General features: G+C 38.9%; 28 protein-coding genes across 53 annotated transcripts; 15 read left to right on the top strand and 13 right to left on the bottom strand.

The window, feature by feature from the left end:
- Positions 1-19752: 19752 nt before the first annotated feature.
- On the bottom strand, positions 19753-31759 carry LOC106654211 (homeodomain-interacting protein kinase 2). 2 transcript variants are annotated; one of them, XM_023458842.1, is made up of 18 exons: positions 31500-31759; positions 31348-31416; positions 30974-31284; positions 29553-29888; positions 28958-29287; positions 28324-28416; positions 27999-28217; positions 27546-27918; positions 27268-27482; positions 25860-26171; positions 25563-25742; positions 25365-25496; positions 24902-25066; positions 24131-24618; positions 22847-22994; positions 22409-22572; positions 20307-20678; positions 19753-20008 (listed from the first exon to the last, which is right to left on the bottom strand). In XM_023458842.1, the coding sequence occupies exons 4-18, from the start codon at positions 29874-29876 to the stop codon at positions 19813-19815; spliced, it is 3711 nt and encodes a 1236-aa protein (XP_023314610.1). In that variant the 5' UTR covers positions 29877-29888; positions 30974-31284; positions 31348-31416; positions 31500-31759; the 3' UTR covers positions 19753-19812. The 2 variants fall into 2 exon arrangements, with proteins under 2 accessions (XP_023314610.1, XP_014229467.1); XM_014373981.2 differs by having other exon boundaries at positions 30974-31416.
- A 575-nt stretch (positions 31760-32334) lies between these two features.
- LOC106654213 lies at positions 32335-33803 on the top strand. Its single transcript, XM_014373983.2, has 3 exons — positions 32335-32537; positions 33425-33568; positions 33627-33803. Exons 1-3 carry the CDS (start codon positions 32460-32462, stop codon positions 33762-33764), a joined length of 360 nt encoding a protein of 119 aa, XP_014229469.1. The 5' UTR covers positions 32335-32459; the 3' UTR covers positions 33765-33803.
- LOC106654212 (LIM/homeobox protein Awh) lies at positions 33802-40025 on the bottom strand. Its single transcript, XM_014373982.2, has 4 exons — positions 39862-40025; positions 37620-37712; positions 36902-37188; positions 33802-35582 (listed from the first exon to the last, which is right to left on the bottom strand). Exons 2-4 carry the CDS (start codon positions 37647-37649, stop codon positions 35117-35119), a joined length of 783 nt encoding a protein of 260 aa, XP_014229468.1. The 5' UTR covers positions 37650-37712; positions 39862-40025; the 3' UTR covers positions 33802-35116.
- Positions 40026-43686: 3661 nt separating this feature from the next.
- On the bottom strand, positions 43687-47906 carry LOC106654128 (signal peptidase complex subunit 3). Its single transcript, XM_014373848.1, has 5 exons — positions 47764-47906; positions 46356-46429; positions 44594-44682; positions 44276-44379; positions 43687-43884 (listed from the first exon to the last, which is right to left on the bottom strand). Exons 1-5 carry the CDS (start codon positions 47904-47906, stop codon positions 43755-43757), a joined length of 540 nt encoding a protein of 179 aa, XP_014229334.1. The 3' UTR covers positions 43687-43754.
- A 940-nt stretch (positions 47907-48846) lies between these two features.
- LOC106654123 (ufm1-specific protease 2-like) lies at positions 48847-52502 on the top strand. Of its 7 annotated transcripts, none has more exons than XM_023458859.1 (11): positions 48847-48950; positions 49956-50060; positions 50128-50343; positions 50466-50690; positions 50748-50912; positions 51011-51110; positions 51186-51446; positions 51506-51649; positions 51740-51860; positions 51933-52186; positions 52249-52502. In XM_023458859.1, the coding sequence occupies exons 2-11, from the start codon at positions 50022-50024 to the stop codon at positions 52458-52460; spliced, it is 1737 nt and encodes a 578-aa protein (XP_023314627.1). In that variant the 5' UTR covers positions 48847-48950; positions 49956-50021; the 3' UTR covers positions 52461-52502. The 7 variants fall into 7 exon arrangements, with proteins under 7 accessions (XP_023314627.1, XP_014229327.1, XP_014229329.1 ...); XM_014373841.2 differs by lacking the exon at positions 48847-48950 and adding an exon at positions 48961-49206; XM_014373843.2 differs by lacking the exon at positions 48847-48950 and adding an exon at positions 48961-49226.
- Positions 52503-54301: 1799 nt separating this feature from the next.
- LOC106654206 (adenomatous polyposis coli homolog) lies at positions 54302-65902 on the top strand. Of its 3 annotated transcripts, XM_023458832.1 has the most exons (13): positions 54302-54791; positions 54873-55238; positions 56897-57091; positions 57170-57859; positions 57929-58623; positions 58698-59089; positions 59169-59865; positions 60037-60166; positions 60236-60445; positions 60520-60973; positions 61051-61375; positions 61504-61817; positions 61921-65902. In XM_023458832.1, the coding sequence occupies exons 2-13, from the start codon at positions 54903-54905 to the stop codon at positions 63420-63422; spliced, it is 5940 nt and encodes a 1979-aa protein (XP_023314600.1). In that variant the 5' UTR covers positions 54302-54791; positions 54873-54902; the 3' UTR covers positions 63423-65902. The 3 variants fall into 3 exon arrangements, with proteins under 3 accessions (XP_023314600.1, XP_014229457.1, XP_023314602.1); XM_014373971.2 differs by lacking the exon at positions 54302-54791 and having other exon boundaries at positions 54798-55238; XM_023458834.1 differs by lacking the exons at positions 54302-54791; positions 54873-55238 and adding an exon at positions 56323-56404.
- Positions 65903-65935: 33 nt separating this feature from the next.
- Positions 65936-67937, bottom strand: LOC106654207 (WD repeat-containing protein 61). The gene is made up of 7 exons (XM_014373973.2): positions 67481-67937; positions 67299-67408; positions 67059-67225; positions 66740-66978; positions 66568-66661; positions 66409-66502; positions 65936-66265 (listed from the first exon to the last, which is right to left on the bottom strand). The coding sequence occupies exons 1-7, from the start codon at positions 67481-67483 to the stop codon at positions 66001-66003; spliced, it is 972 nt and encodes a 323-aa protein (XP_014229459.1). The 5' UTR covers positions 67484-67937; the 3' UTR covers positions 65936-66000.
- Positions 67938-68141: 204 nt separating this feature from the next.
- LOC106654138 (coiled-coil domain-containing protein 174) lies at positions 68142-69863 on the bottom strand. The gene is made up of 2 exons (XM_014373862.2): positions 68345-69863; positions 68142-68267 (listed from the first exon to the last, which is right to left on the bottom strand). Exons 1-2 carry the CDS (start codon positions 69687-69689, stop codon positions 68170-68172), a joined length of 1443 nt encoding a protein of 480 aa, XP_014229348.1. The 5' UTR covers positions 69690-69863; the 3' UTR covers positions 68142-68169.
- A 90-nt stretch (positions 69864-69953) lies between these two features.
- On the top strand, positions 69954-73973 carry LOC106654107 (probable RNA-binding protein 19). Its single transcript, XM_014373814.2, has 10 exons — positions 69954-70253; positions 70336-70540; positions 70617-70771; positions 70848-71724; positions 72048-72310; positions 72397-72846; positions 72926-73128; positions 73210-73329; positions 73412-73517; positions 73600-73973. Exons 1-10 carry the CDS (start codon positions 70218-70220, stop codon positions 73789-73791), a joined length of 2607 nt encoding a protein of 868 aa, XP_014229300.1. The 5' UTR covers positions 69954-70217; the 3' UTR covers positions 73792-73973.
- Positions 73974-74401: 428 nt separating this feature from the next.
- Positions 74402-75664, top strand: LOC106654074. 2 transcript variants are annotated; one of them, XM_014373761.2, is made up of 4 exons: positions 74402-74913; positions 75083-75220; positions 75296-75412; positions 75484-75664. In XM_014373761.2, the coding sequence occupies exons 2-4, from the start codon at positions 75101-75103 to the stop codon at positions 75601-75603; spliced, it is 357 nt and encodes a 118-aa protein (XP_014229247.1). In that variant the 5' UTR covers positions 74402-74913; positions 75083-75100; the 3' UTR covers positions 75604-75664. The 2 variants fall into 2 exon arrangements, with proteins under 2 accessions (XP_014229247.1, XP_023314624.1); XM_023458856.1 differs by lacking the exon at positions 74402-74913 and having other exon boundaries at positions 75049-75220.
- Positions 75665-75713: 49 nt separating this feature from the next.
- LOC106654133 (hormone receptor 4-like) lies at positions 75714-80199 on the top strand. Of its 2 annotated transcripts, XR_002763449.1 has the most exons (7): positions 75714-76557; positions 76627-76879; positions 77042-77151; positions 77302-77432; positions 77506-77949; positions 78022-79197; positions 80136-80199. XR_002763449.1 is itself a non-coding variant. In XM_014373854.2 (6 exons), exons 1-6 carry the CDS (start codon positions 76510-76512, stop codon positions 78572-78574), a joined length of 1539 nt encoding a protein of 512 aa, XP_014229340.1. In that variant the 5' UTR covers positions 75714-76509; the 3' UTR covers positions 78575-79273. The 2 variants fall into 2 exon arrangements, 1 of the variants encoding a protein (XP_014229340.1); XM_014373854.2 differs by lacking the exon at positions 80136-80199 and having other exon boundaries at positions 78022-79273.
- On the top strand, positions 80198-82254 carry LOC106654085 (mediator of RNA polymerase II transcription subunit 19). The gene is made up of 5 exons (XM_014373780.2): positions 80198-80445; positions 80777-81037; positions 81108-81264; positions 81340-81439; positions 81608-82254. Exons 2-5 carry the CDS (start codon positions 80854-80856, stop codon positions 81890-81892), a joined length of 726 nt encoding a protein of 241 aa, XP_014229266.1. The 5' UTR covers positions 80198-80445; positions 80777-80853; the 3' UTR covers positions 81893-82254.
- Positions 82255-82395: 141 nt separating this feature from the next.
- On the bottom strand, positions 82396-87460 carry LOC106654084 (RNA-binding protein cabeza). 2 transcript variants are annotated; one of them, XM_023458844.1, is made up of 8 exons: positions 87155-87460; positions 86551-87003; positions 86358-86466; positions 85451-85479; positions 83928-84058; positions 83359-83774; positions 82935-83240; positions 82396-82862 (listed from the first exon to the last, which is right to left on the bottom strand). In XM_023458844.1, the coding sequence occupies exons 1-8, from the start codon at positions 87165-87167 to the stop codon at positions 82823-82825; spliced, it is 1497 nt and encodes a 498-aa protein (XP_023314612.1). In that variant the 5' UTR covers positions 87168-87460; the 3' UTR covers positions 82396-82822. The 2 variants fall into 2 exon arrangements, with proteins under 2 accessions (XP_023314612.1, XP_014229265.1); XM_014373779.2 differs by having other exon boundaries at positions 85451-85482; positions 87155-87459.
- A 146-nt stretch (positions 87461-87606) lies between these two features.
- LOC106654253 lies at positions 87607-91166 on the top strand. 2 transcript variants are annotated; one of them, XM_014374043.2, is made up of 12 exons: positions 87607-87746; positions 87839-88213; positions 88390-88529; positions 88602-88656; positions 88889-89053; positions 89172-89454; positions 89524-89685; positions 89752-89928; positions 89994-90389; positions 90489-90656; positions 90724-90900; positions 90965-91166. In XM_014374043.2, the coding sequence occupies exons 1-12, from the start codon at positions 87666-87668 to the stop codon at positions 91105-91107; spliced, it is 2322 nt and encodes a 773-aa protein (XP_014229529.2). In that variant the 5' UTR covers positions 87607-87665; the 3' UTR covers positions 91108-91166. The 2 variants fall into 2 exon arrangements, with proteins under 2 accessions (XP_014229529.2, XP_014229528.2); XM_014374042.2 differs by having other exon boundaries at positions 90474-90656.
- Positions 91167-92529: 1363 nt separating this feature from the next.
- LOC106654252 lies at positions 92530-99351 on the top strand. 4 transcript variants are annotated; one of them, XM_014374040.2, is made up of 19 exons: positions 92530-93280; positions 93392-93762; positions 93885-93976; positions 94045-94163; positions 94235-94633; positions 94709-95182; positions 95389-95528; positions 95602-95656; positions 95886-96050; positions 96175-96490; positions 96560-96727; positions 96794-96970; positions 97036-97264; positions 97339-97671; positions 97750-97993; positions 98073-98155; positions 98223-98442; positions 98522-98970; positions 99038-99351. In XM_014374040.2, exons 2-19 carry the CDS (start codon positions 93551-93553, stop codon positions 99168-99170), a joined length of 4008 nt encoding a protein of 1335 aa, XP_014229526.2. In that variant the 5' UTR covers positions 92530-93280; positions 93392-93550; the 3' UTR covers positions 99171-99351. The 4 variants fall into 4 exon arrangements, with proteins under 4 accessions (XP_014229526.2, XP_014229527.2, XP_014229524.2 ...); XM_014374041.2 differs by having other exon boundaries at positions 94235-94936; positions 95033-95182; positions 99038-99350; XM_014374038.2 differs by having other exon boundaries at positions 94235-95182; positions 99038-99350.
- A 200-nt stretch (positions 99352-99551) lies between these two features.
- Positions 99552-103826, bottom strand: LOC106654198 (small integral membrane protein 14). Of its 2 annotated transcripts, XM_014373959.2 has the most exons (6): positions 103727-103826; positions 103018-103648; positions 100885-101053; positions 100482-100536; positions 100257-100402; positions 99552-100180 (listed from the first exon to the last, which is right to left on the bottom strand). In XM_014373959.2, the coding sequence occupies exons 3-6, from the start codon at positions 100966-100968 to the stop codon at positions 100136-100138; spliced, it is 330 nt and encodes a 109-aa protein (XP_014229445.1). In that variant the 5' UTR covers positions 100969-101053; positions 103018-103648; positions 103727-103826; the 3' UTR covers positions 99552-100135. The 2 variants fall into 2 exon arrangements, with proteins under 2 accessions (XP_014229445.1, XP_014229442.1); XM_014373956.2 differs by lacking the exons at positions 103018-103648; positions 103727-103826 and adding an exon at positions 101130-101271.
- Positions 103827-104020: 194 nt separating this feature from the next.
- On the top strand, positions 104021-108810 carry LOC106654197 (DNA polymerase delta catalytic subunit). Of its 3 annotated transcripts, none has more exons than XM_014373954.2 (13): positions 104021-104183; positions 104304-104591; positions 104705-104804; positions 104884-104995; positions 105065-105237; positions 105315-105574; positions 105643-105869; positions 105947-106113; positions 106198-106746; positions 106816-107286; positions 107363-107769; positions 107842-108495; positions 108573-108810. In XM_014373954.2, the coding sequence occupies exons 2-13, from the start codon at positions 104536-104538 to the stop codon at positions 108667-108669; spliced, it is 3273 nt and encodes a 1090-aa protein (XP_014229440.1). In that variant the 5' UTR covers positions 104021-104183; positions 104304-104535; the 3' UTR covers positions 108670-108810. The 3 variants fall into 3 exon arrangements, with proteins under 3 accessions (XP_014229440.1, XP_014229441.1, XP_023314634.1); XM_014373955.2 differs by having other exon boundaries at positions 104021-104591; positions 106198-106536; positions 106645-106746; XM_023458866.1 differs by having other exon boundaries at positions 104021-104591.
- Positions 108811-109340: 530 nt separating this feature from the next.
- Positions 109341-112848, top strand: LOC106654088 (enolase). Of its 2 annotated transcripts, none has more exons than XM_014373784.2 (7): positions 109341-109476; positions 110325-110427; positions 110565-110738; positions 110821-110978; positions 111053-111353; positions 111729-112015; positions 112110-112844. In XM_014373784.2, the coding sequence occupies exons 2-7, from the start codon at positions 110365-110367 to the stop codon at positions 112429-112431; spliced, it is 1305 nt and encodes a 434-aa protein (XP_014229270.1). In that variant the 5' UTR covers positions 109341-109476; positions 110325-110364; the 3' UTR covers positions 112432-112844. The 2 variants fall into 2 exon arrangements, with proteins under 2 accessions (XP_014229270.1, XP_014229269.1); XM_014373783.2 differs by lacking the exon at positions 109341-109476 and adding an exon at positions 109548-109888 and having other exon boundaries at positions 112110-112848.
- A 2024-nt stretch (positions 112849-114872) lies between these two features.
- LOC106654072 (uncharacterized protein DDB_G0271670-like) lies at positions 114873-118908 on the top strand. The gene is made up of 10 exons (XM_014373760.2): positions 114873-114967; positions 116204-116243; positions 116506-116644; positions 116712-116854; positions 116931-117054; positions 117115-117261; positions 117320-117606; positions 117671-117853; positions 117937-118136; positions 118220-118908. The coding sequence occupies exons 2-10, from the start codon at positions 116207-116209 to the stop codon at positions 118385-118387; spliced, it is 1428 nt and encodes a 475-aa protein (XP_014229246.1). The 5' UTR covers positions 114873-114967; positions 116204-116206; the 3' UTR covers positions 118388-118908.
- A 982-nt stretch (positions 118909-119890) lies between these two features.
- LOC106654156 lies at positions 119891-120921 on the bottom strand. Its single transcript, XM_014373882.2, has 3 exons — positions 120806-120921; positions 120541-120732; positions 119891-120481 (listed from the first exon to the last, which is right to left on the bottom strand). The coding sequence occupies exons 1-3, from the start codon at positions 120845-120847 to the stop codon at positions 119975-119977; spliced, it is 741 nt and encodes a 246-aa protein (XP_014229368.1). The 5' UTR covers positions 120848-120921; the 3' UTR covers positions 119891-119974.
- Positions 120922-121497: 576 nt separating this feature from the next.
- Positions 121498-124335, top strand: LOC106654210 (trans-1,2-dihydrobenzene-1,2-diol dehydrogenase-like). 3 transcript variants are annotated; one of them, XM_014373977.2, is made up of 5 exons: positions 121498-121688; positions 122951-123152; positions 123221-123512; positions 123587-123987; positions 124064-124331. In XM_014373977.2, exons 2-5 carry the CDS (start codon positions 122951-122953, stop codon positions 124168-124170), a joined length of 1002 nt encoding a protein of 333 aa, XP_014229463.1. In that variant the 5' UTR covers positions 121498-121688; the 3' UTR covers positions 124171-124331. The 3 variants fall into 3 exon arrangements, with proteins under 3 accessions (XP_014229463.1, XP_014229465.1, XP_023314663.1); XM_014373979.2 differs by lacking the exon at positions 121498-121688 and adding an exon at positions 122471-122610; XM_023458895.1 differs by lacking the exon at positions 121498-121688 and adding an exon at positions 122617-122703 and having other exon boundaries at positions 124064-124335.
- A 12-nt stretch (positions 124336-124347) lies between these two features.
- On the bottom strand, positions 124348-143439 carry LOC106654209 (glutamate receptor ionotropic, NMDA 2B-like). Of its 2 annotated transcripts, XM_014373976.2 has the most exons (15): positions 143178-143439; positions 141101-141322; positions 138028-138517; positions 130702-130873; positions 130435-130613; positions 129551-130297; positions 129257-129486; positions 128985-129171; positions 128733-128916; positions 128465-128667; positions 128271-128398; positions 127915-128199; positions 125096-125277; positions 124790-125028; positions 124348-124703 (listed from the first exon to the last, which is right to left on the bottom strand). In XM_014373976.2, the coding sequence occupies exons 3-15, from the start codon at positions 138472-138474 to the stop codon at positions 124662-124664; spliced, it is 3225 nt and encodes a 1074-aa protein (XP_014229462.1). In that variant the 5' UTR covers positions 138475-138517; positions 141101-141322; positions 143178-143439; the 3' UTR covers positions 124348-124661. The 2 variants fall into 2 exon arrangements, with proteins under 2 accessions (XP_014229462.1, XP_023314662.1); XM_023458894.1 differs by having other exon boundaries at positions 128271-128667.
- LOC111693646 (zinc finger protein 436-like) lies at positions 132935-133957 on the top strand. The gene is made up of 2 exons (XM_023458896.1): positions 132935-133232; positions 133494-133957. Exons 1-2 carry the CDS (start codon positions 132936-132938, stop codon positions 133590-133592), a joined length of 396 nt encoding a protein of 131 aa, XP_023314664.1. The 5' UTR covers position 132935; the 3' UTR covers positions 133593-133957.
- Positions 139248-140662, bottom strand: LOC106654071. Its single transcript, XM_023458891.1, has 2 exons — positions 139969-140662; positions 139248-139914 (listed from the first exon to the last, which is right to left on the bottom strand). Exons 1-2 carry the CDS (start codon positions 140660-140662, stop codon positions 139268-139270), a joined length of 1341 nt encoding a protein of 446 aa, XP_023314659.1. The 3' UTR covers positions 139248-139267.
- A 592-nt stretch (positions 143440-144031) lies between the features above and the next one.
- LOC106654191 (G-box-binding factor-like) lies at positions 144032-146295 on the bottom strand. Of its 3 annotated transcripts, none has more exons than XM_014373941.2 (4): positions 145914-146295; positions 145369-145625; positions 145174-145293; positions 144032-144879 (listed from the first exon to the last, which is right to left on the bottom strand). In XM_014373941.2, the coding sequence occupies exons 1-4, from the start codon at positions 145916-145918 to the stop codon at positions 144803-144805; spliced, it is 459 nt and encodes a 152-aa protein (XP_014229427.1). In that variant the 5' UTR covers positions 145919-146295; the 3' UTR covers positions 144032-144802. The 3 variants fall into 3 exon arrangements, 2 of the variants coding, with proteins under 2 accessions (XP_014229427.1, XP_014229426.1); XR_001339422.2 differs by lacking the exon at positions 145914-146295 and adding an exon at positions 144950-145025 and having other exon boundaries at positions 144789-144879; positions 145369-145794; XM_014373940.2 differs by lacking the exon at positions 145914-146295 and having other exon boundaries at positions 145369-145791.
- Positions 146296-147135: 840 nt separating this feature from the next.
- LOC106654190 (histone PARylation factor 1) lies at positions 147136-149756 on the bottom strand. Its single transcript, XM_014373939.2, has 5 exons — positions 149214-149756; positions 148101-148826; positions 147888-148036; positions 147564-147802; positions 147136-147495 (listed from the first exon to the last, which is right to left on the bottom strand). The coding sequence occupies exons 1-5, from the start codon at positions 149340-149342 to the stop codon at positions 147182-147184; spliced, it is 1557 nt and encodes a 518-aa protein (XP_014229425.1). The 5' UTR covers positions 149343-149756; the 3' UTR covers positions 147136-147181.
- A 117-nt stretch (positions 149757-149873) lies between these two features.
- On the top strand, positions 149874-151293 carry LOC106654192 (single-stranded DNA-binding protein, mitochondrial). Its single transcript, XM_014373943.2, has 4 exons — positions 149874-150268; positions 150366-150456; positions 150686-150805; positions 150880-151293. Exons 1-4 carry the CDS (start codon positions 150254-150256, stop codon positions 151077-151079), a joined length of 426 nt encoding a protein of 141 aa, XP_014229429.1. The 5' UTR covers positions 149874-150253; the 3' UTR covers positions 151080-151293.
- Positions 151294-151383: 90 nt separating this feature from the next.
- LOC106654189 (ets DNA-binding protein pokkuri) lies at positions 151384-172838 on the bottom strand. The gene is made up of 5 exons (XM_014373938.2): positions 171813-172838; positions 155820-156120; positions 154830-155741; positions 154485-154734; positions 151384-154402 (listed from the first exon to the last, which is right to left on the bottom strand). Exons 2-5 carry the CDS (start codon positions 156052-156054, stop codon positions 153796-153798), a joined length of 2004 nt encoding a protein of 667 aa, XP_014229424.1. The 5' UTR covers positions 156055-156120; positions 171813-172838; the 3' UTR covers positions 151384-153795.
- Positions 172839-208396: the final 35558 nt, after the last annotated feature.

The following is a 208396-nucleotide window of genomic DNA, read 5'->3' as shown; positions in this document are numbered from 1 at the left end:
GATGATCTGCCCAGAGCTTCGCCCTGCTCGACTGTATAAAATGATCTGCCCCGAGGCCTAATTTTTATGCACGTTATATACTAATTAAATCATGGACCTTTTGGCGGGGGTACGTCTTGGGTTTTTCCCGCAAGTCGCAAGTCTACCAGCTATTTCGTCACTTGTTGACTCGGTTTCCGCTAGACCAGTGTGCCCAATGGTTATCTGAGGTCAAAGGTCAAACTTGGGGGAGATATGGGACTTGCGAGTGCGCGTGCGAACCTGCTTCGCCCCTTTGTGCCAATTCGAATCATTCCACGAGTCTCGTCTCGCATGTGTGTGTTATGTCTTCTTTGTGTTCGACTTACACACATACGCGAGTACACGCACACGGAATATATACGCGTGCGGGGACTTGATCTAATGCGTCGGTAATGTTGCTCGCGCACGTCCGTACATACCTTCAGCCTTTGCCTTGCTCTGTGTTCGGCTGATACACCTATGCGCGCGGGTTCGATCTAATGCGCCGATGTGTGTTGGCCGCTTACATTCACACACACATTCATGCGACAGCGCTTGCCTGTCTCTGTGTTCATCTTACACACATGCCTCTTTACCCGCGAGATCAGGCGTCATACGTGTTAATTTGACGGTCTTATTTTAATTATTATATTTAAATTTTACTATACCCAACGCTGGGTTATTGGTATATAACATTAGAAACCAAAAAAAAATGAAAAAAAAAACTGAATGAAAACATTAAAATAAAAACACTGTTATATACCCGTTGGTATTGGGTAATAACTTTATTATTTTTAATTAAATATTATTTCTGTTGTTGGCTGAGTGGGGGAGGGAACATGAAATAGAGTGCATAGCCCTCAAGTGAGTTTCACACACAAGACTTTATTACAAAAACTTAATACTATTAAACAAAGCTTACAAATTAGTTCGGCCGATTGTTGTCGATCTTCAAGACTGGTAGTGCCGTCGGGTCGCTGCGGGTAGGCTGCTGCTAGGTAGGATGTTGTTCTGCTGCTGCTTGTCCGTCGGTGGCGGTTTCCTAGGTGGTGGTATGGCGGCGGCTGTTGAGCTGACGGTCGGGCGGACGGCTGGCGCAAGCACTCGCACGAGCTTTACTGTTCGCGAAATACAATAAGTCACTTCGACGCCCACGCTGTACAATTACAATTACAAAAGCTAGTGCGTTGTTAATAACTTTCTATTGCTTCTCGCGAAATAAAATATGTTTAATTCGTAGATACTTTTATTACAAGTCCGTTTAATGTATCGCGGAGTCGCTATTACAATATTTCAATCGGTCGCGCACAGAGCTTCACCTTACTCGACTGTATGAAATGATCAGCCCCGAGGTCTAATTTTTAGGCTCATTATATACTAATTTAATCATGCATCTTTTGGCGGGGGCACGTCTTGGTACTTTTCCACAAGTCGCAAATCTACAAGCTATTTCGTCACTTGTTGACTTGTTTTGCGCAAGATTAAGATGTGCCAAATAATTATCCGGGGTCAAAGACGTGCCTAATAATTATCTCGGGTCATAGGTCAAACTTTTGCTGCTCTGTACCATTTCGAATTATTCCACGGATTTCGTCTCGCGTGCGTGTGTTCTGCTTTCTTTGTATTCGGCTTGCAGACATACGCGGGTACACATACGCGGGACACATACATGCGCGGGTTCGATCTAATGCGCCGGTGTGCGTTGGCCGCTTACATTCACACATACATTCACGCGACAGCTCTCGCCTGTCTCTGTGTTCGTTTGCCGGTCTTATTTTCATCATTTAAAATTATTATATTTAAATTTTACAATACTTAATGCTAGGTTATTGGTATATAACAACACTTTAAATACAGAAACCGCTACCAAGTCCTTGGCAAAGTGCTTCCTCATTTTTTTTAAATTGTATTATAATAAATATTAGCCTAAAACTTAATACTAATAAATTCAGAAATCTATACAGAACTTTTAGAAGAAAAAACATGAAAGGGTTTAGTTATTAAAGGGAAAATTTTCGTATTTCATTTTAGAAGGTTAAATTTCGATTTCTTTAATACATACAAAACTCCTAAAAAACTAAAGGATTTCTAGAATTTCGTGTAAGATTACCTTAACGAGAAAACAAACACACACACGCACATACTGTTGTATGTATTGTAGTGAGCCGTGTCGCCGCTAGGTGGCACGGAGTAAAAGTGCGGTTCACGCAAGTGAGATTGTTAAGTCTGGGCGTTATATAGACCCGAGAAAGACTTGTATCGTCGAAAGCCTCGAGAGAGGCGAAAGAGAGGTGGATTAATAAACAGAGTTCTTTGAAAAGGGAATCTCAACTAATTATTTCACCTCCCTCCCATTCACCATCGCCTCCTAGCCGGGACCCCAGGAGTATCTGTAGCAGCGCAATAGTCTAGGGGCCAGTGGGTCCACCGTGACCACGGGGTCTTTGAAGGTTTTTCTTACGTATTTTGGGCTGCTGAAACCGAATTTCCATGGTGCATATCACGAAAATTGGTCAGAAAAAAGTTATAAACAAATAATTATGCAATAACTAAAAAATTGAATTTTTTGCTCCAAAAACATTTTTTTAAGCATTTTTGGGTCATTTTAAACAAAAAAGTACTCATGTCATTTTTTCGAAAACTCAATAGTTTACGAGAAAAAAGCGATTCAAAGTTTAAAAAAACTCGAAAACGGCCCAATCGATCTTGCATATTTGCGCACGCAACATATGGCTTAATACATTAACTATTATAATTAATATATTATTTTTATATACTTAATACATTTACAATTATTTATATAATAACATTTTCATAACATTTCATGATCCGAATACCACTACTAGCGTTTCAAATTTCTAACTTTGAAACATTGTTATTTTTAAATTTCGCGCTCACTGCGTTTAAATGCCAATGCTGAATTTTGCAAGTTACAACTAGTTATGAACAAGTTAGACACTCTTTGCGTATTGTTTCATACAGCGACCGAACGCAGTAGCGAAACGTTGCGATAAATAATAGTACAGAAACGTACTCACTGCGTTTAAATGTCCATGCTGAATTTTGCAAGTTACACCTAGTCATAAACAAGTTAGACACTGTTCGCGTATTGCTTGATGCAGCGGCTGAACGCAGTACTGATACGTTGCGATAAATAACAGTGAAAAACGTGGTGCATTGTATAGTGAAAATGAGTGATCTCGTTGATTTAAATTTGTGTTTAATTTGTCAAGGAAACGTTAATCTACAATTAACTACTACTGACCATGGTCGTGAAAAAATTATTGAAATGGCAAAAAAAAACCCAACAGTGAAGTGTACAAGAGACTGATGGTAGTTGGTGTAAAAGGTTTGCATTTGAACTATTTTATCATAATTTGACCGATAATTTATAAATCTTGTTACATATATCATATTGATAATATTACAGCTATATTTTATTATCATACGATGAAATGCTACAAAAATTTTACACGAAGAGATTCATTAGACAATTCCGAAAATTTAATTCGAAAAAAGCGACCGAAAATTCCGAGAGAAAAAAGTGAGCTTCCGATTCCGCAAAAAAAGAAACGTACTTTAGATCTTACGTCGTCCGAAGACAAATGTATAATCTGTAATGCTAAAAAGATTCGAGGGCAAAATCATTTAATTCAGCTTTCTTCTGATACAGCAGCTGAAAATTTCTACAATGCAACTCGGCATTTAAAAGATACAGTTAACGATAAAACTGCTCACTTAAAAACCCCTTCAGCTTTTATAGAAGCTAATTTTAAATATCATAATACTTGTATGGTATCTTATAAACATAAATATGCACAATCTTTAAAAATTCAACAAAGTCAGATATCAGAACATTTAGACCTTGACACAGAAAGCATTACAGAAAATATTGAAAACGAGCAGTCAGAAACACAGGATTATTACATAAACCGTTTAATCAAGTTAATCGAACCAAAAATTGTTTTGGATAAAATTTTTTCATTGGATGACCTTAATAGCACGTTATTAAAGAAAGACGATCAACATCCTATTGCCGTGAAAAAATATAGAATAAAGAATTGTTTGATAAATTATTTTCAAGAGAATATTCATTTTGTTTCTAGAAAACAAAAAAATTAATCATATCTTGTTTATCACTCTAACATTGAAAAAGTTATTGAAAATGCTTACGATCATGATTGTATTTCTCGATCCGCTACTGAACTTAAAAATTCTTTGAAAGAAGTAAATTTTGGATTAGATGACAAATTTTGCGATGAAAATGATTTGAAAAAATCATGGAAAGATTCAAAAATGTCAAATCCTTTTGTTAAATTTTTATCGGTTTTGTATGAAATCGATTTGGCAAAGATAAAACAAGAAAATGGTGATGAAAACTTCGAATCTGCGTTTGGTTATGAAAATGATGACAAATTGCATAGTAAAGAACATTTCAAATTATTGAAAATGAAAAGCTTATTTCAAATAATGTATAATATTAAATATATTACAAAGAAAACGCCACTTTAAGTTCTTATTGGTATTTTTGTTCATTCGACATCGAGAAGTAAAAACACCATTTTGATTTTAAATCGTTTGGGAGTTTGTATTTGTTATGAAGAAATCGTACGAATAAGAGCCAGATTGGCAGCTTATAGTGTACAGAAAAATAGCATTGATGTACCAATTCCTAGTCACTTTGACAGTACTTCATACGTTACCGTGGCTTTCGATAATTTCGATCGCAATGAAGCTACGATTTCTGGTTTAGACTCCACACATGATACTGTGATAGTTTTGTTCCAAGATTTGAATAACAATCAGCCCAATCAAAAACCAAATGTTTCAACATGCACAATCGAAAAAGATTGTAGAGCATTTAGTAGTATATTAAAATGTCAAGAGATTATTGATTATTATCCAGCGAATAAAGAATTTTCACCGCCTTCATATTGGAAATCGTCCATAAGTAATTTCATAATAAACATTGATAGTTCATTTATAGATCTGAATACTAATAATTTTTTGTGGTACTTATCAAGATTTTCTTCGTCAAAAGAAGACGATGACTTGTATGAGCAATCTACATATCAAGAAGATGATGAGTTGCATGAACAATCTACATATCAATTAACACCATCATGGACTCCTTTTAATTCAATGGTTTCAAAAGATGAGCATTGCAAACAGAAAATGGGATTTTTACCGATTTGTCCAAAATCGCCTACAAATCATTCAACTTTATTTACGTGTTTGAAAAATTTTGATAATGTTAGAACACAATTTCATCAAGATCATATAGCAGTATTTTGTGATGAATGCATTTATAGTTCAGTGCGACAGATTCAGTCTCAAAATCCAACAGAATTCGATAAAATTATTTTGTCTTGGAGGATTTCACATGATTAAAGTTGCGTTTACTTGCATTGGTAAATATTTGAAAAATAGTGGTGTTGATTTAATTTTCTCAGGGGCAAAATTATTTGGAGGTTGTGTAATCGAACAAATTCTTCAAGGCAAACATTACGCTAGATATGAAGCAGCATTTATTTATTTGGCAGAAGCTTTGCGAAGATTACAACTGAAAATTTTTTTAACCACGGACAAGCTAAAAGAATTTGAAAAAAATATGGATTTCGTAAAGTTTTTGAAAGAAAGTTTTCAAACAAAAGATAAAAAGCAATGTGAACATTATTTTAATGAATTAAAAAAAGGAAGCGGTGAATTCCTTCAAAAATTCAATGAATTTATAAAAAAACAATGCGAACAATCGGAAATGTTTAAATATTGGAATAACGTTTTGATTTTAATAGAACTAACTTTTGAATTGATACGCGCTGATCGCACTGGTGATTGGTTACTACATCTAGAAACTGTGAAGAAACTTCAACCAGTTTTCCACGTGATGGATCGTTTGAAGTACATAAAATGTAGTGCTATTTATCTGGCTGATATGCTTTCTTTAGAAAAAAGAAGTCCAGAAGTTTTTGAACAATTTTTAAAAGGACGTTTTACTGTTAAGAGATCTGATATTCCATTCACGTCTGTAGCAACGGACCAAGCTCTTGAGCAAACTATAAATCGCACATCTAATACTTCTGGTGGAATAATTGGTATAACGCGAAAAAAGAAGCAGTAGCGGTATGGAATTTGACTTTCCACGAATTTTCGGCAGCAAATAATTTTTTAAAAGAAATCACTTATTTTAATAATAACGACACAGAATTATGAACTCATGAGGAATTTTCGAAGAGTTACAAATATGAAGATGCAGTTCAAGCAATACTGCAGTTCATGGAATCTAAAAATATTAATCCATTCGTTGAAGGTCCCCAACCGCTACGTAACTTAGTTACTGAACAATTGACTCATACGTCAATTCGTCCAAAACTGATGGATTACAATTATACGAACAATTTATTGATGAAAGATTTATTTCAAAATCTAAACCATTAAATGCTCCTACAAAAAGATTTAATTTGCCAGATTTCAAAACGATTCCTAAAAGTGAAAAAACTAAACCTAAAGCCCAAAAAATAAGCTCTGCCGATAGTCAACGAATCGTAGAGTTAGCTAGAGAACGAAATTTCCCTATCGAAAAACTTCTTTCATACGAATTAACGACCCAAAATCCGTTATTCGATGAAAATGGTTTTTGTACTGAATATGAAGACAAGAGCAAATTAGTGCAGGAATTAGAAAAAATATAAAATTATTACGAACTGTAAAAAATGGATTCTAACGAAGATACTTGTTTGCTCGTAGATGTTATGTCGATTGCGAAAGAAATTAATTTTAAAGCTGGAAACAAATTTAAGGATTTCGCTATGAAATTTTGCAATTTTATTTTGCTTCGAGCAACTTCTAAGACAAAAAGAATTGATTTTGTGTTCAATTCCTATTTCGATTATTCGATTAGATCATCTATATTTAAAAGAAAGTTTCATTCTGGTACTGTAGTGTATAATGCTATTGATAGCACTACTAATGTGCCTAAGCCAAGTGAATACTTTTGGGATTCTTCGCATAATAAAATTTTATTGCAGAAATTTTTATTATCTTTTATAAAAACAGAGCAAAGATTTTCACAATATATTACAGTATTCAGTACGATCAGCGAATCTCAAAAAGTATGTGGAGTTATAGAATATGCTTCTGAACCAGACTTAAATCGATTGGAAATTGAAGAGGCTGAAATTAAATTGATGATTCACTTAAATCATGTAGTAAAAAATAAATTTACCAATGCACATGTTATTTCTTCGAATACTGATGTGATCGTTTTGGCTATGCATTTTTTCAATTATTTTCAAAATGATGGTTTGCAGGTATTTTATAAATATTTTTTCATAATTAAAATCGAATCCTGATATCGAACTTTCAATTTTAAGAATTATAATTATTTCAGACCCTATGGATTCAAGTTGGAATTGATAACACGTCGAAAAATGTGCCAATACATCCTCTCGTCGTTTATCATGGCAATGATTTATGCCAAGTATTGCCAGCTGTGCCCCATTTAACTGGGTCCGATTACACCAGTAAAGTTGGTACGAAGTTTAAAGCTTTACAAGCAAATCCAACAAAGTATTTAAATGATTTTGGCAAAGGTATACAATTATTTATAAAAATTTGAATAATTTTGGTAAATTTCATTACAACCAACAGTTTCATTTATATTTTTGTAGATTATTCAGATATATTTGAAGACGCTTTATTAGCTGAGGAATATTTAGCGGCGGTCGTAAATAAAACAGCTGGATGTAAAAAATTTGATGATTTACGACTTGACCGCTATTTTGACAAAAAAAGTGTATTGGTAAATGAGTTACCCTCTACATCAAATAATATTCAATTGCATATAAAAAGAGCTTATTTTGTGATATATTTGCAAATAAATTGTTTGAATGCTGATTATGAAGTATTAGACCCATTGGACTTCGACTATATTCAAGAGAATGATGGTCTAATACCAGAAATGCCTTCACAGTTACTTCCACCCATCGATGAACTTGTTCCATCGAGTACTTGCAAAGTGTGCAACAAAATTACATGTCTATGCAATAAAATGAAAATTCCGTGTTGCTCATTTTGTTCATGTATGAAGCACAATACTTGTAAAAATAAGTTTAACGATGATATTAGTTCCACCAAAAATTTCGACGACGATAATATCGAACAATTTCTTTGTAATGAATAAAACTTACTAAATATAATATATTGTTAAAATATTAATATTTATAATACCTTACAATCCACATTATTAAAATATTATGAAAATGTTAGCATATAAATAATTTGTTATTGTATTAAGCCATATGTTGCGTGCGCAAATATGCATGATCGATTGGGCCGTTTTCGAGTTTTTTTAAACTTTGAATCGCTTTTTTCTCGTAAACTATTGAGTTTTCGAAAAAATGACAAGAGTACTTTTTTGTTTAAAATGACCCAAAAATGCTTAAAAAAATGTTTTTGGAGCAAAAAATTCAATTTTTTAGTTATTGCATAATTATTTGTTTATAACTTTTTTCTGACCAATTTTCGTGATATGCACCATGGAAATTCGGTTTCAGCAGCCCAAAATACGTAAGAAAAACCTTGGTGCGCCCATCAAAGACCTCGTGGCCACGGTGGACCCACTGGCCCCTAGACTATATCGAATCTCGCCATCCTCATGGAGACCCCCGCATGCGGACGGCAGAGGCCACATAGGAAAGTCCTCCTGCACTAATTCACGCGCGAACATTTTTTTCGAGTATCCAAGCAATGATATTTGCTGAAGAGTTCTTCACAAACTAAAACAATATCACGATCAAAGTAAGCGGGCCTATATAAGCGAATGTAATACGAAGAAGGATGTATGTTCGTTTCTCTTATCTCTAATTTAAACTTATCGCCGAGCTTTCGTAGTAAAATTTGCAAAATTTGTAACCACTTATATTGTAAGCTGCGTGAAGTATGTACGAATATTGCACGCTGGGCGGAGTATATCTGTATGTTGCATGTTCTGAAAAAAGGTAAAAATAACTTGAGTGTTCTTCATGCTTGCGGCACAAAGAGCTTATAGGAGTACCAGTTCGCTACGGCGGAGAACAGTACAAATACGGTGCGAAAATGCACCACAGTCGCCCAGTGTTCTCTACCCGTTCATAGGGCGAAGTTCTGCCCGGTTCGCAACCCGTTTTTATATAAAAAAAACGTAGTCTCTGAGAGCTTAAGGGGATTTAGTCTCTGAAAGCCTACTTGGACTTAGTCTCGGAAATTTCCGAGACTAATAATCTCAGGTAATAATTTCAGGGTATAAGCACAGCATATTATTCACATTATGCATGAAAGCTATCAAAGTTTGGTAACTATAGGTTGAAGGCTGTCTCCGGTTTTAAGATATAATCAAGTTACGATTTATTTCACAATTGATCCTTATGATTTCTTATACATTCTACCATTTTATAAGTTTTCATTCGGTTTTTGCTCCCGTAAATTCTCATAAAAACTCATAAGAAACGATCGTTCTTGCAAATTTTAAATATTTCTTCAATAGTTTTAATATCATACGTTATTATATGTAACATCCGAATTAACAGATATTACATAGTTATATATATTTATTCTTTTCCACAGAAATGGTTAGGAGTTTATTTGAAATAATGATATGTTGACAAAGTTATATAATTTTTAAAAGACTCACATTGATTTATTCGTACTTGATTTTATCACACACACACACACGTTTTACTGGCCTCCTCTTAGCTCGGTGATGTCCCTCTCGTACGCTGCCCCGGACGATGGAGAACCAAAATGATCTTCAGAGGAGTTGAATCACTTGAACGCCTCGCGTAAATAGCAATGAATTTACTTCTCACAAACTATTCGCACTTTAACTTTTCAAAGATGATTCTAGAGCTTGACTTAGATTTTCGTAGGATTTTAATGTATCGACACTTACACGAGCTGTGTACGGGTCGGCTGACTCTAGGTAACAAGGCCGATTCCTCGGAAGCGCGGCCTATTTATATCAATGAGGTTCATTCCCTTTCACCATCTAACTTCTCACCCGTTCCTTCCTAATTCTAAATTTATCAAAAGAAATGAGATAAATTCCGAACACGTGACCCCTCAGACTGCATATGGATCGTAACCGACAATGTTTGATCGTAAACTCGTGCTGTACGATAGCGTCGTTTATTACCGAGTATTCTGGTCAATGTGAATGAGAAAGGTAAAAAGGATATCTTTATTAGAATTTATGAACGTTCCATATGATCAGCTTATTTAATCAGCTGGCCACATGGCCGCATCTCCATTACTATATTTACTTAGTTGATTTTTATTTCAGCGTGAATGCATGTTATACTCTTGGTTCATGGCGCGGATTCAAGTTTCTTTGATATCAGATTGATGTTACAGAAAAATTACCATGCCTAGTATTTCTCACACATTTTTTATATTCCCGAAATCAGAGTTTTATTGCAGTCTAATGGGATCTTTGGAACGTAGCAATATAAATATCTCCCGAACACGTGTGCGACAATCAATTGTTACATTACGCGGGAGTACTCAATTTACCTTTTATTACTTTTTGTAATCATATTCGCGTAATGTGACATATACATTTTTGATAAGAAAAAAATTATAAATAACTATGGGATTTCACTCTCGTAATAAACTATGAAATTATGATAACTTGACACGATGAATTTACTGATAGAAAGATATAAGTTATTCTAAAATATTAATTTCAGATAAATTCTTATAAATTTTGTATAAAAAAATTATCATAAAGTCATTAACACTGACTATCTTAAAAGTTCTTATAAAATTAGTATCGCGAAAACTCATTACAATGTAAACACGAAAATGAATTATTGAAATATCATAACTTCTGATAACATTTTTATAGGAACCTTTTTCTGACCCATTGAATCTCGAATTTTTATGAGTATTTATAGGTTGATTTCAACTGGGTAGCGAATATTATTTTAGGTCGTGCTGCTGTTGTCGTCGCTAGATGTTGTCTTCGCGTGCTATCTTCGTGAGCAAAGAGGGACATCGCCGAGCTAGAGCATCAAGTTTAATGAGGGTATTTTCGTTCACTTTTATGATCAATTAATTACATTAAATTTTAAAATGAGTGAAATGAAGAAGAAAAAAATATAGGCTTTTAGGCTGTTGAGACTTACACCCAATCGAGGAGCGCGCGTCGCGCTCCACACCTGGCAAGTATGACAGGAACTAAGTGACGACACGCCGCTACTCATATACAGCCCATTACTTTCCGCCCACTTTCTTTTGGCTCTAATTTGAATTTGATAACAGATATCGAGAATCTGATAAGCCCATTAGATTCCTTGGAAAAAATCCTATCGATATGAGGTATTCGGATTTTCGAAAAGTTCACGACTTTTGATAAAAATAACATTATTAAAGTGAGAAGCATGAAAAATGTTCACACCTACAAAATGTTCACACCTAAAAAGTGTTCACACCTCATAAATACGCATTGCAAGTGTGTGTTGTGTACGTACGCGCTGTCGCGTATATGTCGCATATATCGAAGAATCTCCGAGCAGTCGCGGTTTTTTCGCCCAAATATCATCCCGGGCGACTCGCTCGACGCACTAGGTCGAGATCTGTCCTCGACGATGACTTTCTCCGGGAAGTCGTGGTGTATTCACACGAATATCGACCCGGGTGTCCCGCTCGACGCACTAGGTCGTGATCTGTACTCGACGATGACTTTTTACGGAAAGTCGCGGTATTTTCGCACGAATTTCGTCCTGGGTGGCTCGCTGTACCCAACAAGTCGGATTCCAGACTCAACGATGATTTTCACTGGGAAATCGCGATGTTATCGTACGGAAATCACCTGTATTAGTCCGCTCGACGCACTAGTTTGGAATCCAGACTCGACGATGACCTTCTTCGAGAAATCGCGATGTTTTCGCATGAATATCATTGTCAAGACGTATTTTTCTAATTTTCTACGTGAGTTATAAGCATACCTATAAAAATAGTATAATAATCTGAAATCCCATGAACTCTTGTTTTTTGAAAGAACATATATGATCAAGTATGTCCGTCTCATACTCATAATTTTGTGCTACCTTATGTTTCTAAACTATTGAATTGGTAATCTCAACTCGTAAATGACAATTAATTTTTTGGCTATGATATAATTGAAATCAAACAAATTCTGTCAAGTATTGAACAAACTAACAATTTTTTGTTTTAAACTGTTATCATACTGAAATGTTTACAATAGAATAATTCATAACCGTTGTAATACTTTTTTCAAAAGTTTAAATAGGGGCAAGTATGACATTCTGATCCTTATAATTTTAATCTAACTTTAAAATTCTCTCTCTCATTTATGAAACTTTTAATTTCAAATTGTCAATGATCAACTACTTAGCTATGATGATAATGAGATCCAATACATTCCGACAAGTATTCAAGCAAACTAACATTTTTATTACTTAAACGAAAACCACAATGCAAAGTATAGTTGTTGTTAAAATTTATAGTAATTATTATTCAATTATATACAGTGATAAGCGAAATGATATACTCTCATGCGATCATGCAAAGGTAACAGTGGTATGTAAAAAGACCTTATTATGAATCTACTTGCCCGGCCGTCTCGATCGAATTCAAGACGTTCGCAATCGTCATGTATTATATAATAGTAGTCTTTCATTTAATGTATCTACAATGCATTTACTGTTCTAATCTATACGAAAACACGCAAAAAATTTACTCAATTGAAGACAATATATTAAGTAATCACCCTGTATTCTTTTTTCCGTTTTGATATACCGTTTTTTCTCAGAATCATTCTTCCGTCAATTCATAAAAAGTTTCTAAATGTCATTAATGTAAAGGAAGAACTTGAAATATAAGATTATGTTATTATACACCATTGAAGTAAAAACTTTAACTTAAAGTTTAGAAAATTCTTGTATATTATATAGTTTGCTTTCGGTATGTAAAATTGTATTATTCGCATCGGATTCGATCGAGACGGCCGGGCAAGTAGAGTCATAATAAGGTCTTTTTACATACCACTGTTACCTTTGCATGATCGCATGAGAGTATATCATTTCGCTTATCACTGTATATAATTGAATAATAATTACTATAAATTTTAACAACAACTATACTTTGCATTGTGGTTTTCGTTTAAGTAATAAAAATGTTAGTTTGCTTGAATACTTGTCGGAATGTATTGGATCTCATTATCATCATAGCTAAGTAGTTGATCATTGACAATTTGAAATTAAAAGTTTCATAAATGAGAGAGAGAATTTTAAAGTTAGATTAAAATTATAAGGATCAGAATGTCATACTTGCCCCTATTTAAACTTTTGAAAAAAGTATTACAACGGTTATGAATTATTCTATTGTAAACATTTCAGTATGATAACAGTTTAAAACAAAAAATTGTTAGTTTGTTCAATACTTGACAGAATTTGTTTGATTTCAATTATATCATAGCCAAAAAATTAATTGTCATTTACGAGTTGAGATTACCAATTCAATAGTTTAGAAACATAAGGTAGCACAAAATTATGAGTATGAGACGGACATACTTGATCATATATGATCTTTTAAAAAACAAGAGTTCATGGGATTTCAGATTATTATACTATTTTTATAGGTATGCTTATAACTCACGTAGAAAATTAGAAAATATTTATATACTTGAATTAAGTTCTACAATTTTAGAAAAAAAATCAATTCGCAATCAACTTTTGTTGCACGAGTCATAACCACGGGAACTAGGCTAAGATATGAGCAATTTTATTTTGCTTTGCTGTGCTTTAAAATAAATCATATGGCTTATTTTGACGTTTTATCGTATTCAAAATATGTTGATTACTAATGTATCTGTACATCAATTATTTTTTGTCAATATTCTTTACTAATTTAGCTGAGCGAGAATTGGTACAGTGTATACCTAAATTGTCGGTATTTTCGCTCACCTCGTTTCGCGTGCAAATTTCACAGCTGAATCACAGAAGCAGAGTAAACACGCGTATGTATCTCCGTTTTATCTCTCCTTTTTTCATTGTAATTCTACTATCACAATAGTTTCTTAAATGTCGTTTTTTTTGAAAGATGGGCTTAAGTGAGCGAATATACCCCCGTTGACCTTATACAAGGGGCTAAAAGCCCTTGTAGCAAACGAAGTCACTGCTACAACTACTATTAATCACTTGTAGTGATATGTAAAAAATCTAACTTATGACTCTACTTGCCCGGCCGTCTCCGTCAAATCCGATGCGAACTTTACAATTTCACGTACTGTAAGCCACCTATATATTTCACAAATATTTCCTGAACAGCTCATTAAATTGTTTGAATTGTCACATTATGCGAGTATCATAAAAATGATATAAAGTTAATTAAGGGCTAACAGGGGGCTTAATTCTTTTTCATTTTTCAATAACAGTACTAGGCTGTAAAAGTGAAAAAAAAAGTTTTTTTCAAGAACACACATGATAACCCTTTTCAAATTCTATTTGAAAGTATTTTGTCCAGTTAGATACTTAAAAACAATTGAGTACAATAATAATGAGGGTGTCCTCAACGCAAGCTATACGCATATCTAAACTACCTGTCGTAGAAATCCAAGAGCAAGCATTAATCGATGGTACCCCAGTTAGTTTCATTTTGTTCGATAGCCAATTGGCCATGGTCGCAACCAAAAGCTAGCCATAAGATGAAATGTAGCTACTTCTACATATAGCAAAGTGAAATTAATTTATGGAAAATTATAAAAAATGAATACTAAATTTTAGAAATTCAGTAGCTACAGCCCTAATGAAAATATTTTATAAGTTCTTAGGCAAGATTTTAAAAAGATCTTGATAAAATAGTAAGACATCTGGTAGCAAGTTCTTGTATAAGATCTCGATAAAATGGTAAAACTTCATCACAATTATGAAATTCAAATTATATAAGAACTTGTTATTTCAAGTCTAGTAATGAAATCAAAAACTCTCCTAAGAATTTGCTACCTTAAGTCTTCCAGTTTTATCAAGATCTTATATAAGAACTTGCTACCAGATGTCTTAAAATTTTATCAAGATCTTTTTAAAATCTTGCCTAAGAACTTATAAAATATTTTCATTGGGGAGTTAATCTTATGGCTAGCTTTTGGTTGCGACTGTAATGATTTAGTCATATCATCTTTGCGGCCGTAGGCAGGTGAAACACAGGGCAACAATCAGCCCGGTGCGGCACCAAGTCCCGCACGCCAGCTCGGCGCGACTGCACACGTACACCGCAGCGCGCACTCGTGTGAGTGCGCACACGCATGGAGCAGCGCGCGCTTGTGTAGAGCATGACTTGCGCTTGCAAGCCACGAGTCGAAATTTATGATGCCTTCGTTACAGGGTATGCGATAGGGTAACCGGCTCGGGCAATTCGCAGAATTTCGGATGTTGGCAAAAATCAGGTCACAACTTGCGCTCGGGTAAACGAGCAAAGCAACTAAGGGAACGGCTCGAGCGTTCGCTAAAATTCCCAGAAACGACGGATGGGAAAAACGCGCAGCCCGCAAGCTCTAGAGGACACATAAGTTTACGGCGACCCTCACCCAGACAAAGAGGGTACGGCAGCAACGAACAGTATATAAACCGAGACTCAGAGAGTCTCGGGGCTCATTCACAGTTTTCGGTTCTAGGCGTACACATCGACGCTCGTCGGTCCGGTATTCACGTACATCTTTACTTCTCGACTCCAAGTTCGCAGTTTACTTGAAAACTAGTCTGTTGCTCGGCTCCGACCAGATAAAATCAGTGCGAGTCAGTTATTCGAAAAGTGCGCGAGCCCGTCCAGCAGCAACCACCGACGCCGCCCAGCACGCCGACGCCGTGCCGGCCTCATCGACGCCGAGATCACCCTTGCCGACCAGCCGAGATCTCCCTCGCCGACCAGCCGAGACCGCACCGACACGGGGCCGCCCTCCACCTCATTCGCCGCTCAACGAACGACGCCGCCGAAGATAACCCAGTAACTTGTAAGCTCACTCTACTGTATTTTAGAGATAAGTTTGGTCAATAAACAGTCTCTTGTGGAATTCTGTGTTATCCTTCCTTCATCTCACCTCACCCCCAGAGACAACCGCGAGTAGAGTCAAGCCTTCAGTCAGACGACACATATTATTATTGATATTATTATTAAAGTAATCGATGGGCAAGAAAACCCGTCGTTACACGACCATGGCCAATTGGCTATCGAAAGTATCCAACTGGACAAAATACTTTCAAATAGGGTTTTGAAAAGGGTTATCATGTGTGTTCTTGAAAAAAACATTTTTTTTTCACTTTTACAGCCTAGTACTGTTATTAAAAAATGAAAAATAATTAAGCCCCCTGTTATAGCCCTTAAATTACTTCCGCGTAATGTAACGATTTACTGTGGCACACATGTTCGGGACAAATTTATATTGTTATGATCCAAAGATTCCATAAGACTGCAATAAATCTCTGTTTTTAGAAATATAAAAAAATGGTGTGAGAAACAATAGGCATGGTGGCCGTTCTGTAAACTCAGTCAGATAACAAAGAAACTTGAGTCCGCACCATAAACGTAGTCTAAAGACTTAGGGCATAATTTTATGGCACTGAAATAAAAATCAACTAAATTAAATATATTAACTGATATGGGGCCATGTGGCCAGCTGATCAAATAAGCTGACCAAATGGAACGGATCGTAAATTCTAATAAATATCTCATTTTATCATACTTCATTCAAATGGACCAGAACACTCGACGCTATCATGCACCTGACTTTACGATCGCACATTGTCTGTTAAGATCCATATGCAGTCTGAGGGATCAAATGATCGAAATTTATCTCATGACTTATGATAAATTTAGAATTAGAAAGAATCGAGTAAGAAGTTAGAACGGTGAAAGGTGATGAGCCTTGCTACATAAATACTAAATAGGCCACGTTCCCAAGAAATCGGCCTTGTTATCCAGAGACAGTCTACCCGTGTAGAGCTCGTGCAAGTGTCGAAAATCTCAGAGTCTTACTAAAATCTAAGTCAAGTTAAAAAGTTATTCAGAAGTACTAGAATCATCTTTAAAAGTTAAAGTGTAAATAGTGTAACGACGGGTTTTCTTGCCCGTCGATTACTTTAATAATAATAATATGTGTCGTCTGACTGAAGGCTTGACTCTACTCGCGGTTGTCTCTGGGGGTGAGGTGAGATGAAGGAAGGATAACACAGACTTTCACAAGAGACTGTTTATTGACCAAACTTATATTTAATATACAGTAGAGTGAGCTTACAAGGTATGAGTTATCTTCGGCGGCGTCGTTCGTTGAGCGGCGAATGAGTTGGAGGGCGGCCCCGCGTCGGTGCGGTCTCGGCTGGTCGGCGAGGGAGATCTCGGCTGGTCGGCAAGGGTGATCTCGGCGTCGATGAGGCCGGCACGGCGTCGGCGTGCTGGCCGGCGTCGGTGGTTGCTGCTGGACGGGCTCGCGCACTTTTCGAATAACTAACTCGCACTGATTTTATCTGGTCGGAGCCGAGCAACAGGCTGGTTTTCAAGTAAACTGCGAACTTTGAGTCGAGAAGTAAAGATGTACGTGAATACCGAACCGACGAGCGTCGATGTGTACGCCTCGAACCGAAAACTGTGAGTGAGCCGACGAGCGTCGATGTATACGCCTCGAACCGAAAACTATGAGTGACCCCGAGACTCTCTGAGTCTCGGTTTATATACTGTTTGTTGCTGCCGTACCCTCTTTGTCTGAGCGAGGGTCGCCGTAAACTTTATGTGTCCTCTAGAGCTTGCGGGCTGCGCGTTTTTCCCATCCGTCGTTTCTGGGAATCTTAGCGAATGCTTGAGCCGTTCCCTTAGTTTCTTCGCTCGTAAGTTGTGACCTGATTTTTGCCAACATCCGAAATTCTGCGAATTGCCCGAGCCGGTTACCCTATCGCATTCCTGGTAACGAAGGCATCATAAATTTCGACTTGTAGCTTGCAAGCGCGAGTCATGCTTCACACGCGCGCGCGCTGCTCCATGCGTGTGCGCACTCACACCAGTGCGTACCGCGGCGTGCGTGAGTGGGCGCACACTAACGTTGGCTGCTCTATCCGTGTGCGCACTCACACCAGTACGCGCTGCGGTGTACGTGTGCAGTCGCACACTAACGTTCACGGCTCTGTCCGTGTGCGTACTCACACCAGTGCGCGCTGCGGTGTACGTGTGCAGGCGCGCACTGACGTTCGTTGCTCTTATCTGTGTGCGCACTCACACAATTACGTGCCGCAGTGTACATGTGCAGCCGCACACCAGCATGCCCGTTCGGGACTTGGTGTTGCACCGGGCTGATTTGCCGCCCCGGTGTTTTACCTACTCGTGGCCGTAAGGATGTTATGACCCTTGTGACTGGGTCATTACAATAGTTTTTGGGAATTAAACATCTTTGCTACGTGAGGTGCTCAAGTGGTTCCAGCTCCTCCTCTGAAGATTTGATTCTCCATCGTTCGGGGCAGCGTACGAGAAGAACATCATCGAGCCAAGAGGAAGCCAGCCTTTTTAGTGTGTGTTTTAAAGTCGAGCTAAATAAATTAATGCAAGTCATTTTAAAAATTATATAAAATTGTCAACGTGTTATTATTTCAACCCAACTCCTAATTTAAAAACTATGTAATATTTTTTAATTCGGATGTTGCACCTACTTCCTAGAAATTTTGATCCCAGACTTGTACCTTATGAATATGATATTTTTAAGATGGTTTTTCAGTGCGTACCTACTCTAGATATTTCTATTTTTGACAATGTACTTCTGTTATTCTATATCTTTATGCATGCCAAAAAAGCGCTTGAAAATACGAAAAAATTAGCTTAATTGGAACTCTGTAGCTATTAGAATAAGAATTCTACACTTGATTGAAAATTCGTATGAGCCTGCGTTACTCATACGAAAAAAGTGTTTTATCATGAATAAATGAATTATTATCGTCTCGGAGAGCCTGCACGCTTTGCTGGCTCAAGCGCAAGTGGCGAGTCAACTACGCAATGCGTTGTACATTCGTCCATCGATGGTTGCCACTTCAACGAGGCAGTAGCCGAAGTGTTGTGCACGGCTGGATTGTTCATTGTTTTTGTTCAAACTTAAATTACATCGTTCATTTTACGTTAAGATTTCGAAGAACAAGATTTAACCCAAATTCAGCGAAAAAATCCGTAATAATATTGATTTTCATCTTATGCTTTTGAGCTCATTGCAAGTCCTTCATAGTGCCAATGGACGAGACCTGCATCATTCTGTGGTCTCTGTTAATACCTTACAATTTCATAGGGTTCGTTCAATAAATGGCTCCCATGCTATTATATTAACGTGTTCGAATTTTGGTAAAGAAGATAAAGTAATCATTTTAAATATTTTATTATGAAAATCATATCTTCATTTAATTCAAGTGATTATTACAGGAAATTTTTGAGAAAATTGAAAAATAGCAACATATTTTATATAATTCATAAAACATGTCGTAGACGTTTACTATACACGTTTTTGCTAAAAGGTATTTAATATTTACTTTTAATTTGTAAATTTCTTTAAAGAAATTCAAAAGATTCTTAAATACAATAAACTAAAAATCATATATATACTATATATTTATATATATTTAAAATCTTAAGTTTGATACTGTATAATTATTTATATATGCGTATATATATATATGTTCATATTTTCATATACATTTAAAAAGTCGAATTTATTTTTACATAAAATTTACTGCTATACTTATGATAAAATTATGTACTCAAAATATTTTTTTTTAATATTTAAATAATTTTCATTTATTCTGTAAACCAAAGACCAGGCTGATACTGATGCTTAACTGGTGATATAGGATTTAAACCATAAACATTGCTTGGCTGTATGTGTGCCGGCAGCGGATGAGTTGCGTGTGAGCTCAGTAGAGGCCTTGCAGAACTGTGATGAGCTGGTGGAGGCAAAGTTCTGTTTGTGTCGTACACTGCCAAAGGTGGCGAGCTTTAAAAATTATTAAATTCATTAATATAATTCTATTTAATATAATCTCCTATTCAAATATACATGTAACGTGTTTTCCCCAAAAAAAAAAAATATATTCAAGTATACAACTGGGAATGCAATATTTATAGACCTTCATTCAAAATTATTTTTCCTTATACGTAGAATAATTTAAATTTGCAAATGATAACTATGTTATTTCCATAGTTTTCCGCGGAATAAAGATGTTATTTTTTTTAAATTAATTTTATATGCCGGGGAATAAAAGTTTTGCTTCTCCATAAAGGATTTGTCTTACCTCGTTGTGAATCCACGATAATTGTGTAGTTGTGGCTGAGTAGGATTATTGGTTTGAGTTGTAATGTACACGGAAGATGCGACAGGGTGATTTCTTTGGCGTATTGAGTGTGGATACTCTTGATATAAAGCCTGACTTAAATGTTGAGTACCACTGGTTAGAACAGATACTTGTGGACTACGCATGGTACAGCTGATCGAGCCAGATCCTGTTGAGGACGACGCAATATTTGGTAAAATTCGAGAACATGCAGTACCAGACGCTGCTGCAATTACTGGACTCAATTGTTGAGGGTGGTGCATAAATTGCGACGCAACTAAGGGAGTGTCTTGATTTGAAGCAATTCCAAGCGTATTTGGAACAGGATTGTGTCTAGAAAAAGTTACATACATATTAATAAATAAAAATCGATCAGAAAATAAATATATTTATATCAATTTATAAAGGGTTCAAAGGAGGTTTCTAATTTGACGCTAATTTTAGGCTCTCATAGGAAAAAATAGTATCATCAACTGGTGCAGAAATTGTTTTGCTAAAAGACCATGTGTGCATCCGTTGAGAAATATACTATTTTTGATAGTTAACCTAGTCTAGAAGCCACACAGGTGCCCGCTTAAAAATGAATCCCGAGAGCTAAACCAAGGTGTTTTCCTCGTATTTTTTCCCGTTGAACACGAATTTCGGAGGTGGACATCGATCCGAGTGGTCGTTTTTTTGTTATAAACAATTTAATTGTTTAAACGGCCACAACTCGAAAACTATCGAAGATAAATTAGAAATATTTCCGTCATTCTATTCTAGATGAAAAAACGAAGAGATTGAGTTTTTAAACGTCAAAATCGGTTCATTAGAAAAAAAGTTATGGACAATTTTGTGTTTTTTTGCCAAGTCGACCCAAATCTGCTACATTCGAGTTTTCAACGATTTTTAATTCGTTACATATGCATCGGACGAATAAATGACAAGAGGAACTTTTTGTTTAGAATTGTCCACGGAGTCGAAAAATATTTTTATTTTTCAAAATTAACACTTTTTTTGCAATGAAAATTATTTGTTAATTTTGTTTATGTAAAAAAATAATCTTTTCCTAGTATTTTTTCTGCTGGACACGAATTGAGAGGTTGGCAATCGATCTGAGTCGCCGTTCAGTTGTTATTGACAATTTATGAAAAATTCAATGAAGGAAAAGTTTGTTATTTTTTACTTTTCCTTCATTCGTAACCAGCATAAAAAATACTAGGAAAAGATTATTTTTTTACATAAACAAAATTAACAAATAATTGTTATTGCAAAAAAAGTGTTAATTTTGCAAAATAAAAATATTTTTCGACTCCGTGGACAATTCTAAACAAAAAGTTCCTCTTGTCATTTTTTCGTCCGATGCATATGTAACGAATTAAAAATCGTTGAAAACTCGAATGTAGCAGATTTGGGTCGACTTGGCAAAAAAACACAAAATTGTCCATAACTTTTTTTCTAATGAACCGATTTTGACGTTTAAAAACTCAATCTCTTCGTTTTTTCATCTAGAATAGAATGACGGAAATATTTCTAATTTATCTTCGATAGTTTTCGAGTTGTGGCCGTTTAAACAATTAAATTGTTTATAACAAAAAAACGACCACTCGGATCGATGTCCACCTCCGAAATTCGTGTTCAGCGGGAAAAAATACGAGGAAAACACCTTGGTTTAGCTCTCAGGATTCATTTTTAAGCGGGCACCTGTGTGGCTCCTAGACTAACCGGCGCGAAGCGCGTGAAATTCGATTATAATTGTTATTTTATTGAAATAGTATATTTCTCAACGGGTGCAGCTATGGTTTTATAGCAATCCGAGGAATTACAGCACGCTCCGAAGGCGAGTGCTGTAACGAGTGTATGGTTTTTTAAAAAAACTCGTTACAGCACTCGCCTACGGCTCGTGCTATAATTCCTCGTTTTGCTGAAAAACCATACCTACACCAGTTGATAAGACCAGTTTTTCCTACGAGAGCCTACAATTAGCAGCAAAGTTGCGTATTTTAGGTTATTAAAGAGATTATTGAAAAGTGGTAAATTGAAAATTGAAGAGATTATTAAAAATTGGTAAGTTTCTAAAATACCTGTATTGATGAGCGGCACCGACAACAGCCCATTTGGCATGATCTCTGGAATGAGCTGTAGGAGGATGTAGAAAGTCATGCTTGCAGTCAACTCTCTTAGATACTGCTGTTCCAATCAATCTCTGATCGGGAATATGCGTTTCAGAAACTTTGAGCATTGGTTCCTACGAATAAATGAAAAAACTCAAAATAGAATAAAGACTTGATATTTATTTTTTTTAATACATTTTTATGGCAGAAGAAAGTCGTAAAAATGAAACTCCTTTGACTTAATGTGTATGTGCACAAGCAAATGAAATCAAAGTCAGGAAAAATGTTGCATTCTACCTAAAATTCCTTTAATATACGTAGCTCTTTACAGAGCAGTTACATGCGTCAATTTTAAAACAAGACACTAGAAAATATCAAACATGGAGAGGTAAATAGATTATGTTTTACCTGGTAAGCCGAAATTTCATTTGAAATTGCTGTCCTGTAGCCATGAGCTATTGTATTATGACTCTCATGATCATCCAACTTAGATGCATTCTGATTAGTTACTTCTGAATGTGCTTTCGTCAAAATTCTTTTCTTTTGCGTTTGCGAGCTGTGGAAAAATCAGTTCAATATACAGTAGATGCCGCTTATATGAATCTCGCTTAATCGAATCCGCCGTTTATACGAATCAAAACGCTTGGTCCCGATTTCCCTCTATACTTTTACATGTTAATTAAAAGTCCCGATTTCAGTATAATGGAATCAAAACCCGTTTATACGAATCAAACGATATTGAACCGTCATCAAGTAAACAAATATAAAATTCGAAATTCACCATGCCTAGAAAAGATTTAACGTTGCTCCAGAAGAAAGAGTTACTAAAACAGTACGACTTGCTCGAAAAGTGCAGTCAACGTGAAGCAGCAGCAAAATTAGAAGTTTCACAGACGCAACTCAATAGGATTTTGAAAAATCGTCATGACCTAGAAGCGGCTAACATTGAAAACGGAAGTTTAAATCGTAAAAGAAAAAGGTGTGGAAAAGACGAAGATGTTGAGAAAATTCTTAAAGTCGTTCAAAAAATAGTCCGCACTAATAAGAAACAATCAAAAGTTGATGAATTTTTTGTAGTAGCTTCCTCCAAGCAACAAGTATTCCATTGACGCGTAATAAAATTTGAAAAACGGTTAAATTTGACAAACCTATAAACGTTTTTTTTTTTATTAATATTTACAATTTCTTACTGCATCGTTTAAATGAATCAGCCGTTTATACGAATCAAAACGTCTGGTCCCATCGTGATTCTTATAAGCGGCATCTACTGTATTAAATTATCTTTATTTAATTATTTTAAGAAATTATTATTGTTATGAAAAATCATTAGAAGAAAATGGTATGTATTATTTGTTTTAAGCGGATCAAATTTCTTATTATTCCAACATTTGACAAAATTTATCAAGAAAAAGTACTAAAAAGATGACATAGACGACGCAGTACTTGTAAAAATTTTTCATAAAATTTATTAATATTTTAATTTTAAAATATTCTAAAAATCTGAGCGTTGACCTGTATTTCATTGTTCTTCATCAGGTCATCGAAGATTTTTAGAAAAATCATAGTATATAACTAGTGGCAACTCCCGTTGCAGAATGCTGAGCTAATATAAGCCAAACTTCAAACTCAGTGTAGCAACCTTTTTTTCGTTTTCATCTAGCTACATAATATTTTTAAATGAATAAACCTGACCTCTTTGCTGATGATTCATCCTCACTATCGCTTATTGTGATGACTGAAACAGCAGGAGAAGGTGTATCATGAATCGTAATAGTCTGTTGTTTAGTTTGAGACATCACATCATTGTTATGCAATCTATCTTCCGAATACTTCATATGATTTGCTTTATGCACAAAGCAATTTGAAGATAATTGAGATTGCAACTGTATCTGATGGGCGGTACCAGTATCATGCGACGGGGCTGCATAAACAGTTTGAAGAGGAGAGCGCTGTTGTCTTCGTGAATTTCTTGGAGGTGTACTTTCTTTAACCCGTTTCTTAACGGGACTAAGATGTTGCTGCTCTTTCTTAAGCTCATGACTTCGATATTGCGATGAATGAGGCATACTCAAATGATGGTGCTTATTAACACTGCGTTTTCCATAGCTTGGAAACTGTGCATGTTCAACAATAGAATTTGCATTGTACATCTCGGTTACTGGATAAACTGATCGCTGATCCTGTAAAAAATATTAACATACATTTATTTATGTTAGAAAATTATTCCTTTTTGACAGCTTTTCACGGATTTTGAAAAATTCATTGATTTAGTTCGAAAATTTGGCCACGAGTTTTCGCAACAGTTTTTTCATTTAGTATTTTACTGAAAATGACTCAATATCAAATTTTTTTTTTTAAATTTATCGAAACACAAACTGTCACTTTTTAGTAACTATTTGAAAATGATTTAGTTTTTCAATATATTATAAATAAGTATTGGAGGCAAGAAATATATTTACGTACTTGTAAAATAGTAGAGCTATTTACGAGTAATGGTCGACTCCAATCTCCACTATCGTTCAAGATCGATTGTTGGATTGGAGGGTGCTGATGCGACAACTGTTGCCACGAAGGAACCAATGCTGTCATTTGTCGACTTCCACTAGGCCAAGATGTTTGTACAGCATTCTAAATAGATTACATAATAAACATCAATAAAAAGAACATTTTGGAAACTCGTTTGCTCATTTACTTGTACCTTTCAAATATTGCGTTCAGAACAACCAATAAAAGTATTATTGACCAAAATAAAATTATGAAATTGGCTTCTAAAATTTTGCTCATTGTGATTTAAACGTTTATTGTAATTAGTTATGGCATTAAGACCGAACTTTATTAGTTTTTCATGTTAACTTCGTTATTATAATTTAAATATGATCAGGCACGAAAAAAGTACATTTACATTGTTTGGATAATTGAAACTTACAGTCAACAACATTTGACGTCCACTTTCCATCATTGAAACAGGTACAGAATACTGTTGCTGAGCGGCAGCAACAGCTTGTTGGGTAATGATTGATGGCTGAATTTGTAATGAAGATTGTTGAGCTTGAGTTGGCTATAAAACACAATTATATTATAAAAAGCAAACACGACATTATCAAATAGTAAATGACATATTTACCTGTGCAACTACTACGTGTTTGGCCGGACTAGGAAGAGGTTGATATCCAGGAGGTGGACATAAAATTCCTGATACTAGTTGGTGAGAAAAATCATGCACACCATTTCTTCCATTGCTACTAGACACTGAAGAAGTACCATATTGATTCACTCGACGGCCATTGTTGCTATACAACTGATACTATAATAAGATCGAAAGTTGGTTGAATTTTATAAACAGAATTTGACCATAAAAATTGTAAAAAATTTAATCAATATAAACTTTTCAGCCCACCACATTTAACTTTTTAGCCCTTACCAAATGATCATATCCTGATTGTGATGATCTGTGATCGCGAACGAGACGTTGAACTTGATTATTGAATGTAAGAGTCACTGCATTCCCATTCGTTGTTGGAACAAAATTAGCTACGATTGATGTTGAAGGTGCTGGTTGTGGTACAGGTTGAGATTGATGATGATTGGAACCACTCAAAAAATCGCCAGCTCGTCTACAAACTTCCATCATTTGCACTGAAGCTTTAACGTTATTACAATGAGCATAATCAACAAGATGAGCTAAAGTAACAAAGGCATGATTCAATGCTTCTCCTGGTGTTATGCGACGTTCCTGAAAAAATGAAAATATCATTTATAAAAAATAAATCGTCAGTAGAAAATCGTCCAACTATTACATACAGAACGAATAGTTTTTATTCTATTCTTGAAGAAGCTTCCCTATAGGCTGGGATAAAATTATTTTACATATAAATCTACAAACTTTTTTATAGTCTTCTTTATAAACACAAAAAATATTAGAAGTGGGATTTCAAGAATATTGTCCATTTTGCATGAGAAATTAATGCGATTTTTTTATTCTATGAGGGGAGAACGGGGTGTGTTGGCATGTGAGGTAAGTTGGCAAAAATGTATATTTCTCCATATCACTAACATAAGTTGTATAGATATGATACTATCAGTAGTGCTAACACCATAATAGGCAGTATTTGTATGCAATGGCACCATCTCGGTTCAAGTCACTGATAAGGAGAAATATAACATTTTGCCAACTTACCTCACATGTCAACACACCCGCTCTCCCCTACACGCGCTCGTCGCGGATCTCTTTACCTTTAAACATGCGATATACCTCGCTCGCTAAATCTCGCTTGATTTCTAATACTTAAAAAATATTATACTATGTTTATTTACGCAGTAGTTACAACGATACCCGTTTATAATTATGTGTATGAGCGTAATATCTGTCCAAAGTGTGCAGGAATTTTTCATCCTTCATCTTTTTTGGAGCCAGAGCCGTAAATTGGGGGTATTTTGAAATAGGGTTGATTGTAGGCAGAAAGCCAATGACGGCCAGAGCTACCTAATCATTTTTAAATAGAAAGGCATTTCCGTGTGTGTGTGTGTGCACGCGCGCGCAGAGTGCGATCTTATTAAACAGCCCTAATAAATTAATATTACTTTTTTTTGAGTAATCTCTGGGTGGTCAGTGCGAGATTTTCGCCGAGTACTGAACCAGCCGATGACTTGTGTAAGAACGAACACGGTCATAGAAGATCCTGTGTCTTAATTCTGTAGCGGTAATGAGAACCGTTACACACGTGAGATTTCAAGTTGAATTATCAAGTTGGTAAAAAAAGGATATAAAATATCAAGCTACAGTTAGATGATGTTGAAATTTCGAAAAATTAATTTTACATAATTATTACCTGATCCATTGTCAACATTCTCTTCAATAAATCAATAAATTCTCGTCTATCGGCTTTTTCCGCTAGCAATTGTCCACCTTCCAAATCTGTGGGCACATTTACCTGTCCAATATCATCTATGCAATTAAAAATGTATTTTCTAGCTTCTTTCGATTTTATATTTGTTTCAGCTTCATGTTCTTCCGGAGTTTTTAATCTCCAGAACGGGTAGGTACCTGCACAAACAAAATTGTTTAGTTACAATGTTTTTTAGAGGAAACTTTGAATAAACCACTTACTGTCAATGTCTCTGTAAAAGAATTTTGTGGTTTTGCTAGCATTATTGAGCATATGCTCTGTAGGTAAGCCTTGAGTTTGACTTATGTATCTTATTTGATCATATTCTGAACTTCCCGGATAAAGTGGCCATCCGAGAAATAATTCAGCTACTACACAGCCAAGTGACCACATGTCAATGGCTTCACAAAAGGGTAACCCCAGAATTATTTCTGGCGCTCTGTAATATCGAGATTGTAAATAAGTGTTACAGACTGCTTTTGAAACATGAGATGCTGATCCAAAATCGATGACTTTCACACGATAAGGTTGGCGCATTGGATCAACTAACATGATATTTTCTGGTTTTAGGTCGGCATGGATTAATCCCAATTGCTGAAAACGATAAAGGTGAATTAAAAATTTAGCTCGAAATATTTTCGCTATTTATAGTACGAGAAAAATAAAAATGGTACCTTTAGTTTCAGTAAAGCTGTAAGAACTTGTTGCAATATAGGTCTAATATATTTTAGAGGGAGCGGAGAAAATTTATTCTGTTTTAAGAAATCGTACAAGTTCTGCTCAAGCATTTCAAATACCAAGCAAGTATGAGACTTATGTTGAAAACACTCAAAGGCACGTACAAAATTAAATTCATCCGCATTCTCTTGACTAAGGCGAGATAATATTGAAACCTAAATTGAATTATAAGAATATTTATAAAATTATGTGAATTAATAATGCGATAATCTATACAACATAACGTAGCAAAATGCTACACTACGCTCTAGTTTTACTTACTTCAATTTGGCCTTGCCTAGCATATGACGGATGATTTTTTAAAATCTTAATAGCTACTATTTCATTAGTTCCTTTTTTCCAACATTTGACAACCTAAAAACAATTCTCATTAATTTCCAAAGATTCTAAGATGGACTTTATTCTTAATAATAAGTATAAAACTCTTAAAATAATTTCGGTAATTTAATATTTGTATTCATATATTTTTTCTTCTCATTTAACGTCTGCGTATTTTAAAATATTCATATATTGTTATTTCGTGGTTTTTGCATATCAGCCCACGCGCGAAAAGCACGTTTTTTCTCTCGCTATAGCTCGTGAAAATTTTTTTGCACACTCTGGAAAGTAGCCACTTGGTGAAAAAGCAGCTTCAATTGGTTTTTGGGGTTTTTTCCGAGGAAAATGAAACATTTCGGGAAATCTGATTTCACCATTGGAAAGTTGAGTAAATTTCCTATGAAAATGATGATTTACGTTTTTCTTCCAGGTGCTTTTAGATACTTTTACAGCTAGTTAAAAATTGAGTGATTAGACTAAATAATACACGCGTGGTCGCGCTCGGAACATTGACTTGAACGGCCACATTTATAAATACGTTAATAAACTTAATGAAGTTATTTGAAACGATATTTACTTGTCCAAAAGTGCCCCGACCAAGAAACTCCAAAACTTCGTACTGATTTGTCATTGAGTATAAAACCTCATGTTGTACGAGTTGATAATCTCCATCTCCTTGGGGATTAGAGCTACCATTTCCATTGTTACTGGGTTGTTTTGACAAGGATGACATGGCGTTACTTTTGATTTGCAATTGTGATAAATTCTGGATGACACGCTGTGAATTCTGTTTACTCTGAAAATTTTCGTTTTGTATCAAGTTTATAAAGTTTTCCGAAGGTAGCGTAGCTTCGGACAAATTTATTTCTGCAATTTCGCTGTGATTTTCTCTTGATATTGACTTTCTCTGAAAAAAATGAACGTTATTATTGTGATGTCAATAATATTACACAAACACCACTAATAGAATATGACAACTGGTGGAGATTGAACAATAGTAATTATTTCTATCCGGCAACAAATTATCATGTATAGAAAATTAAGTTTCTTCGTATTAATTCGAGAACATTGCTGATCTTTTTCAGGACTGTTTAATTTAATTCGTTTTTTTGTTTAATTAAGGAACGTTAATATAATAACGTTGTTAAATAACTATTTATGTAAAAACTTACTTTCTGGCTACAGCGATGATGACCATCTAGACATTTTATCGTGGACGCACGTATAAGAACTTGTTGATTTGGACTATGTTTTTGTACAACATTATTTTTTATATTACTGTAAATTGTAGCATTACGGCTACATGATAGGCGTTGATGAGATTCGATACCGTGGTCACTAATAGAATTCAAATTTGATTGCTGGTTGAAAGGCTGACTGATATCGCACTCCAATTTGCGTTTTTTACTTATATGTTGATAAGCTAAGTTACAGCCTCCTCGACTGCTACTACTGCTGCTGTTCACGCTACTCGAGTGTTGTGTATGGATAAACATGTCATAAGCTACCTAAATAATTGAGAAAATTTCTATAAATTTTAGTGCAAGTCAAAATCCAATTCTTACTTATATGAATCAGAAAGTAAAAGTTTACAAAATATCATCAAATCACAAGGAAAAATGTATCAAATGTTTAATTCCAGATTTTTGAAGTTTCCAAGTTTTGAATAAGTGAATTCTGAAAAGGTTTACGCATCACAATACTATAATTCAAATTTTAAAAATTTACATATAAATAATTAAGCAACAGCATAAAAATCAATGCCTTGATTTAAACATAAATGGTTATTAATCCATTGAAAATTTAACCGATGAAATTATGTAAATGACATTGTTTTTAATCAATAACTGGACTTTGAATATAATTTACATTGTTATAAAATGATTTGCAAAATCTGGGCCTTTAATGACCTGAAATGATTCTCATTGTGACAATTAAATTAAAAAATAATTATGAGAAAAAGCAAATATAGAAATTTTACTTTTAAACCCCATCAAAACAAAATAGTTTTTAAAGCACATTCAACATAGATGCTAGTTCTCAAATTCTTGGTTGAGACTTATTACAGATTTAATCATTTTAATTGCAGTACTCTATTTTTCTAATGAATTTAAAAAGTATTTCAAAGTTTGTGTAGGCACTCTCTTGTAATTCAAATAAACCATTTGGCTTATCTTTTATCCAATAAAATCACATTTCAAATCAAGGATAAAATTACTCATGTTTACAGCAAATGTTTATATAGGTAATAAAAATATTTTTTTATTTATGTCTGTAATTCTTTGAATAAAATGTTGAATTTAGTGTGAAAATGTATATTTTTTTCAGTATGTATATTATATCTTCTTTGAATTAATGCAGTAAAATTTAAAACAAAAAATCTTGCTACTTAGTCCAAGTTCAATATTATATTATGCTTTTTTTAAAATTAGGTTAATTATAACTGTAGAGTCATCATTAAGCATATCAACTTAAGTATTATCCATGCCATTTTTAAACATTATAGTATATACTATATAGTATAAGATTGGAAAAGATAAATAGCACATACTATTTCAACTTATTTGAAAAGAAGTTAAAGAAACTTGGTTACCTCTTTGTTTTTTCATTGAAGCTTCAAAATTGTCATCTATTTCTATATGTGCAGCATGGAAATTTGGAGATCATGCATTTATGAAACATTAGCAGCACTAGAGCTGCCATGTAAAAACTGCAGCTCCTCGACATCTGATGATAAAAACCATGCGTTGCATATCAGCACTTGAAAATTTTTAGCGAATCTAATAGTTTCAAGCAAGTTTTAAGACAACATTGAATAGTCATTATCACTTTGCACTTTATTACATAAGTAATTTCACTTTTCACAAGTCAATAAAGCCATTTCACTTATTTTCCTAGTAACTTCTGAAATATTCACCAGCATTATTAGCACATGATAAGCATTTTCTTATTAATAAAGATTCTAACCAAGTTGAATGTTCATTGATATATGATTACATATGGTCTGGTTAAAATGAGATCTAGATTCTTGCAAATCTATTGAAAAAAACGTCGATTAGGTGACATTTCTTTGTAATTGATTCTAATATGAAATTTATTTATCAACGTTATTTACTCACGCCATAAAACATTTATATCTGTCTGATCACCTTACCAATACTGGTAAACTGTCTAATAAAAGTGAACGTATATGTTCGGAAACTTTTCATTTTTAACACTCTTAAAACTAATATATTCACCCGAATAAAACACTGCTGTCTGCAAAAATTGCCAAGACATGAACGGTAATAAATCTTATATTATCAAAAGTATTATAGATAGAAATATACAATGTAAAATTGCTAAGTCTAATCTCGATGTATATACTGACATGGGTGTGAAAAAGTAAACGACTAAGAAAGTAACGATGACAACTTCAAGAGGGCGCTAGTACAGAAACCACCTTATTCCTTTTAAACCTTGTAGGCTGCTCTTGTATCTTTGAGGTGGTAAGTTTTTATCCTGATTATGCCAATACTGCAAATTGTTAGACGTTGATTTGGTTATTAATAAGCGTCTTATTTTATTTAATAAATAGTATTATTTATAGTTTTTTCGATGCTGTCAGGCTCCAGAGCAAAAAATTTAAAAATTTCCACAAAAAAATTTAAAAATTCAAATCATTCAACATGCAATGGCGTTGGAACGAGATGTAGAGTGCGTAGCCAACTTTTGACTCGAACAGTAGTATATTATTGTATCGGTGTATGTAAAAATATATAATATGATTATAAACATGTTTCTTACCCATTTAAATTTTTTCATATAATTATTGAACATCAATTGAGATACTCGAAATATAAGAAAATTGGTAGGGAGATAAGTTGGCAATGCCTGCCACAGTGATAAAACAGTGCATATCAATCGTGAAACGCAGTTTCACGACGAGTGGAATTATTTCCTTTCACCAGAGGGAACGAGGAACTTATTCGTAGTTTGGTTCTATTTACTGTGGATACGCTTTAATTTAAAGATTAGTTAACGTCTGGTCCGAAAGCATTCAGTAGCAATACTGTACTTATAACAAAATTATTAATATTATGCCCCATTATAAATACAGTTCACTTGCTGGTCGATTGCTACCATCACAGACACATTTACAGCCACTTCATCCAACGGTAAGAAGCTGTCTTAAAATACCTTATTGACTATAAAATGTCATACGCAATTCGTTTTAGTATAAAGATCTACGTAAAATTCTATGTTATGTAAGATCAGGCACAAATTCATTAGTATGAAGCTAGCATTCATATGTTATGATTGTTTACTATCTATATTGCTCTAGTATTTTCAGAAGAATATCGTTAGTGAAAAATTACTTGCTTGTAATATGTATGTTTTTATTATCTTTTAATCTTTTATTGTTACAATGAGAAGTAATGTTTTATCATTTTGTTTTCTCATTTGTGAAGTTATTAAAACTAGTCTCTTTAAATAGTGAGTGTATAGGCTACACTTGTCAATTTGAATAATAATAGTACACATACTTATCACAAGTTTTAAATTGACTAATGAAAAATTTTCATAAAACCAATAGTTCATTTTAAAAAGCATAGCAAACACATGATGAAAATAAATAATCTAAAGATTATTTTAAATTAAAGCTGACATAATTATTGATCAATTATTTGATTTTATTATTTAAACAAGCTTGATGTCTTTTAAAAATAATTAATATGTTTGAATGACATAATAATATTTTATTTTAAATAATTTCAAAATTGGAAAAAACTTTTGACATGAAATTATTAAAAATGTAACAACTAACATTAGAAATCTTCTGCTTGGTAGTTAAAGATGATAAAATTTCATAATTGCAGACAAACACATAAACTAACTTGTAATGTTTACCACTTACTTACTACGCATTTACATAAGTTATTAATTTAAATTTGTGTATTGTCTATAAGAGAATATATACCGTAGTTGATCGATCACTTACATGTGAGCTTGAGAGCAATGTATATAAGATTTTATTCATTTTATCTATTTTTCAATGTTACAGTCGCTATTACCAGTTGATAAAGCAGATCCACCAAAAATGATTTGGGACTCCATCAAAACTAAAACATTAAAAACTGCTCCTTTGTCAGCAGCATCGTTTTCAACGCTTGATCCTAAACTTCTTGCCAAATATAAAAAATTCCAGGTACGTTTATTAGTTAAATTTTAATCATTTCAATATTTTTACCATCAAACTTTTTCAGGCAAATGTTGAGAAACCAGTTTTCTTAATGGGAGGACCTCCTGATAAAATATTATTTGGAGCTACATGTGCAATTGTAGTTGTTGGTGTTGCTCAGTGCTTCAAATTATTTTATGATATGGCTAATCCAAAAAAATGAATTATTTAAATAAAGATAAAAATGCATTGTAGTGAAAGTTAAGAAATTAAAAAAATTAATGAAAGCCTTCATTATTTGTTTGTTAAAATAATAAATAAATACAAAATGTGTTGAAAATGAGTTTCCCATTACTTTTAACTGTTATTAAAAAAATCATTAATATAATGAGACTCTTTTAAAAGGTCAATTGATTGTTTCTAAAAGTGTAACATTCAACTATACCCAATATTAGCTGCAAATAGTGTGGGATTTTACTTTAGCTTACTTTATTTAGCTCATTATAGTTTTGTACCATTAAACAGGCATTGATTGGTTCAACTCAGTTTCCTATTTTTAACTTACAACAAATTAATATCACCATTACCGGAAAACTACTCATTACATACAAGATACCTTCTCACTATAAGCCATAAAAAAATATTTTCACATTGTTTTCAACATCAAAGATTTTTAAAATTTTGAAAAATATTTGAATATATTCTGATTTTATTTGCAGGTTTAATTGTTAAAAAAAATGAAAATCGTGTTTGATACAATTCTTCGAATTATACACTTATGACAATTATTTCCGAAAATTTTAAATATAACTTTAATCTAAATTAACAGCAAATATAAAACAATATGTCCAGATACAAAATATTAGCTTCGGAGTTTTTCGGGAGACTGTAATGGGCTGTACTTGGTATCACATGCACTCTTTCTCGTTTTTTTCATAAGATGAACGTGTTAGTTCAGTGTCACTCTTTGCATAATCCTATCGCTGTAAACAGAATTTTAAATTCTACTTATCACATTTTCTTTGAGCTGCTATTTTTGAAATACTTCTTTTTTAACTTTTTTACACTTCGATTCGCAACAATTATATACTTCAAAAAGAAATGAAAATAAAAAATAAATAATAAGAAGAGGAAAAATCCTCTAATCCTCAGAATTGAATTAGGAGTTGTATAAACATATTTGGTTTATTAGTTGAAGAAATCGAAAAAACATTTGGAATGAAAGTGTTATACAAGTTTTAGATGTTTCATAAACATTTAATTTCTCGACGATCAAAGTTCGGATTAAGTTTGTAAACATTAGAAATAAAAGAACGAGAAATAGTTAACATATTAAAAACAGGTTTCAAACAAAAATTAGTAAATAATGAATAAATCAAAAATTTCATGTAAAATTGTAGTGATAATTTGAGTACTATCGTTGATAGATTGTTAAAACGCATGATATTAAAAAAATTAAGCGAAATAAACTAATTGATCGAGAGATTAAAATTATTCAAATTAAAATCGTACATATATGATTGCAAATCAATACTTTATTAAAGTGTACATATGCAAGACATATAAACTAAGTCATTACCAATCATTTTGTGATTTAATTTTAACATTATGCTTTTTTTGGCGTGCTCTAGAGTTTTGAAACCAGACTTGAGTAACTCTTTTTGTAAGCCCAGTGACGTGTGCAATTCGTTCTAAATCTTGTCCATCTGGATTGCTATCTAATTGAAAATTTGCCTGTAATACTGATAACTGTTCTTCAGTGAAAGTAGTTCTGACGCGTTTCGTTTTACTACCTTTACAACTATATTCTGAATCGTAGTCTTCGGAAGAGGATGTATTGTTGCCTTCTATCAAATCAAGATAGTGAGCTTTGCACAACAATTTCATGTCGATTAAGGCAAATTGTTCTCCGGTTGAAAGTTGTCGAGAGCAAGTATCGCAAGCAAAACATGCTAAATGGTAAACTCTTTCTCGAGCACGTCGTACCCAGTCTCCGGTTCCAATACTTCTACCACATTTTGAACACTTTGCTCCGAAGTTTCTGAAAGATTGAATAAACTTTTTTAATCGGTCACTATAAGACAAATTCAGAACTGGGTAGCTTTGAGCCAACCCAAAAAAATACTTCCGTAGCTTTTTTACAAAGTCCCCGAATCAATTTAGAAAGAAATAAACCCTGTCCAAATCTGAATTCGGTCGCCTAATGTGTGCGAGATTGTGCAGCAACTGAATTTTTCATTTAATGTACTCAACCATTCTATAATGACACTTCATAAGTACGATAATTCATGGGACTTTTAATTCAGACATAATTGTAACAATCAGTTCTAATATTTGTATAGGAAGTTTTATTCGAGTGAGATTTTCAGTTTTTACTCATATGTTGCCTTATTCGTCGATGTATATATTGCATTTCCAGCGAATACAATATTTGAGGAGCAAAGGCACACATTTTGAAAAAATTTCTAGTGTTAAAAACCGACGATAAAAGCAAAACATCAAAATTAAGAGACCAGAAATATGAAATAAATATAAATTTTACTAAATTCAGATTCAGATAAGCAAGTCAGGTGCCATTTTGTAGATGGTATATGCTATTGGTTACATGAAACGGCTGTTCTACTAATTTAAGAGCATGTCCTTTTTTAATTAATTTATAAAGATCAATTCGGTAGTGGACGCTATACCCTTTAAATTGATACTTGCGTAGGCAAGGCCTGAATGTAGGATCATTTTTTATTTACCGCGATTGTTAGGAACATATCTATGTGTTCTCTTTGAAAGACTCGCGAAAAAACGTGCTACTAAGAGACGTTATATTAAACGATTGAATTGGAGCATCTAAACGATGATTTTCAAACTAAATCGCAAGATTAATTAGTTTCATTATTTTTAATTATTGTACATCAAACGAAATGTCATTTTCTTCATGTTTATGAAGTAACATTAAAAATGCTTTGTCTTGAGAATTTATCAGAATTCCGAAATAACACTGTTACAGAAACATCTGATTGATACAGTTCTGTACGAACAATAAGTAGTATTCGAAAGATAAAATAAATTTCTAGTTAATAATACATTTTTGATACTTTACATAATTAAATATACCTAAAAATTTTCATTGGATGTGAATTTAGAACTATGAAAAGTAAATAAAATAAAACAGTATTTTTTTTTACTTCCCTGAAAGGAAAAAAGAGAAGAAAGTTTAGCTACTACACTACAGCCGTCACTAAATAAAATTTAAAAAGAAACAATGAGTTCGGCTCTGTAAGTTTCTCAAAATCTGAAGATGTTCTAAAATGCGTGCAAGATTTTTGAAAAACTGATTATATTCTAGTGTATTCATAATTTACTTACATTATATAATCTTGTTTGCAGTAAATTTTTGTATCACGAATGAAACAAGAATGCTGATCGTGTAAAGACTGAAAACACGCTGAACATTTCAGGCATTTGGAATGCCAAGTGCGATTTCCAACACAAAGTAATGAACGATCTAATACATTTTCCCCGCATCCATTACATTCAAGTGATCTTTTATTATCTTCGTCTTGCAAATTTTCAAATTTATCTAAAATACTTTTTTGTTTTTTTAGAGCCACAGTCTGAGAATCTTTCTGTGAATTTTTCGTTCCAAAGCTATCCTGGAAACCACAAGAATTAACTTTTAATCATGATTTAAAAACATAATTTAAAACTTTTCATTGGCATATTTTGGAAATAAAATTAATCTAAACTTCATTCCGAGTATTTTTAATTTTCTCCATGAATAAGTTAACGAATGAGTAAGAAGGGGAGAATATTTATCCGATTTGAAAAATCCATGAAGCATTATTTTTTCACTATTTTGTTTCGATTAACTCAATTGTTTTTTTCAACAAACATTAATAAATACCCGGGAAATATGTTATGCAATTTTTATTTATTTATTTAATTCAGACAGTAAAATTTATCTATTTCTGATATTTGTCCACTATTTGATCTTCCGATATTTTTTATAGATGATGATACATACAATTTTTCATGATAAGTTATTTCAATGCGATCCAATACACACCTTTAATATGCTACTTACTTGCATTATTTCTGTAACACTGACTGTCATCGTCGATCGACACAAACTTCATTAACTTTTGGTTTACATTAGATGACGGAATTCGTTAGAAATCTGTAAAATATAAAGGATATAATTAATACATTTTATCATAGAAAAGATTGTTGCACACTTAAATCAAAAAACTACTACGTGAATTGAATGGATTAACAAATATGTAAATATGTTTACAGTATTTTTTTAAATCGTTTTCTAAAATTGTTACCGAATAACTCAAAAGTTATGTGGTTGTACAAAGTTTTTGATTAAAATTTCAGAAAATTTTTACGGAAATTTGGGTGAGAGAATCAGAAAAATGGAATATTAAAATATCATTTTTAGCGACGTTAAATATGTAAAAAATTATTGTATTCGCAATTTTAAAAGTTTTACGAGACAGATTTTGCAGCTTTTTTGATATTATCGGATATTCAACAGTCAGCGACGGACTACGCATCGATGATACTCGAGCAGCATTCCATGCTTATGTGTTACTCAATCAAAGATTGTAAACTTTCTGGCAAAGACAATTGTTTTTCAAAATCTATTATTTCTTGGCTAAAAAATTAAAAACAAGAAAGAAATTTTTTAACTTGGAAGTATTTCAAATGTTAAAAAATGCGATTTATTCTATTCATGTTAAATTATTAAGGTAAATGATGAAAATTTTATTGAGTTTCAATTTATAATTTTAATATTCATGAAAGGTATTTTTTTGAGGAGATGAAAAGCCTGAACGTAAAAGATTTCTTTCTACTCGTAGGAATTTCGTGATTTTTTCCTATGGGTAAAGGATTCTCTACTGAGTATTCATTTATTTCTATAAAAAGTTCTACGATGACCATCGTTTTCATGTTTTGTAGGAAACCACATAGCCTTAAAGTTAAAAAAAAATTCAGTAGAAGATACAGATAGCGATATTGAAAATTAATTTTTTTGTGCTGGCTTCAGCATCAATTTTCTACGATTTTCTTTTTGACGCAATACTTTATTTTACCAAATACACTCAAAAACAGGAACAACTTTTCAAGTTAAGTATCGTTATCTTCTTTCTGATATTCCCGTATGGAAATTGATTTTCTTTAATTAGGTTTCATCGCGTTTATACGCTTACATAAACTTTAAAAACTATATTTACCTTTGTAAAATTTCATGGATTTTAAAGGTCCAAAAAAAATTATTAATTTCTATTCGTAATTTTAGATGGTTTCATATTAAAAAAAGGTAGTTGTGTTCATGTCGCATAAAATATGCAATGAAACCGAAACTCTAGAATTTTACCAAATTTTAGAAATGCTTACAAATATTTATAAATTTTTGTGCACTTTTATACGAATTAAAAATCCGTCGCTTTATAAAAACGTCTAAAACCATGTAGAAGCTTTCGATTTCCGTCGGAGGTTCAAGGTACTCTTAAAATAAAAAATAAAATATTTCATTTTACCTTATTATAGAGAAAACCTCAAGAAAGTTATATCAATTTACAAAATTCCAAAGAAACTTGATTCCAATTGAACTTCTAGATGTTTCTTTGAATATTTCCTCTCGCGCATTATTTATTTTATGAAGTGTACTGTGTTAGAAGTAATGGATGTTTTATAAAATGTTAATGCGATTGAATTTTTTTCTAATTGACATTTTAAACTACGGTGCTTTGAATAAACGGACCACAAATTTTAAATATTAAGAGTAATGAATAATTTAATATTAAAATTGTTTTTGTACGAACGGTTAATTATGAATCTTATAAAATTCTCAACTGTTCAAATGTTGAAATTATAGAAAAAATAATAAAATCATATAGTCTTCAATGATAAGTTTTACATTGTCTTACTTTTCCAAAAAAGTTATGCAAACGAATGTTAAAAGTTTTCATTGTTTTTACAAATTATACGCACCTATTCAGATAAAGAAATCAATCACTACGCGATCAGATTTGGATAGTTAAGATAAATGTAAACACTGGACATGATTAACTCTCTTATTTAAAAATAACCAGATCAACCATAATACGATTGGAACAAATAAATAATTATTACAGTAGATTAATACTGCGTTATAATCATAAGTCGGTGATGATAAAGGCAACAAGCACCAAGCATTCGAAATTTTGATATAAGTTTATCGTAATTTCTTTGAACGCATAAAGTTTAACTAGTACTTAATGATAATAAACACTGTGCATGCTAACAGAAATAGGAAAACGATCGATAGAAATATTTACCTTGGCATAATTGCTTTATTCGTTACTGTTTTATATACGAGCTTTAGGAATTTTTATTCACTTCAAAACTGGATAATAGTTTTCAGTATTTCTTACGTAAAATACTTTTAACGTATCAACAACTGCATCTAGACGAAAAATCTCTGAACACACATTGATCTCAAATGAGTTTATCCCTATAACACCTCAGCTCTCGGACTCGCTACCCCGAGGGCATTTAAATTCACATGAAAAGCAGAGGGTTGCACCTCAGATAAGGCGGTTTTTATGGGAGGGACTATATTCCTTTAAAAACATTTGGCTCCGCCTTAGTGAACGCCCCTTATCTTGTTGTCATAAGAATAGCGCATGCGTGAGTGTCCTGCATTCCTTTTTTTAGTAATAAAATATTATTTTTTCAAGGTAATCGATTTGACAATGGTTTTTTTTCAGTTCAATTTTAAATTCAACGGTTTTAAAATTTAATTTAATGATAAAAACAATTTTACACCTCTTTTGTATTTTCTTCTTTCATCGATGTTTCTATAATAATTAAACTTTGTAATAAATAAAACGGATGCGCTTACAAACACTTGTTATATACATTGTGTTACTTATTTACTTTATTTATACGTACGGTTTAATAATCGAGTATTTATTCGGCTCGAAGTAAATGGTTATTTACATTTTCTTTCGTCTTTATATTGTCAAGTAATATTCATTATTTTTACTAAATCTAAGAGTCGATAACAAGTTATGCATTTTTTCAGCCCTCACTTTTATAATAAGAGATTTACCATCTTAGAATTAAACTATTACAAGGAAATATACTCAAGATTCAAATATCATACGTATTAATCGTCATCGTTCATAAAATCAATGTGTAATGTTCGAAAATAAATATAATCTTGTGAGTAAAAAGTAAATAAACAATTGTAATTTACCATCATAATTTAAAAAAAGTTAATAATAATCGTTTTCATGACACAAATTTCATAAAAAACAAAAAAGATGCATAGACCTTAACGGTAAATGTGGCAGTATAACTACTGCAGAAATGCTTACACGTGTCATAAATAATTGATAATTAAATTTCTTTTGATTGAATAACGTTCTGAAATGTATAAGAAAAAATGATTTTAGCAATGAATAAAATGTTTGACGACTATTTTATTTAACTCTAAGTTCCATTATTTATCGTTTTGAAACTATTATGTCGTCTATTGATCTTTTTCCTCGTTCAATAAACTTCAGTTGTATGTCCTATACAATCTCGTCCCCGTCGTTTACACTATATATACAGTATTTTCATTACTATTGAAGTAAAATCTTGAACATCTATTACACTTTTGTCAAGTATTTCAAAGCTATCATTCAGAACTTTGTACTGATATAAGATAAAAATTAATATCGCATTGAAAATTCTTTAATCGGGAGTGAGAAAAATTGATTCTGGCACTAATGAACAATAAATCTTATTTTGTAAATTCATTCGTAAATAATTGATGTGAAACATCTATTTCGCGTTTGGCATCAGGGGTAATTCTAAATAGACCAGGGAAACGGGAAGTATGCTTTACCACAATTGTTTATTAAAGTAAAAATAGCTCCGGTATTGTTTTTAAATTATTTTCAAATTTGAGTTTACAGAGACATTAATTCTAATGCTTAATTGGGCATTACTAAACATTTATTATGGTTTCACATAATCAATTCTACTTTGAACAATTTCAAAAAATTGTATCATTTAATAAAGCCATCAAAAAGTATCCATGAATTGGGTTTTTGTACATATTTTAGAGTTATTATATGTTGAAAAATGAAATTTTTATCTTTTATTCATTATATACTGAGTATTTTTAATGTCAAAATTAAGTTTTCATTATATTTTATACATAGTGAGTGTATTTTTGTAAGATATAATATACCAATTACGACTACGATTGATTAAAAATGTATTTCAGAATACACTCTTGAATGCAAGGAAAAAAATTTCCTAGGGTACACTAAAAAATTCTGGAGGTAAAACAATATTTTATTCGACGCTATAAAAATGCTGTTTTATTGTACCAACTACAAGACATTTTTAGTGTACATTACGATATTTTTTACGTGTATTTATATAAAGTTATTGCTCAAACTTTGTTAATATAAAAAATTATTTGTAAATAAAGTCATGATTCAATCATCATTATGACCCGCTCCTTTATCGTTTTTGTCAATTCTTCTCGCCAAATATAGACTATACTTAATTCGTCCGGAAAAAGTATATTTACATATGAGTGTAGATATATACATGTATGCACACACAGCAGAAAGTTTGAATCACATAATAGGATTAGAAAAGGGTGGTCACAATCATATAGAAATGTTACGAGGGGATTACAGTTGTACAACGAGGGTGATGAACAAGTGGACCGAATAATACAGTTCGACAGAAGCATGATGTAATTGTATGAATTTTCAAATACAATGAGAAACGTAATAGAAAAACAGTTGTCCAAACTACATCGGGAATAAAATTTATTGTATATAATATAATGTGAAATAGTATTATAAATCATGAAAAAATCGATTTGTATTGCATGGAAATTTTATCACTTTCATAGAAACTTTAAAAATAGAATAAATTCAAGTTTTACATGCGTTTTCCTAGACTCGGATGGAATATTTTTTTCTATGCTAGGTAGCTTTGGAAAAATAAATATAGCATAAATTTCAAGATAATTTTACCCCAAATAATTTATATTAGATAATCTAGTACTGAAAATGCACTAAAGATATTATAATATTTCACAGTTATTTAATATTTTTATAAGACCGCAAACATTTTTAAAAGGCTATGCATGATTCAAAATTTAATTACAAATATCAAAAAGTTAGAGAAATAGAAATGCGTACATTTTTAACTAATTCAAATTATTGCGTTTACACTCAATACTTTTTGTAATTTTTATGTCAAACACAATACAATTAATTTGATGTATATTCTAGTTTCATATAGAAGTTTCTATATTTATGTGCTGTCTACGGCTGCATTCACGGACATTACTAGTAGAGATTTGAAAAAAGTCGCAAGTAATGAGAGTTAGAAAACATTTCCTGTCAAAGTTCTCACGTTGAGAATCGCAATAGCCAAAATACTAAATTACGAAAAAATCAATCTCAATTTATAATTCATACGAAATTTTGGATTAATGAATGATAAATTTAATCATCATTTTATTTTCATTGAACTATGAAAACTTTTGTAATTGTTTGACTTAAATTTAAATTGATACACATTTATTTTATTCCAATAGAAAGATCTGTATCTGGATGTAATTTTTGAAAAAGAAAACGAAGCTAAAGAAAAAAGAAATATAACCCTTTAAAACATGTAACCGAACAAGTTACGAATACGAGCACACGCTATAAAGTCTCTCAAATTTTAATCCTACCATCAAAACAACAAGCAGCAAAGAAATATAAGTGTCGCGTCAGAAAGAACACTTGTGCGACGTTGTCGTATGAATGGGGATAGTGGATAATGAATAGACGTACACAGACGTGTGGAATAATTGCACCATTGTCAAATCTGATAATAAGCAAGTAAGTTCAAACGAAAAGTTCGAAAAAATTAGATGAAATTTTAATTTACAAATTTTATAAAATAAAATAAAACAAAAAACTCATTGTCATGATTTATCATGCTTTTAGCACAAAATAAATAGTATTGTTGAACAAATAAAATGTCACAATAATATATTTTTTCCCAAGGCAGAAGGAAATTGATTTTAATAGTTATTCAAAGTAATCATTTTTTTTAGGTATATGTGAAAAATCATAAAATAATTATAGAAAACATTTAAGAAACAAGTTTTATATTTTTATATTTCATCATTCTTTATGAATATCACAAACATAGTACAAAATTAAAGACGCGACGTAGTGTACTCAGATGGAAAAGCAAAACTATGAACATTTTTGGCTGAAATACTGGGCAGGAGTCCGGCATTTGGCACAACATTCCAAGATAAGTGAAGAGTAATATTGTTGTTACCTCTGTAAATAGAAACATCAATTTCATTTCATATTTTACACCTATTATCTACGTTATTATATAGAACTAAATAAATTATAAAGAAAATGAGTTTGCACGCTGATTACGGTGTTTCCTTTCGAACAATTAATAGTAATGAAATGAGGCAATTTTAACTATCATTCAAAAAATTATCAATCATCGTATGTTTAAATATACTTGCAAAATGCAACAATAAACTTTTTTATGTTTAATCAAATATGAGAAAATATTGAGAAAAATATATTTGGAATTTATGTAATTTTTCCATTCCTGATGGGTACGTTTGATTGTTGAACGAAGTATATCAGAAAATAAAATAATTCATTGTGCATACATGAAACACTAAAAATTATTAGTCGAAATTAATTTTACCTCAAGCCGTTTCCATCATCCCAAAAATAATACTTGGTATTCATGTTTTTCAGTTCTAGCATAGCATTGTCTTCGCGGATAATTATCTTATCCCAGAGTATGATCTGATAATAAAAAAAATTAAAAACATACATATATGGATTAAAACTGAGTAGAATGTTTAGAAAAAAAATACTATTAAACATTTTTTGTTAAATTAAAGAAATTACATTAGTTGTTAGCAATAAAGACAATATTAAAAAAAGCATTTTGTTATATTCATTCGGTTGTATATAGTATTAATGTAAATTATTTATATGTAACTAAAGAAGTACACACCTGATTCAGCGAGTTCATTTTAGTTTGATATTCCGCAACAAGATAAACAAATAACTGCTTTACATTCCAGTTAAAAATACTAGTTAAATGTAAGTTTTATTAAGGATACATGAATATTGGTAAATAGCATCTTAAAATTTGTAGTTATACTCGAAAAAAAGCATCTTTCATATCTCGAAATTTGGTACATGCAAGTTTCAAAAGGCAAGGTAGCTTTAACGTAAACTCATGCACTTAATCACAAAGTAGTTACGTTCTCACTGTTAGAATGAGATTTTTAGTTTCAGTAGCGTCTGTTTTCGAATTTATTTTCTAAGGGCTCAGTATTATCTTAAAATTGAAAAGAATTTTATGGTATTTTGAGTAAAATGTATTTAACTATTTCTGTAGCATTATTTAAAACTGCAAAAAGTTCATTTTTCTGGCGTTTCACGTTTTAGAAAAATACACCTCACCTCACTTCTCATAACTTTCAGAGCGAGATACTAAAGCTACAATACCAGAATCGCGTAAACTTCTTTAGAACATGAATGATTACGGTCACTACCTCGGGTGAAAAGGTATAAGAAAAAAACATTCATCGCGCCAAGTATACAAAAAAGGCTCACGGAAATAGCTGTATCTCAGTAAAAAATAAACATTTTGAAATGTTAAAAAATGCTATGGAGAGGGGATGAAAAATACTTTTAAAAAATTGAATATTTGGCTTTCTATTTTAAGCCTCCTTTGAACTCTCAAGACCCAACTGTAGTCACAGCAACATACATGGTGCATACATGGTATTATTCGAAAAACTTTACAGGGCGCTCAAACGAAGGTGTCTTCGTGACTTTTTTCAGGTAAGGGTCTTTTTTACTTCATTTTGGATTGAAATTATTAGAGTCGAAAAGAAAAACCATAATTTTAATTGACTCGAAATCAAGACAATTATTCCTACCCTATATAGAGGAACTTTCAACTCAACCTACTAAACCTTCTCCTATAGCTCAAACGGTCGATTACTCATTTTTCTTTGGAAAAAAAACTGAATGTAGATGTTTGCTAATATTTATTACCTTAGAACTCTCTTATACAAATCTTTTTCATAATTCAAAAATTAAAGATTTTTTTAAATATGGCAACTCATAACTTTGGAAAAAATGGAAATTATATTATAACATTTTAAATATCTTATTTCTAGTAAGATCAGTCAATTTTTTACACGCGTAGAATATGAAAAAACGCATTTAAACGGCTACATTTCTGTGAGAAATCACAATTTTAAAATTTGAAATTTGGGATTTGAATTAGGAATTGAGAAAGAAGAGATAAAGATTCGAAGTAAGAATGGCATTCGATATCAGGGACACTAGTAAGAACCTCCTCAAAATTATGACAGCTTATGATCGACCAGATTTTTTACTTGAGATTTATTTGAAAGATAAGCAAAAAGTGATATCCGTACACGCAAAATAGCAAAAATGCAGTTTAATCCATTAACTTCCAAGGTGATAACATTTTTTGTTCGCGATCGATGCGATTTTTTCCTATCTTTTGTCTCTTGAAAAGACTTTGCACATACAAAATTCCATGTAAAATATCCCCAAAATATGGGAAAAAATAGCATCGATCGCGAACAAAAATATGTTGCCACTTTGGACGTTAATGAGTTAAGTTACACGAATTTATGTTATATTTTCTTTGTAAAAGTTAGCGAATTATTTTACTTAAGCACGTACTATAATAAACAATATTTTATTGAAATATTTTATTAAAAGGATATCAGTCTTGATGTCAAACGTTAAGAACCCTAGATCATTCTTTTCTCTCGAAGCGCTGTAATCGGGTACATTTTTTCTGAAATAAAATAATTTCATTGTTACAATTTCAAGATTTTACGCTGTTAAGAAAAAAATAAAAAATTCAAAATAAAATTCATAATGCGTCATCGAGTTTCATTGAAAATTAATATTTAATTTCTCACAGTAATAACCAACAACCAGTTAAGTCCAAAATATTAATTTTCAGTTTTTTTGTTTATAAATAATATCTTAATTGATTTAATCATACTAAACATGGCCAGTACATTATGTACACATTTTGATTTCACTATCTAATTAATTATAATTTTTTATTGTTAATTTAAGAATAATATTTTCTTGAATACCAAATCTGCTGCTCCAGAGTGTGACGAAAAGTGTGTTGATTTGTATTAACAAGTGTTGTTTTTGTATCAACTCTCTCATAAACATAAAACATTTGAAATTTACATCAACACTTTTTTAAATTTTAAAATTTTTCAGAAATTTATATCAATACTTTTTAAAAATTTTTAATTTATCAGAAATTTATTTGTACATGAAGGTCTATTTGAATTGCGAACTTTTCACAATTCACAAACTTGAAATAAGTATAAATATTTTGAATGCAAATTTAGTTTTCAAGATTAAATAGAAATTTTATCCTTATATTAACAATCTTGTAAGGATGAAAGTGAGAGATTACTATGGTCAATAAAACTGAGTAACTCTATTAACAGACCTCTTTTATCAAGTTCATTGTTATTTTGATGAAAAATTTAAGTGATTTATTTGGATGTAATTGTTTCCATTTTATAAATAATTGTGATAAATTTAAATAATCTAAAAACTGAATACATGTATCTATTATCTAATAAGAATCAGCTTGAAAATAGTCAAAATATTGATTTCTTATCATGATAACTCAGATTCAAAAACTTATTAATATTGAACTTATAGGTAAGCCAACTTGTTTTTACTTTTAAGGTATATATTATTATCAATTCCTATATAATGGATTGTCTAACATTAATATAATTAAGAATTAGTCTAGAAAAATTTCATATGAAAATGTACACAATGACTTCCTTAAAAAAAAGTAATTTGTTACTTCTAAAAATTAGCAAATTGATAATAGAGAAAGAAACTCTGAAAACAATACTAATCACATTTATAAAAAATTTTGCTCTCTTATATAAAATTAAATGAATAAGTAAAGAAAATCAACCTGTTTTTAGTTTCTAATGATGAATTGAAGTACTTGAAAAACTTGATGAGTTTATGGTAAAGTACAATGACACATTAAAAAATATTGAAAATGTCGACATTGGAAATTAGAAACAAATTATATGGGTTATTTTTTGAAAATAATTATTTATAAGTAATGCTTACACTACAGTTTTAAACGTTCTCAATCTAACGTCGGTGTCATAGTGAGAAAATGCTGTTGATAAAAAACATAAAAACGTTAGGCAAGCACAAACACTTAGTGTATAAGCCAAAATGGCATTAGCTCTTGTTAGAAACGAATGCATAATTATTATCACAGAGCAACACCTAATTTTATTAAATATCAAGTATAAGTATAAGCAAAGTTAGAAGATAGGATCAATCACAACATCTGCTTCTATATACTACTAAAACCAGTGTGTTTAAATACAGGTTATGCAAAAACTACACGATGTAAAGTCTCTTTCACGGCAAAACTTGACAGAGGCCGAATATAGGGACTAACGTGAATATTATAGTAAACAGATGGTTTTTGTCATCGTGGCAATAAATTTTACATTTTATAATGAAAAGCTAATAAATAAGAAAGAAATGACTATGATGCAAAATTGTTCTTATCTTACAAGTTTATTTACAATTTCTCCTAATAATTTTTAAATGCAGGAGAAAATTGGTGGCATTGCAAATCAAATTGTCCGACAAAAACGTATACAGAGCGAATTAGGGGCTCTGCCCATGTTAGCCTGTATACTATTATTATTATCGTCACGATGTTACACATAAAACTGGCCCTCACTACGCTGAGTTTATGTTCGAAAAACAAATCGTTTTACTTATAGTTTACATGTATACATAGGGAATGTTGGATAAATGGGCTTGTATTCGAAATTGATTATCAAGTCAAATAAAATTGAAATAAATTTTGACGCGGAAAAACTCATGTACCTTTTTTGTATCGAAACTTTAATCCAAAAATTGCAACTTTGCCGATACTCCAATAGGCTTTTCTGCTATTGCAATTTTCTATTACTTATTTCAGTTCAAAATAACTTTCATTTTTCATCCGCGGTATCTAAAGGTTTAAGTGGTACCCACTCTGAAATCTGAACTCTGAATTACTATTTCTATATGATGTAAACAATAAGTATTATAGTTCCAGCATAGACCTTTACATAAATTTATATTATAAAAATTATATTATAATATTATAAAATAAAATTTTATATAATATTTTAAAATGAATATAATTTTTTAATATGTTTAAATAAGTAGCTGGATTTACACAGGATGAACCGCGGTCGATTTCCTCGTGGTTCCTGCTATTGCTTCAAAACATCGTAGAAATCGCGGTACATTTTTTCAGCTCGCTAAAATGAATAACAATTTTTAGTTACTTTACTATAACAAGAATAATGTTTCAAAAACTGAACTACATATCAGCTCTAACAGTTCTGATTAAAATTTAGAACACGTAGTGCATTGCGACTGTAGTGTTAACTGTTCGTTACCGTAGCTGTGGACATTGTCATTTAAATTTCAGCATCATAGATCGTAAACATATCGCACTGTCTTCTGCGCGTTCTGGACGAATTTAGCTGTGGCTTTGTATGTAAATGCCGTCGAAAGTCAGTGAGATCATTTCAAGGGAAAACATATAGCTTTAATTTTCTTCTTTTTCGATCAAGTGTAAATGATTTCTAAGAATAACTAAATTACTTTTTACTCGTTTATTTAACTGAATCGTTTATTAGTTATAAGTCCAATATGTGCACCAAAGTGAAAAATATCTAATACGTCGCTTCTAAACGTGGAAAATAACAACGAAAACAACTCACTTGATTGGTTTTTAAGAATTGTTTTAAAATAATAATAAATTGTGACTTATTGAATTATAAGTTAATCTCAAAAAACTTAAGTGAGGTTACGCAAACTTTTTTATAAGAACCAAATGTAATTGTTAGAGAAGTATTCTTATCAACTAAATAACTTAATTTAGTCATCACTATATAAATTTATTGTCCTCTTTTGAACTAAAAATCTGCTTTATTTAATTTTATCTAAACCAGCTGAGGATTCAACGTTTCTTTCAATTTTCTGCAAATAAGTTAAAATTTCTATTGTTAGAAAAATATTCATGAATCAGAAACTGTGAAGAACTTCATGTTATGAAGTAGCTTTCAAAGTGAAATTTAGTATTTCTATCCATTTCGTCCATCCATATATCCATTCCATTAGTTTAATTCCAAACTTTTAATAGTATCTAAGATGTATGGATTTGACTAGGTTTAACTTTTTTATATACCTTGACAATAAACATTCTACTATCATTAGATCTATTTTCTAATTTGTTGCAGCAATCAGTTCAAAAATAAGATATCTTCAAAATTCTGTTACTTTATTCAGACTTGTTAAAACTACCAATGGCTCCTCGACTCAAAATCTTATCCAACGTTATCGATGTACGTAGGTTCATTGAAATTTTAAAAAAATATTCATATAATTTTTGATGATAATGATTTTTTTTAGCGATTTGCAAAGTTAAATGCAGCGGTCACTGGATATTTATATGGAATTGTGTATGAAGAAACCTTAACAGTTTTAACTTTTAGCATAAATCCAGTTGATGATTCTGATGATCCAATCTTGCCAATTGATCTTCAACTTTCTCTGCCAGCTGAAGTTGATTTGCTTGGAATATTGTACGTTGATCAATATAGACAAGATATTCCAGATGCATTCAAGGTATTGAATATACGTGAATTTTAAATGAGTATTTTACTCAAAATAAATAATTTTTATTTGAACTGCACAATTTCATTTTGATCAATTAAAGAATGCCATTAATAGAAACATTTTTATTGCAGGAAATAGATGTTACAGATAATCCTTTACTGATAAAGTATTCTTTGGATGCAACGGAAGTGAATGCATTCTATTATATTCATCAAAAACTTGAGCCAATAAATTATGAAGTTATCAATGAGAGCAGTTTACTACAAAATTTTTGTTACATAAGACTACGAGCTAATATTCCTTTTTTATCAGAAGAAATGAATATTATGGATTCACTTCAAGATACCAGAAAATATGTAAATCAAATAATTTTTGTTTTAATTTTTGATAATAATAATTCATATTCTTTGTAGTTGGCAGCTGGAAAGGTTGGATTTTATTTCAATGAAAGTGAAACGTATCTGCTTGGAAATGACATTAAAAAAGATACAAGAAATATGACAACCAAAGAACTTGTGAATGCATCAAAAAGTCAAAATAATTCTAAAAACTCCAAGTATATACCTTCATGCTTTGTTGTAAGTGTACCAATAAATTTAAATACTTAATTTGACTAGTTCAAAGCATTAAAAAATAAATTTATAATAAATGAATTTATAATTCATAATAAAAATAGGATACAATTGATGCAAAAATGTTTCTAAAAATGTCAAGTGAAAACAATCTAGATGATGAACCTGTGCACCATTTTGCACCCGTAGTTCAACATATTAAAAGTATAAATTATGAATTAAAATTTTTTTGATAATATGAATAATTATTTTATCTTAACTTTATATTAAAAATTTCAGAATCCATTAAATATTGTGAAATGTCTTTAAAAATTGATACTTTAGCATTGGTTGGTTACAATATCAATATGGCTCAATTGTATGAAATTTTGGTGGAATCTCTTTGTAGGAACTTGCGCCTCATTAGTTTTTCATTTGAAAATCAATTAAAAACAGAAAATATGCAATTACAATTACCAGAGCCCATCCATGTGAAACCACTTGATTTTGGTCATTTACTTACAGCAGTATACCCTGTTGGCCCGACAGAAGCAGAAAATCGTAAGTTAATTAGGGATGAGTGAGGAGCTAAGTATAATTTTGTTATTTTTGTATTTCAGAAATTTATAGACGAAATTTGCACAGAAGATTTGCTCTAGATTTGAAAAAACCTTATTTTAAAAAAGAAAATGCACTAAGATTCAAAAATGATAAAGAAAAAATGGTTCAACTTATTAATCCTCATGAAATAATAACACACCCAAGTAGGATATCTTAATAGTTTTTTTAAAAATTAGGTAAAGTCCCTTCTGATTATTGACATATTAAACTTAACTTATGATAACTTAATCTAGACCAGAACATTAGCATTGTGCAAGGTCAGTATGCTTACCATCATTATATGCAAGATGGCATTGATGATAGTGGTTGGGGTTGTGCCTATAGGTCTCTTCAAACAATTGTTTCATGGTATAGGTAAAGCAAAATTTTCTAAAAAATAAGAAAAACAATGACATTTTTTATGAATTTTTATTCTTTTTTCTTTAGACTTCAAGGTTACACAAATAAACCAATACCAACTCATAGAGAAATACAGAAATGTTTAGTAGATATTGGTGACAAACCTTCGAGTTTCATAGGAAGTAAGCAGTGGATTGGATCAACTGAAGTCGGATATGTTCTTGAAACTCTTGAAGATATTCCTATAAGAGTCCTGAGTGCTTCAAGTGGAGAAGAAATGGCAACATTAGCTCCAGATTTAGATCGTCATTTTCGAACTCAAGGAACACCTGTTATGATTGGTTAGTACAAAAATGTTTGTAAGTATTAAAAAATTTGAAATGTGATCATTAAATTTTTATAGGTGGGGGTGTTTTGGCTCATACAATCCTTGGTGTTTCTTATGACGAATCATTCAAAAATATTCAATTTTTAATTTTGGATCCACATTACACTGGTCCTGAACAGGTGAACACAATTGTTAATAAAGGATGGTGTGGGTGGAAAAAAAGTGATTTTTGGAAAAAAGATGCATTTTATAATATGTGTCTGCCTCAGAGGCCAAACAAGTTTTAATTTGAATATTATTTTGTAAATATTTAAAAAAATAAATTGATACCCAACATAATATAGCATTTTTTATTTTATGGTAAACATTAAAATAAATTATATGAAATTTTTAATAGTTTTCAGTTAAATGATAAATTAGAATTAAAATATATAATTAAATTATGCATTATTGCATTTAAAATATCTGTTGAAATCGTGAAATACTATAGATATTCGAGATGTAGAAAGTCGAAAAAAATATTTTCGAAAATTATATTTAAAACGGAAACGTAAAAATTTCAAGGTTTTTTTTAATCAAAAGTAAAAAAGTTGAGTGGTAATTTGTATACAGCAAACAGTTTCCAGGACGGTGGGAACGGGGCAGGATGAGTTTCAGCTGGCTCTGTGCGCTTTCATTAGAGGCGTCACAATTGTGTGAATGTGGAAATAAAAACCGAAACTATGGCATCAACAAGGATTTGATTCAAACGGAATATTTATTAAAAAGCCTAAAAGAACTGAATTTCGTGACAATAAAATGTCAACTTATTTTCATTTGTTCGTGAGCATTGTAATGGCACTCAGACAAACCAAAAAATCGTAGTACCAGAGTCGATCTGCTTGGTTTACATTATTGAAGTTATTCTGTCCCATCGATTTTGTTTGAAACAAGATACTTCCGACTATTGAAGTATTTACACTCTTTTATAGAATTCATGGTATTACGAGGATGATGTATCGTTAATGTCATTGCCTAAAACAGTTATGTGACAGAAACTGAATTAATTTGGATACTTCCTGGGGTTTGTTGCGCTCCTGTTACTTAATTTGCTTCATACAGAGCTGACTTTTTGTCACAATGGCTTGTTCGTGATACAACGCTTACAATTTCAAAATATTAACTTCTTTAGAGTTTTTGTTTTCTTAATGCTCTGTGCGCGCGTTTAAAGGCCAAATTACCGATCTATCTTCCTGTAAATAAAGCTCATTAAACTTATCATTTGTGATTGCGTTCATTTTTGTTATTGGATTTTTAATTTCAAAATAATAACTTTTTCAGAGTTTCTGTTTTCCTCATACTTTTGGTTACGTTCGGAGTCTCTATTAAAAGGTCTTTGAACTTCCTGTTTATTACAGCGTCGATCACTAATAAACATTCCATGCGATGACTCGCCGGTCCGTCAAAAATGTTCAGAGAAATAGCTAAAATCGGTCTCGGCGTTTTAACTCAGTAGCTGTTCTGTTTTCATAGTGTAAACTTATGAGGCGTTTAATTCTGTATATTCTATGTAAATACAGTTCGCGCTGTATTAAAGTACATAATAATAATAGTATAAATTTGGTCTTAGAACGTCATGTCACAAACAGCTCTATATGAAGCACGTGTCGACTCTGCTCCAACATCGAGTAACAGGAGAGCAGTAAGTTCCAAAAAGTATCCAAAAAATTCAGTAACGTCGCTAGGCTACAGCATTATAACGATACCGGCCCCTACTTGAAATTCTTAGAGAGTAAATATTCCAAGAATATTTTACTATCAAGCTTGTAAAAATATATTTAGAGTTTGGCAAAAATTGCAGTCACCAGCTCGAGTCATCTAAAATGTGAAAAGTACATAAGTTGCGCTTCAATCACATTCATATATCCTTGCGAGTAAAGTGACTCACGAAAGCCCACAGGCCCGGCTTCATCCTTACATTAGAACATGTAGAAATCAAAGTGAAAATTTGTTTTTAAAATCGATTTTGTTTGTTATCATAGTTTTTTTCGTGGTAAAAATATAATATATTTTGTAGATGAATGATCTTGCATATAATTTGGAGTTATTGAAAAATTGTAATAGTAGTTGAAGAATATTACGGAAATCTACTTGGAAAAATAGAAAATATCTTAGAAAAGTTTATTAACTAGTTTTTACCACCGTGGGTACTGCGAATATTTGAAGATTACATGAAAACCTTTTGTGTTAGCTTAACTTGATATGGGCGCCGGCGCACATGTACTCTACATTTATACTTTAACGAGTGAACTGCACTGTGCATGTATATAGAAATATATTGTATCCTATGCGTGCTGCACGTATGCTCAAGCACAATATCTTCATTTTGATGAATTTGTAAAATTTTTGTAACAAAAAACCACGCAATTTGTTTGTAAAGATGTAAAAAAGTAATCTCGATACACGCCTTCTATTCACGCAAAGAGTGTACTTTTTTTACAAAGTCTGGACAAGATTTTTTTCAAATTTTTCGTATCGTTACACATAAAACTTGGATGAAATGCTACGTAGAAATATAATCAATATCAGCCGACTCTGCGCAGTTTTCGTCGAACTGAACATGTGAAGATGAGCAATCGGTAGGTTGCAGTCCACTTTATATTTTGCGTTTCATTTGTTGAAAATAAACGAAAATTATACAGTTGAGCGTGTGATTTCAGAAACATTATCGAGTGTTCTTGAAGAAGAAAATGCCGGGAGAAGCTGATCAGCAGCAACTCTGCAGTAACTCCCTTACTGGACAAGAAAAATCAGTCTCTCGAATGCAAAAAATTAACTCAAACAATAATAATAATTACGATTCAACATCAACGTTAAGTGATACAAAGGTTGCGAAAACGCAAGAAAACCAATTCAAGCTTATAATGCAGCAGCAACAACGTCCGCAGGCAAGCTATGTCGAGGGCGAGATGTTATTGGACGTTGAAGGGCACCTTCAAATTGATCATTTTGCTGCAAGAAATGTTGATGAAAATGTCGAGAAGAGAGAGCAAACACCGCAACCAATTGATTTTTCTTTCTTGAAGGTACACTATATATCTACATAAAGTTCGCTAAAATATTTGCACTTAATTCAAAGCATGTAGAAGTGTAACTAATTTTTCAAATAAATAATTAAATAACGAGGCCAATTGCTCGTTGGGCGGTAATCAATTCATATACTCGAAGTTATCATATCAATTAAGCAAATTACTTTTAAATTTTTAGCATGTATATATGCATATAAACGGCTTTTAAATAACATTTATTTTTATAAAAATCGTTTTTCGATCAAGTATTTGAACAAAGTTATTGGATCGTGACAAAAGTTTTCATATACTCCATTTCTGTACTTTTATCATCTTGCAAAATCTGCAAGCAGTACTATTTTTATTCGTTTCCATTATTTTTTATTCACTTATCAAGCTATATTATTTTTTTGCGAGATGTATTCGAAAATAATGTACTTTTTTTAGTGAAACAGCGCAAAATGAAAGTATTCGGACGTGTTTTCTGGGATTTCTATAGAAAGTGCCAACTTTTTCGTTCGAATCTCAGTGAATGTGTACGTGATAACGTTCAAATTTTCGCGATTTTTGCTACTTCTTCAACACAAGGATTTACGATCATATGATTTTTCTCATAGAAATGGAATTCGACCTAATTAACGTATTTATTGTCAGTGTTATTAAAGCAATTAATTATTTAAAATTAAATTCATGTACACCTTTCATTTCATCATTTTTTTATATCAAAAAAGAATCAGTGTCGATGTAGTTTGTAAGTTCACCACTGATGCATAATTAACATGAATAAACATAAAACATGTTTTAGTTTGTGCGCGGATGTATCCCAAATCCCGGTCTTACCGCTTTAGTACATGACATTTACGTATCGCAGCCCTTTATATACAATAAGATATACTCCAATTTATACTTTTATTACTAACACACGCAATATATGCGCCTAAGCATTCACTATATATTAAGTATAATATGACTCTCCATACATATATATAGATGGAATAGGTAGGAGGATACACGCACACACACGCACACAATACCAGACTACGTAAGAACGCGAAGCTTTCGCATTTCACTGCATGTGTATTATACTGTATGCATGAGTTAACTGTCTTGAACATCCACTCCGTATCCAATGAGACAACACAAATGATCTGCCAAATAGAATGTAATTTTTAATCTCTATTACCGTAAGTTCTCTTACTTCAGCTAGCTAGAATTTCATTATTGTTTGAAGGTACTAAGATTAACTCGATTTTTTTAGGCCTCAGGGCTATATTCACTTGACGAAATTGGCATAATATATACTTAGTAACATAACTTTGTGTTTATTCTGACGTCCTGACTCGTTTTTATTTTCGAGCGTTTATAATTAATTCCGCATTGAGTTTATTACTTGTTTCGTAACGTGGTTAAAAGTATGACTTAATCTGTATTAAAATATGTACATCAAGAGTTTAAAGTTATAATATCAGTTGTTTTGTACATTTGAATACTAGAGGTGCTATACATTTTTCTTCATTTTCTGATTTGAAATGGACAATACATGATTCATTTGTTAAATTAAATTTTTTCATCAATTTAACTTATAATGATCTATAAATATTTATATTTTTTCTGATATCATGATATTTATCAATTTGCTGGGATTTCATTTAATTATATCTTTGTTTTTGTTACAGTCATGTGCCAAGAGTTCTACAAGTTTTGGGATTAAAACCAATAGTGCAGAAGAGAATGACTGTTCGAATTTCTCATCTCAAACTGAAGACTTTTTGACTGTCGGTGCTGATTTTATTCTGAGCTCAAGCATGTGGACTTCGACGCAATCACCAACATCTAGTCAGCTCTCGCAGCTCAATTCACCAGCACACAATGTATAAATGATTAATTCATTTTAAACATTAAATTGTAGAAATAGATCATTTTAAATAAAATTTTATCATTTCATTTAGGAACTTGTAAGCATGATGAGTTTTTCAACTGGAGGAGAATCAACGCCTGTCTCCAATGCACATGGCCATAAAAGACTGAATTCTAAAATGGATGTTATCTATAATTTGTTGAGTATGCTGGGTAGCACAGAAGGGCGAGAAGATATGAGTGCAACCTTATTAACTATGAGTAATTCAACTGAAAGTTGTAATGTAATGAGGCAATCTGGTTGCTTACCGTTACTCATACAACTGATTCATGCCCCAGGCCAGAATCCAAAAACTAGAGAACAAGCTTGCAAAGCTCTATTCAATATAGTTCATGCTAAAGGTGATGAACGATCAAATAAGCGAGAAGCTCGAGTTCTTCGACTTCTAGAACAATTGAGAGATTATTGTCAAACTGTAAGGATCTCATTAAGTTCTGTGCCTTCTTCTATGAGTGAGCTTGAACATCCATCAACTACTATTGCTGCATTGATGAAGCTATCGTTTGATGAAGCTCATCGTTTTGCTATGTGTCAACTTGGTGGATTGCATGCAGTAGCTGAACTTGTTGAGACAGATCATGATGCTCATGGTACAAATAGTGATGATCAGAACTGTATTACATTGAGACGTTACTCAGGCATGGCTTTGACAAATTTAACATTTGGTGACAGCAATAACAAAGCCCTTTTATGTTCTTTTCAACAATTTATGAAAGCATTGGTATTTATTATGATTGAAAATAATTTAAAAAAATAATTTTTCATGGCGTAAAATTATTTTTATTTATAGGTATCACAACTTAAAAGTCCAAGTGATGATTTAAGGCAAGTGACAGCAAGTGTTTTACGCAACCTTTCTTGGAGAGCTGACAGCAGTAGTAAGCAAGTACTGAGAGAAGTTGGAGCTGTTGTAGGATTAATGAAAGCTGCAATGGAAGCTCGGAAAGAAGCTACCTTGAAATCAATTTTATCAGCATTATGGAATTTATCGGCTCATTGTACTACAAATAAAATTGATATATGTGCTGTTGACGGTGCTTTGGCGTTTCTTGTAGACATGTTGAGCTACAATGCTCCTTCTAAAAATTTGACCATTGTTGAAAATGCTGGTGGTATATTACGAAATGTATCAAGTCACATAGCCATACGAAATGATTACAGAGCAATTGTTAGAGAAAGAGGTTGTCTTCAAGTGCTATTGAGACAACTTCGATCACAAAGTTTAACTGTTGTTAGCAATGCTTGCGGTACGCTTTGGAATCTATCTGCTCGTAATCCTCAAGACCAACTTCTCTTATGGGATCTTGGAGCAGTGCCTATGTTACGAAATCTTATTCATTCTAAGCATAAAATGATTTCAATGGGATCAAGTGCTGCTTTGAAAAATTTGTTGAGTGCATCCCCAAATGGGAATAATTTTTTGCGAATGGATTCTACTGTTCGTGGTTTGGGTCTACAAACTCTTCCAACTCTTGTGGCAAGAAGGTAATTTTTCGTAGCAATTTTCAAAATTATAATAAAATGATTTTCTTCACACTTATGGATGCATTTTTTTTCAGACAAAAAGCTTTAGCTCAAGAAATCGATCAAAATCTATCAGAAACTTATGACAACATAGAGCCAAGCAGTTCACCTGTTCACAAGGAAGAAAATGCACCTCTACAAATTGATGAAAGTTTTTTACAGGATCAAAAGAAGAATGAATTACAAAGTTTTGCTCATGATCAACAAAGTTCTCTTGGATTACAAATTTTGAATAATTTTCCAAGTGAGAATCAGGAACTAATGCGATCCGTTTCAAGCACACAATCTGATACTGTTTCTGAAAAAGTTAATCGCCAAACAAATGATGGAGCAACTTTCTTAGATTTGAATTCTAATCGACAATCAACTTCAATGTTCTCTTGTGCCAATTCTGATTCTTCTACATCCACTATTGGGCGTTCAATAAGTAAGTAAAAATACTGTTATAAATAATATACCATTTAAATTTTTTTTATAAAAACTTCAATTAGATTATTTTACCATAGACCGATCTGAAAAAAAATATACTTTGCGATACATGAATGTAATGCCAGAGCGTATGAAACCCGGAGAGCCCTTACCGGATTTACGAAATATCACACGAGATTCTTCAGCCATATTATGGACTCCTGCATTTAATCAAGGTGCAAATAGTACATCAAATTTACCAAACAACCGTAGTAAAGACAATGCAAGCATGCTGGCAACTACTTGCGAATCTCCTAGCTTGAAGAAAAATAAAAAATCAGAATCAGTTTCTCGAATTCCCAGCGCATCGAAAAATAAGTCAATACCAATTAATCTTTCACTAAAAACTTATCAGAGAGGATTTACTGGAAATTCCAATTACAATTTCAAACATCACAACCGGATCTCCGATGAAGATGAATTAAATTCAGGTTATTCTGTCAAAAAAGAGCAAAGACAAGATACAAGCAGAGTGCAAACTGTGCAAAATGTAGAAGTTGCTAAACCACGTGGTATTCCTGTTATCAAAAGTACCTATAAACAAAATTCTACTCGCAACGCAAAACATGATGTCAATGCATTTGCTTCAGCAGTATATGATAATAACTTATTGGTAGAAAATAAGTTAGAAACGCCCAATTGTTCAAAAGGAGATGGCAATTTAGATCTATTGGGTATTAAAACTCATCCTAAATCTTCAAATGAACATGATGACCACCAATCACATAAAACGAGGTACGTAAAGCTTTTTTTTTAAATCTATTAATAATTTGAAATTAAAAGTTAGCCTATCATCGGTAAAGCATTCGATGACGCCCTGTTGTACTTGTTAGATGACGCAAAGAACGCGCTCTTCTGTTATTTTGTAAGAACTATAATAATGATAAATGTAAAACTTTTTCAAAGGTCATCAAAAAATAAAAATTACGAAGTCGACTCTTGTTTAGAAAGTAATCTTGTCAGGTATAAAACCAATGCAAGCTTAAATGACATTGAAGTTAATTTTGATTCTAATGATGTTGCTCCAACTAAAGATGTGAGTTATTAATTTTAAAATTGCTAATTCTCAGAGAAAAAATCACTATTATAAATAATTATTTTTCAGTCTAAACCTCATTTCGCTTATAATCAAGAACAAACAAATGGAGACAAAAACAAATGTAATGATTGCTGCTTTAGTGATGAAACGTATACTTTGCAAGAAAATACTTCTGAAGGAGTAAAAAATACCTCTCACTTGAACACTGCTGAAAGTGGTACTTTTAACCCCTGGAAATCTTGTAACAAGGATAAAACCATGCTCAATTTACGAGAAGTAATAATAAATTTCACCATATTATTTTATCGCAAACAAATATATTAATCGTTTTTTTGCATATTTCGATACAGCATGAAATAACAAACAAGTTTGAGGATAAATATCGTCGCGAGCATGATCCGGAAGCAATGATCGCATCACTCGATCGACTTACAGCAACGCTGGTAAAACAAAGCGAAGCAATGCGCTTTGACCGGGAAACAAATAACGGGATGAAATCGAGCATTTTGAGCACTGATACGTGGAACGAGGATTCCCCCAGTGACGCATCTTTTCCCAGCTTGAGCGTGAGTGCACCTTTGGTAGCTTCCTTCCGCAGTGACGATTTTAGCGCATCGGAAGCAGGTATGCATACGAGTGACTCTAAAACTGAGCAAAAATCTCCCAAAAGATCCGAGGCTATGATTGCCGGTAAAGAGAGTGTATCCCTAAACCAAATTGATGATATCAAGCCGCCCTCAGTTATGGATAGCTTATTATCTCTCACGGCAAGCTATGGACCATCTTCGGATATCGATAACATTGGTAAGCAGTTTTTTTATATCATTGCGAAATATCAAACACGGCTGTGGTACAAAATTTAAATTTCCACTGTTTTATAGATAAAAACCGAATTACGCAGCTGCCGCAATTCAACAGGAAAAAGTCTCTACCAATAGGAGTAGTAGCTCATCGCGCAATGTGTAACGCACAAAACCGTGCCAACAGCTTGGAAAATTTTTCAAGTGAATGCAAAAACGGATCACAATTAGAAAATATCAAACCTCCTTCGCTCATGGACGAGATTTTGGATATTAATGAATTGGAAAATAGTCTAGTCAACGTTGCCAGCATTACTTCTGATATTGCAGATATCTCAAACGCGAGCTTTGCTGGCCCCGTAAATTTTGATCTTTCCAAACCTTTCAGCAATACATCGATGGCAAAGTGAGTGCATACATCTGTCGCTGTTATCGTTTTATCTTCATAATTTATTTTGCAACATTTTTATTTTCGAACTTAAATTGCATTGATTACAGTTGTCGAACATTTTAATAGCTGATACTGTTTTTCAGATATTCATATACAAACCAAATGGGAAGCAACAACAGTTTGACGGAGTGTTTGGACCGCATAAATCCACCCTCACTAATGAATGAAATTACGCGTATAGAAGATATGACTATTGAGGATGATACAAATAGTCGTCAAGATACGCTTTGCTTCGACAGTGAGTTCAATACTGACGACGTGACCCAGTGTGCAATCGACGAACACGTTGATGACTGTGCTACAGACTCGTCAGAAATCGATGGCGGCGCTTTCTCTGGTGAATTTGGCGATTCTCAAGGATCAACTGTCTCTCAACAAACACATCAACCAGATTCAGGTAAAATAACTTAATACTAATTGAGACAAGCAATAATTCTTTCTCCTCTAGACAATCAATATAAGCGAAAAATTGCATCATAAACCACGCAACTCTTTTGTAGGAAAACAACTTACTCCAAAGCAAAAGCGTCATTTGATTAAAGAACGTTATAAAACTTATACCATAGGAGATGAAATAACGAAAACAGAAAGCACTAACGATTCTTTGGATTCAACAGAAATTGAAATTAAGCCTGCCAATACCAATGGAAAGCTTTCTCCTTTTTCAAAACTCACACCAAAACAACGCCGTAAGGAAGATAGATCCAGATTTGAAACAAAAGTTTTAAGTAACGCCTGTACCGAACTAATCGAGACATCCAACGTTGAAGAAACTAAAGAACAAGTGTCTCAACAAAAGCTTATCAAATCGAGAATAGGCATTCCAATGTATAGGAGATTAGATAAAGTTCGTAATCAAACAGTTGCTTATGACGTCGATAATGAACGAGTCTCAGAAGCTGACGATACGAAACTCCAAAACTGCCAATATGAAAGCGATGACTCGTCTTCATCTATGGAAAATCAAGTGGAAGTTGAAAATGCATCTAGGAAACCTCGTATTGTAAAACCGAGTCCGACGCGGCCCTCGTTGATTACAGAACAAGTTGACGAGGCTGAGGCGAAGGGCATTCGTGGTCGTCGCAAACCCTTGTATTCAAGTCAACGTAAGTCAACGGTTCAACAATGCACTTTTCAACAGCTGCAAAGTCCGTCAAGTCCACACCATGGAGTTGTTCGAAGCAGTAGTTCGCCACTCGTGCGGCCAACTCGCACTCTTCAACTTCGTCAGCACAACAGCATTGAAAAATCTCAGAGTGCGTCCAAAATCGGACAACCGGTTAAGAAAATTAATAATCAACCGCGAACCCCGTCTACTCCTACAAGGCAGCAATCTTCCAAATTGCGTCCCCTAGAGCGTCAGGGCACTTTTACGAAAGATGAACCTCAAATGGAGAATACGCCGACTATCGTGCCCTGCTCGCCGCTACGATTTATTCCCACAGCAATAACTAGACCAGGTAGCCTAGGCAATTCCGGTCGATCCTTCAGCCAAGTATCGCCTCGCACGTCACCGTTTCACAGTGCCAAGTTGAAAAACACCGGATTAAGAGATACCCCTCAAAAATCGTTGGGCGCTATAACAAGCAGCAACAGCACACCGTCTACGCCTACGGGTATTCCGTCTATTGTTAAACGTTCGTCGAGCAACCTCAGTGCTAAATCTACTTTAAAGTATTCGACGGCTGGTCAGCCCACGTCTTTACAAAATACTGCTTTGCGCAATCAAACGGTTGGGTCTCGCTCAAGTAGTAGTATCAGCATAGCTTCGGATTCTGTGACTCGCAATAAAGCAAGTGTAAAAGAAACTACTAGTAAAATAGCCAGCCTCTGGAAAAAAGTAGAACAAAATAGGAACAAGCAACAACAAAATAAACCAGACACACGTCAATGGATTACTGGAAATAAAGGAGCGACCCATTATGGAGATACAATGGAAAAATCTAATGATGCACATAAAAAGCTTCCATATTCGAGTACGACCAAGGTCACAAGTGTTTAAATTTTCTGATTAATTCTCTTCAAAATGATTTCGATTTGCCATATAACTGATTGAAATAGTTGAACGCTCTCTAATGGAATCATTTCAATGAGAAGAAAAACGCTTTATTTTTCGTCTGAAACGGTAAAAATTGGTTTTATTCAGAATAACTTTTAGTAAGTCCACCGTATTAGATATAGTATTACTCAAAAAATGTTCATAGGCCTAATTATTTTGCTATCGGTTTTCTGTTTTTATTTACCCATGTTTCATGAGTAATTTACTTTCAAATGTATTTATTATTCTTATAATGTAAGATCAAGTAAAAAGACTTCGAATTTTTATAATTCTATAATTCTACAATACGTATTAGGATTTGTGAATTAAGAGGAAAATGAAGTTGTTATAGTAGGATCTACTCTTTACATTTATCAGCTCAATTTTTTTTTACTTCTGAATACCTGCGCATCATTTTACAAAATAAAAACTTACTTAAAAATCCATTCGATTTTTTAGACATACACAATTAGGGGATACATATTTATCTTTTTCATAAAAATCTCTCTTCAAATTAATAAGATAAATATGTTGAGTTTACTTTCTATACTCTATAAGAATCTTAAAAATGTGCTGTTCTACAGAGTGGTTAAAAGTGAAATCAAAGAAAAATATAATTATTCTTTGTGATTTTCATTTCCATTTCAAAAATTTCTATAAATGTTCTCACTTATATTTGTTGTAACTTTTTTGTTATTAAAAATTCACTTTTTTCTTATTCCTTTCTGATCTATTTTAATAATTATGAAATAATACATTGATGTCCAACTTTTCCACGTTATAAAATTAAATTGATAAATAAGTGACGCCCTGAAAGTGTATATAATCCCATTGTCTCGGACCGTCCCTACGCGATACATAGGAACCTCGGTGGTCTGCTGGTATAATATATATAATATTTTCAAGTTTTAATCAACTTGAGAATAACTTGAGATCTACGTCTCTATGAAAAACGTGTTTTCCTATGGTATTAATTATTTTTTTAAGTACGAATTGTAGTTTTTGTTACAATATTATTTTTATGTAAATAGTTCATCATTTATTGAGTAACATGTTACTATTTCATTATACTGGACTGTTTGGTTTACCAATAATTTTTTCGAAAAATAAATGGATTATTTTATTCATTATACATCATTTGTTACATAACTATGATAATAGCAGAAATTGTTACATTGAGAAGCTCTATTATTACTCATTATTTATAAAGTATTTATTCAATATGAATATCTAAAATTCAAATGCTTCTTGATCTCTGATTGCATAAACTTTTAACAGGTTTCACGCTTTATTGTAAAGGTAATAAAGTTGTTAAAAATACTAATGCACACTTTTTATATGATTAACATTCTCTATGCATTTGACAATATTACATAAATGTGGCTCCATTTATTTTTGGATTAGTTTATTCATGTCATGATTATACGTCTGAAAAATAGCTATATAAAAAAATTGTCTTTGATTGGCTTTTAGATAAGAAACAAAATAACCAAAAATTTTATATTAAGATAGAATATAGATAGTGAATAGTTAAGTAAAATTATACTATTAAGAGTGAGTAAAATATTGATTAAATTATTTAATCAAGATGTTTGCTTAATACATTAAAAACAAAAACTAATAGTTTATGTTATCAAAAAAATGTATATAAATTCAAGGTGAAAGATACAAATGGAAGGATTGTAAAATTTGTAGAAATGCAATTGCATATCAATTTTGCAGTCAGCATATGATAACAACATATATTTTGAATTTTTCAAATATATCAATAGAATATATGGTTCAAGATAGTATTTATTTCATATCTTTTAAGTGTATGTAATTTACGCCTCTGGAATTCACTACCTTGTTTCTTTATTTTTTATATTTAAAGATTAATGTATGTATTTGAAAAAGTTTCCGTTCTGAATTCTTGGAGCTTACGATTTTTTATATGTTGTAGCATTGACATGACATTGTAAAACACAAACGTCATTTAGAAAGAACATTTTATGGTGATTCTGTTTTTATAATTTGTAATTCTTAATTTTGTGATTAAATGCCCAAAGCTTAATTGTATACTTCTGAATATATTTTGATTTCTAGTCTAATATAAGTGTATAAAAATTACATTTGATTGAAATATTGAGTTAATTATATAAGTTTAATTATACTCTTTACTTATAATTATTTAACTTGAGGTGGGATAAGTACTTCATGCTAGTATATTATTATTATTCTTGATATGTGTTTATTCTATTCAAATTAATAAATCCAATAAAACGAGTTATTATAGCTTTGCAGAAAGTGTATTTTTCAAACTGCTAGTAAATTTGGTCTGAGTAATTGCTTAAATTCTATTTACACTCACTATTGGTAATGATTATGTATTGTAAACCTAGTTTTTATGAAAGTTTTGTAAGTCTGCTTAAAGGTTGAGTCAAATATATTCATAGTTAATAACATGTTTTGTTTTTTATTTCAAAAATTACAATGAAATGTTTGAAAAAAATATCATATTAATTTTATTATAGTATTAATTTACATATTTACAATAATCAATTTATTCTGGATATTCATACATGTTGATTGCTTTATCTTCAGCAACAGACATAAGGAAATTATTCTTTGTTGGATGGTATTTTACTCCCCATACTTGATCAGTATGATCATGAAATGTGTGTAAACATTGTCTTTGCGATAACTCCCATACTTTGACAGTATGATCTGAACTGCTTGAAGCAAATTTCGATCCATTTGGTGCAAATGTTACTCCTAGAACCCATGAAGAATGTCCAGACATAGTTCCTGCTACATTGGCATCTTTTCTACATCGCAAATAATAATAAGGACATAAAATTTTTGTATAATAAAATATTCATCAAATATTAAATAAGCCAAACAGTAAAAGTAGAAAATAAAAAAAATGAATGCAAAAACATAGAATTCAACACACAGATCAATTACTTACATATCATATAATTTCATGTGACTATCATCACTAGCAGTAAGTAACAGCTGTGAGTCAGGAGAAAAGCATAAAGATCGAATTGGCATAGCATGTCCTGAAAAAATACTTGGATTGGTATGGAAAAAAATTACTTCATTTTGATATTTCACCAATATTTACCTTCTAATGTTTGCAGTACTTTTCCATATGCAACATCAAAAATGTTTATAATGCCATCAATAGCTCCACTTGCTATATATTTTCCATCTGGACTCTGAAAAAAAAAATTGATATATCACATCATTATTACAATCAAAATTTTAAAGTTTAATAATTAAAATAGTATACTTACATACGCAACACTGAGAGTAAATTTACCGCCTCTTGTATCTAATACCTGTTCTTGTTTTCCTGTATCTGCATTAAACATATTGATTTTTCCAGCATGGCTTCCAGATATAATGTACTTGTCGTCAGGTGAAAAACACACAGTCCATATATCTACTGGACCTACTTCTATACTGTACATTTTTTCTCCAGATTCTAAATCCCATACTCGTAAACTTGAATCTAGCGAACTTGATGCACACTCTAAAATTGATTAAGTATTAATTCCAAAATATTAAACTGAAATTAACATATACTGCAATGGAACAAAAAACAAAACATACTTGTGCCATCAGAGTTTGTAGCTACAGATACTACTCCTAACGAATGTCCAGTTAGTTTGTGTTTAAGATGCAATCCTCCATCTTTGTAATCCCACACTTTGACTGTATCATCGACAGATCCAGTAATAACATACTGAGAATCATCATTGTTTGACTGCATAGAATCACTAAAAAAAAATCATAAACGTCAGATTGTATATTTTGAAAAACTTTGTTGTTGTAACATTATGATAAACTAACCGAGAATCTTCATTTTCATTGAGTGTACTCTTCTTCTTTTTAGGACAACCCCATGCACACGTCCAAATGCTATCTTCATGAGCATTTTCAGTTTTATGTACCATGGAATACTGAGACAAAAAGATTGAATAGAAAGCATGAAAAATGTGTTGTTTAATTTCATAAAAATATATTAAACGTACCATCGTGCCGGTTCAATATAATATCCTAAACTTTAATAAATACTTTTTTGTTGAACACTTTGAAATGATGTTTGTAAACAGCCCCAAAAAAGATTACTTAGCCAGTAAACTGCTAAATGACTTGCTGCAAATTCAGCACGATTATATATTAATTGTATTAAACCTTCACAAATAAATTCTTGAGTAATTTCAACAAATTTAACACAAAATAAGCTTTTCACATATGTAAATGGAGAACGTATTTGGAATTTTTTACATTAAGCCGCATAACCTAGATAACGCACTAAGGGACATCCCGCATCCGTAGAGCATTGACAATTTGGAAACAATAAAGTTTAAAATGCAAACAATCGCCACCTACTGTAATAATATAGAAACTATTCGTTGCAGTCAGGGTTGGACTGTGTAAAAAAGATAGGCCAAGATTGTAAGTGACTGTCACAGTATAAGTCACTCTTAAACTCTACATGACTAGTTTTTACACAGCTTTGAACTTAGACTCAAGAAAATTGAATGACCTTTTCGAGAACTAAATTTTTTTGAACGTGTAGGTACATTTAACTCATTATGCTATGAATAATTTTTTAGGCAAAAAATTATTATAATAAATATATAATTTTTTTATTTAATTACTAATTTAATATTATAATACTGTACAAATTTAATATTATTTTTATTTTTTTGCATTACTATCTAGTTGCACTCCTGTTGCTTTCGAATTGCTGCCTCAAGAATTTTAATCCAGCTTCTACCTTATCCTCTATGTTTTCGTCAACTGCAGCTGTATCTAAATAAATCAATAATGGACAAAATTAATTTTATTCAAATTTTATATGAATTGAGTATATAAAGTATTTTACTAACCAGTATGTAGCATTGTTGGCGGTGGGAGTGGCCCTATTAAATCAGGATCTTCTTCTAGAGGTAGATCATTGGATGGTATTTCAGTTTCAGTATGCTCTGCAGGTTTTGATGGATGTGCAGGATATTCTGTTGGATCACAAGTTTCATTGCGATCTGGTCCAAATTCAAATCCAAAGTGTAAAGTGCCTCCTCCATGAAAGTTTTCATAAACAGGAGCAAATTCATTTGGACGCTCTTGTCTTTTCTTTTTAACCCACTCTTCTTGTGTCATCACATACCATTTGTTGCCTTTAGTCAATAACTCCCCATAAGCTTTTACTTTATTTTCGATTTCTACAAGCTTATTTACAGGTTCTTCTTTATCTTTATCTCCATCTTTTGATACACTACTTTCGTTGTTTTCTTCATTTTCCTCTGGCTTTGATTCTTCTGTTGTTTGATTGGCAGATTTTTCTTCTTCTGTTTCTTCCGCAGGTAAACCCTTTCTCATTCTTGCTCGAGCTCTAGCAACTTTCAATCTATTTTCTACAATTTGCTTCTTCATTTCCTTTATTCTTTTATTTTCTTCCTGTTGTTTCTCAGTTTCCTTTCGTAACTTGAATAAATTTTCTTGTTGCTTTTTTCTTTCCTCTTCATCTGCTGAAAAAGCATAGTAGCCAACACCATGATTACGAGCTTCATCAAACAGTACATCTTGGTAATGTATATCAGTTTTATCCGCAAGCTTCGCTGTTTGTTCTTCCCACTTTCTTCTCATAATTTCTATTTCTGGCTCCCTATTAGGAGTCTTATCTTCATAGTATAGTTTTTTCTTTTCTTCCTCGCGTGGAGGTGAATTTACTCCTATTTCACTTCGCAAGTGTTTATCTTTATCTTTCATTTTTGGCAAATCTTCTCTCAAACATTTTCTAGTACGACCAAAACAATCAGTATATTCAACCCATCCATCATCAGAGTCATAATCATCGCTCTTCACATCATCCTCGGATACTCTTTCATCAATGTGATCATCAACTTTATTTTCAAAGTCCACCAAAAAGTTTGGATTCATATTGCAATGTTTTCTAGTGAGCTTTTCATAGAGTTGAGATTTAGCTTCCAACATTAGTTTAGACTTTTGCATTGCTTTTAAAGTTTCTACATCGTCAGTTTCGTCCACTTTTCTTTTCTTGGCCTTTGTTTCAATTTTTATCTCTTCTTTGGGCTTGACGATTTTTTCTTTGGGCCTTGGAAAATTGTGTAATCTTTGCTTGGCTTCCTTGACTTCAGCTTGTTTTCGTAACAGCTCAGCTTTTAAACCGAGTAAAGAAGAATGATGCACAGTTATTTTGCTATCACCATTCATTTTTATTTTCTATGCACACACAAATTGGAAACGACAGAATGACACTTGCCACCAAACTCGAGTTTACGTTTAAGTACGTCTGCTTATTTACTTTTTTTAAAGGTTATTCTACAATGACATCATCTTTAGTATCCTCTCTACTCCGGCATATTAGGTGAACAGTTTTCGTTCTCAAAAGTATGACATTTGAAGCTCTGTGAAAGCATTTTTGAATTTTGAGGAAGAAAAATCTCTAAGATGATATTTTATTAATAACAAACTAACAAAAGAGAATTATTTAATTATCAGAGATGATATATAATTTGTAATCGAGTAAGATGCAAAAAATATTTTTTTACATCTATTCAAATTACGAGAGGCGACTTCATCAATTATCAAGCGGCCTGCATTACTGACCACGTGGTGGTGGCAGTTCGAGCGCTCTCAACCTTACAATCTTCAAAATAAAGAAAACGAAAACCACATGCTGTTGCACTGCCGCTTCGGATTTTTTTGTAATTTTGTTTCGACAATTTAACAACAACTAAAATGTCTCGTTTAGTGATTAAAAACTTGCCTGAAGGCGTGAGTTATAATTTTTTTCATAGATTTTGCGACTTTTGCGAATTAAAAACAACACATGATCATTCTAATGTTTTAATTATAGGTTACTGAAGACAAAATTAAAAGTATATTTGGAGAACAAGGGACGATTACTGACATCCAATTAAAATACACCAAAGAGGGTAAATTCCGAAGATTTGGGTTTGTTGGATATAAATCAGAAGAAGAAGCCGCTGCTGCTCATAAGGCTCTGCAAAAAATTTTTATAAACAATAATAGAATTAGTGTTGAATTGTGTGCCAATTTGGGTAAGTTTATCAATCTATAGTATAGAGGTATAAAATCTTTGATGATCATAAAAATAATTTTTTGTTTACTGAATAGGTGACCCATCAAAACCAAAATCGTGGAGTAAATATGCTCCAGATTCAACAAAAGGATTGCAGGATGCTAAAAATAAAATCAAAAAAAATACTCCTTCTGTTAAGAAGGAAAATGAAACTAAACAAACAAATGAGATAAAAGAAATCATTCAAAAGGTTTGTTGCATTTAATGTTTTTTCAAATAATTATTGATTTATATAATATTGATTTATGTTATCTTATTCCTTTCAGCATAAGAATGATCCTCTTTTCAAAGAATATTTGGAAGGTCATTTAAAAGGAGATAAGCAAAACAATGAATTATTGCAGAAATTAAATAGTGAAGGAACAGATGAGGAAAGTGACAGTAAAGATGATGAAAATGAAAACAGTGATGCTCATCAAGATGCTGATGATGTACAAAAAGAAGATGACCTTGCCACTAAAGCAATTTCAGACAAGGATTATATGGAATTGCTTAAAAAAAAAGCAAAAGGAGAAACAGTGGTAGTAAAAGAAAATGTACAGAAAAAACATAAAAAAGAGTTCTTTACAGTGAAACTCAAAGGCCTGGCTTACAATCACAAAAAAAAAGATATAAAAAATTTTTTCAAAGGCATACCAGTTAAGTCAATCAGAGTGCCTCAAAAAATTAAAGGCATTGCTTATGCAGGATTTAAAACTGAAAGATTAATGAAGAACGCTCTCAATAAAAATAGGAGTTTTTTGGATGGGAAACAAATAACTGTTACAGTGTATACAAAAAAAAATGAAGAAGATAAATCAGAAGATCAGAAGTCAAATCCCAGATGGAAAAAACAAGAAGATACATTAAAAGATGAAGAAAGTATAGGAGAATCAGGAAGAATTTTCTTGAGAAATCTATCCTATACTACAACAGAAGATGAAATCAGGCAAATATTTGAAAAATATGGCCAGTTGACTGAAGTCAATCTTCCTGTTGACACCACCACTAGAAAAATTAAAGGTTTTGGCACTGTAACATTTTTGTTACCTGAACATGCTGTAAAAGCATTTTCAGAATTGGATGGTACAGTACATTGTGGTCGTCTGTTGCATCTTCTTCCAGCAAAATCTGCTACTACCGTTTTAGATTTATTGGATCAAGGTATAGTTTAAAAATATATCAAAGCTATAGTCAGAGAACCAGTTTTTCTTGTTTTTTAATTTCTGTGAAATAAAATTAGTCTTGAGCTATAGTATTTATTAGATGCTACAGAAAATATCTTTCATGTAGTTCATTTTGACGCTGCTTACAAAAAATAGCACTTCTCCATTTGAATTAACAGAAAAGTGCTTGCATAATGTTAATTCAAATGGAGAAGTGCTAGTTTTCGTAAGCAGCGTTGATTGTTTCTTAAACGTTGAGTTGTTCTTAACAAGGAAGCGGATGTAGAAACAACAAATTCATGATTTTGTGTTAATTTTTAGATGGCCTGACATTCAAACAAAAGAAAGAGTTACAACAAAAAGCGCAAGCCAATTCATCCCACAATTGGAATACCCTATTTCTGGGTCAAAATGCAGTAGCAGATGCAGTAGCTAAAGCATATGGTACAACTAAAGAAAAAGTCTTGGATGATAACAGTGGTACTAGCATGGCTGTACGCCTTGCTCTTGGAGAAACCCAACTTGTCCAGGAAACTCAAAAATTTCTGGAGCAGAATGGTGTAAAATTGACTGCTTTTAATCAGGTAAAAATATTTTTTCTCATGCAGACTTTCAAAAATTTTAATGTATCTGTAAAGAGTCATAATCATTAATTCCTCATTTTTTGTAGGCTCCAAAAGAACGATCTACAACAGTAATTTTGGTAAAAAATTTACCAGCTGGGACTCAGGTACAAGAAATCGAAAGACTTTTTGCCCAATACGGAGAGCTTGGTCGTGTTATCTTACCACCATCAGGCATAACAGCTTTGGTAGAATTTTTCGAACCCTATGAAGCTAGAAAAGCTTTCAAAAAATTAGCATATTCTAAATTTAAACACATGCCATTGTATTTGGAATGGGCGCCTAACGAAAGTTTTGTTGATAATACACCTAGGAAAATGGAGAATAATGTTAAAATAAATGAAGCAGAGAAAAAGAAAGAAGCAGAAAAAATGGTAGCAGAAAAGGAAGAGAGCGAAGAAGAAGACGACGAGGAAGACAATCAGCAGCCGGAACCAGATACGACTTTGTTTGTTAAAAATTTGAACTTTAATACCACTGATGAATCGTTGAAAAAAGTAAAATATTGGTGTTTAGTTTTAATTCATTTTAAAGCGTATCATGATCATGCTAATACATTATTTTCTTATATTACAGCACTTTATTAAATGTGGCAAGATAGATTATGCCACTGTTTCTGAAAAAAAAGATCCAAATGATCCAGCGAATAAGTTGTCGTTAGGATATGGATTTGTCAGGTACAAGCTAAAATCTGATGCTGATAGAGCTTTGAAAGAGCTTCAATTTTCACTGTTAGATGGAAAGACACTTGAATTGAAATTGTCAGAAAGAACATTGTCGTAAGTATCTAACTTTTTTCATTTCAAAGTGTTTAATGTCCTTTATTTTTTAAATAATTCATAATTTACTCATACATTCAGATCTGAAGCAAAACCAGTTATTAAGAAAACAACAAAAGTTACGGAACAAACGGGAACAAAAATAATGGTTAAGAATCTACCATTCCAGGCCAATGCAGATGAAGTCAAAGATTTATTCAAGTAAGAATTGTATTATAATTGCTTTTTAGTCTTATTTTACAAATGAATGAATATTTACTGAAATATTTGAATTTTATTTTAGGGTGTTTGGTGAGTTGAAAGCCGTCAGATTACCAAAAAAATTGGCAACCGACACTAGACATCGAGGTTTCGGTTTTGTTGAGTTTTATACGAAAAAAGAAGCAAAAGTAAGATTTAGTCCCAATCATTCTGTTATCAATAATTATTTTTCTTAAAAATGGTTTCCATAATGATTTATATTTCTTTTAGCGAGCTTTCAAGGCACTTTGCCAGAGTACTCACTTGTACGGCAGAAGATTGGTTTTGGAATGGGCTCAAACCGAAGAAAACGTCGAAGATTTGCGTAAACGAACCGCGAAGCATTTCCACGAAGAAGATCCTTCAGCAAAAAGAAGTAAAAAATCTACTTTGAACCCAGAAGATATGGGTTTAGCTGAATAATTGTCATACTTGCTTTAATCTATGTTTTTACAAAAAAAATTTTTTTTCCTATTCATCGTAGGAAATTTGATGTTGTAAATAATTTAATTTAAGACGCCCCAAACAGGTACTCTCTAAATGTAAATATTTTTTACGTAGACCAATTTTGTACATAAAAATAAAACAGTTACAATGAATGAAAATTTGCAAAAAGTATATTATTTTAGCCCTTGGTAATACACCGAATTGGCCGTTTTGATATTATTTTCATCCCTCAAAAGTATACTTGGAAGTTTGTGTAAAGAACATGACTGGAGATAAAATGAAAAGACAATGTAGTCCTAAAAAATGAACAATGTGAAAAAAATGATTGGATAACTGTTGGAATATTTAATTATACTCAGGAAATTGAATGGGGTGTTTGTATCGTCGATCGCACGAGCAAATTATACACATAGCGAAATACTTTGGCCGCGGTGGGATTCGACTCCCACGTAAATTGGACGCAAGCATGAAAAATTCTTATGTAGAAGCAGCCTACACTATATATGCTCGCGATATAGTATATAGTCGCATCGCGATTTTGTGCGATTCGATGCCAAAAGTGCAGTAGTCAGTCGCGTTTATAAAGAGCACAGACGAGCAACAGCGAGCCTATACCGAGAATGCTATAAAAAAATCGACGCGTTCGGCGGTAGAGAAAAGCCTACAGGGCCTAGCCAGAGCTGGTGCCTTTAGGCCGCGACCGGCCTGTGCTGCACGAGCCAATTACTCCAGCGATAGGCCCCGATAAGTTGGAAATCCGAAGACAGCCTGGTTGGATCGCAAGGGGCTCGCTGCCAGTCGATCGGGACGGTGTATTATACTCGAGCAACAACTACTACTGCAAGAATTACTACTGCATATTCGTTGGCAAACTGCACCTCCGCGTTCATTCACTGCGGCCAAAGCGGCGTATAGTACTGTAGCACCTGTACGATCGCGCGCCTCTATATCTATACAGCTGTTCGTTTATCAAAATTCTGATGGATATTCAAGCAATAATATGAAAAATTCCAAAGCGCGTGAGTTTTTTTGAAAAAGTAAAATGTGAATGAAAAATACTAGAGGGACGAATAAAAAGGGAGGACAAAAAGTAAAACGGTGAGTGCCTGGTGAATTTCTTTACCACATTCGTTCCGAATCTTTACCAGCTGAATCTTTGCAAACAACGTGTGATAGCTGCACCAAAACCGGTGCTGTTAGTGCAGTCCGCATATGCAATAAAGTTATAAATACAGTTTCCGATTTGTTTGATTTTTTTTTCTCTTAGGGAAGACTCGAAGACAAAATGTGTATTCCTCAAGTCGTCAGAGAGCCCATAGAGAATTGCTTCGACGACATGATGCTCGCTATCCCAGTCCTGCAATTCGAATTCGATGAGATCGAAGAGATGGAGGAAATTGACGTGGTACTGCGATGGCAGCCGGTAAACTCGTAGCGTACTATATTAAAAGGAAATATTTTTTTTTTGTCCATTACCCAGGATAATATGCCGAATTTCCTCGAGAATCCGGACGACGAGGACGACGGCGAGATCCTCGAATACGTGCGATGGATCGAAGAGGAACGAGTGAACCAGCGTCTAGAGGAGCATCACATCGTGAGTATATAATTCAGAGAATGTAATAAAGTCCGAATAATAGTCTAGTTTTATTTTGTCCCGCACGACAGAACTACTGCCATCAGGAAAACTGGGATCCAGAAGCGGCTCATCTGATCTGCGAGGTTTGCCGTCGCTCCTTGGACAAGCCGGGCATCACACTGGACATTGTTAGATTGGCTGTTCAATGAGCCGACTGCAATTAACTTTTGTAAATAATTACAACAAATTATACATATACTTTTTAAATATATAGCCAAATAATAAAGCTCTGTTGTAAAAATAAATCAACGACGTCAAAGTCCCATATATACACGTAAGCGAGGATGAGAAAAAAATTTTAGTCACAATATGTCGAATCGATAATAGGAATTTGCTAGTTATGGGTAAAAGTTGAAAAATTCACATTGGAGTATTTCGAAAGGATATCTAGCGTTGATTCGTGGCACTATATACTACTACTATATGTACTAGTCGGAGCGCAAATAAGAGCCATTCATCCGGGGGCAGGAAGAGAAAGTCGGTAGGTGTATTTTAGGCGCACGAATTTGCCGCGCTACGAGCGAGGACCCGATGAAACGAGAGCTTGGAGCTTTCGCGATCGACCTTTTACGACCAATTAGGATCTTATATTCATATACCGAAGAGACGATGCACAATTTCGTATCGACATTCATCGTTGGGACAGATCGCCGCTTCGGTAATTGGTAGTAATACTCGAAGGCACATAGGTAAGCGCGCATAGGTAAGCATGGCTAGAAGAATAAGAACGATAAGAATGCGCGGATCGGGTGGGCGCATGCACCGCCCGACGAACCCTATACAGTAAACAGTTCGGATCAATAGTCGCGGCGCAACGGCAGCAGTCGCTCCTCGGCTGGACAAGGGATCGCGCATCGTCGGCGGCGCTGCGCAGTCGGCTTCTCTCCTATGCGTGTGTCGTGTTACATTGCAGCCCTAGATAATATTTACATGCTCGGGGCAGCAGCAGCAGCTTGACTAGCCAACGAGCTCTAGGAGCTGCCCTGCGCGACCGGCGGCGAGTCCAACAATCTAACTCACTTATCGCTGATCGTCCGACGAAAAGCACAGCTGCCATGACTTCCAAAGTCCTCGTCAAGCTACCCGTGGTTCCTTTCTCCCAAGTAAGTCGCGTCTGCACTGCACATTTACACGAAGCCATCGTCTGATCGCTGCTTATTATGCCCGTGTAGAAGGGCAGCTCGTGCGACGACGTGTTGCAGCGGCCCAAAAAGCAGCCCCCAGCCAGTAACAGCGCCAGCAGCAACGCCTCCGACTCGCAGCCGACCGGCGCCGAGTCGAGCGATGCCGCCCGACCCCACGAGCACTCCCACGAGGACAAGGTGGCCCAGCTCGAGCAGAACCTCGAGTTTCTGCAGGAGCAGCATCGGACGATGCTCGTGGCCCTCCACAAGGAGATCGACCAGCTCAGGCAGAGGAATCGGGGTGAGTGCAATTTATCCTCCTAGATCTGGATCATGAAAAAAGCTCGAGTTGCCCAGCTATAGCCTGACTTTGTTGCACTGGGAACGTAATTGCCGAGCCGAGATAACGCCTCCTTGATTTAAGCCCCTCCGTTCGACAGCTGAGCTTGGGATTTTTTCACAGAATTACAGTTCCAGTTGGTTTTCTCGAGCAAAGGTCCAAAAATATCGCCTTGCGGTATATCCTCGCCCGAAGATGCAGCCACCTGCGGCAGCGCATCCAACAAACTCACAGTGAGTATAAGATTCGAAACCGAAATACAACGTCCTATAATAAATCGACGATCGAATCGGGAAAAGCTCTTCGAGTCTCGATTTATTATTTCGTTCGATTTCGCTTCGTCCGTTTGTGGCCAGTTGAGAAGACTCGTCGTTCGTTTACAGGAAAGCCCGACGAACGTCATGCCGTTGCAAATGGAGCTGTTGGAGAAGGACGCGCAGGAGCTGAAGGTCTGCTTGGACGAGGAGAGAAAGCTCAACGCCAGCTTGTCGGCCACGATAGACAAGCAACAACAGTGAGTGATGTTTTTACTATGGCGTTTTTTGTTTTTATCCAGATATCGAATAAGTCGAAACTGTTCGTTGCAGAGCGTTGGACGCGTTGGCTCGGGCAGCTACGCGGAGCGCCTCGGACAAGGCCGTACAGGTCGACACGACGATGGAGTGCCAACAGGTCGAGATGCAGGCCCGTCTCGTGGACGCCGAGGCACTGGTCAAGCGGCTCCGCCAGGAGAACGTCGAGCAGCGCAAAGAGCTCGGCCAGCTGAAGCAACAGGTCTCCTCCTGCTCCTCCTCCACCTCGTCGTCGTCGTCGAGTCGAAACGGTCGATCGGCGGCCGCGACGCATCGAGTCGTCCCAGGCCCGCCGAGCAGCTACTACCCGAGCAGCGCAGCGCCGATCGTCGCCGCCGTGGCCATCGATCCTCAGCAGCCCCAGCTGTCGGACGAGCAGCAGCACCAGCGGGCCTTTCCCAAATTTCCACCGCTGCAGACTCAGAGCTACTGGCATCGGGCCTCGCGGACCAATCACGGGTATTCCTTTTATTCAGCCTAATTGCCTATAATCGGACGGCTGTATCGACGTGCGTCGTTTCGTTGTTGCAGCGGCTACGATTCCGGGCCTCAGCTGCACAGCTACCAGCGCAACGCGAGGCATCACAATCATCATCATCAGAGCCATCATCAGAGCCATCATCAGCCGGCTCAGCAACAGCAGCAACAGCAGTACCAACATCATCAACAACTGAATCAAGAGTCGCGTCATCAGCACCATCACAATCGCCATCAAGCTCTGGTGCAGCAGCAGCAATCGAAAGACGGCCAAGCCAAGTCGTCTTCGTCGTCGTCGTCGTCGGCTGCCTCGAACTCGCTACTGCCGCAGCTGCGAAACGGCGGCGTCCGCGTCGACACGAGCGGCGGCAGTTATCCTCCCTTCTTCAGGCCTCGCCACTCCTACTACAAGGACAACAACTGTGATCAGCCGCAAGCTCAGCAGCAAAATCGTAGCGGAAATAGTCGAAAGTATCGCGGACCGAAGCCGCCGCGTCGAGAGAACGGACATCATCCGCAGGACGGGGGTACTCCGCGAGATTACACTGGCAATCAGCAGCATCACAATCGAGATAATCAACGGCAGCCGCGCAAGCCGCGATCGTAAACGCCTCCTATACTTTGTTCGCCTTTTTATTCGGCTTTCGTTCCCGCTGAAACGCATGTAATCCTCGAGCGACTCGATCACGCTTTTCCCACCCTTCTTTTGGCGCGCTTCGACCCTTTTCCGACATTTTACCAATTATACCGAAATAAACACGCGAGCTTGCGATAATTGGCCGCTTGTCACCAAGCCGTTTGTCTAATTTTCCCTTAAAACCGCGAGACCATTGCGCGTTATCGAACTTTGTGAAAACTGTCTTGCTGCATCGCCACCGACACCTACCGACGATTCGATATATCGACATTTTTTACAGTGAGCTTATACACACAAATAACTAACAAAGTAAAACCGTACTTTATCTAACTCTTCAATCTCTTCTATACAAAAGCCACATGAATATGAATGTTTTTTAATAATACAAAACAAAACTAATTCATTCTAATAAAAGTATGGCATACGCGTACGATGCAAAAATAATAATTATAATAATATTAAAATTAAACTAGAAACACGAGGGACCTTATTATTCAATTATACTGAACTTCGACACTTATGATATTAACATCGTCTCTTCGAGATATCTTATAAATGAGTCACCGCCACGAATAACGACATCTTCGGCTGTGGTAAGGATTTTAATGATTAAAAAATTATTATAAATCTATATAAAGTTCAAGCAATGATTATAATAATTGTGCTGTTATTATTGTATTATTAGATATATACATATATTATATAGAATATATTATACAAATATGAATATTAAATTTTTACAGTTTTTTATTAGTTTTAAAAATAATCAAGTAATTACACACTTTTTTCTTTCGATTCATGTATTCCATTGTCTAATCGTAAATCAATTTAACACGAAGTTGATATGTATTGCTGTGTATCGTAACATTTCATTTACATGTTAATTATTGTATAGCAACTATTGTTTTTTTATGCAAAGTACTGTGGTTTTTGTTTCCGTAAGAGTTGAAAATCCACCCAATTACTCATCGCTATTGCATTTCAGCCTCATTCGTTTCTTTGACAAGAAGCATTAAGAATTGGCACTAAAATTTGAATCAATTAAAAATTATATAATAATAAATAAAAGTCCGATAATCATTCAAACTTGATATGCACATTTTACTCGATAAATACATTTATCAAATACAACAAGGAAACTTGAGCATCGTGTAGCGAAAACTTAATTATTTGTCAACAAAATAATCAACGATAGCTAAACTATTCGAATGACATCGACATGTATCACTTATGGTTTTTATTTTGTCAAAACATACATATTACGAAATTTACCCGTTTGAACGCATACTATAATTAAATAAAAACATTGAGTATCCGCATAAAAGCCTCGTTTTATTTTCCCGATATCAATGGTGAGAGTGGTAAAAATCAAAAGATGATAATAGCTCAAAAGATGAGCGCGAATTCGAATTAGCGGCGGGTTAGCGAGAGCCCGGGACGTGACCCCCACTGCCGGGAATCGTTCACACTCGCGTTTGCGATGCTGGAGCGTGTGATCAGTCATATTTGTGTTTTGCCCGATCCCCGGCAGTGTTGCTGTGCGCGCGGCGAGCTGCAGCGTAGGAGGCTTACTGCTGTGGTAGTAGTACACCTTGGATCCGTACAACGCAGACCGTTCATAGGATCGAATCGTTGCAATATGTCAGCCGCGCGTCGCTCAGCAGCAGTAGCAGCAGTACAGTCGGACAGTATCGTCGAGCTGTTTTAACAACAAACAAGCCACCTACGCTTCTCTGCTCGACCTAGCTCTTGTTATGAGACGAAGATGCAAGAGGGAAGCCGTTGATCAACAGCCCCAGCTCGCACTCGACTCTCATTAGCTTACATGCAACGCGTACTTGGTAAGTTTCGAGGTTACTTTGCGTTGTAACGCAATTTCATCGACACAAACAACGATGCTAGTACTGCTGCTGTACACTTTTCTACAGCTTCTCAGAATTTCGTATGATGTAGATGCGTTTCTTCAATTAAAGTTACCCGAGTGAAGGTCCTGAAATCAATATTTTTTTCCATTCTAAATCCCTTATCACTTATATCAAAATATTTACAAACTTATGAGTAGTCTGTCATTCACTGACTCAGTTTATCGCACAAATGTACTATAGTTAACATAGAAAAGCTTTCACAGCTTTGAACAATTGAAAAATAATTTTGACTAATTTTTTTGTGCAGAAATCTACTGTAGCAGAAACTTACAGAGTCAATTTTCATTTATTTGTTATGAAATGAAATAAAAATAATCATTCAAAATGATGAGTGATCAATTTCGTGGTAAAGTGGAGCAATACTCACCAAAATCATCACCGAGGGGTGCTCGTTCACCTGTCGTTTCTCGACAAGACTCAACAGGCACCCTGAAAACAACCATTTCGTTGGGAAAAAATCCATCCATTGTTCACAGTGGACCATTTTATTTAATGAAAGAACCACCTGGTAAGTGATTAAGCTATTATTTAAATTATTCTCACTTCAGTAAAATTCTTTACTATGAAATCTATTTTAGGAGAAAGTGAATTGACTGGCGCCAGAAACTTGATGGCCTATTATGGCCTAGAACACTCCTATAGTAAGTTCAGTGGAAAAAAACTTAAGGAACAATTATCATCTTTTTTACCAAATTTACCCGGTGTTATTGATACACCAGGAGATCAAGATAACAGGTATTTATTGAAAAACTTTTTTTTTTTCAATAAAGTTGTAACAATAGTTTTTGATTTTTATTTTATTTATTTCAGCTCTCTTAGATCATTGATTGATAAACCTCCAATTGGTGGTAAAGAACTTCTTCCATTAACAAGTTTACAATTGTCTGGGTTTAGACTTCACCCTGGTCCAGTAAGTATTACTTGTTTGAGAAAAATCTAAAATGTCCTTATTATATAATTAACATTTTTGTGCAAAAAATCGTTTAAAAAAATGTTTGCATGATTTTATTAATAATCAATGATAGAAGTCAATTTTCCCTCTGTATCTCAAAATAATGATTATCCATGCTTGTTACAGCTGCCTGAACAATATCGTTATATCAACCAGGCTCCTCAGAAAAAACATCACAAGAAAAATAAGCATAAGAACAAGAATAAAGGAGAAACTCCTACAGGTTTAGAAAGTACAATAATTGATATTGGTGGAGCCGATACCCACGAAAAGAAACATAAAAAGCAGAAAAGACACGATGAAGAAAAGGAAGCTAGAAAAAAGCGCAAAAAGGAGAAGAAAAGAAAAAAGCAAAAACATAGTCCCGAACATTCGGGAGGTCTAACGCCATCGCAACATTCGAATTCGTGATCTTCAATTGAACATTGTAGTTTTAATTCAAATATTGTTTGTGATGAGTCTTCCTCTTGGCCTTAACTAACTTTCAATTACATTACCAGAAATAGATCCAAACTTGAATTATATCATGACTTTTATATAATTAATTAATAACATTGTTGAAATTACTTTATTAGAAAACTCAGTTATCTACTAATTTTTATTTATTCATATTGCTTTGGCAAAATACTGTAAATAAATAGTACAATGTAGTGTAGTTGTACCCGTACAGTATGTATTAAGTGTGTAAACAGCATAATCGCTCGCGTAATTCGCAAGCACAACTCAACAAAATCATTGTAAATAAAAATAAAACATTGACATTGTATAATAAACATAAAAAGTAAATCTTTTAGTCCAACATTTATAAAAAGAAACCATGCGTAAAAGCGGTAGATAGAATGTAACATTGATTACTTTATGTAGAAGTACGGTCAATAATTAGGATATTTTCGTGAAATAAAAATGATATTAAATACTTAATTAAAAACAGAAGTTTTTATTAATTTTTATGAATAAATCTAGTTTTACAATTATTTATGTCAAGACCTAAATACAATATGTCCATTAGTATTGAGAATTACCTCAAAGATCATTTAATATAAATTGTTTAATTGATCTGCCTAGACATTTCAATTGACTTGGGACATTTTTGCTTAGATTCAAGTAAATTACATTTCATACATTCTATAAATCAAAGATTTGAATGTACTCAAGTTCAAGACATTCACGCAAATTATTTTTCATATCATCATAGTATAAAAAACGAAGAAAAAAGGGGTGAAGTGGTAGCGGAACTACGTAATGTATTACTTAGATTCTGAAAAATTTACATGTTCATACGTTGTGTATAAACATCACATTGAATGTAATGTTTTTGTTACAATACTATAACGATCCTTTTTAATATGGCCGTTGACGATCGCGATCTCTATCTCCTCGGCTAAAATCATAAGTTCCTTTAGCATTGAGTCAATTTTTAAAAATAAGTTTGATCTTGGAAATATAATCTTACCCTCCACCTCCACGCATGGGGCCTCCACGTCCACCACCTCTATCACCTCGTCCTCCTCTGTCACCGCGGAATCCTCCTCCACCTCCGCCACCACGGCGATCCATGCCTCCACCTCGTCCACCACCGTCTCGGCCACCTCTGAATCCACCACCGCCTCGGCTGCCGCCATCTCGGCCACCTCTGAATCCACCTCCGCCTCCGCCACCACCACCGCCTCCACCCATACCTTCGGGCTTTTCACTTTTGCAAAGATTGCACTCGTTACGCCAGGCGAAATTCTTATTGCCACAGCCTGGATTGGGACACCTACAAAGCAACATTTTAAAATAGAGATCAATCTTTCAAGATCGGAGAAGCTGATATTTTTGAAAAATCGGTTGGTTCTATAAATTGAAATAAATACGGATTATCGATGGATACTTACGTCCAGTCACCACCTCGAGATCCAGCTCCACCACTTCCTCCTCGCCTATCACCACCGCCACCACCACCGCCACTGCGATAATCATCTCTGCTGCCTCGACTATCTCTGTCGCGGCTGCCACCGCCACCGCTACCGCCACCGAAACCACCACCGCGGCCTCCACCACCGCCACCGCCTCCTCCACGACCACCACCTCCTCCGCGAGGAGCGCTGCCCCGACTGCCTTGCCATTTGCTTTGATGCTGAGCTAATTGGACTTTGATAGTGTTTCCTTTGAATTCTTTTCCATTAAACCAGTCTATAGCTGATCGTGCGGCATTTTGATCATCGTAGGTAACTGTGGCCTCGCCTTTACTTTTTCCAGTACTTTTATCTTTGTACATCCAGATTTTTGGTTTGCCTGTGCGTTTGTCACTCTGTTACAAAAAATGTTTTCATGTCGTTAGTATTATTTTAATTTTACTCCATGCAAATGATTGACCGTTCTACTGTGATTGACAAAATTTCATTATGTTTAAGACTTTGATTCTTCCAATAAAATTGGCATTCGATTTTTAAATGTTACATACCTTAATCAGTCCAATGGCACCAAAGTGTTGGCAAATCTCTTCTTCGGTGATTTGGGAGTCCATTCCAGAAACAAAAATAGTATCTTCTTGGGTTACCATGTTGTCACTGCCTTGATCACTTCCATAGCCTCCTGTAAAATTAATCATTTTTTGAGAATACTTCACAAGAAACTGATACATCATTTCAAAATATCCTACTGCTCTATTCTGCAATTAACTAAGTAACTCTCATCGCTTAACATCAGTAAAATACGTTAGACAATTTGAAGATAAAAACCCAACTCAAGTCTAAATTGACATTATGAGTATTGTTAAAAATAGCACAAGCTAGTACAATTGCCCTCAATTATAAATGAGTTATACAAAAGTAATTCATAATGGCAATAATCATTTTTTTAATGCAATTTGCTTGTAACTTTTCAATTGTTTCTCATTGGCATAATAAATTGTACAAAAATTTAAATAATAAATACTCTATATTGAATCACTTCTGTTTCCAAAAACAATTTTCATCTAAAATGTTACTTTCATCTTCAAACCAATTTTTTCAATAAATGATAACTTCTGGTAACAAATGGTAAGCACACATAATTACTAATCTTCCCCTTAGCCCTTTGCCTAACTGGATAAATCTCTTATTTATATATAAAATATATAAAACCCTATTTATCACATGTAAACCTGGAGGATCTTTGAATATTCAATATTCTAGTCAAGCTTTGGACTTTACCAGATATGCTGCTTGTCAGATTTAAACCACTATTATTGTTGCAACTGTTTGTAACCGATACCCTTAGACATCTAAATGTACCATTAATTTAAGTTTTTCTATATTTCAATTGGTTTATTTATTGTTTGGTTTATGCATTGTTTCAACAATGTCATAATAAACATAACTGTACTAATGTAGACACTTTATATTGATTATTTATAACCTTGCTTTATGGAAGACATTCAAAGCTCAAGTGAGCTAATACCGTTGAATGTTACATTATTTCACATGTATACCTAATAATACTTGTTGAGGTAAAAGTAGAAATTTGTTTTGCATACCCAAACAGTAGTTTTCAACATTGTTAAATAAGGGGGGAAACCTTTTGCTTATCAACTATGCATGTAATTTTAATATCTCTTTCAAGTGATCATTTACCATTACCACTGATGATTCAATCAATTTTTCACCAATTTCAACCTCTTATAATTTCATATACATCATTCACTAGTTCTTTTTATTCTTTTTACTAATTTAAATTTAAATTATCAAATAGAACCTTTCATGTATTAATGTACCAAATTTAAATAGTAGAAATGGAATTACAATCAGTGATTCAAGTAGTTATAAATTTTGATTATTACTATATTAATTTACTTTAGGGATAAGAAACTTATTTTTTGATATTCAAACAGCCCTTTCATATACATTAGAGCAACTGGGTATTTTTTTTTTTTTTCAAGTCAATAATTAAATAGAGTGAATGCATGAATAAGCACCAGACTTGTTACAGACAGTCTGGTGCATTTACCTTTGTTAAAACCACCACGGCCACCGCCACTGCTAAAACACAGAAGCAGAAATAATACCAATGAGTCGAGACAGACATGGATAGAATTCATTTGATGAGTGGCTACTCAGTTTTCAAATCCTGCTTCGCCACCACTTCATTATCATATTCTTCTTGTTGTTCCTACTGTCTAAAGTCTTTAATACCATATATATAACATAGTCTATGAGTTTTTTAATAGTCTTGTGACAGTCCGACAAAGGGTTTATCATGCAAGATATTTAATGAAATGTTATTAACGTAAAATTGAATAAAATTATAAAAATTAAAATAACATGATACAAAAATTTTATAGATCATTTCAAGTCAATAAATAAAAGATTTATTGTAGCATTTGAATTATTAATGAAATGATAATTAATGCAATACATATCAAAAATTACAAATGGTAATTTCTTTTTCAAATGATATTATATAAAAAGGTATAAGTAATGAAGTAAAAATCATTGAACATTTATAGTAACTGATTTTATGTATTGACTTGAATTTAAATGAAATTTGATAATCATAGACAAATTTTTTGATACTATGTCAAATAGTCTTATACAACCTGTCATTTTACCTGATTTTTTTGATTTAGTATACATGTGTTAAACCTGTAGACACGCTTTAAATAGAAAAAGACCCACAGGGCATTAAGGTATGCACAAATAATAAAACATTACTTTTGCAACACAATATTTTGGTGACTGACTACGTTTTGAAGATAACATCAAGAGATTTAGTGATCTCTTAGACTCATTAAAGTAATAATCCTTTACTCTCTTAGAAATAAACAAGTGATCGTTGCATGTGTACGTTTTTTTGCATTAACTTAAAATTTAAGAAAGTTGCTCAAAATCATAGCAATTTATTCATTGGAACTTACTTGTAATTGCCACCTCGGTCTCCACCATATCCACCAGACCTGCGGTCATCTCCGCTTCCACCCCCACTGCTGCCATATCGGCCTCCACCACTGCCTCCTCCACCACCTCCTGATGAGCATGAATTCATTTATAACGAATCAAACCCTCATCAGAAATAAAAGTTATTTAAAAAGTAAAAGAAAATATGCCTACCGCTTCCATATCCTCCAGATCCTCCTCTATTGAAGCCACCACTGCGACCTCCTTGTCCTCCATAACCACCACTGCTTTGACTTCCATATCCACCACTGTTGCCACCACCGCCACCTTGGCCTCCATAACCACCCTCTTGGCTACCAGCACTCTGACCGCCATAACTTCCACTGCTGTAGTTATTACTGGAGCCATTGGCACCATAACCACCATAATCTTGATTGCCTTGACCGGATCCACTCTGTGGATCACTATCTTGTCCATAATTCTGATAATTCTGATAATTAGGGGGTGGTTGACTATATTGATTATAACCTCCTTGGGCCGACTGGGCATTGGAGGACCCACCGCCACCACTGCTAGGGGGTGGGTATGACGTGTCTTGGAGTGGTGCTCCGCCAGACGATGGTGGCGGTTGGTTGTATTGTTGATATTGTTGGTACTGAGCGTATTCTATAGGAAAAGCATATAAAAGCATAAGTTAAAGGGACGCATCGTTTACAAAAACATTGAGGGTAATCAATGCTCGGGTTGTGTTGGCGTCCAAATGGCGGCGACATAGCACGACTAGCGACGATTTTGGTGTAAACTTTCATGTACTCACGCTGATCAGTCATGATGAAGATGTTGATCTAAATCTAGACGCGTGAGATGAATGATATTCCTCTGAGACGAGGAGCACAACGTCCTATCGGACGTGCAATTGAAATGTAATTGTTTTTGGTCTCGTGTTATCAGCCGTCGAAAGGGTGAAACTATACTGGCTTGAGCCGGCACTTGTGGACGCTACTCGTCAGCGACTATACAGTCAATACCCGCTTCGTCTCACTTTTCAATGGCGCTTGGCGGATATGACGTAAAAAGCTATACGTATACAGATTGGGCGAGAGCGAGAGAGATAAAGAGATTGTGCAGCTGAAAACGTAGGAGCAGCGCAACTCCGGCTTGATAAACTCTAGTACTCATGTAGGCCGTTTTGAGCTTTTAGCCTTTTAGGTGGCGCTGGCAAAATCCATCAGTTCCGTCGCCAAAATTCAAACAATGAAACACGTTCGACAGCTATCTTTTTCTCGACTTCAACCGTTGTCTTTATCGAATCACGCAATGAAGAAAAAATGCATAACGGATGTGACAAATTCAATACACCGAATCGTCTTATTTTGTTTGATTATTTAAAATTAGTTAAAACCAACGATGTATGTGTGTTAAGATAATATATTCCAGTTCGTTAAACTTAGTTCAGAATCTTTTTTGTCACATTTCTTTATATCTTGTCGATTTTCTTCAGCAAGGACATCAAAAATCATCAGTGATGGAGGTAAACACAGGAACCGAACGGATTAAAAACAAGGGTGAACCGATGAACGTAGATGACGTAAACAAAGCAAATATCGATATGGAGATATCCGATTCAGATTCAAGTATAAAACTTAGACTCAGTTCTTCAACCGATCAGGTGACTGAGTCTGATTCGGAAGATAATTCCAGTGAGATTATTCCCTGTTTTAAACAGGACATTAAGGATCCAGCAAAGACAATAGTTCAACATCAAGTCAAAGGGAATGAGGCAAAAATTGTTGTCATCTTGGAGAACGGAGAACAGAGGCTCATTTCATTTGGGGTGCCTGAGGATGATTGCACAGTTGCTGATTTATTGGAACAAGTAACTTTTTTGATTATTTAATTAATATTATGTATCATTTTCATTGTTATCTTGTTTTCTAGTATCTTAGTACTTGGGAGTTGTGAGTTAATACCTTCTTCTTTTGTTTCATTTTTTTTCACCTCATTAATTTTCGAAATATTATTATTTGTTTCTTATGTTTAATCAACTTCTAGGCAAATATACAGGCTTCCCAAGAGCCCCGTGTTTCGTTGGTATCAGATCCAACTCTACACATAAACTACATTGTTGATGTCACGGCAAAGACGAATTATGATGAAAGTGATAGAGAATCCTCCATCGAGTCTGGAAGCCTGTGAGTCATTTAAAACAATTGGGAAAAAAAATTGAATGTAGAAGTACTGTAATAACATTTTTATATTCATAGAGTCAAAAGTGGTAGAACTGCTTTGTTAACGGGTTCAACAGGCTCAAATGCAAAGGTATATTATTTATTGAACATTTTTTATTTATTTTTTTATTTTCTACCCTAAATAAAAATTAAGTCAGAAAAATGAAACGTCTTTTAGTTGTATGATTTTCATAAGTTTTTTTAGTCCCAAAACTTCCATTTTGATCAATAGTAGTAATGGAATTGGAGTTCAAAAGAATTTTAATTTTAGAAGTGATATTGTATTATTATTAAATAATGTTAATTGTAAAATTTTACTATAGGTTGCAAAATACATCAAAGGTATGCTGGCAGTTTGTCCATTCTGTGGAATGAGTGCATCAGACTTTAATTATTGTATGAGATGTAAAAGAAAACTACCTGATGATATAAAGTCAATACCTATATCTACGGGTACTATGACAAAAAGAGATAACTCATCGTCTGATGTAAGTCTATTATTTTTGATTTTCCTTACTTTTAACTACTGATTATTTTTATTGTTGAGGATATCGAAATCTGAGCTATTTTGATAATATAAAATTATTATGAATTTTTTCCTATCAGCATTCAAGAAACAAGATTCAGAATTTCTATTCATCATTTGTCAAGAAACAAGATTCTAGATCGTTACAAAGGGCAGAAACCATTTCTAAAAGAAGTAGAAAAGGATGGGTCACTGATAAACAAAAGGATAAAATGAAAAAATTCCATAATAATTCCATTGAAATGTCTAAAGTTGAAGTTCCTGAGTCTAAAGAAAAAGTAAAGATGATCAACGACGTGAAGTCTGAAATCCCAAATAATTTAAAATCAAATTTCTGTGTAGGATTCGATGGGCAAGTTTCAGGTACGTTAAAGAATAAAAAAAGTAATTCATGGTATATATAAATTGTTTATTCTGCAATTTTAATTATAGGTAGAGGTAGAGACACTGACCCAGTTATACCACCTACTACCAATTTGTTAGTTACTCTTAAATGTCGTACTGTGATAATTGGATCTTACAAATTTTTTCCAGACTGTGAAATTACAATAACTTCAGATATTTTGCTAATCCAAGTACCTTCATTGGAAGATGGTAAGTTAATAAGAAACAGTTAAATTTTTATTAATTCAATTAAATTTATTGTTTTATATTTAACAGAGAGAAAATCCATATCATTAAAAATTAAATATGGAGAAATGTTGGCACTTTTAATACATTTTTCCAAGTCTATGCCAGTTCTATTTTTTTACACAAACATACCGACTGGTTCGAGAATAAGAGATATATTAGGTATGCAGGATCCCAAGGGACCATATTATGATCCAGCTAGTAAAGGTATACCTTTTTACAGTTATTGCTGCAGTGTAATTGTATGACTATTTACAATTTTTTCCTCATAGATCAAACACATAAACGAATTACATTACTTCCTGAAAGAATTACGGATGATGCGAAGTTAACACTGAAAGAAATATTTAGGCCCATTATGAGTGAATTAAATGGGAAAGAAGCTAATGATATTCTTGTAAAAGCTTCTCCTAGAGCAGTCCAAGTTCCAGCTCCATCTCTAGTTAAAAAACCTCGCAGATCAACAAGAACAAAAAAAATGAAATGTTCAACTTGTGACAAAGAAAAAAATAAGAAAAAGAAAAAATCCCATAATAATTTTATTCAAATGTTTAAAGTTCAAGTTCTTGAACCAAAAGAAAAAGCAGCGACAATCAATGAGAAGGAACCTGTAATCACAAATACTTTAAAATCAAACTTGCCTGTGGATTTCGATATCCCAGTTTCAGGTGAGTTTGAGACTAGCAATAATATCTACTATATATCCACTAGCCACAGTATCTATTACAGTCCATCCAAAATTGATTATTAAGCTATTTTACTTATAGGCACAAGTAATGGTAAAGACGCTGACACAGTTATACCAACCACTGTCAATTTGTTAGTTACAATCAAATGTAATACAGTGAGAATAGGATCTTATAGATTCATTCCAGACAGTGAAGTTACCATAACTTCAGATTATTTACTATTAAAAGTACCTTTACTCCAAGATGGTAAGATTTTAATGAAGTAATTAATTTTTTATCTATTCTCTTCAATTTATCATGTTATATTTAATAGAGACACACTCCATATCATTAAAAATTCATTATGAAGAAATGTTAGCTCTTTCAATAAATTTTTCAAAGTCTATGCCAGTTTTATTTTTGGACACAAATTTGTCAACTGGACTGAGAATAAGAGATTTATTAGGTATGCAGAATCCCAAAGGTCCATATTTTGATCCAGCTAGTAAAGGTATGACTCTTTCCATTTATTGCTATAGTTAAAATATATGGTTATTAAGAATTTTTTTATGTAGATCAAACACATAAACGAATTACAATTCTTCCTGAAAAAATTACAGACAAAGTGGAATTAATGCTGAAAGAAATATTTAAACCTATTATGAATGAATTAAGTTGGGAACAAGCCACAAACATTCTTTTTCAAGCGGTCTTGTGATACAAATATTTTTCTTTATTTTGACTACTTTTTCTTTGATTATTGTTAAGGTATGAGAATCTGAGCTCCTTATAAATACAAATATTTCAAGGATCAAAATTTTTATTGATTTTAGTTTATCATCATCCATTATTGACAATAAAATAAGGTGTTTTTGTTTTAGATAGTTATTAATGTTGTTGAATAAAAATTTATTTTTTATACTAAAATTGAATTTATTCGATGTACTTAATCATTCTTTTAAACAAAGACTGTACTTTTGTAATGACTAACAAATCTTTTCGTCATTATTTGTAGCTCTTGGTCGTCCTTTTAACACCTTTTCCATCATCCTTACGAACTTGTATCGTCAACTTTATTACGGCTCATAATGATTTGTGTTTTCAAAACAATAATAAGCTTACATACACTGACAGTTCATGCATAACACGTGTTTCATTGAAATAATTGAAGCCTATAAACGGATGGTGCGCTGCGAGCATCTGGAGCGGGAGAATTTAAAATTGGAAAGCCGGCTGTCACTGCACGATTCGTAAATATTGGAGAACTGAAAGCTCTGTAAAAAGACCCTACCCACGCATTAAAACTTGACAAGAGAAAAAAAATTGAAGGTATAATATCTCTATCGACTTTCCATGAACGTAATGGTGTTCATAAATGATGAAAATATTTTTGAAGGGAAGAAAATTCCTTTTTCTTAAATCTATAACGCTTCAAAAGATTGGCATAATCTGGATGGAATGCTGTTATACCGTTCATTTAACTTCAGAAACCGTACGAGTTACTCAGATTTAATACACGCGCTGAGCAGCCAAAATAAAAACGAAGCAAAAATAAATAGAAAAAATGTGACGCAGCGCGGCTTGTTAATAATTTAGTTAAAGGGCCAACGGTATAGTTAAAAGCCACTACATTCCTATAAAGATTACTCTCGCGCTGTAACAACAGCTCCAAAATTCGCGCAGTGAATTCACAATCATAGGCGTGAATGTACTCTCGGACCGAGCTCGTTACTGACTGCATCGGGTTCTTTTGCGAAACTTCAATCAGTGAAAATGCCGTACACTATTCGCTACTACTGCCGGTGCACAGAGTGAGAGGATGATGTATATATATGTGACAGCGGTGTCCGCTCGAACTACGTGAGTCCCCCCATAAAACTTGACACGGCAACGACCTCAAAAAGACTGCTGAGGGCGCCCCGTCTACTCTAACAGGCACATATTAACGTTATCCAATGTGCAAAAAATTGCAATCCTTAGAATAATGTACGCTACCAATGTAATGGGTACTGCACGAACGAGCGAGAGAGAGAGAGAGAGGGAGCACCGCTGCACAAGGCGCAGGCAAGAATCGTCGCGAATAGCAGCAGCAGCAGCCGTACCTATACACGTCCCCGTCTCCGTTGTAACGTTTTGATACAGAGCCTCCGCTGCTCGACGGAGCCACTTTGGCGCGCGCTCAGCGAGCCACCAGTATACCGCCTCCTTTTACGTTCGCTCCAAATTTCTTATTTTTTATACGGCCAAACGGACGGCGTTCGCGTATATATGCGACTCCTGTTGCACGTCGCTGATCGCGTTGCTTATATGTATGCGTCGATTTGACTGCCAGTCTTTTCGGCGGCTCCTCTGCATTTATAATACTGCACGTCTATTATTATTATACCACTGTGTTCGATATATATGTATAGCATGTGTTGGTGCAGCGCGTAACAGAGTGATAATCAAGCGTGCGCCTAAAAAGTTCGCAATTTCAAACCTAGCCCGGACTCCGGAGTATTGGCTTGCGGAGTTGCGCAGGTGTTTGCTCGTGGGCTCTCTCGCCTGTGTCTTTGCGACTCCTCGTGCTTCTTAAGACGGACTCGAAACCATTTCAGAGACGCGACTTATAGCGTCATTATAGGCGAGACAAGTTCACACTGCTACAGGTTATGCCGCCGTTCGATAGCTGATGACTTGTTTCTTACCTAGTTTCTCATCTTTAAAATAATCCTCTTAGTTTGTCAACGGAATCGGAGTTAGCCTTTTTCATTTGCCTTTTCCACATTATTCAAGTTTGCTCTGCTATTTTCGAGCTGCCAAGACTCCCTGAACCCTCGATGCACTGCTTTTTTCGACGGCGATACAGCATTAGCTCGGTGTCTATGTGCCTATGATCAAGACTTCATTTGGTGAGTCAATAATCATTTTCTTTACTGATTGCCCATCTCATTTCATTTCACATAGTTCCTGATTCTTGTGACTTTGCTAGGAATGTAGACATGAATTATTTGATTCCACAGGTCAAATAAGCTATTATTTTGGAATCTGTAATACATGATAATGGTTTAAATGGAATTCGGTATCGTAGCAATCTCTCAAGGAAATAGGAAAGATTCTCATCAAAAACCATCAAACTCTCTGAAAGAAAACTTTTTGTCTTTCTGGAAGTTTCAAATACTATGGCAGACTATTATGATGTTATCACAAATTCAGATAATAATACTTTTGTTCTAAAAGACTTTCCACAATTGTGCGATGTTGATGGACAGAGCTATCAAATTGTTGTTGAGGACAACGGTGGACAGACTTTATTAATTGCCCCATCCACAGGAAATACTCCAGCCACCCTTGTTTCGCAGCCAATTACTATTGGATCTTCATTGGAGCAGAGGTAATTGCATTTTTTAAATATTTTTTGATAAACTGTACAATTCATTTTAATAATCCAATCTAATTTTTTATTACTTATCTTTTTTATTTATGGTTACATTGAATTTAAACATTTTTTTTCAGACAAAGTGTTATTTTAATTAAAACCAATGAACCAGGTGTTCAATCGGAGGCATTTACTAGATCTGTATCAAATTCAAAAGTTGTCAACAAAGGTAGTTAATTATAATTAAATTAGAATATTGCACTTGCGTTGAATTAATTATTTTATTTATGTTCAAAGATAATTCAGATGAGCTGATACGTTATGCCAATATACCAAAAACCATTGAATTACAAGTTGGAAAATTGCCTAAAACCTTCATTTCTACTGGAACTAGAACTCTTCAATCAAGTGTATTGGTCGGTATTCACTAGTTTATACCTTTAAATTCTTCTTTTATTCTTTTTTTATTTATTTTTCATCATTTTAGCCTCCACTTGCCGCACCAAATGTTGTTGTACAACCTGGTTCAAATTTAAATACTACTCGAATTGTACAAATCAACAAACGGCATTCTGTTGGTACTGGTACACCCGTGAGATCAAATTTGCCAAGCCAAACTATTCGAAAAATTGCTCCTGGTGGGAAAATGAAGCGTGCTTCTATTGCTGGAGGTAATGCTAATGTATCATTAGTTCAACCAAGAAGTACTACAGGATTTATCCGTACAAATCAACTTGCTGCTAAAACTTCACAACATACACCAACTAGGATAGCTAATAATTCTGAAGTTGTAGCTGTAAGCCATAATCTTCAAGGAACAATACCAACAGCCGCAGCAGGGTTTTGTCAACTTAGTGAACGCATTAAGGCTGATCAACAAACTACAGTAAAGCCAAAATTATCCAAACATCAACCAATACTAGCAGTACATCCAACGCCAAGGTCTATTTCATCTTCCCAGGCCCCGCTTAAGCAGCGAGGTCCGATGGGTCAAGTAATGGGTCAACTAATGGGTCATGGTCACAGACAGCAGCAACAACTACAACAGCAGCAGCAGCAGCAGCAGCAGCAGCAGGAGCAGCAGCTCGCACTACTTCAACAGCAGCAAGCACAACAACATGCAGCAGTGAAGCAAGCAAATGCAGGGTCCCAACAAATTAAAGATAAGAGTGAACCAATGGAAGTAGAGGAAAGTGGTAGTATGGAGCAATCCGACAGTCAGAGTACTTCTACAAAATCTGATCCTGAAGAAAATTCCAGTGAGAGTATTGCCTATTTACAACAGGACATTGAAGATCCAGCAAAGACCATAGTTCAGCATCAAGTCAAAGGGAATGAGGCCAAAATGCTTGTCATCTTGGAGAACGGAGAACAGAGGCTCATTACATTTGAGGTGCCTAAGGATGATTGCACAGTTGCTGATTTATTGGAACAAGTAACTATTTTGATTATTTAATTAATATTATGTATCATTTTAATTGTTATCTTGTTTTCTAGTATCTTAGTACTTGTGAGTTGTGAGTTAATACCTTCTTCTTCTGTTTCATTTTTTTCACCTCATAAATTTTTGAAATATTATTATTTGTTGCTACATGTTTGAAGGGGAGTGATAAATGGATCTTATGTTTAATCAACTTTTAGGCAAATATACAGGCTTCCCAAGAGCCCCGTGTTTCGTTGGTATCAGATCCAACTCTGCACATAAACTACATTGTTGATGTCACTGCAAAGATGAATTATGATGAAAGTGATAAAGAATCCTCAGTAAAATCGAGAAGCCCGTGAGTTCATTTAAAACAATTAAGAAAAAAAATTGATCGTATAAGTGTTGTAATAAAATTTTCATATTTACAGAGTCAAAAGTGGTAGAACTGCTTCGTCAACAGGTTCGACAGGCTCAAATGCAAAGGTATATTATTTATTAAAAATTTTTTATTTAATTTTTTTATTTTTTACCCATATAGAAATTGAATCTGAAAAACGAATCTTTTTTTAGTTGTGTGATTTTCATAATTTTTTTTAGTCCCAAAACTTCTATTTTGATAAATAGTAGTAATAGAATTTGGGTTTAAAAGAATTTTAATTTTAAAAATGATGTATTATTATAAAATAATGTTAATTGTGCAATTTTACTTTAGGTTGCAAAATATATTAAAGGTATGCTGGCAGTTTGTCCATTCTGTGGAATGAGTGCAGCAGACTTCAATTACTGCATGAGATGTAAAAGAAAACTACCTGATGATGTCAAGTCAATACCTATATCTACGGGTGTTATGACAAAAAGAGATAACTCATCTTCTGATGTAAGTCTATTATTTTTTCAATTTTTCTTACATTTAACTACTGATTATTTTTATTGTTGATGATATCAAAATCTGATCGATTTTGATAATATTATTAAAATTATTATGAATTTTTTTCTATCAGCATCCATCATTGGTCAAGAAACAAGATTCTGGATTGTTACAAAGGGCAGAAACAGTTTCAAAAAGAGGTAGAGGAGGGTGTAGAAATCGCGGTTTATTAAAAGCTAAACAATTCAAAGAACCAGAATGTTTAACTATATCTTCTGATGAAGAAGATGATAATAAAGTGAAAACGTCACTCAATAATTCTATTGAAATGCCTAAAGTTCAAGTTTCTGAACCAAAAGAAAAAGCAGAGACGATCAATGAAAAGGAACCTGTAATCACAAATACTTTGAAATCAAACTTCCGTGCGGGTTTTGATGGTCAAGTTTCAGGTTAGTTTAAGACTAGTAACAGTATCCGTTATACATGCAAAATTTATTATTCTGAAATTTTACTTTTAGGTGTAAGTAGTAGCAAAGACACTGCTCCACTTATACCACCTACTAGCAATCTGTTAGTTACTCTGAAATGTCGTACAGTTAGAATTGGATCATATAAATTCGTTCCAGACTGTGCCGTTACAATAACTTCGGATAATTTGCAAATCGATGTACCTTTACTGGAAGATGGTAAGATATTAAGAAACAATTAATTTTTTATTAATCCAATTAAATTTATTGTTTTATATTTAACAGAGAGAAAATCCATATCATTAAAAATTAAATATGGAGAAATGTTGGCACTTTTAATACATTTTTCCAAGTCTATGCCAGTTCTATTTTTTTACACAAACATACCGACTGGTTCGAGAATAAGAGATATATTAGGTATGCAGGATCCCAAGGGGCCATATTATGATCCAGCTAGTAAAGGTATACCTTTTTACAGTTATTGCTGCAGTGTAATTGCATAACTATTTACAATTTTTTCCTCGTAGATCAAACACATAAACGAATTACATTACTTCCTGAAAGAATTACGGATGATGCGAAGTTAACACTGAAAGAAATATTTAGGCCCATTATGAGTGAATTAAATGGGAAAGAAGCTAACGATATTCTTGTTCAAGCTTCTCCTAGAGCAGTTCAAGTTCCAGCTCCATCTCCAGTTAAAAAACCTATTCAAACAACAAGCACGGCTTCTGCTTCTAATGGAGTTATTCAAACGTATGTGCAATGTTTTTAAATTAAATTATTAAGCCAGAAATGCATAAATTACACAGATTTTTCCGATTTTTTAGTATAACTGTATATCCGCCACCACCGGCCAAAGGAGGCATAGCTATTAATACTGAAGATTTCTTTTGCCTTGCTGAAGATCAGTTTCTTAATGATGTTATTATTGACTTTTATTTAAAATATTTAACTCTTCAAGTACTTTCTGAAGTAGATAACCAGAGGACACACGTTTTTAGTACCTATTTTTATAAACGATTGACGAGTCCGCATACTCAATCTATTGGTAACGTTGAGAATTTATCCCCTGCTGCCAAGCGTCACGCTAGAGTTAAGAAGTGGACTAAAAATGTTAATATATTTAAAAAAGATTTTATTGTTATCCCTATCAATGAACAGTAAGTTAATACTTGTAATTCATCAATTTTTTCAATTTTTTCAATCGGTTAATAATTATAATATATAAAAAATTTTAGTGCTCATTGGTTCTTGGCAATTATTTGTTTCCCGGGATTAGTTGGAAAAATAATACCCAAAGTTGAAGAAAAATCTGAAAGTCAAAAACTCGAAGAAAAAAAGAAAAAAGAAGCAAAAGCAAAAGTTGCTGGAAACAGCGCTACATCGGCTAACACAATAACGATAGACACCCACGACGATGGTTCAGAAAGAGATGAGGCAGAAGGTGACGATGATGAATTGGAAACAGAAAGTGATATCGATGTAAGTTTTTTAATGAAAGTTCTACAAGAATGTTAAATTTTTTAAACTCTGACATTCTATTTTTTTTTATATTTTTTAGGATGAATCTGAGACCAAGTCTGAAGTAGATAAAACTACTCCAAAAGATAACCCAAACATCGAAAAAAAAGACATAACAAAAGTGTAAGTTGAAAATCAATTCATCACAATTATATAAAGTTCATGTTTAAAAAAAATTTATCTGTTGCAGTCCTTGTATTTTAATATTTGATTCACTGGCTGGAGCAAACCGGTCAAGAGTTGTGGCTACACTAAGAGATTATCTTAGTTGTGAATATCGGGCTAAAATGGGTGCAGAACAACTTTTTACTAAAGACACTATAAAAGGAGCTGTACCTAAAGTTCCTCAGCAATCAAATTTCACCGATTGCGGTTTATATGTACTTCAGTATGTCGAGGCTTTTTTCCAGGTTTGTGAAAATTATTAAATCATTTTTTATTAATTTTAAATTAAATTACACACATTTATATGGGAAACAATTATTGCAGACCCCGATCGATAACTACACTTTACCAATTAAAACTTTAAAAAATTGGTTCGAAGAAATTACTGTTACTCGCAAAAGAGAGGAAATAGCAAAGTTACTCACAGAGATAGTCAGTAAAGATTCTTCAAAAACTGCAGTCACTTTACCTACCTTGACTTTTCCAACTCAAGATGGGATTCTAAAGCCAAAATCTGAGAGTCAAGCTGAGGCAAAATTAGTAAAAGTGGAAGTAGATAAAAAAAAAGCTACTGAGAAGATAGAAACAACTCCAGGTACCGAGGAAACTGAAAGTACGAACAATATCAACTGCAATAGTACCGATAATGAAAATAAAACTATTGCAACAAAATTAACCATTCCTGTTACAAGTTCAAAAACCGCTTCTACGACAGCTGATACTGTAAATCAACAAAAAAAATCAATTGAAGCTACCACAAGTAACACAGTAAAGTAAGAGAAGGCAAAATATTTTGCAAAAGATAAATCAAATTATTAATTTCACTTGTTTTTGTTCCAGAACTTCGGTGGATCCAATGACATATTTAAAAACGAAAAGAATACCCAGATTACAGAAATCATCCGAAAGCTTAGATGATGGTGAAACTGTTTCAAAAAAGCTCAAAAGTGATTCTTCTGACTCTTGTAAATAAGTGTTGTTTTTTAATAATGTGTAATGCTAATTAAGTTTAGTCACTATTAGTTAAAGGACTTGAAATATGATCGAATGTGTAGTTCTTTTAGTGTAAGATTAATAAAATAAGATACATTGATAATGTAAAAACTGGCTGATTTTATTACAACCAATTATGCAGCTAAAATTTAAAAATATAACATGAAATTATTTTAAAAATTGTAATAAAGAACGTATTAATAGTTTTCATTATCTATATTTAATTAAATTTTTCCATTCAGTATCAGCATTTAGGTGTATATTATATAAATATCTAAAATCAGGTTTTCTTACATGTTTACTTGGATCTAAATTTAGGTATAATTCTTTGAATAAGCGTCTGTATAATATGACTATAAAATTTTTTACACAATGAATATATTTATTGAAATCAAAAGTTTATACCGAATACTTTTTCATAAAAACGCGTACATCAATATTTAGCTGAGATTAATCAATCTATATTTTCACTTAAAGATTACAAATTACTTACAATGTTCAAATAAATTTGTTTATTTGAACAATTAATTGCACAAAGTAATGATGGTATTGAATACTTATTTAAAAAGATTGCTGTAAAAAATTTTCAACAAGCGATAAATTAAATCTTCCGACCAATAAGATTAAACCGAATATTTTCAACAACCAATTTCGAGTAAATATATCTCTAAAGACATTAATATCGTAGTTTAACAAATTATAATTTCAACATAGTTCTATGTACCCTGTGCACTTGATAATCATATGTCTCGATATTTTCACAAATATCTCGCATGCAGCATCGAATAAGTAAACTGCAGCATATGAAAAATGGAATGTGTTCAGGGCGATTTACAATACTTTGCACAGTAGTTTACAATGATAGCTTGTGGTTTATAAAAAAACGCGGTGGCTTGACAGAGCCAGCCTCAAGCCATTTGTGTATTATTTTCCCGAGGCCTCGAATTAATTAACGCTCGGGGGAGGTACTGGAGGTTCTCCATCGAAATCCTGTGAGAAAAAAAAATAGATTTCATTAAAAACAGAAACTTTTTAAAATTTGCAAATTACGTTTGCCGTGTCTTACCGAATTCCTATTGGCGAATTCCTTGTCCAATTTCCTAGCACTTTGTGGGCGGAAAGCGTATAACAGTAGACCTATAATGGTAAAAAAGCAAAGCATGAAGAAGTCGTTGCTCTCGCTGTTATCGGAGTCGACTGCTGGCCCTGGCACTGCGATCGGAAGATCATAATGATTAAAAACATACGGTGGACGGCTATAAAATATGTGTGCGAAAAAAGTGATTCTTACGTCTTGAGAGAGACCAACATTCGGTATCGGAGCAGTAATCTTGTGACTGTCTCAGCTGTAAAAAGAAAATCACGATTGCGTCGTTAAAAAACAAATTGTGCATTTAATGGCTTCGTAGTGCTCGTGAATATTTTAAAGGCTAAAACTATTATGGACTCGGTAAAATATGGAAAAAATCTTTCGGTAAAGTTTGCGCAAATGTATGAAAGCCTTTCGTCTCTCTTGGAGAAAACGATTTCGATACATAAGCGGCTCGAACTGATTCGAGCCGATCACATCATCAAAATAACGGCGACACATTTTTTGCAATCACGAAAAGAGATGCCATGAGCGAGAATTAACGTATGAGCATGGTTCATGAAAAAGTATAATTTCGTCAAGATTCGAGAGACGATAGACTTACGAAGGAGAGTAATCGCTGCATCACCAGATCCTGACTCCAGATGCAGGCGCATGGATCCATACCTCCGTTACCGTCGTCCGACATGTCGCTAATTCGAATTGCGCAGTCGTGAAATTGGCGATTTCCCGTCGAGTCGTTGGGATGATCCCTCAAAAAAATGGACAGCGAGCTTGAAAAGAAGACGAGGATAAAAATTCGATCTTACATGAGAATTGCGTTTATAGTTAAACAGCTGTTCTATGTACCAACGGCGGCGACGGCACACAAACGAGTCGGCGATCGCAAAACAAACATCGAGCATTCGACGTGGACACCTGTTATAGGTGCACGACACAAACACACTTAAATTCGAGCGCGCGCATACACACAGCGAACATTGCAAGTAATAATGCTAATACGTGGGGCTCCACGAATTTTTATCGCTTCTCGGTGGAGGAAATGCAGCGGCGGCGGCGGAAAAAGCTCGAGCAATTGTTGTTATTTTTAAATTACGTAAGTGCACGCTACACGTTCGAGTGCATGCCTGCGACAGTCCAGAATCGACAGCTTAACGTAATAACATAGCCGCGAGTCTTTGGCTATCGATAAAAGGCTCGATCGTCGTAAGGGCAATCGGAAACGCTCTTCCGAACGACCTGCTCGATCGAACGAGAATCAGATTTTTCGGGTACGAATCTTAACTCGGAGTGAGCCGATTCGAGATTCGCTCGATAGTCGGATCGGTAGGCAACGTATCTACGATGAGCGCGCAACGAGCCGCAGAAGAGAATACCATACACGGACATTTGATTCGGCACGAGTTGTATACAGCACCGTATCGTTATTATACGGCCGTGAGTTTCCGACTCTCTTGTACGTATGCAATGTGTACACCGCTTGACAGCTGCTGTCAGTCGAGATAAAGAATCATCGTATCGGAGAATCGAGTTCTGCTGCAGCCATAACACACTCGAGATAAGAGTGCTCAAAGTCGTGCAGCAATTATAATACGACTCAGCTCTCGAGTTGGTTATTTGCAATGGAACTGCGAGTAAAAGCAAATGATTTTTTTGACCATAATGATGTAAAACGCGAGCAACGGTGCACGACAAATTTCGACCGGGCTCTTTTTCGCTTTTTTCGAAAATATATCTTTCAATGGTCGTCGTATGGCCCCATTATAATGGGGCACTTTATCGATGTTCTTTTTATGCACTTGGATTGCAGATCCTATGTGACGTATAGAGCGTTGTCGAATGTCGAGTGAAGCGGTCGCCTCGATTAAGGGCCTCATTTTCTCCAAGGCGCCAAGTGCCAACGAACTTGAGACTATCTCAAACGCCTATATAGGACGACCAATCGCATATACTCCGCTGCCACTTGATATTAAAAGCGATGATCAAAGACTATTTCCTACTTCAGCCATATCTATACTGCTGCGTGTGTTAGATTATCCGAAAAATCATCAAGTCATGGAGTATATACCGTAATACGTGGCCTGCAGGATCCGGACAATTCGATGGGCTCTTATGCACGGAACAAGAAAGGGAAGTGGAGCTGCCATGGCGAGCGATAAAAAAGAATTACAGACAGCCTAGTAGTAGACCAAGTATCCTCTGTATTATTATTTGATAATACAGCAGCTGTGTAACTCGACTTTCCAAGGAATAAGCTTTTTAAATCACCGCAGCGAGAAAATTCGACACTCGGCCGCGTTTCGTTCGAAGCGAATTTTCAGTCTTGCCTGAAATCGACGCAGCTCGTCCTCGTGATCGAGTCGTAATATACGTCGGAGTTTTTAATCATCGAGTCGGGATGCAGGGGAAAAGTAGTATTATATAGGATCGGTGCGGGTCGAGAGGCTGCCAGCCGAGAGCCGTTTCGTGCGCCGCGCTGCAACGATGCACCGCCACACTCCACAAATGCTATATCCGTTCGTTAAAACACACACACACACCTGTGACTTGTACGATAGTATGCGAGAAACACTTACACATGCATGCACACGGAGCAATGTCGCGATCGTGCTACATATATCATCGATGTTATTTACACACAACGGCAGCAGTAAGGACACAATTTACACAAGCTGGCGGCCATAAGTTTCGTTCAAACGACAAGACATATCTCTCATGTAGGAAAAGGAGTACTCACGTCGAGTCCGATGCAACTCTTGGACGACGTTACGCTCTCGGCCCAGAGATATACACGGCGCGATAAGCGAATCTGTCGTGCTGTGCAGGCGCAGCTGTCACTTTTGCCAATACGTATACGATCCTCTCCTCGCAGCAACGTTCAATTGTCAGTTCTCGACTCTCTCTCTCTCGGCTTATTACACGGTAATTGCTTCTGCTGCTGCGACGACGACTACGACAGAGATGACAAGTGTCGAGAGACGAGTTTTTCGTATATTATAAATGCGATCAGTCGCGGAGACTATGTGACTGCGCTGGCTGCACCAAACTCTGCCTCCTCTGTGTATATATGCTCGTCTCTTTTTCTCTCTCGTTCCGTATATATACGTGTGCGAGTGTGTGCGCGTCTTCGACGGTTTTATATACAGCTATATTATACGTAGCTAACAGCAGTATACATACGTGCCACTAGCCTATTAGAAGCAGCTCCGCAATAGAGGGAGGAAGCGAGAGAGAGAGGCTTTTCGTGTACGCAGTCGCGAGCCCGTATCTGCCTTTCTAAATTCTATTTCGTATTTCAGTCCTTGCCGCTGGGAAATGAAATCCGACGATGAATTTTCCGCTTACCGCAGTCCGCCTGGTCCTTGTTCCTGCAGGATTATTCGATTTTATAGTTTTCAAATATTAAAGATGAAACATCAGCAGAAATCATTCAAACTTAATCTCACTTGTGACGCGATTTATAATGCGCCGTTATCTATGAAAATTATGCATAACTAATGCCACACCTTCGTTCGCCTTAATTTACGTTGTATTTATTATTGTTTTCGGTCGGTGCCGTCTTACGCTACAAATGTGGCTGCATGCCCCCAAAGACTACAATTGTGCAGGTGACCGTGGCGGGAGAGAGTTGGCCATTTAAAAATTTTGCTTTGGAGCGCGAGTAATATAATACAAACACACTGACAGCTGCTGGCCATGTCAGTTTTGTAAACAAAACAAGTGACGGACGACACTTCAATAACTCCCAAAGCTCATATCAAACGATTTCTTATCAGGTGTTATAACTCGAGGAAAAATAACGTAAACTCATTAAAGTCACAGAAAAATTTTACATCCATCATTGATGCACAAATCTATCGTTATATAAAAGAGATTGAGATTATTATGAAAACAAATTATGAAGTAATTCATTGGTTATTTATAAGTAAAATAGTTGATTATAAGTAAAAAGTGTGATGACGTTTACAAGAGTTTCAAAATTTATTTTCTAATTGAACGCGTTACTTAATTTATTCGTTGCAGTCATAAACTAGTGGTCATAACTGTCATAAAGTTGCATTCCGTAGCAGACAGATTCGCAACCTTCGCTTGAATCCGTTTTCCAACCCTAAAATTGCGCGGGAATTCGGAGTTGACTATTATGATATTGCTCCGTCCTTACGGCAGTGGTAGTAGCAGTTCTTTGTGATTTGTTCCTTTCCTTCAGTTTTTACTGTCATCGAAAAACTCACGCTTTTCACAATTTCTCGCCAAAATGAGCAAAAGGCCGCCGTACTCTGCTTCATCTGCAAGCAAAAAGACAAAAGTTGCGTAAGTAACTACATTTTCTTCTACTGTTGTATATTTACAAAAAGCGCTGGTTACTTGTAACCTAATTTTATTTAAAGTTGCATTGATCATCAATTTTTTCTTTATTTTTAAAGAGCCGACGATGATGAACCATCAACATTTGTGTCTGAGCTTGCAAGTATGGATGACTTTGATGATGATGTCAATACCGAAGGAACTCAAGTTCTTGGCGAAGTATGAGACATATTATTTAAAGTATTACTTTTAATGATCCGTTTGGTTTCATTTGGAACTTATGTTATATTTTGTTCAGGGACCAGAACAAGAAAATACATCTTCCAAGTGGAGTAGACCTGCACCACCTGCATTAGATCCATTAAAAGATGGATTGTGCTTTCAGCAAATTGATATAGACCACTTCACAGGTACATTTCTAATATTTCAATAACTTACATTTCACCAAAAGTTATTGAATAAACTAATGTGTTATTCAGATAAACCACAGCCAGGTATGCCTGGAAGTAGAATAGGACCAGTACCTGTTATGAGAATGTATGGTGTCACAGAATTAGGAAATTCAGTTTGCTGTTATGTCCATGGATTCAGTCCATACTTTTTTGTTTCTTGCCACCCTTCATTCACAAATGCTCATTGCAAACCTTTTAAAGTAAGTTGATAAATAAATTGTAACAAAAGTTAACTATTGCACAATGTACTTATTTCTCTTTGTTTCTATTTTTGCAGGAAGCTTTAAACAACGCTATCAAAAATGATATAAAAAATAATTATGAAAATATTCAAGACTTTGTCTTAGCTGTTGAAATAGTTGAAAAACAAACAGTTTATGGATATACTGGAGAGAAAAAATCGTTATTTTTGAAAATTACTGTTGCATTGCCAAAATTGATTGCACCTTGCAAAAGATTGTTAGAAACTCAAATTGTCTATCGAGAATTAGATCATAAATATGTTGCTTATGAAAGCAACATAGATTTTGATATCAGGTAAAACACCAAAAATCTTTAGACTGGCATAATGATAGAAAAATAATGATATTATTTATTATGTTTAGGTTTATGGCAGATACCCATATGCTTGGGTGTTCTTGGATTGAATTAGTTCCAGGAAAATGGAAGTTGAGAGGAAAAAATGGGCACAATTTACCTACTGTTACAAGATGTCAAATGGAAGTTGATGTAGCTTGGGATCAGTTGATTGCTCATGCACCTGAAGGAGAATGGTCCAAAGTAGCACCTTTCAGAATTCTCAGTTTTGATATTGAATGTGCTGGCCGTAAAGGTGTGCTATTAAAATCACGTAGATTGTATTTCATCATTATATTTTTATTAATACTTGCTTATATTTTTTGATCAAAGGAATTTTTCCTGAACCTGAGCATGATCCTGTTATTCAAATAGCTAACATGGTTATATTACAAGGTGAAACAGAACCATTTGTAAGAAATATTTTTACATTAAACACTTGTGCTCCAATCGTTGGATGTCAAGTCTTAAGCTTTGATACAGAAGAAAAATTATTAGAGGTAATAAAACACAAATAAAAGTTAGATAAATTAAATAATATGTCCAATCAATCTAATATTTGAAAATCAAATTTATTAATTTAGAAATGGGCTGACTTCATTAGGCAATTGGATCCTGATATTTTTACTGGATATAACATCAATAATTTTGATTTTCCATATCTCATCAATAGAGCTCAGCATCTTAACGTGAGAGATTTTAGTTACTTGGGTAGAATAAAAAATATTAAATCAGTGATCAAAAATACGGTACTGCAAAGCAAACAAATGGGTAGAAGAGAAAATAAATCTGTCAATTTTGAAGGGCGTGTACCATTTGACTTGTTATTAGTATTAGTAAGAGATTATAAATTACGATCTTACACTCTAAACGCTGTTTCTTATCATTTTTTGGGAGAACAAAAAGAAGACGTTCATCACAGTATTATCACAGATTTACAAAATGGTAATGCACAAACTAGAAGACGTTTAGCAGTGTACTGTTTAAAAGATGCTTATTTACCACTAAGACTGTTAGATAAACTTATGTGCATTATCATCTACATGGAAATGGCAAGAGTGACAGGTGTTTCACTCACTAGTTTATTAACCAGAGGTCAACAGATCAAAGTTGTTTCACAATTACTAAGAAAGGTAAAGCAGTTCTACTTTTGAATTGACACCTAAATTTTTAAATTAATATTGTTTTTATTATTTTTTTAGACTATTGAAAGAGGATACTTGATACCAGTACATCATGGTCAAGGTTCAGATGAACAATTCGAAGGAGCAACAGTTATTGAACCACTTCGTGGTTACTACAATGACCCAATTGCCACATTGGATTTTAGTTCTCTATATCCTAGTATAATCATGGCTCATAACATTTGCTATACAACTCTTTTAAGTCCAGCAGCGCAAAATGCATATAAACTAGATCCTGATGACGTTAGTAAAACACCAGCTAATTCCTGTTTTGTAAAAGCAAATGTAAGGAAAGGAATTTTACCCGAAATTTTGGAACATTTGTTATCAGCTAGGAAAGCTGCTAAAGCTGAACTAAAAAAGGAAACGGATCCACTGAAACAAAAAGTTCTTGACGGTCGACAATATGCTTTGAAAGTGTCAGCCAACTCTGTTTATGGTTTTACTGGTGCTCAGCAAGGAAAACTACCATGTTTAGAAATATCAGGGGTAAATAAATGAATTGAATATTTATATTACAAATATCATTGATGGATATTATGAATTTCATTATTTCTTTTATTAGAGTGTAACAGCTTATGGCCGTACCATGATTGAAAAAACAAAACAAGAAGTCGAAGCTCATTATAAGAAAGAAAATGGTTATGAACACGATGCTATTGTCATTTACGGTGATACCGATTCCGTTATGGTGAAGTTCGGTGTAAAAACCATAGAAGATGCAATGAAACTGGGAAAAGAAGCTGCAGATTATGTCACATCGAAATTCATTAAACCAATTAAATTGGAATTTGAAAAAGTTTATTTTCCGTACTTGCTTATCAATAAAAAGCGATATGCTGGCCTATATTTTACAAGACCTGATAAGTATGATAAAATGGACTGTAAAGGATTAGAAACAGTAAGAAGAGACAATTGCCCATTAGTGGCAAATATGATGAATACTTGCTTACAAAAACTACTCATTGACAGGTAATAATTTTCATATAACTAAAACGTAATTTATCATTATATTAAAATATTTGTTAAAATGATATTTTTTAGAAATCCAGACGATGCTATTGATTATGCAAAACAAGTCATTAGCGATCTTCTTTGCAATCGAATTGATATTTCGCAATTAGTTGTTACAAAAGAACTAACTAAAACCGAGTATGCCGCTAAACAAGCTCATGTCGAACTTGCTGCTAAAATGAAGAAACGCGATGCGGGTACTGCACCCAAACTCGGCGATCGAATTCCTTATGTCTTTATCAGCGGTTCAAAAGGTATGCCGGCGTACCAAAAAGCTGAAGATCCCATCTACGTTTTAGAAAATAACATACCCATCGATACAAATTATTACTTGGAAAATCAGTTGTCCAAGCCATTGGTTCGTATTTTCGAGCCTATTCTCGGTGACAAAGCCGAATCGTTATTACTTAAAGGCGAACATACGAGGACAAAATCAGTGGCTACCTCTAAAGTTGGCGCTCTGTTTGCCTTTACCAAAAAGAAGGAAACTTGTATTGGATGCAAGGCTGTATTGACAAGTGACAGAGCTGATAAAGCTCTATGCAGTTATTGCGAGGAAAGAGAGGCGGAAATTATTCAAAGTGAAATTTATAACGGGAGAAAGCTCGAAGAAAAATTCTGTAGATTGTGGTCAGAGTGCCAAAGATGTCAAGGAAGTCTTCACCAAGAAGTTATTTGTTCAAGGTATAATTATTTTCAACTCAATACACGATGAAATTCATAAAAGCAAGATGAATGAATTTTTAAAATAATTTTTACAGTCGCGATTGTCCAATCTTTTACATGAGGAAGAAGGTTCAAATTGATCTTGATGCACAAGTTAAGAGAATTGATAAGTTTGGAATTCCAGAATGGTAAAAAAAAAACATCATTGGTAATGATATCATCTGAGCTCTGTTTGAGCTGATAATTTTCGTGTATCATTTGATGATTTGTACATATTTAATTAAATTGTTATTGTGTATTTCTGTTTTAACAATAAACTACTTTTTTCGTAAATATATTTATAAAAATTGTATCTAAATAATTTTAAATTCTTGATCCGACGAATAAGGGGAAACGATCTTACTGTTTTCTTACATTTGGTAGATGAAAATGTTGTCTTATAAAAATGATCGTAGAAAATTAATAAAATAATGGAAATTGTTATCGACGAGACCGATTCTAGAGCAATCAGTTGTACGCAGAACGTTTCAGAGAAAAAAAAATTGCATCATTCTCGAAGCATCATCGATTATTTCTCGTGCACCCCATTCGTGCGCTCGCTTCAAAACGCACTCTCAAATAGCTCCGCAACGCGTATACCACATCGACAGAGTCGTGAAAATCGCATTAAACATCAGAATAGACAATTAACGAGCGCGCCGTAATTCGTTATAAAGATAATGATAATGCACACGTGAGAACAGCTGAAAATGTTCAGCCTATAATAATAGCTCGTGTATGTTAAAGACTACAATAGTTATCCGCTCGCGACGTCGCGCGACTCCCCGCGCTGCAGTTCGCGCTTGCTTTATAGCAGCCAGTCTATAATACAGGCAGGAGGAGGACAGAAGTTGGCGCAGTTAGCTCGCGTTCTTCGTACATACTCTCGGGCAGTCGCGACTTGTACACGTAGCCGGCACATAGTCTCGAGCAGAAAGAATCGATCTCAGTCAGTGATTGGTGAGTTGCACACATACACTAGATATTAGCCGTGCTATTTCTATTCAATAAGCAGGTGCCGAGTGTTATCGGTCACCCAGAGAACGTTGCTCTCTCGCTCTTTCGCGTTTTGCTCCTCTAAACTCGAAATCCGCGTGCAAAAAATCTTATCGCAGTCGTCTAATACGTAGGCAGTTGTGCGTGACATGCGTGGAAACACGTGTCATCGTGCGAACGTCTCGTGCCGTTTTAACGCCTAGAGAGCAAATTTTTATTGCAATCCTCGTAGTAGGCACTACTGGCTATCGCGAAAAATTACTTCTTACGCTGTACCGAATCGGGGACTTTTTCCGTTTAAATTGCAAGTTTGCAAAGCCAAGTCGAGCTTCCATTCGCTCATGACCTTGACAAGGTCAATCTTATCAAGCTTAACGTAAGTCAAATCGTTTGATAGGTCCGAGCTGATTTCGTGGCAAGCGATGATTTCTCGAATGTTTGTAACGAGTGCCGAGTCTTTGGCTAATGGCTTTCTCCGAGCCTAAAAATTCCATTCACACTTACACCTAACATAGAAATGCAAATTGACTTTCTTCGCAGCGCAACGAGACTCGCGCTCATTGATTTCGTTACATAAGATTACGTGCGCGAGCGAGCCATCGCGCGTCACAAGCACGCTCAGCTCGAGAGCAGAGATTTTCGTGGGCTTTTTTTTTATAAACTCCTCGCAATGGCCTTGTCGCGCTATAACGAGAACGAAATAGCGGGTCGTGGTCGTGGTCGGAACCTTGGCATTGTTCGTCATCGATCCGCTCGCTCGTTGCACACAGCCGAATTTCATCTAATCGAAGCTTCACGTTTTATTCTTGCAGAAGTTTGACAGTATTAAGCTTGCGACGATACAGCACCAATATGCCAATTGTCAGTGTTAAAGCTCGTCAGATCTACGACTCACGTGGTAACCCCACTGTCGAGGTATGCTATTTTACTTTTAATTCACTGAAAACTTGAATCAGTTCATTACTGAACAATTTTGAACTTATTAATTTAGCAGAATAGTCATATTAAGAATTTTCTCATGCTTCAATAATTAATTTTTTAACTTAATACAGGTTGACCTTGTAACGGAGAATGGACTCTTCCGTGCTGCAGTTCCATCGGGAGCATCAACTGGAGTGCACGAAGCTTTGGAACTGAGAGATAATGACAAATCACAGTACCATGGCAAGTCGGTCTTCAAGGCTGTTGATAACATCAACAACATCATTGCTGGTGAATTGTTGAAAGTTAGTAATTCACAGTTTAAAACCAAAATTTAATCTTAAGCCTATGGTAAATATTAATTGCAATAATTAAATTTTACTCTAGTGTGGATTGGAAGTAACTCAGCAAACAGAGATTGACAACTTATTGCTGAAACTTGACGGAACACCAAACAAGGCTAAGTTGGGAGCCAATGCTATTTTGGGTGTCTCTCTTGCTGTGTGCAAAGCTGGTGCTGCCAAAAAGGGCCTCCCTCTATACAAGTAAACTTGATTTATTCTTCTCTTCATTCAAATTTATATCAAAACATACTAACGAGATAATCATTTTATCATAGATACATTGCTGAACTAGCTGGAAACACTGAAATCATTCTACCAACCCCAGCTTTCAATGTCATCAATGGTGGTTCACACGCTGGCAACAAATTGGCCATGCAGGAATTCATGATCCTCCCAACTGGAGCTAAGAACTTCACTGAAGCCATGAAAATGGGTAGTGAAGTTTACCATCATTTGAAAAATGGAATCAAGAAGAAGTTTGGTCTTGATGCCACGGCTGTCGGCGATGAGGGTGGTTTTGCTCCCAACATTTTGGACAACAAAGAGGGTTTACTCTTGATCATTGATGCTATCAAGGTGAATTTTTAAATTAAACTCTTTTTTTTTTTTGTTTTGTTTATTTTCTAATTAAAACTAAGTTTGTCATACATAAAAGTTTATGGTCTTAAAGTTTAGAAATGAATTTTTAAAAAAATATTTCAAAGAAATAATATAGCTTTTTTACTTTTATACAAGTAAAATTTTGTTTACATATATTTAAAATTTCATGTTCAAATTTATATACTTTACCCAATTCGTTACTTAAGGTGCCTGCCTCTTTGAAAACTAGAGATTATTTAAATTTTGCTATATATTAGCATATTATGTATGGTATTAAACCAACTCTAGTGACAACTTGATAACGAGCATGTGAATTATTCCCATAATAATGAAAAACTTTATTAATTCAAGGCTGCTGGTTATGAAGGTAAAATCAAGATCGGTATGGACGTTGCCGCTTCCGAATTCCACAAAGACGGCAAGTACGACTTGGACTTCAAGAACCCCAACTCCAACCCAAGTGAATACTTGGAGCCTAAGGCTCTGCAAGACCTGTATTTGGGATGGGTTAAAGAATTCCCAATTGTTTCCATTGAAGATCCCTTCGACCAAGATGGCTGGGATTCGTGGACTAGCATCACAGCCGCCACTCCAATCCAAATTGTTGGTGATGATCTTACTGTTACCAATCCAGAAAGGTATTATGAATAGATATTTTTTTTTTCAAGCCGTTAGACTAGTATTTTCAAATATCCAAATACTTATGAATTTATATTTGTTTTATTCGCGCAGAATTAAGACAGCTATTGAGAAGAAGGCTTGCAATTGCCTTTTGTTGAAAGTCAACCAGATCGGTAGCGTAACCGAATCGATCAACGCCCACAAATTGGCAAAGAGCGCAGGATGGGGTACAATGGTGTCTCATCGATCGGGTGAAACCGAGGATACGTTCATCGCTGACCTCGTAGTTGGTCTGTCCACCGGTCAAATCAAGACTGGTGCGCCATGCCGCTCCGAGCGCTTGGCCAAATACAATCAAATTCTTCGTATCGAAGAGGAGCTTGGCGCTGGTGCCAAGTACGCTGGCGAGAAATTCCGCAATCCCCATGCTTAAGTTATGATAAAGTGCAGAAACGGAGGAAGAAGAAAAAGAAGAAGAAAAAAAGTGACGTAACAGTCAATACTATTTTTGTGTATTTTAATCACGTTGAATTCGCGGGACTTATCTCGAGAACGATAAGTTAGTTTCGGGTCAACTCGTTCAGTTGCTTAAGACAGCGTTTAAACAATATGTTAATTGCATTAAAATACATAGCACGTATTAAAATGAGAAAAAAATTCGTAATACTCTTGTCTTGAACGATGATGTAGCAGTTACGTTTTTAGCCCAGAAATGAAAAACTGGTGTAAATATATTGATTAAAATTGAAGTATCTGGCAAACAAAATTGCTTATTTATGAGTGAGCTTATTGTTCTGTACGACATTAAATCTTTAATAAAGTGATTAAAAAACATTAAATGTAAAATCTATGCTTTTACGTGGTTATTATTCGTTTGCATGTAGGAGTTGGAAAAAAAAAACTCGATTTAAAATAGCTCCATAGGTCGGCGGCCGCAGTGATAATAGAAAAAAAAGAGGCGTCAAGGAAGCCGGCGGAGCATCGTGTTATTATTACACAGGCATGCAAAACACCAAGACAATGAATTATTATCAGATTTGAATAATTTTGCAGCGCCTTGGGAGAGGATCAATAGTCGCGCGGCTGGCGGCGGCAGCAGCAGAGAGAAAATTCGACTTTCGGTCAACGCGTTTGAAAAATGATAAACGCAGAGAAAGAATGGGCAAATAATGGCCCACATTAAGTCGTCGCTCCGGCGAGATCGATCGGGCACGAATGACCCATTTCTCGCGTACATAATATATAATAGATGGAGCCAAGGAGTAGTAAGTAAGCAAAGGAGTATCGGTATGTATAGCGGAGCGATCGAGAAGCAGTCGTCGAATTGGCAAGAAGTAAAATAAAGTCAGATGATGGTGGGTCGGCTGTGCTACGGGCATAAGAGCGCACAGGTGTATCGCGATAGTATCGAGCACATAATGGTGTGTAGGGGGCCGGTTTCGAGTAGCCGCTCGAGGGAGAGAAAGGAGGAAGAGTATAGTCGTAGTCGGCCAATAGCCCCCGCTCACGCGAGTCCGGCGCTCGACTCGCACGCGAGGAGCTTCTTATCGACTCTATGCGACGGGCCGAAAGCTCGTACATATACGTGTAATATAGTTTGCTCGGACAGCTGCATAGGCTCGAGCGCTAAGAAAACGAAAGAAAAAGAGGCCACCTTTTGTCCGCAAGCTCGCGTCTCCGCGCAAAGAGTCCAATTTTTGAGCCAAGCGAAACGCAATGATAAGTACGGAGCGGGGCGTCAAAGTGCAGTTAAGTACTTTGGTTATAAGCGAATAATGAAAAAAAAAAGAAAAAGAGCGGCATCCGGTGCACGGCGACAAGTGTCGTCCTAGAATCGTAGGCGAGCGACGAGAACGAGCTAATAAATATAATAACGAGCTTAACGGTTTCAACGCTGCGGAGAAAGATGCAATTAGCGATACCGTCCGAATATACTCCTCGAGAAGTAAAATTCATTAATAAAAGAAAAAAGAAAGAAAGAAAACGATTGAAAATTCTATCCGTGGTCAGTTTGATCGAGGCAAATTTTTATACATATAGAATAGACGAATAGACGATAAAATAAATATGCGGAGGATAAAAGGAGCGCATCGAAGCGTGAAGCGTTCGGCGTTGTCACCTCGCTTTGGTCGACGGATCGCGTGCTAGGATACTCAAAAGCACAGCCGCTAATATACTCGGACTCTTTGTACGGCACACGGTAGGTCGCGTTTTACAGCCATAGCCCCCCGTGTGTAGAGCGAAACGCGCAAAAGCTGACCATTGCGTGCCCGTGTACGGACTACGGACTGTGGCGCGCGCACGGAAGGGCATTTAAGAGCTCGACTGTGTAGTAGTGTAGTAGTCGGCAGCGGCAGGGCGCAAAGCGTATGTTGGTCGTGCGCTTGCGAGCATCGCCAGTCGACTTTCGAGCCTCGAGCCCGTAGCAGCTCCTCTCTATCCTCCTTACCGGTCGACTCGATCCAATTCTTACTCTACTCCAAGAGTCGAGAGTTTAGTTTTCCTTTTGGACTCGCGAGTCTCGATCGAGTCTTTTTCTACATCGTGCCTTTGTGCGACGCGCCACCATTCATCGAGCTAAACAATCGAGTATAAATAAAGCGCAGGACGATCATATAATAGAAATCCGATCGCTTCCGTCGCCAAGTCCATCGCTGCTCGTTCATTCTTCAACGTTCTTGTACGTACGCAGTGCAGCCAAAGTGTTATGATAAACCGAGCTAATAGTGCATGATACGTGAACAAAAAAAAAGAGTCAATAAGAGGATAATAAGAGAAAAACACATATTATATAGCGGCGCAGCCGAGGTGGGAGAAAAAAAGCCGATCCGAGCATGACAGTGAGCGGAGCTTTGACTGGACATCAGAGCGAGCGCGGGCATAGCGTGGCAAGGAAATCGTCGAGAGTCGATTAACGAGATCGCGAGTGCAAAACTCTTCGTGGTGGTCGTAGTCAACGATACAGTCAGGTAAGTCTTTTTTTTTTGGATCGCCGAACTCTTTCCTTCGAGCGGAAGTTTGCCGGTTCAACGATCGGTGGACAAAAAAAATTGGGCTTTCGACATCGAGCGATATTTTTAGTTCCGTGTAGCATCGAACTTATACATTCGATGCTCTTGTTACTTTCAGTTTTGTCAGTTGTAAATTGTCGCAAATGTTTATGCATTACGTCGGCAAGTGATAGAATGTCGGGTGCTTTCCACCTGAGCGCAGCGACTGTATATAAAACTTATATATAATAGTGGCGTTTCGGGTCAGCGACTCGGTCGCGGCAGGCGACTATAGTATATAGTCCTCTCTCTGTCTGCATACAGCTTACACGGTAACCCTCCTATGTGTGTATGTGTATGCGATAAGTTGGAGGCATAAATGAATATAAATCAGGTGTCAGCGCTCGTTCACGAGCCGTTGGCGCGCCGATTCCATGTACATAATACACATGCACTAGTCGCACGAGGATTTTATTATACGACAGTCCATCATTTCATGCACGTGTGGCAGGATATCAGCTAGGACGTAAGCGCGTACCACAAGGATACATCGGACTGGCGCCGATAATGTGTACATTGACGCACGCACCTGTTCCTACACGATATTCGCCCCTTCGGCTTACTCGACAAGCGACCATTGAAAAACAAACCCCCCGCCGATTACGTCGCACGCAACTGCCAACTTGTAGGAGGCTACATATTTATTCAGTTTCGAGACACGTCTGTGTACCCGTAATAATGTTGTAACACCTTGTTATGCTTGCACACAGGCGACCGACGACCCGACACGATTTCGAATGTAGGATACGGGGGGAAAAGACACGTTGAATGCGCAATACCGAATCTTTATTATAAAGGATTTATCGATTTCGGCTACTGGGGGGCCTAATATATTGTAATGGGACACTCGTATCCTGCGCTCAGCGGCCTATCATTTTGCACCAAGCCGACGACCGGTGAAATTTGGTCCGTTTTTTGTTTGCAGTAATTTTGGAGCTTTCGCTCGCGAGCTGGCAAAAGCTCGTCTGCGATCAGACATGGGCAAATTTTAATGGTAATTTTCGAGAATCAAATGACTCTTGACAGTTACGATTTGTATTCTGCCGAAAAGATCGAGACTCGACTCGAGCTTTAATCCATTACACGTATACGCGTCGAAATTCACTCGGGCGAAAGGTGGAAACGAGGCTAATAATTTTTTTGTTGTAATTGCAGATCATGTTCCGGATCTTTGTTTCCGCAGCTTTGTTGCTCGGTACGTACGATATATGGTACGAATGCGCTTGCGAATCGCAGACGACGACGACGAACCTGCTGCGTATACAAGTACACAATGAACGGCGTTAGGCGATAATAATAGGCGACACGCGTCGCTGAGGCCGCGCGACTTTCATCGGAAGCAGTGACGTCGGCTTCTGTCGTTGCTGCGATTCGCAAGCGCGTCCACGCTTTTTACGCATTGTAATTGCATAAAGCGACGGATTATCCTCGACTCTTACGCACTCGTTTTATAACAGGCTGGTCGCTGTGGGCGGTCAACGGCCAGAACTGCGCCGAGGACCGAATACGCAAGTGCATAGCCGTGGCCGAGCCCATGCTCAAGGATCCTCACCTCATCTTTCCCGACAACATGAACGACATCAATAACGTTTGCAGGTAAACGAGCATTATCATTTCAGTTCAGAATCGGTTGCATTTTGATTAATCCGTCGGTTAAAACCAGAACCTGGTCGAATTTCGTCGACTGCATAAAGCGCTACATCGACAAGTGCTTCTCCAAAGTCAGGAAGGACCAGTTCAATTCGGCCGTCGAGCCGCCCATCAATTCGGTCCACCAGATGTGCTCCAAGTCTTCCTATCAAGCAGGTATTACGCGAACTGCGCGCGAAAATCTTACGCAAATTATTCCTTTTTTTCTTCTTCTTCTTCGTCGTCCATACAGAGTACCTGCAGTACGCAAGCTGCATCAAGGCGACGGTCATCGAGCCGGAGCACTGTGGCTCCCATTACTCCTTCCTCGTGTCGGAGGTGTCGCGCGAGTCCGTCCGCAAACCCAATCTCTGCTGGTGAGTACGCGACCCTCCATGGATTGTCGTTTTTTGTTTCAATAACTCATTTTCGAACAGCGCCTACCACAACTTCCGATCGTGCGTCATCCTGAAAACCCGAATGAGATGCGACGGCAACAAGGTCGAGGGCGTGGCCGCCCGATTCTCTCGACAGGTCCTCGACAAGGCCTTCCATTTTCTCCAGGACCAGTGCGCCAGTCACATGTAAGAAGCTCCTTGATATACTTGTAAACATTCCTTGACGAGTAAAAATTATACGCAGTCCCGACACGGGCAAGTGCTCGTCGATGATACCCCACGGCATGAGGAGTTGGGTCTCGACGACGGCCAAAGCAGCGACAGCAGCCTCGGGTCGACTCGGCGAGGCCCGAAGCGTCACCGCCACTCGTGGCCAATCCAGACAGCAGCAGCAGGACGTGTATAGGGCCAAGGCCAGCGACTTTTACGACTCGGTGACGAGCGGAGCCGTCCAGAGCAGCGCCCGCGAGGTCCACGCCTCGACCATGCCCCACGCCACCATGTACCCCTACAAGTCCTACGGTCCATCCAGTAGGTCCATTATTTTTCCCTTTCTCTGACGATTAACGATCAATGATCGATTATCGTTGCGCAGAAGCCCGAAGCACGACGAGCCTGGAGCCTCAGTCGTCGGTCACGACGACGCCTCGGCAAGCCAGTAGTACGGCCTCGCGCTCCGTCGTCTGGCCGAGCGGCGCCGATCGAAGAGATCCGGACGCTAGCAGCTCCAAGCAGCGGGACAACGATCTTCGCTACTCGTCGCTCGCCGAAAATTCCAGTCAGTCGCTCGATTAACTACTTGCCGCAGCCTATACTATAATATGCCAGCTAATAATAATTGTCGATGTCGTTTTGTCGCAGTGAGCGGCGCCAGCTCGACCGTCCGATCGCCGGGCTTCGCTCGGGGCATATCCTGGAGCAGTGCGGCGCCGACCACCTCCAAGACGACCAGCACGACTTCCACGACGACGACGACGACGCCCACTTCGCGCTCGGTCCTCATGGCCTCGACCTCCGAGATACCCGACTGGGCCACCAACACTTGGTTCACCCTTCGATACGTAAGCCATTGCGATCGTTACGTTGCGCGGCCTTGTTATTCGACCTCGTTCGCTGATCTCGACTCTTTTTTTTTGGTGCTCAGGACCCGACCACCGAAGAGGTCTATCCAGCCGCCGGGAGCTTCGGTGGCAACAACATCGACGAGCCCAACCAGCAGGGCCTGTCGAGGAAAAGTCACGCCGGACGCGTCTCCGCCGCTGCCCACTGCATTCTCCTCGTGCTTCCTCTTACATGTATCCAGCTCTACTGAGGCTTTCTTCGGATTTTTCACGATTCTTGTACTGCGAATGTAAAATGAATGTAAAGCAACTGTGTCCGATCGATCGACGCGTCACCGCCTGATTTTTCGCCCCTCCAGTGTTTGAATTATTAAATCATATCAATTTCGATCGCACATCGCATCTCCCGTATAAGACAGGCATAATTGATCGTTGAGAGCGTGGCAACAGTTAATTATAGTTTAACTAATTTTAACATTCTTCCGGATTTTTTATCTCTAAGCTGTCGTTCATATTATAGATTAATGATTCTTCTCTTTACATAAGCTTACTTCACAGAGGGGGAAATAAATCCCTTTGACGGAAATAAATTAAAAAAATTCAAGTCTTTTTTAAGAATATAAAGCATTCGTGGTAGAAACATTCAACAATTTATAGAAAGTTTTTGGCCAGAGAAAAAGTTTCTTGGCTAAAAAAGAGCCAAAGAACTGGAAATGCACTAACCAAACGTTTTTTCTCAACGTATTACGACCACGCAACGCTCCACGTTCTTTTTCCGTTTGATGGCCCATTTTTAACTGTAAATTGAAATTTTATTATTTTTTGTGCCACCCCAACCTAAAGTAACATTTTACTCCGGCTGAGCAAAACCAAAATGTTACTTTAGGCTGGGGGATTCACAAAAAAACTGTATTTGCACCTATGTAACGAAAAAAGAAAGTTTCAGAGCACGTGATTATCAATCTCGGCCTCGCCTCGAATGATAAATTACACGTGCTCTGAGACTTTCCAGTTTTTCACTCCCTAGGTGCTAAATATACTATTTCGTTTGATTTTGGAAACGCCATAACACTACTATAAGCTGTTTCTCTTTTACTTTGTTTACCTGAAGAAGTGACTACATTTTTCACAGTATTCTTTCAAAACCGTGCTTTCACTTATATTTTTTACTTTGCCACTGGCAGATTTACTGACAAAGGTACTCGCCATCTAGCTGTTGAGACCTGAACTATTATTGTCGTATTCAAAGTGGTTGCAAAACTGGTCTGAGCGTTTTGGAACGATTGCATTGTCATTTTCAGGCTTCGCAAAATGCGCTTGATATTTTTAAGAAAATTTTAACAAAAAATCGCTAGAAGCAAGATAATTAATGATAATGTATTATAAACCATTTTTAATGCTTATTTTTAGGTTGTAAGGCCATTATCAATTTTGAGCATTTCTACCAGGAATATAGAAACGAAAAGAATAGAAAAATGATCATTTTGCTACTACCACATTTTCTAATGAAAATCTTCCTACATTTATATGCACAGCAAATGCATGATTATTACGTTTTTATCGTTCGCGTTCGTTTGCATTTTTCATACGTTTTTATTGTGCGCTACGAATCGTTGCCTACTCAACATTTATTAAACTAATAAGCTCGCTGTAAAAAGCTTTTTGCCCCATCTCCAGCTATCACCTAATGAAAAAATATTAATACCAAATTATAGCTAATAAAACGATTGGCGATTGTAAAATATAGAAAGCTAATTTTTGTAATAAAAATCATTGACTACAACATTTTATTATTTTCAATAATTTACAATTGTCGAATTCAGCACGATACTATGGAATTATTCGGGAACCTGGACAGTATGATAGCCAGGGCCGATATCGTTACCCTCGGCGAGCTCCACATTGACTTCGTTGCCTTCCAAGCCCGAGGCATCTACGCCGGCCGCTTTGACGGCCTCAATGACGCACCACTGGGCGTCTCTCACGATGCTCGCCGTCCTCGACGCGACCTTCTTCTGCGTGTTCTTGACGAGGACCTCGATCGTAGCGGGCAGCGTAATGCCTTCGAGGACGAACGAGCCCGCGCTCTTGCCCGCCTCAAAAATCGACTTCGCGCCTTCCCAGAAACTCTTTTTGGCCTCGTTGATACCCGTCTCGGCGCGGTGTATCACTTCCTTCGCTTCGGTCTTCAGCTCGCGGTATACTTCCTTGACCTTGGCGGTGACGTCGTGCAGAATTTCCTCCAACGCCGCGTGAACGTCGCTCTCGGATTTTTTCTTGCAGTGCTCGAAGTCGACCTTGAACTTGCTGGCGTATTCGAAGGAACCCGACAAACTTTCTTCGGCCTGCAACAGCCAACGATTTGCGTCAGACAAATTCCCATTTTCCGTTTCGAATGGCTTACCTCGAGCAAAGATTTACTGAGCAGTCCACTGATAGCTTTGATAGCCTTTTCTTCGAGATCGTGCACGTCGCTCAGGGCTTGTCCAGCTTCGATTACGTATTTCTTGGCAGACTCAGCCAGCGAGGTCACTTTTTTCTTCGTTTCGTTCCAAATTTTGTGCGTGAATTTGCTCAGACTGAATCCATGGACGGTCTGGAAAATTCAACGTAAAGTCTGTCGGATGAAGGTGTCAATATTTGCCTCATAAAAATTCTCAAAAACTTACGCAGGCAAAAGAAACGAGAAACAGGATTAATACGAGCCTCATGTTGTATTTGAAATCTTTTATACTTACTCGATTATTATTGATCAAATTTTTTTTTTTCAAAATGATCGAGAAAGATTGCGTCCATATTTTCGAATATATACACGAAAAAGTATAAAATTTTTATTGAAAACGTGCTGGAGTTTGTTCACGATTAATAAATAATCGGATTCACGTTCAACTCGTTCGATTCGTGCATTAACAAAGTTCCACTAGAAAATAAGGAAAATATTTCAATGTACGTTCGAGGAAATTTTTTAAACGTTTTTTTAAATATTATGTTGAAATAAAATTTAGAAATATTTATAAATTAACCATGATTAAATAACTTATTGAATTATTATGAGTTTCATAATTTTATTACTTTTAATATGGTGAACCTATTCAATGGTAATTATAATAGTATACAAAACAAATGCGAAGAAGTACATGATTTTACAAAAACCCTCGCAAATTATCAACTTTGGCGAATCTCATGTTTCTTTTCCCAAACTCTTGTAGTAAATTCAGCCCCCAAATACTTTGGCCAATGCAATAACTTCTTCGATTTCACCATTTTGAAATTACCGCCTTCCCCCCGGACTGCACTTGTGTCAAGCACCGCTGGCCCGTTTACTCTCTCTCTCTCTCTCTCTCGAGTTCTCATGCATCCAAGTGCCCTCCGTAGTGGAGTACATAAATTCCAAGCCTCTGTCTGCTATTCGCTCTGCTAGTGTCACTTTTCAGCTAGGAAGACTGAATTTTCGCATTTCAGGCTTACAGACGGTTAATTGAAAATTGATTTTGCATCCATCTTTATGAGAATTTGAATCTTAATTAATCGGCACCCATACGGTATTTTACTGTAAGTATTGCAGTAAGATTATGTCTTTTTTATAATAGAGAATTGAATTAAAGTTATAATATGTACAGCAGAATACTAATGAAATTTATACATATTATAATTATTTGTTTCTTTAGTTCGAGTTTATTCCATAATTAATTAAATTACGATAATACTAAACAAAGCTGAACAAAGTATCGATAAAATTGACACAGATTATCGAGTCATCTTTTAATTTCTTTACAAAGTTGAACATGATTTAAAAATTTTATAAAGGCTTCACATTTGTTCAGTTTTCTAACAAAAAATAAAATCGTCCTATGAATTATAAAATTAATCTCACTCAATGTAAATTTTGTATGTGAATACTAAAAAATAAAATGTTTAATGATATTTTTTTGAATTCATCTATTTCGTTTTATTTTTAAATTCAACGGCTTTAAACATGTACGTCAAAACGTTTGTTTTATTAGAACCTCGCGTGTTTCGATAAAAATAAGCCCTCGACCATCAGCGGTTTTCAGTTGTTTATTTTTTTCTTCTTATTAATTGTTAGATTGCTGATACAAAAAAAAAACTGAAAAAGAGAATGAATAAAAATTTGATAAAGTAATCGTGCAAATGGAAAATTTTTGCAACAGATAACGAGATAAATTTTTTCGTTTACAATAATCTGCCAAGTGCACTTGTCTGTAATCTAAGCGAGATAACTAAACTATCCGTCGCACTGGAAGTACTCGAGATCGAAACAGCTGAGCTTTTTTTCGCGTTACTCGTCGCGATATATTGCGCAAGAGACGGATGGCAAGCAGTTTCTCGCAACCGATACGACTATTTTGATCGAAACTCAAGCGATCTCGCTTGCTTTCAAGTACTGTACTTTGGAATTTCCTTTGTTTCAATTTTCATTTGTTGGATTTCATTTTTTATTAGTCTTTGAAAGGTATTCGTCGCGCTTCAAAGTTTTTAACGATAGAAAAGTACACTTATGAAAAACTTCACCGCTAGATGGCGAATACTTTTTCTGTGTAAATCTGCAAGTGTCAGAGTCAAAATAATTGTATTAGTAACCCAAGTCAGATTCATCCTGGACATTAATGTCTCTCGTGCTATCGTAGCCCTCTGATACACTCTAACCCCCATATTTCTACTGATTATTTTTCTGTAATTATGAGAGATACCATATAGAATACCGTAAAACGTGAAATTTTTCACGTGGGTTTTTGCTCTCGTCATCTATTTTGAGATAGAAACTAAAACGAAGGGACGATATCGTTGTATAGATGGCCACGCGCTGGGGCATCGCCGGGGCGGGCAGAATATCACACGATTTCGCGGCCTCCGTCAACGTACTGCCAAAATCGGAGCATCGGCTCGTGGCCGTGGCGGCGCGAGACCCGAAACGCGCCCAAGAGTTCGCCAAGAGCCACGGCGTAGAGAGCTCCCACGGCAGCTACGAGGAGCTCGCCCGGGACAAAAACGTCGGTAAGCTTTGGAGCTCTCGAAATTCACTTACATCGGCGAAAGTATTTTGACGAAATTGACGTCGACAGAGATCGTTTACATCGGCACGCTGAACACGTCCCACTTCGAGATCGGCCAAATGATGCTGAACGCCGGCAAGCACGTGTTGTGCGAGAAGCCTCTGACGATGAACCTCGAGCAGACGAAAAAGTTGATCGAGCTGGCCAGGGCCAAGGGTCTCTTTCTCATGGAGGCCATTTGGAGTCGCTGTTTTCCGGCTTACGAGACTCTGCGCCAGGAATTAGCCAAGGGTACCATAGGCCAGGTTAGGCAGCTGAGCGTCACCTTCGGGCACGACATCAGCGCCGTCGATCGATTGAAGTAAGTATTTCCAACCGAGTACAAGAGCTAATTGCGATTAATGCGATCGACATCGTGTTCGAATCTTTTTGCAGAATGAAAGCTCTGGGCGGAGGATCGATTCTGGACCTGGGCGTGTACGTGATTCAGCTGGCTTGTCTGGTCTTCGATCACGAGCGGCCGGTCGAGATCAAAGCCGCGGGCTACCTCAACGAGGAGGGCGTCGACCTGTCCATGTCGGCCTCGCTCGTCTACAAGGACGGACGCACGGCCAGCATCGCCACGCAGACGACCTGCCTCGCGCCCAACGACGCCAGCATCATCGGCACCAAGGGCTGGATAAGCCTGCCGCTCTTCTGGGCGCCGACCGAGATCGTTTTGCCGGGCGGAGTCCACCAGAGGGTCACCCTGCCCGAGACCAAGCTGCCACTTTTTCACATCAACAGCGCCGGTCTTCATTACGAAGCGATGGAAGTGCGAGAATGTCTGAAAAAAGGTCGGTACAGATTACCTCGCCCGACTGCGAGATTATTATGGAATAACCATCGGTCACGTCGCGTTTCGTTTTTCAGGCCTCAAAGAGAGCCCCAAGGTGACTCACGCGCATTCGTTGCTCATTGCCGAGATCGAGGATGAGCTGCGACGGCAAATCGGTGTCGTTTACGACCAAGATAAGTGAAAGAGATGTTTCAGCGATGCGAGCAAAACATTTTCTTATTATATTTTTCATATGTATGAGGTTTTTAAAAAACTGCAAAACTTGGCAATTAATATTCGTAAACATGTTTTAATCGCACACGATTTTTCGTTTTTTGAATAAATGACATTTGATATAACAAGGTAATCTTATATATTATTTTACAAACATTTATACACAAAACCTTGGCGTTGTTGGCAATGATTTTTTTTCGTTCTCTCAAGCTTTTGAATCTCCTCGTCGATCGATTCGTTTCAATTACTTGGTTGTTATTGAGTCAGTGTTGGTGTTCAACTACGATATACATCTAAGTGGAAGACTATCGCCGTCAAAGTTGCTCTTTTGATTAGCAAATCCATTTCCTTAAAAAAAAAAAAAAACAAAAAACAAAAAGCTCCCCGCGGATGATGGCTCCTGTGCATGTACCGCCAGGTTGTATGACTCACTCGAGCTTGGGGGCAAGCTCAGGATCTCTAGTTAGGAACTTCCATTTCGGGATTCATGAACATCTCTCGCTGTAAAGAGTAAAAACAGAATAGAAGCGAGTAGATATGGTTTATTCGTGCTTATAATTTGTAAGTCTTGTCATGTCTGCACTTACGACGCTAAGGAGGGCGCAACATTTGGCGGTGCGACTGTCTTTAGCAAGATGACGTCTCACGTACTTGAAGTAGATGTACTCGAAGAAGAGCAAAATGGCCGCTATGAGTATGCCGACCATGAGCATGAGGAAAGCACTCAAGAACTGCTCGAGGGCCAGAGGATCGCTGCTCTTCTGCACTTCTTTGTCGGGCCGACAGGTGCCCGTCATCCAGTAGCGCCGCAACCTCTCTAGGTCACCTGTGGAAAGGCACAACACGAACGATCGGTAAAAATGACGAATAAATTTTTATCGAGCGAGACCAACCGTTGTCGCGATACTCGAGCAGCCGTTGGTTAAACATCTTGAGGAATTTGGAATTGCGAGGAAAGGCCAGGCCGTAGCCGGTCATGGAGTACCAGGAGCCGACGGTCAGCAGTCGACAATCCTCGTCCTGCGAGACCAAATAATCGAGCACCGTGCCATCGTAAATGAACGCGTCGAGGTCGCTGCACAAAAAAAATTAGACGCAAGCTTGTAGTCAATCGCTCGTGGAAATTTCGTTTGAATTTCGTTTGCAGTGGTGAGTTATGGAGAGCGCGAATCACGACATGGGGACGGTCCACTTTTGGAATGAATATCGGTATTTTTTATTATACATGCGTATAAGCATCTATTTAATCGATCTAAATTCCTCGAAGAATCGTCGCCACGGAATTTTGACTTGTTTCAAACGTCGTAAGAACAATTTATAAGCAGATAAATCGGTAGGCTACCTTCATTGTAATCAATATGATCACATATTTCCCTGACAAATTGATCATGTTTGTAGTAAAAACAAATTAGTCTCAATGTTGACTGTCCCGTTGAAACAAGCCATAATATTAGAAAATAAATTTTTCCCACTCTAACCTAAAATACGCAACTTTGCCGCTAATTTTAGGCTCTCGTAGGAAAAAATAGTATCTCAAACTGGTGCAGATATGGTTTTTTAACAAAACTCGTTACAGCACTCGCCTTCGGCTCGTGCTATAATCCCTCGTTTTGCTAAAAAACCATATGTGCACCCGTTGAGAAATATACTATTTAAAAATTTAATTTCCGTGGCATTAAATAGAAAGATCCAACGCTCATTTTAAGAATCAAAATGCATAAAAGTGATGAGGAATCCGAACAAATTGTCTCTAAAAATAATTCAAGTGAACAGGACATTGTAGTTTCAGAAAACAAAAAATACGTTTGTGATATTTGTCAGGAAGAATTTATACTCGAATCAAGCATGATAACACATCGAGTCAAAATTCACAATGATCAGAAAAAATTTGAATTCCAAAGTCATTTGAGTAGACACCAAACATTGGCACACAAACGCTGCAAAGATTTTGCACCCGACAAATGCGAGAAAAAATTTGTAAATAAATCGAGTTTCTCTACTTACCAAAAATCAGTACACAAAGATGGCGAAGATTTCTCATGCAACAAGTGCGAAAAAAAATTTGAAGATAAATTAACTTTACTAAAGCATAAAAAAATATTCCACGAAGTTTTCAAAGATTATTTATGTGAAATGTGCGCGAAGAGATTCGGAGATAAATGGAGTTGGCTTAGACATGTAAAAACAGTCCACGAAGGTCGCAATGATTATTCGTGCGACAATTGCGGAGAGAAATATGAAAAGAAATCTCATTTGCTTTTCCATCTAAAGAGAGTACACGATGATTGGAAAGATTCAGCCACCAAAGTCTCAAAAAATTACTCATGTAATAATTGCGAGAAGAAATTTGGAAGAAACACAGAATTGTTGAGGCATCAAAGGACGGTACATGATGGTCGCAAAGATTTCGCATGCGACAATTGCGAGAAGAAATTTGGGTATAAATCGCTTTTGTTCATCCATCTAAGAACATTTCATGAAGGTCGAAAAGATTACACATGTGACAAATGCGAGAAAAAATTTGGGGTTCAAAGCAATTTGATAAAGCATAAAAAAATAGTACACGAGGGTCGTAAAAATTTTGTCTGTGACAAGTGTGAGAAAAAATTTGGATCAAAATTAGATTTGTTGAGGCACCAAAAGACACTACATGAAGGTCGCAAAGATTATGCATGCGATCAATGCGAGAAGAAATTTCGACGAAAATCGATCTTGATGCGCCACCAAAAAACAACCCACGATGGTCGCAAAGATTACGCATGTGATAAATGCGATAAAAAATATGGAGAAAAATGGCTTTTGCTCTCCCACCATAAAACAGTCCACGAGGGTCGCAAAGATTACACATGCGATAGGTGCAAGAAGAAATTTGGGGTTCAAAGCACTTTGATCAGGCACAAAAAAACAGTCCACGAAGGTCAGAAAGATTACGCATGCGATAAATGCGAGAAAAAATTTGGATATAAATGGCTTTTGCTTTCCCACCAAAATACTGTTCATGAGGGACGTAAAGATTATCCATGCGACAAGTGCGAGAAAAAATTGGGCCAAAAATCAAATTTGCAAATTCACTTAAAGACAATACACGAAAATCAAAAAAATGTTGCATGCCATAAATCGAGAAGAAATTTGAATTAAAGCCGCATTTGATCTTGCAACAAAATACAGTACACGTAGATAATCAAGGTCGCGTGCACAACAATTGCGAGAAGAAATAATGATTGACAATTTTGTAAATATGTATAGATACTCTTACATATATTTTTCTAAATTCCAATAAAAAGTGTTCTGAAATGATTGTGTATTAACTGAAACTCGGAGGTTCAACTACCATTACACGCCTGTACACACCGACGTCGAGGTGTTTTCAGTTTTCGCGCACTAATAATTAATATACATCTGGATGTATTTTTTGATGGCTCATTGGTTCGTGCAGCTCTTCATACAACGATCAGATGAGATGTTTTTGAATGGAGCGACTTTTTAGTTAGTTACGGAATTTTCGATAAACTTCACGAAATGACACGAGAGCCCGAATTGATCAAACGCACATTTGTCAAAGATTTTGATGAATTTCCATTTGATAAAAATCCTACATGAAAACAATTTAATAATTTAATAGAAAATAAAATTTTCTCCTCTAAATTTCTTTAAAATCGGTCACTTTTTCTAATCCGCCACTGAACTTTCGAATTGGTACGATGATAAATACCCATTGACAACGGCCTCGACGCCCTCGGCCACGTTGTTCTTGTTGTAGGTCTTCATGTAGGCGTACATCTCCCGGAAGTACTTGGACAGGGTGCTGTCGGTGTGGGTCCAGGGCACCGTGCCGAACTTGATCATGGGCTTGTGGGACATGGGCCGGGCCAGCCTGTGATCGTCGACCCCGCTAAAGTCCCAGAACTCCTCGCGCGTGATCATGAACGCGGCCAGATTGGCCGTGTAGATGGCCAGGAACACGACGGCGAACATGGCCCAGATGTTGGTCATGAATCTGTGTGCGCGCAGTCGAACGGACGTTAACCAACTGCTAATCGACGCAAATCGTCAATTATTTTAACGCACCTGGAGGTAAAGCCACGAGGAGAATCGACGTGAACAGCGGCTTGGAAAAGTACCGCCCACACCAGCCAATAGACTCGGCAGAGCGAGAAGCGATGTCGCTGCGACGACGACAGATTCGTTGTGCCGGCCTGCAACCAATCATTCGCCATATGAATTTCAACGAGACAAGTTTGAAAAATGTCTAATATGCTCACCACGTGATGATTGTGTTGATGATGATGATGATGGTGGTGATGATGATGGTGATGATGGTGGTGGTGACGATGATGATGAGATCTCGAGTCGAGTCCGCGAAAGCCGGACGTAGGCGACAGCCACTCGAAGAGGAAAATCATGAGGGTGGCCGAGTGAATGGCAACGAATCCCACGAGCATCCACGACGGCATGTCGAACGGCTCTGAAACGTGTCGTGCATTTTTAATGGACGCATTCAAACATCGCTCGTTGTCGTTGTTGTCGTACCTAAAAATGCCGTGGGCGAAATGATGCCGGTACGTTTGGCCACGACTATGGCGGTGCCGGTCTCCATGAAGGGCACGGTAAAGTCCACCGCCGCCTCGCGCTCCGAATTTATCTTCAGCGACGTCAGCACCATTTCGGTTTTCCGATTGACCAGATCGGCTATGAGCCCGTTCCACTTGCCGTTCTGCGAGAAAGACCAAAAACATCGACGTCATTTTGAACAGGAAGAAAACTATATCGATATTTATTTACCTCGATAGTGCCCCATTTGCCGTCCTGGACTCTGACCAGCTCGTAGGTAAAGCCGAGATCCTCGGAAAATTTCTGAAGCAGATCTATGCAGAATCCGCTGCAGCACTGGTACGTGCTGCCGTTCTGCTGCGGCTGAGCCGTCGTCGAGCTTCCGGGCCCGTTGCTCGATTCGGTCGTTGCCGCGACACTTTGAGAGAAGAAGAAAAAAATCACAAAATTGAAATTCTCGTATAGGCACGAGGTGTAAGAAAAAGAAAAGCAGCCAAACTCACTCGACGCTCTCGGGATCTCGAGAGACTCGGCAGTGCACGCCTCGCTCCATGAGGCACTTGCCGCTGACGGGATCGGGCGGAGCGAGATTGATGTAGGGCGGCTCCTCGAGGAACGAGATGGTGACGAAGAATTTCTCGGGCACGCCTTGGGGCGGCGAGTGCTGATTACCCGGCCAGACGATGTCCTTGATGTCGAGGCCGCGTCTTTCCCAGGATTTCCACGTGCCGATCTAACGCATTATAATCGTCAAATATAGTTTGCGCGAATTTATCCAGAGAAAAAGCCATAATTACCTCCTCCCAGGCCAGATGCATACTGACGCTGGGCCTTAGGTTCATGATTTTCAACTCGGCCGATTTGGGCGCGCCGTCCTGAGTGAACTCGAGGGGCGGCTTGCCCGGCGTGTCCGAGTCGACCGAGACGTTCTTCAAGTACTTGAAGAAGTAATCGCCGATGCTCCATCGGGACTCGCCGCCCTCGGCGCCGTCGCAGCTCAGCTGGGTGTTGAGGCTGTGCTGGGCGTTGCTCGGGTCGTTCATAAAGTCCTCGACGGCGTAGGCGTAGGCCTTGATGGCCGTGGCGATGTTGTTGACGATGCTGGTGCTGCTCGTGTCGAAGTGCACCCCGATGCTGCCCACGGGGAAGCTGTAGCCGGGCTGCCTGTTCTCGATCACGCTCTGGGTCACGATCCAGACGTAGTTCTCGCCGGTGATGTTGAGCTCCTGGGCGTCGCGAAAGATGGCCGTGGCCTCGTCCTTGGTCGAGTAGAGCAGCATGACCCGCGACTCGCTCTTCTTCAGGACGCGCAGGTCCTGCTTGCCCGTGAACAGGACGGCCTGCAGCAGGGTGAACTTGAAGCGCTCCTGCATCTCGCTTATGCGCTCGCGCACCGCCTGGACAAAGTCCGCGTGGCCGGCTATCTGCGACGTCACCACGCTGAACTGGTGCCACTTGTAGCGCTCGAGGATCGACATCATCGCCGCGGCCTGGTGCTCGATCGACGGCGCCAGCTGCAGGTGCAGCGAGCTCTGCGACGACCGCTACAAATTTTCCAATTCCCATTTCTTTCATTCTCAATTTCTATCTTTATCAAAGAGCTTTGTAATCCCGTTTGATTGAATTTTTAATCGAAAAGCTCGATTAAGCGAGCAAATAAAGTTGCCATATTCAATCTCACCCTCTCGAGTCCAGAATTGTCGGCGTTCCAGGCGATCACGGGTATGCCCAAGTAGCCGGCCAGCTGCAGGAAGTATTGGGCGCTCGCCGTGCTACGCCCGTACTGCTCGTAATTCAACAGGTATAGGATGGCCGATACGTTGTTAGATAAGATGTCTTTGCACAGCGAGTTCAAGATGTCTTTGCGTACGTAGCATTGTGTAGAGAGCATTGGAAATGATTATTCGAAGCCATGTACCAGCGATGCATGCAAAATTATCCTACTCACTCATGGGGCTCGGAGTCAATTCCTGCATGGCGACCTTCACGTGGATGTCGTAGTGCTGGAAGAGGCTGAGGTTCTTGTGCCGACTGGTCTTCTGCATGGCCGAGACGGCTCGGATGACGGCCCGGGTGTACTCGCGCGAGCCGAACGACTTGTAGGGCACCGCCAGGCCGACCTGCGTCATCGTACATCATGGTCATTCGATTATCAAATAGTAATTGGATTTTTTCAAAATTATGTTCATAGTTTTCGAGTGATTTCTCCTGTGATATTTGTCTAGGTGAAAACCTCCAAAAGAATTCAAAAAGGGAAAGGTCATCAAAAAATTTTTATTTTACCGGCTCGAATATCTATCCGAATGAGATTTCGTTTGATGTGAATTCTTTAAATGCAATTTATATCTATGACGAAATAAGCCCGTGCACCGGAGATGAAATTCAAATTTTGAATGGAAAAACGACCAGCCTTGTCGCTTTATTGCATCATTTGAGCCCGAAACGAAGTAGGTGTAATATCCTCGCTCGTGCATTTGAATTTTATTTGAATATTCGCCCGCGACGCGCCCAGCGATATTTCGATTGCCTCGAGCGAGGCAATTTGATCCTGCATCTAGCCCCGCTGTGTGTGTATGATAGATTCTTTGTTTTTCACGCACGCCGTATGACACAGAGAAAGAGAGAGAGAGAGAGAGAGAACGAGTGAAAACGAGCCGCTCTCCTTCGGTGTCAAATTCAGATTCGGCTTTGTTAAAAGCTCTGTCATGAAAGCTCGAGATGCAAAAATGCCTTTCTTGTCGGTTCATTAACAATTTCTTTGACAAAGCTTACATTTTTACATTTCAATGCTACGCTTGTTTGAATTTTAAGTCAATTCTTAGGGGTAGCATTGATACAGTAGCATCCGATAGTGTAGCCACGCAATTCGCATGCAGATGAGAGCTCGCGATGAATCGAATTATCAAGATTCACGTCTGTAATGGGAAAATTGTCCGCGCTAAATCCATTCCAACCCTCGAAGCTTTCGATGCGTGTCCAATGTCCATCATTGACGCTCTACGTACAGAGTCGAGCTTTTGAACGAGAGTTTCGCATTCTCGTTACATCGGTCAGCAAGCTCGGAATCGATTAGAAACTCGGGTAAACCCAACATATTTACCAATGTCGAGATTTTAGGTAGACTTAATGCATATTGCAGTATTGAATTATTTTGAAACTGGATCTTCCTTACATCGCTCGTATAGAAACAGTATGGTTAGTGTTAAAACTTTTTATCTTGTACACACTAGCTTGTAAATTATATATTAACTCTTTTCAGTTAGCTATTCGTGTAGTGGCGGCTTATGAAGCACGCTATTTACAACATGGTGTGGAGGTGGCACATTTTGAAATGAATGTCAAAATATTTTTTATTATACATGTACAAAAGTATCTATTTATTCGGTGTTTTTTTCGTGTATTCGATTTTGTCTGTCGGAAGTTTATTTGGAAATATTTAGTTTTAAACGTCCAAAATATTCTTCGAAGCAATCGTCCCTAAGTTAAAATTTTAAATTCGTTCAAATATTGTAAGGATAATATGTAAATAGATAAATCGGTAACTTAATTGTAAACATTATGATCATAAACGATTTTGATATCGTCCCTCGACATACTGATCGTATTTAGAGTAGAAACAAATTCGTTTGAATGTTGTCTTTTCTGATGAAACAAGGCATCAAACCAAAATATAAATTTGATTCATTTCATTTTCGAGGCGTTAAATAGAAGGATCTAAAGCTCGTTTTAAGCACCAAAATGGATAAAAGTGAAAAGATATCCGAGGAAGTTTTTTTAAAGGATCATTTAAGTAAACAAGACATTGTTGTTTCAGAAGACAAAAAATATATGTGTGATATTTGCCAGGAGTCATTTTTACTAAAATCGAACATGGCAAATCACCGAGAAAAAATCAATGCAAGAAAAGATTTCGCATGCGACAAGTGCGAAAATACATTTCAGTTCCGAAGTCATTTGAGTAGACATCGAATATCAGAACACAAAGGCTGCAATGATTTTTCATGTGACAGGTGCGAGAAAAAATTTGTGAAAAAATCGAGTTTGATTACGCACCAAAAATTAGTCCATAAAGATCGCGAGGATTTTACATGCAACAAGTGCGAGAAAGAATTTAAAAATAAACCAACTTTACTTAAGCACATAAAAATATTCCATGAAGTATTCAAGAACTACTTATGTGAAATGTGTGCGAAAAGATTTGATACTAAACATAGTTTGCTCGTGCATATAAGGACAGTACACGATGGTCGGAAAGACTTAGCCTTCAAAAACTCCAAAGATTGCTCATGTAACAATCGCGGGAAGAAATTTGGAAAACAATTGGATTTGTTGAAGCATCAAAGAACAGTTCATGAAAGTCGAAAAGATTTCGCATGTAACAAGTGCGAGAAGAAATTTACACGAAAGCCGAGTTTGCTCGTTCACCAAAATACTGTGCATGAAAAACGTAAAAATTATCGATGCAACAAGTGCGAGAAGGTATTTGGACGAAAATCACATTTGCAAATCCACTTGAAGACAATCCACGAAGGTCGCAAAGACTATGCATGCGACAAATGTGAAAAAAAATATGGACAAAAATCGAATTTGCTCACCCACCAAAAAATAGTACACGATGGTCGCAAAGATTTTACATGCGAGAATTGCGAGAAGGTATTTGGACGAAAAGAACATTTGCTTAGGCACCAAAGGACAGTTCACGAAGGTCAGAAAGATTTCGCATGCGACAAATGCGAGAAGGTATTTGGACGAAAAGAACATTTGCTCAAACACCAAAAGACAGTCCACGAAGGTTGTAAAAATTTTGCATGTGACAAGTGCGAGAAGAAATTCGGATAAAAATGGCTTTTGCTCTTCCACCAAAAGAGAGTCCTTGAAGATAATTAAGATTTTATAAACCTCCATCGAATTTGAGCTAGCTACATAATTCGCAGAAACTATACCTATCGGACAATTCTCAAAGTTTCTTAAGATTACGTATGTGATAAATACGTTCATTTCTCATAATTGGAAATGAACGAATAATTTGTTGCTTATACGAAATTTTTGAACTCATTGTAGCCATAGGCTTGGAATAATTTATCTGAAAATAGCGTATATCTCATCAATGAAATAACAACAAACTTTCATTTTTGCTTGTCAATTTTAAATATATATAAATAATTATAAGAATAGATTAGTTTTCCTGAAAGGTCAATAAAAATGGTGTCATCATAAATTTGTTCACTGCTGTGGTTGGTGCTTTATTTTTAAACCAAACGACCACTACTCTTAGTACAATGTTTGGCTCATGCACGGATCAGCTGAAAATTTTTGTCACTTCTTGTTTGGAACTGCGAACGGATCGAGCATTTAGTTGGCTACCAAATTTTTGATAAACCCGGTGAAATGACACGCGATCCTGAATTGACAAACTGATTATTTTTCTACGAATACCGTGATCGGTAATAACAATATGTTCTTAATAATTTAATTGAAAGCAAACATTTTTTTATAGGTTTCGCCAAAATTGCTGCAAGCTCTTATAATTATTTTTGATATGCATGAACGGCAAATGAAAGTCCGCGTGGAGGTGGCCCTTTATCCAAAACCGCACGCCTTTTCTCGATCACGCTTTCAAGAATTTAAAAACTCGCTCTCGATGCATCGCGAGCCACCTAGTCAAATTCAACGACTGCAATCACAACACGTTCATTTCAATGACACAGTCGAGTCATCTTTTTTTAAGAGTAAAAATAAATAAAAGATAAAATATTATTATTAATTAAATTATGAAAGTAGGTAGTTCAAGTTGTCTAATGTCTGAAAGTCAAACTAAAACTAATATACTACGCTAAGTATTTAATTTTTTAACGTTTACGTGGCGTCGTGCATCCGTGTCTCCTTGCGTCATGTGCGTTTGTTCTTGTAGAACGACTCATACAGTCCGAGTGATTGAATTCCGAACCGGAAATACCATTGTTATTATTGCCACACATGTTATGCGGGTGGCTCTTATCAATGCTAGTTTTATACGTTCTCCGCTCCATGACGTAGCACAGCTTGTACCAATATCTCTTACACGGGCTTCGATCGCGTGTTTTTCACTTTCTAAAATATATTCTAAATATAGATCTCATGGTGTACGTGTCAGTAGACGTTACAAGGCCAGAGCAGCCGAGGTAAAATTTTACATCTACTGCATCGAGTGTCGTGCATGTGTCGTGTGTGAGCGTGAGTGAGAAAAATGGCCACGTCCAAGGGCGAGTTCGACGTGTACTTTGGCGATGGCGAAGCCCATACCGGCCAGTACGACTTTGACTTACAAATCGCGAATCACCTTCAGGTAGCGGAAAACTTGCGAAAGTTGAAGGTTATGCGTGCAGCGGTTGTTACGGTGAGGAAGCGAAATAACGCAAACCACGACATCGTCGCCACGATGCATTCCTTGATCGAAAACTGGCAGGGTCAATATCCGAATCTCCGGAAACTGTTTAGTCGCGAGGATATGGATTGGCTGCTCGTCGAGTGCCGACAATCCGAGAGCGTACTCGGCTTCGTGATCGAGTGCGGATACAAGGACGTGGCGGAGCTCGGCGCGGACGGCAAGCCGCTCTTGCTCCGTCCGACGGCGCTGCATCGTTCGATCGAGAACTTTCACAGCGACGCCAACAGCCTCTTGTTGAGCGAGCTTTTTCGGATTTACGACAGATTTGACGCGAACTACATCGACGAGGATGGATTGACGCATTTCCATGTGGCCTGCAAGTTCGGCTGCGCGAGCGTCGTCGAGAGATTTCTCGAGCGAGGCCAGGACCCCGATTGCCTCTGGACGAAAACGGGCGACTCGCCGCTTCACATGGCCATGGAGCACGGCCACAAGAGGGTGATCGAGCTGCTGATGCGAGGAGACGCCGAGCCGAACTTACCTAATAAAAAAAGACAGACTCCTTTGCACAAGTTTTGCGAGAGTTATCGCGACGATCACGAGGCGATGCGGATATTTTTCGAGATCGGCGACGAAAAGCGGCGGCCCGTGAAGATCGATCCACTCAACGAGTGGGGCGACTCGCCGCTAATCTTGGCTCTGCGCCGACGAAGCTGCAAGGAGCTGATCGAGCTGCTGCTGAGGAGAGGGGCCAATCCAAATTTGACGGGTCCGATGGGAACGAGGCCGCTGTTCTTGATTTGCGACAGAAACGACGAGGACTTGGCAAGGACGTTCTTCGAGATCAGCAAGGACATAGGTCGCTTCGTGCAAGTCAACTTCGCCGTCCTCGGTACTCCGCTGCTGTCCCTGGCCGTGGAGCACTGCTCCAAGGGCATGGTCGAACTGCTGCTGAGAAACGGCGCCAACCCGAATTTCATCGACGAGGACGGATTCGCGGCTCTGCACACGATGTGCAAAAGATACGACGATGGCTTGCTGGATGTTTTCCTCGAGGTCGACAAGGATAAGCGTCGGTTGCGCATCGATATCCGGGACACCGTGCGGGGAAACACGCCGTTGCACTACGCACTGGCCTACGCCCGAAGACATATGCTCCGGTCGCTGCTGAGCAACGGCGCCGATCCGAGACTGCGCAACGCAGTGGGCAATACGGCTTTGCACGTCCTCTGCCAGAAAGAAGCGGACGACGACGGCTTGGCGGAGCTGTTCCTCGGGCTCACCGACCAACTCGATCCGCCGATCGAGCTCGAGGCCCGGAACGACTCAAGCGAGACGCCGCTGCTCTTGGCTCTGCGCTGCGCCAACAAGAAGGTGGCTCGGCTGCTCGTGACGAGAGGCGCCGATCCGAGACTGGTCGACGCCCAGGGACGGACGGCTCTGCACGTCCTCTGCCAGGGCTACGACGACGACGACCAATCGGCCAAGGTCATATTCTCCAAGATCAACGAGGAAGGAGTCGACTCGTGGGCGCGGCAGGTCGACGCCCGCGACAACCAGGGCAACACACCTTTGCACTTGGCTCTGCGCCACAGCCACGAGAAGCTCGTCGAGTTTCTGTTGACGAACGGCGCCGATCCGAACTTGGCCAACGCCAACGGATCGACACCTCTGCATATCATTTGCCAGAGGGGATCGTTCGTGTTCGACGATAACTTGATGCAGACGTTCTTCGAGATTTGCGGACGAGTCGATCGGCGGCTGCTGCTCGACTCCCAGGACGGTCGGGGCCGGACGCCTCTGCAATGGGCCGTGGCTAGTCTTTTGCCGGAAACCGTCGGTGCTTTGATACGTAACGGCGCCGATGTGTCTGGCTTCGCTTTCCCCTCTTTGACTCGCTTCGACGCCAAGGCGTTCGAATGCAAAAATCCCGAGGATAAATTGGTATTCGCATCCTCGATGCTGATGGTCGTCGAACGTCTCAAGGATGGAGGATACGAACTGAACCTAGACGACGCCTTGCAGATCATGAAATTATTCGACGAGAACGAGGTGTTTGGCCATCCCGACGAACGAGCTTGGTACGACGACGAGGACTTTGCGAGCCAAGCAACGAAGATAATGTTGAAGGCGGACCTGTCGCTCTTGGATCTGATCCAGATGCGATCCGAGCGGGCGGCAAGACTGCTCAAATGCGAGGACTATTTCAAGCTCTGGGCCTCGGGTGAATTGCAGGGCAATCTCTCCGAAAGCCACAGAAAGGCCTGTGTTCGGCACCTCTGCGAGAAACTCGTGACGAGATTTTTCCAACGCTCCACGGTGTATCCTTTGCAACAACTGGTGCACCACCGGCTGCCCATCTTATGCTGCGATATGATCACCGAGTGGCTATCCAACAGAGATTTGTATCATATTTGTTTGGCAAGAATGAGACAAATTTCATCGTGTCGATGAACATATTCGCGACATTTTTTAAGCCTAGTTTTGTTAAATGTATCAGAAATTTCCATATCATTCGGATAAATTGATCTGGAATAAATAAATTCATTAATTTGCTTTGATTTTAACTGCCTTTAAATTTTATTACACGCCCTCACATACATTGTACTGTTTATCACGAATACCGACACATGAATTATATTAATTTAATTGCATAAAGTTTAAATTGACGGACGTCAGAACGTCGAATTGACATTACACTTTTGCATTCGGGCGATGGGTGAGCGCAGGGTAAATTAACTACTTCCGCGCTTAATTACGCTTGGAACTTTTGCTACTGCTTAATTATGCTAAATAAATGGTTTTCCTGTATCATTACATTCAGCGAGAAAAATAACTATTTGAAATAACTCGAATAACTTGACTTTAATTATTATTAAATTCAAGGGCCATTGTTACACGACATACCTTGAGCTTTTTGATGTCGGTGCCGTTGTTGGAGCCGGTGTACTCGACGCCGGACGAGCTCAAGCTCATGTCGGCGGCCTGGGGCGTGGTCGAGGCCGAGGTGACATAGGCCAGCGGTATGCTGGTGCTGGTCATGGAGGTGGTGAGGACCGGCCGGCTCATGCGCGTCGTGTTGAGCAGACTGTTGCCCTTGCCGATCTTGATGCTGGAATTGCCGCGCACCGGCCCCGACGAGCCGCCTTGGCCTCCACCGCTGGCGTGGCTGCGGCTCGACTTGCCGATCTTTATGCTGCTGGGCGTGCGCTGGACCGAGCCGTCGAGCAAGCCCGGCCCGTCCGCCGAACACTGCTGCAGCTGCTGGCTCAACAACAGCAGCAACGACAGCAACGAGACGAGCAGCGGATTCGCTCGCGGCCTCTTCGACTTGGCGCCGCTACGGCTTGTCATTTTTTACGTGGATGGGTGACTGCGGGCCGCTTAGTCGATCGATCTGCAATTCGCAAACAACCGAATGATTTATATTTTTAATTCGTAAAATGCTCTCGAGTTTACATAATGAAGTTTTCACGCGCAAATCGCATCTACGTTTACTGTTGAGCTTGAGAAACTGATGCCAAAATAAGATCTTACCACCAATTGAACGCGATCGGATACATAAATGTGAGCAAGACTCAAAATAGTCGGTAATTATTCGAACGTACAACAATTCAAAGTACATGAGGTTTTGCCAAATCGATGTGTCCGCGTTAAAATATGCACTTGAAACGAAGGTGCATTAATATTGACAATCTCGATCGGATCGGCTTGGATAAAGAACAAAAACGCGGAAATGCGGAAAAATCAAACATCGCTGCGCATTTGTGTAGCGATAAAGCGACGAAACCCGTGCTCTATATTTATCAGACATCATATTTGTGATAGTTTCGATTCAACTAAAAATCGATATTGTACGTACAACCATCACGAATAAACTTGGTTAAAGTTTAAATGGTCGGCAAAACTTTTTTATAGGCCTATTCAACGTGGCGAATACCACTTGATTGAACGTTGAAATTGGTTTAAAAAGAAAAAAACATTGTTATTAAATTTTATGAGTGAAAAATGTATCTGAATATTTTACAGGAGAGTTTTCTGAAATTTGAAATGGAGAAATAAACAGGTATAGGCAGGTCGTAAGTGAAAAATGTCAATTATTTTTATTACAATTACATACAGAGCAATACAAATTTTGCGAGATAAATCAAGAGTTCAAGAGCTTTTGTCCGTGCTCGATGAGCTCCTCGACGCAACTCCTCATGAGGCGCTCGAAGACCGGATCAGCGTCGATTTGCGCGAGATATCCATCGATCCGAGCGCCGAAGTACCAGTCGCGCAGGGCCTCGGCGTCGTCGAGCCGCGACGTGACGCAGGCCGGCCACCTCATGGCCGCGTAAGCCATGCCGACGATCCTCCTCGACTCGTAGTCCCTGGCCAGCTCGTCGTAGCCGAAGCCGAGCTCGGATCCTCCACTGCCGTCCCGGAAGTACTCGCTCAGCTTGGCGTAGTAATGCCTCAGCAGGTGGGGCTCGTGAGCCTCGCGAAAGCTCCTCGGGCTGTGCACGTGCAGCAGCATGGCCAGGTCCAAACTCGGCGGGCCGTACCTCAGCATTTGAAAGTCCACCAGGAGGCACTTGGGTCGTTGCTCGTCGTCGTCGTCCTTGAACATGATGTTGCCGCGCCACAGATCGCCGTGGCAGATGACGTTCCTCCCCAAGCCTATCGTACGCACGTTCCCGTTGTAATTGCCAAGAAATGACGCGAATCGTGTAATAAGATGCAACTTATCTCGTTCGCGATAGATATTGAAAAAGTAGAGTTGAGAAAGTTGGAGAAAATCGTAGTAGGCCCGGGAAATTCAAATCACAAAGCACAGTTATGAAAATGCATAATATATATACTTACCGGGGCTGGGCTTGACTCGGTCGCGCACGAGCTCGTGAATCTTGGCCACGAGGGATCCGTCCTCGAGTCCGAATCTGGCCTCGGCGAGGAGGCGCAGAGTCTCGAATCCGAGCTCGTTGCCGCGGCCGGCCTTGCCCTCGCGCGTAAACACCTTCTCGCGCAGGAAAGCCTCGTTATCGCTGTTAAGCAGGTGGAGCCTCGTGGCCAGTCTCGTCTCGAGCCGGAGCGAGCTCGCGTGGAAGCCGGCCAGCGCCTCGAGGGCCGCCCTCATCGAGGCCAGGTCGTACATGCTGTCGGCGCGGACGGCGTAGCCCTGCTCCCGGACGTCCTCGAAGACGAGCTTGCGCGGGCTCGCGTGATAACAGGCCGGCGACCACTTGACGGCTGTGCTCTCCTCGAGCAGAAGCGGATAGACCGAGCGGAAGAAGTAGGTTTCCTCCTGGCTCACCGAGTCGTCGACGAGGCAGGCGCGAAGCTCCTCTCGGGCCGGTGGCTCCTTCGCGAAGAACCCGAGGCTCTTCGTCTCGCCGGAGGAGGAGCATTTGTATCTCACCACGAGGCTGTAGTGATCGCTCATGATGCCGCGACGTTGGCCCGCGCGAACCACTATCTCGAAAGACTCGACTCTCGTGGGCTTGCCCAAGGCCCTCGACAGAGCCGAGTCTAGATCCGCGTTCGCTTCGTTCGCAGCCATAACTGCAGCAGGGATCGCGATTACGCTCGAAACTTTGGACGACCGAGATATCGGCTGCTGCCGAGGAAACTTTTGCTCTCAGCGACGTCCATTAACGTGTGCAACGAGGTTCTTTCGTCTGCTGCTACGCTACGCAAGGAGTGCCGCGCCGGCGAGATATGGCAACTGACAGCTAACGCAAGTCAACCGAGAATGTTTGCGCGACGAGTTTTATCGCGTCGAACGAGAGAGGCTGGCTTAAGAAAACAGTTTGGCCAACTTCGTCGTTGCGAATAAGCAATCGCGAATCGCCAACTACGGGAGAATAATTTTATACGTGTGCTAATTCTTTGAGTTAAGGATAATTATGCACTTATTCTGCGCTACTCGATAAAAGAGTTGACGATAAAAATTGATGCACAGAATTTGTCATATTATCCTCGTGAACCAAGTAATTACCTGCGACTGAATCGAGAGCGTCGAGCGAACAAAGAGTTGCTGCAGAGAGTCAATCGTTGCCGGCACGAGTCGCAGCGCGTTCGGATCGTTGCAGTTGCGTCCTTCGATCGCTGCCTAGTACTGGACTCCGACTGGCCCAGTGCCATCCTTGCGCCCTCCCGAATGTGCACCAATGTGCTACACCAATGTGAGCTTGCACCCTGCGATCAGAGACTATATATCCTGCAACAAAACGAAGCGTCCAAATTCCTAATTAATTACGAGCAAATATTTATTTCGTGCCCGCGACAAAAATCGATAAAACCATTTTCGATCGGTCGAGTGGTCGAAAACCGCTATTATATAGCCCCGCGCTGCTCCATATAGGCCTGAACGTTATGCAACATATATAGTGGCTATTGGTTTATTGGTGCGTTCCAATTGCTGCTGCTGCTGCTGCTGCTGTTTCGGCTTTTAAAGGCGATGACGGTAACTGCCATAGTGTATCGGGAAATCGTCACTTTATAGCCAAGATGACGCCCAACTATCGGAAATTGTCTTTGACGCGCTCGGAGAGAGAAGAGAAAGCCCTTTCGAGTCGTTTTCTGTCAAAATTTTTATTGTCTCGTAAAATTTTTTCCACCGGCGAGTTTTGATTAAATTAAAAATACCTTTCACATAGCCTAGTGCATTCCTTTGTTACGTTCGACTTTGATACTACATATAATCGACATATTACAATGAATACGTTTGTCTTCCGACTATTACAAAACTCTTGATTATTTTAAATTTTCCACGTATCGAATTTCTCTTTTAAATATCGAGAGACTGATCTCATGTAGGCTTTTAAATTTCAATAATCGGACGATAATGCATATTGCATATTGGTTACTTGAAAAATCACTCCGTAGGGTATCTTTTGTTCTTTGAAACTTTGTGAAATCGATCAATTGGTTAATTTAATTTAATCGACCCTCGAATATTCCATGAATAAACTTATGACGCGGGCAAATGCTCGTTCGGCCGAGCTCGACTCGCCTCGATGAAGCCAACCCGTTTGTCGATCCTCGAATAAATTTTTCCGACGAAACCTTTTTGAAACGGTTCAACGCCCCACAACGGCTGGGCTTGCGAAGAACAAAACAAAGAAATCTTTCGATGTCACTGTTGTCTCGACGATATTTAATTTCATGATTTTTATTTTTCATTTTGCCGAACGGTATCTTCAAGTTTATTCTTAAAATTGGTGAGCTTGCGGAAAACAAAGTTTTTTAATAACCGTCAACAACGTCGAGAACAAAACGTCAAGGAAATGAATGAACTCATTAGTATGAAGTGTATACGCGCGTCTCTGACGTTCCGCGACTAATCATCTCGCGCAAGAACAATAATTGCTCGAGTACCCAAGAAAAGCCGACTTAATTAAACAGAAAAGTCAGGTAAATTAAATTATTCAAGATGCATAATAATTTCGTAGCGCCGCGTCGAGAACAATTTGAGTCTCTTCGCAGCAGCAGCAGCAGCAGACGCTTATATTCTCGCTCCAAAGGTCAATGACGACAAAGTTGCAAGAAATTTAATCGAAGCGGAAAAACATAATGAAATTAATCAAGGTCGTGGAGCGTTTTTTTTGTCTACTCTCGCTGGCAATTTTCTTTAAAAGGCACAATGTAATTTGGAAGGGCCGCGTCGAGTCGCGCGATCGCACTGCGGAACCAAATTGTCGGCTAAAAACGACGTCAACGCCCTTTCGACGTTGAATCAGCCTCAAGATGTAGATTTGGAAACGAGTACCTGTAGGATTTGCTACACGATTCTCGAGCTTTGGAGCTTTGGAACTGAGCCAAGTCAAACTGTTTTCGATATGCGTGTATTGTATGTATAGATCGATTGATTCGACGCAGTACACGCACTTGTAATCGACTCAAGCAGTCGATCCTTCAATTAACGTACAATGACATTAGCACCGCACAAAGAGATTCTAAGGTCGGCGGTGGCTACGTCACGAATTAATTCTCGAAATTCCTACGAAGCTCGCGGACTCGAGAAAAGTCGAGAAAAACATCGAATTGACATTTGGTTGGATTCCTGCACCTACCTATAGTAAATGCGTTGTCCGACGACGCAGCCGCTCTCGGCTCCTCCCGAGGATCAGAGACCGCCGAGCTTTTTGGAAACTGCCGGAAATGCACTCGTTGCCTCAAGAACCGGATCGTTCACGGCGGTATGGGAGACTCTACACACTACACTGCCATTTTCGCGAGGAGCTTGCAGCAGCAGCAGAAAGGCCAACGACCGCCGACGCAGGACTACTAGGAAAGATATAGAGGTAAAAAAAGCTCGAGCGAGCTTTCGTCCGACTCGTCGTCGAGTTCGCTACTGAGAGCCGTCGACAGACATCGGTGCAGACGGGGCGAGAGGGAGAAAGAGACGGCGCTATATGGCGAGGCGAGGCGCGTGCGTTATGGAGAGGAGCCTCTCCTTCCTCCCTCCTTCGATCTCTTTCTCTCTCTCTCTCGACGCTCGACCGCGCCCCCGCCTCAGCGTCACCATGAGTGCATATGCCTATGTGTCACCCTGTAACGACTTCGGTCTATAGCTGGCCACCGCTGCGCGATTTCCCATTGAGGATCTGTGGTAGGATTCGAGCCGTCGCGCGCATGCCGAGTCTGCGCTTGCACATCTCTGATGGGATCCCACCTCGATCGACTATCGACATCGGCTTTGAATTTGAAACTCCAACCCTTTGTTTTATTTACATTTTCTATTCGTTGCCTTATATATATTTTTTTAATTTGATTCCATCTCGAGCTCAACACAATAACAAGAAACTTGAAGAGAAAGTCATATTCCTTGGAAAGCAAACAAGTTCGTACATCGTAGCGTTGTCTACGAATCATTACGAAATCGGGCACTCAACGTGTAATAACGAAAATGAAATTCAAGAAAAAATTTTGTTTGTCTAGTTTAAATATGAATTTATTTTTTAAGAAATGTAAAATTACATTTTTTCGGCCTAGCCTCAACATTTGCAACTTGTTTTATTTTAATGTTCACATAAATATGTATCAATCATGTACACATTTCGCTACATTAATCATAATAATGTATATAAATTTTACATTGCCTTAGTCCTTAGTAAAAAAATTAGTATATTCTCACTACATCTCTGTTACCATTAAATAAATCAATCCTTTTGTTGATCATGTGACTTACACAAAAAAACAAATTCACAATAACATACAAGACAGGTACCATCAGCTATAGAAAACAAAGATAGTCGGTTTTCAAAGCAAGTTCAAAAAGGCTTCTATTTTGGATTGTACACATTTTCATGTCCATAAATATTAAATCAATTTGATTTCATTGAATGTGCTTGCGCTCAATTCATTTCATTGCAATATACTACCACAAGTCTTTTAATCGTTTCTTCAACGTAATACTAACAAACTTGCCTCGTATTACCCGCTCATCTTATTATTTTCTACTTAAAATGCTTTAGTTTTGTCAAAGAATAAACGGAATGTTTAAAATAATTTTTTTGTATGCTACTTCAAGACAAAATTCGAAGCACAATTTTTTACAAAATATAGAAAAAATATGGAAAAACGCATAGTTAAGTTTGTCAATTTTTTGAAATCATAAATTTTATACTAAGTTTTTAAACTTAAAATCTAAATGTAAAAATAATGAATTTCTGTTGATAGTTGTTAAAATCCACGACTATGAACTCTTATTTCTTTGGGTACCCTGTGTTCCTTTTTGATTGAATAATGTATCCAAGTTAAACGCTTTAAAGTCTGAAAAATTTTAAATTATAAATCACATGTTAATACTGTTTTTTTTGTTTTATCGAGAATAAACTAATACCGATTAAAAATGGAAATCTTCAAACTTGTTTCTTGAAATTTCTAGAAATCATTCTTTCAAAAGTATCGGTCGTGTTCTAATTTTTTTTAGGTCATTACAAAGCATTTTAGAGAAATATATTTAGTAGTAATTTCAGACATTTTCTTGTTTTAGCATTTTATCAACGTTAAAAACAACTAGCTTTTATAAAAGAGATTTCTTTTAGAATCAATACATCAGCTTACCTTTCATAAGTGGATTTGGTTCACGTTCTTGATAATACGTCACGTTACTCTGGTGTCTATAATTATTAGAAGAGTTTCCATGTGAATAACTGTGTAACTCTTTATGGACAGAGTTCCAAGCTAAACATAAAAAAAAATAGTACATTATAATTTGAAACAATACATTCTACAAAAACAGCTCTGTAAAAGACTTACATTCGCAGATGTATTTGATCAAATCAAAGTGTTGTGAATTTGGATCCGGTTCTTGTTGATGTTGATTTTGTTGGTGTTGGTGTTGCTGGTGTTGGTGCTGTTGATGCTGATTTTGTTGATGATGGTGTTGCTGATTGTGTTGATTTTGGGGATTCGATTGATTTGTCTCCATTGGCTGTGGCTGCTGGGGCCTATGGCTCCTGACAGGCTGCGGGCAAGGCCTTTTTCCATTCATGTTCGTTACTTGCGGTCTGCTACTATAAGAGTAAAGCATGGCGTAAAAAAATGGATCACCGTTTATCTACGCGATAGACTTTATTTGACGAGAGTCGGAATGGAATTAACGTGACAGATGATAGAAACGATATCCGCAGGCTAACGTTTGCAATGTAGCTAAACAGTCGTGACACACTCATACACGTGTAAGGCAATATGTCCGACAGGTCTCATTTGTTTACATACATATACGCTAGTGGGGCTCGAGCTAGCTCGCGGAAAGTAAGCAAACGTCAAATGTTGGAGGGATGAATACGAGCGAGACTCACCTCATGACGAAGGGACGACTCCGTTCTTGGACTGCAAAAGGTAAAATAGTCGAATTTCCAGATGGCCACTCGTCGGCAGGCAGCTCGCACGTTAGAGAAAGTTTCCACGAGCCTTTTATAACGGACCACTTGGATACTTTGATCGGAGTCGATTGTTCCTATGCGCCTGCGACTCGCGCCTGCAGCTGGAATTGAATGTAAGTGTGTAACGCACACTTACAGCGACTTGAAATGCTTTACGATTCGTCGAGCCCAGCACCCAGCCATATGCAGCTTGGCTCTGCACAAGAGAAAGGGAGAACGAAGCGAGATAACACCGCTGCTTAGACCAACGCTAACGGTTTAATGTTTTTTTAATAGCTGCCGTGAAAGAAACACAAGATAAAGCCATGTCAACAAAAACTCATCCTCTCCTCCATTCTTAAAAAAGCATACCGAAGCCAACGTAAGATGGCCCTCGATTGGACTAGGCTGTGGCGCGCCAAATTTAAAATTCCTATTTTCCGACTTTTCTCATTTTTAGACATTTTGTAAATTCAAACTACTCGAATTGTAGTCATTTCGGCCATGAAATTAATTTCATTTTATAATATTTAATTTTTATTTTTATTGTTGATCACATTCGTACGTTATTTATATCAAAAATATCGGGACATTATTCTACCGAGTGAGAAAAAGGAATTGCCAACTTAGCTCCGGCGTCTTGTTTATATTTGTAAATATAAATACAAATATTCGTTTGGTGTCTTTCCGAGTTCCGTGAATCCGTCTCGATTAAAGATTTTAGGAATCAACTGTTATTTTGAACGTGTTTACTTGTTTGTTTTTCTTTTTTTTTTTTGGAACTCATGTTCGTTGTCATTTTGTTTTACCGACTACGACCCCGAGGTCATTGTCCCATTTATCATGTCCAACTTTGACCTAAATGCTTTCGAATTGTAATGAATTTTATAACATTTTATAAAAATTTATAACATTTTATGAAATTTTGTATGTTATGAATTTTCTTAAAAATCATAATATTTATTATGAAAGAATGGACGACATTGATATTGAAGTATAGAGCAGTCAACACAGCGCAAAAAATTTAATATTACTATAAAAGCTGATACGTGAGCAAATGACGAATTATCTCAAGTAATTATTCAAATAATTACACTAAAAATTATAGTACATGAAAAATTCTTGACTTTATTTTCATAGTCATTAGTTTAAAAAATTATAAGTTATTAATTGACAATTTATACATTTATCAGTTAAGTTTTGAATCAATTTTGTTTTGGAAATGCACTAACATTGCAATCTTTTTTTCGATTTTTCATATGTGCTTCTACAATTTTAAGAAATGGCTGTCTTTCAAGTTGATTATAAGCTATAGATAGTACAGATAGAGCAGCGTTTTGTACATCAGCACAACCAGTACTGAATAAATCGTGTCCTAATTCTAAACATGTACCAAAGTCACACTCATCACCAGCTATTGTGGCAAGTCTCACAACTTCTTGAAGCTCCCCACGAGCAGAATTTTTTTCGTCATCGTCTTTAGCTTCCTCAATTTTTTTAACAATTTTTAACAAAGCATCTGGAAATTGAAAAGAAATTTTTAAAAATCACATTGAGGATTTAAAAACAATTTTATTGGATACATACCATCTGTAACAGATAATTCACGGTAACCAAGTTGGGTCTTTTTATTGAATGGGCAAACAATACCAGCACCATGAATGGTTCTAGCAACAACATTTTTTTCTCTTGACTTCATTTTTGGAGTTTTTGATTCAATAGGAAAACCATATTCTTTTGCTGATGCTTTTAATCTGCCCAAGAGATTTGTGAAACTAGTTCTCTCAAATGGAGTGGCTTTTTTAATTTTTTCTTCTAAATAATTACTATATAATAAATTTTATTACACAAATGCCATTTTAATATATAAAGAAAAAAAATGAATAGATAGTTTTAAAAAAATCAACTTACATTACAGCTCCAAAAATATTTTCTGCTACAGGTATAATTTTGTGATTAACGTTGGAACTGTTTGCAGCTACAAATGCTGGATCTCCACTAGGCCTGTCTCTCCAATAACCAAAATGTAAACCTTCTTTATCATTACCTTTAAGTACTGTCTGTAATAAAAAATAATTTGATTGAAAAATAAAATTCTTCTGTTTCAATAATGATAGTACGAACCTGAAATTCAGGAGGATCATAATAATAACGCCAATGTGTTAAAAAGGAATCTAGATTTGGAGTATCTTTTGTGATTTTTCCAGCTAGAATATCAAAAGGACCAACTAGAATAAGGCCAACCAACCTTAATGCATTTGTTGGATCACTTGGTTTTAATCTTTGACACATGTCATAGAATTTATAAAAATCTGAAGGCATTGGAAAAAGGAACACATCTTGAATTAACTGATGAGTTTGTTCAAGAGAATTTTTGACCGATTCAGCTTTGGGTGAATTCTTATTCTTATTCTCTGCTACTTTATTTTTTGTTATTGATAACTGTTCACAATCTGATTTATTCGTACTACTTTTTTTTCCATTTTTATCCATTGTAACACTATCTTTAACATCTGATTTTTTAGTAATACTGCATTTTTCGCTATTTGTTTTCTCATTCTTTGTTTGATTGTTTATTGTTTCGTGATTAACATTTTCACTAACAACCTTTGTTTCTTCTCCATTTTTGTCCTCATGATTTTTATTTGTTTCATCAATTACATTGTTTTTTTCAAGAAGATTCTTACTATCATCTTGTTTATTTTGATCTTTTACCTCTGAAGTCTTTTTTACATCTTCAGATACTTCTTCATCTACCACATCACAAGTAGAATCTTCTGATCGTGGCTTCTTAGACACAAGACTTTGTTCATTATCATCCCCTGGACTCTTTCTTTTGGCATTTGAATTCTAAAAAATTTAATTGTATATAGTTGAGTTAGATTATGTGATGAATGCATGATTAACTTATTTAAAAGTGTAAATACTAATAAGCATAGATGATTTTTAAATTAGATGCCTCTTTTCTACGTTATAATATGATAATCATAATAGTATGCAACACAAAAAAATTTAATTGAACACTGTGTAAATAAAAACGACATCATTAAAGAAAAAGTGAAGATCAATTATACTGTTTCAAACACGTAAAATTGTGCAAGATTAATAAAATTATATCCAATAAAAAGTACAAGCAAAGTTCATCACTCGCGTCAAGTTTTCCTTTCAATAAAAAAATTAAAAGATAAATCAAATGAAACCAAATTGCGAAAAAAGATGTAATAAAATCAGACTTACATTTTTATCGGGATGTCTGAATTTTTTATGATGATCCGGATTTTTTTGATAGCAATCCTTGCCGTACCGGCAAAGCGCACGGGTATCCTCGACATCGTCATCGTTGACAGTTTTCGTCGGGGATGACATTTTTCTCTCTTAAATCGAGCTACAGTTAAACTATCGATCGACAATTGACAAACTGTCGGAATTGATTTGGCCGAGGGTATGTTGTGTCGAGCTTTATTTGCCGCAAGTATGTAAGCGTGACTGCCCACGACGTACTCAGTCTTGTGTTATGTGAACGGTGAAACTTGCTCTAACCTGTTTTCGCACACCGCGATAGCTGTATGTATCTGTTGCTAAAAACGCACAATATAGGATGTCGGCTCGCAAACGCAAATTGCAAACATCTATAGGAAGTTCGACCCTTGAGCATGCGGGCGGCATATAATGTATGTATTGTTGCGCGGTGCGACAAAAACAGTCGTTAAACTTGGTTTGTGACTCGCGAAAAACTGCAGGACAAGCAAAACTTATATCAATAAGGAAACTGCGCGAGATTTAAACAATGTTTATGCGGTCACTTTTTTAAATAATTCACATATACGAAGCTTGACGAAGCGCATAACTTTGTCCTGTACTCCATTAATTATGCACGAGCTTCCAATTTGCTATTAATGATTTGGAAGATAAAAAGATACAAGAATCAAGTATTTTTACGGCCATTCATGTAGATGTAAAAATAAAATGAACTTATTATTGCAAATGTTTGTACGTGTTAAATACAAGGTGTAATTAATTGATATAAATCAATTTTGCATCTACTAATATTCATTTTCACTCTATGACTGAATAATTATGACTTACCGGCATTGCATGAGTGTACTATTCATGCATTGTAGTTCGGCGATAATTTGCGCACGTTTTTCTACCGCGTGCCGGTTCAACACAACAAAGAAACCTTAACCAAAATATTTCGGACATTGTTAATTTCTGTCTCACTTCGTAGCGTTACAATCTCGATAGTTGAACAATTTTACAAGTTTTTAGCTTCAAAAATGTTTTCCAATAGAGTAAGTATAAAGTTGACTAGCGCTAAGTTTTAATTTTAAGGTTATAACATTTTCTTTGTTACGTTGTTCATTTAATTTTATTGTTTTTTTGTTTTAGTTACTTGTCAATGCATGCAAACAAATGAAATCCTTCAGTTACGTGACAGCTAGACACTCCTCAAACATCGAAACAAACAACATTGAAAAAAGTTAGTCTAAAGACACACATTTGTTAGCTTAATGTGCTTTTTATTATTATACAAACTAAAGTGATTTTTTATTTATTTTTTTTAATTATTTTTACGATTTGGCTTTAAAACTTCACAATTGTCTTATCGTTTGTATTTAAATTTAGAACAAATATACTCTTTAAATTGTTGAAACACATTTTATAGCTTGGAAATTACAATTATCGTTGATTTTTTTTTAAATTAAAAGCTATAAATCAAGTTACGCTGCTGGGTAGAGTGGGAGCAGATCCTCAAAAACGTGGTAATGAAGAACATCCAGTGGTTGTATTTTCACTAGCTACACATTTGAATTACAAATATGATAAAAGTAAGCATTACTACATTTTGCTGTCTAATAATATTAATTTATATTTACCATCGATCATATATTTATAATTATAGATGACATCATGCAAAAAACAGACTGGCATAGAGTATGTGTATTCAAACCAAATTTGAGAGAGACTGCTTACAACTACCTCAGAAAAGGACAGCGAGTTATGGTGAATGGAAGGATAAGCTATGGAGAAATAAAAAGTGACGAGGGAACTTCAAAGATGGCAACGTCAATTATAGCAGATGATATCATATTTTTCCAGTAAAAATGTTAGATTTATTTAGAATTGATCTAAAAACAATTTAGAATTTCAAGCCAATAATTCGTGAGTTTTTATGGTATTGATTGAGTTGATAATTATTTAATAAGAAAACTAGGATTTTTTCAACGTAATTGTTGAATATTCTCAACAGGAATAAGTTTTTAATTTTGTAATGAAAAAATCATGAATAATTATAAAATGTTAAATGTTACCTACTATTTTAACTTTCAATAAATTTTGAACAGAATATTTTTATGAAAAGAAAACAAGTTGAATTATCAGTAAGTAAATAAGTATATTTACAACGTTCATATTTATTTTTTCAATAACAATTTATATAATATAATAAAATGATTCTTAATCTAAAATTTTACATTCATCAATTTTTTACACATGTCTCACTTACGTTTATGTAAAACATAAACTCTTTAAATTGCATTCCTCATTTCATGTAATTTAAAATCTAATATATATATAATATATATATAACCAGTGATCAAGTACCTTTTACACTGGCTTTTTGAGTATGAGCTATTTACACCGTTTATCTTTAAAGTAAATGTAAATTTTATGATAATTAAATATACACATGCAAAAAATGTCTCCCTAACGTCTGAAATTATTAAATATATATAATGTTATAATGTATGCAATAACATTATATATTATAATATTTCAAATTTGAATAACATTATATTATAACTAATGTAAAGAGTATAGACATAATTATTCATCAGTTGATATCTTTCTAAATAGTACCATGTACATTTACACTTTTTTAACCTTATAGAGATCACAGTACACAATGTAGCCAGGTATTAATTCAAATTTCTACAATAATTACTTATAAGGCTTTTCAATTAAAACGTCTATGGATTGTTGTTACAAAAAATTGTCTAAGTTATATAGACCAAAACCGAGAACATATCCTTTTTCTATATTTATCACAATTACTGAATATATTCTTTAAATGGATTGAATAATCACACAATTTCACTTTCTTATTTTTCTACACATCAATTTTCAATATTGAATATCTTCTTGATGAAATTTTCGCTTCAACCGCATTATCTATTGTGAACCAAAAACTTCGTAGTTGAATGCATTAGAATCAATTTATTGCCCAATTTTGCGGTAAGTAAATAAATAATGAAGATGATTGAAAACTTGATCACCAATTTGTATTTTGTTTGATGTTTATAGAACTAGCTCAGAAGATTGAGTAAGTACAAAGATGTTACAAGTCAGTTCAGCTTTATGTAATCATCGGATAATTTTACATATAGTCAAACCAAATTCATCTGTACTCGTAGCGATAAATCAAGCAAATGATTTCGTAACATTTTTTTAATTTTTAAAATTGATGTCAGCATACGAATTTCACAAATTTTCTTTTCAATCGACTCCATAACGTATCGCACTAGTTAATGAAAAGCCAGTACCAATTATAAAGTCTGGACGTGGAATGTAAGCCAACGCCTGTGTATCAAGTTACAATCACAACTAGATACGATACGATAGAAATTTTGAGTATAAATTTTGGTAATAAAAATATATATATCTATATTTGTACACATCATTTTACATATGAAATATATTAATAATGATCTGCAATTATTTCCTTATAATTAATTTTTTTAACATGTATAAACTTCAATATTATGGCCCCATATTTCCTTTGTAAATTCCACTTTAATGTTATTCTTATCGAGTAGCCGAACTACAATGTATACTTTCGTCTTCAAATTTTGTCTCTCAAGAATGGCAAAAAATATTCAACGAAAACTCCTTTTTATCGACCTTAATTTTAATATGTACATTTTTCTTTTTAATGTAATTTTCAGGTATCAATAATTATTACACTTAAAAAATCATGATACAAATGAAAGAGCATGTGATTGAGATTTCATTCGATTTTCAATTTAATTGAGTGCACGTCGTTCGATCAAATAGTATCGTATAACAATAATAACTTTTCATTTCCCATTCTACTTTCTTCTCTTATTTTACGCGAAAAGAAAATATTAAAATAAAATTAGTAACGCAGTTTAATTCTTGGCACAATCGTAATATTAAGTTTCTATCTAATATCAATCACGTTTCTAGTACTTGCGTTCATTTTACATTTATCGTTACTTCAATGGCTGTAAATCTTCCTTGCGCAATTGTTAAAGCTATTTTACAATAAACGAGAATATAAATATCGTGTTACTATTGATGAGCAATCGCATTATACGTACGTAGCGTAACTCGATCAAAAACGTATGCGTTTAAGAAGACAGGGTACAAAAACTTATAATGGTAAATTATCTAATATAATATAATAACCGTAGTATTATATTAATAATAATGATAATAAGTGGTATACACGTAGATTATGATGCCATGAGAAAATAAATTGAATGCAAATAGTCTCGATTCTCTCGCGCTTTTTTTCGTTGTATATATTGAGTATCTGCGTTTCGTTTCACATTTATTATCAATAGCTACTTATACGTGTATTACTTAAGAAATAAATCCAATATTATATTAGGTTTTTATAGATTGTGTTACGTGCACTGTCTAGCCATCGGTGGCAGTCACTCACTTTTTCACGTTATATGCGTATAACATTGTTGTACTGGATAAATGGAAGAACTCGGGTGATGCGCTACTTGAGCATTGCACTTTGTCTTATGTTTTGTCCTCTTATAACTAATCTTAATACGATGCGATGGGTTTACTTTCTTTCCTCGACCATTGGTTGTGACGTAGATTGCTGCTGCTGTTGCTGTTGTTGTTGAGGCGGCAGCATAGACGTTTGCGATTGACTCGTAGACGGTGGCGTCGCTTGTCTTTGTTGCGTCTGTTGTGAATCTGTTTTGACCAAATTAAAAGAATGGCTTCGGTACTTCATCGGGGGATCCGACAAAGATAGAGGTTGAAGTTGAGCGGGTTCATACTGTTGTTGTTGATGGTGAAAGTTATTATGCATGTGAGAATGTGGATGTTCGTAGGGTGACTTGGGCTCGAAGAGCGTTTTGTGCTCGAACGGCGATTTTGGCTCGAACGCCGATATGCGTTCGAACGTATGTTTGGCGTGTTCAAAAGCCGACTTGTGCTCGTGCATGTCCGAGTTGGGCGACGTTTTATGGGCGTCGTGATTACTGGTAGACATTTGACTATTGGCACCGGTCATGGATAAATCGGTAGGCATGTCTGTATCCGGTTCCATCGTCGTAGGAGTCATGGGCTCTTCGTCACCCGGCTCAGGCTTGATACGCGTTTGATTACGTAATAAGGATATATTTTTAATGTTCTTCAGCTCGGATTGTTTGCGAAGAAATCTGCAAAAAACAATTGAGAAAAGTTAATAATCGTGCGAGCTCGGAGGATAAAAAAAATCGGCAGGTCCGCTGAAAAACTTACTGGTAACAATGACGTTCTCCCTGGACCTTCCTCAAAATGTTGACTCGGTAGTAGTAACGCAGAGCTCGGCTCATTTTGTCGTAATTCATGGATAGATGATTCTTTTGAATGCCCCAAAGACGGGCTAATCCGGCGGGGTCGATGATCTTGAATACACCGGTCTCTTGGTTTTTCCAGGCAATGTAGTTGGTGTAACGCTGAGTCGGATCGTTCAACAACTGTTGCAAGAAGTCCCACAGCAATCGTCCGTCTACAAGAAACACAGCAGGCAAAGCAAACGGTTAGAAAACAGACTGGAAAATGGTCGAATAAGAAAAGTAGACGTAGGAGCAGGAGAGCACTCACTGGTTGGTTCGGGCGAGTCGCTGGGAAAGAAAGCGTCGCGCTTGTAGGGGCTGTCGGCGCCCACGCCGGGCGTACCAGCGGCTCTGTAGGCTCCGGGGGTGAGCGGCAACAAGTGATGGGGCGGCAGAGTCGGGCTGCGCTCGTCCTTCATGCAGACCTCGCTGAGCCTCTGGGCCGTGAGGGCCGTGGGCGTAGCGGGCGGACTGGCGCTGTTGCTGCTCGAGGCGCCTCCGTGCTGATTGTCCTCGTCGCTGTCGCTCTTGTAGATCTGCGAAGTGACCATGTTGGCCGTTCCGTTGGACAGAGCGTGGTGGTGGCTGTTGCTGCCGTTGCTCATGGTATTGGTGCTGGTGTTGGTGCTGGCGGCGCCGCTGTTGGTACTCGTCGGGCCAGCGCCGATGCCGATGTGGTGACTGTTGTTGTTGTTGTTGTTAGTGGAGCTCTGCTGGGACGAGGACGAGGAGGAGCCGCCCTCCTGACCGCCGCCGCCGCCGCCGGTGGTGTGTCCGGGCGAGCCGGCTTGGCTGTCGAGCGACGGGGCCGGCGACAGGGTGACCGAGTTGGCCGACATGAGGCTGGCCAGGTTGGCCGTGTAGGGGTGCTCGACCCAGGTCGGGGTCGGCGGATGCGAGTGCGGCGAGAGCGGATACGAGGCCTGGGGCCTGGTCGGCGTCACCGGCGAGCCCGGCAGGCAGCGCTGGCTAAAGTCCCGGGCCAGCATGTTGAGGATGTTGTGGAGCACGTCGCCGGCGCCGGGGCTGCGCTCGCCCAGGTCCGACTTGGTCAGCAGGCAGAGGGCCTTGCCGTTCATCTGGAACATGTCCATGTCGAAGGTCGGCAGGTCGAATTCCCGCTCGCACCAGCGCAGGAAGTTGGCCACGTCGTCCCTCGACCATATCCTCGGATCCGAAGCTATCGTACAAAAAGCCACATGTGTAAAGCGACATGTTACAAAAAATATCGCGTTTTAAGAGAGCGAGAATTACTTACCCAAATTGTTGGGAAGATGAGTCTTGAAATCGAAGAAGGGATTGGCGGGCGGCTGGGCCGACGGCGAGAAGGTCATGGCGGCCGGGGTGTAGCGCCAGAGGAAGTCGGTCGGGCTGAAGGGCAGCGGGATGCCCGGGGCCATTCTCGAGTCGAGGCCCGTCATGCCGCCGAGGCTGGCACCGGCGGCCGAGACCGGCGGCAGCTGCGGCAGCGAGATGTTCGGCAGCAGCTTCATCTGGTACGGATAGGGCGCCAAAATGATGCTGTGTACGACGGACGCGTCACGACGTCGCGTTCAGATCTGAAATCAAAAAACAAAATAGCCATGCGTTAGCCGAGTGTATGTAAAATCGAGTAATACGATATCGGTTATTGAGACGATCGGGAGCCACGAGGGAGGAAGGAGGATGTCCGTCGAGGATGGACAGAAATAAACGTCGTCGCTTTGAATCCTGTACGACGCGCAATGATATTGTGTCGCTTGGCACGTGGACACTCGTCCTTCTCTTGAGCGATGCTCTCTTACGCGGCATTGTTTTTGTTATTTCTTCACGTCTCCGGCAAAGTAAGTATCTCCGCTACTTGCGCAATTTCGTCGGTTACTCCATACGCGCGCGGCGCTTCCGAGGCTGCGAATACACACACATACATACATATTGCCTCTTTTGCAAGACTACACACATATTATATATTTATTATACGTAAGTGTCTGCTGGTCAAGTCTCGCGTATCTATACGGCGCAATTGTGAAAGTTTGGAAGATATCCGCATACATATATATCGAAAAGTATATATGAAATACGCGTGATGTAACAAGTTGCTCTCGTTCTCTCTCGTTTTTTTTTGTTGCGCTGAAAAAAATAAAAGATGTGTATATGAATCGCAGACACGCGTTGGGCAGCATCTCGAAAGCTTTTGTCTCGATACACGATATCCGACGATCCGCGCCGCTACTTATTTATGGAGCAAAGATTCGTTCCTACCATTGGAAAGTTAATTACCAGTGATATTTCTAAGACAGGCAGACTCGTAGGTTGTTATGAAAAAGGCATAATAATAAGTACGAAACGTATAAAAAGCTCTCGTAACCGCTCGTTATTGTAACGCATCGAGCGTCTGCGTAGATCGTGTGTCGTACAATACGCGGCAGAAAAAAAAGGCGAAGGAGAACGAGGCATACGTCGTAGGATATGTGCAATCGCGCGTAGCCGCGTGAAGCTGCGCCTCGTACAGCAGCAGCGGCAGCAGCAGCAGCAGCAGCACAGATATATACAGAAAATAGTGAGAATCAGATGCAGGAAGAAGGATTTCCTGGACGGAGAATATGCGGCAGCTATATAGTTATAGCTGGCAGTAATTTTACTCAACTATATTTATATTACACACGTGTGTGTACAAGCTGCAAAGATATATGTGCTGTATGCCGCCGAGGCCGAGAAAACGGCACATCGACCTTCGCATGTGAGCGAGTAAACGCGCGCGAGCCTATGTGTGTTGGTGTGTATTTGCGCGACGTCGTCGTCGTCGTCTTTTTTATCCGCGCGTGCACCAGCGCAAACATAATCGGGATAGACGCGCACGAGTACTTTGAGAATATATATATAAAATCGTAATGCCGACATTTACTCTTGTCTAGCGGATCTTTTCTCTCTGCCTAGCTAGTGTGTGTACATGTGAGAGACTTTTTGTCTCTTTGCTGCTGCTGCTGCTGCTGTTGTTGTTCACGTCGGTGGTGCTGCCGTTGTTGGCGAAAGATGCACACGCGCGTAATTAGAGTTAACGCCAAAGCTCCGCGAGACGCGCAGGAAGGCCCTCGGGGCAGCTACCGATTCCCTTGTCTTGCAGCAGCAGCAGCTCATTTTACCGTTGCCGATGCTGCTATATAGGAGAGGAAGCCGAGCTCGATTCGCTGTGCAGTAACAGCAACAGCAGCAGCAACAGCAGCAGCAACGGCGCAGGTAAATTAAAGTATTAGCTGCTGCTGGAATATTGAGTAAGTCTCTTATATAGCCCAACAAGGCGGAAATGCAAACATCTTTCCCACGACTGCACACACACACATACCCACACCGAGTCTAGTTGTTCCTTCGGAGCTCGCATTTACAGTCATCTTCTCGGCTTCTTATTAATAATGTCGCGCGCGTATAAACGCGTCAACAGTCGTTACTCGTTATTCGTTCCGTTAAATCTCGATCCTATCTATACGGGTATACAATATATTGTATATAATATGTATAGGCCGAAGATGAAAAAGGTGAAAGTTCGCCGCCACCACCTCGTCGTCGCCGTCGAGGTTCCGAGTTCAATTTCACTTCTCTCGCCGGCCTGACTCTTTTGCCAGGGGTGTGGATTTTCTGGAATGAGAAAGTCGAACGAGAGAAGATGGTCTTATTGACGAGAGGGAGAGAGAGACTGTTTTGCCATAGCTCGAGAGAAGTTCGGTAACTTTGGAGCTCTCTTGTACATTACGTCGCGCTGAGTTATTACTCGCGACGCATTCCGGTGTGTGTGTTTGTGTGCAGTTTAACGCGCAGTCAGGCAGCGTCGAGAGAGTCGCAGCTAACGCGTCGTTGCATTTTTCAAAGCTGTGCTAGACGATATAATATAGTCGGCAGTTTGCTCGTGGCAAATGTGCATTCGTAATACGGAAAAGAAAAGCGAGTCTCGCGCAAATATTCCTAGGTATACGCGAGAAATGAAGCGGTAGCTAGCTAGCTACATGGTATGTTACGTCTCTTTAAAGCCTCGAGGTGGGGCTATCTCATCCGGCTCTGCTCTTTTTATGCCTCCTCGCATACGCACCAAGGGAGTCCACTTGGGGAGTCGCGAAGAAGAAGAAAATCGAAAGCTTCGTGCTTGGATCGGCTGCAGCGAGACAACGTGCGTCTCGAGTCTATAATATAATGCAACTCTTGAGCGGCCTACTTTCTTGTCTCTCTCTCTCTCTCTACTTAGCCTAGCTTCCTACCCACTTGCTTTATATGCCTCTGCGCGATAAAAGATTATATCACGCGTACGCACGCACGTTGTAGCAGTTCTCCCGATACAAGTGTGTGTATGCGATACGTAATATACATTTTATAATGCGTGACCTGATTATATTTTGCCAAGCAGAAAGAGTAAGAAGGAGGAGGAGGAGGAGGAGGAAGGCAAGTCGCTAGTAATATAATATAACCGGCACCGAACATTTACGTAAATTGTATTATTCAATCGGGTGGCGGCGAGGAGTAGCGTAAGTGTACTGGCAGCGCCGACTGGTCAGCCAATCTCTGTCTGCGTCCGTCCGTGTATGCGTGCGAGTGCCAAGCCAATGCAGTCGGACTTGAAAATAAGTCTTTCTCGCTCGCAGCTATATACGTCGCTGTACATGCAGTGCGGGCAATTAAGTTCAATTACGTATACTTGATAGGTCGTTGCGTAAAAGTATCATCCCGAAACACGCTGATCATCGTCGCGCTCGCAGCTCGCAGCTCGCAGCTCGCAGCTCGTACTCGACGCTCGACGAGAGCATTGCAACTCGCACAAAGAGCCTGCAAAAATCTTTCTATCTAGCACGTGCTCCCGGTGTAACATCGCCTTGGAGAGAAAAATAATTCCTCGCGACATAACGCGAGCTACTTGACTCGTTGTCGTACTTTATTTGTTCGTACCTTATTGGAAGCTCCGAAAAAAGAAAAATAAACAAAAAGTAGAAAAACGTCAAAGTGGGGGTGACGTCGAGCGAACACGTCTTGTACTCGGATTTCTTTTTCACTCCCTTCGTACTCCTTTCCCTCTCGTGTTCTCGTGCACGCATCGTCGCGCAAAATTTGTCATTATACGCGCGTAGTTGCAACAATTACGTAACGCGCCTCGCAACCTAACGTATATAGGTATATAGAGATGTAAAAAATAAAAGTTGTAACACGCCGCCGCAGCCACCACAGAGAGCCGCCTGTCTTATCGTTTCTCCGCGTACACGCTGCTGCTATCCAGCTATATACACATCCTATATATACTATACGTACGATTGCATAACGAGGTGAACTGCCACTATAACTGCAACGGAATACAACACGTACGTAAATACATGTGTGTGTTTCTGCCATCATCAATAGCTCACTGCTACCAATGCTTACTTATGTTACTACAAGTCGCTGCGTAGAGTAATGCTACGTACGTGTGCGTTTGTGTGTGCAACTATATAATGCTATGCCGAGCGCATAGCTAATGGAAGCCATCGCGTAACATTTTACTTCCTAACCATCCTCCACCTCTTCTTCCTCTTGTGTATACTCGTGTTGTACTCGTTCCTATAGATTCTCTCTCTTTCTTTTGCGGAGTCATGCATACGTACGTATAGCGGCATATGAACAATATAATCGCCCTTCCGGGTTTGCAATAATAAAAACTCTTTAGCCGTACGCTGTATACGTATATAATATAAATAGCTCGCGTCTTGGGACTTTTGCCGTGCATCTTTTGCATGGTATAATCGCGCGACCAAAACGGAGCTACAATTTTTTCCTCCCTCCTCTTTTTCCATTTTTATATTTCCAAAGACGTTTGTGCACGTGTTCCCCCGACCGACTCAACTTGAGCGATTCAAGGCCGAGCCTGCTCCAACGGGAAAGACAAGGAGAAATAATTGGAAAATTCGGCCATTTCTCCAATCGACTTTACTCGCGCTCCGACAAACGGCCAATTCGCGTGCGTTATACGCACGCGACATCGGCGTAAGACGGCGATTTATCAAAAATAACGAGGCTCTTGGCACATTTATAGCTGCTCGTAATATCGGAAATCGCACACTGTGTGCGCGCATAATGTGACACACGCGCGCGCACGTCTCGCAGTCGGATCGCGACTTGGGTAACGAAAGTCAGCCAGCACTGCTGCTAATTATGAATCACCGCGACACGCGTAATGTATTTTTTTTCCTTTTTCTCTTTCGAGCCGTCTACCTGGTATCTGGTCTAGGTAATATATTTATGTATCCCAAATAGTCGAATCGGACACGCGAGCTGGTCCGTGTATGGAAGGCATTTCTCAAGGTGTTTAGCGTGTGTGTATCGATAGCTCTCGCAATCACGGAGCAGCAGCACATGGCCGGCGTCCGGCAGCACTTCCACTTCCAATATATACACGTATATATGTACGTCCGATTCGGCGAAAATATCTTTTCCCGGACGGTCGAGAGTCGTTTTAGCTTCTTTCCTGTCTCGAAAATATAATATTAAAAAAAAAATGAGAGAGAATAGTCGTTCTCGCGCGAAATAGCTGGGATTTGCGTCACCGTTTACGCGCAGAAATATATAGGAACATCGGCCAAGAATGTAATACACGGAGAGCACAAGTGCCAAATAAAAAGTGGCCATTTCGTGCCGTGCTTCTCTCTCTCTCGCACTCGTTATATAGTCTTGTCTGGCAGGGCCGCGACTCGTTGTATTATATCGTGTATATACGTGTGCGACGTTAGCGCAAGAAAAGGAGTTATATAGGAGAGGAACAGCAGCATCGGTGCAGAGGCAGCAGAGAGAGAGAGAGACGAGTCGCTGTTGCTGCTGCGAGAGGACCAGAGTTCGCCGACCAAATCAAGGTCATGCTCCAGCAGCGCACGAGCGAGTTGAGAGAGAGAGAGAGACGAAAGAGGTGTAGCAGCGGAGAGCCGCTAAGAGAGAACGGGGAGGCAGCATATAAGCCAGTCGAGCTGGAGGCAGCTATATAACGTCGGGAGAGAAACAGGAATTCTCGGGTCCGCGTCGCAGGCGCGTAGGACGGCCAAGCATGGCGCCCCCTCCCCTTGCTCCGAAAAAGATGACTGCAACGCCGGAGGAATGTATCCTGCTTATAAGCTCGGCCAGCAGCAACACATGCACACGTATTATAATCGAAACGTAGCGGGTGTAGGAAAAAAAAGCAGCGACAAAAACTCGCGGAAACATTTCGACCTATAACTACTACCATTTACGCGTACATAACTCGGTAGTGCGTAATTAAATTTTAGTCGAGATCGCGTCGACGCTATTATGCGCCATTATGTATCGTATACGGTAGTAATATGTACTTTGAACAAGCGTGTGCAGCGGCAGCAGCTCTCGTTTATCGAAAAGGTTATCGTGGCCGGACGCACACTAGGCGGCCTCTCGTTTCGTTTCGCGAGGCAGCAGCAGCAGCGACACTTATCGCTGCTCGCCGGGGCCAAAGACAACCGAGACTGCCTCGTGTGCGTTTCTCTGCTTTAATTATTTATATACGAAATCGGAAGAGGCGCAAAAATGAGTAAGATAGGCTGGAAACTCGAGACTGTATTATGCGTATACGACTAACGTCGAGCTGCTACTCGGCAGTCGATGAAGTAAGCGCGAGGAGTAGGATATGCACACACACACACACATTTTTGTACTATTTGCAAAATATAGACGTGCACACATGTCATCGCGCGGCGATCGGAATGCGCAAGCGGTATATAGGTATACTACGTCCGCGAGTCGAGTCGAGTCGAGAGAGCAATGCATAAGGTGGATATGGATTCCGCAATATCGCGCCGTCGTCGCCGCCGCCGAGCTTCCGCGTTGCCGTTGCTGCCTTGCGTCAGTCGCGCGCGCATATATAGATACCAGTCGGCGCGCAGGCAGTATAGGTATAGCATACGCGTATCTATATCGACAAATTCGCAGCACTTTATAACGACGATATTTAAGCGACGAGCGTACCGCACAAAACTGCACTGCGCTGCTCGATTTTTCGCGCTCGGCTCGCACACGTGCGTATTTCGCGCTATATCAACGATATCGCTCGCTGCCGTCACGACCGGCACCTATAGACTATGCTACGCGAATCAAGATATCGGGCCGCAACGACGTCGACCAACAAATTTATGTTGTAATGCGATATTCAAAATGATCTTTTCGAGCTTTAATCGGACAACGAGGAGCATAGCACGTTCTTTTTACGCGAGAGGCGTTCGAGGTTTTTGTCAGCGGTGCTTTGTGTATGCTTTTCGCGCCTCGTTTACTATAGACCGAGCGAGACGAGTACGAGTATATAACTGCGCCGGAAGTCGAGCGAGTAGTCCTCTGCACACGTTCTCGACTATCGATTATTGACAAGGGTAAATACTTTCTTTTCTCTCGTCGGCTCGGCCGATCGCTAATGCTAATGAGTACGCAAGAGTCGATGACCTTTTGCTCCGGAATAAAAAAAAGGAGGCAAGAACTGCGAAAAAAAAGACTCTCGACGAGAGAGCGAACGAGAGGAGAGAGAGAGAGAGAGAGAGAGGAAGGCGTCACCTGTAGCACAAGGTATCCGCGTGCTCGCAGCTCTGCCTTTGCTATATACGTGTACATTATACATAAAGAATCAACGCGGCAGAAGCAGTGGCAGCAACAGCGGCAGCAGCAGCAGAAGAGAAAAAGAAAACGATCTTGCTTGGCTTACGCTCGACGAGTTCATCTCGCTCACGGAAGTCGTTCTTCTAGAATCGCTCGCTTTCTGCGGTTATATTGCTGCTGCTGCACCTCTTTCAAGAGCGTCATTATTATTGGCTCCGATGCACGCGACGTTGCGCGCACACACACACATATTCATGCCGACGACGACGACGACGACGAGCTGCACTCGGAGCGAGCAAAGAGAGACTCGACTTGGAAACGCGCGATGGAATATTTCAGCGCGTTTTATATACCTGCACGCACGCAGGCAAGCAGGCAGCAGCTCTTCTCTTCGCGATCGTCGTCTTATTACACATTCGGCCGAGTAGACGTCGGTTGCGGCGTATTTAGGCTTTTTTTCCTCCTCCTCCTCCTCCTTGCTCGTCTTGACGCTTCCTTGAGCGACGGAATCCTGTTCCTTACATAAATTTGCTCGGATTTTTTGCCAATTGTCACGAGCTCGGGCATACATCGGACGGCGCCATTCTCAGCTCAGTTCAGTATATAGAGCTTTTCGAATCAGTCGTGTTGTACGTTATAACGAGATCAGCGCCGACAGCGACTAGGCGAATAATTTCGCTCTCTAGCCTAGGGCCGTTTATGCGTGTATCGTAGCAGTCCAGTAGCAGCTAGCTGTAACTCGCTACGTATCCTTTGGATCGGAGCTCGAGTAAGAGACATGCACACGTGCACCGGAAGTCAATAAAAAAGAGAGGAGGCTGCATCACGCGCGCGCGCCACGTCATGGGAACGCTTCGCCAGTATTAAGAGGATATTTTATGCACGCGCGTACATGCATGCGTTCATCGTGTGTCTAAGTGCACGCACACACACACACGTGCATTACTCTCCCACTCCGAGGCATTATATCGCGCGCAGCTCGCAACCGACGAGATACATCTCGCGCTGCATAGATGCATTTTGCGATTTTCTGCCTACGCGTGATTGCAAGGACCCCGAAAAATATATTTAAATGAACAAATCGAAAGAAAGCATCGGCTGAAGAGGCTGAAGAAGCGAGAGCGCGCCGGACTCGACTACTCGACGTAATACGACTTTTAACTCGCAAACTCTGCTATACGGACGTGCATCATCGTGCCGCTGCGTCGCTTCGGACTGCTGCACATTGCACACAACTTGATCTGTAGCGTGTGTTGGTGTGTGTGTGCCTCTACGTATACCGCGTGCAGAGACAAAGACGGGAGGGAGCTTATATACTCCGAGGTGGGAAAGAGGAACAGAGAGAAACGTCTACAAAGGAAGAAGACGAAGACGAAGAAGATGGAAGAGAAAGGAAAGTAAAAAATGCTGCTGCCGCTTCTCTCTCTCTCTCTCTCGCGTTCGCGCGCGCGGTAAAAATCTTATATTTTTACTGTATATACATATATACGTAGAGTATCGATGATGAAACGATGGCCTCCATCGTCGATCGATTCGACACTTGTTGCTTTCTCTGCTCGTGCCTACGCGCGTATGTGTGTGTGTGTGTGTGTACATATATGCGGACGTAAACAGATCTAGAAAACGTCTCGCGAACGAGAAAGAGAAATTATACAATCGATTCTTCCGAATGTCAAATTTTTCTCCATGCCAGCTCTATCGAGTGTATACGAACGATAGGCTGTTATGATTTATAGAAATTGACGAGACCGGCCGACGTATCGGCACTTTGTTGCATCGATTGTTCCATGAATCTCCCCGAGTACTTGGCAAGACAACGAGCAACAAATATTTTTTTATGAATCCTCCAAGGATAATGAAAAAAAAAGTCATGCTACGGACCGGGCTACGCAGGCGAACTCGAGTGTTACTTTTTTTTCGTCTTCGAAATCCAGTCTAAATAATATTGCGACACTAGCTCGGAAGTATATAGAGGGGCTGCTGCTGGTGGCGGAGGTATTTGAGGCGCCTCTACCTCCGCCTGCCACTCTGCGAATAGAATCTCTCTCTCTCGGGTCGCTTTTGTCCATTTTTTTTCAACTTATAAGTCGCAGCTTCCAAGAAGCCAGCCGAAGGGCACCTAAATGGCCTGTGTATGGACGAGCGAAGATGCGTATACAGAGAGAGAGAAGAAGGCGATGTGCCGAGTACGTAGGAGAGCTGCGGGATACATACAAATACACACACTCGAGAGGAGGTTTTTCGTGCGGCTTTTGAATTGCTGCTGCTCGAGACTCGAGGGAAACAGTTTCTATTCGTTTCATTATTTTGTCTCCCGATATTCCTTTTCGTCTTTTCTCTCTCTCTCTCTGTGTTTTCGCTCTCCTTTTTTTCTTCTTCTATTCGAGTATAATACACAGACTCCGCGCGCAATGTAACTGTTTTTACTTCAATAGCTCGCGCGCGCGTCATATCTCTTGTAACGTATTACGGACAAAGATCCGCACCGGCCACAGGAAGACAATTCGGAGTCTCGCATGCAGCCGCCGTCGCGCTGCGATAATTATTGCAAATTAATGATCATCGAGAGCGCGCGAGAGAGAGAGGAAAAAAACGCCGCAGCTGAGAGCTAATGATAATTTTTAACGCTCGTATACGCGGAAGTGTACGCGCATACACGTTTTTACACAGGCAGCGGCAGCAGCACCTCTTAACTCCTATGTATCGGCAATTGCGTAAGGAATATTTCACGAAAGAGAGAGAAAAAGAGGAAAATACAAAGCAAAAGTGCGCCTGCAATATACTTACGACATGGACAAAAAACCTTGTCGATTGTGTAAAAAGTCCACTGCTCGTTTCCGGCAATAAATGTTATCAACAGCAGTACTGTTTCTTTCTCTCTCGCTCGATATTCGCTCGATATCAATAGGCGAGATGTAATTTACAAGGATTAGCATAAAAAAATATTCATCTCTGGGATGTACGACATAAAAACGCCAGGGTCGATCGATTTGCGATGCTACGTAAAAGCCAGGAGAAATATTATGTATTTGAAATCTCGGAGCTATTGCGGCTCCTGTCGGTGTGTATGTGTGTGTGCGCGCGCTGCCTTTTAAAACGAGCCTAGTTTCTCTTTCTCGAATTTTATTAACCAGTGGAGAATTTTTCAAGTTTACCGTCCGTCCGCGTCTTTGTAAACGTCCACGGGTTAATAGGCGTCGAATTTTTTGACGCGTCATCTTCGACCGTTTCGCATACATATAGTATATACATTGGAGCAGGCAGGCACATATAAATGCGCGCAAAAATACAAAGACGACGAGTGCGAGGACGAGGACGCGGGGGCAGGAAATGCGGGATAATTCAAGAGGAAGACGAGAAGAAGAGGACCTTAAAGCAGCAGAGAAGAAGAAGACGACGACGACGAGGACGAGGGAGCGTGAGAAAAAGAAAACGGATCGAAAACCTGTTCCCTCTTCGCACATGCTCGAGACCGAGAGAGAGAGAGAAGGATAGAGGCGAGAGTAAGCGTGTGTATGTGTACACAGTGTATAGATGTGTATGTACGTACTGTAAATACACGTACACTCACAAAAGGAGGTACTCGCACGCAATTTTTTTACGAAACGGCAGTTCCTTTTTTTTTGCGCAAACTCTTCTTCTCTTTCTCTCTACGAGAAATGCCTCGCGCAGCATGTGACCTCCAGTCGCGCGAGTACATAAACAACGAGACGCGAGCAACAACAATGTAGGTAATAAGAGGAAAATATTACAAGGTGTAACGGATGAGTTTGCGCGAATCTCTCGCAACCTATTAATGGACAACGAGCCATGGCACACGTGTAATAATAATATATCGTTAACGGAATTCGCAGAGAGAGTTGGGTATAGTTTCTCGAGCCTACAACGTACAACGCGACGGGCGAAGAGAGAAAAGCAGATGCGAGAAATATTTGCGACTCTCCGGGGGGGCTATCTCGATCGCGACAGGTTCAAGCGGCAGTGCTGCAGCTCGGCCATTCCAGGTATTTACTCGAAAATTAAGGGCCTCTCGGTCTCTCTAGGAGCTCTGTTGGTCGCATAACACGCAGGCTTGACAGTCGTAGCCATGAAAAATTTCTAAATATATATCATTTACACGCGAGCGCAGCGTACCGAGTGAAAATATTCTAGACAACGACGCGATGCTGCCGCAGAGGCGACATCGTCAGAAAATCCAAAAATAATATAAACTCGGTGTCCGAAAATAAAGATCAGTGCGCGTAGTCTCTCTTTCTCTCGCTCGCTCGGTGCATCGGTGGTATTATTTTGGTCCGATGACGTTTCTGCGATGGCACATAACGTACGTGTGCGTATACAGAAGCGCCTCACTCGTGATCTCTTTTGCTCGTCTCTCGCTTGGCTCCCTTGCGCGCTCGGATTGGCGCGTGTGCACATTTACGTATAGCATAGTCGCGGAAGGGATCGCAGCTATAGTTCAGGGGCTCGATTAGATTCGCTGCTGCGGTGCAGGCGGCTGATTATTGCCTCGCAGTTTGTTCTCGGCCGGAACTCGACAACGTCCATGCGTTACAGTCATCCTTCTTTTTTCCCTTTTTTTTTGTATACTCTTTGGAGCGAACGAGCTGCGAGTTAATTTGCGCAGCAGCAGCTTTGCTCTATTATTGCGCACCTGCCAAACGATCCGATTCTCTCTCTTTGGTTTGCTTGGCAAAGAAGAAGCTTATACACACGCACGAGCTCGTTCACTTCCGGACGAGCTCGCTCGATTTGGCCGGAGAGATACGAGAGAGCAGACTCGTCTGGGCCAATGATCTTCTTATATGTATACGCATAAAGACGACTACGACGAGTGTCGTCTTGTAATAAAAGTAGTAGTAGCAGTAGAGGCTCTTTTCGGAGCTGCGCAAGCACGGCTAGGCACGGCGAGCTTTTCTTGCTCCGAGGGAGGCTCGCTAATTTCGTCCCGGTATTTCCCGCTTTTCTGCACCGCGTCTACGCGTAGAGGGCAACGAGGAAAAACGAGCATCGCGACTAAGCGAACCCTCTTTCGCGCGCAAATAGCTCCGAGTATAAGCAATGCACTTCTTCGTCTATAGCAGCGATCAATCAACCAGCGCACGAGTTTATAAAATGCACGTATATCCTCTCCTGCGAGTCGTCGAGGTGCAGTTTGCAGTGGAAAGATTTCTGCAGCGAGCAAAGACGACAAAGAAACGGAGAGGCAGCAGCAGCAGCAGCGCGAGGAGAGGTTGCCTCCTTCTCTCTAGCGCTTGTAGAGCATCGAGCGCAGCACGGACTACGTCGCTTCCGGTCCGGATACAAGACCGGTTATATGCCGCACGCGCGACTACTACCTTGTACCTATATAATGCAAGTAGCTGCACACTGCACTCGATGCGCATCGTCGATATATAACGTACACTTTAAGAACATGCATAGGTCGAGCTCGTGTGTTATTGCTCGCTCGAGCCGATCGATGCACTCCGAGTTATTTACGATAATTCGGCCTACGAGTGTAACGAGGAAAAATCGAAAGCTCTTGTAGCTTTTACAATGTGTATAATATATACGCGAAGACTGAAGAGTCGAGCGAGGGTCGTTGTTAACAGCCTAGGATTATCAGGCGTGTGAACGCAACGCTGACTAAGTACTATATTATATGTGTAGTAGAAGCAGCTTAACGATCGCTGCACGAGCATACAGTACATCGAGTCGACGTGGCGACTGGGACGGCTCTTGGTAAGGGGCACACAAGGTACGAGAGCTCTTCCGGCTTCCGGCTTCTTCCGCTCGCTACGGAAGTGCACCGGCTCCTCTTCACTCGCAGCTTGCCTCGCTTTTTTCCCCGTTCAATTGTCTGCTGTGTAGCGTGTAGTAATAGACTCTGCGACTTTTCTTCATTGGACACGCGTACGTACGTATGATCGTTATAAATTATACGAGCGCTGCGCATCGAGCTGTGCACGACTTCCTCGTCGCTCTGGACTTTTGACTCTGACCGAGAGCTCGTTTGGTGCGCACGAAAATTATACATTTTCCCCGAGTTGGCCTCGGAGCGCTGTTTTGTTTTTTCGTCAATAGAATCCAGGCTGAAAAAGAGCAGCGAGGCTACCTCTTGGAATTCCACTCGAGAAAGAAATCAAGGCTCGACGGGGGTGAGCTCTTTAATGCGTGTTTATTATAGGTAGCACTCGATGATTTTTCTCCGTGAAATTCGGGAAAAAGGACAGGTGGACACCCAACACAAATACCTCGTGCTAGATAAATATTGGTTGTTGTACGTGGCTGCGACCGAGGCGTGGGACCAGAAATTCACGAATCTCCATTTTCCCTATTTTCGTATCTCCGATGATTCGTCGATTCGAAGCGCAGCTTATGCGATCGATCGCGCTTGCATCGCGCATAAATATATACATGAGCGAGTGATAGTCGCTGATGTTTAAACAACGTTTAAACGCTCGGATGAATCGAACGATAGATTTGTCAGCGCACGAAACAAAAGTGCGAACATCTAGTTAGACGATCGATCGAGAGGATATCGTATTTTATTTGTAGCGTGTAAATTTCTGGACTACTCTTATCTACTCTGCTTGGCATTCGAAAAGCGCGCGAAAAAATTGCCGAGTCGAGGGCGAAATTCGCGTAGCACAGCGACTCTCTTTGTGTAACGGACTGCTTGATAGTGTTTCTGAATTTCATATACACAGACTAACTTACACACGTATATCGTATCGTACAACATGCAAGGCACACATGCACAGCAGCAGCGGCAGCGGCTACTGCGACAGACGATTATTTATTCTCTCAGAAGCGACGATGTTGCAGTTTCCTTATCGGCGCGCGTCTCGCATTTATGTATATTCTCGTTTCTCGTCGCTGCTCTCTTTTCTCCTTCGAATCGATGTAAGACGAATCTCCGGAGCAAGTCGCTTTTTCATTTTTCCATATTGTCATTCGATCTGGCCTGCTTGTCTGCGCGCAGTACAAAGACAAAGAAAGAAAGAAGAGAGAGAGATTACGAGCTCGGCGCGAAGGGTGGGGCGCGCGAGTTGTTTTTCTTCGCGGCGATTTAATTATATTTCCGGGATACTATACTGCACGTTTGAGGCAGAGCTCTCCGCGCTGGTCTGCGGGCCGCGCAGTCGAAGCAACATGTAATGATTCGAGCACGCTTCGCTCGATCGCGCACATACACACTGCGATGCACGGACGACGACGACGACGACCGAGACACACACTGATACGACACACACATTTATATCTGCGCGCGCGCGCGACTTCGTGCTATATAAAACGAGCAAAGAACGCGAGATAAGGGGCGCTTTTCGTGCCGATGATTAAACACATCGACGCGCGACACACTCACATATATATAAAAAAAATTTATTTATATGCCTCACGTACACGTTTTATAGAAGAAGAAAAAAGCACGCGCATACACGTGTGCAACGGAAAGACATCGATACGACATCATTTTATTTTCTGTATTATTTCCAGGCTCGATTAATATATATAGGATGTTGTAACGAATGCGTGCTATATAATATACGCCATATATTTAAAGCAGCATTAGGCAGAGACGTTACACGGAATACGTTCGGATACAGCAGAAGCCATCCAGGAAGAGAGAGAGAGAGAAAGTGACCGGACACGAACTACGAGCTTTAAGTCCATCTTCGTTCGACGACATAATTAAGTACTACTATACATGGCAGTGCACGAGTTTGATACGTGCTTCCGACAATATTATAATATGTACGAAAAATATGTATGCGAGGCACTTGTCGCTTCAAGTGGTCGCTCGTACGTTTATGTAAGTGGCCCGTCGAGGACATTAAATTCCATTGTCATGATAATTAGGAGCGATCGAGTTGAGAGAATTAATCAAGTAGCAGTAGCAGCAGCAGGTGACAGGCCAGGAAGGAGTACAAGATGCGTCGAAAAATCTCAGCACATGTGCATCCGATTTGTAATTGGAATTCGAGCGAGCCGAGTCACGTATCGGTCATATGCTATTTTTCTTCCTAATTCACGTTTCCCCTCGTGAGCAGCACACGCGGCTCTGCTCATCTCGCCTATACGATACACACGCACACACACATACATAATGTCGCGTTTGTTTACCTTGTTCCGGTATGAGTAATAACAGCAGGCGATCGCTCGTTTAAACGCATCGATACTCGTGCCAGATTAACCTAATCGGAATTCCGCTATTATTCCGGGAAACGGATCAAAGTCCGACTTGGTCGTATGTACACAGACAGACGAAAACACGGGCGTTACTTTGCATATTATCAGTGCTACTATAAACAAGCAACGAAGAGAACGACGATTCGGTGCGTTTGCACGACTCGGAGATAATAATAAGATTCGCCAAAGCGTTTTGCAGACTTTTTCTTTCAAGTTGGACAAGAGTTCATGCTCGGAAAACGGAAATACATTAAAAGGTGCTCGTTCGCAGCGGAGAAATGCCAATAAAATTTGTAAACTCGCTCCCCGATCCCGGCACCTCCCACTACCGACTCTTTATGAATACACACACACGCGCGGATACAAACACGCCTGCGGCTTGTAAAGAGCAAAAGTTGCACGAGTGTAGGAGAGGATATGTATGTTTAGGGTTGTAACTCGAGAGAACAATACACAGATTGCTCGAGCTCGATCGAAAAACGAGAGAAAAGATGATTTCCATGCATACCTTATTCGTGCAGACGATGTCCGGTTTCGTTGACGTCGTCGCTTCTAGGACGAAGCGGCCCTCTTCTGCTCCTCTTGATCGAGAGAGAGAGAGAGCGCGAATCTATCGTCGCTCCAGCGCGCGTGTTGCACGACGACGTAAAGCGCGTGTGTATGTGTGCGTCGGTGACGATAAGGCTACCGTCGTCGCCGCCACCACCACCACCCGATGTCTTCGTCGTCGTGTTTCGCGAGTGAGCGACAGAGAGAGAGAACAATGAGCTTATACGGCTATCTTCGGCACTAACCAGCGGTAGCGGTAGTCTTCTCTTGGCTGATTCTGCTGCTCGTCACTTCCAAGCTCATCTGTCCAGTGCGCGCGATGATTTTGATTCGACAATTTACACGCACAAACTGGACGCATTTATAATAAATTGTATAAGTGCCACCACACCACGTTTTATGCCTTTTTTTGCGATCGATAACAATTCTCCTTGCTCTACTAGACACTCGCGTTTCAAACTCGGGTCCAACTCGGTAGAGCTTCTTGCCCTCTCAACACTCGTTAAACAAAAACAGAAACAAAAAGAAAAAATAAATAAAACAAATAAACAGCAACGATGGCACACCGACCGAACGTAGTATACGATTATGTAGTTTCCTCCTGTATACTACGAACAACACACAAACATATTCTCAAGTTTTTCCTCTTGGCTTACTCGTGCGACACATGCAGACACAGCACAGAGAACATGGATTGCGCCGAGCAGTACGTATATATGTACAACAATGAGATGAAATTGTTTACACACACAGCACTCGCGAGAGAAGAAATTCCTAAATGCACACGCACCGTACTAATATTAATAAATTTCCGCACTGTGTGAAAAGTAATGGTTTTGTTGTTCCTTTATGTATCGTGTACACACTGCATTTTATACAGGTAATGTGTGTGTGTATGTATTATGCGGCTCTCTCAGCTCGATGAGCTTTGCTGTGGGTCGCGGGAACTGTAAACTGGCTGCGGTCCGTCACGACGCGCCGAGGTTTCGTTCACGACTAAAGCTGCGCCGCTGCTCGTCGGCTCAGGCTTGGCTCGTAGTGGCGGCGGCGGCGGTCTGCGCATTTCCAATACATATACATGTGTGTCTGAGTGTGTGTGTGTGTGGTAGGCGACGGCGCGTCGAACCACCACCACCACCACCAACACCACTACTACAGTTACACTGACATACACACATACAATAGGCAGCACAAGACCAACGTCGCTCGCTCGATACAGTCGCTCTCTGCACCGTCTCGTTTTTCTTACATATAATATAGGTAAGGTAAGAGCGAGCGTTTGTTTGTGTGTGTGTGTGTGTGTGTGTGTGTGGCATGTGCAGTGCAGCCGCAGCAAGAGCGAGCCGAGTTCCGCAACGAGTCATCGCCGCCGAATGCCATGCCAATTGCCGCAGACGCGAGAGAAACAAAGACGGACGATCGCAAATCCTGATTCTCTCCCCATAAATGTAATACGCGAGTATCCTTAAGGTCCTCTCACATACGAATGTGTGTGAGTGCATTACAATGTACATATAGATGTATGCACGTGTGATGGAGCGTATAAGCGAGAGCTCGTCGTAATGTAAGCGGGCGCGAGTATAGGTAACGAGCTATGCTTCCGCAAGTAGTATGTAACGATCTACACATGCTTACATCTCTTGCACTTACGTGCATATATATATAGGCACACATGTGCGCGAATACGTAACTCGAGTATAAAGTCCAAGCACATTCGCATACATACAAACTTACGTGCATATCGGCATACACATGTATGGCCCAATAAGTACTCGGGGTACTTTTTGTGCAGCATGATTATGGATACATGCAGGATCGCGGTATTTATTCGCATTCTCGGCAGCAGCAGCGGCTATACAGCGAGTTGTGTTTTGGCTCTCGTCGCTGGAGCAGAGTAGGGGGGAAAGCAGAGAAAAAGAGGGTGGACTGGCTGCCGAGGGGGGGCAAGGAAGCGCTCCGACTGCTCCGAGAGAACGAGTCAGCGGCGCGAACGATTCGTCGCTGCTATATGCTGCTGGTATTTTAGCGCTTCTTTATGTATTTGTATTACGTGTGTGTGTGTGTGTGTGTGTGTATGTGTTTTTGCCCCCACGCAACAGCAGCAGAAGCATCGAGCTACAGCCACGAGCATGGCAACGGAGAGTACACCGAGTCTCTTCTGATGATGATGCTGCTGCTGCTGAGTTCGCTCGGTCGGAGCCACAGATGCGACGACGGAAATAACTGCGCGCGCGAGAGAGAGAGAGAGAGAGAGAGAGAGCGATTAGCAACTTTACACGAAGCGCCTATGTGTGTGCGTGTGTATAGTTTGTGATACAAGCGCAAGTTTATAGTTGCGCTTGCAATGCGCAAAGCTCGCAATAATCCACACGTGAAAAGTGTTAAACGTCCCGTCGTTTATGCAGTCCGATATTCCATCTATGAGCTGATCCGTAATCTCGGATGCAACTGCAGCATACGTTCGATTCGCTGCTTTCCGGTTGTACACGATCGGCGTGTAACGTTCGGCGCTCTGCCAACGATGCCAACGACACCGCGCAGCCGATCGTTTTTGATTCTCCTTGTATATATACATATGAGACCAGTACTGTAAGCAGCAACGAAAGCGAATGTGCGAGCAAAGTCGGGATCTTTATACTCGACTCGCGTTTATTGCACACACACGCACACACGATCGTAGCCGGTGCAAGCGCGAAATTTTATGCCGAGCTCGCAGTAGTGGTACATACCACTGGTATGGGGGAGGCATGGAGGAATGATGACGCCGCGCGAACAGACACCGAAGCGCGACCCATGCCAAAGACGAGAGACTCGACGCCTGCCTATATGTCGTTTGGCTTAACAAATGTTCCAAAGCGTCGAATGCTCCCTTTTTTATTCCTCTTTTTCTTTTTTTGCTTCCACGTCGTCGCGCGATTTAAAACAACTCATATGTGTAGCTATTCGGAACCTGCCGCACTCTGTGTGTCGGCCTGTAAGAACGTATAATCAACAGATTATATGATTTCCAATGGCTGTCCTGTGCACAAATCGAGCAGCGAACGTTTTTCAAAAATTCACCTTTTCTTTTGCCTCGTCATCCATGTAAATGATTTTCATAATCAGCAGCACCATTTTATAAACCAGCGAAATTTCATTTATATAAATTAATACTTTCAATTACGAACGGCCAATGAAATTTCTATCGGATAAAAATTAAATAAATGACGGACAATAACGACTCCAACGGCAAAATATGCATCTACATTAGAGAGAACATTCAAAGGCCGTGGGAGCGCTTTAGATCCAAGGGGAAAATACCTTTTTTCTATAACTTAACTTGCGTGATTTTTCAAAAAACTTCACACTTTTTATTCGACACAATTAATGATTGTCCATTTATTTATACTTCATATTTTGGATTTTTCGATGACTCATAAATTTTGCCCTGGCAATTCGTATATCTTGATGTTGTACCTCGGCCGCGGGCTTTAACTTTCCTTTAACAGCAAAATGAACATGCACAAGTGTTTATGAAAACTATTTGATGAAAGATGAAAAAAGAAGTTATGGCGATTCAAAGATTCTTTGAACTGAATCGGTGACATTAGTGCTCTCTCTCAAGTTTTGAGCCATGGCGTATTATTATTATTATCTATCCTTCGGCTTTCAAATTGATTTAAATCAAATTGCCAAGAGATCGATCATAAGTTTTGACGAGGAAGCTAGCTACCACGAGCCTCGTCTCTCGCAAACACCTGAGCGACGAAAAAACAAAAGGATATCGAGTAGTGTCTCGTAGGGCTGCCATAGCAGTACTCGAATCGATACAATCGTTTCGACTATGTTGATGGATTATTCCTAATCGAGTTTTGCATTAGTAGATCTGAATCTAGCCAACATTTTTATTCCATCGAAATAGATCGAAAATCTGACGTTGAAACTGCAAGTTTAATGCGTCTCGAGCAGATATCCTCCTTTTTTTTGCGTAAATATTGAACGGGTAGATGAAGATGCCAATAATATCATTATCTAATTTAGCTTTCGAGTAGAATTTGGTCGGAGCATCAGCATGAAGCGTATGATCGAAGTGTAATTCTACTATTATTAAATATGCTCACTGTATAGGCAAAACTTGACTCCGCTGCTGCAGTTTCGTTGAATAATTTAAATTGCTTCGTGCTAATTTTGCAAAGCCAAGCAAAATTGGCGTTACTGAAATAATAATTCGACGCTGGAGCTTTCTATCGCAAAGCTTCGAAAAAAATACAAGGAGAAGAAGAAGAATGAAAATTCAACATCGGTCTCGAGTTTTATCGTAATTTCTACTAGTCTAATTGATGAGCGAGAAGAAGGAAAATATATAAGTTTCGTAAGAGATGTAAAACGAGGTAAAAAAGCGTCTCAAGATCGGTATCTCGTAATCTCGTTAGCATCTCTATAATTTTCTAATCGGAAACGAGTTTATAAAATAATATAAAAGGTAAATCCAAACAAGTCGTTAAACGCAGTGCGCCGTGGGCAATTAGCGCATCTGGTCGTTCTCCGTTCGTTTAGACATAAATCGTTGGTACGTACACGATTTTTACGAAAAATAAAAAGAAGAAAGTTGACTCGAAACAATGTTTAAATGTGACGCTGGGTGAAATTTTTGCGAGATTAGTTAAGCTCGTATAGGTAAAAAAATATCATTATCTCGATTAAAAATCGCCGATAATTGTAATAACCGAGTTGTATTAATTATGTCATTCGGCGAGCTTGATTCTTTTTAATATTTTTTGCCATTATCTCTCATAAAACTTATTTATCGCACGTGATATCTACAAGGAGATCTGCCAGATATTATGCTTTAAAATTCACAGGAAATGTCTCGAAGCCGCGGCGATCCGTCGTACAAACGACCGATCGGCCGAGTTAAAATATAGCCCTACCTCCTCGTACGTCCACGTATCATAACGATCGGCAACTAATCGGCGCCCACTCGTTTATTAAATGCGAGCATCGGCCCATTGTCTTCTCTTCCCGTTCGTCGACTCTCTCGCAGCAAAAAAAAGAAGAAGAGAAATCAAAATTAATCATTATATATAATTTTTGTTGGGTTTTGCGCGGGCAGCTATTTAATCGCGATCGATGTTAAATAATCTTTACGTGTACGCGACGAGGCTGATCTTTGCACCCAAATAGCGGCTGTTTGTGTGTACAAAATATAATTTGCGAGTCGACGATCCTCAAGGCCGTTTACACGTTCGCGAAATAGTATAGGTACGATATCGTCGTATGTGGGTTAGCAGGTGCAATTTTTTTTAATTTATATAAATAAGTAACGCGTAAAATATATAACGAGTGTACGAGTGAGAGAGATAAGGGTATTGAAGGAAATCATCGTTGCTCGAGTGGTTCGAAGCCGTCGAAAAATCTTGATAAACTTTTGTCGAGAGCTCTGATTGTAACACATAAAACATGTCGAGATATAGACGTAGTAGTACGTCTTTGACATTTTTGACCCGTAAATCATATTTAGCTCGAGTAGCGCATTCTACTTTCGACTCGCTGCGGGACTGTTAAATGACCCTAGGTTAGGAATTTAAATGGCCCCTAGACTACGTATCTATAGTTGCCAAGGAATTATCCAAGGTGTCCTTGTTTTCCCCGCATCGCAGCAGCATCCGCAGTAGCACCTGAGAGCTATATGGGCTGCCCCTAATATTATCGATTTATGTACAAGAAAAAAATTGCCCGAAAGAATAGAGGCGGCGCGCGTTACGTTGCAGAAGAAGAAAAGTCAGCGCTGCAGCAGATCGTGGCCCGTCTCTCTTTTCTCCGCGCGCGTTCTGTACAAAATAAGAGAGACGAAGAAGAAGAAGAAGAAAAAGAAGAAGAAGGTATATTATAACGGTCGCCAGTCTAATTTTTTTCCCATGAAACTCCCCCATCATCATCTGCTCGGCAACCCTCGGCTTCTTCTTCTGGCTCAAGACGTTCAGCGAATCTCGTCGAAGAAATAAACGCATACCGCAGAGAAAGAGAGAGAAACTCGGAGGCGACGCGCGGCTCTTGTCGAGAGTTGCTCTGCTATATCCACCCTCCTTTCTAAACGGAACACATACAGAAAGCAAAAATATTTTTCCCAAGATGATAGAGCAGGTATCGACGCTAAACACAATATGTACTACATACTATACATGTAGGGTGGAATAATCCACGCGGGCAATAGAATATTATGTGTGTGTAGTGGCGGAGGCGACACAAGCTCAGACACCACAGACACAGATACATAGGCGGTAGGCAATGTCTCGCGTCTGTGTGTGTGCATGTGTGCGCGATGGTGCAGAGAAATGCGGAGCGGAGGCCTGCAGAAACACATCGAAAAAACACCAACGACTGCCGCGCGATCATCATCTTCCTCGTCGTCGTCTTTGCGTCCCGCGCGCGAACATGTGTGTGTGTGTGCTGTATAAGTCTGTGGTGCTGCCGTTTGCTGATATGTGTACATACACAGAGCTACGAGCGAAACAGGTTTGTGGGCGTCGCTCCGAGTTTACTACCTGCAAATCAGCTCCCTTCCTTCTTCTTGTTCTTCATCTGCTTCTTCGCGTTGTTCCGCAAGTGTGTGTACGAGTGCGCGCCAGCTACCTGTGGGCTACGGAAGGTGTGTGTATGGAAGAAGAAGAAGAAGACGAGGAAAAAAGCCAATGCGCGCTATACACCTATAGTTATATGTGCACATTGTAAACTGGCATCGCGTCGAGGCAGCGGCAGCAGCCTACACTTCAGCTATATATCGTCTTATTATGCGGCGAAACGTAAAAAGAGCCTCTGGTGATGTAGGAAATGAAAACTAGCCTACATCTTCCAAGGTAAGCCCTTTGTGTGTTTGTAATGCGTGTTTTTGCTCGAGTGTCCCTATACTACTATATTGCTATACTCGTATGCGGCTAAGATTCGAAGCCGAATCAAAGTTCCATATTTTCATCGAACGTTTCCCTGCACAAGGTCCAACGACTAATAGCAGTGATAATTGATAACCTCAAAAGTCCGACTGCACTCGTATCGGACCCGTTCCTTGATGATATTTAGATCGAACGCGCCGATCTAACCGTTTTCTGTTTCGAATCGAACAAAGCGCGTGCGGCAATTAATGGAGCTACCCTTAGCGCCGAGTTACCTCGTTGAAAGGAAAAAAGAAGCGTCGTTCACAGCAGCGGATTGGAAAGGAAAGAAAAAAGTCCAAGATATCGGACGCACGGGTTTTTTTTGCAATGGCAAAATACCAAAACATATTTTTCCACGAAGTCATCTATTAATACGAAGACTCTACTCGTGTGCTCCAAAGGTTCACTCTCGTACCATATAACAGTTGGAGTCTCGAGAAGAGTTGCGATCCGTATTATATAAAGTTGGCTTTTATAATATACGAAGGAGTAGCGCAGCAAAACTTATACACTACGGCGTGGCTTGGACTTCTCGCGTCTGTCTGCACGGGGCCTCGCGAAAAAGAAGAAAAAGAGGCCGTAGGATTGGAATCCCGCGCGCGCATCAGATTTTTTGACTGGAATTTTTAGAAGGGCGAGAGAGAGAGAGAGTCGAAATCCGCGCGCGTTATAGGACGTGTTTCGTCTGCACTTCTCCTTTGCTCTCTCGCAGCTTCGCGGCATTCTTCTCGCCAATAACGTGTATTACAATCGCCTTTACATAAATAACACAAATACGGCTATTTGCTATCGTTTGCAATATTCGTCTTATTGATGCCGAGTGCCTATTATATTTTTGTTTCTTTACTAGTATCCCCCCGAGGGGCGCGTGAGATTTCCAATTGGCATATCGTCGAAACAACGTGTGCCGAGCTTTCGCGCGGAAGAGCCTCGAAGCTCGTGTATCTATGCGCGATGCTGATTCTTTCATCTTTCGTCTCCCCCCCGCGAGCGAAGGAATTTCGAAACTCTCGCGTATGTATAGTCGCCGCGCGTATATTATACGGAAGATCCGTGTAATTAAGAGCAACGAGCCAAAACTGACTGCGCGTATATTTTTTAGCCATAGAAGAGAAGAACAACAAAAAGAAATGAAACGAAAGGATCGTAAATAGCTCAGACTATTGTACTCGAGTCACTGATGGATCATCCCAGACCATCCTCGCAACGGTCGGTCGTTCACCTAATAAACGAGCTAAATGAGTTGCCGTAAATGATCTCTCCGGCTCAAGGATGTGTCGAGGATGATTAGCGTAGATAACGATGAGTCGGAGTACGTGAAAAAAGAACGACGCAAAAATCTTGGACGCAGACGCGAAAGATCATTGATCTCCGTTGAGCTTGCGAACGAATTATCCAAAAATTTTCTCCCTCGAAGTGCATCGTCCAACTGGCGCGGATTTTCTTCATTTAGACATTATCGTGGTTTTGGCCGCAGAGCCGAGCCTCGTGACGCGCGACACACACGACGGACTTTCACGTATAGGATATTATAATATCGGCTCGCGCGCGACACATATCCTCGTTCGCCTTGCGGGATTAATAATATATTCCCTGGCTGTAAATACGGTTTCAACAGAAATCTATAATGAGATCTTTGACGCTCGATCAAGTCGCGATCGAGAATACGTATGTTCTCTTTCTTTTTTATATCATACAGAGCTTTGAAACGCACCGCTGCAATATACGGCGATTTAAAGGATTTAAGGACTGCTGCTTGTACTCGGCGATTATAACTCAATCTTCGGAATCGCGACGACAGGTCGAGACGAGGAGCGAGCGCAGCACAGCGCGGAATTCTAGGATAGTGGCTACTAATGTATATAGGTAGAGGCGGAGAGAGAGAGAGAGAGTGAATTAACAACGCGCGTGTCGTATACATCGGCTTTTTACATTCTCACTCGCTTGTCCGACACACGCTCGACTGGGCGATATGCATAAAATTAACCTGCATCAAATCCAATAAACTCGTACGTCCATAATAGTTTTGGAAACTTTTGTCCGACTCGTTGTCTATGTGATCCTCAAAAGTAGGCAATTCGTACGAAAACAATCGACTTTTTCTCGCTTCTCGCTTTGTTTCCCCCGCGATGCACAATCGGCCGTTCTTCACCTTCGCCGAATTCCTTTGTAATACACTCTCTTGGGCCACGATTTCCAAGTGAATAACGTCGCACCTTGCCTAGTCAAGGATCAGCTGTAATTGAAATGTATATTCGAGTCGACGATGCTCGCAGGTGGCTGCCCGCGTACTACTGATCGGGGAAAAGTCGGTCGAATCGACGAGAGCAGCGTCTCGTGCCGAAAAACGACTCGCCATCGACAAATATTTACAGTAAATTTTAAAATTTATCGCTCGAACGCGTACAGCCCAATATATAAGCGATATGTTAATGGCCACCCATAAGTTGTTTTTTTTTCTCGCATCCTCGAGAGGTGGAGACGAGCAAAACGACGACAAGCACACATGCGACATTTTATCAATCAATATCTACGCATATTATTTACACACATTCGCAGGACGCGTCAAGAGGATTAAATGAAGACATCAAAATCACCAATCCGAGAGTGAATTTTTCAGATTCCAGTGGTGCTGTAATAGGAAGAGACGCTTAATAGAGGCAGAAAAATTTCGCGGAAAAGCCGCAAAAGTCGAAACACGACATCCAGAAAGAATCGGAACACTACCTCCCTATCTCTCTCTCACGAGTCGCGCGAATAAATTTTCGTATTACACGATAGGATAGACTCTCGTCGTCGCGAGAAGATGAATCGCAATCCGTTGGCTCGAAAATCAGTACCTGTGCCGCCGCGCCGCGATTATTTTCGGCACACAAAGCTTAAGTAATTCAGTCGCAGCTCGACGAGTTAATATATAAACGAATTTATACAGCCGTTTCGAGGAGGAAGAGGCGGAGCGACACCTGCAGAGAATACGGGATGAAAAAAGGGCATCGACACGATCGTCCGCGCGCACGAGCGACCGAGAGACTCGACCGATCGATGAGCCCGTCGCGTGACATTTTTTCACGTTTTAAATGCGATTCGTGAACACACACACACACACACAGATACACGTGGCTTTTGTGTATACACGATTTTCTGCGAGCATCTCGCGCGATGAGCGCGGAATAATCAAATAGCTATGCGGCCTGTAAGCTCGTGTGATTATTATGTAAAACTTTGCCGATGGCCGCTGCGAGAAATTCGTGCTTCGTGTGTACATACGAGCTATATGGGGGGGAAGGATGGACATGGATCGCAGCTTTCAAATTTAAAAGGCGGATGTTTTCCTTCGTAGAGCCCGAGAGTGATTTTTTTGTTTACGCTTGCAGTACATCCTAAACGTTTTGTTTTTATTGACTCGACTCTCCGCGGGAAAAGCTCTAATTTGGGTAAATCGCGAGAGACGCAGACTCGGGCCCAGCTAGTTCGAGGACAACATTGCTTCACGCGGAATTCGAAATATATGTATAGAGAGGAAAAAAAAGTCCAAAGGTATTTCACACTCGTTCGTGGAAAGGGTTTGCGAGCTCGGACGTTATAAGGAAGAGAAGCGGCGAGTAACTAGCAGATAGATCGGATGAGTCAGCCAACGGGCAGAAATGATTTTATAATTTACAGCTAAGCATGTCCGAGGCGATATAGGATGTGTGTACCAAGCATATGAGTAGTAAGCGAGCGAGAGAGAGAGAGATGAGTAACGCATTCTTGCGCAGCTACTACTACACACTCACGTGCTACACAGTTATAGGATAGGTATAAGCACTTTCGGACGTCATCGACTTTCCCCAATAATAACGATCGACCGCGTCTAACAGCGCTACGTCAACGAGTCGGCACAATGTACACACACACACATACTCGAAAAGAATATTTTTAAGCGCGTGGATAGGATACAGGATCGTTTTCACGGTCAAGGCGCGCGAGATAATACGCGACGAGTTTCTCTTCGCGCGCATATTGACAATTGCTCAATGATCGCCGCGCCAAAGAGAGAAAATTCGGAAAGTCCGCATGGCACGAAAGCTCGACCTTTCGACCGAGTATATAATAGGTAAAACTCGAAACTCGCGTCGTATATAAATTATCGATCTTTGCTGCCAGCTAATAAGATATATTTGCATGGAAACGTCCGAGTCCTCCACTCGGAGTTAATGAAATAACCGATGCTCGTCGTGCAGCTCTCGGTGAAAATGGTGCGACGAAAATAAAAAGACAACTTCAAACTGCATTTCTAGTTGGATCTAGCGCGTATATTCCACTCGTTACGATGCCTCGAATGCGTCGATTCGCGTGGGATCTTCTTATACGCAGGTGGAATGCCGAAAGAAACTAGTTTTCAGGCGTCCTCCCAGAGAGAGAGAGAGACACATTTAAACACATACAGCATGTAAATAAGGTTTTTTATGTATGTTACAAAGTTGGCGCGTGTGTACACGTGTTTTCGAGAGAGCTTAAATCTGTGTGTGTGTGTGTATTAAATGACTGCCGATCGCAATAAACCACACGTGTCTCTGCGATCGACGTACCTGTATATAATAATATACGTGTAATAGCTTTTATACGTATATCGCTTGCGTGTGTATTAATACTTGTTTTGCTTTTGCGCTCGCAGCTGCCAATTTGCCATTCGTATACACAAACAACAAATAACGTAGCGCTGATAAATGCAGCGTACGAGTACTGCAAGGATTTTAATTAGCTCGCGCCTCATTTCCTTCCGCCAATTATCGGCGCGCGCGTGTCGAGATCGTCTTGCGTAAGCCTCTCCCGACCAGATCGATATCGTCCGTATCGATGTGATTTCTGCGGGATTATGCCGAAAACGCCATGGAGATTTTCGAGAATCGGCTATTCGTCAATTTGTCAATTCCGAGCACGATCCGATGGACGACCTGATAATTGCTATATCTGACTGGTGACCCGCATAAGTATATAACCCAATCATCCAACTGTTTGGTATGAATATGCAAAATTTGACAGTGACGAACGATTGCAAATGTAAAAAAAATCTTCGGAGCGACCGAATTTAAATCAGCTGATTCTAGTTTGATCGACTTCCCTCGTTCGATTTCGGTGCAAAACTCGAACCGATCGGACTGCTCGGAAGTTGGGGAAGAACGAGTTGCGGAGCTTGCGCGATGACTCGAGTAGAAGATAAACAAATCGTTGCTAAATATTCAACGGGTCGATAAGGAAAAGTGCGACACGAGCCACTGTGTGTCGTGTCGCGGTGACGATTGTTTTGAAAAATGCACCGATGTGTCGATGTATAATTGAAAGAAATCAATCAAGCGAGCGACACACCTCGCTACCGTTGTTGTTGCTGTGCTTGAAAACCGGCTAAACTAGTAGGCAAGAACCCGCCGACGAGTTTGCGCGCTAACGAGTGAAAAAAAAATTAATCAAGTTTACACAAGACGGATAAAATTTCGCGGATATTTCACAAAAATTGGTGAATTTCACAAACGCGCATAAGCTTTGGCTCGAGCTTAGTTCGAGGCTCGGCAGTTGGAAGCTGACGCGTTAATTCCTCTGCCTTGGGCCAATTCGCGCTGAATCGAGTGACGAAAGTTTCCTCTTCGGAACAAAAAAAAAAAAACAATAATTCAAAAAAGGAGAGCGAAATCATTATGAATCATTGTAGCTATAGGCTTATTCTCTATACACAATGCCAATAAAAGCGATAAAACGATAAAAAGTCGGCTGAATATTATTATATGCGCGCAGAGAGCGAGAGGCACATTGCGCGATAGACAAAGGAAGTGCTCCAATTTCTGTGTCGATTGGGTAAACGTTTCGTTAAATGCTACATTATACAAAGACGTGGCGCGCAGTGATAAGAGAGGCAAGACGGTAGCTTGGCACACATACAACGTGTGTACGTCGGCTCGGCTTTTTTTCGCGCGGGCCCGCGAGCAACGAACGCCAAAGCCCCGCAGCGGAGCGCAGCTTATAGCACGCGATTTCGAATTATAAAAATCATCAGCTGCTAATGCGCCAAATGGAGCGTATGTAAATTTATCGCGAACAAAATTATGACTCGAAATTAACGATTGCGAGAGAGAAAGAGCCAAAGTTCAACGGACTTTTTTGTAAACGATATTATCGCTAGGCGCGCGCAACAGCTAAATAAGCTCCAGAGAGCTGTTGTTGGAGAATCGGAACGACGATCGCGAGCTTTTCGACGTTACGCAGAGGCCTTTCATTTTATTTTTTATTTCTTATTTTCTTTATATTATTGCAAAGATAACGGATATATGCACACGATCGCGGCGCAGCTAATATATATCGCGCATCCTCGGCTCGTCGAGTCAACTTTGTCGGCCGTCGGCTCATCGGCTCGTGTGTGTGTGCACAAGTGCTGTGAAAACAAACACGTTAGCAAAATATATACACGTTATAAATGTGTGTGTGCGTGTAATAAATATGCGCGCTACGAGTGTATGTAATTATTGCCCGAGTTCAATCGCGACGTGTAATAGTCAGTCATTGACACACGGCCGCGCGTTGGATCGTAATCGAGGCGCAGCTTTTTTTCCAGCCAATTTGATGCGTACGCCCTGTACTCTCGTCAGTTTTTCTTTCACTTCCACGATGACTCGTTACCGTGTCGTTACGTTGAAAAAACCTAACTCTTTGCAAAATTACGAGACGCGACGTGTGGATGCATCGCGAGTACGCACACTCGCGCGCATGATGTATCGAGTCAATAAATTTATCTTACGAGCAGCCAAATGGAACGAAAAGAAATCGCTAAATCCGGTCGTTGATGATTGTACATCGATGATGATGACGATCGCGACGATCGCGGGTTCATGGGCGTCTAAATTTTATCAGGAGAAAGAAAAAACAGCGCATTATGCAACCTGTTTACACGATGATTTATGGCTGTGCAAAAAAAAAAGAAGAAAAAGAAGAATAAAAGGAAAAAAATCAAAGACGCGTCGCGCTTGCACGTAACCGTAGGCTTCTGCGCGATCGCGCAAATTCCCTCGGTAAATATTGTATTCCGTTTGGGAGATACTATACTCGTTTAGGAAACGCAGCTGCGAAATAGAACTCGAGTCGATTATCGTCGAGGCAGCTCGAGTTGAATATATAAATGATATAATGTGAGTCGATCATCTTCGCGACGTTACAATAACAAATGATCGCGCGAAGATCGGCACTCGCTCGAGCTCGAGATCGCACACTGTATAAGAGTCAGAAAGACAGTTCTTGATTCTTGAGAGGCACGAGTTCGCCTCGTGCTTATACGATACCGCCATTATCTACATGAAACGAGTTAGTGTGCGTAGGCGCGAGACCGTGTCAATTCGTGGACTAATATATACGCGCTTAATTGACGCATGTAGACGACGACGAGATGGCCTGCATATAATTATTATAATTATAATACGCTACGCCGTAAACGATCCGATTGGATATATCGTCGTTGCTAATGTATCCTAGCGCAACACAGTCTTATACTTTGTCGCGCGCAAGGACGACAAAATTAAATCTGCGCTTTTGTAAAAGCGAAAGGGAATGTTTAAGCTCGATATAATACGCTGCAATGTAATACGTAACGCAATATAATATAAAGGATAAAAGATAAAGGAAGTAAGATTTGTGGAAGGAAGGTAGCTGCTAGGCTATGCTCGCAGGCCGAGTCGGGAGAGAAAACAAACGCGGGGATGGATCGTTTTTGCCAATGATTCACCGAGGAACACGGTATAATAAATACTCGGTGTATAGTGCATTTTCTCCACAACGTGTCCCGATCTCGAGCTCGCGAAGCGATTCGACGCGTGCACGCATACGTACACGCGCGCGAGTATATATGTATCGGCGAACGAGTTGGCGATTCGAGCGAGAGCAAAGAGGAAACTCGCGAAGGCCGACGAGTATTTTACACGTTATAGCTGCTGCTGCTGCTGCTGCTGCTGTGCAGTGCTCCGGTGGCTGGGCCGGCGAGTGGCTTGTGTGCCGATCGCAGCCGAGATCTGCAGTCAGTCGCGCTTACGTCATCACGGATCTGCGAGTTTCCTCTCCGCGGCGATCGCGTCGAGAGCTCTATACTCTCTCGGCGCTGCTGCACACCTCTTGGCAAACGCTTCTCTCGCGCTCGCTCGCTTATAGTCGCGCGCGAAAAAAACGCCGAGATTTTCCTCTTTGTATTCGCCAAGCGAGTATACTATATACAAGCGCTGTATACGTTTTGCGCGTTCGTTCGGGCTCGAGCTCGGCCGATGGCGGATATTGTTATTCCGGTCAGGCTGACGCTTTTATGCGTTATAAGCTCGGTGCAGCGCGGACAATTTGCTGCCTGTTGCGCGCTCGGCACATTGGAGCGCGAGAGATCCTTTGTTGCGCCTTTCCAGCTAATGAGATATTTCGCGCATTTCGGCGCGCAGCAGCGGCTCGCGACCGGATGAATTTTTTTCTTCTCTTATTATCGTCGACTTTTCATTTGGAAACGGCGATCGTTACGAGACGCGTTGGGGAGAGAAAGGAAGGCTGATTTTTAACACAGATGCTTGACGATTTGCGCGTGTGGCGTTTACCGCTTATCGAAAAGGTCTCGTACGTCGAGTTATTTTAAGCTCGTGGCATCGAGTTCCGTAATCCAAAAGTTGGATTTCACTCGTGCTCAACAAAGGGCGAAAATAGGAAAATCGAGCGATACTAGATTCCTTTGTGTGCCGCGAATGTTCAGAGCGTAGCTATACACGAGGATGCAGACTCTACAGGTTGACTTTCGTTCTCAACGCGACGCGACGTTTCAATATTATGTACCGATCGGCTGCAATCGGCTCGGAGCTGTACTCGCGTATAACACAAAGACACGGAGCGAAGACGGTGAGTCATAAAGTTAAGCTTACGATCGGTTGGCGCGCGAGGAAAGGAAAAGTCCGCCGCTGCCGAGAGGTCATACACGCTGCTGGCACAATGCTCGAGTGCTCGCAACGGCACTCACGAGCACAAAGCGTCACCTCTAGCGATCCTCTTTCTCTCGGTCCAGGTCGACGAGTATAGTTACTTAGTTACTATATCGTAGCGCGTCATCCTCGACACGGTATTTTGCGCAAGAAAGGGGTAGAGCCGAGTAACAGGTAGGTGCGGGATACAAACTCTGGTAATACAGAGAGAGGCTCGAGTTATTCGCGAGTCGCTTGCATCATAGACGCTTGGGTCGCCGCCGCAACTCCCATGGCATATTTATACCTAAATGCACCAGCACACGTATAGCAGCAGCTCGAGAGGCAGAAAATGCGAAAAGTCGAGAGATTGCACAGCTTCCTATATAGGAGGTCTGCACTCGCGCACGAGTCGAGAAGGACTACTACTTACTTACTTATATATACTATATATACTATGAGCGGGCCCGGCCGCTCTCTTCCTTTCTATTGTAACTCGCATGTACGATCGCTTTTGCCTAGTCTCTATATACGACGACTCGAGTCACGGGGTCGCGCGTATATAATACATTATGTGCAGCTCCGTCCTGTTATGTTGATGTACTATACGGGTCTCGCGCGAATGGCATCGAACGAGAGGATCCGTAACGATGCTGCGATCTTGGTAAACGTCGATGTAATTGGACGTGTCGCCGCTAGGTGGACCCAAACAAAACTGACCATTCGCGCAGACAAAGTATACTTGCTCTACGGTCGAGTTGAGCAGTTAATTCTGATGGAACTCAACGATTCCGTCACGTTACTTGGGAATAGTACTGCTGACCGTCGCGCATACATAGGCTTGGAATATCTCTCTGGCTCGAGCACCGAGAAAAGAGCACGAGACAGAGAAGAGAATGTGTGCCACGACGAAGCGGTAGCGCCGATAATTGCCCGATTGCGCAACACACACTATACTACATGCTATCTCGCGAATGCCTATCCTACAACTACCTGTTATGTTTGCCAGCATAGGTTTGCAGCGAGCCGATCGCCAACTATTATGTATGTGTCTATAGGCAGTTTCAATTTTTAATCTTAAAAAAGCCGATTCGCGTAGGCGATTTAGACTCGGACGACGACGAAAAATCTATATTATGTATATTACAATCACACCCCTGAAATGTTTCCGAATGTGCGACTTTTCTCCTCTACATTACGCGTTACGAAATTAATTTCAGCGTAATTTTTACGAGTTTTAAATTCATCGCTTATTCCTTTGTCGGGATCGTAAAACCGTTTCCGCCCGTACGGCTAGCACCTAAATAACCTTTTATCAATTTCTCCCTCTCCCTCTCTTTCTTATTATCGCCAACTTTTGACACATATATTTGAACTTTTTTTTATTGACGACTCGCTCGACGCGGTTGACGAAATTTTATAATCGATCGCGCTTTTTCACGAGACGGACTCGCGGCTCGCAATACAAATCGCGCAATGTACGATCCATGATTCATTTTGCTAAACGCTTTTTCGTACGAATCGCGTACACGCAAATTAAAAAAGCAATAAAAATCTTTTTATTTCGATTGGTCTCTGTGTTATCAGTAATTTTTGTCTCTCTCTTTCTTTCGAGTTCAAGCAGCACTTATCAACACCGATCCCTAATAATTCAAAAATTCATACGAATCGCTCAAAGTATATTTTTTTTTTCAATAAAATAAAATAAAATGTAATGAAATTAATCGAGTAATCGATAATTTAAAAGGTTCAAAAATCTTAATGGTACGAATAAATTTTCGGGTTTTAGCGAGTACGCATCACTCGCTTGGGCCGTTAATTCGATTAGCTCGGATTTTTTCTTCCACGTCTCTGTTCGCGTTTATTATTCCGAGTAATTAGCGCAGTTGCAAGCACGACTACACGACTGTAATGAGCGCAGAAAAAAAAGCAGAGTCCAACAACACCTTCGATTAGCATATCGTATACACGCTCCGAGTAATACGATACGAAAAGAAAGAGAAGAAGCGATCGCAGGCACATTATACAAAATACTTTGGACGCGTCGGTTGATTCTAGGCACATTTTTCGCCAGCGAAGCTGACACATCAGGCCCCGAGCAGCGCGTCGCACAATTCTTAAGAAAAAAAAAAGGATCGTTGCTTCGTCGGCAGGTCGTGAAAAAGAAAAAAAATTAAGGAGGTAAGAAATTCCTCGACGGGTCAACGAATTCCGAGCTGGCACTATATGAACGTACGACTTTATTGGCGACTCGATAATTGCGCGTGCTCGACAATTGGTCGACAATTATGGCGGATCGGAAGCTCGGAAAAGCGCCTCGATATTCATTTCGACGCTGATCGTACTCTCCGTGTTACACAAGCTCGAGTCGTTACAAGCTCGCGCAGCAAGTACAAAAGACACGAAAGGCGACTCGAACTGTTACGTCTCTCTCTCTCACACACACTGAAGCTGCGCTATGGGTGGAATTGGCAAAAAAAGTAGCATCGCACAGCCGCCTCTGGGCTTTGTAATTCGAATCGGCGAAAGACTCGCGTACTGCAGTTGAGCAAGAGGATGAGAGTGAATGCAGCTGAAACGAGCTGCGGAGATGATAAACCGCTCGCGCCCCGTTGAACTTTGGCTTTACTACATTATGCGCTCGTGTGCGCCGTTCAATTGCACAATTTGCCATATAAGCTCGTAAGGATCGTCGTCGTCGTCGAGTTCATCTCGTGCGTATTCGTGAGCGGCTATATTATAAGACGCTCGTACTCGCTCGTATTCGCTCGTCGTCGTCGGTGGGCATGGCGTAATAATCCGTGCGCGGCGAAAACTGCAGTAACCGCTCGCGAGCTGCACAGGTCTGCGAGAATATATACTGTATAGACGTTATATATCGGCGGAGAAAGGAGCGGGGGCCTCTCTCTTTCTCTCGCGCGCACAAACACACACGTACTTACAAACACGTAGACGGGAGTGCAGCGATATTACGTTTGGCTTTACTCGCGGCAAGTGTCGCAACATCTTCGACGCTGGCAAAGTTCGCCGAGCAGCGCCAACAGCGGCCTTCTCTCTCTCTCTAGCTTATACTCGGGGGAACGTGTTTCGCGCTTCCGAGACCGCCGCAACATGGGATAGGCCTCGCGAGTGAGCTAGCTATATAGTTGCGCTTTTGACTCTTTCACCGCTGTATATAAGAGCTATAAGCCGCCGCAGGGCACAAATTTCCGCGAGAACGATCCGTTCGACGGTACCTATGTAGCGGCAACTTCTGGGCTTGGCTCAATGTCTTATATATGTGCACGTGCGCCGATCTGCACCTACAAGTACATACCTACGCGATATTACTTTCGAGACTAGTGCAAGATTTAGCCTCGCGCGACCTGACCCGACCCGCAACCATCAGACCCTTCTCTCTATGTATATGTAATAAGACGTATATAGTAACTATTATTACGAGCTCGTGCTTCTTTTTCGCAGCGCAGCGCACTCCGTGTAGACTTCTCCGATTGCCACGAGTTCCGAAATGCACCTGAGCAGCTTTTCATACTCTCGTCGCCTTCTCGATTTTCCGCTGCGATCGGCAGGATTTACATTCGTCTAGTTTCATTGGATCTAGTCACAAAGGCGCGCCGGCAATCGACTGTCACTGCATCGTTATAATCCTCCCCACGACGACCATCCAGTACTCATAATCTCGCGCTCACCTTTTCGCCTCGAGTGTCTGTATTGCAATACACCTATCCTACTAGGCCAATCGCTGCCATTTGCTTGCAGGATACATACTTTATGAAACGCGTCGCTCTTTTAATGCCTCGCTCGGTTCTTTTCTTTGTGTGTACTTGCGGTGCAGGATCCCGCAATATTCTCTCTCTCCACCTGTTCTCTCGCAATCGCCTCGACTGCGCATAGCTCGAGCCATAATTTCCCTGCTTAATTTTTCCGAGCTCGCGTGAGATTTGCCCTCGTCTCCTTTTCGCTCTCGGTACGCGTTTGACCGCACTGCTAATCCGTTGGATTCTCCTTGGGGGTTTTTTTTTAACCAAACGGAGAGTCGACGCTTGTCATTTACTTCTTTGATACAAGAGTTCCTCTACGCGTTATAGATCGCTTGTGTTGAATACAAATAAACAACGACGCGCGATGCTGTATCAACAAGCTGCTACTCGCTTGTCGTTATACCATCTCGAATAACCGCCCCCTTTTGCTCGTATTTTTTTCGACGTTTCGACGTTTTATTTGGTAATATTTGCTGCTACGAGTTTCCTTTTAAAGTCAGCTCTAAAAATAGCTTGAGCTCGTGGCGCGTGATGTACCGCAGCCATCAACGACTACACTCCAAACTGCACAGGATTTTTCCTCTTTAAATATATAACGTAACGTGCTCTACTTGTACAAGTGTTCCTGACACACTCGGGTTTCTGGCTTGATACTTCCTGCTCTACCAAAGTGCCTATACCTACGACGAGGCTCTGAAAATATCGTATCGACGTATCCACCTACCGATCCATTACCGATGCACCGACTCCTATACCGCAGCTACCAACCGAGCTTTTTAAAATTTTTCACTAATCAAGACATCAAAGCCACTTGGATGTGCCTCGTATTTTTAGCTAATCTGTTTCTTTATGCAATTCGATAGGTGAGGGAGACGAAGAAAAATGCTATGCTTGACATTTAGAACGAACATATCTCCAAGTAAAATTATTGCAGCCAAATCTACAATCTATATCTCGTTGATTTGACAATAAGACAATTTAGAATCAAGATACTCGAGTTTATTTGAAAAAATAATAAATCGTGACGCAGTATCTAGCAGGTGGAGTCACGATTGCAGCGTGTAATACACTTGTGGTACTTGAACTCCTCGAGCTCGTTCGCAAGTTGGAAAAATACTCGTAAAACGAACCTGTCCCCGCAAAGCTCGCGAATCGAGTCCGTGACTAATTCGAAAGTGTATCAAGAATGCCTCGTAATTTCTTATCAAAGTTCGCGTCGAGCTGTCATACATAACGCCAAAGCGCACAATTAATACGTGCCGAGCGTAGACCAACTTCCGCTTTAGAGCCAATATCGACGCGCACGATTGTGCACACGTTTTCTTTTCTCTTCGCCTTGCACTGGGCCAAAAGAACGTAAAATATTTTTCAGAACCATTTTCTTTTTTTTGACTTTTTGAAACATTTTAACGTTAGTATTTCTATGGATTGACACGATATTCCTGCGTACCTATAATAATTTTATTATAATTTGCTTTTTTTTAACTTTTTTTCCCACCGCGTCCTTTGCTATCGCCGGGGAGACCAATAAAACCGATACCGATCCATGTTTTTCCCCTTTTTACAAGTTAGCACTGGCACGATGATTTAGAGCTTTTTCGGGGAAGGCTTTTTGCTCAAAAGATGGGAGTTTTCTTGCAATTTTTTTGGGCGAAATAAAGGGAAATCATTATCGCTTACTGGGAAAATTGGCTGTAGAATAGAAGGCACGCGTACGTCACGCAACTGGAAATCGATCGTGTCCGGCAAGTTTTGTGAAAAAGCACACAGCGCGATCACGACTCATGTATAGCGTAGTTCAATACAGCGATCGATAGATCGTCGCGTGTGGCTTAAGTATCGGATTTGATGAAAAAGGCACGTACGGCCAGCCCCATACGTTTAGGATATCCCGAAAAACGCCCAAAGAGCATAATAAAAAAAAAGCGAGGAAAAAAATGGAATAAAAAAATGCATCGAGCGAATTATGGCTGCTGCGTCTATCGCGATCGGCACGTGAGCATAAATTGAGTCGGGGTTTCCCAGAAGCAGCTGAGACCGTCTTTTCTTTCACGATGCGACGATGTCCAGTCGCAGCTATAACACAGGTAGCAGACAATCGGGCAACGGGTCTCTGTATACGGCACGAAGCTTGACGACCTATATGCGACCTATATGCGGACCTTTGCGCAGCTCCTCTTCGAGCCTCGAGTTATTACACGTACATGATTACACAGGACGCGTTACATATGCGGCTCGCGTTTAAAGCCTCGTCGAGGCGGCAGTCGTGACGACACCCCAGCTACGAGCTTAGCTCGCAGCTCGCTCGTCGTGACAAGCGCCTCGGCTCGCGTATATATCATACACACGTAAGTAAATGCACACGCCTATGGGGGGCAAAGTCGACTAATGATCCGAGTGCAGCTATAGGTCGGTTGCACGATCGTGCCTGCATTATAAGCACATATTATAGGCGAGCTCATCGACTCTCTGCTGCACGTACGTATATGCCACGAGTGATTTTGAAAGTACACGAGCGTAGAAGCCATCGTGCAATCGTCAAAGTCGAGCTATACATTCGCACAGAGCCTATCCCTACATCGTCCCGCCGCGGAAGAAATCGGAAAAGTTTGAACCTGCAGCCTGAAGCGCGCGAGGCGGTGCATTAAGCAACAGGTGAACGCAGCTGCTCACTCTACTCATAGGCGTAGTATAGTCGACTGGCATTTCAACGCGCTGCTATTTTTCATTTATTCGTCGATGCTCGTAGCGTCGAATTATGTAATGATCGCCGCTCGAAAGTGTCAACTTTGTACGTTTCAGATTTTCGTCTCTAAACTGCAGTGAGCAACAATAGCAGCAACGACGCGATATTATCTCGTCATCGTTTCTCCTCCTCGCGAGTACGAGCTCGAGCCAAGTCCAAGTCGCCAGCAGCTCGGCTAAGTGTATACTATTAGTTCCGTCTCTCGTTGCATTCGTTTGTATTTGTATTGGCGATCGATAGGCGCGCGACGCGGCTATATATAAATGCGGCGTACAGTCCCGCACGATTCCCCGGCTCGATACCTATATCATCATATTATATTCTTCCGGTTATCTGCTCGACGTTGGCGTTACATATATATTTTTTTTATTGTTCTCGTATTGGTGCACGCCAGGCAGGGAACGTGTAATCTCATCTCGATCGTCGTCGTGTTATATATGTATCGAGTGTCGCGAGCTTCGCTCGATAAGCCATGCAGTACTCATGTGCATGACACACACGCACACAAAATGAGACAAATCGACGCGCGGCCTTATCGGTGATGACCCCTTTTTTTTGCGCGCGACTCAAACGGAAAGATATACATTTTCAATTTGGGATTCGCGCTCGAGCGCCTGTTACATGCTACATACGTACGTAATATTGTCGAGTCGCTGCGATCCGATCGATTGGGTACACGATCGTGACGATTGGATTTTTTTGCTCTTTCTTTCTTTTTTCGTACATTATATAAGACGTATTCGCGATCGCTGTTATGCGCGCGGGGCTTTTTCGATGACGACACGAATTCGCAATGTGCCCTTGACTATATTACGCCGTCGTCGGGTATCATATAGGCACTTGTATGCGCGCCGGGTGCTGCTGTATTTTTTTTCTTCGCTCCGTTAATATGCCGGCCCAAGATCGGGCTCGTATAATTTTCCTCGGCTACGCGCAGATTGATAATGATTTAAAAAATAAAACGACGTCTCTCGGGCTGTATAGGATTCGAGAGCTGGAATGTGGAGCCATAGAACGAGGCGATGTACGCGCGGTCGGCCGTTCCCACGTACGCGCGAGACTTGGTCGTCGCTCGAGATTTGCCACGGCCTGCCTGATACATACAATAATATAAATACTCGAGGATCCTCCTAATAGACTGAAAAATTGAAGCGAATCGGACGCGGCGCATCGCGAGCGGCAACAATGCTCGAGTTTTTTATACGGCCAACTTGTACAATACGGGCTCAACACATTGGAAAAGAAAGGAAAAAAATGCAAAGAGGAGAATAGGAAAAAAAGCAAGAAGAAAAAGGCAGGCGACCTCTATTCGTAACCCCGCGTATACCGTAGTCTCTAAGAGTCTTGGATCGGCGTGTCGCGCGCGCAGACAGATACATATAGCATACCTATATATGCATTTATAGAGAGTAAGAGAGACGCACACAGGAAGTACGAAGAATTGCAAAGTGGCTCTAAAAGTCATAAATATGATGAGAATAGCCTATTGTCCGCAAGTACACGCACGCAGTCGTGTGCACTTCTTTGCTTTTTCGTCATCGTCGCCGCGACGTCCATCGAGCGCGTTGACTCTCTTCGATATAACTTATGTAGTAGCAGATTTTGCCCTGTACTTGTCGATGCACGCAGCTATTTGGATTATATATCGCGTTATGGACGCGTCAATTTTTGCAACATCGATCGACCTGCGGTCTATTTTTTATTTCATCGCTGAAATGTGATTTTAAATATCGTCGCTAATTATCTCGAGTTTATCCATCCGGCAGCAGCTTCCTGAATCCCTTTGGACGGACTGTAAGCACCCCCCAGTCGATCGTTGACGTTTTCGAGCTCGCCGCCGTGTGGTCTCGATCGGTAGCCCAAAAGCCCGCGCCGGGTCACATCGATCGCGTATCGCAATATAGATCGCAGCTGCATATAATGCCTGCGTATTGTAATGCGGCCCCGTAACGCAACGAGAATCGCGTCGATAAGCCGCGCGACGACGAGTTGGACGCACACTTGGCTCGTGTATATAGCTATAGCCACACGTGTACGTGCGATGCGTGTGCGTATACGCGCTTCCTGGAAGTCAGCCCGAGTACAATCAAACATTAGCCGGAAAAATCGATGGCACTTGGAGCCGCGACTCGGCTCGGCTCTATTGTTTCGCTGCTGCTTTTTTTCTTTTTGCTTTTTTCTTTCTTCTTCCTTTCGCGAGCGTATAATATATGGCGCACGACGACGGCCCAGCGCCTCGGTAATCGATGCAGCTCGGCTTTAATGTAAGCAAAGATGTTCTGATTTTCGTGCCCGAGCTGCATTTTCGCGTACTTGAACTCGCGTCGATCCGTGATCTCCGCGTGCGATGTCGATTGTGTAAACTTTTTTAATCGTGTCACGGTATCGCGCGCTCCGTGCGTCCAGCTGCCTTTTTTGTCGTCGCCAACTCGAGCCGCTTACGAATTTTTAATTACTCCATCGCGCTTTTTATTCGGAAACAAATTTTTTAAAAATTTCAATTTTTAATTACAATTTAAAGTCGCGCGCGTGTACATGTGCGCGCGAGAGAGAATAGATACGTCGAATGAATTACCAACGGTCTAGACGGAAAATCATACATATATATGTAGAGAATGTGAAAAAGCGCTGAATTATTGAGCTAGCTAGCCAACTTTCCAGTGCATCGCTCCGTTCGATTATTCATTTTCTTTAATGTATAATTAAGCATGTAGCTTGGCGCGCCCGAGTGATGAAGCACCTGTACCATGATGTACGTAAAATGTCTCGGATCAAAAACAACTCGTGTTCTCTATATCGGCTTCTATTTTTCAGGTGTGAATAGTCCGAATCCGCGTATAGATGCATCAGCGATCGAGAAAAAGTCTCAAGTCGGAATCATCGTTTTGTGAAGGAATAATTAAGGCCGTAAAGAAAAAGAAGTTATAAATTGGAATTTCGATGCGTCGTCCGAGGCTTTGTACACGAACGTGCGACATCTCGGAAACGATATGATCGATTTTATGGAAATTATTATAAAGAGTCTGCGGCGAGTCGTTACGTAATTGTCTTCCCTTCTCCTTTTTTCTCTCTCACCGAATGCGGGAAACGTACGTATTATGCGCGTGTACGTATAGTAAACATATATAATGCAGATCGGGTTTTTAAATCGGTCCAAGTCCTATGGTATAATACACAGAGAGACAGAGACAAGGCGCAGTGCAGTCTATACGAAGGAATAGCCATAAGAATACGAGTTTTCTGCGTGCGCTTACGGAAGTCACGTGCACTTATGTATAAGAGAGTTGCAGTACACGAAATTGGGTTATCCGTAGCACGCCGCCGCCACGAGAGTCGAGACGGGGCACGAGAAACTCTTATGCAGTATATAGCCGTGCGCGTTGCAACGATCGCGATGTGCTGCACACAAGAATTACCGTAATCCATTATGTAAGCCTCTCGGATCGGTCTCTCTCTCTCTCTCGTAGTCTTACATCCTATGTAACACACACAAAATATATGAATTGCAGCAGTTGGGGGCACGCATCGCGTCTCGGCTCCTCCTTTATGTGCATGCGTATGCATATAAAAATATATTTATATATCTGGCTTGGTCGAGGGACACTTTCTCCTTTCGCGAAACTCGTACGTCTCTGCTCCCTTTTGCGGAGTTACGTAAACGTGTACGATCGGCGACGTCTTCGCGGCGGCGCGTTACAATTATATCGGCGCATCGAGGATCGTTATGACGATCCTACGTCCCGATGCTTATGTAAAAAGACGATCCGATCCACGGAACCGAGAGGAAAGCCACCGAAAGCATACCAGTATACACCGATCGCTATTTATCATCTTTGACCCACATTTGGGCTTTGTAGCGCTGTTTATCGATCTCGACTTCCTTGATTTTATCAGCCGAACTGATCGTTATCGCCTCTAATATCTAATATCACGTCCGATTGGTTTTTCTGGGAAATCTTTCGATGGACCGCGCGCGCCGGAGCAATTGCAGCGCTTGTGTGTGTGACGCTATGCAGTAGCGAGAATCTCGAGAGACGTCGCGCGACACGCAATGCCGACTTGATTTTCATTTCCACTCGCGCCCGTGTGTGTGTGTGTATGTAAGGCACTCGAGCGTGCTCGCCTTCTCGAATTTCTCGCTATCCTGTAAGCCGCACGTTACATAATTACACGCTCCATGTATCTCACACTACGAGTAATTTGTATTTTTTCGGTACATAATGTAAAAAATGAAAAATAGGAAAAGTCGAGCTCCGAAAGCAATCCTTTCATCGTGCCTGGCATTTCCTCGAGTATTTAACTCATTTACCTAAGTCTCGCCTAATTTTACCGGGGCTCAGGAATTAATTACCATTTAATTGGAAAGTCGGCCACCTTGCGGCAAAGTGACCAGTACTCGAGGTGTGATCGAGCTCGATGCGTGATTTATATCGTTTATCGGCTTGAAGCGCATAGTCATGTACAGTAGCTCGATTAGGCTATAAAATCCGAAAGTTGACAGTGCATCGTTACAAAGAGCGAGACTTTCATATAATAGGATTGGCATAATCACTCCAATTTCATTGTTTCTGTTTAAATCGCGGTTTCAGGCCTTTGATCAATCATAATAATTTTGTAAAAATTCTAAAACCCTCATCAATCATAAAAATTATTAAATTATTAATTATTAATCCACCATCCATCATATTTTTTCACACAAAACGAAGAAAAATGTTGAGAAAACTCATAATTTCACGTAGCATGACTTTTTGGCTTTAGCGTCTCGTGTGACATGCAGCATTGAATTCGAATTTTTTCTTTTTTCGAAACTTTTTTCTTCATACGATATTGAAACCGTAAAAAATGTTACGTTATGTCATAAATTTCCTTTTTTTCACGCTCGACTCGTTGGCCCGAGCAATCAACGACGAGCAACGACTGAAATTCGCATCGCGATACGGTATGAATACACGTTCGCGTCCTCTTACCCGTGTGGTTTCGATTGTTCGATGCCCCTTGAAAAATCGATCGAACCAGAGACAGATGCCATTAATATATAAAAGTTCTTTTAGTTCCGTACGCCTCTCACTTTTACTTCCACGCCTTCTTATCCAGCGTTGGCATCATTAAAGCTCTGTGTCATTGAAATTTTTTTCGGGTTAATGTAATTCGGACGTTCTTCCTTTTTGTCGAATTGCTTAGAATCGCGAGAAAACCCGTAAACACGCGGCACTTGTTATACGGAGCTAATTAGCACATCGTTTGAGGAAACGATGATGGAACGACGGTGGAAGTGCATTATATGGATAGAAGAAATATTCATCGAAATGGTCCGATTCTACGAGTCATTTTTAATTGTACACTTGGTTAACATTTTATAGTCGATTTTCAAGTCCGTTCGTCTCTATAAACGACGCATTTCAATAATTTCGATCGTGAACGCACTAGACCTTTCCTAAATAATTTACTAGTGTAGCAGCAAATTGAATAAGAGCTCGCATAGACCGAACCGAATGGGAAAAATAAGTAGCTTGGATAATTTAAATGATCAAAAAGAAAAAAAACTCGAAGCAATAAAATAAACAATTTAAAAAGCTCGAATGACACAACGAGCGGAGCTGTGCACGCAAGTAGGTCAGCCATCTAACGAGTCTCAGCAATGAAATGTTCCCCTCGTCGTAAGTAGGTTTCTTCCCGAGTCAATATATTACAAACGAGTTGCATATAATGCATTATATGCACACAGGCACACAGACACAGTGCAGCGAGTATACATCAGAAATCGGTGTTACGCACCCGGCACCGCAGATCGTACTCGAGTATAAAATCGCACGCAGGCACGCACATAATCGAGCGCGCGTGTCTTACATGTATAATAAAAATATGTATCTGCCAGAAAAGGAGCTTCGTTATACGCGTTTGTTTCGTACTTGCGCGGAAAATGATGAAGGATGATGACGACGACGACGACTACGCTACATGGACTGGTTATGATTACGAAAATGACGAAGATGATTGTGACTTTTTGTTACTAAAGATACATATACCCAAGGCACGCAAGAAAAACTCGTACGCGTACGTCATCGCGCGTCTTCCTGCTCGAGCGGGAGGAGCGCACGCAAATCGTGTGCGCTAAAAAAGCCTTTGGCGAGCGTTCCGCGCTTCGTAATTTACGCGCGAATCCGTGTTCGTGGACACGAAGCTCTGGCTGCGCTTTTTTGTCGCTGTATTTCTTTGGAATTGTGTACGCGCGAGCAGCTCGTTCGATATACGATTTTTCGAAGGATGCGGAGTTCGACTCGAAGAAACGATACGCCACGCGATACCTGCCGCATATACACATAGGCACGCGGCACGATGGCTTTTCACGAATTTTCTTGAAAAAAAAAAGTACTCATCGGACTGGGGGAAAAAAAATAAACAACGCCTCGCGTGCAATCTGCCGCAGATAAGAGCGAGAGAGGCAGCGCGAGCGCAGCCTTTTATCTACCCCCGCGCGCGCCTGTGTTTGTGCGGATAATTCGAAAAGTCGCAGCGATCATCGGCCGGAATTCTGCCGAGTACATATATACGAGCGTAATCGGCCGATGACAAATAATGCCACTACAAAGTACCTCACGTATATCGCTGCAAATTGTATAAATATCAGAGAGAGAGAGAGAAAGAAAAGGCATCAATCGTCACGCAAAATAAAGACCAACACTGATATTTGTATATAAGCCGAGCTATGTAATGTAGATGCGGGGCCGGCGCATAATCAAGAAACGATTTCCCACCGAGAGCGTGTATTATAGTATGCGCGCGAGATAAGCCAAGCGTGACAAAAGTGCAGCTCAGGCGTGCCCGAGCACAGATATATAGATATAGACGCAGTCGTGTATATCCGCCAGTCGCCGGACGCGACGTTCTGCACTGCAAACACGATGCCTATAAGATGTATCCTATACGAAGCACCTCGAGACGAGTCTCGTGGAAAGACGAGAGTCGATCGTGGCTCTTTGGCCCTGATTTGCACGCGGGGGATGAAGCATCGTGGACGATGCACTGCGACGATCCCGTAGTGAAGCTGTTACGAAAATCAGAGGCCGAATCGTCGCGATAGACGGAAAAGCCATAGAGATAATTGAGCTGCGTGACTCGTGCGGTGAATTTTTTTTTGGTCGTGCCTCGCGCGATAAAAAAGCCGCGCGCGATTGTTTCGCCCCTTTTGTTCTTTGACGCTCGCACTGCACGCATCGCTCGCGGGACTTTTCTCGCCGTTTCTCCGGCTCAATTGGCCGAGTCAAGCCCAATTGCTTCATTAACGCGCTAATGGCTCGATTAATTTCTCCTCTCTCTCTCTCGCGTACTGCTCGTGTTCTTATGTGTATTCGCGTATGTGTTGTATGGCATGTACTCGAGTCATCTGCTCGTCGAGAGTCTCGGCATCTTCGCGCCCGTAATATACAATTGCCAATGATTAGTTTAATACTTTTTTGCCCCCATCTTGGACATCGTCGTCGGATGAACGCACACAGGCCTCGACAAAATTTATCTCTTTCTCTCTCTCTCTCTCGTGTATATAAACATATTTATTAAGCTCTCTCGAGCTTTGAGCGCGCAGCTGCGCACTTTATATCGTATCAAGTGTTTATGCGCTTCAATTGAGATCGATCGCCGCACATGTCTTCGGACGCATCGAAAATTATTGTATACATCAACGCGCGTTCGCATGCGATAATATGCGCTGCCCATGCCTCGAGTCAGCGCCTATTGTCCTTTGTATCGAGGGAGAACCGTCAATCTCCGTTTATAGAGAAAATCGCCAACTTTCGGCTAGTCCTCGCATCAACTATACGCTACCAATTTTGATTCGACCGCAGAATGAGGCCTTTACGCTTGAATTTACGAATTATATTTTATCAACTCTAAGCTAATCGTTTAATGATGATACCTATGCAGTATATGTATATACTTCTAATATGCTAGCCGCTTGCAGGAACTGTCATCCACAAAGCGACCTCTAGTGGCAGATTTTGAAAAAACCAAAGAACTAAAAAATGATAAAAAAGATGGTCAAGAATGCCAGATTTGCAGTCAAGAGTTTATAACATCGGGAGAAGTTGTAAAATTTGCTATATCAAGATTGACAACGATCGGAGTTTAAGAAATCAAACCACACTCTATTCAAGAAACAAACGAAAAGTTGTCGCGATATTTGACAATTTTAATAGTTCGAGTCAATGAAGAAACGCAGAAAGGTTGTAGTCGTGCGCAGCCAAAGACCTCCTCGACACAGCAAGAAAGATGAAAAGGCAAGTGAACGGCAAAAAAATGGACGATCGGCAACAGTCGGCAAACATAGCATATATCTGGAGAAAAATCACGGAGCTCGAAGCATAATACGCAGGAGGAAGCGGCAGTAGCACATTACGGGGCCCGCGCAATAGGATGCGCTTCTTATCTTTGCTTTGCTCGCGCGTGCGGCCTATACAGGTAAAAGGGAAACAAACCCAACGAAATCATTCCCATGAAAAGCGTCCGTATACACGTACACGCATATGAGCAAGGTGTACAAGCGACACGGAGCGCGAAGGCCTCTCGAATACGTACGCCAAGACGAGCGCAGCGCATCAACGCGTACTCGCGTATACGCTCGTGCGTGCGCCGGCCTACCGAATCACCTTGAAAATTTCTTTCTTTAAAAAGCAGCGCGCGTATAATACTGCTATCCGCACATAGTTCGGCGTAGGCGACGTTCCTGAGCGTGTTTATATGCACGTAAGACGGATGAGCCGATACATAGCCGCCCCACGGCTCGCATGGGAACGTCCTGGAAGAGGCGAGACACGCGGAAGTAGGTGCGGAGAGGGTATAGCGTACTTTACAACGACTTGGAAGGAGCTTGGCGACCTTCGGCGACCACCGTACGCTAGACTATATACAGACGAGTGGCTATTTAAAGGGACCAAGATTTTTTAAGGGTCGATTAGGACGTGTATGTGTGTACAGCCTCCGAAAAAGGTCGTCTCTTGACGAGCAGATTTATAAATATTAACGAGTAAGGTCGAGTTTTTATCGAGAAGCGTCGTTGGTGGGGCCGGGGCATTTAATGCGAACAGCAGTGTGACAGCAGTCGACTGCACGCATCGCCTTCGTAACAAAAGAACAAGGAGGCATATCGCTGGCGAGTCGATGCTTGGCAGAGTGCACAAATATGCACGAGTAAGTACGACTCGTCGTCGTACTCGTGACTGTGGGAAGAGGACGCGGCGAGCAGCCAGGCATGTCTGCAAAAGTAAAGGAAGTCAGCAAAGCTCTTCGAAGCCGAGTTCCGTTCCCGCTACTTTTCTCTCTCTCTCTCTATTCTCGATTCTTTATTTCGCTGCCACGGTAAACGTGCTGCACTACCTGCTAGCAGCGCAGTATGTGCAAGTAGTGCCAACTCCATATACTACTTTGCTGGCTTTGCCTTGGCACGATCTCGCGCGTATCCCGTCGCGCGACCCGACGTTGAAATTTTCTTGTAATATACTGCGCTTTTCGCGCGTGACGACGACGACGACGACGACGACGATGATATACGCAGTCGTTGCTTGTGTATATATTAGACGAGGCGACCTCGCGCACGCTCGCGTGTGAATTCGCTTCGATCCACTTAAATATACATATGAATCGTGCGTATACGTAACGCAGTCGCGGGGCCATATTTTCGAATTACGCACGATTCCGGATGCGCCGCACGAGCGAGACAATACATGCACGCGTTTCGCGGTGATCGTCATTTTTCTAATTTCTTCGGAGCAATTGGGTCAGTCGCGGCTCGAATCTCCGTCGCATAGGTCGCGCTCAGTTGGAATTTGGCCGTTGCGCCCGAGTCGAGCTCGTCGATCCCACGCACACGCAATCGCGCCTCCCGGCTATATATTCCATAAGCGCGGCGCGGCACGAATAATCCATAGTTGCGATAGATGTCGAGCTTCGGCTCTCATCGCGCCTGCATAGGTATATACATCGTGTAATGGGGCGTCGAGAATCGCGCATTATAATGATCCACCTGTAAGTCGGTATATATATCTATAAGAAGTGTTTTGTCTGAAGCAAGAGCCTGGCACGAGGAGCAGCTCCGAGTTACCTCATTGGCTTTTAGCTTTTAGCCGGGCCTATGCACTTTCGCTTCTCGCTCTCTCGCTCTCTTGCTCGCTCGCGAGCATGCACAATCGCATTAGCTAACGTTTCGACGTTCGCTATTTTCGACTGCGATAAATTCAAGCTGCAGTCGGAGCGAGGATCGTACGCGCGCCTATGTATCGAGGCTACGAAACGTGTTTTGGCCCGATAGCGCACAGGTGCAGGTGCAGTTCGACTCTTTCTCGTAGCTCTCGTCGGTGGTGCGCGCCCACCAGCGAGATATCGTACAACCGAAAAACTGATCCTCGACGCGTCTCGTACACGTTAAAAGTCTAGACAGGCCCGCGAGTCGAGTAGCACATAGCTCGTATAATACCTCGCGATTGCGTAAGGCCCGCTAAATGCTGCTGCTGCACTCTCTTTTTCCCGAGGCGCTCGCGCCCATTATGCAACTTTGTATTATGCCTCCTGGCTCTCGTGTACGACTCGCGCACAACTCGCGGGGCCTGCCTTCCTGATATTACTCAACTTCTGGAGCGGCGAAACCATCTAGCCTACCTACTATATAGGTGTGCGATGCCAGATATACCGATTTTCTCGAATTGTTACTATAGCTCGACCTGTTGGCGTGCATTAGCTATAGGATTTCGGCAGTCATCGGTATGTATGCATTTTCGTCGATAACGATTTACATTCTGTCCTGTCGACGATTCGGCTACCCGAGAAATCCTGGACTATCCGAAAGATCCGATAATTGTGCACTGGCCGATATGGATATAATTGCGAGCCTAATTCGTCCATTTCCGACTCCGAGAGCTTATGCGGCCAACGCGTAAGATTACGAGCGGCGATTATTAACGGCTTGGAACGAATTTCTCCATACTCGATCAGTCCTTTTTCTTCGACAAAAGTATGTACGCGTCGTAAAAATGATCGAGGATCGAGCGAGACGGGCCAATGAACCCGTCCGACTTTGGGCAGTGCCAAAATATTCAAAGCTCCGTCGATCGACTATAACGCTATTACCAAAAGTTAATGCAACGCCAGCTGCTATTATATATCCACTCCGGAGCGTCGTATTATCGCGAATCGATCGTTGCCAATCAGTCCGAAGCTGGCGTCTCGTCTATCACATTCGTAATCGTGTTTATAGAATATCTAAAATTAGCAACGATAGCGAGGCAGCCGCAGGTAAAAGGAAGAAAAAGAAGAAGAGAGCCGGCCGGTCCCCGGAAGGGATGGTCTTTGCTTTTACAAATGCACTTGTGTTTACGAGCTGGTTAACATGGGCGATGCAGCGGCGGAGCTCGTAGGAGAGAAAAGCATCATTCTCGGCACGTATCGGCGTTGAGCAACTGCACACGGACACTTGTGGCGCAGGCCGAATTACGATGGAGCTCGAGGAAATTGGCAGCTCGCGTCCAGCGCATATATCATGCTCGAGTACGTTTACCTTGGTACACATTTATCGTGTGAATCGCTGCTGCAGTGCACACACACACACATTTATGTTATACGTGCGGTACGCGAATGCGAGATAAGGCCTGCTTATAAGCTGTGTACGGGACACGCGAGTAAGCGGCTGGGACGCCATGGGAACCTTTGGCGACGCTCGATCGAGACACACCGGAAAGGCGCAAGGAATCGGCAACTACCTATGCATAGCCGTGTCTGTGTCTGTGTATAAGCAGGACGCGATGTAACGATCTCTTCTCGAGCTTTTCTAGGACGACGCATTCGCACACGAGAAGAGTTTGTCGGCTCTTCCGAGATTGCCCCACGAGTATAACGGATCGCTTCGCAATTCGACTTTTCGTGCGCGGCTCATCCGTTGCCGCGTATAATATTATAATATAGCTTTTGTATCGTAGACATACTCTTGCGCTGTACGATATGCACACACATCGTCGGGCCGGAACAATACCATTTTTTCGTTCGTTGGATGAGCTGAGTTGGATGAATGAATCGAGATGAAAGGGCTGTCCCGACCGGTTAATAAATTCTGCCGAGTCATCGCTGGATATTTTCAAATTACGTTGCAGCGCGAGCTATTATCGATACGATAATCGAGCGATAAATCCACGATAAAGCGATAACTCGGCTAGTGGAGGACCTGCCAAAATACGACGATTTTTGTGGCGAATAACTCGACGAACATTCACTCGAACGATTAGTTGTAAAATTTGCAGCGCGAGCCAAAGCTCGAACGAAACCGGAGCTGCGCGTAAAAGTCATAGGTCAGAGCTTACACACGAGACAAGGGAGCTCTGCGCACGTGTGTATGTGTGCAAATATTTCTCCACGTTTCAAACTATATAGACGTATAGAGGCTAGGCAAGCTGCAGCGCGGTAGGCTCGAGTCGATAGGTTGCAGCTATTCGCTCGCTCGCGTACTACACTATAAGCTGCATCGAGTCTCGATTGGAATCTACGCTTGTGCAACTCTATGCCATATGTGCATATAACACACAGACACACATGTATATACGTACGCTTGATTTATCATCAGCGACGCGTGTACACGTCTCGTGCGCAGTTCTCGTCCGTGTGTGTGTATGTACGAGCGCGAGGACAGCAACTTTTCCTTCTTTTATAACATAAGACATAAGCTCTCGCGGAACGTCAACAAAGAGCCGAGTGCAGCCTCTCGCTCGGTCTTTCTATCTGCTCGGCGCATAACTACCCACATTGACTCAATCGCATAGACACAGCACATATGAAATAGAGGAGCGAGCGCGTGCTAATTGCTCGCCCAACTGAGCTCCAGCTATACACACACACACGCTGCGCTCCAAAGAGTGAACACTCGTGCACGTGCAGCTCACTCCTGTGCTTTGGTATGCATAGCACACATTTTCTCTCTTTCTCTCTATACACTCTTTGCTCCGCTATATAGATATATCGTAGAGTTTACAATGAGTGGCAGCGAGACGTGACACCATCTCTCTCTTTCTCTCCATATATATTATTGCACATGCAACACTGCATCGACCATAAACATAATAAATGTTATTGTTGCTGCTTATTTGCTGGTATGCGGGGGCGCGTTATAAATATACCTCTATATAAAATTCGCTCTCCGTGTCGCGCGACTTTAGACAGCGCCAATGTCCTTCGGAAAAATCTTTTTATATATACTGTCCTTTGTACCGAGCCATGAACTAATATTATCAGCATCTCTTGTTCTCTCGCTTTCATATTTTGCCCTCGTGGCTTCGCAACGAGAGAGGCCGAGAGATTTATTATATATATCACAGCCTACCGCCTGACTAAACTGCTAAGCTACATTTTCAACTCATTTTTCCGGATACCGGATTTTGACAATAATAATTATCGCGTTTGAAAATTCAATTCAATTACGTAGTTCGTAGACGACTCGAAGCTTTATTCGATCGAGCTAGTTTGCCGATTTTTAAACCCTAATTAAACACGGACTCATCTCATTGTCAAACTCATATACAGTGAAATCTCTCTATAGTGGACACCCATAAAACCTGGAAAACTGTCCGCTATTGGGAAGTGTCCGCTATTCGGAAGAATACGAAGCGGGGAAATATGAAAAAAGAAGAACATTTTTGACTATATTTTTTTTTTATCCCCGACGGGAAAAAAATTGTTCGAGAAAGAGTAAACGTAGATATTAAAACTATCAAATTAAATTGTAAAATGTTATAAAATGTCAAGTCACTAACGATTTCGGACAATCAATGCATTAAAAATGCAGCAATACGCAATTTTCTCGCATGTTATTGTTAAAAATTCGAACAATTAGAGGAGAAACTGTCCGTTAATACCTGAAAATAAGTGTCCACGTCCGCTATTGAGAATGTCCGCTATTTGGAATGGGAGTTACATAAAGAATTCATAGGAATATTTCATCGTCCTAAAATTGTCCACTATTAGGAAGTGTCCGCTATTCAGAGTGTCCACTATAGAGAGATTTCACTGTATATCGATGTGAGTAGCAGTTGGTAATTTTCTCTCTGTTACGGCCTTGCTCGACATTCGAAATCGTCGCAAAATGTTTCGAATTCTCCGACGAGTAATTTCGCGACCATAAAAAATATCCACAAGTGTTTAGGCGCAGATAA

Source organism: Trichogramma pretiosum, unplaced genomic scaffold, assembly GCF_000599845.2.
Source record: "Trichogramma pretiosum strain Unisexual culture from Peru unplaced genomic scaffold, Tpre_2.0 scaffold25, whole genome shotgun sequence".
Classification (NCBI taxonomy): domain Eukaryota; kingdom Metazoa; phylum Arthropoda; class Insecta; order Hymenoptera; family Trichogrammatidae; genus Trichogramma; species Trichogramma pretiosum.
This window is presented reverse-complemented; position numbering and strand designations above follow the sequence as displayed.

Coding starts and splice junctions, on each gene's coding strand:
- LOC106654211 (XM_014373981.2), bottom strand. CDS start 29,876: ATGTTTATCCATACACAACACTCGAGTAGCGTGAACAGCAGCAGTAGT. Junction 28,218..28,323: donor CTAGGCAAGGCCAAATTGAA/GTAAGTAAAACT, acceptor AATTCAATTTAG/GTTTCAATATTATCTCGCCT. Junction 25,497..25,562: donor AACACGTAGTAGTTGCACAG/GTAAATATGTCA, acceptor TGTGTTTTATAG/CCAACTCAAGCTCAACAATC.
- LOC106654213 (XM_014373983.2), top strand. CDS start 32,460: ATGCCCCATTATAAATACAGTTCACTTGCTGGTCGATTGCTACCATCA. Junction 32,538..33,424: donor TACAGCCACTTCATCCAACG/GTAAGAAGCTGT, acceptor TCAATGTTACAG/TCGCTATTACCAGTTGATAA. Junction 33,569..33,626: donor CCAAATATAAAAAATTCCAG/GTACGTTTATTA, acceptor AAACTTTTTCAG/GCAAATGTTGAGAAACCAGT.
- LOC106654212 (XM_014373982.2), bottom strand. CDS start 37,649: ATGACAGTCAGTGTTACAGAAATAATGCAA. Junction 37,189..37,619: donor GTGTTACAGAAATAATGCAA/GTAAGTAGCATA, acceptor TGTGGTTTCCAG/GATAGCTTTGGAACGAAAAA. Junction 35,583..36,901: donor TGCAAACAAGATTATATAAT/GTAAGTAAATTA, acceptor TCAATCTTTCAG/AAACTTCGGAGCAAAGTGTT.
- LOC106654128 (XM_014373848.1), bottom strand. CDS start 47,906: ATGCATTCGTTTCTAACAAGAGCTAATGCCATTTTGGCTTATACACTA. Junction 44,683..46,355: donor AACGTTTGACATCAAGACTG/ATATCCTTTTAA, acceptor AATAAAACTTAC/ATTTAACTAGTATTTTTAAC. Junction 44,380..44,593: donor AAATGAACTCGCTGAATCAG/GTGTGTACTTCT, acceptor TTTTATTATCAG/ATCATACTCTGGGATAAGAT.
- LOC106654123 (XM_023458859.1), top strand. CDS start 50,022: ATGGCTCCTCGACTCAAAATCTTATCCAACGTTATCGAT. Junction 50,913..51,010: donor ATATACCTTCATGCTTTGTT/GTAAGTGTACCA, acceptor TAATAAAAATAG/GATACAATTGATGCAAAAAT. Junction 51,861..51,932: donor ACAATTGTTTCATGGTATAG/GTAAAGCAAAAT, acceptor TTTTTTCTTTAG/ACTTCAAGGTTACACAAATA.
- LOC106654206 (XM_023458832.1), top strand. CDS start 54,903: ATGCCGGGAGAAGCTGATCAGCAGCAACTCTGCAGTAACTCCCTTACT. Junction 58,624..58,697: donor CCAACTCTTGTGGCAAGAAG/GTAATTTTTCGT, acceptor ATTTTTTTTCAG/ACAAAAAGCTTTAGCTCAAG. Junction 60,974..61,050: donor TTCGGATATCGATAACATTG/GTAAGCAGTTTT, acceptor ACTGTTTTATAG/ATAAAAACCGAATTACGCAG.
- LOC106654207 (XM_014373973.2), bottom strand. Junction 67,226..67,298: donor AATGAAAATGAAGATTCTCG/GTTAGTTTATCA, acceptor ATTTTTTTTTAG/TGATTCTATGCAGTCAAACA. Junction 66,503..66,567: donor AGTACTGCAAACATTAGAAG/GTAAATATTGGT, acceptor GTATTTTTTCAG/GACATGCTATGCCAATTCGA.
- LOC106654138 (XM_014373862.2), bottom strand. CDS start 69,689: ATGAATGGTGATAGCAAAATAACTGTGCATCATTCTTCTTTACTCGGT. Junction 68,268..68,344: donor GCCAACAATGCTACATACTG/GTTAGTAAAATA, acceptor TGATTTATTTAG/ATACAGCTGCAGTTGACGAA.
- LOC106654107 (XM_014373814.2), top strand. CDS start 70,218: ATGTCTCGTTTAGTGATTAAAAACTTGCCTGAAGGC. Junction 73,129..73,209: donor TTGTCAGAAAGAACATTGTC/GTAAGTATCTAA, acceptor TCATACATTCAG/ATCTGAAGCAAAACCAGTTA. Junction 73,330..73,411: donor GAAGTCAAAGATTTATTCAA/GTAAGAATTGTA, acceptor ATTTTATTTTAG/GGTGTTTGGTGAGTTGAAAG.
- LOC106654074 (XM_014373761.2), top strand. CDS start 75,101: ATGTGTATTCCTCAAGTCGTCAGAGAGCCCATAGAGAATTGCTTCGAC. Junction 75,221..75,295: donor AGATGGAGGAAATTGACGTG/GTACTGCGATGG, acceptor TCCATTACCCAG/GATAATATGCCGAATTTCCT. Junction 75,413..75,483: donor GTCTAGAGGAGCATCACATC/GTGAGTATATAA, acceptor CCCGCACGACAG/AACTACTGCCATCAGGAAAA.
- LOC106654133 (XM_014373854.2), top strand. CDS start 76,510: ATGACTTCCAAAGTCCTCGTCAAGCTACCCGTGGTTCCTTTCTCCCAA. Junction 76,880..77,041: donor GCTCAGGCAGAGGAATCGGG/GTGAGTGCAATT, acceptor ATTTTTTCACAG/AATTACAGTTCCAGTTGGTT. Junction 77,152..77,301: donor GCGCATCCAACAAACTCACA/GTGAGTATAAGA, acceptor GTTCGTTTACAG/GAAAGCCCGACGAACGTCAT.
- LOC106654085 (XM_014373780.2), top strand. CDS start 80,854: ATGATGAGTGATCAATTTCGTGGTAAAGTGGAGCAATACTCACCAAAA. Junction 81,038..81,107: donor TTTAATGAAAGAACCACCTG/GTAAGTGATTAA, acceptor AATCTATTTTAG/GAGAAAGTGAATTGACTGGC. Junction 81,440..81,607: donor TTAGACTTCACCCTGGTCCA/GTAAGTATTACT, acceptor TGCTTGTTACAG/CTGCCTGAACAATATCGTTA.
- LOC106654084 (XM_014373779.2), bottom strand. Junction 86,467..86,550: donor ATCTGGAGGATATGGAAGCG/GTAGGCATATTT, acceptor CATGCTCATCAG/GAGGTGGTGGAGGAGGCAGT. Junction 83,775..83,927: donor GTGCCATTGGACTGATTAAG/GTATGTAACATT, acceptor TTTTTGTAACAG/AGTGACAAACGCACAGGCAA.
- LOC106654253 (XM_014374042.2), top strand. CDS start 87,666: ATGCATAACGGATGTGACAAATTCAATACACCGAATCGTCTTATTTTG. Junction 88,657..88,888: donor CAACAGGCTCAAATGCAAAG/GTATATTATTTA, acceptor ATTTTACTATAG/GTTGCAAAATACATCAAAGG. Junction 89,686..89,751: donor AGTACCTTCATTGGAAGATG/GTAAGTTAATAA, acceptor TATATTTAACAG/AGAGAAAATCCATATCATTA.
- LOC106654252 (XM_014374038.2), top strand. CDS start 93,551: ATGGCAGACTATTATGATGTTATCACAAATTCAGATAATAATACTTTT. Junction 95,183..95,388: donor TTGCTGATTTATTGGAACAA/GTAACTATTTTG, acceptor ATCAACTTTTAG/GCAAATATACAGGCTTCCCA. Junction 95,529..95,601: donor TCAGTAAAATCGAGAAGCCC/GTGAGTTCATTT, acceptor TCATATTTACAG/AGTCAAAAGTGGTAGAACTG.
- LOC106654198 (XM_014373956.2), bottom strand. CDS start 101,185: ATGCTCGATGTTTGTTTTGCGATCGCCGACTCGTTTGTGTGCCGTCGC. Junction 100,403..100,481: donor ATGTTGGTCTCTCTCAAGAC/GTAAGAATCACT, acceptor TTCCGATCGCAG/TGCCAGGGCCAGCAGTCGAC. Junction 100,181..100,256: donor AATTCGCCAATAGGAATTCG/GTAAGACACGGC, acceptor TTTTTCTCACAG/GATTTCGATGGAGAACCTCC.
- LOC106654197 (XM_014373954.2), top strand. CDS start 104,536: ATGAGCAAAAGGCCGCCGTACTCTGCTTCATCTGCAAGCAAAAAGACA. Junction 105,238..105,314: donor CTCATTGCAAACCTTTTAAA/GTAAGTTGATAA, acceptor CTATTTTTGCAG/GAAGCTTTAAACAACGCTAT. Junction 106,747..106,815: donor TTTCACAATTACTAAGAAAG/GTAAAGCAGTTC, acceptor TTATTTTTTTAG/ACTATTGAAAGAGGATACTT.
- LOC106654088 (XM_014373783.2), top strand. CDS start 109,854: ATGACCTTGACAAGGTCAATCTTATCAAGCTTAAC. Junction 110,428..110,564: donor GTGGTAACCCCACTGTCGAG/GTATGCTATTTT, acceptor AACTTAATACAG/GTTGACCTTGTAACGGAGAA. Junction 111,354..111,728: donor TGATCATTGATGCTATCAAG/GTGAATTTTTAA, acceptor TATTAATTCAAG/GCTGCTGGTTATGAAGGTAA.
- LOC106654072 (XM_014373760.2), top strand. CDS start 116,207: ATGTTCCGGATCTTTGTTTCCGCAGCTTTGTTGCTCG. Junction 117,262..117,319: donor GACCAGTGCGCCAGTCACAT/GTAAGAAGCTCC, acceptor AATTATACGCAG/TCCCGACACGGGCAAGTGCT. Junction 117,607..117,670: donor CAAGTCCTACGGTCCATCCA/GTAGGTCCATTA, acceptor ATCGTTGCGCAG/AAGCCCGAAGCACGACGAGC.
- LOC106654156 (XM_014373882.2), bottom strand. CDS start 120,847: ATGAGGCTCGTATTAATCCTGTTTCTCGTTTCTTTTGCCTGC. Junction 120,733..120,805: donor TTCTCGTTTCTTTTGCCTGC/GTAAGTTTTTGA, acceptor TGAATTTTCCAG/ACCGTCCATGGATTCAGTCT. Junction 120,482..120,540: donor TCAGTAAATCTTTGCTCGAG/GTAAGCCATTCG, acceptor TGGCTGTTGCAG/GCCGAAGAAAGTTTGTCGGG.
- LOC106654210 (XM_023458895.1), top strand. CDS start 122,656: ATGAAAAACTTCACCGCTAGATGGCGAATACTTTTTCTGTGTAAATCT. Junction 122,704..122,950: donor TACTTTTTCTGTGTAAATCT/GCAAGTGTCAGA, acceptor ATCGTTGTATAG/ATGGCCACGCGCTGGGGCAT. Junction 123,153..123,220: donor CGCCCGGGACAAAAACGTCG/GTAAGCTTTGGA, acceptor TGACGTCGACAG/AGATCGTTTACATCGGCACG.
- LOC111693646 (XM_023458896.1), top strand. CDS start 132,936: ATGTGTGCGAAAAGATTTGATACTAAACATAGTTTGCTCGTGCATATA. Junction 133,233..133,493: donor GATGCAACAAGTGCGAGAAG/GTATTTGGACGA, acceptor AAATGCGAGAAG/GTATTTGGACGAAAAGAACA.
- LOC106654209 (XM_023458894.1), bottom strand. CDS start 138,474: ATGACAAGCCGTAGCGGCGCCAAGTCGAAGAGGCCGCGAGCGAATCCG. Junction 129,172..129,256: donor CGAGATCCCGAGAGCGTCGA/GTGAGTTTGGCT, acceptor CTTCTCTCAAAG/TGTCGCGGCAACGACCGAAT. Junction 124,704..124,789: donor GTTGCGCCCTCCTTAGCGTC/GTAAGTGCAGAC, acceptor TACTCTTTACAG/CGAGAGATGTTCATGAATCC.
- LOC106654071 (XM_023458891.1), bottom strand. CDS start 140,662: ATGGCTGCGAACGAAGCGAACGCGGATCTAGACTCGGCTCTGTCGAGG. Junction 139,915..139,968: donor CCGAGTCAAGCCCAGCCCCG/GTAAGTATATAT, acceptor TTTGAATTTCCC/GGGCCTACTACGATTTTCTC.
- LOC106654191 (XM_014373940.2), bottom strand. CDS start 145,642: ATGCTTTACTCTTATAGTAGCAGACCGCAAGTAACGAACATGAATGGA. Junction 145,294..145,368: donor GATCAAATACATCTGCGAAT/GTAAGTCTTTTA, acceptor TTTTATGTTTAG/CTTGGAACTCTGTCCATAAA. Junction 144,880..145,173: donor ACCAAATCCACTTATGAAAG/GTAAGCTGATGT, acceptor AAAATTTTTCAG/ACTTTAAAGCGTTTAACTTG.
- LOC106654190 (XM_014373939.2), bottom strand. CDS start 149,342: ATGTCATCCCCGACGAAAACTGTCAACGATGACGATGTCGAGGATACC. Junction 148,827..149,213: donor TCAGACATCCCGATAAAAAT/GTAAGTCTGATT, acceptor TAAATTTTTTAG/AATTCAAATGCCAAAAGAAA. Junction 148,037..148,100: donor ATGATCCTCCTGAATTTCAG/GTTCGTACTATC, acceptor TTTTTATTACAG/ACAGTACTTAAAGGTAATGA.
- LOC106654192 (XM_014373943.2), top strand. Junction 150,457..150,685: donor AACAAACAACATTGAAAAAA/GTTAGTCTAAAG, acceptor TTAAATTAAAAG/CTATAAATCAAGTTACGCTG. Junction 150,806..150,879: donor GAATTACAAATATGATAAAA/GTAAGCATTACT, acceptor TTATAATTATAG/ATGACATCATGCAAAAAACA.
- LOC106654189 (XM_014373938.2), bottom strand. CDS start 156,054: ATGAAGCTGCTGCCGAACATCTCGCTGCCGCAGCTGCCGCCGGTCTCG. Junction 154,735..154,829: donor CGACTCGCCCGAACCAACCA/GTGAGTGCTCTC, acceptor TGTTTCTTGTAG/ACGGACGATTGCTGTGGGAC. Junction 154,403..154,484: donor GGAGAACGTCATTGTTACCA/GTAAGTTTTTCA, acceptor TGTTTTTTGCAG/ATTTCTTCGCAAACAATCCG.